General features: G+C 40.3%; 5 protein-coding genes across 13 annotated transcripts; 2 read left to right on the top strand and 3 right to left on the bottom strand.

Annotated features, from left to right (window-relative positions):
- Positions 1-20,398: 20,398 nt before the first annotated feature.
- il1rapl1a (interleukin 1 receptor accessory protein-like 1a) lies at positions 20,399-190,964 on the top strand. 5 transcript variants are annotated; one of them, XM_085249501.1, is made up of 12 exons: positions 20,399-21,239; positions 44,540-44,641; positions 92,488-92,773; positions 102,662-102,848; positions 104,187-104,340; positions 138,119-138,193; positions 169,345-169,477; positions 174,840-174,985; positions 182,975-183,121; positions 185,458-185,628; positions 188,222-188,266; positions 188,688-190,964. In XM_085249501.1, the coding sequence occupies exons 2-12, from the start codon at positions 44,560-44,562 to the stop codon at positions 189,407-189,409; spliced, it is 2,148 nt and encodes a 715-aa protein (XP_085105627.1). In that variant the 5' UTR covers positions 20,399-21,239; positions 44,540-44,559; the 3' UTR covers positions 189,410-190,964. The 5 variants fall into 5 exon arrangements, with proteins under 5 accessions (XP_085105627.1, XP_085105629.1, XP_085105630.1 ...); XM_085249503.1 differs by having other exon boundaries at positions 182,978-183,121; XM_085249502.1 differs by lacking the exon at positions 20,399-21,239 and adding an exon at positions 37,625-37,737.
- Positions 190,965-195,258: 4,294 nt separating this feature from the next.
- On the bottom strand, positions 195,259-196,862 carry nr0b1 (nuclear receptor subfamily 0, group B, member 1). Its single transcript, XM_085249915.1, has 2 exons — positions 196,072-196,862; positions 195,259-195,863 (listed from the first exon to the last, which is right to left on the bottom strand). The coding sequence occupies exons 1-2, from the start codon at positions 196,709-196,711 to the stop codon at positions 195,622-195,624; spliced, it is 882 nt and encodes a 293-aa protein (XP_085106041.1). The 5' UTR covers positions 196,712-196,862; the 3' UTR covers positions 195,259-195,621.
- A 24,706-nt stretch (positions 196,863-221,568) lies between these two features.
- LOC146556542 (TLR adapter interacting with SLC15A4 on the lysosome) lies at positions 221,569-224,123 on the bottom strand. 3 transcript variants are annotated; one of them, XM_085249489.1, is made up of 2 exons: positions 223,967-224,123; positions 221,569-223,243 (listed from the first exon to the last, which is right to left on the bottom strand). In XM_085249489.1, exon 2 carries the CDS (start codon positions 223,239-223,241, stop codon positions 222,288-222,290), a length of 954 nt encoding a protein of 317 aa, XP_085105615.1. In that variant the 5' UTR covers positions 223,242-223,243; positions 223,967-224,123; the 3' UTR covers positions 221,569-222,287. The 3 variants fall into 3 exon arrangements, with proteins under 3 accessions (XP_085105615.1, XP_085105616.1, XP_085105614.1); XM_085249490.1 differs by lacking the exon at positions 223,967-224,123 and adding an exon at positions 223,812-223,826; XM_085249488.1 differs by lacking the exon at positions 223,967-224,123 and adding an exon at positions 223,667-223,737.
- Positions 224,124-224,662: 539 nt separating this feature from the next.
- c9h13orf42 (chromosome 9 C13orf42 homolog) lies at positions 224,663-228,089 on the top strand. Of its 2 annotated transcripts, XM_085249688.1 has the most exons (3): positions 224,663-225,730; positions 225,815-225,959; positions 227,665-228,089. In XM_085249688.1, the coding sequence occupies exons 1-3, from the start codon at positions 225,311-225,313 to the stop codon at positions 227,907-227,909; spliced, it is 810 nt and encodes a 269-aa protein (XP_085105814.1). In that variant the 5' UTR covers positions 224,663-225,310; the 3' UTR covers positions 227,910-228,089. The 2 variants fall into 2 exon arrangements, with proteins under 2 accessions (XP_085105814.1, XP_085105813.1); XM_085249687.1 differs by having other exon boundaries at positions 224,663-225,959.
- A 1,557-nt stretch (positions 228,090-229,646) lies between these two features.
- rnaseh2b (ribonuclease H2, subunit B) lies at positions 229,647-236,180 on the bottom strand. 2 transcript variants are annotated; one of them, XM_085249685.1, is made up of 11 exons: positions 235,875-236,175; positions 235,553-235,621; positions 232,276-232,383; positions 231,706-231,782; positions 231,353-231,467; positions 231,207-231,271; positions 230,996-231,101; positions 230,616-230,697; positions 230,485-230,530; positions 230,137-230,214; positions 229,647-229,806 (listed from the first exon to the last, which is right to left on the bottom strand). In XM_085249685.1, exons 1-11 carry the CDS (start codon positions 235,936-235,938, stop codon positions 229,696-229,698), a joined length of 921 nt encoding a protein of 306 aa, XP_085105811.1. In that variant the 5' UTR covers positions 235,939-236,175; the 3' UTR covers positions 229,647-229,695. The 2 variants fall into 2 exon arrangements, with proteins under 2 accessions (XP_085105811.1, XP_085105812.1); XM_085249686.1 differs by lacking the exon at positions 230,137-230,214 and having other exon boundaries at positions 235,875-236,180.
- Between the last annotated feature and the right edge of the window lie 11,848 nt (positions 236,181-248,028).

Consider the following 248,028-nt stretch of genomic DNA (forward strand, 5'->3'; position numbering starts at 1 on the left):
CTTCTAAGTTCAGCAGCCTGACGAACCTCCTCAGCGAGTCCACCGTGTCGGCGCTCAAGACTATTTATGAACCCACTTCCATTGCAAGTCACATTAATGTCCCAGCACACTCTGTTGTTTAAATATTATGGTCCCTCTGGAACATTTCGGGGTAATGGATGCCCTGCTGTTTTGTCTTCTGCCAGCATTGTTTAGTTTCTGCTTGTCTGTGTTTGTCATTGTCTGACTTTGGTTTAACCTCTTTTTTTTTTTAAATCATCACTTATTCAAATGATAATTTCCCAGGGTGAACTGAGCCCAAACTGACATTTTCAAAATTATAGCAGTTTTTTGGAACAGCTAAAATGCCAAATGTATTTAAATCACAATGATAATTCTCATTTTAGGGAGACTATAAATGTTCTCTTTGGCTAATTGTTTCTGAAATACAATTATAATAGCATTTTATCCACTGTGCCAAAGTGGAAAAAGCTATTAAAAAAAAGAAATTAAATGACCTTCAGCCACTAAGGCCACAGTGGTTACGTTTAAAAACAATGTAGCACAAGTAGAGAAGAGCCGCTGCTTTATGAAAGATGGAAGTAATCCAACTTAGTAATGCCATGTAATAGAATCTATAGAGTTTACATAGTGACTACAATCTTTGCTAACAAAATACCAAAATCCAAAGCATTCTAAAATGTATTTCCTGTCCTCCATAATTTCCATGTCTTGTCTTCCTGGGGAACATCTACATAATGCTACATTCACACCTTAAATATGGACACTAGGGAAAACAGATGTTGGAAACGGTGGCACACTAATATTAGTGCGACTGTATACAGTGACTGTGTGATCTCAATGCTTTTGAAATGGTTGCTTTGAAGATGGAGACCCGGTCTGTGACCATTCACAGCAATAAGGGATAAGACGGCATTAAGACAGAGTCAGTTTGTCTTATAAAGACAAAAGTAAAGTTGAGAATTAGATACAATCTGTTTTTGATAATACAGCAATTATCTGTGATAAATCTGCAAAAATAGCACATTTCTTGAAGCCTGCTTCATATCTGTGGCCATGCACATACACAGAAATTCACATTAAGTACTTACAGTGAGAATCCAGCCAGAACCTGCTCATAGATTCTTCTCATAGATTTGAAGCAGAAATTTAGAAAGCCCTCAACAAAAATCAAAAGTTTGGACACACCTCATTTAATTCTTTATTTTCATGACTATCTACATGGTAGATTATCAGATTTCTGAGGAAGGTGACTCGGATGAATCTATCCTCAGCAGCAGAGATGACTCTTGGTCTTCCTTTCCTGGGGCGGTCCTCATGTGAGACAGTTTTGTTTTAGCGCTTGATGGTTTTTGTGACTGCACTTGGGGACACATTCAAAATTTTAGTAATTTTCTGGACTGACTTACTGTCAGTTCTTAAAGTAATGATGGACTGTCGTTTCTCTTTACTTAGCTGATTGGTTCTTGCCATAATATTAAGTCTAACAGTTGTCAAAGAGGACTGTCAGCTGTTCTGCACAACACAACTGATGGGCCCAACTCTATTAAGAAGGAAAGAAATTACATAAATGAACCCTGACAAAGTACACCTGTGAAGTGAAAACCATTTCAGGTGACTACATCATGAAGCTTATTGAGAAAAGGCTAAGGGTTTGCAGCACTGTCAACAAAGTAAAGGGTGGCTACTTTGAGGAATCTAAAATATCAAACATATTTAGAGTTATTTATCAATATGTTCTTCATATACTTGATGCCTTCAGTATGTATCTACAATATAGAAAGTAGTAAAAATTAAGAAAAACCATTAAATGAGGAGGTGCGTCCAAACTTTTGACTGGTAGCGTAGCTGCTGGACAAAAATTTAACTGCAAAATATAACTGTTGTTTGGCAACCTTTGAAATATAGGTAGCATTAAACCAGTTGGCAACCAACTGGAACCAGGTCTCTTGTGCTCTTTGGGGCAGACTTACTTACACTGATTGCAATGTCTTGGAAACCTGTCTAAGACAGGCAGAGTCGGACCGCAATTATTTGGAGACAGGTTGCCTCCCACTGCTTGCAATTGCCCACCAACAGTAACAGTGCACTCCCCGATCTGTTCTGTTGTTACTCTAGAGTGATTGAGCCATAAGCCACAATTTGTCAGACTTTAGTTGAGCTCATTGAACACAATAACCTCTGGAGAACTTCATATGTGATTTGCTCTTGTAATTTCAGACTAACTCAGTAGCCCCTGTACTTCATTTACTTATAAGATTTAAACCAAACAGTTGTCGTTTTTATGGTAGTATTGTAGGATTTCTCTAGCCAGTAGCCTTTTTTAGAAGATCTGATAATGCTCAGTTTAAACATTTCTTAAAGCCTTAAAAAGTGAAATGCCTCACATTTCACAGGGACAATACAGACCCTTTATGTGACACGGAGGAACTGACAGTTTCTCTTTGTTGTCAGTAATGAATTCTCTGCACTTAGTTGATAAAATTACAGGCCACTGTCGCAGGAGGGGTTATCTGTCTGTCACCAGTGGCAAATTAGGTTGGTGCATTTTTAATGTTTTTGCAAGTATTTAGTATTTAGTATTTATTTATTTATTGTCATTGTCAAGAACAATGAAATTGCGTTTGGGGCTTCCGTACAACCCCAAAAAAAGAAGAAAATAATAAATACCCCTTAAAACCCAAGTGTACATATTTAACCCAGTGTGACTCCAATGCAATAAGACAATCCTTAGCAATAATGTTCGTAGAAATTCAGACAAAGACCTGAGAAACATGACAAAATACAACAATGCAACCCATTCAATATTATTGTACTGTGAGATATGATATCAGATATGATAGTTATCTATTTAAGAAAGAGGGGGGGGGGGGGGCAGGAGGGGGAGGAGAATAAAGATATGATGCACCAATGCAGACCAGTTCATTGCTATGCAACAATGTCAGATCTCTCTTTATAGATGTCATAATGCACCAGGAAATTTGGTTTTCTCAGTTCAGGTTTTCACACGTTCAGCTCACTGTGACATTTTCAATGGCTCTTTTTTTCTCTAAAGCAAAAGACAATCTTTGCCTTAGATTACCTAATCCTAGATCACAGACTCAAGCATGAACATGAACACAGTAAGCAGCTATACTGATATATCGTTTTCTGATGAACTCTGATTAACCATTTGTTTGTACAAAGCCATTAATGTCAACAAACATGAGTGTCAGTATAAACTGTGGGTGAAGATTAAGTCTGTAGTATTTGCCTTTTTGTGCCTTTTTGTGCATGAGTTCTGGCTCATGGCAAGTTAAAGTCTAACATTATAACTTCACTAACACTTACACAGTCAAATTCAATGAAAACCTGAGCAGCTCATAAGAGGTGTCAAAAGGTTTGCACACGGGATAGGTAATAGGCTTTAAATGACATCCCGATACTTAAAAAACTGCAATAAAAGTTCTGATGATGCTTGTAGTTTGCAGGCAGCAGCATTTAAAAAGTGTCAGTAAATGAAGAGCATTTTCCATCCCTCTTTCCTAATGAGCTACTGTCCTTGATGACAGGCTACCTCATTTAAAGTGTTTGAAACAAATTACCAGCAGCTGAGCATTATAGTGCTATAGTAGAGACACAGTATTTTTTTTTTCCAGTGATACAGTGTAAGTCAGATGTAAGCACAGACGTAGCCTAGGTACTGCTTTACCTGGAAATTTTACATAAAACTATAAAATGCTTAACATGTTAGTTTCATAATAACAAACGCTGCACAATGCTGCCGCATAACAAAACTGAAAAATATTTTCGAACAGGGATTTTGTGCTTTAGATCGCACTTTTAAAACAACTGCTCAAATGAATCCGATAGTGTATTTTTTAATCAATAAAACTGGTTTTTGTTTTATATCTTGCTGTTTTTGTATAAGTTCATACTCAAGTTAAAAAACAAACACTAAAGCTATTCTGTTATACCTGTATGCAAAAAATACACAGCACCCAAATATTTCATAGTTCAGTAATACTGATCAATCTAATACACTTAAACCTACTCTATCCTCCCTATTCTGGTATTTTAAAGAGTAAGCAACCTAATTAATAGGGTTCTAAAACTCCCAGCAAAAAAAAAAAAAAAAAAAAAAAAATAGATAGGGAACCACCCACCCTCCACCTCATGATACTTAATCAACATAAGTGTGAAAAAAAAAATGCACAGAAATCAATTATTTTTTCAAGAATAATTAAATAGATCCAACATCTTTCTTCAACAGAAGTGCAGACTGCACAGATGGTATCTTCCCAAACGAAAAAGTACTATAGCTTACTAGGGTATATTAGACTTAATAGTTACTATATACAGTAATGGACTTCTATACATTTTACATCTGATTAAAACTTTGGGTGAAAGATTCAGATAATTATTTATTAAAAGCTAGACATTTTAAATGAGAATAAGAAAGAAAAGTGTGTCTTTGTGCCACCCTTTTCCCCGTTCATGCCCTATCGGCCCCCCTGGCTAAACTTTGCTAGATCCGCCCCTGCAGTTACCAGCCGTCAGCTGCATAGAAAAGGATCCTGGTGTACAAAGTTATATTAAATAAATTCTAACAACAGCATATCAAGCTGTAATAAACAAACAAGAGAGACGTCATGACAGAAAAGCCGATCAGCTGATCATTGATTAGTTTCATGATTGAAATAGCAGCAGGAGAGGGAGGGGGAGAGAGAGGCAGTCACTCCATATATCGGTTGTTAAACTTAACGCAGGAATTCTTTACAAACATTCAGAGATGAACTTACACATTTGCTTTTTGGTAGCGAGGCTACAAATACACACAGCCGCATCACGTGAGGCATACTGCTGCTACGTGCTACGGTTATGAGCCGAGTTATGCCATGTCGCAAGTTTTGTGAGGTGCTGGATCAGATTACATTTTTTATTTCTTACCGATATCCGATCCAGTAATTTACATCAGTATCGGACTGATACCTACACATTGTTACGATTCGGTGTTGTCAGTGTTTTGTTTTAGGCGTGACTGTTATGTGTTTCCTGCTTTACTTTGAAAGTCTGTCTTATCTCAGTGTGTTCAGTTTACGCTTCCTTGTCTCGTCAGTTCTGATTTGCCCCAGCTGTGTTTCCCTCCTGTGGTCCATTCCCTGATTGCTCCCTCTATGTATTTAAGCCCTGTGCTTCAGTTTGTCATGGTCGTGATCTTCCCCCCTGGTTGTAAATAGTTTGGTGTTTTGATGTAAATAAATGTCTTATTTTGCTTTGATGTAAATAGTTGTCGATACTTTCGTTTTGGGTTTTTTTTGTGGAGACCCGTAGTAGTTTTTTTTTGTTTGTTTTTTTTTGTTTTTTTCCCCTTATTTTTATTTTTCCTGTGGTGCACGCCGGTTGCCTAGGCCGGGGTGTAACATAATGGGGGCTCGTCCGGGATCTTCGTCTACCTTCGCTGGAGGGTCCGAGGGACCGCTCCAGCCTTCGTCTGCCGTCGCTGGAGGGTCCGAGGGACCGCTCCAGCCTTCGTTTGTCTTCGCTGGAGGGTCCGAGGGACCGCTCCAGCCTTCGTCTGCCGTCGCTGGAGGGTCCGAGGGACCGCTCCAGCCTTCCGTTTCCGCTGGAGGATCCAAGGGGCCCGTCCAGCCATCAGCGTCGCCGCAGAACAGCAGCCGGTGCCGTATGCGCTGGTCATGAATCAAACATTTTCTTTGGGGTTACATGTTTTAAATGTTTGATTTTTGGGTGGGGGGAACTGTTATGATTCGGTGTTGTCAGTGTTTTGTTGTAGGCGTGACTGTTATGTGTTTCCTGCTTTACTTTGAAAGTCTGTCTTATCTCAGTGTGTTCAGTTTACGCTTCCTTGTCTCGTCAGTTCTGATTTGCCCCAGCTGTGTTTCCCTCCTGTGGTCCATTCCCTGATTGCTCCCTCTATGTATTTAAGCCCTGTGTTTCAGTTTGTCATGGTCGCGATTTCTCCCCCCCCCCCCCCGGTTGTAAATAGTTTGGTGTTTTGATGTAAATAAATGTCTTATTTTGCTTTGATGTAAATAGTTGTCGATACATTCGTTTTGGGATTTTTTTGTGGAGACCCGTAGTAGTTTTTTTGTTTTGTTTTTTTTTTCCCTTATTTTTATTTTCCTGTGGTGCACGCCGGTTGCCTAGGCCGGGGTGTAACATAAGCTCGTCCGTAATATCAGATCGGTCCATCTCTAATATGAAGTGCAGCTAGCAAGTGAAACTAGTGAGTGCTCCATCAATGCTCAGAAAAATTATATGGTTTATATGCTATTATCTCATCTTTCATATACTGGTTGTATTCAAAAGCATGTTTTGTTTTTTTTGTTTTTTTTTTACTCAAGTGGCTTCCACCTTTTGCAGGAAAGGACTTCTTGCATATTTTGCAAAGTACTTATTCGAAGGCTGACAAGGCCCTTGTGGTTCTCTCAGGCATGTCTTAGCTTGTCTCGCTGGGGGATGTAAGTGCATGATATTGAAATAGCAATAATCGGGATATTCATTTTTTTTTTTTTTTTTTTTTACCCACAAAGAATATACCGGTATTATATGGCACAGCAATAATTTGTACAATATTTAGATGCCCATTGAATGTTTAAGGAACAAAGCAAGGCAATAAATGCAACTAAACACAAACACTTTTTGTGAATCTTGTTGAGAACTTATATGTTACCATAAAATGGTTAAAAAAATTCATTTTGATTAATAGTGCAGAATAGAATACATGATTTAACTGTGTACTTCAGATGTTAATGGTCTTTATATGTCAGTGTGACACACAAATGTTGAAACACTTCAGTCTTTTGAATGTGTTTGATAAAATCCCTGATGGATCTATCATCTGTTTTGCACAGGAGTTGCTGTTATTGTGCTGGCCTTAATGCTTTAGTCCAGGTTAAGAGTTTAGATTAAAAACAGACTCTCCCCAGTGCACAGTTAACGTCGGAAGCTGCCTTTTTAAAAAAGAAAAAACCACATCCTAACATGTTTACATCAAGATAGATGGCATGCACAGTGCAGTCATAAAGTAATCAGGAAAGTCATTTACATTGTTCACTTTATATATGGTTGATGAAGACGTTTTAAAACATCCCTCTGAAACCAATCAATTCTGGCCTGACTGAGTTGTTTATATGGAACATTTCTATTTTGTGTGGGCTTTTAAACTAATTATACTCAGAACATTAGGCTTCATGTAAGCAGAGCCATGAAAAAAACCCCAAAATGTTCAGCAATCATTTTAAAAAGACAATTACATTTATCTAAAAGCTGCTAAAATTAGCAATCATAAGCTGCTATGCATTAGTTATATCTGAAGTAAAGCTGTACATAAAAATGGCTGAACTTATTGCAATAAGAGCTTTGTATTTACATTTAAAAAGTTGTATTGTCTCCCTTTGAAGCCTTGTGTGATGTGAATGTATCCATGTGCTTTGAAAAACACATCACTTCAGCTGTAGCAGAGTTCAAGCAGACATGAATAACTGTTGGCTGAATAAGGGAGGCAGGTTCTGGTTTTAATTTCCGCCAGTGTTGATCTTAGAGATGCTGTCCATGCTGCATAAAGACTGAGTGTCACTTCATAACCTGGACAGACAGGATTAGTATCAGCACTTAACAAATGAAGAACATCCTTCATACTAATCTTCCAGCTGTCAGACATGAGCGAGCCAGGGGATACTCCTGCTCCCTCACTCCAGATCAGCTTACTACTAATGACACACCCACTCCTGCTTTCTAACCCACCATACAAACACAGCAAACGCAGCACGACTGACCAGATGTGAGGCGGTTATGGCCGAATTGTTGTATGGTGACCAATGAATGGCATGTGTGTCATTGCCATAAATGCAGCCATGCTGATAATGTAGGATAATCCAAAATAACTTGAAAAGGAAGAGTGAAGCAAGCTTGAACTTTAAAAGAAAGTCATTCACATGGCTGCTTTTTATAGATATTTTTCCCACAAGATTTTTATGGGTTGTTTTTTTTTTCACTTTTAATACTAATTACAAACATTTTGCTGCAGAGCAAATCAATCACGGCATATCATGAATCATCACATAAATTCATGCAAAATCATTCAGAGCAGAATGATGAAGTGGCAAACATTTAACACTCCTCTTTTTGTCACTCCAGGCTAACAGTGCTCTTCTTCCGTCCTTTTCTCACTCAGTCTTTTTTGTGACCTTCAGTAACTTGCTGTTTTGTTTGCAATTGTCCTCTGTGTGTGTTTTTTATGGTTGGCTGATGGTTTTCTTTTCGCCATGCCACAATGCAGATGCTCTCATTTCCCTTCAGTGACACAGCCTCAGTGCCCTTCAATGTTTTTGCCTGTTTATATTAAAGAGAGATGAAAGATAAGCCTATTTCCACACTAATTAGACACAGGGCTGCCTTTTATTGATGGCAGGGAAAGGGCTATTTTAGATAAATTCCATGATTTGATGTTCTTAAAAAACAATAATGTTGAAATCTAATAATGGTGTGATGAAGAAATTTCTCACGATAAGAGTTGGAGCCTGATTGCCGTTTGTCTGGTTCAAATCTTGATTGGAGTGGTCATATACACGCTGAATAACCAAATATGGCTGTTTGGATGTCTCAGCCACATTCGTAACTTTTTTAATTTCAGTGAAACGAGGCAAGAACAACTCATGAAAAGAGATTACAAAGTTGCAGAGCAGTGACAAAAAGAGATTTCAGCAATCCCGTTCTGTTCTGTTATAGAAATTGTAGAAATCACATGTTTTCAGTGCATGGATAATGCAGTTTGGTTTATCTTTTTGACCCATGAACCCAAGATAAACTAAAGCTCTACATGTATGAATAAATTGCTTGTAAATGTTTTCCACATGATCATTTGTTTCACATGAATGAACACAGTCAAGATTATGATTTTTTTTTCCCAGTATTGGGGTTTAAGAGTGAGAAATAAAGATTTTAATGAGTATGGCTAAACGTCTCAGTGTAACCACCGCATTCGTTGCTTTATGCACCGCCAGTAATGTCATCACACAGCCACTTCTATTTATGCTGCCCGGCCCGGGAGCCGTCGCCAGTCCCCTTCGAGGCCTTCCCCAAACTGCAGCGCCAGTTCACACTTCCTCATCCCTCATCGCCCATCGTTACCGAGAATGTGGTCCCAGCTAGTGAAACTGTAAAAAAAAAAAGCTGACACACGCTCAACACGACATCCAGCTGATTTTAACAGATGTGAGCAGAGTGTACTGTAAATGAGTAATCTATAACTTGCTATGACAATAAGACAAGATTATCTCTAAACTGCATTCTTGCATTATCTTAGGAAGGCTCTAAATAAGTATCAGTATTGGTGTTGATATTATTGGTTGAGTGCTACTTCCTAGATACTATGTAACACCAACTGCCTAACTCAAAGTATACCATAGAAGTTGCACCAAGTAGGACCCAGAAAGTATGACAATAGAAATGTAGTAGCCAGTATCAATACCAGTAGAAATGCATGATTTTCAATAGTCAATTTAATACAAATAATATTCATAATCCCATATTCTTAAACATACTCCTTGATTAAAAAGTCATTTGAACTCAGTGACCTGTGGTGGCAGAGTGGTGGTAGTGAAGCCTAGTAACATTACAACAAAGTATAATGTTAGTTACATTACATCAGTATAAAACATGGTTGCTCTTACAATGCGAATACCAGCTCTTAAAAAAAACCCTGTAATGTGTATTTCACAATAAAAATGCCTGACTATTCCTTATTGTGTGAGTTGTGAGTTGCGCTGCAGCTTTGCTTGTCATCATCTTCAGTGTGTTGTTTTTGCGGTGCCATGTGTAGTTTTGTGCCTGTGGGTGTCCGTCTTCTTGTTCAGCATGTAAGGATAGACTGCCTCAGTCATCCAATAGAAGCCTTGGTACCAAGGGTTAAAAGGATTTTAATAAAAAGAAAAAAATCTGTCATGTTTTCTGAATTTTGGCATTGAAAGATATCTTAAGAATTGGTTCTGGTAACATTAACATCTGGGAAATTTTTTTTTTAAATGAAAATAAAATAAAAATAAATGATTTTATTAGAATAAGAAGAACATCATTATGAAGCCTGAGAGTCAAAGATGGATTTTAATTTAGGATTACTGGGATAAAATACCTCAAATTAAATCCCAAATTCAAAAAAAATAAGTGGTAAAGGTTTAAACTTCCCCTCGTAAGAATGTGTGTAATTATAAACTGGTGTCATACACACAACTTGGTAACCTATTGGAGTAGGTGGATTTAGTACTCATGAACTGCTTCACTTGCCTTTTTTGTTTTGTTTGTAGAAGTACAACATAAATAGAAATGATACAAGTCTAAAATTATCAGGGAGGAAAAATGTGTTTGCTCTCTGCACGATTACCATATTACAGCTAAATAATTCACTGTCTTCATGTTCCTTCTTTCTGTGCGCAGGGGTCAGAGTGGATTAAACTGGTAATAATAGCAGTCTTATTTCAACAGGAGAGCAAGCCAAGTTAGAGCCCCTGGCCCTGAAATCTAAATTAAGAAGAAGTATGGTAGGAAATTCTACGGCTGCGTGCTTAAGTACGGAAAGATACACAGAAAGACAAGGAGTGACTCTAGTTCTCCTGCCTACATCTCTGCCAGACAAATCAAGTGTGGCTCTAGTCAGCCTCTATCTAATGCAGTAGGGCTTCTGATATGATGGAACTAAAAACAATGAATAAATCATCTCTACTGCACTTAATAGCACCCCTTTTATCTTTCAGACCATTCTAACACTTGCTTTTATTGCTGTTTAATGTGAGAAAGCAGTAGGAAGTGAGACCTAGCAGATCCAAAGTTACCAGAAGAATGTATCTTTTGTCTCTCTTTATCTTATTTGGCCTAAATTGGGCTTGAAATGATAGGTAATTGAGCAAATGTGGAGTGAGACTTTGTTCTGACTGGGTCTCAGGGTTGTAGATTTCCTCGAGGAAATTTCAGCACCATTTACCAGACCCTTACTCTTATGATTGCTTTCTCTGGATGAAAACTTTTGAAAGACAGATTTAGACATTATATAATTTATAAAAGCACGCTTGGAGAAGTTGTGTCTCTCAAAAGACCGGTAAAAGGCAGTTAGAGGCAAGGAGACCATGTTCAACCCAGTATGCCCTACGTAATAGTCTGTAATTGTTTTGCATGCTGAGTGCTGACGTCCTGCGGGCGTCTCTTGGAATGAGATGGGTTATATTTCCATTTTCAGTTCTATATGGATGAGTCCAGGCCTGCACTACTAATAAGCAGATCCACCACACTTTAAGAACTTGCTTAATTACTGATTCTTGGCTGACCTTGCTGTCTGCACTTCACTTTAGAGCCTCAGTTGTGGCTTGTCAATTTCTATGTTAATGAATACTAGAGGCGCAGGGAGGGACAGGGAGAGGACAATTGTTTTCAGAAAAACTTGATGTTCAGCAGAGGAGTTATGTGATTAAAATATTGTTAAGTAACCTTGTATTAAGAGAGTGAAAAATAAAAGACATTAGATTACAAATGCACTTAGCTGCTGTACTTAGTGTCACATAAGAAGTGCTACTTGTCAAACACCAGCTTTGAGAACATCACAAGTAAGTGGGGGCTTAAATCTTACATCTAAATAAGTCCTAAGATTTGGTTCTCATTTATATGTGGTGGCATCCTGTCACTACCCTCTTCAAAACCCCATTTGTAGAAGGAAGTGGTGCTTGTGTACCTTTGAGTTGACTTTTTCTAGTTTTGTGATATCAGTCCACCAACCAGCTGGCAAAAAATAACTTAGGCAGTCATTTAAACTTTGACCCACAGATGAGTTCATGTGACAGAAATAGTTATTGCCCCCCCTGAGTTTGAATTCTGTAGATCACATATAAGGGTAGCATTGTGTTTGTAGTCCACCATGTGAGCTTCATAACTGAGCTAGCTTGTGTCTTATGTTTGGAAATTCTCACCACCAGGTTCCTTGACAAAGTTCTGTTCAGGCCATGTGAGAATAAAGCAGGTAATTGTGCTGTGAATTCAAGTGGGCGAGTGGGTGTCATGTGCTATGCCTCCTGCTCTGTGGTAAAAGTGAGGAGAACGACTTTGCCCAGACTTGATTTTTCTAACACTGGAGTTCAGGAAAACTGCTAATGCAAACTGTCGACTGCAGTGACAGCTACACAGAGGCGTAACAGCAGAGGTGTAAGTGAAGCAGATGCTGATGCTGTATAAAATTACATGTCAAAAATGACAAAAATTACTAATAGCTGGATAAGATGAAACAAGGACAAAACACCGCTGTGCTCCAAATCACCGATGGGTGTGGGCAGGAGTGTTGCTTCATACCTGGTACAGCGTCACGGTATAATGGCAGTGAAACATAGCACTGAAATTGTTTAGGCTTTTAGGTTTTGAAAGTTTGATATGAATTCATCTACATTTTTGTGAAAAAAAGGCATACTTACATATATTTATACACAGTGTAAGCATGTTTTTTTCCCTTTGGAAGCATCTTTGCACAAATTCACAGCGCGTGGTTATTAAATGTAAATCTCTCCACTCCTGCACATCTGAGACTTCCCACTCTCCCGCCCTCTATTCTTTTCTTTCCATCTCTTACTATCTTTCTATTTTGCTGAACCTTACCATGTATTCCTTTTTAGATGGAAAACAGTGATCCTGCTCCAGTCTTCTGATTAAAAGGAAAAACCTCGACTGGGAATCATCAGGAACGCTCCCATGACGGCTCCAGATGCAAGCTCTTGATTGGCTGCTTGATGTATAATTCAGATTAGATGGGAGATCTTAATGAGACTGACTAATGACGTTGACACGTGTCTCAGCGTGGAAGAGGGGAAAAAGTAATGCCTGCACACTCACAAATTTATTTAAACAGATAACATCAAATGTTCGTCAAAGTCAGAGTATAACGTCGCGTTTATGACATTCATGTACTGTCAAATTCTTCATGCTCTAGATACAAACGGGTCTGCACCAAGTCTGCAAAACATCTTGTATTTTAAGCTTCTTAGATATTAACTTCTAATAATTATGGACTTGTGTGTTTTTTTTTTCAAGTTTTCCCATCACACATGTTTTGATGTTTGTCTACACTGCAGCTGTTTTTCTATTGCTATGATTTTTTCCTTTTTTGTTTTGCTTTTTTAATTTCATACTTTATTTGTAGTATTTGCTTTCAGATGCTTATCATCTTAGGCATGGTCAATGGTTTACTCACACCTGTTACCGCACAGACTGCTTTTTGCGTCTGGGTTTAGATTATTTTCTTTTGACAACTGCAGCCTTATTTCTCTAAATGAATTTGTGGATGTACAGCGATTTTCAAATAGCTATACACCCACGGTACCAGTGACATACATAGGACCACCCCAAACATTCCCAAATGCATATTACTAGTAGAAGTTCAGAGTACCACTCACTAAGTTCTCCTTCTCCTCCTTTTCTCAGTGTTTTCAAGGGATTCAGCTTTAAACGTTTTTAAGTTTTTGTGATAATTTAGTCAATGGTTTGTTGGCAAGTTCCAAAAGGAGAAAATGTAGTTCCAAGTTGAAATATTCAGCACTACTCAAAATGCAAAAAAACCCCAAAACAACCTAAACTATGAATAATAAACTAGCCTTTTGCAAAAAGTTATTTAACACAGCAGTGGAAAAAACTCAGAGTGATGCAATGACAAGGTCATGTCACAAAACAAGGAGTTTTCTCTGTTTTAGAGGAGAAATTGTCAGTGTGTGACTGACGTCAAAAGGAATGGCTTGAATTTTGGATCAGAAGGTGAAATGTCCTTCTTTTTTTGTATATATATTTTAAAAAACAAATGAAAGCATCAAATATGTAGGTTGATGTCCAAGACTTTCTGTGACTGAAATAAAACTCTCCACAATGCAACAATAGCTGTTAGATGATGAGTGGTTTTAGATCATGATGATCCAGCAGTGGGTGGTACATTCTTATAAAAGCCCAGACAGAGAAGTTATTCTGAATCCACCACTTGTACTCTTCAACTTTGTTTTAACCCCCTCCTCTCCTGCTCTGCATTTTAAAATGAAACCCAGAATTTTACTTCTCTGGAAGTGCATCACTTGGTGAGGTTAATTAGATGTTGATGCCTTTTCACACGCTATGATCAAACACGTATGCCGGACCATCAAATTCAAAGGCAATGGCACTGTGATTCGGAAAGATGCCACTTTAATCAAAAAGGCTGTTCACAGCATTCAGCACATGAACTGGCCAAAACGATGACATAATCAAGGACAAGAAAAGGTGTCCAAAAGTTTTAGAACTATTAGATTTCTTGTACGTGTGAGCAATTGCTTTTCCCAAGGTTGCACATGAATCTGCTGGCAGCGTCAGTATCAGTTATAAAGAGGTTAAATCACTTCTAACTGAAGGATTTGAAAAAGGAAATGGCATTTTGAAAAGTAAACCTCTGAAGGACTGGTAACAATAAACCAACTCTCATTCTGATGTGTTGGTTTTAATTCAGTTGTGTGCTCTGGCTGTCAGTGGTTTTGTGCTGGCACAGATGTGCATACCAGATGAGCAGGGGAAATGGCATCATCTCTACAATTACAGGAAGGTCACGACCTGCTGTCACAGCAACCGTTTGGCATCCGTTTAGAAACTGCTTGGCACCCGCAACCTGCAGATTTCATAAACCTGCAATTAGGCAATGGGCATGTATCAGTCAGCACACTCTGTGAAACATCTGCTTGTCTGTGGGTGTGTGTTATTGCGTTTGTCAGAGTATGTGTGTTCGTCTGTCCATTTTCAGCATGTGTGCATATCACAGAAAGAATTAGAAATGATGGACGATGGACACAAGCTAACTAGCAAATTGTAAAAATCTCTCATTGAAGCCTTAGAAGTGGAAGGTGAAGGGACATCCAGTATAGTCTCTTGGAGATAAAGAAGCGTTATTTGTCTTTTATGACAGCAAATTCCCAAACAGTTGGAAAAAGAAATGGCTTCTTCCTGATGTCTTAGTCTTTTTGCATATTTGTCACACTGACATTTCAAATCATCCAGCAGACTGTAATATTAGATAAAGATAGTATGCATAAATACAAAATGCAGTTTTTAAATGAGTGATTGCATTTATTAAAGGAAAAAGTTATGTAAAGCTACTTGGCTGTGTGTGGGAAAGCAATTGCTCCCTAGACCTAATAACTGGTTGTGCCACCTTTGGCAGCAAGAACTGCAATCAAGTGCTTTTCACATCACTGTTGAGGAATTTTGGCCCGCTGTTCTTTAAAGAATTGTTTTAATTCAGACACACTGGAGTATGTTCAAGCATGAACAGCCTGTTTGAGTTCATGCCAAAGCACCTAGATCTGATTTAAGTCCAGATTTTGACTAGTCCACTAGTTTATTTTCTTTCTGGAGTCATGCAGAGGCAGATTTTCTGGTATGTTTTTTGACATAACATAAGTGTGGTTGAGCTTCAGAATTCACGATTTTATCAATAATGACAAGTCTTCCTGAAGTATCAAAGCAGCTCCAAACCATCATTCTACCTCCACCATGTTTGGCTGTTGGTATACCATTTTATGAAATGCTGTGTTTGTGTGACCTTAAATGATGCATGTGAGGCCTGCAGTTCTTTAGATGTTCTGGGTTCTTTTGGGAATAACCTGGATGAAACATCAAGGTGGAATAATTTTGTAGGCTGGCCCCTCCTGGGAAGGTTCACCACTGTTTCAGGTTTTGTGGATTATGGCTCTCACTGTAGTTCACGTGCCTCAGTTAAGGTCAGCGTTCATGATCCAATAAACCCTTGAAAATTGCTTTTCAGACTGATAGATGTCAATGACTTTGTTTCTCAGCTGTTCTTGAGTTTCTTTAGATCGAAGCATGATCTGCTGCTTTCTTAATAAAAAAAATATGTTAAAATTGTTTCATGATCTAAAACATGTAAGTGACAAATATGCAAAAAAGCTCAAAATCAGGAAGGAAGCAAATACTGTTCCACAGCACTGTAGGTGGTGAAATTAAAGTATCTTTACTCTAAACCTATGCTTTACACAAAATCCTTCTAAGAGTTGGCAGAAAATATCCAACAGCAACAAGAGCAAGCCTAACTCAGAGAGGGAAACAAGAAATGGCGGAAGGCACAGAAACAGGAGGGAGATGAGATGACGACAACTGATGGACAACACACAGACCAGACAGTGACAGATATATAAACTAATGAGACAAATATTGCTCCCAGGAGATGATGAAAAGCAAAACGGAGCTAAAGGAAGTGTGAATATTAGACTGATACTGTGACATCACTCATTTGTTGGAGGCCAAGGTTACACCATGTTTGTGTGCTATCAAATCTATGACAGCGCTATGTGTAAGTGGACAGAAAAGAATTCAATATGGGGTTCATACACGCACTGCTACAAGCAAGATTCACTGGTGGATTTAAGCACTTTGAATCAAACCCACAGCAGGGGGGAAAAGGCTTCATCTTATTACGTTAAAACTTTGAGAAATGTTCAAGTAGAAACCAATGGAGAGAAGACAATTTGTCTGTGTGTGAACTCACATTGCAGGAGTACTGCTGTGTTTTAAAAGTCCACGGCTACATCTGTTCTTGTGTTTCCTGTGGCCCACTAGGACACACATTATTTTCTTCTTATTTTCAATTTGAACCAAAGAATTAATTGTTTCTTTATCTGGCTGCATTCATATGCATCGTCTATTTCTGTCCGCTCAGGAAAGTGGGACACGATGTTAATTCAAAATATCGCCTATTTAAAAGCAAAGTTGGTGATTATTTATTTTTTTTAAATTAGTGAAAGAGTCCATATGGAGCCGTTCCCATCCAGTCAAAGTAGCCTCCGTGCAGTGCCACTGAGCAGAGGGAGACTGGACAATGCAGCAGCAAGAAAAAAAAAGAAGTGTGGGAGTAAGCTGTGATGGAGTCCTGTGATCTCTAAGCAGTTTCTATGGCATCACTTATGCACCGTTTATCTACCGAATATGGAGGAACTAGCCATGAGTGAGTGAGTGCGTGAGTGAGTGAATGAGTGAGCATATTTTTTTTTTTTTTATGGAGAATGAAGAGGAGGGTTTATGTCATATCAGTCAGCCTCTATATTTTCTGCAGGCGGAATAATGGTCAGGTACCTACTCATACTCTGAAAGGAAAACTGCGGAGGCAGATACGTCTGTGACGAGTTTCCTGAGCCCTGGGCCAGTGCAGTTATACAAGACAGCCCTCTTCCTTCCCCTCGTTTACGGACACCACAGTTCCTTTTGGGATTTCACAATGAAAGGTGGACAAGACACAAACACATGCAGTGTAATTGTTGTGTGCATAAAAATGCCCACGTGCTGCTTTAGCATTCCTTTTATTCTGTAACCTCAGCTTCAGTGTTGCTCCTATTTTCTTGAGGGCAGTATACTATGAAGATTGCTGTGTAGTCCCTACAACTGAGATGACCACTTTTTAAACAGGGTTGCTATGTTAAGTGGTTGAGAAATATAAAAGACACACAAATGAAACACAAGTTTTTGTTTAGCAAACTGGACAGTATATCTTAGCTGGCATTTTAAATCTACAGAGCACTTGTACTCTTATAAGCTGCAATCGTGGATTACATCACATGATGCAACCATAATCAATACAGCAGTGAAAAAATGCTAAATGAAATGCATAACCAAATTTCACCAAAGAGTTAAGAGAATCCTTACAGGTGGGTGGATGGAGATGCAGTTTTATGACTTCCAACAGCTGTTACGGATCTGCACAAATGAATGTTTAAAGTGAGAAACTATGGTGATGGGTCTGACATGATGGATGATCGTGCTTTTTCTAAAACGATTACATCTGCCCATAGTAGATCCCATATCCCTGCTTCCCTAGCTGACACAAGTTGGTGAATGGTATATGGGATTTTGTTTGTGGGGCTTACAGAACTGTCGAAACTTGACCAAGAAGAGATGCTGTAGAGAGTTTTTCAAGAAAAGGAGTTTTTTTTGTGAGCTGCTTAGAGGTTTATTTATTTCACATTTTCCTGTGATGGATAAATTATTAAGTTGTAGTAAGGCATGCACTGGAGCTCCACCATACACCATATATAAGACAGCTGTTTGGGCAATGTTATTACATTTAAATGTTGAATCTCTTATTAAGAAAAACAATTTAAGGTTTCAAATGTTTCAATAAAAATCAGTAAATATGCCTCCAGTAACACGGCCTTTGAGTCAGATGCCTAATATTGATATTGAAGTGGTGCATTTAAGGCACTGATTTAAAAATACAGGTCTGAATTTAGCTTATTACTCCGCCCCTTCCTTACTCCCCATGCTGCTGCAATCCTTCTCCATAGTTGTATTACTTCCCGCATTGATTACTGCAATTCCCTCTTATTTGGGCTCCCTAAAAGGTCCCTTCATGAACTCCAACTTCTTCAAAATTCCACAGCTCGGGTCATAACTCGTACTCCGTCAAGAGCTCATATTACGCCAATTCTTCAGCAGCTTCACTGGTTGACCATAGAAGTCAGGATAAACTTTAAAATCTTACTTCTTACGTACAAGTGTATGCATAAATCTGCTCCTTCCTATTTGTGTGACCTGCTCGATATCACCACAGTTTCCCGCCCTCGCCGATCCTCATCTGCTATTCATCTTACTGTTCCGTTCGCACGTCTTACCACTATGGGGAACAGAGCCTTCAGTCACTCTGCTCCTCGGCTCTGGAGCTCTCTTCCTCCAGCCATAAGAAATATAGACTCTCTTCCCACATTTAAGTCACAGCTCAAAACACATCTGTTCAAACTGGCTTATTTGCTTTAGTGCTGATTTTACCTGTTGTCAAGTTCTGCTTTGCAATTTTAACTTATTTTATGTATTTTATGACTATTGCTTTGTTTATTAATGTTGTCCTTTTGTAAGCTGACCTTGGGTTTTTGAAAGGCGCCCTCAAATAAAATGTATTATTATTACTATTACTCATGGTGATAATTGGGCTACTCAATTTAGTATGTGTTGGTTTCATCCTGGCTTTGATCTGATCTGAACTCTCTGATTAATCATTTACCATAAAAACAAATACATAGAAAAAATATACCACGAGCATTTTTATCCAGCAAAAATGTCAAACCAGCTTAAAATAGAAGGCATTCGCACAGAATGGTGCGAGGGAGACAGCGGGTAAAGTGTTAAATATTGCACACAGAGCAAACAATTCAACAACAATTCACCACTGAGTGTGCATTTGGCTGTGAGATTTCAGCTGAGCTGAGACTTTTTTTTCTTTTTCAGACCGCTATTACATGAATTAGTAGGATGTGTCTCATCACCACTGATGGCTCATGCTAACCCAAAATTGGAGATGAGTACAAGAACTGAATCATTCTCTATTGGATTTGTACACCCACACAGGTGTTTTCATGTATTCTGCTGGATTACATGCTGGTGTTAAATGTGGGCAGACGTAGTGTGTGGCATAACTACAGTCCAGGTACCGATAAGATGCTGAAAAGGTGTAATTTGTCCTGACAAAATGGATGTAACAAACTAACAGATGAGTCAGAGAGTTGCCAATCAAGCAAAGTCTATATATCCAGACCTGAGAACAAGTTTAGTCCAACAAACTTAGAGAAATCTTATTATTTGCTGGCAGTTTCTTGGTAGCATGGTTGCCAAAGAATGAACTAACTTCTAAGTGACTTTCACAGTGAAGCTTACACGATTCTGATTAATGTGTGGTGTTTGCTTAGTGGACTAATCTTCAAGCTAAAGTTCATTACTCAATTAGAAACATTCCCTCTGTTGTTGTGTATATTGTTGTCTAGCTGTTCACCAGTGTGTCTTTGCTTAGAACTGCATGACGCAATGACAACATTATTGCCTCATGTAGATTTCACAGGTTTCTGAAAACAAGTCCATCAGAAAAAACATGAATGTAAAAGCTGAAGATGGTACTTTACTGCAAAACCAACAAACTGTATTTCTTCAGCCTCCACCTACCTTTTGGTTTTTAACAGAAACCGGGGAGATAATAAAGATATAGAAAATAGAGCTGCTCACTAACATAAAGAGGTCAATATTTTCTAATTTCAGTCAGACTTCAAACTGTTGTAAATAAGGATGTTATAAAAGAAGGCAGCGTGTAGCCTAGAAGCTCCCTGATGTCTCTGAGATTGTGATGTCGGTGTTTCAAATTCGACAGGTGTCCGGATAACTCCTTTTAATCGCAGCCGCAAAACAAAGTAATAACAAGATTAAACAGTAGGCTGTTTATAATTCATATTTCCATTTGAACGGACAACATAATACTTTGAACTCGCACTTTATTTCAAGCTCCTCTCCAGCGTGAGGCTGAAGCATGCAGTTTTAAGTCCCTTCTCTCTTCCCTGTTGATCTCTCCTTTTCCGCACCTCCCACCCCCGTATTTCCCTTTCTTAACCCTGTCCACCTTTTCCTCTCTTCCAACAAGTGAAGAGCGGATTTTTTTGCACTTCTTCTTTGGCGCTTTGAATTGAGTTATCGATGTCTGCTGGAATTTCTCTCCCGCGCCATCCCCTCGTCTATTTTGCCGTTCAGTTGCGATGATGGTGCCAGAGTGCAGGTGCAGCATGTGTTGGAGACAGCAGGGACGGTGTGTGGTGCACTAGGACCAGGGAGCGATTCCTCTCGTCGTGTGCATTGCAACTACAGAGGAGCTGTGGAGGAAACCCCCCCATCGGATCTGGCCATTATATCCATACATTTCTTTTCCACATCTCCACCGCGCCGCGGCTGAGTGGGGATCGCACCAATCAGCGAGCCTAGGATGGTCAAGCACCCAGGAGAGGATTAGCAGGCTAACCGAACACTATTTGCGTAAAAGTCAGCTGTCAGATATTTTTTTCGGAGGGGTTAGTCGTTTGACAGCTTAGCCCCAACTCGTTTTGATGTTATGTTTTATTTGCTGTAGTAAAATCGTATTTTTTTCTTCTTCTTCTACCCATCATCCGTTTTATTTCAAGCGCGCAAAGTCACATCTGCGTAGGAGAGCACTTGGCGCACTTCTCCCCCAAAGGACAGAGACAAAAATCTCCATTCTTCTGTTTGGATTTAAACCGGACGATCGGCTGAATGGGTGACCTCGCCGAAACACAGACTATCACGAGCTTGCACACACTATATGGAAACCTGTTTTCTCCATTGACCTGGAGTTGTGATGTCCAAAGCCTTCCTCACTGACTGACAAACGGCATCGTACCATTTTTGGAATCGAGTTGAAGGTAGGCCAATTTTCTTTTTTCTTTTTTTTTGGCTTTTCGACATAACACGGTTTTTCTGACCATCTGATAAAGTTCGCAGACCTCATTTTAACCGACTCTTCTAATATTACAACCACAGATTGATCGCCCCTGGTCTGTGGTTCTGTCGGACAGTTGCAGTAGTTAATCTAGAAAAAATACCCGGTGGAGAAAGGCTAATATAAATCAGTTTTATAAAGCTCTGAGTCAGTCAAAAGCTTTTAAGGGGAGAAGTTCAACACATGCTGTGGAAACGATGTAATTGACTTCGAATATAGATTACAAAGGGCTTCAAACATTCAGGAAGCCAAAAGATAAATAATTAAACTAAAGATATGCGTCGCAATGTGAGAGGCAACCTCAGTGCCTGCCTTTTTTGTTTAGTTTTTTCTTTTTTTGGGAATGAGTGTTCCTGTTTTGTGTATTTGGCTCACGATATGTTTGCTCATGAGCTCAATCATGGAGATTCCGGAGAAACCCTCTGCAGTGCAGTCTCATACATCGGGCCGCCGGGCTCACTGGAGCTCACAAAGGAGAGGATTTAGATAAAGGTGTAAACGAAGCAGCAGCTTTTCCTGAAGGCAGTCTACCAGTAAGCCTTATTATATGCACAATCCTGTCTTTATATGGAGGGATATGGGCTGCTGGTTGTACCGAGGCAATGATTTAGCCACAAAAGAGAGCCTCAAAAAAACACAAAACTTATTATGCTCTCTCTCTCTCTCTCTCTCTCTCTCTCTCTCTCTCTCTCTCGTGTGTCACGTGCACACCCACACACTCTCAGTGATAGTTTGAAATGACTGTGTATGTGTGAGAGAGAGTGCGTCACTGTACTTAGGCTGTAAAGCTTAAATTGGAGACATATTTGAATGCCAAAGCTCGCGCACATGCTGTCATTATTTTACTGCCCGAGCAAAGCTTATCCGCGTCATTACGCAAATGTAACCGTATTGAAATGACAGCTTAATCGGATTGGGTTCCTTGCCATTTTGACCTACTGTACGAGTTACCCATGAGGGACGAACAGCGCGGCCCATTGGGTGGAAACGTACAAATACCGACGCATGACGCAGGGACATGAGTGATAGATGATGATCCTATTTCTGGAAGTGCGCCTGGATTATAAATGTCTGAACAATTTAAGCGCTAGTGGAAACATCAAGAATCGCTAGTCTTATTTATTGTTTGCCATGCTCTGTGCGTGTGTGTGTGTGTGTGTGTGTGTTTTAAACCTCACTACAGGCAGATATGAGGAGAGACTGTGGGTGGTCAGTGGCTCTTGGACTCATTGCAACCGTGTTCTTCAATTGAATACGCACACGCTGGTATTAAGCCCCAAAGTCTTTGTCTAGCTGTCAAACAACCAGTGCTGCCTGGTTCGTCGCCAGGCTGCAGTTTGAGGTGACACCAAGCCGGAGTCATATATCGTTAATCAGAGCAGAATTTTTTGACTTTTGAAGTTTTTCAGATAACCTTTATCTATTGATGTTGGCCGGGACGATATCATCCGTGGGACTGAGGTGAGCCTCATCTCCAATTCACGCTGTTAACGAAAAAAGTCGTGAAACTGAACCGTCTCCGCGTCACGCTGAATTTTCAGTGTAGTTTGTGTGAGCACGGGGCCTTGCTAATAAATTCGTAAAGTCACTTCTGTCTGATGTTTCACGGTGCAGCAGATAAAAATGGCAGGCCGTCGCTCTTGCCAGCAGCACCTCGTCATAGGAGAGATGACAGGAACTGTCCGTGGTGCTGAAACAGACAGCTCCTTTGTTCAACTCTGGGCAGAAATGTTCGGTTGCTGCTGTAGGCTAACTCTCCTCGGCTTGTGTCACATTTTGTGTGCTAAATACTTGGACAGCTAGTGAGTCACACACACACATGTTGCATCTATCTATCTATCTATCTATCTATCTATCTATCTATCTATCTATCTATCTATCTATCTATCTATCTATCTATCTATCTATCTATCTATCTATCTATCTATCTATCTATCTATCTATCTATCTATCTATCTATCTATCTATCTATCTATCTATCATAGATTGGGACAGGATCACAGCCTTTGCTTTAAATGGCATCATCGTGTCTGTTGAGTGGTGTTAAAATCCATTAGCTGATCACCATAAAGTGGGGCTTCTCTTGGCCATGTGAACAATTGTTTTTCTTTCTTTTTTTTTAAATGAAAATAACAGCTATTGACACCAGAAATAAGCCCAACACTAAAAGCAGGCACAAAGAGCAATTATGCCTCACTATGGTGCTGTAACTGTAAAATGTCAGTTTCAAAGAAATAATCTCTTCTCAGTCTTTTCATGTTTGCAACACATACACACACAAAATATGCTTTCAAATAAAACTTTTATTTTTAAACCAGTTTTATCAGTTTTTCCAAAAATGAAGTACTTTCTTTATAAGACAGATGATTGTGTTCTTGGGGGAAAAACAGCATTTCTCCTGCTTTATTTTCTTTTTGGATTCCACAGAGCTAAGCACACAAAGTCTCTTACGACACCTTTGGTGCTAAAATGTGTTATAAACACAGTTGTGGCGCTGATATACAGCCCAAGTGGAAATCCGATTATCTCTGGTGGGGATGGGGGTGTTGTGACATCTAGTGTGCACTGAATGATTGACTGTACTGTTTATCTGTGATTACTAATAATATTCACATCAGTGTATCAAAATGTCATTATGTGATAACAATCTTGATAACCCCTACCAAGTTCAAGAAAGACATACTGATCAGTGCCCAGTGGGACCACAGCAAGCTAATTTGTTTGCGTGTTAATGGTCATCTGGTATGGAGGGAATCGCTAGTACAGACTTCCTGAAGTGGTCTTTCGTTGGTGATGAATGGCGTGTGTGCTTTCCCCTAACGCTGATTGAATTAGGCCACCCTGCAGTTCCATTGCTTTCCCTAGGAGCAAAGGCGATCCTGCAGTGAAGTTTATCAATAAGCGGGTGGATGGAGTGTAAGTGGTAGTGTTGCCGGGGGCAGACAGCCGGTCATGAGGAGGGGGAACACGCTTAGGGAGAGTCCCACTGATCACACGGCAGATTGGGAGCCCTTGGTGCTAGCGTCTGTCGGTCCCTGCCGTAGGGGAAGAATGAGCAGTGGAGCCACACAGAGCTGACCTAGAACCACACACTGGGCCAACTTCAGGTCAGCATCCTGGGTGAAGGCAGCTCAGTTTAGCTCTTTTTCTTTTTCTTTGTGGTTTTCTTTTTTTGGAAGGTTTCTTTATCACAAAATATTCGGTCAATTTACCACAGTTGTGATCAGGTGATGAACATGGTTGATTCAGAACAAAGCGTCTAGCGAGCGCAGCATTTTGATGGCTTTGTTTTGAAGGCTGGTTGCTTTGATGTGGACCCCCATGAGGCCACTGGCAGCTGAGCTCCCACTGTGGCAGATTGATATTTGTAATTTAAGGGAAGCTGTCACACAGCATCCTCCAGATGGAGAGAGCCGCAGAGGCACGCAGTCGATTAAACACGGTTTGTTTAGGAATAATCATTTTGTTGTGGAAGCTGAGGATTCATTTGAGGCATATTGGCTCTAAGGTTCAAAATGCTCAATTATATCCTTACACACACAAAATCACAGCATAATAACATAACAATAGATGTAGCGTACAGAGTGGTGTCAGGGAAGCTTTTAGCTTTTAGCCTGTCTGTTATCTGATGAAATCGTTCAGATCGCCACATCACAGCAGAAAGGACAGGTCAGTGATTTGTGTCCCTGCTGCAGAAAAGGTTGAGTAAAGGTTGCGAGCCAATTCATTAATTCACTCACTGGAGTGTGCGCACATGCACATGCACGCATGTACTTGCATGCTGTTTTAGTCACTGGACTATTGGAATTGATATCTGGGGGAAGGGTCATGTTTTAAAGAGCCATCTTCTTCCTGTCACATTGATTGACAATAAAGGAACAATAAACATCTCAGAGAGAATACTGCTTGATTAACTAGCCTTCAAAGGAACCATACATGGACAATAAATCACGTTTTCATCTCACAAATTAGGACAATGGCATTTAGATGCCGGTTTGAAGACCTTCCAGCTTGAACTCATGACATTCCTGCTCATAGGTCTAACTGGTAATGTCAAATCCCATGAGGAGTTTAAGAGCAGTAATTTATATATTTATGTGATATTATTATAAATGATCCACTGTTATTGTGTATGAAGTGTTTGAAAAAGGAGGGAGAAAATGAGGCTGGGGTTTGAAAATGCTATAAAACATAATGTGATACAATATCACAGATATTGACAGTATTTATGACACATTAGAATATACATTTTTGCCTCTGATATATTTTCATTGTAAAATGCACTCCCAGATCAAATATCAGTAAGATGACAATAGTCAAGATGGCATTAATTCATTTATCATTCATATCGACTTGGGCGTGGTGAAGGATGACGAGGCCAAACTGATGCATCTAGACAATACAGCATGGTATTCAAGTATCTTTAGTTCTATGGCCGAACTGGGCAACTGCAGTGTTGTACTCAGTTTTTAAGAATGCCAAATGTTTTTCTATCAGTCAGTCATTTACGCCCTTTCTTGTAATTATACCATTTTTTTCCAGTTGCTTCAGTTTCTCCCACCATAACAAATGCTGAGCTGGTGCTGCCTCTTTACCCAGGACAATCTTATAAAAGCAAAAAAGGGTAAAGGTTATTTAAAAATGAATAGATTTGATCCATGTTGCATTTTCAGTGCCAGTTCATGAAGATTTTCAGTAGGCATGTATCAAATTTGAGGTTAAAATTGTTAAAAATGCTTTTTATTTACTCCATTTACTTGTTTTGTTTAAGAGGACCATAGCACATTTACCCTTCCTTATTATCATTGCAGTTTAAATATATGTGGTGCTTTTAGTTGGTACTAATCCTTAATGGTAGATAAACAAGAATGACGGTGCAGCAATTGAGGTATTTTACGAGAACAAAAGAAAAAAAATAATAATTTTGTTGATTTTGTTTTTTATAAATAGGAAATGAAGAAAAGTCCTTATCACATTTTTATACAGGTGAATAGTAAAAGTCCTTAGTCGACAGCAAAACAATGATTATACAATCAGATTAGGAAGTTTAGCCACTCCAGCAGTCCTGAAAGTACGGTTGTGTAGGCTGGGAAATATTGTTTGCTTTTATGCAAAAACTCATTTGAACTGTTACCTCCTAATTCTACTACCAGTATGTATTTGCAAGTGAAGATAATCAAATAAAAAACTGAAATTTCATTTAATTGTAGGGGAATTACACCCTTAATCATGGACCTCATTATAAAGTTATTGTGTGTTTTTGAAATTAGTATTCTTTTTTCTTTACTTTCTCTGAAAAAGCAAAATTTAACATTCACATCAGAGAACAGAAAGACAGTAATACAGCTCACTGCAGGATCCTTGACAGTGGATGCTTAAACATCTGTACTGATACCACCTCTCTGATAACCTCTAACATTATCGCTCTCACAGCACTTGGCACAGATCCCACTTCACTGATTCCCTCATCTTTCCTTCATACTGTAACTTTGGTCTGTCTGCCTCAAGTTTCTTTCAGGAACACATTTTTAGAAAACTTAACTTCTTACTTTCACTGTACTTTGAAAGCTGTCAATGTAAACAAAGTTAGGCCTGTCAAGGTTGCTTTCAAGAGCTTGGCTCTTAAATTCAGTCACTCGGAAGCATAAGCTGCCAGCTCTTACAGTATTTAGATTAAAGTGGTGTCGATTTTGTACCTTCAAGTCACTTTGCTCACCAGATAAAAATGCCTTTATGTTTAGACATTTATTGAGAAGACTAATGGAAAATGGCCTGTACTTCTAAATCGACCAGAGAAGGAGATGAACACGGGGTAGAAAAAATGAGGAAGGCAGGTAGTTATTTAAGGAAACGGGGAAAAAATCTGCATTATCTGGAGGCTTGATGTGCAGAGAGCAGTCACTGAGGGGTGGCGATGTGGGGGTTTGGATATATAAAAGTTAAAGAGAGGTACACAGACTTGCTTTCAATTGCTAAAGAACCATACTCTTTAAGCTCGAAGGCTGGAATGCAAGTTTGAAAGCCGATTAAATATCTACATAAATCAGCCACAAAATTAAAACCACTGGCAGGTGAAGTGATCAGTGATCGTCGTCTCATTACAATGTAGTGCTCTGGTGTTGCCCTTAGCACATGAGTAACACAAAAAAGAGACCAAGTAGTTCATTTAGCTTACAAACTAAAATCCCGTAGAGCACCTACAAGATACACCTGAAAAAGCCTGATCCATGCAGGCCGCTCCCCGTAATCCACAGGGTCCAAAGGGTTGATCCAGTCCTGCCAATGTTCCAGTGCCAGACCCTACAGGACACCCAGAAAGGTCCAGTCTTCATGCCCTGATGGGTCAGCTGCGTTTTTGTGGCTTGAGACAGCCCTAACTTAGCACAGGTAGATGGTTTTAATTGTGCCTGAAGGTTGGATCTTTCAGGAGGGTTTAACACCAAAAATGAATTATTTAAGACTATTTTCATAAGAAGATTTACAGGGGAGTTTATTTTAGCTCTTAACCCCCAAACATATTATGACTACATCAGTGCACATTTGTTGCCAGATAGAAGTTTAAAGAGTTTTATTATTTCATTTAAAAAGTCTTTATTGTGTTTTGGATTAGGCTTTTTTCTCTCTTTTGATGGGAGCTGGACCATAATGGAGCCAATCAGGATTTCTAACATTTTAATTAAAATGCAATAATTGGAGTGAGATTGTGTTCCAGGACGCTGTCAATCAAATCTGATCAGCTGAATGAAGGCAGATTATCAGAATGTTTAAACTATTATTTAAATGTTAGCTTTAGCTTCAGTTTTTACTTTTATAATCATATATTTGATGGAAATGTTAGGATTTAAGGAAGAAGTCTAAGGGATTTAAGAAAACTGTAAAACTAGTTGTTTCTGTAAAAAGAAGAGGAAGAATTGGGGCTATGCAAATGTTTGAAGGATTTAGACTTTGTTATAGTGGTGCAAAACCTTTTAGGGAAGATGTTATATTGCAATCATTCACCCTTTATTTTTTCTTAACACTCTCTTTGAGCAAAACCAAGGTTTGATTTTAAACCATGAGCACAATCTGGTTTCAGACTTAACCAGCTGTTTGAGTTTCCCTAAACCTAAAAACACTTCATCTCAGAAGCCAAAATAAGACTCGATAGAAGAGATTAGACAACATTCATATGGATCATTTTGCAAAACGACAAATGATCTTTTTCATCATATGATCTAAAAGGACGTGTTGCCCTCTCAGTCTCCATCAATAAAAAAAGAAACTCGGTCTGGACATTGTTAATTATTTCCCTTATGATTATGTCTGTCACGAGAACATGCTTGAATAAATCCTATTCCTGACTTTAAACGTATTAGGTTTCTCTTTTACTGTTTGCACGCTGCCTTTGGCCCTGCCATAAAATACAGAGGGTTGACCACACCGCCTGTAATGGAATCAATCTCTCAGCTGTCACTTTGCATTGGTCCTGGGCAAATCTCACCAGTGTCCCATGGGTGAACATGTAAGATATGCAATGTGAATGCTTCCAACACGTGTGCTCATACAGGGCACATAAATGAAAGGAGTGCAGGGATGTAAAACAGAGAAATGCTCACACAGAGTGGCGCGCACAAGATTAAGCCTGGCAAATTGACTTGTCTTGATGTCTGATGAAATTGTATTTAAAGGTGTAATTTAATCATTTTGCTTTTGTAGAATTTGTGTGGAAAGTGAATCACAGTTGTAGCGCTCCTTAGAGACACGGATGTTGGAAGTCTCAGAGCTGGCAGGTACTTGTAAGAAAGTGGTTCGAATGTTCAAGATCAGATTTGCTCACAACAGTGTAATTGTAAGCTTAAGCTGCGATCTCTCGGTGGACTGGCCCACAAAAAATAGACAGGGGGGGGGAGAAGGAGTGACTTTATGTCAATTTTCTGCTGCTTGGCTTGTCATCTTGCCTCTCAAATCCACTCTGATGGCCCTAGCTCTGAGCTATAAAGATGGGAAGACAAAAACAGACAAGGTCATGCAAGAATTGGCATGGGGGAGACAGAGAAAGACGCCGAGACAGGAAAAGAGAACTCGAGGTGTTTCTACTGTTTCCTAAAGCTGAAACGCTCTGCCCCGTTGTTTTGTCAGCTGCAATGGTCTGTGTTATGGTGCAATGAGACCCCAGGGAGTGGGGACTGCCATAAATATTGCACTGTTCTGAGCAGCCGTCTCTGATGTGGGCTCACATTGTGCACCGGATGCTGGCCATTAGTGCTGTTGGTCAGTAATGAGTGGGCACCAGGGTCTTTAAAACAGTCTTCCAGTTGAGTTTACACAGACGCACACACGGGGCAGCAACTTAGCGCAACAAACAGCTTCCTTGTCAGATGATGAGCAAAGATTAAAACTTTGGGATGTAGAGAACTCATAATAAACAAACACAAACAAAGGAAGCTGGGTTGTTTTAGTGAAGAGCCACTAGTGTTTGTTGGAGCTGACATTGCAGTGTGTTTTGTCGAAGGTCAATGACATCTATGTGTCTGTTCATCCTGGATATGCTTGTGTGTGTGTGTCTGCACACACATAGAGACACACACACACACAGGCCGAGTCAGTCCTGTTCTTGGCTCCAGCAGTGATCTGGCACTTCTCCTAGTTCTGCAGCCCCTGCCATGCATCCCTCTCTCCCTCCCTTTCTCCTGCTGCCTCTCCTCCTCCCATCCCTCTTTTCTCCCTCCATCCACACACCAGTGCAGATCAGCCTGCCCGGGCCTTGCAGGGTGTCAAAAAAAAAAAGGAAATAAAAGAAAGAGAGCTGACTGGACTTTCACCCCAGCTCCCCCGGTATGCTTTCTCATTTCTGGCTCAGTTTTTAATGCTTTGCTATCATGTGATGGTAATATGGCAGCATTATGTACCCAAAATACAATATGCCACTCAAAAGATGTTGAACACATGGACTGTGAAGAGCTGTGACTAGTTACAGGCTGGAGCTGCAATCAACAAAGTCCATTCATTATTCCTTGGACAAAACCTAGATAACCCCACAGCAGGGATAGACACATGTACCAACACACATATAAGAATACCCTGTCTTAAATTTCTGTTTCAGTTCACATAAATCATGTAATAAGATTCCATCTGAGATAAGCGGAGTGCTCCCCACAGGGCCCTTTCCCCTCTTGGAGAGAGGCACAGCACTATAGAATGGATACAGCTGTGGTCAGAGAACAATCAATGCTACTAACTCTGTGTGTGTGTGTGTGTGTGTGTGTGTGTGTGTGTGTTTGTGTGTGTGGTTGTAACATGGATTTTAAATACTCTTCAGGAATCACTAGAGAGAGCACATACTAGATATTAAATTTTAACGGCAACCTTGAATTTCCAGTAGCCTGAACAGATTTTTTTTTTTAAAAGCCAGATCTAAACATTTCCATGCTTTATTAGATATGTGGATCACTATATCTGAAAACACTGCACCATTTGCATAAAATAATGGTAATTAATCTCTTATTTTCTTGAAAAAAGAAAAGGATGCCGGATGTGTGCATTCAGACAAAGAACAAAAAGTATACAGGAGTGCAATGTCCACTTTGGTTTAGCTGAATATTGTCTAGCATCCAAAACATTGATTTTAGAGTCCCATTGCATCATATAGTGCACTGTGGCCAGGTGGAGACAGTCAGGTGAGTATGTTGGGATTCTATAGACGAGAGAGTGAAGGTCACTGAGATGTGCTTATGGGGCATTGCTCACATAAAACAGCTGGGGTAATACAAGGTAGAGTGATGGTGTGTACAGCAAGAGATAACAATGGGAGCGCATGTTCAATTAAACATATACCATCCATTGATCCATCCCTAGTCAGTGTGATACCTCCTTTGTGTGTGTATTTAGGTCTGGTTGGCTGCAGGTATTTTACTGCAACACCCAGACGGCTGTCATTGGTTCACTTAATGCTGCTGCACATATATCTTTCTCTGTCAAAACTGACAGTACCTCAGGCTCTTTGTAGGCTGTAAAGTCAAGGAAACAAGACAAGTTCAACTGTGACATACTGCCAGTAGTTTTGGTAACTCACACCTTGGTAAGTTCCTTTTTTTGTTTTTGTGGTGTGCAATCTGGTTCCATTTAGACTGAGGAAAGTCAGTTATTTTCATTTTGATAGCTGATATTGTAATAATTGAAAGCGTGAATTCATTCACATCAGTGGAAACATTTCTTTAAAGGTTGTGTTGAGATGAGGAAGCAGCTTATCACTTGAAACCTTCTGAATGGGTGTTCTCCAGTAGACTTTCTTTATGTACAGGCAAGGATGAGCTGACCTGCTGCTCTTTGTGGATTTACACAATACAGATAGACAGTACATTGTTTATGCTGTCTTTATATTAGGCACTATAAAGTTAGTATGAAGGTGGAATTCAGTGAATGAAGCTAAGCAACATCAGCTTAACTTCAAATTCATCCCTGCTATACTTGATGTAATCTAACTCTGACCATGAAACCACAGCCACTGTCCACCGGTCACACACAGTCCTTTACTGTGAATAACCACAGTACTAACCTGCAGACTTTTTCATGCAATCTTTAAATAGCACAGTTAGTCTACAACAGGTTGTTTTGCAGCAAGTTTCACAACATGAAAAAAATGTCACATGTACAGACCCAATATCTGATTTTAAAGCAAGAGGAATTACATGTAAGCTTTTCCAGTTTATCAAATACCACTGAGCAGTCCTCACCTTTAAATATGACCTCCCTTCTTGGTCTTTGTTTCTCCATTGCGGAGTGAAGTTAAGTCTCGTTTTTTTCTCGTCCTGTGAAATATAGCAGCTGGACCTTTAAGCTAGCAACACACTGCCGTCTGATGTTTTTTGAGCTGATAGAAATGTTGCAAATGACTTACTTAAAAAATGTTACTCACTTTATGTTTGCTCCTCTTCAGTAGGGCTAGCTAAATGCTGAAGTACCGTAACCGTAACTTATGGACAGCTGCAGTCGGTCCGACGTTGTGAATAAAAATAATAATAAATAAGTTGAAACATCGGCCCACTTTAAACCCTGCCTTTTAGACAGAGTTTTGTCTCTTTCATCTGTTGTTATGTGTCATCCCCTGGTGATTAAGACATGAACAGGACTGCCTTTCATGTGTTACTGTTTAGGCTCAAATTGGTTTGACGTTTGAAGGCTCGCAGTGAAGTGAAATAATAACCCTTCAAATGCCCTAAACCAAAAGTAATGAGCCTGTTTTGAAAATATAAGGAATAGAAAGTACAGATATTTTTTTAAAGTGCAGTAAAAGCAAGTAAAAGTTGTCAGAAAAAAATACTCAAGTAAAGTACAGATATCAGTAATGAAGCATCTGTACTTTGTTACTTCCCACGTCAATAAATTGCTGGAACCATTCCTCTGAGATTTTGTGTGGAAAAAACCTCAGTTGATCAACAGTTTCTATTATAATTTTGCTTTGAGTTCCTGCAATGTGACTGATTTTGCATTAACGAGCAGTGTATCTAAAAAAGTGGCCAGTAAGCATATAAATCAAGGCAAGATGCCATTCAGAGAACTATGGAAGCCACAAAAAAAAGGATCGTAACTCGAAATTTTGAGTTATTTTCTCGAAATTTAAACTTTTTTTCTCAAAATTTCGACTTATTAACTCCAAATTTCGACTTATTAACTCCAAATTTTGAGAAAAGTAACTCGAAATTTTGAGTTAGCGCTGCCATTTCAGTAATCTACGTGAATGATGTCATTTCCTTGTTACCTGGAAGCTGAAGCCCTCAGGTACAAATGCTACAGCCAAGCTACCGGTATTACATCCAGTCATGAATGCACAGATTGCTGAGTATTTTCAAAAATGATGAAATCCATGTGTTATTAGCTGAATCACATGGCGTTACTATCAGCAAACGTACTCGCGAAAGTGCCAATTTGTTGCGATCAGGTTTTGACTGCGCGTTACTCTGCGCCATATGCTTCCGGGTAACAAGAAAGTGACCTAATTCAGGTAGATTACTGATTGGCAGAGCTAACTCAAAATTTTGAGTTATTAACTTGAAATTTTGAGAAAAGTAACTCGAAATTTCAGGTTTTGTTTCTCGAAATTTCAAGAAAATAACTCAAAATTTTGAGTTATGGATACTTGTTTTCGATACTTTTTTGTGGCGGAAAAGGGCTTCCATAGAGAACGAACTGGAAACGTTTCAAAATACTTTGACAGATTTAAAACAAAATAAGGTTTCTAGACTAGATATGCACATTTTACTTCAGTTATACTTCAGTTAAAATACTGAACCGTGCACTGGACTATACGGAGATGATGAGATGAAGTGTATGTTTATGCAGCTGTGAAGACCTTGCATACGTACACATAAAAGATGTTCTTCTAATAAAAAGTGTTTGATATTACTTTTAAATAGCAGGATAAACACACGAGCATGCTGGAAAACAACCACGGCTAGATGTTTCTTGAAATGTTTTTCGCAACAGCATGCTTGTTATAATTTATGATGCTCTGATCCAAATACAATTGATTATGCAACTTACAGTTGGATTTTTCATTGGAGGTATCTTTCTTGTCTGTTGTAATTCTTCTCAACCCCCGCTTCCTTATTTCTTCCACTTTCCTCTCCATTTCTTTTAGTTCTCTCTATTCCCAGCCTGTCCTTAGTCAAGCAGAGAATCGATTTTTAAACAGGCAGGACTCTGGGGACCGAGCAGAGAACCATTATTGGCCTCGTTTAGGCTCCATTGCTACTACGATGGCTTCTCCAGACAATAGGACAGACTGTCATGGATACCAAATCGTAAATGCACATTCCAGGTGAAAACCGCTCAGGCCAGCATTTCCTTTCCTCAAGGAGCTTTGTTTTAAAGGGAAAAAAATAGACATATACAGTCTTTTTAAACGACTGCAATGCCTCTCTACACCCCATGTCACAATCAAAAGCAAGATAGGATGGGAATATAGCAAATGTATAGTCTTTTTTCCCGCGCTGCAAGCTACCTTTTTACCTTTCCAGCGCTGCCTTAGTTTTTGTGGAATTGCAACATATGGTGATGTGTTTCTACTGCAGTGGCTGCTGATTCCTCATCGGGCACGCTGCGCTCCTGTACAGCAGCTGCATGTCTGTCAGGCAGCTGAAGCGTGCAGATCCAATCAAAGTCCTCATTTTCTATCTCGGTTTGAAAGTTTCCCTGAAAGCTTCTGTGGCAAACCTTTTTCATGACAGACGTTTTATCTTGTCACAGCCAAGAGAGCACAGGTGGAATTAACAATCCCTCACTTCCATTAATTGTCCCCATAGTTCATGACAGTGAACCAGCATGCACAAAAGCAGCACCTCGCTTATTTGGAACTGAACCATCATTACTATACATGCCTGGATTGTGTAATAGAGTCCCAACTTGCATGTTTTCCTTCACACTTTTGTTTTTCACACTGAGAAACAGAGAAAAAAACCTGAATTTGAGAAAATTTTCTATGACTGTCTCTCTCTCATAATTCTCAAAGTCTTTTACCTAGAGGAGAAAGTGTTTTGTTTGAGTTGTCGCACTTTTAGGCAAGTGTGTTGACACTTTAAGATATACTTGGATGTCCTCTAACTTCAGATGTCAATATCAGACTGCAGTTTGGCAGATGAAGGATATTATGCTCCATGCCTAAAAAAATCAGAATCAATTTAAGCAAATCAATAACCATTTGGGGATATTTTTATTCACTTAAGTTGATGAGAGGATACAATTTAGCAGGTACTTGACTAGAATCTATTGCTGTTGCCTGGCTACATGACTCAGGTATCATGAGAAATTGATGTGTAAATTACAATGTGTATATAATAACTGTATATTTTTGTGTTGATTATATAATAATAATAATAATATGAAGAACTTTATTAATTCCTTACATGCGGACTAGAGGGATCTTATTCCAGTTAAAAGTCCCTTTTAAGCCGGCCAGTTACCAGGTTAGTGTCCTATTGTGTTTTAGATCTTTTGCAACCTGGGAACATATCAGCTAATCTGCTGACTATGCCTCTGGGGTAGCCGGGCCAAGACCTTCTCCTCTGTGCCCCAGTCACTTTTTTTTTTATCAACGGAAAAAAATTCTTAAAAGCTAATTAAAATGAAAAAAAAGAAGAAAGAAAAACCTTAATTCTTTTTTGAGTACAGTTAATAGTTGCACTTTGGCAAATTCATTCTGCCCTTGGCTCTTCGCTAACCACATGCAGCTAACCATGCAGCAACTGGTTTGTAAAACTTGGACTATAAGAAGACTGTAAATAGAAACCAAACATGATATATCAAATATCTTGTCCCCTGGCTACAAATTCTCCATTGTTGTATACAGATATGCATTTATATAGATTAAACATGACATGCCTCATTGGCATTAAGTCACCATTTGTTGCTTTTTTTTAATTTGTAAAATAGATTTAACAGTGTACTGTTTTGAAAGAGTTACTGATAATTGCTTTACATTTCAGCATGCATATTTACTATTATAAACTAAAAAAAACCCATGTTTGCAATGAGGAAAGAATATGTTAAATATAACATAACGCCTACAGAGTTCACTGAACTGCGCTGAATCTTCACTGATGCCAGAACAAACTGTGCACATTTGAGCTTGTTCTTGCAATGTAGCAATTAGAGCAATAGCAAATCAGAATAATATAATAGCCACCCATCCATCCACAACCTGGACAGATTGCCAGTCTATGGTGCAGAGTAAAAAGTGCTTTAGATGAAACTTGTCAAATATCACATCAAAATATAAGGCACAACATTCATCCATATTTAAAATGTTCTATGTTTGTGTGCACACCCCAGTTTGTTTACCATTCTGTGGAAGTGGTGTGCTTGCATTTGCCAGTGTTTTTATTCTACCTGCGTGTCAGTTGTGGTCCAGCAGCCCCAGTGGGGTGTGTACACTAAATGGGTGAGGAGAGCGTTGGCCCCTGCTCTCCATCAAAGGCAGCATTGACTAGAAGCATAAGGGCGTCTCTGTGGCCAGTCATCCTTGGACAGCTGACAATGGCCTGGGCATGGGAGACCTGGCTGAAAGCAATCAACAACTGCAGGAAAATGCTTCTCTGCTGGTGGAATGTGTGTGAAGTCAGACCTCAACAACCCACGGCCTTTACTCTTGACCGATCATGAGCAAACGGCTTTAGTTTGCCTTGAAGCTCTTCTAATTAATTATATACACAGCACTGCATTTTATGTGCTTGAATGTGCTTTTTACGTGCATGTGCAGTCTCCGTGTGTTTATGTTCGAAGTTCAGAGAACAGCAGCGGTGTGGATTGGCTCAGGATCGTGTGGTAATTAATCTCACTCAGTGAAGAGGTGCGTGTTGGGACTGAGGCAGGGCATAGCTCACAGCACCTTGCTCGTTAGCTCTAACCACCTATGGCCAGCCTCTGGAGATTAACGAGGGCTGGTCATGGTCAAAAGCGGTCAAATGTGTTTCAACGAAAGCTCACCCAGTGTACCACCGAGCTTATTTTTTATTCCGTGGCAGTGATTCACATTACAACTGCACAATGCCGCTCATGGGGCCTGACTCACACTGTGACACATCTGGCAAACAGCAGAGCAAACACACATGTGCGCGCAGATGCCACATTGAGCAACATGAGGAACAGGTAAACATACAGTAAGCATAGTTACAGTATGCTGTGCCATTTACTAGCTATCCCAGCATGAATCTCTTTGACACAGTGACACATAGAAACACCTATGACTCATTCAGTTGTGCTTGTCTTGTTCATCTTCATCTGGCTGCTCTGCTTGCTGGTGTCGCATTTGATGTTAGCGTAGCTAAATCTACAGATGAAGAGAAATAACGATGAAAGTTGGAGAGCTGCATTTGCACACAAATTCACGTTCATTTTTTAAATAATTTAGACTTTCTCTTTAATTTAATTGAATTCAGTGTTGAACCTGCTTCCTGTTATCAGTAATGTCAGTCAGTTTATTTATCTCTAAGAGGGTAGCTTCAAAGGTAATTTTACAGTCACTGGCTGCTGATGCTCATAAATAATGCAGTTTTATAGAATAGATGGTGGTATACAAATACCACATATATATTAGGGGTGCAACGATATTCGTATCGATATTGAACCGTTCGATACAGTGCTTTCGGTTCGGTATGCATATGTATCGAACAATACAACATTTGTAATTTATTTTATCAACTTTCCTTCTGACGATGCTGTCTGTGTTGAGCGCTCAGTGAATCTGCGTTCGACTACTCCGCCTAGGCTGCACTGTCGAGCGCAGATCCACTGAGCGCTCAACACAGACAGCATAGTCAGAAGGAAGAGCACAGGGCAAGCTAGCAAGACAGAAGTTAAGCTCTTCTTGCAAGCTGGACCTCCCCCACTCTCATTCAGATCTGGCGTTTGGAATTATTTTGGTTTTCATGTGACGTATGACCCTGAAGGTAAGCGAGTCATGGACTAAAGTAAAACAGTATGTTGGATGTGCCATGCAATGCTCAATTACATGGGTGGGAACTAGTGTGTTAGCGCAGTTAGCTCGTTAACGTGTTGGCCGTCTAGCCCCATGCACGGGGCGATTGGCGGTAGCTCGTTAACGGAGATTTGCCGTGTTGTGGCGTTAAGGTCATTTCAACGAGATTAACCTGAAAGCACTAGTGGGAACACAACGAATATGACTGCACATTTACGCCGACATCATCCTAGTGCAAAGACAAAAACAACAAGCATGCTACTAACTTTAGCCGAGTCATTTAGACAGCTGTTAGCACATGATTCTCCTTATGCTGCTGAGAATATAGCCCAGAAGAAGCGGATAGTATAGCTTTTATTTTGGAAAGAGCCATTTCTCTGTAATAAACTCTCTTTTCCAAAGATGAGTAATTCCTCAATCAGATACAGGGCTTGCAATATCGCTAGCCCGATGTCCTGGAGCTAGCGATTTTTTTCAGTCGGGCTACCAAAATCTATCTCTGCCCTGCCCGTCGGGCTATTGTAGGAAAAACATATGTCAATGCTTTTGCATTCTTTCAGAAATGTAGCTGGGTAATTATGTCATTGGCATCAGTGAGCCACTGTCAATATGTGACATATTGAAATCGCGTTTGAATTTGCGCTTGTTTTTTTGCTTTCACTTTGCAATCTTGCGAACTGTGTATAGAGAGCGACAGCACTGATCTGTGAGTGATGATAATTTGCGCACCAATTCCTCTGACATCGTCTTATTAATTGTTAGCTTACTATGCAAACATGACAAGTGAAATCTCCCGCAGCAAGCTTAAACATGTGAGAGGTTGATCGCGCAGAGAATCGCTGAGCTTATGTGAGTGCGTGTGTAAAAGCAGCAGGATATATATTTTAGTTCTGCTGAGCCAAATAAGACAGGTCAGGGTGAAGAAGTGACAGCCAAAGAAAAGCTTACCACAAAACGGAGAAGTTATGACAAATCAGACTATAAGGCAAAAAGAAAGTGCAGCTTTATGGTTTCATGGACAAAAGAATTTCTGTGGCTGCGATATGACGAGCTAAATAACCAGGGCTGCACATAAGTGGTCCGCAGGTGCGCATTCGCTGTCAAAATAAAAAACGCGCACAAGGGTTAGGGTTAAATTTAAAAACTGTACTTTTGAGTTAAAATATATATTTATAATTTTAATAAATGACAAATTAAAAAGGCATGAACATTTTTTTTGTATCGAAAAAATATCGAACCGTGACACCAAAGTATCGAACCGAACCGAACCGTGAATTTTGTGTATCGTTGCACCCCTAATATATATATATATATATGTATGCACACATTTCCATACACAACATCAGGGTTATGATCTGTATACAGATAAGAAATCTCATTTAATATTACGCAGTTATTACTCATGTAATATTGATCAAAAAGCACTTGGCCTGTTTGTGTGTGTGTGTGTGTGTGTGTGTGTGTGTGTGTGTGTGTGTGTGTGTGTGTGTGAAGGATTAAACCCTTGTATTTGCAGCAGTGGGATACACTCATCATCTATTCCTGAGAATAAATTGTCCTACCTGCACTTAGCAGAGACCGCTAATGAGAGACCCCTGTGCTCTTTCTTGAAGAACTCGTCGTAATCAACGTCATACCTTGTTGGATAAATAGTCTAGGTTAAATTTGCCTCTTTAAATGTTCACTTTTACATATGTTATCTGTTTCACATTTTCACTTGGACCGTCTATTTTGTTATATTAGAAACAGTAGACGACATAATGTAGAAGTTAGAGCTAAAGGGAAGCAGCGGGGATAACTCCATAACTCCACGGACGCAACAAGATTTGGTCAGAGTCACGTCTTATGATGTACTTTACCTAAGACCACAGCGTGCTCTGCCTTCAAATTAGATTAAATCTCTAAATCACATGATCAATCACCCATGGCTTTCTATGCCAAGATGGCGGCGTTTTCCTTCTCTCTCTTAAGATGGCATAACTTCATCCTATATCAGCAAGGTGTTTTTGGCCTGTAAATTACGTGAATTTGTGTGCACTGCCTTGAGAGATAAGAAAAAATTGGAAATGAGAATAACATACTCAGGTCTGATGGAAGCACACACGCACACACACATAGACAACATGAACAGAACAATGGGGGTGTGTTAGCAACCAATAGCCTGAGGTGATAATTGAATTTGGGAGGAGATATTGCTATCCCGTAAGATACAGTCCCGTAACAATGGCAACAGACACTAAATTCCTCTGCTACTTTGTCAGGGGTGAGTCAGAAGGTGGTGGGCCATGCACCTCATTTTCTGGTAAAAAACAGCAGGCAAACGGCATGTGTGCTACTGTGGGTGATGATGTGTGCATGCTTCATGCATCGCTGAAGCGTGGATCTCACGCCATGCCTCTGTGTGTGCCTCCTCAAACACACCTGCTCCTGACGCCTCAGAGAAAAAGCTTGGCTCTTAACTATACAAGCAACAGAGCAGTGTCATATTAGAATAAACGGATAGTACATATTGTGATTCACTTACATGCTGTACTTTTATATATTTTTAATTTTTAAAACCATGAAACGTTTTTTATTGGGCACTTTGAAATTACCTTTCGAGCTTTTTTCTTGTCCTGGATGTTATATAGCTTAATACATTCAGAAGAAGTCGGTCAGGCTAAGAAATGTTTACATTGTATGTTTAAGTCAAACTCAAACTTTCTTTGTTTTGGGACACTAACCATAAAAGTGTTATGGTGTACGTTTCCACTGAGCATCATAAAATGATGAATGAAGCGTCGAGGATTGCAAAAACATTTAATAGAGTCTACACTAAGGTAGTCAAAGAGCTGCTTTACTGAGTTTACATGAGGATGTCTAATGTGTGTAGTTTCACTCAGTCCTCAGTCTGTCCTAAAAAGCACGCTGAGAATCTGTCCTGTGGACCGTTCTTGTTTTTAAGTTCCTTTTTTAGCTCTTTTGTGTTGGGTTAAACAGAGGTGACAGGAAATGAGGTGGGTTTTGGGTGTTTGTATGGTTTGTTAGGGGCTGCATGTGAAATGCACAATCCTTCTCTGTGTGTGAGGATAGCAGGCTGGTGATGTCATGGCTGGCAAGGCCCAAACTGAGATTGTGAAGGCGTAACGCGACCGGGATTCAGAGCAGGGTCACTAACATTGTTCTGTTGAATTAGGCTGTAACGGAGGGGCACCTCCCCATACTGCACAAACCCGCCTGCCAATCGTTTTGTTTAGTGAATCAACTTTTTACAACTAATTACGGTTTTGTTTTCTTTTTTGTGCCCGATGCCAACGATTGAGAGCTTAAAGCAAAAATATTAACAGGAATTATGGGTGGTTCTTTGTGTCTGGGGGTGGGCGTCCGGGTACACACCGGCTCACTCCTTGGCGGCCGCTTATCAGGGCCTGGAGCCTGGGGCTCGCTCGGGCCACTTCGGAGGTGGGGTGCCCCCGGCCTCTCGGCCTGGGGCTCGGTCACTCAGGCACAGCTGGCTGCCGGCGGAGCTCACGGGCGCGTCACTGCAACTCCCCCTGGCTTCTGCCCCGCGGCTGCTGAGTGAGCCCTCATCTGGGACTCTCCTCAGCTCTTACTGAGACAGTGGCGCAGCTGCCCCTCTGTTGGTCTTCCTTGGTCTCTTGTGTTCTGGGGGCCTCTGGATGTCTGGAGTTTTGATCTCCTCCATACCTGCTTCATACCCTGGAGGACGGGGCTGTGGCCCCCCCACACCCTCTAGCAGATCGTTACATGGAGAAACCTTTGGAATGCAAGCATGCTGATCCACACAGGTATACACACAGGTGTACACACGGGTATTCACAGACGCGGACTACAGCTTTCTTGGCTGCTGCCTCAAAGCACATTGTGCACTGTCTATCTTGCGTGCTGCACAATATCGTTTATTACTTAGTATCTACTGATATTTACTGCTAGCTAGTTTATTGTGATGGTGCCGTTTTTTTTATTATGTTGCTCTTTGTTGTTTGCTTTCTCTTCTGTTTTTTTTCTCCATACAGGTGACCCAGGTGTTTTTTTTTTTGTTGTTTTTTTTTTTTTTTTCTTCCCCCCCTTCTCACCGTCTCTTCTCCCCTTTGGTTTTCTTTCTCTCCCTCTCTTTCTTTCATTCTTTCTCCCTGTCCTATCCCCCAGTCATGTCTGTCCCGTTTGTAGGAACTGAAAATAAAATAAATTCATAATTATAATAAAGGTCAATCAAATGGACCAATATGGCAAGGCCATGATGATCCACTTGGTAAAATAAATCCGCTTGGCATCTTTCTTGGCCTTAAGACAACAATTCTGATGGCTAAAGATCCAAACGGGACACAAAAAAAAAGAAAAAAAAAAGGAATTATGGGACGATAGAGACCAGAGTTAAACTGATCATTTTATGGTTACATGGTGCTCATTTTAGCCTCCATGACAGTTGATATAGCAGAATGCTTTAACACTGAATACCAAGCTGATCACATGACTGCAGACCGCAGAAATACAGTGAGGACACAAAACGAAAGAGAGACAGCAAGCTAACTATAGAGTAGAAAAAAGAAAGGTACAGTATGTAAATAAACTACCACGCCGTGACAGTATTGAAATCTTTCTCTGTGCATGTGGTCCCTTGACTTTTCAGTTTTTTACCTTTTTTGTTTATTTTTTAGCTTCGTCTCCCTTGCTGTTTTAAACTTAAACAGTACCGCTGCATTAGTTGTGGAATAAGTTTATCTTTAAAGAGGTATAAAGTCATTAAGACTACTATAGTCTGGGGATATATTTCGGATAGGTGATTACATAACCATAAACCATCATGGAGTTAGAGCTGAGGCTAAAAACACACATTCACAACTCTCCAGCTTATTGCTATTAAAGAAACAAAAAAAGGAGGAGCAAATCAGCTGTGGTGTTTCACAGGAATTTTATTGGCATAATGGTGTTTATTGACTGAGAGTTGTTTCCTAGCAGAATGTGATTGAGGAGCAGAGAAAGAGCTCTTTTTTAAAGTAGGAGCTGTGAGTGTTGTGTAAACACACGCTGAGAGAGGCCCCTTTCATTAGCTATGCTAATCTGCAGGGCACGTGACTAGCTGTGGATTCCAAGGTCCCTCCTGGCTCTGTCTCTCTTATTTTTTGTCTTCAAAGAGCCTATCTTTTCATTTCAGGTTCATTGGGTCAGTTCTGTGTGTGTTGTTTTCTTCATTTCTATGCAGTTTGATTGAAAGAAACATTATCGAGCTATTGCTCAATCTTCCCATCCTGTCCTAAAGAATTTTGGTTATCTGGTACTAAAGACATACTCCTACACAAGTAGATATAAGAGTTTCTTTGCACCACGGAGTTAACTCTCGCCCCTCCTTTGTTATCCGTGCTTCAAAAGAAACAACACGAGGGATTTCTGTCTACCTTTGGATAAAACATAGGAAAAAGGAACTAGCAAGGAATAAAAAAAATAAAAAATCTTAGACATGAAAGAAATTGAGCATTTTGGGAATTAGATTTCACATTCTTGCCATGAGTCAGACATAGTAATAGGGAAGCAGAAGCCAGCAGCTGGCTAACTTAGCACTAGACTTAAAATAAGGCATAAGCTCCTTTATATTTCAGTAACATTTCATTAACGGTTCATCAATATGTTTTATCTTATGTCATTCCATTAAAAAGCCTAAAACGAATGGAAATAGGAGACACTTTAGAAGCTTTTGTTTCTGGTCTAAAACAATGTTGATCTTAAGGAAATTATAATTTCATTATAATTTAAACAAGGCTTTCTTGTCCAAAATGTCATCCTCCTAATAGCTATCAGGTCAGCAGCAGCTTGCTGGGGGTTTGAGTCAAATTATGTTTTAGCCAGAAGCTAAACAAACACATTTCGAGACCATGCAAATGCACTCTATTTCGCACCTTGCATGTTTACCACAGTTCTGTAAGCATTCATATTTAGGCATGCAAAAAGGGGGTCTTAAGATTATCCTAATCCTAAACATGTCAGTGGCAAATTGGGTGATGCTAACAGGTCAAATGGTAACTAATTTACTTCCCAATTGTGATTCTTGTTTGATGTCTCGAAAAATTTATTACATAGATGAATATTGGCATGAGTATAACCTTTAAGCTAATAAACAGTTTCTTTTTAAATTTATACAACAGCTGTAGCACTATTTCAGGACCTGGCTATTAAGGGGTAATTACTACATGTTAGATTATGTCATTTACTCAGAGAAGATGAGAGGTAGAGAGCGAGTCACCTCCATTAATTAATATAATAAGCGTCGATATAAGGGGTATAGGTGGGATATTTCCTACATCACTTTGAGTCAGAAGGTAATCATTTTAAATTGCCTTAAGCTCCCACCTCCTCCCAACCCTCTCGGTTTTTAATGAAAATGGCGATTAAACTGGTCGTTCTTACATATGTAATTATTTCTTTATTGATTTGTCAGCATCTTATGGAATGGTGTTTCATAAAATATATCCCTTTAATGATAACTCGTCTGAATTTCAACCACGAAAGAAAATCAAGAATGACCCCCCCCCCCAGGGGAATGTGGAAATTGGTACGTTGATTTAAGTGTGTGAGTATGTTTAAGTTGGTGTGCAAATATTTGCACAAAAGTGTGTGTGTGTGCACGCTCTCTTTAGTTTTTGCAGAACATCCCTCTGCACTGACACTTACTCTTGTCTAGTAGTACAAAGAGGTACTTGATCTCATGTAATGGCAGTGACTGATGGCTCTTTCTCTCTCTCCTGCCATCCCTATTCTCCCTCCTTCGCTCTTTTTAGGCTGTGAGGACGGGGGGAAGATGAGACCTCCCAGCCCTCTGATGATCCTGCTGTACATCACCCTGTCCAAGAGTGTAAAGGTGGTCTCTAAGAGAGGCTCAGGTATTTTACTCCTATTTCTTATGTGCATGCACAGCCTCTGTGTCGCTGTTTTCATGCATGTGTGTGAGTAGACTCCAATGTTTACAACTGCTAATATTAATGGTTGGCGCCACTGGCTGATTTAATTTGAAGACTTATAGTCAATTTTTATGATTAAATTGTTTTGTGTAGTTGTTTGTTAAGTTCTGTCGGTGCTAAATATCAATATTCGAGAATTTATGTTGCAGTTATTATGACTATTAGACTGTGTTCAGCCTGTGAAAATGTATTGTTTCTTGATAATAATTGAAAATAATCCACCACTTAATTCTGCAGTTGTCAAAAACTGGTAATAGATAGGTAATTGCTAAGAATCTAACAATGGAAAGCAGTTCCTGCTTTTATTTTTTTGTATTTGTCTCTAAGGTGAGGAGTAGGGCTGCCACAAACGATTATTTTGATAGTCGACTAGTCACCGATTATTTTTGCGATTAGTCGACTAATCAGATCATGCATCCATTGGACGTAAAACTACAGCTTATTGCACCAGCAGCATCTGCTCTTATATAACTATCATTAGCTTACAGCTTTAAGTGTTTAAGGTATGTGCTAACTAAAAATAAAGACAAGATGATAGTTTATTACATTTTAATGAAATTTGCAGATTGTGTTGGTGAAGTTTAATAAACTCCTTGCTACACCGGAGTATATTCTCAAACATCTCACACTTCTGATAATCAGCTGTCTGCTTGATGTTTATTCAGCTGTGCAAAAACTATAACTTTAATCTCAGCCAAACCGATTTACTCAGGAACAAATAAAATACTAAAAAAGGCCAAACAATAACATTTTTAAGTTATCTAAGTGACTTATATATGTTTAACCTGAGTAGCGAAAGACGGCAGTGGGTTTGAAAACGATTTGCTGGGAGTCCGGTGTTCTCACCGGGTCTAGTAAGCCTTGCCCCCGGCTCGCTATCGAGCTAGTGGGTAACAGACGTCTCCGAAAACGTCGGAGCGCTTTTGAAAATATGTGGTGTCCTGATAAACTGAGCAGATATTTGAGGTTTCCACAGCTACATTCTCGCCTGAAAATATGTTAAACGTTTATTTTGTGACCCAGAAAGAATAATAAGAGCAATATTAAAACTAAGTAGCTGCCGCCATTGTTGGAAACTGAGCTGGGCTGCGCTATGGATTCTGGGCAGTGTTGCCAACTCCTCAGTAAGGAAAATCGCTATTGGTTGTCCTAAAAGTCGCTAGAAGTCGCTAAATGACGTCATCGCCTAATTTGCATAATTGGTCATGCTAATCTAATTGTAACCTATGTTGTTGGAGAGAGAAATAACATCGTGGAAGAGACATAAAGTGAGTAAAAAACATCCTAAATGCATTTAGAGTTTATTTAGAACTACAAATTAAATTTTTTTTAGCAATTATTGTTTTTTTTTAATGTCACAATTCCAACCCTGCTCCTTTATCCGGGCTTGGACCGGCAAAAGTGACCCGAAATAGGCACTCTGGTGGAGTTACTTTGTGTGTGTGTTTATAAGTAGTTTTAAACCTTGTGATCCACAAAACAACATAAGAGTAAAAGAGTAAAAGAAGAACTGACTGCGTTACAGCACCCGCTGCTTGTTAAGAGTAAAAGTGACACGCGCTTTCACGTCTTTTTTGAAAACTCGCTAAATATAGCGACAAAGTCGCTAAGTTGGCAACACTGATTCTGGGACAGAGCTACTTCTTCTTCGTGGTTTAACGGCAGCTGGCATCCTTGTACATGCAGTGCTGCCATCTTCTGTTTCAGTCCGTTATTACACTCTTAAATCCTACTACTTATCCCTGCGTCTTTTGTGATCTTACAAAGCTTCAAACGATTTTGATAGGAGTATGTGACTTGACGGGGCAGCATGGGCTACAGTAACAATCTAATAACTTGCATATATTTTATGCATAATTAGGCCGTTCTCAGAATTGAATCATTTCACTCAATAAAAATGTGTTAATTGAAAAACCACTCCACATAAGTACACTTGTTATAGTGTCAGCACAGGTATGCACAGTCTATTCAAAATAATGATTTTACCATTTTGATAGTGAGAATATTTTAACTTGACTGCTGTTGTGTCCTGGTGGATTGTTCACATTTTTTAAATTCTACAAGAAAAGTTAATCAAAATACATTTATGAAGGTCATGTAAGAAAATTGTGTCTGCTCGTTGGTTAAACGTGCCATTGTGTTAACTTGTATGAATTATGCATCTCATTGATTAATTGTCTATGGATCTCTGTTCCTTCAGACTGAGCATCTGGGTTCTCCCAAACTGGATTTGAATGTCATCAACCCTTTAAATGGCTCAATACCACATTAATATGGATAGCATAGGTGCTGTCCTTTACCTGCTCATTGACCAGAAGCTCTGTATTACACATTGTGATAATTTAGGTGTAAAACTGGTGTCGTAAAGCCAGTGTATCAACTATACCTACTTAACTAATCAACTATAGGGCACTGTGTCTCGTATATCATCTCATTTATGTGCTGCCACCATCAACATTATGCAAGATTTCCACTATTAAATACCCCTGTCGCAACCTACCAGTAGAAAAGTACCTATTAGCAATATCTATGGGAGTGATAACAACTGATCATGACCGTTTAAATAGATGACACTAAACTACTACACTCCCACAATTAACAGGAGAGCATTACTTCAATGCAGACCCACACAATGGCTGTTGAACATCTCTGATGGAAATAGGCAGGGAAAATAAGATCAGCTTTCTAAACACCCCTTGAAAATATACGATGCATATTTTATGAGTATGCAGAATAAAAATGATAAAAATGGTACATTCTTTTACGGCAGTGTTGCATTAAAGGCATTGGTAAATGCGGCCATTAAACTACACTAAACTTTAGATCAATAACATGTAAAAGTGGTGCTTGGCCTCGTACAAGTGGTGACCTTCCTTACATGCAAATGAGTATGAAAATGATAATAAAATAGTCTATTCAAAATACAGCCAGTGTCTCAGACATTCAAAGTATACCTTGTAGGTCAAGGTGAGAGCACTTATGCATTGCTAGTGATATGTTCCACCGTTCATCTTTGACTGGATAAACCACGCCCACAAAGCCATTGTTTAAATGTTGTTTAAAAAATGAATGTTAGACAGTAGGGTAAATTAATTTCAGTCGTTAATTTGATCCTTAAATCAGTTTTGTAAGTGCACAACAAATATTTTTTCTGTGTTATTATTATCAATCATTTTTCTGTCTTGTACATAATTACAAATAGGATTTGTAATTATGTTCTCTGTTCTGCTTAGAGTACAGTCAGTCAGTGAGTGACTAAGTTGAAATTGGTTGACTCCATGTTTTTGCTTGTGTGTCCGTTTTGTATGACCCTATCCACATACACTAGTACCTGTGTGTTTGTATGATTTGGTCTGTGGAGGATTTTGGCATAGATCAGAGTCAGGATAACACATCCGGTCAATCACGTATTCCTCTGGGTCCTTCGGTCAATTATTGATGGCGGTAAACTCAATATTACCTCTCAAGTGTGGGCTCAAAGACATCTGACTGACACAATGAAGGTAAGCTAGCCTTTTCGAAAGACTGCGCTCGCCTCTCTGCCAGCAGCTCAAAGGGAAGCCTGAAAGATTATAAAAAGATTATCAATTAGGTCATGGGGAAAATCAAGCTCACAAAACAGACACTGTCATTTTAGCTCCATTTTTTCTCTGTCTCACACAAACTAATGGAACATCCAGCAGTACTGAATTTGGACGGTAAATCCATCAATAAATAATGCCTTCTTTATTTGTGTTCAAAAAGAATAATGAAAAAGAGTAAATAACTCATTGCTGCAAGTTTGTAAGGATAATATTAGTGTAGTTGCTTGCATGAAATTAACATTCCATTCATTATTTACCCTGAGCAAAATTTTCTTGTTTATGCATCTGTTTCTCTAAATGGAAAATGGTGCTGAAAAATTAATCTTTTTACTTACCTATTTATTTATTGTTTTATTTTGAATAATTGATTTTGCCCGAAGACAATTAACTCAAAAATGGTTTAATTGAAAAATATATTTTCCTGCACCTTCAGCTTTGATCACTGGCTGCTGACAAGCTGAAGGGAATTGAGGTTAAAGATGAAATGTAGCGGTACAGAAGATTAATTTGCAGATAAAGCCACACGATAGGTGATTGTTTTCTGACTCAGAGGTTTGGGATATTTATCTTCTTGGCTGGAGATGAAGAGATTGAGCACACACTTCCATGGCTGCTCTCAAATTAACAAATCACCATCCCTGAACTGGGTTTTCCAAACCAGTCCAAAACAGAAATTTTGGAAGATAAAGTTTGAGACAAAGAAAGAAAAGCTTGGGCTACTCTTCTAATGAATTGTTTGTGGGGCATTCTCTTTCCGATGGGAAAACTCTATTGTTTTCATTGGGTTACAGAAAGAAGAATTTGACTCCACAACCTTGAATAGTTTCGGGTAAGAATCGGTTCTGAGGGCTTGATTAGCCCTCAAGAGATACTGTATGAAGCAACAATACAATAGATTTTTCCCTCCCAATGTCTGGGTGTCATTCCCAGCGTTCCCCAAAATCCTATAATTATTCAATGTGAAGCCTGCATTTCCCAGAATAATGAGTTTCCCAAAGGTCTGAAAGCTGTATTTGTCTCTTTTTCCCTCGCTCTTTATGGCACACTTGGTACTACTCATGCTTTTAATGACCCTTCAAGCTCAGAAGAATTATATATCAATTGGGGTAGACTATTGTTTTTGGTTTGTGTGGTGTGCACACCACACAAACCAAACTCCCCAACCAAAAACAATAGTCTACCCCAAAACAATAGTTAACATGTGGAAGCAAGTATGAGCTGTTTATACATAGATCTTATTTTTTTTTTGACCCACACATGCTGTGCTCCTGCAAATGAGGGTTTGTTACTCCAGGCATTGTGCTCACCTAGGTGTTATTTTGCACTGGAATGACCAAAGTAATGCTGACTCTGCCTGAGAGTCAATACTGGTGACAGAAACAAGCTGTCCATCAAGCTCCAGTTGTCTCTGTCTTGGTCTGACCTAAACAGGCCCGCCTCAGTTTCCTGGCCACAGATCGGCCCATAAAGATCCAGACTTTAATCAGAGAAGACAGGGACTGTTTAACTGGGGTCTTAGTCTTCTTACAAACCCAATTATCAGTTTGCAGCTCGGTGAAAAAGACAATGAACGCTGCAGAATATGGATAACAAATTTATAGACAAAACAACAAACCTCTTAGTCTGCACACTGCAACACAATACATTGTTAAACTGTGTAAAAGTAAAGTAAGAGAATGGGGATAGTCAACATTACCCATGGTCTCTGAGTATTGCTGAAAGGATAGACGGATTAAGTCATTGGAAAAATAGAATTGTTACCTTGGTGATCAGTTTTCTATTAAAGCTGTCAACTGTATTCAACTATATATTTTTTCCTTTAATCAGACTTCTCAAGCATGTAAAGTGGCTCTTTTTTAAAAGTTGTTGTCATGCAAAATAGTTCTTAATTTAACATTTTGGACCATGGAAGCGTCCCATAGGAATATGTAATTTATTCCTTGATTTATTACAAACACTGTACAGGCAAAATGGATCCAAAAATGTATCCATACGGTTGACATCAAGTAGACATCTTATATACATCTATTTTATAGGAAAATACCAAGTTACTGGTTTATTGGCCATATTGTAGGTATTTTTAGAGAAAGAAAATACTCTCTGTATTTGGTGAAAATGATCTAACCCACTGTTTTCTACTAGGAAACAATAAAGTGGGATGTTTAATTCCTTTTGATCTACAGTGTCACTTCAGATATTTCTAGTGGACTTCATGTTGTTATGTTGTTGGGCGGTTTTTACCATTTACACATCCTCGCTGGTGAAACAATATACTTTGTGTAGTGAGATGATCACTATCTAGCATTATCTATCCAGGGAGCATCCAAAGTAGTGTGCACTGTGTGAATTTTGGGCACGTCTGGACTGAAAACAAAATGCTAATTTAGACATTTCTCTGTTAATTCTCTCAAAGACCTTGTGGCACTGCACTGTCCACTGGACTGAATCAGAGTTGCAGCAGCGAAAAGTCAAGAAAATGACAACTGAGGAAACTGAGAGGCTGAGGATGAATGGGCAGCAGTTGAAGTTGGCCAAATAAACCAAATGAACCTCTTCAGCTTTGGGCCCTGGACACATAATGTTTCCTAAGTGTTTTCAAACATGCTTGCTCTCTTCCAAAGTAATATCCTTCCAAATATTCACTTTTCAGGATGACAATATAGTTATGAGGTATAGGTATGACATTATCAAGGATGACGTGACATTTCAAACAATGGGGACTCAGGAATTGGTTCAGTTGGTTCTGAAGAGTGGCTGCCTGAAAGTGTACATGCGCTTTGTGGGATAAAGAAGGACAGACAGGTCTTCCTGATTTGCAAATTATGTATATTAGCAATGCTAAATGCAAGAAAGGTTGCGCTTTGAATACGACCAACATCCAGTTCAAAATTAATGTTGAATTCATAATATTTTCACAAGCATTGCAGTCCATGTGGCTTTTCAGTGACTTTGTCCAATAATTTTAATACTACACATGAAAGCCAACATTCGAGGTCTTTGGTTATTGTCTATCAATATTTCTTAGTCAAAAACAGGCTGCTGTTGCTTTTTGGGATGGTTATATAAAATAACTTTGCAGTCATGACATATATATTTTAATACGCTTTGGTATGTTTGCTCTGGGTTGATTCAAAACAGGTAAATGAGAGGAAATTAATTGAGTCATAATTATAATTTTGACTTTAATCATAGATTTACTAAGAGAACTAGATGCCTTGTTAGATGTGAAATTCCAATTAACATGGTCTTCATTCCTGTATTTAATGCTAATTTTGCATTGGTCTGTATTGGCTCCAGGTCAGCATGGCCATCTACTTCACTGTGCCGGGCACAGTTTGTGTTATCTTTTGCCCCTGAGTCAGCCATAAACAGACAAAAGCTCTGATTAGGAATTGCTCACAGCTGCATCTCTGCATCATCACACCCTATGCTGCCTCTGCTGTCCCATACAGAGACACAAAATAATATGCTGTTTGAACACACTGTCCATTTATACACTCCAAATGTCATGAGAGAGACAGACAATACACATCTCTAAACACATCCAAGGCCTGCTGACCGGTCTGTTAGCCGGAATAATGGCTTTTAAATACAGCGGGCAGGGATGAATGAACATGCTGCAGTGAAAAACAACACTCTGCACTCGACTAAATACAGGAATGGTATCATCTCAGTTTCTTCCACTTAACTCGGCAAAAGCACCATCTTCCATTATATATGTGTGTGTGTGTTAGTGTGACTTAGTGCAGTATGTTAATGGGTACTTACTTCAAAGTATGCATGTGAATGGAAAGTCCTTTAATCAAAGTGTATGACTTGACATGTCACAATCATACAGATAGCATGCAAATTGTCTAAATATTATAAGATGCATATACACAAGTATGTAAATAGAAAGAGTTCTTTCAATATTTCCTTTCGATTTAAATACATTGATTACAGTGTGTTCACATTAAAAGCTGTTCAAACGCATTCAAAACGTTTTGCTACCAAACATTGGTGTCACAGGCTGGGTCTCTGACCCAGCGCTCTGAGTTCATGTTTGTATTTGTCTCATTTTGTTATGTGATTTAGTTTGTGTTATTTCCTATCTGCCTTTAGTTTAGGCAGTTATTGTTCCTGGGTTTTCTATGTTTTGGGGTTTTGTATTTATTCATCACATATTAGGTCTGTTAAGTTGTGTTGTCATGTTTTAGTATTTCCTGTTTTATTCTGACAATGTCATGTGTTCTTTGTTTATTGTATTTAGCTTTCCTCTCCTGGTCCTGTCATTAGGTTTATGTCTGTCAGCTGTTTTCCCCCATGTGTCGCCACTTCCCCTGATCACCTCATGTATGTATTTAAGCCTTTTGTTTTCTTCATGCCATTGTCAGGTCGTCTGCTCATCCATGTCTCATCTCCAGGTACCCATGTCAGTTCACTATGGTTAAGGTTTTTCATGTTTTGTTATTAGTTCACCCAGTTTAGGTTATTGTTTAGTTTTCACCGATGCCCTATTATTTTGTACCCTCGTTGCTAACCTCAATAAACGGCTTGTTTTGTTAATCCACACCACGTTTTGGTCTGCGTTTGAGTCCTCCTCTGCAACACATACGGTCTGCCCCAGCCAGACCGTGACAGTACGACCTGACCACTATGGACTCAGCAGACCGCGAGCTTTACGAGCGTCGGGAGGCAGCCTTCGCCCAGCTGGAGGAGGAGCTCCGCTGGAAGCCGTGGCGTACCCCCGACTACGAGCGCATTTTCCACGGGACTCGGCTAGCTCTCGGAGGTCCCAAGAGCTGCCGAAAGTCCCCGCCTGTTGCGCTGCCTGCATCTAAGCCTCGCTCACTTCAGGTGGGAGTCCTCCGTGTGGCTTCAGGCGCTCACGCTCCAGCCTCGGTGTCACCATTCTGTACACCAGGGGCTCAGTCGCTCGCTCCGCCAGCTTCCTCTGTTCGCAGGAAGCGGCGCGCACGCCGCCATAAACCGGACATCGCTGAGCAGCTCACGGTGGTGAGTGAAAATGACTTTTATTCTCACGTCCCGTCTGACATTAACAACAATCGGCTCACTTCCGATCCATGGGGAATTTCCCTTATGGATGACGACGTGGACTGGGAGGATCCGTTTTGTTTTACTCCCTCTACGCAGGGAGGGATGAAAGACAATTCCCGCTCGCTTAAGTCTGCACATGCGGTTAAAGGAAAAACTGTTAACACTTCTACCAGGTCTACAACACTCAGTTCAGGTTTTGTTAAGTCTGGTTCAATCATCCCCAAGTCAGCTCACTCTAAGACCGTTAACCCAAGGACTGCTAATACTAAGACTGCTAAACATGAAGTGGACGGCGGATTCATTTTTGCTAGGTCTGTTTTTGTCGACCCAATACATATTAACCCTAAGCCTGCCGTTTCTAAGACTGTTTTTTCTGAGCCTGCTCCTTTGCCTGTTCGTGTTTCTGCTGCCAGGGCAGCTCGGGCCCAGCGTACCCCTGCACCCGTACCAGTTCCTCGGGTGAGGGAGTCTGAGGCCCAGCTGGTCCCTGCTCTGATTTCCAGGCCGGCTGAGGCTCTGTCCCTTTCTGCACCCGTACCAGCTCCTCGGGTGGGAAGGGCAGTTGCCCAGCCGTTGCCGGTGCCTGTTCCGGTCCCCAGGGTGAGGTCAGCCAGGATACAGCCCGTCTCCGCACCCGTACCTACTCCTCGGGTGGGAGTGGCTAGTGTCCGGCATGTGCCTGCACCCGTCCCTGTCTCTACTGAGGGCTCAGGAGAATTCGGTCTGCAATCCACACTGCCATCGCTACTGCATGCCTTTCAGTCATTAGCTCAGTCGTTAGCTCTGTTAGCAGCCCAGTCCGTAGCTTACATTCCTGTGCTTCCGTTAGCCCAGCCCTTAACCCACTGTGCAGCTCAGTCATTTGCTCCATCACCTGCTCAGCCTTCTGTTCAGCCGGTCGTCTCTGCACCTACTGGTCATGCCACGTCAGCTGGAGAGCCCGAGGAGCCCGTCCAGCCTCATGCCACGTCAGCTGGAGGGCCCGAGGAGCCCGTCCAGCCTCATGCCTCGTCAGCTGGAGGGCCCGAGGAGCCCGTCCAGCCTCATGCCACGTCAGCTGGAGGGCCCGAGGAGCCCGTCCAGCAGCCTTCCTCATCAGCTGGTGGTTCCGGAGAACCACACCAGCCTCATGCCTCGTCAGCTGGAGGGCCCGAGGGGCCCGTTCAGCCACCCGTCTCCGCTGGAGGGTCCGAGGGGCCCGTTCAGCCTCCTGTCTCCGCTGGAGGGTCCGAGGAGCCCGTCCAGCCTCCTGTCTCCGCTGGAGAGTCCAAGGGGCCCGTTCAGCCTCACGCTGCGTCATCTGGAGGGCCCGAGGAGCCTGTCCAGCCACCACCTGCGGCCGCCTCGTCGTCGCCTGGTCCAGCTTCATCCGAGTCTTCATCCTCGCCTGGTCCAGCTTCATCAGAGTCTTCATCCTCGCCTGGTCCAGCTTCAGCCTGTGCTTCGCCTGGTCCAGCTTCATCAGAGTCTTCATCCTCGTCTGGTTCAGCTTCAGCCTGTGCTTCGCCTGGTCCAGCTTCATGCTTCGTCTGCTGGGGGTTCAGGAGAATCCAGCCAGCTTCATGCTTCGTTTGCTGGAGGTTCAGGAGAACCCAGCCAGCTTCATGCTTCATTTGCTGGAGGTTCAGGAGAACCCAGCCAGCTTCATGTTTTGTCTGCTGGAGGTTCAGGAGAACCCAGCCAGCTTCAAGTTTCGTCTGCTGGAGGTTCAGGAGAACCCAGCCAGCTTCAAGTTTCGTCTGCTGGGGGTTCGGGTGAACCCAGCCGGCTTCAAGTTTCGTCTGCTGGAGGGCCCGAGGAGCCCGTCCAGCCTCATGCCTCGTCTGCTGGAGGGCCCGAGGAGCCCGTCCAGCCTCATGCCACGTCAGCTGGGGGTTCAGGAGAACCGCACCAGCCTCATGCCACGTCAGCTGGGGGTTCAGCTGACGTGGCATGAGGCTGTTATGCCGCCGCCCAAGCCTCGCTCTGCACCTGGGAATCTTCGGCCACCTGCTGGACGTCACCGCCGTCGAGGTCGGCCACCTGAACTGTTTCTACGCCGTTGCCGTCCACACGGTCGGCCACCTGAACTGTTTCTACGCCGTTGCCGTCCGCACGGTCGGCCCCCTGAACGGTTTCCATGTCGCCACCATTGCCGTCCGCACGGACGGCCCCCGGAACTGTTCGACCATGGACTTCTGTGCCGTCGGCCTCCGGGCCAGCCCCCTGATCACATGAACTATGATTTTCTGGACCGTCACCCTCCGGGTCGGCCCCCTGAGGAGTCATGAACTGTTCCCTGTGCTCCTGTGATTTTGATGGACATTTTGGTTTTTTTGGCCTTGTTTCTGGCCCTCCGTCCTGGACCCCCACCGCCCGCCCTTGGTGGGTTGTTTTTGGTTTTGTTTTTCGAGGTTTTGGGCGTCTGGAATCCGCCCTTGAGGGGGGGGGGCTCTGTCACAGGCTGGGTCTCTGACCCAGCGCTCTGAGTTCATGTTTGTATTTGTCTCATTTTGTTATGTGATTTAGTTTGTGTTATTTCCTATCTGCCTTTAGTTTAGGCAGTTATTGTTCCTGGGTTTTCTATGTTTTGGGGTTTTGTATTTATTCATCACATATTAGGTCTGTTAAGTTGTGTTGTCATGTTTTAGTATTTCCTGTTTTATTCTGACAATGTCATGTGTTCTTTGTTTATTGTATTTAGCTTTCCTCTCCTGGTCCTGTCATTAGGTTTATGTCTGTCAGCTGTTTTCCCCCATGTGTCGCCACTTCCCCTGATCACCTCATGTCTGTATTTAAGCCTTTTGTTTTCTTCATGCCATTGTCAGGTCGTCTGCTCATCCATGTCTCATCTCCAGGTACCCATGTCAGTTCACTATGGTTAAGGTTTTTCATGTTTTGTTATTAGTTCACCCAGTTTAGGTTATTGTTTAGTTTTCACCGATGCCCTATTATTTTGTACCCTCGTTGCTAACCTCAACAAACGGCTTGTTTTGTTAATCCACACCATGTTTTGGTCTGCGTTTGAGTCCTCCTCTGCAACACATACGGTCTGCCCTAGCCAGACCGTGACAATTGGAAATATTGTTTGCTATCAGCACATTAAGAAAAGCTCTTATCATCCTGATTGTGTAGTATTGGTACTTCTTGTTTCAATCATGAAAGCATGTAATCCAAGTAAACAAAATACTTTTCAGTTTTAAGCGAGACAGAGAGGAGCTGCGAATGAAGCAAAACAAAGCCAAAAATAGATACTAAAAGACAGTATGAGCTTTTTAAAGGTTGATTATAGAGTGAAAATGGTATTTAATCTCTCTTGCTTGCTCTCTTGCTATTGAAAAGCACATAATGATTGTTTTTATCATTAAATCAAACACTAAAGAAATGTAAAGAAATCTAAAATTGCTCTAAACAGTAAGGGAGAAAATGGTGGATTGTGACTTCACAGAATGAATATTATTGCATACCTGATGTCTTTGTCAGTACAAATAAGACTTTCATGGACCAGCCGAGAGTGCTGCGACTTGTGACTACAGCAGAAACCACTGCAATCGGCTCGCTGTCAACATACTCTGATATGTCGGGGTATTGCTATGGAGCAATCCCAGCAGGAGACATCAGGGATGTGCGTATGTGCATGTAGCACTGTGTGACTCTATCCACGTGACTTGTGATATCCCAACCTTGGCTTCTCGCTGTGTCTCGAAGCAGGGATGAAAAAAAAAAAAAAAAAAAACAACACAAAAATGATACAGCCAATATTCTAGATGAGTCTGTAAAGTCCTGCTCCAAATCCCTGATAAGAGAACGTCATGGATAACTGTAAATCTGACATGGCCCCAAGGCAGTGTGAGGGATGAAGTCCGTGGAGTTGATGCCTGAATAAACCACTCGATAAGTGTGAGGGCAGGAATACACAATCCAGCCAGTCTGTCAGTCAGTTAATTTATTTGTCAAGGTGCTCTCCTTTCATTTCACAAATCATACTGCCGCAATTTCTCTGACACTTGAAAACTGAAATGTGCCTGTCTATACATTTCCTCTGTCAAGAAGATGAGCTAAATGATGTACACAAATAAGATGTAGTGAAACCTTGTCTCTACTTGTCATGCCTGTCTCATACCCCAGAGGCTTCCTGGATGCTTGTATTGAACATTCATTCCTCTCATTTCTAGGGCTGGAAGATCAGCTGTCCACTTTGACATCTGTACACAGTAATATATGTCTGCAGCCGAGTTTAGCAACTGAGCAGTCTAAACCTTTAATTTAAAGTGATGTTACCAACTCAAAACTAGTTTCAGGCTCCCTTTCTTTGCATCAGCGTGCTCAGCCAGTTGCACTTGATGCTCATTAACAATGCTGTGCTCGTTCTCGGTGCATTTCCCTGGTGTGAGCCACTAAGCAGGAATGTCGAACTAAGGATGTATTGATGATAAACAGAAAATACAGCCGACTGCATTAACCTACAAGACATTAATATAAAAGCAAGCCGACAAACTGGAAGATGTGTGAGCATTTGTAAATATATGGTTTTGTTAACCAGCTGTTTTTGCTTCTTTGTCATACTCAAACATTCTCATTTCGTGAATATACATAATGCACATAATGTAGAAGAGAAAAACACATAATGTATACCGTGGAAATTTTTTTTTATTGTTTCCTGTTGGCTCACAACATGCAGATGCACTACGGAGGCTGTCTTGGCCTGGTCAATACCTCTCTCTCTAAATGATGAGGAATGGCCTGCGCTGCAGTAACACTGTGCTAGGAGATTGATCACATGCAGACTACTGAAGATTAAATGGCTTTCTTGTGGAAAGCCAGACTGCCCCTGGATGGTGCATTGTGCAGATAGGAAGCCTGTTTTCTTTGCTTAGTTTAGAAAAGCTGCATAGCCTTAGGATAGGACAACATGCTGGCACCCGAGCCATAATGCCATATTTTTATGGGGAGGAAAAAGATTGAATTTGACTACACAATTATTTTTACTTACTACACTAAAACAGAAAGAGCGGTTGATTGTATCATCAGTGAAATTGGAAATGCGTTTTAGGTTTTGCCTTTGATGTAAGCCATCAGTGCTCGGCTGTGTGGAGACAAGAGGCTTTCAGAAAACTAAGGACGAATTCTGAATGATTTTAGTCACACACAGTCGTGCACGGAAAAAGTGATTTCCTTGTCACCCATCACTTTCCGGTCTGACATTTGGTCCCAAGTGGACATCCATAGACAGCTGACTTGTTTATTTCCCATTGGTTCACATGTCAGTCAGTAGTATTCTTTGCTCCTGTTAGTGTGTGTCATGTGGCCCGTCGTAACCACAAGTTGACAAATTTCATTGTCACTCCATGAATTTTGGTTGCCCTTTTCTCTTCTTGTGTCTAAGTGTTTTGTCAAGAGCTAGGTATTTGGTTTCACTTCACTTAAGTACCTTTCATTCAGTAGGTCTTCAACCTGTAAGTAAGAAGAAAGTAGATTTATTTAGAAAGAGTGTTTCAAGATTCAAATCACAAGTCGCTTCACATCAGATAATACCAGCACAAAATAAACTTTAAAAAGTAACACTGAAGTTAAAAAAGGATTAAAGCCTGATTATGATGATGTAATTGTAAAAAGTACAATGGTGTCACCAGTTAATTCACTCAAACCTCACTATGTATTATCGTAGTTCTTTTTTTCTTGTATAATTGAAACAAATAAAGTTTGTTTTTGTAGGAAGTAGGAACAGAAACAGATTTTCTAAATAAATGTCATTTTTTTAGTATGATTTTTGTTTTATCTCCTTTTGTGTAAAAATCTTTTAAAAAACACAATTACTACATGAGAATATGTGTCAGAAATCTCTTGTAGAAAAGGGAAAACATATATGCTAAACACAAATGGTGCCAATAAATAAGAATGGCTGTATTAAACATAATGGGGTCATAAATAACTCCACTCAGTCGTTTTATTTGCTAAAACAGCTTTTGCTTTAGGGGTAAATTTCCTCTATATTCTATTCATTAAAAATGGGAAATTATTCCCTTTATTTGATGTCTGCTCAAGCACATTTCATGTATGTGTATGTGGGCGTGTTTGTGTGATGCCACATGTGATTTGTGTGTCTATTTTGGTGGCACTGCAATGCGTTTTGAAGGCAGTTTACTCCAATGTGAACACGTGATTAGAGATGCACAGAGTAATACGTGCACGCTGGCCTCCACTGACACTGAAGCAATTATGCTGGAGACTCTTTCATGTTAGTGACACAAGTAAATAATATAATATTCAACATATGCAGTGCTGTTACTGTGTGCGTATGTGTAAATGAGTGTGTTTAGATCTACTACAGTAATAATCTGCCAGGTAATCAAGGGCTGGCAAAGGATAAGTACCACTACACACTTTGATTGGCATCAGAGCAGTTAAGTTCGAATTAGATAGCTGTGATATAGCAGCACTTTGCTCTCTTTAAGTTGTGATATGTAATTTCTCAGTACCTTGAGTGGCTGTTGTACATGAGCAAATTAAAGGTTTTCATGGTGGGTTTGAAATTCCCTAAATTAGTTATGAGTGTATTAGTGCTTCTACAACATTGGACACAGCTATTAAGTTAGTAATTCACATTGTTTATTGAAGTACAAATGCCACAATTTAGAAAATCATAAATGTATATTTGCAAAAATTTGCCTAGTGAAGCATAATCTGTAGGAATTTATCCTATTGAAACTTCTCATTGCACAAATTACTAAGATAAAAACAGGGAATTGTGTTTTTAAACACCATATACTGTTGTATACCTGGTAGTTGCAAATGAATTCAAGAAAAAGTGTGCACCCCTATTTGCTACAGCTAACATTTTCGGTAACTGTCGCTCATTCATTAATATCGCCTGGGGTCATTCATCTGTTCAGGACAGCTTCAATTCTCGTGTGCTTCCAAAACATTTTTAATGAAGCTGAGGATGTTCACTGGGCCATTCCACAGCATTAGCTGTCTAATCACTTATGTGTTGGTTCTTGTCTTGCTGCATGACCCACTTTTTTCTTTAGATTTAGTTCTCAAACAAATACCCCAACGTTTTGATTTATAAATCCCTGGTATAATGCAAAATTCATTACTCCATCAATAATGACAAACCACCCTGGCCCAGATGGAGCAAAACAGGGCCAAACTGTAACACTTCCACCATCGTGTTTCACAACTGGGATACGTTTATTCTGGTGGATTGCAATATTTTACTTCCTCCAAATGTAATGCTTCTACTTTAACTAAAAGAAAGAAAAAGATTTTGGTCTCTGCCCACAAAACATCTTTTCAACAGCCTGCTGATTTGTACATATAACCTCAGTAAACTGCAGAAAGGCAGCTACGTTCTTTTTGGATAGCAACCTGCCATGTCCAAAATTGCAGTTGACCTAATAGTCAAGTTATGAGCATTAACATTAGCCAGTGTGAGGGAGACCCTGTTATTATCCACTTTCCTGTTGGAGTGAGCTTTGCTGGTTGTGCACTCAAGGTGGATAAAAAGGGCAACTGAGTTTCCTCCATTTGTTCACAATTTTTTTGCTTGCACAAAAACTTTATTTTTTTCAGAAGATCCTCATAATAGCACGGTTCACAATTGTGAAAATCACACTTTTTCTTGCAGCTGTTTCATTAAACTCTTGTTGTTACTGTCAGCAGGCGAGGATATAAGCTTTCTTAAGGTGCTTTGTGCTATACTGCTTTCACCTGCTCACTTATTTCCCAAGTGGTCACCACAGCGGATGGATCTGCATGTCTGATGCCCCTCCTGATGCAACCCTCCCATTTATCCAGGCTTGGGATCAACACTAGCAGTGCACTGGCTTGTGACTCCCTGCGGCTGGGTTTGTGTCTCTCCCATGTTAAAAACGATTACATTTCTTTCAAAATATGAAGTACCAACTACTAAATGCAGTTAACTGCGTTCACCAGTGGGCAAAACAGTTGTTGACATAATTGAAAATATTATTTGGCACATGCCACTGAGGTGTGTTTGATTATTATTTGACAGTGATTACATCAGATGCTTTGGAAAGCCCAGAGCTTACATTGCAGGCGGTAAAAGCTACAAAGACCACCGTTCTAGAAAACCCTTGAGGCCATTTAAATTACAATTACCCGCACTTCTATGTCCTTCCGCAAAGAAATTATACACACTCAGACTCTGTTATTAGACCTTTAGAAGAACAGAACTACAGCTGTCACACATAGAACTAAACATTTACATTCCCAGTGTTGGTATGCATCTTTCTACCATCCCTCATTAAGCAAAAACCTACAAAAAATTGATCTCCATGCTGGGAATGTGGGGGAGGAATCTGAGTATGTCTCCATATGCTAATGAAAGGAGCCTGCTTCAACAAACTGCTTTGTGCATATTCATCTGAGAATCTGAGAGTTTGTGTGTGCAAGTATGTTTTTTTTTTTTTTCAAAAGTAGGGTGATTTCTAAGCACAGTTATTTTTACATATCATTAGTAGCCCAGTGCAGCCCCATCACCCTGACAACTACATCCCTTCCTTTCCCTATCACCATAACAACTAATCTACCGTAAATAGTGCTGTCTCAATGTCGGCCTGTCTCTTTCTTTCTCTTTTTCTTTCCATCATTCTTTATTTCTTTCAGTGTTTTCCGCATTTCTCTCTTTTACTCAACTCCTCTTGTTGCCACGTCACCTCCCTCGATCTTTGCCGCTTTTTTTTTCTTCTCTTACTGTCTAGTTGTTGTGTTGGGAGTTCATTTTTCTGTGCCACTGCAGATGTGGGTGGTTCTGGTGACTGCACAATAACCTTTCTACTGCTTCACATTGTCAAGTGCCTGAGTTCACTTGGCGATCAATAAAAAAAGGCAGGCAGAACAAGTTATCCAACAAAACCCCCAATCCTTTATTGATTTTATACTTTTAACAGCATCCTTTTTTTGCACATATGTATACATATAAGCTATACTTGGACTGTTTGACATTTAACTGATTTGATGGAGGTATGTCTTTAGAAGCTCAGGCCTGCTCCACACCTTTTTTGTTTGACCTAAATGTGTTATTGACGGTGAGCCTGGCCTGACAACTTGATTGGCCTTCTACACTCCGGGATTAACTTGCCAGCCTGGCAGGCTTTTACAATCAAAGATCAAGCCAATGGTCTGTTTGGCTGAGTAGCTCTGGGATTGACTTAACAGCCTGATGTGCTAATGCAGAGTTATCCCAAGGTTGAGCGGGATAACAAGGACGCACATGCTGTTTTGTGGTCTAAGTAGATCTACAATCTATAAAGAGGTGCAGGACATTTAGAAAGGTGACAGCCAAAAGGTACTTATGAAACAAAAGCAAAAGCCCTCTTTCAGTTGAGTCATCTCATATTTTGCATTCTTTTCTATGCCTCTATTGTTAAAAATGTTCCTCACTCTCTCATGTAATCACTCTTTGAAATAGCTAATTATTCTGGTTTATTCAGTCCCCCCTCTTTGTTTCCCTAACTTAATCTTTTCATCAGCAGCACGTGAGGTCAACTTTGTGCACCTCTGCCCAGCTTCTGGTGTTTTTCCTCTGTTCATATACAGCGCTCCTCTGCTTTGCTCTTTCTTTTCTCTCAATATATCTAAAGCTCAAGGGAAGCCCTCTTGTGTCCCTTCTTACATAACTGCCTCCCCCTCACTTGCGCATGTGTAAAAAGCAATGTGAGCGCTAAGGCAGAGGGAATATTGATATCATCAATTCTCACAAACTATTAGGTTTATCCCTCTTATAGATAGCTGTATCAGAGGGAGACAACACGAAAGCTTGATTAACGTCTCCTCAGATTACAGGCTGGGATTTTTCTCTAGAGGTCGACGGGCAACCGAAGGGAAAGCCTAAAGAAGCAGACATGAGAAAAAGGTTGAATGGTGTGTGGCGTATACCAGTAGAAAGGTTGAAAGGATACACTTTGAAAGGCTTTGTGTGGTGGCAACTCTTACCACGTATCTTGAATTCCTATAGTGTCCCTTTTCTAGCTGGTTCCCATACACACGCCTCAGTGATTTGCTGCATGTGATGTTGTAGCCAGTGACGACAGGACTCTTTTGAAGCTAAAACTGTCTGCACTTTCTCTCTCAACGTCTCTTTCTTTTCTTCCTTCTTACTCTTGTGCTTTCTCTCTCTCTCTCTCTGCCTTCATTAAGAGGTTGTCTTAAGCTACCCAGCTTAACGCTATTTACATTTTCATTATTCTACCGTTACCAGGAAGAAATGGCATGAAATCCAGCAGTGTTCAGGACATTAGACAAGCTTCATTCTCACAGCAAATGGATTTACATGAATAAGGAGGCTGATACATGGAGGCAGAGAGTAAGATGAGACAACAGTAGATGAGGAAAAAAAGTGCAAAAGGAAGGAGGACCTCTAAAATGTATCGAGAGGACAAGATGGATGCAGAGGCAGGGAGGGGTGGGAAAGACAGATGTACATTGTAAATGAGATGAGATTGTGGTGGTTTGTCGGCTGCATAAAGTGGGCTCTGAGGGACTGGCAGAGGTCCTCTGATCCACTGCATGTGATCAATACACCTCTGGCTTACCTCATTACTGCAACAGATCTCATTGTATTTACCATACAATGGACTGGTGGCATAAAATTCAAACGTTAAAATGTGTTTCTTCATTTTTCTTCCCATTTTTTCCTTTCTCCTACAGCACTTTCTTTTCCCGTTTAAATCTCCGGTGATGCTCGTTTATAGCTTGGTGTCGTGTGGGTGAGCAGTTTTTTCAACTTCTGCACCCTTTGAACACATTTGTCTAGGTTTAGTGTATAAATGATCAACAAATTGTTTCAAATGACAAAGCTCAAGATGGCATCTTGAAGCAGTTACCATAAAAATTTTACCACATTTGAAAAGGTTAAAACACAGTTGAAATAATGTGATTTTAATAAGGAAAATTAGCAAGGCTTTTCCAGTCTTCATTTTAATAAATCGGCTAATGATAGATTTGAAAACTGTGGGGCATGAAATTTATTCTGCTTCTGAGGAGGGCCACAAAAAGTTTAAGAGCCCCGAGTTAGATAATGATGAAGGATTATGTGTGTTGTTTTGTTTTTCTTTTTTCTAAATATATACTTGTGTCAGTCAAGCAAATGTTGTTGTGTTTTGTGCGTTTGTCTCCAAGCCCCAGTAGTTCCTTTAGAATGCTAATGATAGATTAGCCTCGGGGGCTTCCTCAATCCTCACCTATTATCCTTTGCCAATCTCAGCCAATCACCCTTTTCTCTCTTTTAAACCACTGAGCGCACATTTTCAACCACTGCGACCTTGAGACCCTCTCTTCAAGCTAGAAATAAAGACTCAACAATAACAGGAAAGAACTCTATTTCCCCCCTTTTCTTCCTCAGTTCCTTTTTATTGAAATTTTCTCAGGAATAAATTTTCTATTTAAAATCTTTCGTTCTCACTTGTTAATGTTGTGTGTTGGGTGATCTGATCACCGGTGTGCTTAGGGCCCTCTCAGCGGTTCAGAGTGATCCTTGGATGAAAATGTTAACAAGGAAGAAAGTCTCAGTAAACACAACAGAAATAGCTTATTTCCTTAAAGGTACAATCACATTTTTTTTTATTTAATAGAAAAAAAGCATGTTGTACTCATAAATATACATTTATTACTGTGTTAGTACATCTTTCAACAAACTGATGTATTCTCATAAACTTAAACTTGAAAAATATATAGGAACAGGTGCCAGTTTATGGAATCCACCATGTTGCCCTGCCATCTTAAATACAGTGGCCAAGATGTACATCTCTATTGAACCTAGTTTAGTTTTGTATATGTGATTAGAAACCAGCCACATATGTAGTACACCAGAAATGAAGGAGAAGTTTTAATTTGTATCTTCACCTTTAGGCTCAAGATATAAAGCATCATACCAATGTTTCATCATCTGTTTTATCATCTCATCCTTATCACCAAAGAAGCAAAATTGGAAAAGACAACGTGTCCGTCATCCACTTCTCTCTCACCTCAAGCCTCATCTCCTAAGCTGAAGCCAGGGCTCTAACACACATAAGCATAACTACCTGTTATGCTTATGTGCGTTATGTAACAACAACCTGTTGTCAGCAGATTAGTCATGGGACTCCAAAAAGCACACAACAAGTTGGCTAAACAGCAATACCAGCTGGTTATAAGCTAACATTATACCAGCTAATCTTAGGCTTCAGTATCATGAAAATCACACTTTTCCTCTGATAAACAGTGGGATTACATTCTCGTATCATATTGGTGTCAAGCAATGTCTGATTCTCTTCAAAGAAAGTTTCACTAACGTCAGCTAACAGCCGCTAACATTAGCAAGAACAGCAGCTCTTATAGATACTGCGGCAGTATCGCTGTCATTGGACAGAGCTGAGCTTCACTGAGTTGTTAATTCGTATCGGACTCCTTTCACAAAATTTTACAGCCTCCTCCAGAATAAACAGTTGTGGACATATGACATTTGGGATAAACAGTAGACTGATAGCCTACACCAGGGGTGGGGGAACTCCAGGCTTTGAGGGCCGGTGTCCTGCAGGTTTTAGATATAAACCTGGGTCAATACACCTGAATCAAATGATTAGTTCATTACCAGGCCTCTGGAGAACTTTAAGACATGCTGAGGAGGTTAATTTAGCCATTTAAATCAGCTGTGTTGGATCGAGGATACATCTAAAACCTGCAGTTCCCCACCCCTGGCCTACACTAACAACAGATGAATGGTGGCCAGAGTTGTTTGTCCTACAGCAGCCTCTATAGCTAGTGGTATGCACTTGAATTTGCTGGGGGTAAGAAAACTTATTCAATTTACTGCAGTCTGCAAACATCTGACATCTAGCTGTGATATTTCGCACACTCTAACTTTACAGAATGTTCATCTTTGTGCTACATACTGCTGTCTCCTTGTAATGTACACATATATACTGCTGTATAGTGTTGTAAATAAGAACTGTTATATTATGATGATAAATGTAAATGATTCAGTTGCTGCTTTTCTGTTCCTCTTTTAAAATGGGGACATTGTAGAGTCATATGGAAGCTTCACAGCACATATAGACTGTAGCCCTGAACTCTGGGCTACAGTCAAGTGAAGGGATGTGGTGGGTTTTCGCTAGAAAAAAGTGTTACTGCAAATCCATACAAAGTTGTTCTGAGTGGTAACCTTTATCGTATGAAAAAATATTTCTATGCCGACTGGAGAGGTCTCCCTCCAGGATGACAGTGCCCCAATCTAAAGGGCACGATGGGTCATTGAACGGCTTGATGAGTATGAAAAGAATTTGATGACATGCTATGGCCTTTGCTGTCACCACATCTCAAGCCATTTGAACACCTATGGGTGACTTTGGATCAGCATGTTGGGCTCATCTCTCCAACATCATCATCAAAGTCAAATGAGGGAGTAACTTTTGGTAGAATTACTTTTAACTCCTCTGATTGATTTCTAGGAATTTGTAGAATCAAAGCCAAAGCGCACCGAAGACGTGATGGCCCACTGCTTTACTGTTTCTTCAGCTGTATATTTTTCATTAATGTAAAAATAAATAAATAAATAAATAAACAAGAAACTATTATTCATTAGTTTGTGTAAGTTGGGACAACTGGTACCAGATATATGTCCGCCATAACTCAAAGGCATTCACTATAATACACACATATCCTAATCAAATTAAATGTAAACAGCATGAACACACAGAAAGCAGGGGATCATTGTATACAGAAGAGCTTAGTACACATGTTCTGAATCCTCTCTCCACTCTTTGCAGTGTTTGAGGGTCAAAGGTCTCCCTCTTTAAACACTGGAAGAGATGAGATGAAGCTGAGAAGAGCTGCTATCCATTCTCGCAGGCCCATCTTGAAATTAGAGATTGCAAGGCCCTGTATCCTGTTTTATTGCTAATCATTTCTAACAATTCTGTTTCAGTTTTACAATTTAATTTGTCCGTCCCTGTTTTAGATTTGCCTTTGCCCAAAAACACACCAATCAAATTAACAGAGCAGTTCAGCCTATATTGTAGCTCAATGTGATTCAGAGTTGATTTTGATGCAATATACTCATCTATTAACAGGACATTTGCCCTGCTGTTGCCATCCATCATACAGCTAAAGTAATCCTAATGCACACATACACTTGTTGGAATCAGAGAAAGCACTTATCGCCCCCATAAAGCTTGTCTGTGGATGAGAGGGAATAGGTGGGAAAGTGATTTGTGAAATATTGGAAACGAGAGGGTGAAGGACAATACCTCTGCACAGGTACACGTCACCCTTTTCAAAAGAGCTCTCATGTCCCCGATCATTCCACTTGGTGTCCCACTCCAACCCCTGCTCCTGTGGGCTTCATTCATCAATAATTGAACCCAGAGGTTTCAGCCAAATTAGCAGAATTATTTTGAAGTAGCTGCATGCCTGCTTTTGACTAATGGGATGGTGCTTTTGGGCAGATGTTTTATTGAAAAGGAGGAGGTTTTAATTCACTTTAAATTTTTAAAGTAGTGTTATACTTAGATTATAGGCAAACCGATTTCCCCCCTCTAATGGATGGGAGAGCTGTTGGAACAACTTCACAACAAACAGCAAACGCTCTGGAGCTTAAGTACATTCCCTACTTCCCATAGAATGGCAAATTTCTTTTTTCTGAAAGACTGTAAGCGACAGTAATGACCATAATTGCCTGCCAAGGCTTATTCACATCCACAGCTCAATACATTTGTTGTATCAGCATCTCACTGGTGAATCCCGACTTTCAGTCACATTCACACTCTTCTTTGTTAAAATAACCGAATGTTGGTAGAGGGCATGACCACAGTTTTTCCAATATTGTATCCTAAGAGGACTTTCCAAAAGGCAGTGCTGTTTGTAGCCTGGGAGCTTGGACTCTGTTACTACTGGAAAGATACACATCCGCCTCTTGTCCAGCACACATCTTTGATTGTAGTCTCGAGGTCTCCTTTCCTTTCTTTTGAGGGTCATTTTAACATGCAGTCACCGCACTACCAGCCGGACCGCTGTGTCTGAGATCCCCAGCATATCACTGGCATGACTGAGCAAGGCACAGCTGTTGCAGAGCAGGGCAGAGCACAGTCGGGCACCGGTCCAGACTCGCCAGCAGCTGGATTAGCAGTGCAGCTATTAGCATCTGAACTCCTGTAATGTGACAATATGACATGGATTATTCCATCTGAGGGCGAGTGGCAGGAGCGGACAGCAAGAGAGGAGAAAGCTGTGAGGTGGGGTAAAATGCAAAACTAGGAGTCAGGAAGGTGGGGAGGTGTGAGTAAAGGATTATTGGATGCTGAATAGAGAGAAAAAGAGCTAAAAGAGTGAACAGCCTGAAGGTGCAGAATGGACAGAAAATGGGAGATTGGGTAGGAGACGAAACATGATTATGCAAAGAGCAGAATCCTGAATTAATGAAAGTAAACAATTGCATTTGTGCAGACGTAAGAAGAAAAGGTATTGTTGGGTTATAAACTTGTGCAGATTTTAATTTTAAATTCCTCCTAGACCATTGATCTATTGTGTACATTTTTCTTTCAAAGGCAAACACAAGAACGAAGGGGACTGACTATATTTTTTATTGGTCCCATCATCAATTCTAAGGACGTACAGTATAAATATTAATAAATGTGCACCGGTGGACACATTGATTCATCTGCTAAATCTTTTGTTAACTGTTTGATGAATAAAACATTCAATCACTGAAAATACCAGTTATAAAATGGTTTGTTGAGAATATATAGCCAAACACAATTAGTTTAGTATAAGAGAAGTGGAACATCTTTATTGAAGTTACTCGTTTTAATATGAGTACATTTCTTTCAACCAACCAACAATCAATCACCTTCATGCTCATTTAGTAAAATTGTGATACAGAAATCATCATTTTATTTCATTCATGTGATCCTCTGCCTTATGTTTACACATTTCTGCAAATGTTTGGTTGCACATTTCTGTGAAGCCTGTAGTGTATTTGAAATATCCTTTATTAATGAACAGGCCTAAAAGGTATCTGTTTGTGTATGTCTTCAGTCATTTGCCACAGGAGGTGGCTAAAAGTGTCTGTTTCTCTGTAATGAAGGTCTTTTTCCTCTCTGAAGAATTCTTCTGCTGGTATTTTCATTTACAGCTACACCGAGGCTCAACTCATCTCAGTGACCGCAACATATCAAAAGGATGCCACACTCAAGACGTTTATTTAAACAGAAAATATGAAAAAACAAAGAAACCCATAGAAAGTATAAATCATGGATGTTGCTTCAAGGTCAGGAACATAAAGCTAATACTCAATTGCCACCAGGAGACAGCAGCTGTGGTTGCAAAAGGGCTTCTGATCCGAGTCTGTGAAAAAGCAACTCTCTGACTTGACCTCTGTAAAAACTTTCCTGCTGAGTTCATGGTCTTAGTCAGTCCTTTTGGGTCATACTGAATAAAAAAAAAAGTCTATTTACCAAATCTTGGTCATACTATGTTGCAAACTGAAAGATTGAAAGTGAAACCACTTGTTTCGAAGCTTTAGCCCAGGACTACATCCATCTTTTATATTGTTTTTTTTTTTTTAAAAAGACACAGGACTACTTGGAGGTCAGTCCTAAAAGGAAAGGAGATAAATCCCTACAAAGAATCAGGGACCTTAGAACCTTATGCTGGAGAGCTGGGTAGTCTGGGAGAGAAAGAGAAACTCTTTTCCCAGCCTCCTTTAAATCAGGGCAGGGCAGGGCGATCATCAGTTACTCCACCTGGTGCACCTGAGAGAGAGAGAGAGGGTGAGGAGATGAGTGAGGGAGGAGAGAGAGGGAAAAAAGAAGCAAACACAAGGGGAGGGAGCAGAACACTAACTCCCTATAGTCTGAATAAAGAACACCTACTAAGTATTTAGGCCTTGACATCTTTCCAAGTGAATATTGTGTGCTGCGGTGGTTTATGATCCTATTACGTATGCGACTGTTGCAGTGTAAGGAGAATCATTGGGTTGCTAGGCAATAAGCACAACCTCTGTTTTTTTTTTCCACCATAAGTTGATAAAAGTATTTGCCTTTCACATTATGATTTCTGTTTGTTTTTTGTATTGTGGTGCAGTCAGTTTTTATTCTTTTGGTCTTTGATCTTCCCTTGCTTTTCTTTTTTTTTAATGATTTTATTTTTCATGCACATGCATCAAGTTCACCAAGCAATGCCATACCTGCCATAACTCGGTGGCTATATGTGATCCTGGGAACAAGAATAGTTCAGCTGTTGGTTGGTTGTTTCGTGAGTTGGTTTGTAGTTAAAGTTCAAGAATCTTGCAAAACTGTCAAAAGAAAATCTATAGTGTAATTCATACTGCAACTTGTGATCTCTGAGACAGCTATATTGTATACTATATACTGTGTGTTTTTCATTTGAAGACGTTTCTTAAGTTAGTGAGCGTCTAAAGAAGGGATTTTACTGTAGTAGACATTACTAAGCTCAACACTTCTTTTACTGCTGTCGAGCTGTTGAAGGTTTTTAACGATCCAACAAGTGATCATTAGAATACTAACTGCTTCTTCACATTTCATTTCTCTGTTTTTTAGTATATATAATGTTGCTACAGTGTTATTTTGATTTAGGTATGTGCCACTGTATATAATTTTAATATCTTATATCTTTTTAGTACTATTTTTGGTCACTGTTTTAAAAACTGAACAGAAGCAGCAGATGAAAATGAGCATATCTTACTAATTCATGTATGATTAAATAAAATCTACTAGTTTGTATCATGCAATGTCATAGAAAACGAAATACAAGTTTTAAGTTTCAGTATGATGTTTAAAAGAAATTATTTAATCTGCTGCTAATCATCAGCTAAATGCTGAAAAGCAAAACATCACCATGTCAGCTATTTGAGATTCGGAACAAAACAGTGTGCTGTCTGTTAAATTTAAACTGTTGCCACTTAATTTTATGAGTCATGTAATTATACATATTCTAAGCTTATAAAGGCTGACTGTTTCCTGTGACAGGCATAGATATATAAAGCAGATTGTATCATTGTATAAGAAACAAGTCGCGTTCAACAGAGGGAGAAACTGGTTAAGAGAGGCAGCTATGCTGTGGTTCATCCTGAGCCTCTGCTGCTTCTTCAACATTATCATTCTTAAAGGGAACTGATCACCACTGACCCCTCCACGAGAACCCAATTGTAGTTGCTGTGGTAACGAAATCTAATGCTGGTCTCTTTGTTTTTAGTTAAGTGGTTCATATGGACACTGGACTTCAAGTGGGCCACAAAGAGGATGTACTTTAACTAGTGTGCATCCAAAAACAGGGACAGGATTCAAGTCTGAGTTTCTAATAAATCTGAATTAGAGACAAAAGACAATTCTAGAGTGATACTGTTAATGTGGTGTCTGTTGGATGATAAAAGAAGCACATAAATTGCCATTGAGATGGAACATAGAGTTTTCATGCTCATATTTTCAGCTTTCAATTATGTCAACTGCATGGCTGCAACTACAATTCTTGGCATATTTCGCAAAGAGGACTGTTATCACTTCATGCTTGATCACTGTCTGGTGCAGCTAGTGGCATTATCCATGGACTGCCACAGATATCTATGTCAGTCCAAGTCCAAGGCCAAGATAACTACCTGCCCAATCATTCATCTGTCTTCTCTCTGACTTGCCCCTAAAGCAAACCCAGTAGGAGCACACCGCCGTTGGCCTGCTTCCCTGATTCCCTCCAGGCTGAAGAGCTTGTCACAAGCAGGGCTGCATTTAGATACAATGCTCCATTACATCAATAATAGATAGGAGGATGAAGGAGGCAAGCCAAATAGGATGGGACAGCTCACTCAACAGGAGATGACGAGTTGCAATGATGGGGAAAAAGTGTGTGTTTGCATTTGCACATGTACAGTATGTTGGTGTGTGCATAGGACTGGACATGCTACACAAACAAGAGGTGCATGTGAGAGATGAGATGACAAGAGAGAGAGAAGGTCTGTGGGATACTGGGCGGTATCGACTTAGTGGATTTCTGCAACGATGGCACCATTTAGGATCAGACTGACCCAGTTTCCACAGAGCCCATACATTTTAGATAATCCCTAAGGAAACTGGGTTTGCACAGTCTGCCTCCCCTGCATGATTTCACATTGTAGCATACAGCAGGTAGAGTCAGGGACACAAAATGAAGCACTTAAACGTACATGCTGAATCATGCACGGTTGTGTTAAAGAGAGGATATTCATTTCCCTACCTCAGTTAAACCACCTTCCTTTGCTCAGTCCTCCTCCTCCATGTGCTCTTTCCCCTCTCCCTCCTTTTCCCCTTCTGCACCAGTTGAAGTGGTTATGTGGCTTTATGCGGCAGCCATTTAAATCATTACCTTCCCCACATTGATCCAGCCAGAAGGTAATTGGCTCAATCAAGAGAATTAAAAGCCCGGGTAAGATTGAATAATTCAGCACACAGATCAAAAGAGGAGGGGAAGAAGAGAAAAAAGAGGATGGGGGGAGGGAAATAAGAAGAATGCCGATATTAACGCAGTGAATGAGAAAGTGAGCACTGCAAGTAAAGGGGAGGGCAAAAAGAATTAAAATAAGAATATTAGCATGTGAATGAGGTAGAAGTATATGCAGAGTGAAAGACAAAATAGTGCAGCATTATGATACAGAAACTGACAGACAGAGAGCACTACGACTGCACGATGAGAAAAAACAAATAAGGTAAATACTTAAGTGAAGCTGAACAGGAAGACCGGGTTCCCACAGATAACGCTCATAAAAAAAACATCCAGTGTTTAAAACTATCCGTCCCTGTGTGTGGTGCTAATGCCATTTTTAGTCTTCCTCTCAGCATCCTTACAACCCATTGTTAGTAATGATTAATCCATTATTAGAGAATCAACAATAGTGATAGGAGTATAACAGTTATATACAGGAATTGGATGTTTAAAAAAACATTACATTTTATTATGTATAGTTACGGAAATTCCCTATGAATTAGTTCCATTATTTGTGCTTCTTTAAAAAACATACTGTTAAGTAACCAGAGTAATCAGTGATGTCAATGTTACGGATGTGGTTTGTCGATGCATTTTGGAGGCAAGGTATTAGGTTAGGAGAAATTTATGAGACAAAGGTTCACGTGTATTAGTGTTTGTAAGTGTAGTGGGGTGCTGATGTTGGAAAATCAAGTGATGCTGAAAACAATCCTTCCCTCAAAGCTGAAATATTCGCTGTTTGTCATTTTTAATAACGTGGGCAGTAAGGAAGGTCAAAACCAGCTGTTCAAATGCTCATGAATGTCAGAGCTGTTTTTTTAAAATTAGAGATAGAAGGTTAGGAGGACAATTACAGCCATCTCCTGCCTTGAAGCATTAACCGTCCCGTAGCTTTTTTAGGTCAGTAGCTTATCTATCTAAGCTTAGCTGAGCTGTTCAATAACTCTTTGTCTTTGATTTCAGGTCATTTCAGTCCACCCAGTACAGGACTGCTTTTGCTGTGATCCGAGAAACAGATGCAGAAATTGGAATCAATTTTAACTGGGCAGATGCTCTCATTTAATGCAGTTCCTCCAACCATATCTGCAATGGCCTCGCAGGAGTCTTCCAGTCGACTTAACTGCAGTCCCAGTCGTGTATGCCAGCCTGTTAGTTTTCAGCCTCCTTCTCACCAGTAGTAGAGTCACATGAGCCCTGTTCCCCCCTGCTGCGTTCCCCTGGCTGCTGTGCACAGTGCTACAGAAAAACTAGAGGAAATGTCTGCGCTTTAAAAAAGCAACATCCAGCCGGGCTGAGAGAAGGAACATAACAGATAGATGAATATATGCCACACATAAACAGCAGCTAATCCACACATGGCTGTGCGAGTCTTGACGAGTGCCTAAGTGTGTGGGTATAAGCAGCTGATTTTAGTGTTAAATGTGGCATACAGAGGCCCTTTTTTCTTTATAGATGGGTTTTGGTGCTTGTAACCTCGTGAGCTAATGCATCATCTTAATCAGAATGCTTTTAATCGAATGTGTTTGTCTAGTGTTTAGAGATGAGAGCGCTCCCTGTGCTGGTAAGCAAACGCACAAACACACACGTACCGCAGTCTTGCGTCATTTCTATATAAAAAAAAAAACATTGTAATATCAAGGGACTATAAAAGGGGAAAGGTTTGGATATTTAAGAAGACAACCAACCAAGTTCAGAGAATTTTATCGCTACTTGTGCTAAATATTTCACACAGCATTCAGCATGCTCCTGCTCTTCTGTTTCTGAATGCACCAGGGGAATGTAGGAATAAGAAATATACGCACAGACTGACACAGATGCTCTGTATTCAAATGACAGCTTATTTTTAAAACCGTTTTTATTCTTCAACCCAGCGCTAACCTAATATCGGTATGAAGTTGTGTGCGGACGTAAGCGTGACTTGTCGCCGGTAATGAACCATGAATTATAGACATGGTTCATATATCACCCTCACGTTCACACTGTAACATGCACAAATTTGCATGTGAGATTAGTGAAAGCTGCTTGACCTCTAACCAAGGGCGTGATGGGTGGTAGACGGATATGATATGGGAGATGTAGCTCTAAAATACGAGTCAATTTCCTGCGGGGCTTATCAGAGCTGCTTGACTGGCGTGTGAGCAGCGAGTGGCCGTCAGTTGTCAGGATTTAAACTTGGGGAGGAAATGAGATGCTGGGGTGTACTTTGAATATCCTTTAATGGTAGAAAAGAAATGAGAGAGAGAAGGGAAAGAAAACCCACACACTAAACACTTTATATCACTATGGAAAGGAATGCATGCTTCAGCGGTACGGTTAGTATTCACAAATTATCTAAATAGAAGCGGCATGCTAATCTGTCGTTCTTCTCAGCTGGAGCAGTATTAGAGCTATGTCTAGTGTGTTTTGAATAGATCCAGTACTTTACTTGCTGTGGTGGCTGCATCAGACTGTCTGGATGACAGACACATCTTCCTCCCTTCATTAATCTCCATTTAGTTCTGCACTGGAGGGAGTGAGGGAAGGAGCGGGGGGGGAGAGGAAGAGGGAGGGAGCGAAGCCAGCAAGGGAGCATCGGACAAGGGGGAAAGAGGAGCAAGATTAAAGATATGACCGGCCATGAAATCGAAAAGGAGATGGCGGATGGGGGAGATGGAGAAAAGATGAAGAAAAAGAAGATGACGGGAATCTGAAATTTATATAGCGAGTTAAGGTGTAGTTGCTGAGAAGACGGGTGAGAAAAGTGAGCAAAGTGGAAGCATAGATGACCCAAGGAATATAGGTATAAATTGGAGAAAAATCAAGGCAAGAGAGAATGGCAGGAGGAGGGGAAAGGGAGCCTGCTGTTTGATCTTTAACAGGATTATTTTTTTCCCTGCTGTCCTTTTATTTATTTGATTTTCCCTCATATTTATTCATAAGTAAATTCTGGCTGTGTGCCAGCAGAAAACCACATCAGGCTTTCTGAGCTTCACCCTGTGAATGTGCATCACCAATACACACAGCCGCACTGGTTAATCCTAAAGAGATTCCTGTGAACCTCTGCAGCCCTGCAGTAGGCAGGGATGCAGGAGACTGCATTTTTTAAGTATTTTGAGTTCTTTTGTTTTAACAGCCAAGTTTTAGAACTACATGACCATCTGCTTGTTTGCTCTCTCTGTATAGAGAGGGATGCTGGTCCCGCATCCTCGTTGTATACTATCCATCAGCACAGACTAAAAGGATAGGAAACAAAGCAAAGGCTGGCCTGGACCCTCATGATTATGTTGATTCCCTTATTGGGATTTGTCTGGTAGTTGACCTAGTGGGCTTCTGTTTGAGTGCTAAACCCTCATCTGAGTGGTAGGTGCTGGATCCTGCACTGATATTGATTTGGTCTTCCTGTCAGATTATCGATGCTGATCTTCAATAAAGCCATCATTTGAGTACAACACTTAACTCTGTGGCCTGTAGCCCAATCGGTATTTAGATATATCTATATATTTTTTTTAATATTTTTGTGGCTTCTCAAGCTAAATGGTAGAGATTTCTGGGCTATAGAGATCTCTTACTAATGCACAAATACTGTAACCTCATTTTGTATGATGTTCAGAGCATATTGACGTTCATTATTGAATTTTTGTGCATGTTTGTGTGTTTTTATGTTCATACGCCTTACTCTTAAAAGCCCTTCATGTGGGATTTATTGGTCAGTGGGCAGAAACAGAAAGGGTACACACAGTCCTCCGTGACATGACGGCATGCATCACAGATTTTGCCATAGATTTATGATATTCCCTCATCCTTTAATATTTTATAGAGTCCCACGTAGTTAGAATACATATTGTATCTTCTGTAGTTTCTAGTGTACATACGTTAAACACAGATGTGTGAGAGCTTCACAAAGTCCATAAACTAGATCATAAAAAGTGTGCATGTGTGTCAGTGGTCCCCCAGCAGACAGTACGGAAGATAGCCATTAGACCAGCGCTGCAGATTGTCTTGTAGGGTGCTCAAGGCCACAAAATGCAATTAGATTCCAGTGTAAAATATTTATTTCCACAACACCTACTGTGCACTAGAGGAGCCTTTACTCACAGCATGCTTAAATATGAAAATAGTCTATAAAGTACATGCCTGAGAGAACAGCAGATACTATTTCTCAGTGTGGGCTCCTGTGCTGTGGGCACAGATGAGTGCATGCAAATAATACTGAGGGCAGGGCAACATATGACTGCTTGGTTTGTTATGACACAGGTCTACATATTGCTGTATGCATTTCTTTATTATGCAGTTGATTTCACTTTAGTGAAAGCAATGTTTGAGGTATTGTCTAACAGACTGACAGGTATAATGTGAGGTTAGGAAACTATGTGTTTACCTGTCTAACAGACCTCACGCAGTTGTTGTGTTTACTGCATTATATCAATGACTGAACTTTAACAGATTTTAAATGCACTTCTGAGAAAGTTCCATATGTGATAGCATTTTCATATTTACTGTAGCATAACAAACTTTAATAGTATAAGAACGGCTGCACAATTATATCCGCAATGCTAACATGCTATTTTGTTCAATAGTGAGATTGAGATTATTTGTAACATTATTCACTGATTTTACTAAAACATTTTTTATTGCATTGTTTAAATAAGAGTGAAATATTTGCTGCTTTCAATTTGTCACATCTGTGCAAATCTTTGCATTGAAAAATTATTCACTTAAAGCACATCTCTTAATGACAGTCCTGTTGACTTAATAAAATGAAGTCAAAGGGAAACTGCTCCCGCATTTCATTATTTTTGTTGGCCTTCATGCTTTAATTGCACTGCAGTTTATGGTGTGTTTTCATGTGGTTTAATGAGTTGTGTTGCTTTGCAGTTCAGAGGCACAGCACTTTTTACATATGAGTTGTCCTTGGCTAACATAACATGCGCTAAATCCAAAGTATTTCCAAGCAACTACCTGCTTTTAAGGACATTTTCTTTGCTTTTTGCTGTTCCAGACATTTGGATGTTATTGTAATTGTATCTTTTAACATAGTGTTACCCAATAAACCCTTCAAACTTCAAGCTACATGATGCAGGGAACAGCTGTGATTGGCACATGCAGGCACATGTTTAAATATCAATTTAACCTCACATTTTGGGTTATTTAGACCAAAATACAAAATTTTGCTCCACAAGGGCCTGATATCCACTTACGAGGACATTAAACTGCTGCTGTATATCCTCATATGTGGATCTCATTTTTCTTAGAAACAAAAATCAGGTAAAAAAAAAATCTGGTAATTCTTTGTCTTTACATTCATCATGTCCCAATCAGCCCAAATAGCGAAGAGAAATTAAAATTGCATGCCATGACAGATTTCGGGTCTTGGGAGGTTAAGGGAGCGCCTGATTTGCTTTTAATTTGTGTTCCAATTGGTGGAGCTTGCATTTTAAACATTTCACGATCATGCTCATTTAATTGTGGGAAGCCAGAATCATGATTGAGATTAAAACTCTAATAATCCTACAGCCCTAAGTGCAATCGGAAATGTCTGGAAACATCATGAAATGTGTAAGACCAAGACCAGAAGTCTCTGCAGCGAGTGATTGAAACTGACAGAACATATTCAGTGAGGTGTCTGATCAAAGCCCAAAGGATACCAAAAGTCAACCCTACTCATAGCCTGTACACCCCGCTGCCATTTGGCAAGTGGTACTGGAATCCCCACTGCTTTACCACAATCTGAAAGAGTTCTTTCAATTTATCATAGATGCACATTGTTGCACAATAACTGTTTGCCTCTACCTGCTGCAACATCAAAATTGTAGTAATAACAATTTATTACTATATCAATATAATAGTTATAGTTATTTATAGCTGAGCATATATAAATGGTTTTATTAATGCTTCTTCCACTACTGATTGCATTATTTTTTATCTTATGGTGTCTATGTACATTCCTGTTTTCTATTTTGTAGAGCAATGGATTTCCTGTTAGAGTTGGCAACCCAAACCCGAATTTAAAATGACAAAATTCACTAGTGTCACGAGTCACTTCAGCATCACAAGGTTCCAACGTGATTTAAGGTGGTATACCTGAGGAATTTAGTAGTTAAACTTGGAATAATCATTGCATGTCCAAACCTCTAAGAATTAATTAAAAGGGTTTTTGTACCTCTTAAAGCGACATCTTCTTTGAACAAGGACCACACTCAGCTGCCTCTTCTAGCCTCTCCAGCTTAGTCTGAAATGCTTAATAGTCTTGACTAAGGTTATTTTGTGCGCGACCAAGTGAAGTTTGCAAAATGGTGCAAGATTTGAAAATATGTAAAGTGCAAGGACCCCTGACTGTGGGTAGGTTTCAAGAGCAAGAGTCAGCAAGCTGTGAGCTAGTTTTTGCACTCTCGCTGTGTCTTCCCAACCATGTGTCCGTGGGTCTGTGTGGGTGATTGAGTGGGCGGAGGACAAATGTTAGAGGAGTAAGCAGCTTGGGCAGTAGTTCGTATAAGGAACCAGTGTCTCGGCAACAAAGTTTTTTAAATCGTTCTCGGAAAATCTTGAGGGGGGATATGATTGTTTTCATTGACATTCCATCCTTAAAAGTACTGGGTTTGAGTGCCAGCAGATACTTTTTATGCATATATTGTTCTGCCAGTGAAAAATAAGCATGCATGTGCACACACGTTTATATGCATGTGTATATGTATAATATTTGTGTGTGTGTTTGTTTTTCTCCTCCACTGAGAGGATTACTGTAGATTTACAAGGCCTGGTAACAATGAGTAGACCCACCCCAGGGACCCATACTCAATCACTATCACAATGAAATGCTGCTAATTCCTATTTAAAGCTTGCGCAGAGCCACTGCCCTCCCTACTCTCCAGGCCGAGGGAGAGCAGGCAGCTCAGAGACAGAGCGAGGACGAATCCACGTTTTGTTAGTCAGTATCATTTCTGTTAATTTGTGTCAGTGATTTCATCTGTGAAGTCCTCATAAATCACTCTACAATTTTTTCTGGATATTAAGTTCATGAGACTAATATGTGAGTGTCACTAGGGAGCGATGCATGTTAGCATCTGTGTCATTTGTCGTGGAAGTGAACACCCAAAGGCCCAATCCTCACAAGCACCACTCCTTATTGGCAAGCCACTGAATAATTCAGAAGTTTGAAACGTGAATGGGATTGCTTTCACTTCTGGCTAGCAGGTTAATGTTGGGAGTCTGCTGTTGCATTAAATGGATGCAGTAATTCGTAATGCCAGGGCAGTCAAGGCAAGAAGCAAAGAAAGGGGCATGATTTTGTTGTATTGGATTGCATTCCATTCATGAGCATTTATTCTTATTGTATATGCATTTACCGCATGGTGTTTCTCATAGACTTTCCTATCTAATTCCCATCCATTTGGAGGAAAAAACCCACTTAATTGGACACAGAATCAGGGACACAAATCTCCAGCTGCATAAATATTTTAGAGGAACGCATCAAGCAGTCGCTCCTATCTCTGTCGCTAGTCTCTGTCTTTGTCATTCCCTTTGTGCTGTGCATGCATACAGGTGCACCTGAAAGCACTCTCTGGATGTATATGCTTGCACGGGTTTTGTAAAAGTTATAGTTCTTTTCTTTTTTTCTTGTGGTCATTAAAAGGAACACATCTTTGGCTTTAGCTCACTTAAGAAATCCATTTTACTTACACACTAGACAAACTCTTGCGTGCAAAAAAAACGGGCAAGCAAACACACACGCACGTATACGGTGTCTTTAAACTGGGACGCTAAGATAATTGGGGTAATGATTTTTGCATTATTAATGAACCAAGCTTCATACTCATCTTAATTGAAAATGTTCTTTTATCTTCAGCACATGATGACTTTTTGCTGGCTTTGTATTGTGACTTGGAATTTTTGTTGTGTGTTTTCAGCAAACATATTAATTGAAATGACTAACTACAACTCAGGAAAGGTGGGGGTTAACCAGGGAACTAGTAGTAATTGTGAAAAACTGAGAGAATATCATATGCCGGTATATTTCCAATGTTAAGCAGAGCCAAAACATTGATCAAAGGGGCTTGGTGATGGGTAAATCCAAGAGGTGTAATTTCAATATAGTTGGGGGAGAAAAACATGGTAGGAGGACAGGCTGCAGTGAGGCATCATATCTTAGCACGAGGAGTAGATCGAAAGTTGGGGGCAGAGAGGACAGAAGATTAAACAGGGGTAAATATTTAAGGGCATGTGCAGACAGAGCGCTGATCACACTTCAGCAGGAGTGATGATATCAATAACAGGTTTCTATTGACTTGTTCTACTTTGTGCCATCAGTCAACAACCAGCATCAGATGCTATTGGCTGATGGTGTATAGACCTTGCTCTTGTAGCATAACAGCACTAAATGGCAAGCTTCTTTCTTTTGGTGGTGAAATACACACGTTTACGTTAAAATAATTTCAGCTCTTGTGTTTGTATAAGTTTGTCAGAGGAACAGTGCCTGGATCTAGGCTTAAGGCAGTGTGTCATTAACTCCCGTGGCCCCGAGTGCCAGCTCTCACTGGAGATGTCTCTTTACGACTGGACAGACTTACAGATGGATGGATGGATGGATCATTGCTTCCTTTCCTCTCCCACCTGCTCTGTCATTGTCAGTTCTTCTGCTGTCACCTTGATTTAACATCACATTTATTACTCCTCCATAATTATCATACTATTTAATGTTTTGATTTGTTATTTATGCCATGTTGTAGCCACAAGTGGCCCAAAATTTAATAAGCACACCTGAGTAACGCAACTTGACAACCGAGTAAGACTGGTACAGTGGCCACAAAGGCTGTACTCTGTGATCTGCTTTAGATTACCTCGTGCACATGACTGGAGTACAAATCTACACTGAAGAGCTTATCTTCAAGTATAGGCACAGTTAACATCTCTCAGTTAGTAGTGGGGATGTCTGTGGATTTTGTTGGCCTCCACCCCAGCTCCCTCCTTCCGGTAATAGAGGTCTCAGAAAATGCTGCTTCACAAAGCCTGAGGATACAAAGTCCAATGGTCCACAAAATGTCTAGAGACATGTCTAACCCAGATTCACAAAGTTTTTGGAAAGGGGAGGAAGGGGCTCTACAGTTCTGTTTGCAGATTTATTATCTAACCTAGACATCACTATACAATTGATGGGAGTTTAAGATCTAGAGCTGCAGTATATGTGCAGTCATTTCCCTAAAGGTAGCAGTAAGCTCAGAACATTTGTATCTTTGAAAGCCTGTCCTGTTGATAGAGACGTCAGATGATGCATTGCTCATATGGGGTGTTGGAATAACAACGTATTTTCTTGTTTTATTTCTAGGACTTGCTGTATGAGGCTTATCACCTTGTTTTCTTTAATACTGAATTCCCATTGTGCAGCCCTTGTCAAAGCTAGCTTTGCTGTGGGCCTGAGGGTGTGGAAAGCCATGTGCTTTTCCCAGCGCACATATCCACCAGCTGCTTCTTTTTTACGAGACAGCCAAGAAACTTCTCCGTCAGGGCTTTCTGTCTAGTTTTTGCATTGTATAAATATAAACAGGCCTTAGGGAATGATGTGAAGTTTACACAGATCTGAAGCTGAGTAGCTGATGTAAATGACTGAAAATAACAATAATGCTCACCATTTTAGCTAAGGTTTTTGTATTAACTGATTACCAAGAGCACAGTTGTTTGTCTGTGAGTGGAATTTATTGCCTTGTTTTTCCTCCCTCCGTTCTTCCACCTCCTCTTTATTTTTGTGTCTCGGGCCGCAAGAGGGAAGAGGGAGAGGAGCATGGGTGATAATGACTTGTCAAATTAGAAGTGATGGAACCTGCAGCGAGTGTAAACACAATTCGGAATGTTCAGATGACATTTTCCAAGCTGTATTTCTACTGGGGAAGATTAGCAGAGTGACAGCTCAGCCTGAATCACATGGATCACAGCTGCACAATGGAGAGCGCCGGCACACACATACACACACACACAGACAGAGAGCGAAGAAATAACTGGCATTTTAATACAACACTGCAGACTGACACCTGCATAGACAAACACAAAGACTGCCCCACAGAAGGAAAAAAGGCAAGTCTGCACACAAGCTTTGCATTTGAGGATTGTGTTATTTGAAGTGCTTTTCTTCCTTGGCCTTTTTTCCTAGTTATGGTCCAAGGGACCTGGCTCAGTCAGTCAGGCTGTGTATGGATTCATGTCCATGTGGGCTGCCCACACCCTGTCAGCATGATGGATGGTGTTCACACACAGCCTTGACTTTATATCTTATAGGGACTTTATTTGCATGTGCTCTCATTGCCAGTAAAACTGCACATGATGTAGGAGAGCCACTGACTTTTTAGTTGTTAAGACATTAGGGCCTCCTGTTTCTTAGTGTTCTATTTTACGCATGGCCGTCCTCCCCCAGCAGAAACCGTGAACGGTGCTGCTCATTTCCCAAGTTCGCCTATGAAATAAAGAGCCATTTACGAGGAACAATGTCCCGGCCACCACATCTCCCTCTATCCTGCCCCCACTATTGGAGAGATACTATTGAGAGTCCCGGCCACATCAATTTGGGCCTCAAATGACTTTCTCCAGCTGGCCAAATCCTGACAAGCTTTCTGTTCTCCTTAAAAAGAGCCCCTTTATCATCAAGAGAAAGGAAGAAAGGATGAGAGAGGAAAGGCGAGAGCGGGAGAGAGCGAGAGAGAGAGAGGGAAGTCAAAAAGCTAATGTCTCAGTGACACCCTTTTGCACACAACAGGGGAAATTTCTGTTCTATAAAGGGTTCTGGTTAATTTGAAGTCAATTGGAGAGTTATTAAAAGGATCTGAGTGAGCTGTGCTGAACTTGGTCAAGGGCAACAAACCCACCCTGGTTTCTGTATGAACAATAGAAACAGGACTCACCTTCAGGCAAACTTGAAAGTTTCTGTGATTCACCCATAAAACACTTTTGATACATTAATGAATACTGTGGGTGTGTTTACTTTCAGATTCTAGCCTACTGTCATTATTTAATCAACAGATGTATTTGCGTGCCGTTTCTTTCGGAGCAGATCCTGTGGGGTAAATCTCATTTTTGAGGATCTTATTTTTTGTTTATCTCTCAAAAAATCCATCTTGCCTTTGAAACATCTCTGGCAATATAAATGCAAATGCAAACATCTACTGTTATAAATTAGATTTACTTAATTTCACTATCTTCCCTGTATTCTTCCTGTGGTCCTCAGGTGAAGCTTCAGTAGTTTAATGCTGCACTGCTGTGTATTACATCATATTTTACAGAGCAAGCACTGCAAATATTATCACATGGAGAAAAAAACTACTGAAATAAGCTGCAGAAAAATGGTACAGCCAGTGTATTTCACATACAGTATTATATTTTGCTTAGGCTTATGTGAAGACACATGTGAAGTATAGGTGTGGTCACTTTTTAGCAGTCCATTAATGTGTGTAATTGTCTCAGTTTACTGGGGATGATCTGTTATGCTTGTGATAACGTGAATTCAATTTTCCACAGAACAGTAACCGTATAAAATAACACAGAAAAAATGTAATTCAATAACAAATAATGGATAATAGCTTTCAGATATTACAGCAGAGATTAAGGAAGGTCATTATCTCAGAGTCACATATAAGGTTACATAAGGTTGGTTTGCAATAATGGTGGCCATTTACAGTCTGAAGGTGGTTTTGAAAAGAGACTCCAATGTTCAGACTCCAATGTTTGTTAGAATAAAAGGCCCATTTTCTAAATCTAATGAGCTAAATAAGTTATAACATATAAATTTAAACTTTAAACACTGAAAACCATGAAATAAGAAAAAAATGTAAATGTGAACCATCCAAGGCAGTATTTGTAACATAATCAGCAATTGTAGTGAAATTTATTTGAAGAAACTGGACAGTTGTGATAGTGGTGATCGTTTTTTGTTTTTTTTTCTTAACTTTTTCAGTATCATTATCAGTTAAGTGCTGCACAGTTCAGTGGCCGCAAACATGTGAATCATGCAGTTCTCTTTGCGATTGGTTACAGAGTCGTCCACGAAAAGTGGAACCTAACGGTGCAGCCAGTTAGGAAGATGATAGCACGTTTTCTCTGGTACCCAGTAGCAACTTTATACAAGTTAAATGATGGAGTGTGGAAAAATCATAGAGTTGATGAAACATAAAGGAGATTAATGATAGAAGAAAACCTGGATGTGACATACGCTGAGAGTGATTAAAGGGGTTTAAAAACAACAACCAGTTGGTATAGATTGACTAACAGTGAAAACATTTTCTTCATCGTTTTATGGAATTTTAGTTCTAATTATTTATGGTCTATAATTCTGTGAAAAGCAAACAAGGTAAATTGTGTCTGAAACGGAATAGCTTACTTCCTGTTGTTTTTAGAAAACTGGCATGCATCTGTCGCTTTTACCCAACTCAGAGTATTTTCTGATGTCCTCCTCCTACCAGCTTCAGCAAAAACATTGAGACTTTAAAAGATCCTAATCTGAAGTAAATTACTTATTTAATACTTCATTCTAACTTTCTGCTCAAACATACAAATTTGGGCTAATATAACAGAGGCAATGGGGACCGTGAGTTTGGATCAGCTGGAAGTTTTGTGCAAACACAACCCATCACTTGTTGTTTATCCCTCTTCTTGTATCTTCTTCTACATAATCAGTCTTTCGATATAATAATATACTGCATATGTGCACAGTTTCACACAGTTAGAAGAATCTAAACAAAAGGAGGCATGAAAGCAATCAATGTTGCATATTTCTACAGCAGGTCAGCAGTTTGGGTATTCCTTTCCTTCGTGTGTAGTCGCATGATGATTTTCTTCACTCCCAATAGTTAAATGTAGTGATGTATTTATTTTGACATACAACTAGTGTATGTGTACATTACCCATAAAACTCCTGCTAATGATTAGCTACAGTCAGGGAGTAGATTACTCACATTTTGAAAGATATTTGGAAGTCTGTAAATGAGTGTATAACAGGTTGACAATGCCTTATATGCAATTTAGAAGATTATTTATTTAAAATTAAATCTTTGTTGTTGCAACTGTTTTTTTGTTTTTTTGTTTTTTTTTATTCAGTTGCGACAGAAAGAGCACAGAGGCAGATTTATTCAAAGAAGAGTGATGTTCATCTAACTTTTTTCAGAGCAAATGCAGTTCGCCATCTTAGGAGAGAAATTATCAGTATTTCTTCACATTTGCATATAAATTAACAATGGTAAACTGTTAGTGAAAGAGAACGATTTAGAGACAGAGAAGTACAGCACAAGGGGGAGAGATAAGCAAAAAAAAAAAAAAGCAGACATCACGTTATTTGTCCATGCTGGAGGTTTTTCTGGAGTTCTAGCAGGAGAGGGATAAGGAATTGGATGGATTTTCCTACAAATAATAGGAACCGTGTGTGTTTAGTGGTTGCACAACTGGATGTTTAAAAATGTTGACACTGGGGGTCTATAGGTACTGGCCTCAATTGCATAATTGCAAAGGTTTCAGTATAAATTATCTTTTTGTAATTGCAGGTTGCAAAATTAGCTCACGTTGGAATAGTTTCCGACAGACAAATTTATAAAACTTAGAATTTTGTATTATTCACAGAAATAGGAGAGGTGTGCACTGCAATATGTACTGCAAATGCCAACTGAGGCTGTGTGAGGTGCTGTTAGAAAGTAGCTTGTTTCACTGCAACAGTGAAGGATCAAAACAAAACTAAGCTGCATTATTTTCAGATGTTCTTGTTCTGTAAATACCAAATAATTAAGACAGATGGCAGAAGCTAATTTTGCTCATTGCTGAGTTTCTGAGTTGAATCAGCTGGCAGTTAACATATGCAGACCTGATTGATGTGGGTCCCCTACCTATAAGAGTTCTTAGAGTACATTTTTATTTCAAAGAATCAGAGCAAACATCACACATAACAACATTAAAAAAGACTGTGTTATTTTAAGCAGAGCACTGACTGCATTAGTGTACTGGCACCAGCTCCTGCATTCATACTTTACAAACACACTTACTCACAGCTCTCAGCTATTATCTGACTTATTACTTCCAATCATATTCATGCAGGTGTACATGAGGACATTAATAACTGCAAATATCTTGCTATTACTTGCTTTTACTTAGGTTATACATTTATGTCACAGTATGTCCCTCATTATGGGCTTTTTATTTATGTGGAGATCCAATGTTAACCTACCTCTGATTCAAGGCTGGCAAGCCTGGAAGAAGCATTCAGATTCAGGGCACATTCAGGGACACGCAGAGGAACAGTTGGCTAAAAAGACAAAGTCAGTGATTTACAGAGACAGCTGGGATTCTATCACTACAGGTTAAGACTCGGGTAGTGGTTGACTATATTGTTCCTTGATTAAATAATCTGGAGCCTAGATGGGGAGATAGAGAATTAAGGCCCAGTAATGAGCCTAAAGGACACATTGTGATTGGTACCTAAGCCCATTTTAAAGACTAATGTGTGAATGGTTTCTCTATATTTACTGCTCTGTATATTTATTCATTCCATTAGCTGAATATAAAGGACTTATAGTACTAATGTGTGCAACACAGTAGATTTAAGTCATTTGAAGAAAGCTTATGGATGGTTTATAGAATAGTGGATGTTTTATTATAGATTATGCACCATTACACCCCCCACCCCCCTCCACACACACAAACAGACAGACACACACAAACTTTTGTAGGGCCTGAAAGCCATCGAGAGATGAAAATAGCTAAAGTTGTGCCGCTGTATAAAACCGGGGATAGACGCCACTTCACAAATTACAGGCCTGTTTCTTTACTACCACAATTCTCCAAAATCCTCGAAAACCTGTTTAATAAACGATTAGACAAATTCTTAGATAAATATAAATTACTCTCTGACAGTCAATATGGATTCAGATCAAAAAGATCAACATCTCTGGCATTAATCGAATCAATTGAGGAGATTACGAATGCTATAGATCAGAAACAGTATGCAGCTGGAGTATTTCTGGATCTCAAGAAAGCATTCGACACAATCAATCATGACATATTAATTAATAAACTGGAACGGTATGGGATTAGGGGGGTTGTACTGCAATGGGTGAAAAATTATTTAAGTGACCGGAAACAATTTGTGAAGCTGGGTGTCCATTCCTCATCATGCTTGGACATTGCTTGTGGTGTTCCACAAGGCTCTGTACTGGGTCCAAAATTATTTATTATTTATATAAATGATATTTGTAAGGCATCTGATATATTAAAATTAGTAATATTTGCAGATGACACAAATATTTTTTGTTCTGGGGGGAATCTAAACTGGTTACAGAGATCATACAAATCCACTATTCTTAAAATCAAAAATTCTAAAATTCACAGATCTGGTTCATTTTCTCACAGCACAAATTATATATAAAGCAATAAATAACCTGCTTCCTGACAATATTCTAAAAATGTTTTCTAAAAGGGAACGGGGATACAATTTGAGGGGGGAATTAAATTTAAAACATCCTCGTATCCGTACAACATTAAAAAGTTTTTGCATCTCTGTGTGTGGAGTGAAGCTGTGGAAGAGACTAAGTAAAGATATGAAGCAATGTCCAAGCATGGCGCAGTTTAAAAAGCGGTTTAAGGATATGGTTTTTACAGGGTACAGGGAAAAGGTAGAGATTTGATAGGGTGTTCTTGTCTAATATTATCATGTGTGTGCGCATGCACGGGTTTGTTGGTATGGGTATATATGTATGTGTATATGTATGTATGTATGTATGTATATATATATATATATATATGTGTATGTGTGTATATATATGTATATATATATATATATATATATATATATATATATACACACATACATACACACACATACACACATATATATATATATATATATACATATATATATATATATATGTATATATATATATGTGTATGTGTGTGTATGTATGTGTGTATATATATATATATATATATATATATATATATATATATATATATATATATATATATATATATATAAAATTGTAGGTTGTGTATCCTTCAGGTGTTAATGGGGTTATTGAAAATGTGTATATATGCGTATGTGTGTATATACGTAGGTATGGATAGATAGAAACATATATGTGTATATATTAAAAAAAAAAAAAATTACACATAACATATAATGTAATTACAAGGAGGTATTTCTGTAGTCTATTGATACTAGATAGTGGAAAAGGGGTGGGATTAAATAAGCTTATGCTTCTTCCTGCTCCTTTTTGAACATGGACGTTATTTGGAGTTGTGGTTGCTCGTTTTCCTTTTGTTTGCTTTGTTCATTTGTCTCTTTTAATTCTATTTTTTTTTTAATACTTTTTCAACATGTTCAAAATAAAGATTCAATCAATCAATCAATACTGTAGTTCATAATTATCCTTAGATATAGGCGAATTTAGGAGACTTTGTTGGTCATCTGTTTCCCTTTTCAGTCACCGGTTAAACAACAAAGCAATTATTTATTGTTATAAAGAAAAAAAAGTCCTAAATCACCAGTGGAGGAGGAAACACGAGCGGGCCAAGCTACAAGTCATAGGGGCATAGGGAGATAGGAAATAGAGTCATCTATGTGGCGTGGGTGTAAACTGAGAAAATGAGAAAGAGAAGAAAGAGACAGAAAGTTATTAAGTATCCTTATCCACATATGATCACTGAATGTCTTCCTGGCCTGCAAGAACCCTGCCGCCCACCTAACGTTTGATAATTACACTTCATTAAGAGAGCAGGTAGTGATGAGAGAAGCGAGTCTGATAACTGAGAGCAATGTGAGAGCGAGTGAGAGACATGGAAGCCCACTGGAGGCATATGATGTTGTGAAAGGATCACAGGAATTTGATTATGGGAGAAACAAAGCAGGAGTTGACTCGGGTTGGACGTAGCTCAATCTGTGATTTTATGTTAGGAGGTTGGGTTTGGTTTCCAAGTGTGCGTTTGCTTGTTTGTGTGGCTCCACGAGTGTGTATGCATGAGTGCCAGTAAATTTATTCTAGCTCAGGGGTCTGTATTTATTGCCTTGCTTTAGTGTCACATGAAGACGGACAGGTCTGGACCTCAACACAGAATGTAATAAGGTTTCTTTGAGACGCGCACACATACACGACACACATCCCACAGCTTGACATCCCTCCCCCTTGCTATTTTCTTGCACCAGCCATACCTATACCCTCTATATCATGTGCTGTAGTAGTGCTAGGGCAACAGCAGCACACTAGCACTAGCCAGTAAGGGAGTACTGCAGCTCATGGTACTGCAGTAAAGGAGGTGCAGAAGCCACCTTTCTTCAGACTGACAGTCATGTGGGAATGTGTCCATATGGAAAGACCCTTTACAGTATGGGCTTGTTTAAGAGTGGCCGAACAGAATCAGTACAAATGCGCGACGTCCCAGAGGAGCAGTGAAGAAAAGAGAGAGCTTCTGTATGTGCGTGTAGATATGTGTAGTGCTGTCAGTGTGAGAGAGTGAGAGGTGGGGACTGCAGTATTCCTCCAGCGGGAAGCATTGATTTTCCGGCCCAGCGTGGGGATGTGGGAAATGTCAGCCTCTAATTGAGTTGATAAAACCATTTTGAGTCTCAGACGTAAATATGGTTTCCCCCACAAAAGGCCACCGCATTAGACAACTCCCATTGGGATGTCTGTAAGGAATGAAAGGTCTCCTTGTGTGTGTGTGTGTTTGTGTGTGTGCGTGCGTGCGTGCGTGTGTGTGTGTGTGTGTTTACATATACATACTTTTATGCATGTGGAGTTTGTTTCTCAGACAGCTCAGGTCTGCACGGTGAAAGTAAAAGACAGGCATGGAGCTTCTGAAAAAAGTGTTTTCTTTCATTGCTTCATTCAGGCAAGCTTGTTAGAGTAAACAGTTTTTGTTGTGGCACAGGGGGCAGAAATGGATATTGTGAGCACAATGAAGAGGTCATATCCATTAGAGGTGTAGAAGGTGCATAAAAAAAGGATAAATGAAGCCTCTGTTGTCCCTGTTGATTAGTAGATTGATATTCAGAGAAGGGAGAAGATTTACTTTCTACTTCTGTGGAATGATATTTATGTCATAACAAATGTAGAGGAAATTCACCCTATTGTTTAGTTTTTCTCTGAGGTTTGTATTGCTTTTTTTTTTTTATTATAATGTCTTGTGGCTTTTTAGAATGATTAAAGTATCTAATAGTGTATCGAAATCTTCAACAAAAACATTTTGTGTAACCTTAACTGTGCTCATCATTAAGATGTTTGACAGTTAAAGTAATCAAGTCTGAAGTTCTGAGGTGTGTAGGTAAACACATGTGAAAGTACAGTTATGCCTGTTTGCATGCATTAGGGCATGTGGGCAGAGTGATAATTAGACAGGGCTTCACATTTTATTCCATGCACACACCTTCTAATTCTCTCACATTCAAATGTACGTAAGTGCACACACATTTGTAGCTAAGCACGCTGCTAATTACTGACATAATTAGGCAGACAACCATTCGTATAGGGAATGCACACTCATAAAAACACACACACACCTACACACACACACGAGCGCGCCCACAGAAAGACACACATTACTTCCCTGGTAATTAAGAGTATTAATTACAAGCATAGCTGTCCCTGTGAGGCTCCGTATCACTCACAGACTGGCACGCAGCAGGGTTCTTATTACTTTATCTCACCACACCATCACTACTTCTCTCTGTCTCTTTCTCTCAGTCTCTGGTTACACATGCACACACATGCTTTCAAATATACACCTGCTGGATAAACAAATGTTACCTAATTAGTCAGAGACAGATAGCTGGCCATAGGTTAAAATCCAGTAGCTTGGGAACTAGGAGAGATGTGCTTGCCAGAAGTAGAACAGACCAGCGTGCCTGGTAGGCCCTGCCAGTTTCTTTGATTTTGTTGTGAGTTGAGTTGCCCTATATGTTTCATAGATAAGGCTTTAAGGTCCAGTTCTCATCTGTGCTGCACATGTTAGGTTTAATTTTAAAACTGTTTTCTTCTGAACTGCACTATATACAAAACCTTAGTCAGATAGCAGAGCTGTAGAACTGTAGGACAAGGCACAAAACTTGTTGAAGGGCTTATTCCCAACAACAAGCTAGCCTTGCACTGTGTTGCACTGGGGCTGTGGTGCACCCACAGCACTTGAAGGTGCATGACATCATTTATGAAGATATTTTATGGTTAATTCCAAATGTCACAGTGGTTATATAAGACAGTCAAAGCTTCCTTTGCAGAGGGCATCGTAGCACATATGCCCTGGATGAGAAATGTCAACATATCAGGTAACGAGGGAAGAGTTGTCTAGCACTGACGTAAGCACTGACGTAACAAATTTAATTGCAATCTTCAAAAAATACACACACTATGGAGCTAAAAGTCCTCTGCTATATGACTATCTATTCAGCATACACAATGAAATAACGGTATACTTGCATACTGTATACATAGCTTATTGTCTTATTACTAATAGAGCTATTTGAGGGAGTGTTTCAAAATACACACAGGACATTGTTGTTTATGACCCAGCAATCTTCCCTCCTGTCCTAAAGCAATGTGAGAATGCAAAATACCGATGTGTTGCTTTGTTGTTACATAATATATCTTTGAATATACTGCATACTGGAATTGCAGTACTAATGCTTATGCATGATTTATGATTTTATGACTCATTTTATAAATTCACTTTGGTAACGATGCATGTCTTGTTCCTTCTCTTTCTGCTTCTTTGTAGTGGATGGCTGTACAGACTGGTCAGTGGACTATCTGAAGTACCGGGTCCTTCAGGGTGAGCCAGTACGGATAAAATGTGCACTGTTCTATGGTTACATCCGAGCCAACTACAGCCAGGCACAGAGTGTGGGCCTTAGCCTCATGTGGTACCGCAGCTCTGGCCTTGGCCACAGTGACTTTGAGGAGCCCATCTCTTTTGATGGCGTGCGCATGAGCAAGGAGGAGGACGCAATTTGGTTCAGACCTGCTGACCTTCAAGATGTGGGCCTTTACTCTTGTGTCTTACGGTAAGTTTGAGTGATGTCTGTTCATATGGAACATGGAAATATGGAAGAACCTGTTCCTACAGTAAGGCAGATGAACTAAGCCTCTTACTTATAGCGAACTACCTTTGAAAGACATTATCTAGAAGCTACCAAGGTCACATACAGTAAGAGTGAGAAGCTGACAAGCTTCCTTTAATTATGTTTTTAAAAGTAGGGTAGGTCATTCTGTCAGTTAAAACTACAACTTCTAAATGTGATTAAGAAAAAGAAATGGGGTTCTTATTCTTTTTAGCAGGAAGTATCTACCAGAATGGACTTCTATCTCTATGACAGTGTCAAACAGGAAACATCTATCAAAATGAACTACTGTCTCTTTAAACGGGTTAAAAGTGCAGATTATCATTCATGTGGTTAGATTAATTGGCAACTTAACATTTCCATGAATCTCTACCATGGAGGTGAGATTGCATTATGCTTAGAATCATACGAACTATACTGATAGAAGTTGTTGTACTGTGATACCTATATGTGTTGTCAAGCGAAATAATAAGCATGTTATAGCCATTTCACGTCCCAGACATACTGTGCATGATGGTGCTCCTGGAGAGCGCACAGGACAAGCAGCACCGGGAAAATGCAGTGCTCTATAAATCTTAGTATCCAACAATAATAATATTACACTTAATAATCTAAATACAATATAGCTACTGCAGAAGAGGAGAGGACTTCAAGGGTTACATACCTAGATGCAAATCTGATATGCACATGCAGTGATAAAAGTAGTCAAAGCTAGAGAGTCTGTTTCTGTACTGTACCTGCCACGACCGTATGACTCGACAAGTCAGAAATGATGTACAGTACTGTGCAAAATTTAGCAACTCCTCGTTTTTTAAAAAAATATTTTGTTTCCGAAGAGCCAGACTTGTTTGTTTTTCAAGCGGTTTTGAGCAGGCCTTTTGAAAGTCTTTAAAAGTTTTTCTTTGGACATTTGCTGGAGTTTGACCCATTTTCAGTCCTTGTACCTCACCAATTTCAGAAGAATTTTTGTTTGTCTGTTTGCTTGGTGAATTGCTCAACAAGGAGTGTGTCAACCTCTAAATCACCGGAGCATAAAAAAGCACCTACAAAACATATTTCTAGAGACATACTTAGAAGTTGATTATTATTGACAGGGTTTATTTAGAATTTAAAAAACTCAAAACTCTGTGACTGCTAAATTCAAATGTACCTGAAATGATTTAGTTTATATACTAAGCTACGGTAATATTATCCAAATAGAACAGAAACGGTTTGTTCAGAAATATTAATATTTCAAATTAAATCAGCACATATTCAATTTCCCACTTGAGAATAAGTGGCAGGGCATATACTCAAAGGCGACATAATCTCACATTTTTCATATAAAGTGAAATTAAACTCTCTTTTCATGAGCAAATGTGTCTTAAATCCTAAAACATCTCAAAGATTACATGACATGACTCTTATAGAGCTGTCTTTGTATGAGTGTTGAGAGACAAGAAGTGCAGTGAACTATAAATCAGTGTGAAAACGCTCATCTTGAAAGGTTACATTTAGATAAGGTAGAGTGAATCTCTTTTAAAATCAAGTTCTGTAACCGTTAAATGTAAGTAAAAGTAAGTTTGTCATTGACCACATTATCAACTTTATCAACTTGAGACAGAAGCACAATGGAGTTGCATTTGTGTGTTTAGTAGAGGAGTTATACATACTTTGTTTTCAGTTAAGATTAAAATACCAAATTCTCCATTTGGTTTTGCATAGAAACATTTACAGACACAGAGATGCAGCCAAATATAGGCAAAAAATAAATTATTAAATAAATCCCACAGTCAGACTTCAGTGGGTTGTTACATAGAGACTTTTCATAATACAAGATGCATAATCATGTGGCAGTAACTTATTAACCTTTACAGTAGAGAACATCCCTCAATAAACGCCTCATTGCAGTTCTTCATTTCAGAGAGATTTTAATAAACCCCGTTAAAGGCCTCATAAAGACCCAAAGAGGCAGGATACATGGAGTGTGACCAGGGGGAGTGTTTTTGTGTGCAATGATACCCTGAGCTATACCTGCATTTCATTATTGCATGCTGTAGTTACAGTTTTGCACAGACACTTTCAAGTGCTGTTTTACTCTTAGTTAATATCGTCTTTTATTATTAACAATTTAGTACATGCTCTTGTTTATAGTTGCAATCAGAACTTTACATCTTATATATCTTTAATTATTTTAAAAAACAAGAATTTGATGCACAAGTTTGAATTTATTTTGTGTTTTCTCCAATCTACACGGGTTCAAAAGCATATATACAAGCTTAAGTAAATTTTTACAACCCCACTAATATTTGGTTACATGCACCTTAGAAAGTTGCACCTCAACTAGATGCTTGGTAGCCATTAACAAAATTCTAGCATGACTCCTGCTGGATATTTCCCCACTCTTCTTGGCCAACGTGATTTAAATTTGTTGGTTTCCTGGCTTTGACCCAGCATAGACCATGTTTTCAATAGGGTTGAGTGGTTTGGGGAGACCATTCCTAAAGTTTAATGTTTGTCTGCTTTGACCAAAACCAATGTGTGTTTGAGCTGTTGAAGCATTCAGTTGTGCTGAAAGCCTGACTGTTTAGCTCTTGATGTGAGATGAAGTTGAAGAATTTGGAGGTAGTCCTCCTTCTTAATTATTCTGCTTTGTGCAATATTCCAGCACCACTGACAACGAAATAGCCCCAGGGCACGATGCTACCACCGCCATGCTAAACAGCTGGCAAAGTGTTATTATGTTTGAAAGCTCCATCTTTACTCCTCCAAATATACCTTTTGTTATTGTGGTCAAATAGCTCAGTCTTTATCTTGTCTAACCAAGAAAATTTCCCCAGAATGTAATTTTTTGTCCATGTAGGCAACTGCAAATTTCAATTAAGTTTGAAGGTCTTGATTTTGGCAGCAAAGGCTACTTTCTTGCTTGGAACCTTCTTAGTTAACGGCAATTTAAAACTTCACTGTGGACAGTCACGGTGGTGTTCCACTGGTTACCAGTTCCTGGCAAACTTGAGCACAGATGCTTACTGAGCATTCAAAATTATTTTCTTTGCCAATTTTTCCAGACTTTGTCAAAGTGGTGATTTATCTTGTAGAACTCGTACTTATGTACAGTTGTTTGAACTGATCATTTTGGAATCGTTAGTCATTCAGAAATGCCTCCAAGAGACTTTCCCAACTTGTGCTAATCTACATTTCTCTTTCTTAGATCTTCACCGATTCTTTCCCAACTTTCCCATTGTTCGGAGTATTATTCAATTCAGTGAGTGCTGTCAAACAACAAAGAGAAACTACCAGTTGTAGTCAATCGTGCTCACTAGTGAGAAGTTAATGGGCCTTGGCCATGTGAAGACATTGTAAAACCTTCAGCACCACTTATTAAAAGATTAAAGTGGGTGTATCTATATATCTGAGCCGTGCTTTTTAAAGTGATTTAAGATTGATGCTGTATAATCATTGCACCTTGGATAAAGAACAGGTCAGAACAATCATGTCCATGATGACTGTTGATAAACTTCTGGCCACAACTGTATACACTGTGTTGGAAATTCTGTGAATGCTATAATTCTGCAGAATAGTGCAATCGTAACAAAGTGCCCCCAGCTGTGTTTTCCTCTCTGCTTGTGTTGAGCTGACAGGATTTCGAACTTCTCAGATATCCTAATCAGAACACTGCAAGAGATTTGCCTCAGAGCTGAAATCAATTGTCTTTTTGTTAGAGTGTAAGCTTTTGAGTCACACACTGTAGCACATATGACCCAAACATTCTCCCCTAAAACTCCCTGCAGGCAAAGAGGAGTCTTTTCTTCACCCCCTTTAGATTACAAATAGGAGTTTCAGTATACCTTGGAGACATCTCAAACAACCCTATAATAATAATAATAATAATAATAATAATAATAATAATAATAATAATTGGGATGAATAAAAAAATGACATAACCATGCTACTATATAATTAAAAACAACATCTCTAACATTTTCAAAAATTGAATATATAAGGTTAGATTTATAGTTTGGCTTTCTATATATAATATGTAAAGTTAATAATCTGGCTAATAAACCATAATGATTTACTTGGTTTGTTGACTCTTATAATTAATGTATTCAATTAAAATCACAATATGTGCCACTGGTACAGTATAGCATTTATAATTTATTGTAGACAGAGCTTCACTTCTGTGTGTTTTATTTTCTCTTAGATTATTTGCTTTTCTCAAAATCTGTATTTAGCTATTAATTAATAGCAAATAATTAATTTTTAGTGTTTGCACAAAGTGCTTGCTCAAAGAGAATTTTTCTTTTTTTCTACAACATGGAAAGTTTTCAACTTACACTGTGTCAGTGCTATATCAGTAACGTCCTTGATAGAAAATAGTTCTTAATGGAGACGTTAGTATCTACTGAACAGTTTGCACTTGTTATGTTATACAGGTACTTATATTCATGTACACTTGGGTTAACTATGATTTTTTTTAAATGTTATCAAAAATAGACAATTAGAGGGTGTTAAGGTGCCTGGGTCGTCGACCCAGTGTTTTGTGTTTTTTGGTTCCTTGATTCTGTTTATTTCATTATATTCTAGCTTTGCCTTATGGGTTATAGGATTATTCTTAGTTTAGGTTCTCTGTGTGGGTTTTGTTAGTTTTAGTGTTCTGGTTTTCTGTCTGTGATCCATAGTTGCTGTCTCCCCTGTCTGCTGTATCCCCGTGTCAAGTATGCGTCTCTGTGTAATGTTTCCTGTTTTACTTTGAAGGTCCACGTCTTATGTTAATGTATCTGGTTTTGCTTCCCCTGTCTCGTTAGGCCTGATTTGCCCCAGCTGTGTTTCCCTCCTGTTTCCCATTCCCTGATTGCTCCCTCTGTGTATTTAAGCCCTGTGTTTCTCTGTGTGTCATGATCTACTATCATATATGCTGTGTGTTCTGTCTGCCTGTGTGTTCTGTCTGCCTGTGTAAGTTATTTGGAGTCTTAGTTTTGTTCTGTTTGAGTTCACGTTTGTCTCCGGAGTTTGCACTTTGGGTCCTCCATTTTACCACTCCTGCCTGCACTCAGCCTACAAATGACAGAGCGTATATATTGTAATATACATATTTTGATCCATCATCCACTACTAACTGGAAAACTTCTGACTGAAAACTTCAATCACTGGCTTCATTTTTCAGCATGACAGTGTTCCCATCCTGTACACTGCCACACAATGACAAAGACATATCTTAACATAGCATCATGTTAAAAGAGAATGGAGCAAAGGCAACCAACATCCCAAGAACAGTTTTAAACGTCCTTCAAGAATCCTGGAAAACTATCCTGAAGAGTACTTAAAGAAATGTACAGAAAATCATAAGAATTTACAAAAAGTCATCCCTAAGAGAGTTCAGGCCGTGTTGAAGTATAAGATGGCCATATCAAATACTGACTTTGTAGTTTTGTAGTAGTTTACTTTAAGAAGTTTGTAGTGCAGTAAAAACATTTGCAAAGTAGAGACAAGTGTAATATGAGTTTAATTATTTTTAAGAACTTTTTATTTATGTGGTTTTAGTAGATGTGTAGAATTACACATCTGCTATAGAACTAAATATTTAGTAATACACATTTAGTATATGTTGCTTTCCAAAAAAAAACCCCCACATGTATACAAATTGTAACGTGTTTAACCAGTTATAACCTTTTACTGTAATGTAGATAATAAAATAAATTACAGTAGAATCTCCATCTGTATATCATTCCCTTTATGTTAAGGGTTTTGTCATTTTTCAACCAATAAATCATTACACGGGCCTTGAACTTGTTGGATATAAGCCAACATGAATGCACTGTACATTCCTACACAATTTTATTAGAATTCATTCAAATCTTTTCGAGCTATTGTGTTTGCAGACAGAATGATGACATGCATGCGAATGCTACCAAAAACATAACCTCCTTGGCAGACGTAATGAGGGGTCTCTTAAGACTATTTGCATGGTATAACACATGCCCATGCTACAGGATTGATTAGTCTGAGAGTTAGTCCATTGTTAGGTATTTGCAGCATTTATACAAATTTATGTTATTTAGTATTAATTAATATGATACATGCTTTTATAAGGTGCATAAACGGTATAACTGGGTCATTTTAACCCATTTTGTTAGGTGGTTGCCAGGCAACATAATGACACTATACCTCCTGTTGTGAGATATAGATGAGAACCTTTAGGGACCTTAGCTGTACCTGTATGCCAAATTTAAATATTAAGGATACATATATACCTATTTATACCAAAATGACTGTGGTCAGATTGGGTTGTTATAAGCAGTGGGGACAAGTTTTATAACATGAAAGAGTTAACTGGAATCAGCAATTTAGAAGCACCGATGATTATATATCCTATAATGACCACTCTCTTGTCAAAGCTGTTAGTCAGTACTTTTAAGTCCTTGTCATTGTAAAGTTCAAAGTCAGTGTTGTAATTTAACGGGCTAAAGCTGACACAACAAAAATGTGTCACTGTCCTAACATCCCCTGCCTGTACAGTATACATAATACATTATCCTATAGCTATGTGTATGTTGTGTAATGTCTATAATTGAAGGTAAATCGGTTCTAAGTCCAGCTTTTCGCTAAAGCCCTCCAGGTGTTTTTCTCAGAAAGAGATACTGAGGCACACCACACTATTTCTCTGTGGATAGATTGTGCGTACATTTATTGTGTGCATGTGTGTGTGTGTGTGTGTGTGTGTGTCTGCGTGTGTGAATGATTATTTGTCCTTCTCTGTCTGCAAATTTAAGTCCAATTGCCAGTTTTCATGTCAAGGTGACTTAATTTACATACCAATCTCCATGCTCTCCCTTTGACTCTCTCTCTTTTATTCCTTTGCTCTTTCCCCGCCTCTCTTTCCTCTGCATATCATCTCTCAGGTCTGTAACACTGAGTCAGAGTCACTGAGCCAACAGACTTTTTTTTCCACTCTTTCACTGCCACAGTCTATACTTTTGGTGGATAAATTATTTTATAATACTTCCAGTAATAATACCTGTATTCTAGAGTATGCGAAAAATGGTGCATTTACTTCCCATGATTACGCTGTCCAACATGTTAGATAATAATATGTGGAGAATTACAGCTACCACGAGCTGCAGACAAATATCTAAAGCTGCTATACTTAAATAGAATGTGACAGACGTGAACGACACCATAGGAGTGTGCATCGACCTCCGGCTGTCCATCAATCAAGCGTAAGCACCAACACCTTCCCACAATGCCACGGGGTGCCTGCTGTGAATATTTAACATGCAGAGTTGTCTTCTGCAGACTTCTTGGGCACTTCAGTGGTTGATACAGGTTCTGGCTTGACTTTATATATGTATAAATTTCCTTACATGCAAATGTGATGTACATGCCCGTGTTTGTGCCATTGAGTGTATGTTTGCATAGTTGTATTTGTACAGTAGACAAATACAGCGTATTGTTCACGTGTACCCTGTAAGCCTCGAGCAACACATCTTCCCACTCTGTTCCCTCCAGATAGGAGGTATTGAGTCAATAATGTTAGTTTTCTGCACCAAGAGGGCATAGCTCTGTGGGGCTATCTTGCATCTTGCTTTAGCTTCCTACAGCGTCTTCTAGATGCCCTTTTGGTCATTTTTATGTAGGAGAAATATTCTTTTTTTTTTTCTCTGATTCCAAGTAGCTACAGTGTATTCTCATTTTGTCCCTCTTAGTACTATCTGTTGCTAGCCTTCCATAGTAGCACATAGCCACACGTCTTTTAAGCATACATAGATGCGTGGGTGCACACGTGCATGTCTGTGTCTGTGTTTTATGGCCCCAGGAGGTCAGAGGTGTTTATATGAGAGAGGGGACTCCCTTATTGCTTCCATAACCTGAATAGATCATATGAAACTCCGTCATTTACAGTGAATGGGAGCATCTGGCCAGCCATAAATGTAATGTAATGAAATGAAAGCCCATATGGCCTGTACAACCAGCCTTCCAACAAGGTGACTGACCAAGTGAGAGCTATCCCAGACAGACACACATTAAAAAGAATGTGGTCTTTTGGGGTGAGGCCATTTGTAATGGTTTGGATCAGGCTAGTCTCACAGACACGTGGATCCATGCCTTCGTTACCCCTAGACTCAATTACCGCAATGGCATTCTTTATGTCATCGGAAGTTCCTAACAAACTCTGGATGTGTTTACCGGTTTACTCACTCACTCGAACACTTTTTCTTGACCACAAGCACCTCTCCTGGCTTGCTGTTCCACATTAACTGAAGCTGCAGCCCTTTTGGTACATGCACGTAGCCTTTAACTTTCCATTAGCTAGAGAACCTAAATGTCTAAATCAGTCGGATTGGACATTTAGGAGTCTTTTACCAGCTTCCTAGTACAAAGTACTTGCGCCCTTATGAGAGTAGCTCAGGTAATTGTGTGGTGAATTCACACAGAGCAAGTGGACATCATGTGCCTCCTTCACACTCTGTCCAGATAAGAAGGTCACCTAAATCAAGTGGAGTAATGATAGTTTGTCTGACCCAGGCTACTTCCTGTTGTGTTCTACAGGTGAGAAAAGCACCTGCAGAAATATCCCAGTTTGATTTTCCCAACATTGTTTGCAACTTATGTGGAAAAGTGTCTTTCATTTTTTCAGGCACAGACCCATCCACAGCCGTCACCATACTCCCTCCTCCTTCCCCAGATACATTGAGGAGTGCATCACTGTCTTAAACTGTATTTAATTGATAGACAGTGTTTTGGAAATTGCATTTTATCAAATGATTTCCCCCCTTTTCTCTTTCTCTTTATTCCTCTGTTTATAAAGTACTCTCAATGTAGTACTCAGACTACAAGCAAACTGCACCAAGCTACAAAGCTTCAGGGACAGGATTAAGGGATACGATTATCAGTCTTATCCCTTTCAAAGACTCTGCATATTCACAAACAGATATCTTTTTAGAGATGATTTCATGTAAGTATCTCTACAAAGTGCTTTCAAACTAGAAACATATTTTTTTTTACAACTTTTTACAACCTCACAGCCCTGCTAAAGTCTGAAAGAAACTGGAGCACTGAAGCTAAATGCCAGAAAATTCCTGCGATTGAGGTCCAAAATCTTGTGGAGAGACCTCCAAAAATAGTAGAAACTATTACAGCGGCAAGGGTGTCCACAGATTTTCGGCCATGTATCATAGGCTTACCAGGGAACACTTTGTTACAGTCAGTTCTTAGCTATGTGTCAGTGGTGATAGGGACTGTAATGAATGTGGCTTTGATGATCGTTTTTATAACATTAATTTAAAGACAGAGTCATCTTTCTTTCTCGAATATCAAAGCTCGGGTCGTAGCTCAGGTGGTTGCTGAGAAAAAGGGGGAGGGTTGAGTCCTCGAGAGGCCATGAATCTTTCACTGTCCTGTTGTGAGACCATTTTTGCATTTCTCGTTTTTTCAGATTAACAATTTCAGCTTTCCCCCCCCATCCATCCATCCATTTTCATCCGCTTTGTCCGGGGCCGGGTCGCGGGGGCAGCAGCCTTCCCCCCCCAAAAAAAAAAAATTTCAGAATGTAGTCATGAATGTTTTCCACTGATTCTCCATTATAGCTAGCACTACAAACACAAAAAGAGGGCGAGCGAGGCAGAGGGGGGTAAAAAGGAAAAGAATAATAACTGAAAAGCTATCAAAGGAAAAAAAAACATGGTTCGTTTTTGGTTTGTGAAAAAGAAAAATCATATAAAAAGTTTCCTTTTTCTTTCTTATTCTTTGCAGATGTTTTTATTGAGCTGACAATAAAAGAAGACTAAATAAGAGCGTTATTCTAATCAAACTCATTCGTTAACTCCTTGCACTGTTCTTCTGTGCCGACAGGAACTCTACATACTGCATGAAGGTTTCCATGTCTCTGACTGTGGCGGAAAATGACACAAACCTGTGCTACAACTCTAAAATGAGACGAATGGAGAAGGCTGAGCTCAGCAAGAGTAAAGACATCCTCTGTCCTGACATAGATGACTATGTTGAACCTGGCAAAGAACCAGACATCACCTGGTCCAAGGTGAGCTTGCTGTTCGACTGAGCGTGCTCGTTAATATGTGATTATGTTTCTTCTGCCATATGATCTTTGCATCATTATTTTATCCTTGCCTGGAGGCTCAGTGATATTTTTGTTTCCTGAATCCTCTTATTTGTCAGAAAGAAGGGGGCGTCTGTCTTTCTGATTATACAACCGAGAAATATTCTTCAGTGCTTCATTGGTTTGTTTTCATCTAATTTCTTGCCTGTTTGTGTTTAAAGCCTTATTGGAATTGTGTTTCCAGATTACTTCGGCAGATTATATATAAAGGCAATGATGACAATGAAATCCTTAAGCCACATTCGCAGTGTGCCACACCATTTTGAGAGTCATCGAAAGAGAGTGAGGAGGGAGCAGAGGGCAGCCACAGAGATGGCTTTTATAATGAACACAAAACCTCTATGAGAAGAAAATTGTGCAATGTCATTCTGTGCCCTGTGGAAAGAGTGGATACCCTCCAAATGCTCCTGGTCCCTGATCTTTATTCAGCATGCACCTCCGCCCCCATCACCTGGGTTCTTGCCTTTCCTAGGTCAGGCATGGCCTGCGGACAACAGAGTGCATCCCGGAGAAAGGCTCATGCCAGACTAATCACAGGCAGATCAGCGGTAGATTAGCTGGCCGGGCTTGACCTCTAGGTTTTTCCAGAATTCAATTACGATCTTGGTAATGACTGGGAGTGCTGGAACCCGGAGTTATTTGGACCACTGCGGAGCCTCCGTGATTGAATTCGAAGGTTGCCGAGAGCAATGGTAGAATAGAATCCACCGAGCCACCGCTGTCCCTGGCTGAGCACCAAGGAGCTGAAGAAAGTATCATGTCACGAAGTCACTCACTTTGCCTGCTCACGTATACTCGCATTCACACGGATGTAGCACAAACACACTTATTTTGTCTGCAGAGAGTAGTGTAAATAAAATTCTCTGTCTCTCTGTGGCCTTTGTAGAATATTGAATGGAGAATATTCCGTTCAGTGCAATAAATCTTGATCAGATAAGTAGGACAATAGCTTAGTTTTATCATTTTAGCTTATAAAATTATTATATCAGAGTGACGAGCTATGTGTTTTTACCACTTTATTCACTTTTTTTTACACTCAGCATTGTTAAAGTGTTTGAAATCTCATGGATGTATATTTGTAAAAAAGATTCTGCAGGTCTTAAATTTCTCAAGGCCTTGCTTTCCCAGAATATTCCATCTCTGGCCGCACAAAGTCCACAGCGTCTTTACACTTGTCACTTATATGACATCTGACACCTCCCGTGATATATCAGTAAATAGATATTTACAGTTCTGATCTGCCTGTTCTTTGGTACACAGGAGTGCCGTCCAAAGCAGTGGCGTGCAAGCATCATCCAGAAGAGAGACATTCTGTCTATCCAAGAGGTAACAGAAGATGACATTGGGAATTACACCTGCGAAGTCCAGTTTGGTGGTTTTGTGGTCAGAAGGACGACTGAACTCACAGTAACTGGTAAGTTCTCAGGAAAACTGAAGATGTGTTTTCTGCGTGTAGAGGCGCCATTTATACAAATTCTCCACATAGTAGCACATGTTTTAAGAATGAGCAGAGTAGTAATTATAGTAGACAGTTGAATAAAAGGAGAGGATTGTAACAAAGATACACACGTAGCCACGCACACACACTCATACAAACACAGACACAAATACCACAGGGTATGGCAATGATGTCCTGCTGTTGTGTTAATTGTTGGAGGGAGGTGAATGCTGTGGCCTGGCATCTATCCCTCCTTCTAACTCAGCACTTTCCAGTCAGCTAAGCAGTGTTGAAATATTTAAGGCTATAGGCTAAACTCGTTCACACAGAGAGCTAAAGAGCCAGGACCAAGGTCAGTAGATTTACAGTGCACTTACTCTTTGTTTCTATACATCTCTCACTCCTTTTTTTTTTTCTCTTTACCTTGCACAGCTGCAAGGTGAGCGTGTGACAAATAAACGCATTCATCTGTTGAAACCTGGGAATTGGATGCTCTGGCTTGTGTGTTCTGCCAGGTTAACTGCTCTGATGAGGATTGAGGGTGAATCTAGTTTTTCCTTTGCCCTTTTATACTCAATGTTGCCGCCTAAAGAATACTGATCTGTCTGATACTGACTGCTACAGTATATTGTGTACTAACACTGCTATATTGAGTGGATTCTTTGTTTTCAGTTGTGATGTAGCAATTACAAGAAATTATTCAGCGCATCTTTTTGATGATGTTTAGGATAGTGGTATGATAAATGCAAATATTTAATATGATTTCATTATTAAATGTGTCCGCATAGATTGTTCATGGGCATGTTTGGTGTTTTCCCCACACTGAATATTTGTGAACACTTGATTGATATCCTTAGTGGCACTTTTTTGAGTAATTGGCCATTGTTGTTATGTAATATGAAGGCGTTTATGCATTTGAAGTGCACAGACTGCTGTCTGGCAGAGAGAGAGAAAGCTACATGTCTTAACCTGAGCAGAGTGTGCTGTTGGATAAGATTAAAAGTGATCCTGGAGGTGTGGTTTTGAGATCGGCTGTGGTTGTGACTGATGGGCTATCAGTTTATCCACGGCAGGGTTCAACAGGCAGACACATTAGAATTTGGCATTATTGCCATTACTATCGCTGGGAGAGCCTTCCCAGCTTGGTTGACTCATTACTCTAGTACGTGAGTACCCCTCAGTTGTGGGTCATGCAGTTTGTTAACCAGTTTGGGTTTTTGTTCCATAGCTCCAAAGTCACATCACCAGTGTTGAAAGTAACCTTTTTCCCTCCCTAGATATTGTGGTATCTACAGTTGATATGAGCAGAATTTGCAGGTTTGCTAAGCATTTAGATAATAAATTGAATACATTTAAATAATTTTGGAGCAATCCAAAAGAAAGTTCAAGGTATTCTGGCATGCTGAGAACTATTTATTTATTTAATCAACTTTTTGGAGAAAATGTAATAGCAAACTCTGAGGACTTTACCTTGCCAGTGTGCCCTAAAAGAAACTTTGTTGTTTCTGCATTTTTTAGTGAAAGGTGAATTAAATCCCTTCATCTTTTGGTACCACAACAATTCACCTTGGCTAAATTTACTTTTTAAATTGTTTTTGATAGATTTTGTTTTAAGTTGTTTTGAATTCATAGTGCACACCATAGCATACCTGTTCAACTGCTCGTTTAAAAGAAATCTCTAATTATCCAATCACATGGCAGCAACTCAGTGCACTAAAAATGACTGGACACCACAACCTACTTGAGTGTTGTTGCTGATCACATCCATCCCTTTATAACCACAGCCACCCATCATCTGAAAGGTGCTTCTAGTCGGGTACTGCACCATGTCCAAGAGTTCAGATTCACGCCACAGATGTGGTCAAATCTGCAGCAACTGTTTGAAGCTGCTATGTTAATATGGACCTAAATATCTGAGAAAAGTTTCCAACACCTTGTTTAGTCTATGCCACAAAGGACTAATGCATTTCCAAATACAAAAGGGGGTCAACACCAGTACTAGAAAGGTGTACCTAATAAACTGTCCTGTGAGTATATGGTCTAATAATACTGTTGGTGTGTTTAATTGAATGCTATAAAATGTGTAGGCTTCATGAGTGAATCCCATGCTGGCTGCAGAACATAAAGTGCCATCATTTGTCATGAAAACAGAGTTAGAAAGTTTACACTTGGGACACGATGCTTTTCAGCATTAATGCAGCAGAAAACTATCAACCATGACAACAGTTTAGCGAGATTCTTTTGACAGGGAAATGCAGTAATGTAAATGCCTGCGTTCTCTTCTGTATTTTCTACTCTGCTTTTTCTGTTGTAAAAGAAAAAAATATGGGGATACTCTAAATACTATAGTACCACTTGATTTAGCCTTAGTGGGATACCTCCTCTTTTAAAGCTGTAGTCTCCTGTTAGAATCAGATTAGCTCCCTCTCACCATGGGCTCATTTCCTTTAATAAACCTACACCATCATCCCCTCAAGTGGGTGTGCGATTATCCACATTTTATCACATCCTGTTAAAACCGACATTGCCTGGACAGCAAACATAAAAGGCCAAACTACATCCAAGGGCTAATGTTGTAGTTTATTTGATAGGCCAAGAGGACGAAGGAGGTCATTAAGTTTAACTGATCTTAAATATAGCGCAATAGATACTGGCCTTTGCTGTGACCCTGCCTCACTGCAGACTGTGTGTGTGTGTGTGTGTGTGTGTGTGCGTGTGTGTGTGTGTGTGTGTGTGTGTGTGTGTGCGCGTGTGTTCTGACCCTACTCCACTATGTAATGACTTCCATTAGAAGCAGTAGAGGAGCTGCTATGTGGAATAAAGTAAGTCTTGTAATAGAGGTTAACTATGAGCATAAACACAGGCCCTCACAGATCAGGCTGATCCAGGAGCCCCTTAATCAAGCTCTGATGCTCTTCGGGTTAATCGGAATGTAAAACAAACAACAGCTCCTCGCCTCATTTTATGTTTATGTCACGGTGCATTGAAATTTTCTTATCTGATTCTGAGCGTGCAGACGCAGGGAGGTACAGCCCGTGCAGCAACCGAGTGCACTGAGAACAAATGCACCATTATCAACAGATGGAAAGATTTTCCTTTTCCCCGCCCCCCATGGGCCTTCACCTCCACCTCCCATCTTTAAAAGAGAGTGCCTTTTTGTGTACTGTTATAATTGATTCATAGCAGCAGCAGGTTGGCCATTCCGCGGTTCCTCTGGGGAATGCTGAGTGTGGTCAGATTTGTCTACAACTGTGTTTACCCCTTCCTACTTTCACAGACACACGGAGCAGTCTCCGAGCCGAAACTGCAACCCACCTATGATATGAACCGATACGAGCGCGGGCCGCTTTATCTGTGCGTGCCTGCGAGTTTGTCTTTTTAACGTTAAACATACATACTTGTGGGAATTTTGTGTGATGTTTCATTCTACGTCTGAATCGTTTCTGTTAAATTTTTATGGCTCTCTTAGGCCTCATTCCAGTACTGTGATGGTAATGCTACAACAGTAAAACACCAGATAAAGCTCGGTTCAGCTGATGTATGCAGCCTGCTCTGTGTTCTGCAGGAAGGAAAATATTATACAGGGAGAGCGGAAAAGGATAAAGAGAACAAGGGAGCGAAAGTGACTGATAACAGCAAAAAGAGGGAGAGGGAGAAGCGATAGAACAGAGTGAAAAAGATAGAGGTTGGTGCTCGTGTATCTTATCTGTATTCCTAGCCAGTGTTTCCCAGCAGAAACAGTGTGTCCAGGACTATAAACAGACTATTATCCTAGTGTTTATCACAGTGCACATTACCGTTTGCCTCTGTCGGACTTACTGTAATGGAGTCGTTTGGCTTGATGGATGCCTCGGGCGTGGGTTTCTATCTATTGCTCCCATTATACCACTGTCTGCATCCCTTCACTGTAGAAATGTGTGCCTGCACATTCAGCATAGCCTGCAAGCATGGTGACTGAGGTTATGGCCAATGTAAATGTACCATTTGGCACAGTGAATTGGAGGTGCACAGGGCAAGAGGAAATCGAGGGGAGGAGAGGAATCGTCTACCTTACATTACCGCTTGTAGAATGTCCACAGCGCAAAAGGGGCGATGCTTGGAAAACTCAATTTATGTACAGTGAATGAATATGTTTATTTGTGAGGATAAAATATGTGACTGTTTGTGTCCTCGCTGTATAGGCATGCATTGTGTCTGATTTTTATACACTCAGCAGGCAGTGTTACACCTAAGATTCCTCCATCAGAGTTTACAGAAACCGAGTGTATTTGTGTGTGTAATGAGGAGCTGATGTGGGGAGAGGTGAGCTGGGACATTGTCTCATTGCAGTAAAAGGTTTCTTACCGTTCTTCCTCCACAGGGTCACCTTCAGAAGTGCGTGCACTTCACAGCCTTATAAAATGTAACCGGCGACATGCACATGTGTGAGCATGACTGTGTGATGTAGTTATATATTTATTTATCAAGGCGATGACTTGACTTTTACTTTGTCGGCTGGATGTAGCCTCCGTGGATGCAGCAAGGGGAAAAAAAGCGGAGGCAGAAGCAGTCAGCAGAGACGTGAAAGAGGAGTGTGGTATCCACACCCCCTCCGTCTGTTTTCTGTCCTCATCTATCAGGCCGAAGGAGGATAGATGGATGGAGAGGCAGCGATTAGCTATGATATTATCCCATAGAGTGGGAATATGAGGAATGAGAGGTGAGAGATAAGAAGTGTGGGGTGAGAAAAAGAGATGGGTTTAGCCTCAGCTGAAACCTTCTCCATCTCCGAGACTATGTGCTTGCGTGAATACGTTGTAACTCGGATGCCTGTCGTGTGCTGGCCTGCCATGATCGACTCTCAGCCTCGGTTACTGTACATGTCCTTGGAGACGAGATGATAAAATCACACCTGAGATAAGTGTTACGCCAGCAGTTGACTTTTCCCAACTTCACTTACACACCAGTGCACTTGTGTACACACACACTTACATCAATCACACCCATGAGAGGATGGCACACCCAATATAAAATTGCTTTATATTATCTGTCACAACCTGCTGATACTGATAAATCCGCATGCTTTTCAGAGCCTATAAATTTACAAAGCAGCTCAGTTACTGGTGAAACAATAGCACTGTATAGGATGGAAGAAAATGGCTCATTAGTTTAGGGTCAGCTATCACTCTCATCATTAACTAATCTGTGCCCCTTGCCATATCTACCTCACCCCTCACCTCCCCGCCCTCTCCTCCTCCTGTCTCTCCAACTCACTTCATCACTATTCACCAGCTGTCCTCTTAGAGTCTGAGCAGGCCAGAGTTCACATTGTTTTAATTCAATTAAAATCGACATCAGTCTGCATGTGACGAATGAAATTTACATACTACACAATTAATCTTGCCTGACCTACCACACACTACCCACATACACACCCTCTGTCTGTGGTTATTATCATTATCTAGGCCTATAGCGTAAGTACAAGAGCATGAGTGAAATTAAAATTATTATTCTGTCTTTTGAAGCCTTTTGAAGTCTGGGTCAATAATTAAACAGTGTTATGTAGTGGCTGACGAAGTACGTCTAAAAAGACCTGTTACTGTTATATTTTTGAGTCCAGTGAAATGGTCTCCTTTCACTGAACGTGTCCTCTATGATAGGGATAAGTCATAACGTTCATAACACTGATATCACTTATCATAGCAATATGAATGACACTGAACTTATATAGCGTGGCCTTCCAATAACATGAGTACTTCAGACTATGATAGATAGATAGATAGATAGATAGTAGGGGTGCAACGATACACAAAATTCACGGTTCGGTTCGATATTTTGGTGTCAGGTTCAAAAAACTGTTCATGCCTTTTTAATTTGTCATTTATTAAAATTATAAATATATATTTTAACTCAAAAGTACAGTTTTTAAATTTAATGTTGCTGAAACAACAAAGTAATGAAAAAAATAAATATATCTGATCGAGAAATCACTCATCTTTGGAAAAGAGAGTTTATTACAGAGAAATGTCTCTTTCCAAACTAAAAGCTATACTATACGCTTCTTCTGGGCTATATTCTCAGCAGCATATTAAACATATCAGGTCCCCATAAGGAGAATCATGTGCTAACAGCTGTCTAAATGACTCGGGTAAAGGTTGTAGCATGCGTGCTTGTTGTTTTTGTCTGCTTCCACTTGTCTTTGCACTAGGATGATGTCAGAGTAAATATGCAGGCATATTCATTTTGTTCCCACTAGTGCTGTCAGCGGTAATCTCGTTGAAATGACGTTAAAGCCACAACACGGCAAATCTCCGTTAACGAGCTACCGCAGATCGCCCCGTGCGTGGGGCTGGACGGCCAACACGTTAACGATCTAACTGCGCTAACACACTAGTTCCCACCAATGTAATTGAGCATTGTGTGGCACATCCAACATACTGTTTTACTTTTGTCCATGACGCGCTTACCTTCAGGGTCATACGTCACATGAAAACCAAAATACTTCCAAACGCCAGATCTGAATGAGGGTGGGGGAGGTTTAATTTGCCATGTTGCAAGGAGAACTTAACTTCTGTCTCGCTAGCTTGCCCTGCGCTCAGTGAATCTGCGTTCGACTACTCCGCCTAGGCTGCACTGTCGAGCGCAGATCGACTGAGCGCTCAACACAGACAGCATCGTCAGAAGGAAAGTTGATAAAATAAATTAAACATTTTGTATTGTTCGATACATATGCGTACCGAACCGAAAGCACTGTATCGAACGGTTCAATATCGATACGAGTATTGTTGCACCCCTAATAGATAGATAGATAGATAGATAGATAGATAGATAGATCAAATACAACCCCAACTAGAGCAAATTCCCATCATATCAGATAAAGTCCAAACTATGATCATTTCTATCTGAGTTGTTGACTACAACAACAAAATTCTTCAATGGTCAGCTGACTTTGAGGTTGAGCTTCTTGTCTATAAGGCTTGAACTGATCACAAACTATGTGTTTGTACAACTTGTCTGCAGTTTATCAATTTGTCAGATGTCTGAGGTGAAGGACTTGCTGTCACCTTTAAGAAGTCATCAAACAACACAGAACATTAAATGTCTTTTGTGTAGCAGTTTGCCCTACAAATTAATGACAAGTCTAATGATAATGATCATCATTATTGAGTATAATGGCTTCTACTCTTACAGGGTCAAGCGATGGCCTGGCTATCCCACAGATAGTTACAGGTAGTCACATATATAAGTGGCAACAATCTTGTCATCAAACTCTTGTTAGGAGTTGGATGAGAAGTACTTATAAAGTGTATTTGGCCTTTTTGTGCTTTTTATCAGAACATTTCACGATTTATTTTTGCAATTTGTACACTTGGGTTTTAAGGGGTATTTATTATTTTCTTCTTTTTTTTGGGTTGTATGGAAGCCCCAAACGCAATTTCATTGTTCTTGACAATGACAATAAATAAATAAATACTAATACTAAAATACTAAATTTGGGTAGCCTGTTGGGTAGTTCACTTAAACCACAAAATCTTTTTGGTGAAAGGCAGAGCGCAAACATTTCAATCGCATCCAGAACCACCTATTGTTCATCAAGGATGAGAAAGAAGGACTTTTGGTTCTTAAAATGCATGAAACTCTTCAGGAATCTCCAGAAATGTTACCGCAGCTGGCTCTATTTTGAAGTTTACTTCTCAAGAATGAAATTGCCGTCCTTACAAGGCTGCTGCTAAGCCCGGCATTGTACGTGAACTGCTGGGGAATAGAAAAACAAAGCTCTGCTGTCACGTACTCTCCTCCGGATGCAAATCACATGTTTGTTTGTTTAATCCTCGCTTTCTCGAGAAGACAGATCTAGGCTTTCTCTCGCTCTCTGACACTTTCTCTCTCTCTTTTTGTACCTTACAATGTGCATGTTCGTGCAGTCACTCCAAAGCTATGATTTTTCTTCCATTTGTGTCCTACCCTGCTATGAAAGACAATGTCCTTTTGAACTGAACACTGAGATAGCGTGCTCCTTTCTCAATTTTGAAGTCTACATGTGAGTTATTGTACAATTTCATACCTTGCAGCAAGGTTGGAGCTCCTGTAGTTTCATTTTTAAACCCAGCAGTAGCTGTAGCAGTGCAAATGGCCTCAGTGTGAGGTTTAATTTGAACAACTAGCAGGGAAGTTTTGTCAGTTAGCATCTTGCTTATAGTATAATGTTGTACTTAGATTAGTATCGTTTTTTGTTTTTTGGTTGTTGTTTTTTTTAATTCTAATGACATTTCATTGCTATGTAGGCTACAGTATTTTGATTTGATGATGTTGTGACTTTTGACGTTGCAAACCTTTTAGTTTGCAGACATGTTCCTTTCCTTGTGAGAAAAAAGGAAAGTGCTCACAGTTCTTTTATATTCAAGAAGAGCCGCAGCACAGTTCTTATGACAGAGTATGTAATGGCTGAAGGTCAGTTAGAGGACTCTGAATAACCCTCTCATTATACGCTGTCCTCAAGAAAAGAAACTCAAGAAAGGCTTTGGTCCAATTAAATGATAGGGAGTATGACCATTAACAACCACAGGGAACGTTGACAATACAAAACAGAGAAATCACCAGACACTTGATCTAAACTTTGCAGTGACTGTGGACACCTTCGTGGAGACGCCCTGATGTGAGTAATAAAGGTGTTTTTGAGCATCTGTTGGCATATTTTAAAACACTTAATGTGATTAATATGCACATCTACTCAACTGCATTCAGATGCAGGACAAAGAGCAGTTAAAAAGTGAATGGAGAGACTGTCTGTGATTTTACAAGCCTGCAGGTAAATCTAATAATGCAACATTTCAGGGTGCCAAAAGACCTTGTAGGTTGCTCCAAGAAAAATCTGGAAGGTTAAAATTTTCTGTTATTCAGAGAGTTTGGCAGTATAACAATGTCATTTTGAGTGAAATGATAGAAACTGTTTTTCTTGTCAATACGGTACAAACCAAACTAAAAAATAGCAACAATACAAGGGTAAATAATAGCTTTTGTAACTACCATCACATTTTTCCCCCTCCCTGGAGTTAATGATCTTCATAAGATTTTTGTCACCCTTGACCTATACACCTTTGACACATACATAGTGCCCAATCAAAGCATCTCTGTCTCCATAGACACACACACAAAGAGCTATGTATCAGATGTGGAATTGCTAATCATTGTGTCTCTGCGGGTGTCTTTGGGTGTCTGGCGCTGGGATGTTGGCATCGAGTCCTTTGGGCCTCTGTGTATCAGGCTCGTTCCAGAGCATCTTTCAGATGATCGATCAGATTGGGATCAGTGGGGTTTGGACTCCACATCAAAGCCTTGCAAGGGTGGTAGGATGCATTTTCCCACTTGGTGTGAGCACTGCTGTTAAAGATTGTCTTTCCCATCGAGGGTGTTTGGTCTACACTAATGTTTAGGTGGGCAGTAGCTGTCAAAGTACCATCCATATGAATGCCATGACCCAAGGTTTCCCAGCTGAACATTGCATTGTAATGAAGAGATCAATTTTATTCACTCCATCTTGACAGGTGAAGGTATACGGATGCCCACTAATGAGGTCATAAGATTTTTAAGGATTGACGCTTCAAAGAATGTTATGTATGTCAAAATATGGGTGTGTGGGTTTTTCAGCACCTTCCAGTAAGTCCGTGACTAAACGCCTTAACTGTCATTACCGTTTTATGGTGCCACCACTTTCCCTGATACACAATGAAAATAATGTCTTTACAGCAGCATTGATGTTTTTCCTGCTCTCTCGCTCTCTCTCTCTCTCCTCCTCTTCTGGCATCGCTACACAGTTTGAGAGGCTGTCCAAGATGCCAGTGTCAGCATCTACAGTGTGTGTATGTGTGCATACTTTGCACACCAGTACAGCGTGTTTGTGCACATCACTGCATCCATGTAACTGCTGCACATCCCTATGTGTGAACTGCATATTCCCACTCATGAATACATGCCCGGCTGCAGTAACTGCAAATGAATGCGTTTCTGTTCCACCTGTTCCTTGCATAAACCAATTGCCACTTGGACACACAGTCCAAATCTCCTTGCTTCTATCAGCTAAAGAAGAGCTGATTTCTCTGAATCAGGTACCAATGAGACTGATTAGATGATGGTAGCGGGTGCCAGCAGCACCCAAATGGCAGTTTTCTTTGAAGGATGTTGCCAGGCTCCAGGTAGCCAGCAGATATGTGGGCTGTAGGTGCAGGTGAGATTATGCTGATTAACGCTTTTGATTGACCTTAGTGAGATTATAATCTGGCACTTCTGTCTAGCTCGTCAGATGCTCAACATCAATAGGAAGTGCCCTCCCTGACTCATCTGTTGTCTTTATGACCATCTCTGTTCCCCACTGTGTCAGGAACAGATATTTTTTTTGTACTTTAATCAAATGCGTGGAACAATGAAGTAAAATGTGCACTGCAGAAGGAGACTGAGTCAGCTTTTATTACTGACTTGCCAGTTTGCTGCAGAATGATGTGGGTGTGAGGAGTATCATAGCATTTTTTCTTGTCCTGTATATGGTCCTGCTCTCTGGTCTCCTTTATTCCTCTCTCCCTGAGTTGTGCATTTTCTCTCTCCTGCCGTTGTTGTTGCTCAGAAAGGTAGGATGCGAGTGGTTTTGTGGGCTTTTCCCCCACATTCTAAATTTTTTATATTCTCTCCCACAAATCCTTTAGCGTTCTCTCCCTCAGCTAGTAATTTTAAATTCTGACTAGAAAAACTGCTTAACAGATAATAAAGAAAGTAAGTAAGTGCAGTTTCTCTAAAAACTCGACAGTGCACAATACTGTTTATGAATTATCTCTATACTTCCCTGTCCCGGTGTGGTGCATTATGAAGGCTGGGTCCATTCCTACAGTCGTTGTTTAGCAGTGCATTGAAGCAGGCTTTATGCTGATTAACTGCATCACATCTGATGGATTCCAAGCGACCTCTCCACCCCTCAATATAGCTCTGGGAGCCTTTCAGGGGGAAAAGGCTTCCCTTATTAATTAGACAAGAATAGGAAATCTATTAGTGAATGCAGACAAGGCTGAGTGCTGAATGAGGGGTTGCTGAGTTCTGTTAGTGCTAAACTAACTACAGTCATCTCCCCTGCCATTATTGCATTAAAAAGGAAATGGGTGATGTGCTCTTTTTCTTTCTCAAAGATATCTGTTCCATATTTGGTGAAAATAAATCCACATTATCAGTTGGTTGTATTGTTGCAGATAAATAACTCGCAGCAAATTAACTAAGCTAATTGCAGCCATACCTTTTTTGGCAAGTTACCTTTTCTGACTTGTCATTTTAAAAGACTTGCACTTACTGGCCACTTCATTAGGTCCTCCCATTTAACTAGTGGTTTATGCAAACATCAGCCAGTCACATTGCTGCATCAAAATGCATTTAGATATGCAGACATCATCAAGGTAACCTGTTGAAGTGATTGTTGGAGCCAGATGGGCTTGTTTGAGCATTCCAGAAACTGCTTGTGCACTGGGATATCCCTATATGCCATGTCAAGGGTTTAAGAGGAATGCTTCAGAAGACAACATCGGGTGTCACTCCTGTCAGCTAAAAACAGGGAACTGAGGCTAAAATTCACACTGGCTCACCAAAATTGGACAATAGAAGATTGGCAAAAATGTTGCCTGGTTTGAGCCATGATTTTTGCTGCAACATTTAGATGTTAGGATCAGGATGTGGTGTAAACGGCACAAACACATGGATCCATCCTGCCTTGCATTAATACTTTAGGCTGGTTGTGGTGGTGTTATTCTCTTTGGGTCCTCTAGTACCAACTGAGGATCACTAAAACATGAAGAGCCAATATTGTTGCTAATCTTGTCCATCTCTTTATGACCTTAGCCATCAGGAGATGGGTACACTGCCTCCAGCAGGATAATGTGTCACAGAGCTCAAAGCATCTTAAGTTGGTTTCTTGAACATAATAATGAATTCACTGTACCCAAATGGCCACAAAAGCCTGCAGATCAGTATAGCCAACAAATCTGCAAAAACTGCTTGATGCTATGATGTCAGTATGTCCCAAAATCTCTGAGCAATATTTCCAGCACTGTCATGTAGACCCAAGCCATTTCTGGGGGCAACAGTGATCCACCCCAGTACTATTAAGGTGTAACTTGTCAAGGTGTAACTAAACTAATGGAAAACCCTGAAAACCATGGTGAAACGTGCAGAGTCGAACCAAGTATGTACTTATGGAAAAGGGGCTTTATGGGCAGTGAGTATACTCATGTTACTAATAGCAAAGTTGCGGTAAGCCATAACACTGAGTTAAGATGCATAGCATCATTAGTGGAGTTTAGTAATAGTGTATCTGGGCGAGTTCCATATGTGACTGCATCAATAGACTGTACAAAAAAACCGAAAAAGCCCACTAGAGGATAAATCCTTGTTCTTACTGCAAGAAAATCATTAATAAGAAACTGGGAATAGTTATAAAAAGTACAGTACATCTCTAGTTGACCTCAATTGATTTACCACAACATAGCTTAGTTTGAGTCAATTACACTAACAGTCCTCAAAATAGATTAAAAATTCAATACCATATTAAACATGTATTTTTCTTTTCCTAAATTAGTTTCCTGTAAATATAACAGTTAATGTTATTCAAAGAATGTTTACAATAAACTAAATTGACTAGATCTAAAATTACCTCTCTTTAAGATTTAGTTCTGTAGAGATTTAGACAGAGTGTAAGGCAGACTATTTTATAAGCACTGAGAAATGTATAGATGTTTTTGGTCTTTCCCCAGAGCTGGTTAAAATATGAGAGCATTATCCTTTGACTGTGAGCAGGCTCACAGTCAAGTGCATACCTTCACATTCACATTCACCTTCACATTCACATACCTTCACATTCTCATGTAATAAGCAAGCACTACACACATATTCCTAAATCATAACAGCCTCCATCGGCGCCCCTGCAGAATATTCAGTGGTATATGTTGCATGAAGCTCTCCAACTTTGATGAATAAAAGACCAGAGAGATCTTCTTCCTAATCATGTTATATTTACTGTATGCTGAAGAGCAAACAGAACAGAGGGAGAAAAGCGCAACCCCGGGCCCGACCACTCAAAAAAATAGCCCAGAATCAGTGTTTATTACTTTCATAGTGAAAGAAAAGAAAAAGTGTTTAAAGGTCCACATTTTCACAGGGAAATGTTTGTTGAATGATTTATTCAAACACTCGCTTGTAGAGAGAAGAATATTTGTTTAACAAGCAGCTGCAGTTCGTGTGAGGATGGCCTTTTTGAAGAGCACACTTTTCACTACTGGATTGATTGAATGCTTCCTTATGTGGGATGTATGAGTGTGTGTATTTGTTTTCTTTTTTCCAGCATTGTGATTTACTGAGTTCACGAAGCAGATGCAGAACCGGCATCATATCGCATCTCCCTAAATGCTTTGCTTTGCAGTTCTACACACTCTTCCACACGCCTTCGTCTCGTGGCATCTGGGGCGTCTCACTGGGATAACATGTTACATAATTAGCACCAAATTAACACTCAATTAGAGAACCCGTGTTGAGAGGGTGGGGACAGACTATCTTCAGAGAGTTTCAAAATCACATCAGAGCCACCACCACCTGGCCTACTGAGAACGCACTATATGCCACATGAATATAAAACTACAATATCCTAAATATATCTTAACTATTTAAACAGCTATGCTGCAATATTCAGCGACATCAGGTGGTTAGAACGGCGGGGGTGGTGTAGTTTGCACACTTGAGCAAGTCTCTAGCTTGGGGACACTGGGATTAATATTCTGTTGTTGAATCTTTGTGTTTTACTTTGTTTTCACTCATTAATTTCTTGTGTGCACTAACTTTTTACTGCATAAAGAGAAGAAGATCATGGTTTGGGTTAGAATACATGAACCCTGCATGCTGAAATATATAATGCTTATCTCGTGCATTTAAGTGTGGCGCAAAGTGGTCCTTTACAAGCTGTGTGTGACAAAATGAGAATGACAGACCCGCTCTCAGTACTACTAAGCAAACCCTGTGCATATCAGAGTGGCTAACAGCTTTGACAAAACCGTAGTGTTTGATGGCCTGGAATGAAAATGGGCCGGTTTGAATAGGATATATTTTATGCTGTTTCAGCAAAAATCTTTGATTCATAAACTGAGCCACTTCAAACCAGGTACGTTATGATACTTTTGCTCCCCGGTGACAATCCTCCCACTGTCTGGAAGGCCGTTCTAGCATATATTGTAGGGAAATTCACTGACATGTTAGCGCCCTAAGCTAAAGCAGCTCACCTCTGGCTCTTCCAGGCTATAAAAACTGCCATATGTGATCAGCCAGTGTCTTCCTTTCATCCACCTGTCATCACTTGTTTGTGTTTGCAACTTCAGCGCCTTCACATTGTTGCACACATCCACATTCAGTGCTTGCATCATGATATAAGATAAGATAAGATAAGATAACCTTTATTAGTCCCACACGTGGGAAATTTGTTTTGTCACAGCAGGAAGTGGACAGTGCAAAAGTTATGACGCAAAAATTAGAATACAATAAGAATAAATACAGTACACAGCTGTACAGAATAGAATAAAATAATATACTATATACAGTAGAATAAAATAGAATAAAAATATACAATAAGATAAAAATAGAATACGAATGCTATATACAACTGAGTAAAAATACAACGATGCCAGAAAAGATTATTGCACTTAGTGTTATTGCACATGTGTGGATGTGTGTGTTTGTTCAGTTAAAGTCTTTGTTGTGGAGTCTGACAGCAGTGGGGAGGAAAGACCTGCGAAATCTCTCCGTCCCACACCGTGGGTGCCGCAGTCTCCCACTGAAGGAGCTGCTCAGTGCTGTCACAGTCTGCTGCATGGGGTGGGAGACGTTGTCCAACAGGGATGACAGCTTAGCCGCCATTCTCCTGTCACTCACCACCTCCACTGGGTCCAGAGGGCATCCTAGAATATTGCTTCAGCACTATATTGTTTTATAATAGGTAGCCTCAAGAACATTCACAAACTTCACAAAGAGGGCCTGCCTGGGTTTTGAACCCAGGACCAGCTTGTTGTGAGGCAACACACCGCAGGCCCTGAGCCACAGTACTTGTACGTGAATGTTGATGCAGATTTTTTTCTTTACACAGCCCACACGAGTCCAACAACCTGCCCCTCTATGTTCTGTATAGTAGTAAACTTTGCTCATTCACTCTTCTACCTCCCTCTTCATCTTCTCCTCTGTAGTAAACTCACACAGCTCTCACCAGCCCTCACTTTTTACAAACATGAATAGAGTCTCAGGCACCCACACACACACATTCACGCCTCTGTTGGGGTGGGGTTCTTTATTTCATTAACAGCCGCTTGCACGCCAAAATTCATTATGCCAACCTGCTGTTCTCGTGCACCCAAGCATGCCAGCTAACGTGCGGAACAAATTTTTCTCTCCCCACCTCACCCTTCCTCCCTCACTCTTGCTAATAAGTATGTTTAGGATGTGATTCACCTGCATCAAAGGCTCCCTGTGAAGAGGCCCACTTTGTATCACTGGTCCATGATTAGTCATTACTGTCAAATCCTCAGTGTTCCCCTCTGTTGCTATGCTTTGAAGGTGGGCATATTCAAAATGCAAATAATGCAGCTATCGATATCTCATGTCGCCTCATTTTTAGGGAATGTGATGTCGACTGTGCTTCTCTAGGAGATGTCACTGTATGGAGTGGCTGCCAGATTATTCCCTTTTATCAAAGCTGAATAATTTGTTGTCTTTGACACAAGAGTTTTGTGAATTATATATACAAAAAAGGAGGGTAATTTGGCTTTTAATATTTTTCGATGAGGTAAGATGAAAAACCCTAAAAATGTGGTCTTGGTTCCAGCTATGTTGTAACAAGTTATTCTGAGTGGACAAAAAAGGTCCTTTAATCTCGAAGTAAGGCCGTACGAGGCCATAGAATTAAACAGCTAAATGCAATTGCCACTCGTGTTTTAAGTCTTCAGAGCTTTTTCTTGCTAATAAATGCATTTGTTGAAGGACTGTAGAGATGAGTAGCTCTTCAAACATGCTTGCAGTCTCCTTTGCTCACATGTCAAGCCCACGACTCCCATTTGCACACATATTTGTCTTTCTCTTGTTCTACTTTCTGCTTAACAGTATGCCTTGTTAAGCTTCTGTTAACGTTACCCTCTGGCTTTGCACAAATATATTGTCCCAGATTTTTAGCACTGTGGTGTTGGTAATGGTGTGTGCATGAGTTTTTGTTGGATTGTAATTGATGGTTGATTTGTGGTCAGAGAGCATCAGACATCCTGCAGGGAACATGTCAGGTCTTTAAAAGCAGAGAAAAAGACTCCAGTTTGCAACCGTTTAACCTCCACCAACTCCAGGGAGGTCAAAGCACTCAATCAGCACTTCTACCTTTATTAGCTTTGAATTCAGTGTAAAAATGCTGACAGGAGGGTGACTCTTGATGTAGTGCATGTATGCACTTGGTTGTTTGTATGCGTTTGGGAATGCATGTAGTGTTTGACATTTGCATTAGCAATTACTTACCTTTAGACTTACCTTTTATGAACAGCAACAACAGCAGCCTTAGCATGATAATCGCACACTGTGGAATTCAGTTGGGTTCCATGAAACAGTGTGGAAAGGAACATCAGTCATGCATGCAACAAAATAAAAAAATGCCTTATGCAAACCAGCATTATGATGTAGCCTAAGAGGCGAGCTGTAACACAACCTACTGTACTAACTTCCTTCAGTGGGGCAAAACCTTAAATGGGTATTTTAATGCTTTTTTTCTGACTCCATATATTTATTTGTGTACCCTGTACTAGCTTTGCATAATTCGAAGTCTAAAATAATCCCTATATATTTATACTGGGCCTTAGTGCAGGCCCATCATTTGTCTGAAACCAAGTGTTTTAGCTCCTCTAACTTTAAGTCTATTTTTTGGGATGACCAGATTATGACAAAATAAAGAAAAACATTTAGATCCATCATTTGGCTCATAACGACTTGTTGGAGATGTTTAATATGACAGTCCACCTTTGTGATATTTTATATATGACAGAAAATAAGGAAAGCCATAAAAGGTCAGGAAACTAACAGCATTATTTACAGTGTGTTTGCTGGTGTCTGTTATGGAGTTGTGTTCTCACTGGTTGTAAAATATAACTGAAGTCTTCTGATGACACACATCATGCTTTCTTTCAGCTGCTACATGCTGTTTTATCCAGCCAATTTTAGAAAACATACCAATAAACCTCACGATGAATGATGCATCCTTTTTATTTCTTGGAATAAAAATGTTGTTTTTGTGGAAAAAAATCACAACAGAATGTTACATAGTTTGGCTTTAATTGCAAAAGATCAAGAGCACAGCTTGCGAGATTTCATTAGAGATACAAAGGCTGGGAGTAGGGCTCAATATCACAAATTTTGATCCTAGCCTTCTAATTGGAATTTTCAGTGATGTTCACAGAACAGCCTCAGTCATTTTAGCTTCGTTTGTGTTCGGTTACTGAAGACTGCAAAGAGGACTAAATTAAAGACACCTTTTCCGAGTCTCATTAGGGTTACCACACCACTTTTTTAAACAGCTCTGCAGTAAAGTTCTGTAATTTTTCAGCTGTAGCTTAAATGTTTTGTTTTGGAATAACATATAGACTTGTTGCCTGACAAGTGACCTAATTCAACCCGGATTCAGATGGTGAAACATTATGTAGAGCACTGAGTGCAGAAGACTGCTCAGACATTTTTATGAATGGAAGTTCAAGAACAGTGACCCTGTGCCATAATTCATCCAAATAGCACGGCAACATGACAGCGTGCAACAGATGTTCCTTCCCTGTCATTGTACCAATAATATTCTAAGGGCGAAACTATAAAGACAGTCATCAACTGCCGCAAAGCCACATGGCTTATTAAAACACATTAAATGATATTATTAAAAATATTGATACAATATTTCTTTAAAGTAACGTAACAGTGTACTTCATAAATACTGTACTTTTATGAGAAATAGTTTCCCTTATAAAAGATACTACATATCAACAAACATTAGATTAGGTTTTATAACTTTGTTTATTGCAAAGTATACTCTTTTCACATGGAAAAGAATGATATGCAATAACAAAATTAAGTATTTTATGTATAGGAGACAAAACCCTTTGGTACAATTGCCTCTCCGATTCGTGGTCTCACAACCGCGGTGCCATAATGACAAATTAGGAGTCAGGGCCACAAAGGAAGTACAGAACGAAGTGATGGATTCTGTCCAGATGGTCACCAGTGCTGGCAGGACAGCAGGAGCTCTGTTAACACATTTCAACACTACTACAAACAGGCGCACAGCTAAAACTGTAACACTACCAACAATAAAGCTATAGATCCATTCTGGTGTTTACGCAGCCATATGCATCACCTAATAATGCCATTAATGACAGAACTCCATTAACAAATTTTAGAGTCTGCATGCCTTTTGGCAGATTTTCTGATGGTAAATTAAAACTGTGGGCAGATGTTGATGCAGTCACAGCTGTTAAGTTTATCATTAACATTTGCTCCTTTAACAACTGCTCAAAACACTAAAAACACGTAAAGCGATGCCTGTAAAGAAATGCTGCATTCGATTATTGTCTAAACAGCCACTGCTGGCCATGCTTCCAATGTCAAGGAGCAGATGAATGCCGTGATGTAGGCCTTTCTGTTCACTCTAGGATCAGCAGAGTCTAATGGCTTCCCATCAATTCCTCCTGTCTAGGGAAGTGTGTGTCATGACTCCTGTAACTACTTCTGACAAGAGTGATGAAGCACTTGTTAAAGTTGTAAGATTGTGCTGGAGTTGAAAACCTATAGATATAAATCTATGTAGAGGGAGATGGTTAGAGACATTGAGTGAGTGGCAGACAGACGAGCGAATGAGTGAAAAGGAAAGGTATAAAAATCACCTGTGGATGTAGACATGACAAACAATAGAGTGGGTGGTGGGGGGCTAATGATCCCATATGTCTTAGAAGGCTAGGCGAGGAGACCTTTATTGGGCTTTTGGAATAAGAGGAAGCAAGCAAATACATGATTTGCACTGTATTATATGGGTGTTTTTATTTGTGTCAGCTGGTGAAACATAGCTCAGAAACAGTTTAGACCATCAGATGTGTCATGGTAATGATTGGCGCTCTCCAGTCGGAGTGTTTGTGTAACAGTATGTGTGTTTACTGTATAAATGCCAAGCCACTGTGAGTTTTCAGCTTTTGTCTGTGTGTCCATGTTAATATATGTTCAGCCGTATTGAAAGTGCATCTATGTGCACATCTTGTGCTTGTGAACACAGATGAAACTAATGAAGCTCTAATTAGAATCTGGCACAGCCACTCCACAGTGACTCAAACATCATGGAGAGGGAGTTTGTTCGGCATTAGACGAGCCCACACTCACACACTCACAGTGCCTTGTCTTTTGTAACCGAGGAGGGGTTTACGGTGGGAGGTGCTTGTGTTGTATTGTGTGAACTGTAACTGTCATGGGAATAAATAGCTACAAGGGGAGCTGCTCTTTGAAGGACTTGGACTAGAGACAGGTGAGGAGTATTAAGCTCCACCACCTGGTTCTGACCAAGCCTTTCCTCGTTAGCGAGTAAAAGACCGGTTGAAGATGTTCTGTCTTGTTTTCGTTCTTCATGAGGAATGAGTCTCTAGGGGCCTGTGGAAACACAGACTCAACACTTTCAATTGTGTGTCCTGCTAGTAAACACGTAGGTAAGTGTAGAAGACCTCTTTGCAGAAGCAAACAAAACTATATAGCCTCCACATTACTTACATTAAGCACAGATGTCAGATGACATTAACATCAATGCTAAATTGGAAATACAAAGACTAAAAATGACCAGAAGTGCATGCATTTTTGCACATGCACAGAACATACTGTAGGTATGAAGTGCAGATCAGGCAGTGACATATGAGCACATTGGCAGTCTTGAATGTCCTATAAACAAACTTGCAGCACATGCATCATAGAAGTCAGTCAGTCACTCTAGCATATACCAAAGGTGCTATGTTGCAGTGGCACCTGGAGACTGTGGAGGTCATTTACGAACTCATTGTCATATTCAAGACGGCAGTTCGAATTAATTTGAGCTTTGTGAAATGGTGCATTATTGTGCTGGAAATAGCAAACAGAAGATGGGTACACTGTGGTCAATAAACGGATGGTCTAGATCAAAAACAATACTCAGGTAGGCTGTGGAGTCTAAATGATTCTTAATTGGTATAAATGAGCCCAAACTTTGCCAGGAAAACAACACCACTAGTCTATCAGCCCGCGCTGTTGATACCAGGCAGGATGGGTGTTTTCATGTTGTTTATGTCAAATTAAGACCCTACCATCCGAATGTCACCGCAGAAAATGGAACTCGTCAGACCGGGCAGCATTTTTTCCAGTCAGCAGGTCATCTTGACCATATCTACATGCCTAAATGCATTGAGCAGTGTTGGGAAGGTTACTTTTAAAATGTATTCCACTACAGATTACAGAATACATGCCCCAAAATGTATTTTGTAAAGTATTCCGTTATGTTACTCAATGAGAGTAACGTATTCTGAATACTTTGGATTACTTAATATATTATCATGCTTTTTACAACTACATGAATGTGATTTATTACTATTACTGAAGGTCCACGGCTCCGAACCGTAGTAAAGGGACCTCTGGTCAATACGTCGGGTTCCGTGTTAGGCTCTTAGCCAAAAAATAGCTTTACTTTGTTGTCTGGGTCAAGTTTGCTAGCGAGAGACAGAGAGAGGCGTTGAAAGACTGCTCCAACGGAACTTATTGTTTCGGAGGAAAACACGAACACAGTGTACAGTCGAGTCTTAATAGCTCACTTACAACTGGGCTCTCAGGCACTCTTCTTGGCTGCAGTGGTTATTATTATATTTACATGCTTCCAGCTCCCGTTTCAGCTCGATGACAACTCGTAGTTTTCCACTCTACTTTTCTCCCTCCTCGTGCTCACAGACACATAACGGGTATGGCAGTCCATTCTCCCTGCAGCACGGACTACACTGCCCATTCTTTAGGGCTATGCCTGTAGCATTCTGCCTATTAGCTTAGCACAACAACAACAACAACAAAAAGGTGCTCTCTCACCCAGGAAACACAGGGTCACCCTGCAACCACGCTGCCGCCTGTAACAACAGAACATAGCTGTCAAACAAAACCCAAACAGTCCTGACCCGTGACAATATGAAACAGGAAAATACCGCCGTGTAATCCATTTATTTCAACAAAGTAACTGTATTCTGAATACCACCTTTTTAAACGGTAACTGTAACGGAATACAGTTACTCATATTTTGTATTTTAAATACGTAACGGCGGTACATGTATTCCGTTACACCCCCAACACTGGCATTGAGTTACTGCCATGTGATTAGCTGACAAACACTAGATAGTTGAGGAAGTACTGTATATGTAGTTGCTTTTGGAGGGGACTTATTGCAACAACCCATGCTATCATTCCTCTTAGGAGGACTGTTCCTTTAAATCAGTTTTACTTCAGCAAACATCTCTTGGCATGTAGGTGTTACATTTTGAAACCTCTCTGCAGTATAATAGAAAAAAGGAAGAAGACAGATGTGTGGTAAGAATCATCAGTTCTATCAACAAAGTATTCAGTATTCCATGGGAATAGTACCTTGGCATATTTTGGGATGTTGCTCTGCTGCTGTTCTGTGTGTCAAGCAATTTTTCAGAGACATAGTCCTTTTAAGTTGTGTGGTGTGCAGAGTCAAAAGAATCTGAGAGCCTGGCAAGTTGTCTCTCTCTCCCCTTCCAGCTGCTCAGCTTCTCTCCCCTTTGTCCGCATGTACTCATCAGCTAGTCTAACATCATCACCTGTTTCCACCTAAGCAGAATCCATTTTGCATGCCTGCCCTATCAAGAAAGAACAGGATGCTGATAAATAGTTGAGCACTCGGAGAGAGATGTAAAAATCACTTAGTCCTCTGAGACAATTGGTTCTGCTGACAAACACTTCTGTCAGGATGAATAACAATGTGGACTTTCATCAAAGGGACACTATCAAATAAACATATGGACAGGTTGGAATTAAATATTCATGTTTTTGATTTGAGTTTTTGCCTTCTACTCATCTCCACTTGTCTTTTCTTATCACTTGAACAGTGTGTGAACAACAAACATGCGACTTTAATATGCCAAGTCTATAGCGAACTACATCATCGGGTTGCTGCGTACACACTATTTTAAATTATATCTTGACAGTAACCCATGAATTTACGGCAGCTGTGACAATAGGAAATCAACTGGCATTAGTTAAGAAAAACGTTGCTTTTGGTTGGAAAGTAAATTGAAACTTGGTTCTAAAAAAATACGACCAGCTCACAAAAACCCGTGGAGACAAACCAGTCATGGCAATAGACAAGAGATTTGGAGTCAGATTTACAATGTGCAAATTTATAATCAAAGTCAGTTTGACTGAGACCAGTGCAAATCAGCAGGTGAAAAACAGGCAGAGTACTCTTGCTAACTAAAATAATACAATGTAAGCACAGGTTTCACACGTCTGTGAAACCTTTCTGTCTGGAAACAGTGTGGCAGTGTGAGGCAGCTGGAGAAGAATCAATATTTTTTGATATAAAGGCAAACTCTTCTGTTAGAAATTGGACTGTGTGTGGTCTTGTAGGTGGAGACAGCCATGCTCTGGACAGTGAAGGTGGATCACAGCATCATTACAAACTGTTCCAACAGAGAAACCTGATTCTGTGTGTCAAATGACCAGAACAATGTGGACGTTTTGTCAAAATACCAGTGTTTCTGAGGAGCAGCAATATGTCAAGGTAAACTCTAAACAGAAGAGTTATGGAACACACCCTTTTTGCCGTTCACCCACACTAATTAGGCATTCGTTCCAATAAACTCCAAATAAATTAACATTCATTCTTTCAAATATGCTTCTCTGAAACTTTTGCACTCTGAAGGGAAATTACAATAAGGCCAGCTGCTGAAATGTCCTGGCCTTTCATTTTTAAAACGGACACTGTGAAGAGAATAGTTTTTTGTTGATATAATAGGCTTTTGTCTTGGCACAGACTGCTAGTAAATTTGGCCTGGCTGTAGACATGTTCTTCTTTTGAATATAATGAAACCAGATGGCCAGATGACCAGCCTGCTGGTGTCCCAGTCAGAAATAGCAGCTATCTAGCGTTACAGCTAAGCTGATGAAGAGGCCCTTAATGTTTATATCTCATCATGTTGTCACCTGCATGGGCCGTTCATCACTAGCAGACAAAAGTTCCATTCCTGTGAGTAAGAGTGATAGATTTGATGAGTGTAGTTTCAAATAAAATAGTACCTACAAGAAACTGCCAACTAAAAGGCTTTTTTGTTAGTTTTGTTTCTTTTTTCGTTATGGGTATCATTTATTTGTATTACTTTAGTGCATTGAGCACTACAAGTTTCCATTATACTCAAAAGATGGCAACATCTCAGCAAATGTCTTTAAAACTGGGCAACTAGCACTAAAAAATTTAGATGGCTGAGTCCTCTTTTTCTTTCATCTGCTCTTTTTAGAGGTTTTCACCACAGTGGACTGTCTGCCTCCATCTGACCCTATTCCTAACATCCTTCTCTGTCACACCAACCCTTTGCATGTCCTTTACTACACCTCTCTAATCTTGTCTGTGGCCTTCTGCTTTTCCTCCTGCCTGGCAGCTCTGTGTTCAGCACCCTTTGTCCAGTACATCCACTTTAACTCTTCAGCACATGTCCAAACCATCTCAGCCTTGCTTCTCTAACTGGCTCCAAAGTTCTCGACCTGAGCGTCAGTCTGACATTCCTGTTTCTAATTGTTTCTATTCTGGCCACTCCCAATGAAAATTTTAACATCTTCAGCTCTGCCTCCTGTCTTTTTATTTTTGCCACAAATTTAGATGACTAAATAATACTGCAAGAAGCTTCTTTCAGCACAGCTGATAGCTCTACATATTTGATTTGGCAGATTTTTACACCAGATGTCCTTCCTGACGCAACCCCAAAGGTGTTTGACTTTCCTCCTGGTCTCAAACAGGGCACCTTTCATATGTTAGGGAAATGTGTAAAGCACTATACTATGGAGCCAGCATAACTGATGTAACAGGCAAGAATAAAGTTCAACAAATAAAAACATGAGGGTCGTGTCCATTTAAGCAAAGTTTATTGAAAATACAGGACTGCTGAATGGTTCCAAGTAACCTCTTCACCTTAAATTAACTGACCACAAAACCACATGAATATTGTTATTACACAACATTTTCAGTGACTTATTTCACCCGTACCAACTGTAAAAATGTGTACTTTCTCAATTGAACAGTTTTTAGTTAAATATAAGATTTAAATGATTTGCAAAAATGAATTAAATTATGTCTATATTTATATGTAATGCGACCTCGCAATTTTTTTTGAAGCAGGGTGCTATGCAGTAACTGTGCACATTTGTGGCTGTGTTAAAATACACAGATTAGGGGCAACAGTAGATTGTGGGAGCTGCCGAGTATGCCGTGGAGATGGGTCAAAGGGAGTTGATGAAGCAGATGGCAGCGAGGTGACCCTGCAGGCTGCCTGTCTGTTCCTCTGTTACTTCATGTAAATCTCAGGTCTGTATGTGTCATCGCAGGTAGCCTGATGGCACTACCAATGTGTTTACACACCTGGACAGACCTGAGGTTGGTGTACTGCGTGGCAAAAACGCATCCTTCCATTGGGATTTTGCTCTGTGCATGCTGCTTGTAATGTGCCAGGACTGTGTTAATCCTGTCCCTCAGGTGTATATCCACCTGCACTGGCCCTCCCCTGCAGTTGACTGGGTTAGCCTTGTCCTTCTGCTCTAACAGAATAACAGAATGGATACCAGACCACTAGGGTTTCCCTCTGAATCACCCACAGAGATCGCCACTGATTAGAAGCTAATCCTCTGTCACTGCCTACCAGGAGAAGCTGCCGGATATTTTGATGGTCAGTATCTGTCTTGGCTGACAATGTTTCATCTCTCTCTCTTTGTGTTGTCACATGTCTCCCTTGTTGAATCCCTCCTCTGCCTATCTGCATAAGCTCCACACAGGTGTATTTTGTACATTTTGCTCTGTCATTTAATAAAAATGGCTCCTTTATCACAGGTCACCCACTGGGTTTTGTTATCTGAGGCTAGCAGGAAGGTGTATGTAGCATTTGAGGTACATAGGCAGTTGTGTGTGCATGTGCGTGTGTTTCTGTGTGTTAATTAGTGCGTGCTTAGGTTGCATACTGGCAGACGTACGCGCTGACTTGCAATATTGAATACATAAACACTGTCTGTGAGCCGCGCCCTAATAGAAGAACAGTACAGTGTACTCTTACCCATTGGGAAACGTTAAAGTTCACACTGATATCATCCAAGATACACTGCACAGGCACACAGGTCCTATACATGCTGCCGGGGAAAGGCAGAGGTACAGGCACAAGCTGAGTTGAGTGCAGAGGAGCTAAGAAAAGAACTGACAAGGCTTTCTGAAAGGGTAAAAAGAGTGGGGGTGGGGGCCAATTGTGGGACAGTGACAAATGGATGAAAAGATGACAGTGGGGGAAGAAAGGGCCACGCTCCTTAGTGAGGTGGAATAAAGGAAAATAACGGCGTGCTACAGCGACAGAGGTTAAGAGCGCAGAAGATCAGACAGAGATGAAAAGAGCAGGAATGTGAGCTGAGAGGGGGGCACAAAGCAGACTATGCTAAGCGACACCCACATAGATTTCTGGTGTGTTGATACTTCATCAGCAGTACTGCATGACTGAAACCAGCATCTTGGCAGTCTCTTCATCAAGTGTGTCTTCTTTCTACCCTCTTTATTTTCGCCATCTCCTACTTTTACCTCTTCCGCTCAATTCTCCTCGATCTTGGTGTTTTCATTATTTGTTTTTCTTTATCTTTGTCCCTTTCTACTTCATACCCGATCAAGGTTTCAACAACAGTTCAGCAGAAGTATTAAGTAAGCACAGGCATGCACACGCACTTTTTATGTGCCCTCCATTTTACTCATACTCATTTAAACTTTTCACATCACAGAAGCACTTGCATAACTCTATACTAACTTTTTCTTGCCAGTAGTAGCTGCCTGTCCTCTTTACGAGTAAGTTCAAATAAACATGAGTGCGTTGAAGGGCACACTTGCATGGGTTTTACAGAAGGATGGATAAAGTTTGCACACAAACAAAATTCCCTCCTCCTGTATTCGATATAGTCATTTTATTAGGCTTTACCTAGTTGCCTTTGTTGTATAACTCAATGTTTCATTTAAAGATTATCAAAATGGATTGAGCTCTGCCTTGTTAGTCTTTGCTTCAAGTCCAAGTTAGTTTGACACAGAGCATCTGTGTAGCGCTGAAACAGTCATATCTCAAACTGTAACACAGCAGAGTTCGGCACACCATATGTGTCACACATCCCTAAGGAACGCGAGGAAAGTGGATTGGGCAGGCTGCACACGTGTGTGTGTGTGGTGGTATTTTATTTTTGTGCTCATGCAAGTGAGAGGTGGGAAAGAGTGACTACATTTGTTGCACTAGTTTTGCCCATACACTACCTGCTTTATCAGTGTAATTACTTCTGCTTAATTTAATTAGATCTACAAACGAAGTAAGTGTTGTCAGTTCAACAGTGAAGCAAGTCCCGTTTAAAATATTTATTTCTGTGTGGTTCAAGAATTTGCGGATGAATTATGTTTTTCTGTATCTGAGAACTTAATTTATAAACACAAGAATTTTATAGAGTGTTCTCATTTTTTTTCCTGCTCTGTCACACACAAGGGAGACGATTAAACATTGTGGTTACCTCTGACTCTCTTCTCCCCTCACCTTAGCATCTTCACTTTCTGTTCGTTCTGCAAACAATACACCAATAAAAATCCTCCTTGTTCATTTCAAGTACTCTTCATATTCCCTGAATGCTTAACTGTATCTCTTAGTGTGAAACACATTATTCAATCAGCCTCCATAAATCCTGTGCTGGGAGAATGAAAAGACAGTCTTAATTAGGGTGCTTTTTAAATAGTAAATAAAGTTTGAGGCAAAACAATATGATATTGTGTGGAGGTGGTGCTTTAGTTAAGGGATGTTAAGTAAAAAAAACCTGAAGTGTGTGAGTAGCTCCTCCTGCACGTGAGCATACATGTGTAACCCACTACGCATAAACACCTGCTGAGAGAGCAGACAGGAGGTGAAACTAGGAATCAGCAATGCATTTTTTTAAACAATGCTGTACCTAATAGGTAATAAATCGCTGAATGTAGTTTCTAATCTCTCGTATATTCTTCAAACAAGCAGGGAACTGACAGGCGGGCACTTTTAATTTCCTCTTTCTTCTTATTTAACAAAGATATGGGTTATTGAGGCCTCGCAGCTGGAGCCCTGCTTCGAACAGCTTGGTCACTGCCATGTTGCATCATCACATTGTCTCGCTTAGAGAGCTGCTTAGTCAGAAAAACTCGACTTCCTACTTGGCCACAAGAGGCCAATTGTTTTCACTTTTTGCGATGATAGCCATTTGACTGTGCCAGTGACAATGATGTAGGAACCTGTCTGGCCTTATTTGCTGGACAGAATGCGCACTCCTGTTGCTTTGATGTTGAAGTATTTCAGCTTTGCCAGAGGCAGGGCTTTTAGAGAGCATAACACTGGTGCACAGCGGGGGAGCATGAAGTGGTTTTGGATGCTTTTATTAGCTTCCTCTGGATGACACAGACAAGCTCCCCATACAGCTTCTCTCATGTGGGAAATGGTCAGATCGGGAAGTGAATTCTGTATACTCTGAGGTGACTTTATAAGAGAATCATACACACTGGTTATTGCACAATTAGGAATGAAATGAAACTGGCTCTAAGGTGACCACGCTGCAGAGGAAGGTCAATGGTAATATATAGTGATCTCCTGCAGTACCATATAGGAGTCTGCCAGCTGTAGCGGAGAACTGAGACTTCTCTAGTGAAGCTTAGCAGTGTTGGGAGACTCACAGGGACTTCGTATTTTTCAAGTCTCTTTCCTTCTTTTTTTTTTTTTTTTGCTTTTCTTTTTCAGCGTGACTGCCTTTGTTGGTTAAAACAAAAACCTTTGGGAGCTAATTTTGTTAAACCAAGGGTTCGCAACGTAACGTGCACGAGAGCGCGTCCATGCACGGACACGCTCTAACAAAGTCTTTTCGTGTTCGTGAATGTCCCTGTAAAGCATATGGCAGTCATTTGTACATTGATTTCTTCTCATTTTCACCTTTGCTACTATTGTGCCAACAGCACATTTTTTCTTACAAATGGGACAGAACAGAAAAAGCCCAGTGATCCAAGAATCTCAGCTCCATCTGTAATTCGTTAATTTGCTGTTTGCCTACAGTCAGTCACCCAGAATAATCCATCTGGAAAGTCCAGTGAGCTTTTCTACCACCATGACCAAATGGGATTGTGGATGACTGATCACAAAGCTTACATCCACAAAGTCCTGTGCTACATTAATATATTTCATGTAGGCCACCACACACTGACACACAAAGGTTGATTCAGTCCTCTTCAGTAGAGCTTAATACTTGTTTGCAGGTATGCAGTCTGACTATCTAGTGTTAAAGGAACTAAAACACAAATCCAGCAATGTTTTTAATTACTTTGCATATTAAACACTACATTATACATTTTCACACAGTTAGTCATTTTTGTAATTCGCACGTTACAAGTTGTAAAGTATACACAAACTAAATGGACCACAATGCTAGTGTCGTGTTGTTGAAAAGTTTTATTACAGATGCTTTGTGTCTCCTCCGAAAATTAATTCCGCCTGATTTGCTACTGAGAACAGACAACCTTTCTGCCCTGGGACATCAATGTTTTATAGTGACTCATCGATTTCAGAGAGTAAAACTTGCACAGGCATACCGGGCAAGCCATTCAGGTCCCCTAAAGACACAAATTCACCCTGGAGACACTTGCTCTGCTCATACACAAACAGGCCATTTAACGTTTTATGTAAACTTAAAAGAAGTTCCTCTCAGAGTGTGATTCTGTGGGGCAGCTGTGGCTCTAAAGGTGAAGAGAGATGAGCAGTAGCTTTAGGATTGATAGTGTGGTCTCAAATTTCTCCTTCTTACACGTTTAAGGGTCTTTTAGTGAAAAGAAAAACATTTGTTCTCATTCGTTGGACGTGGCCATCCTGCTTTTTTGTGAAAGTTGACCTGAAAATTTTTCTTCTTAACAAAATTACGTTTCATTAAGTGTTCCTCATTCAAATGCAGTATGTCTGTCCACTATACAAGGATAAAAAAACATTTTACATGACATATAACTTGTCACATTATATCACATGTATTACTGAAGGAATAGTATGGCTTATTAGATTTAAGTGTGTAGCATATAATTCATTTGCATGTGTGATACTTCATTGTTTTGTGAATGTGCCAAATCAAAAGAATCCTGCAAGCGCCACATGGTGATTTTGGGCTTCTACACTTAACAATCTGCAACCACCACAAAGCATTATAGTACAAATCTGACCAAAAGATTGCCCATTTGTTCTTGGACCAGGAGTTATTTTTCATTTGGATTATTTTTCAAGTGGATTTTGAAGTAGCAGATGTGCATACTTAGGTTGAAATCCAAGCTTATTGTAACCTTGAAATTAACCAAAAAAAATCATTTTTTTATATAACAAATACATAAATCATCTGAATCTTCCGTCATGATGCCCACACAATCTGTCATTGCATTAACAACCCATCACTTAATGTATTTGCATGTTTAATTACCTTTTATAGCTTTGATTGCTTGATTTCATACGTTTCCTTTTTATTGGCAAACAGAGACTCTTTCCTTTGTTTGCTCCCTCTCTTCCATATTTCCATAAATGGTGTCCCCCCTCCCAACCCATGAATTGATGTATTTCCCATGAAGGAATGGTAATTAAGATAATGAGATTTTCAGAACCAAGTGTAGCATGCCAAAATGAAGCAGGAGGGGGGGCACGTTTCATATCTTCTTTTTATTTTAGCTTTCTAAATTTTCCCTCTTTTGTCTTACCAGCATTACCTCTCTGTCTATAGTCCTTACCACATCTGCTTTCCCTTTTGTCTCCCATACACAGCTCGTCCTCATTTGTTTGCCCAGTGTATAATTAGCTATAGGATCACCCATTGTGTAATTATGTATAGCAGTTTGATATGTAATTAAAACTGTATCAGTATCCAGTGTAATTTGTGCTGTGTGATTACCTATTAACAGTGCAAACAGTCGTGCCTAAAAGCCCGTGACCGCCCCTCTCACAGATGTCAATGTGCTTTTCTGTCAGTATTTATGTATCAGCAGGTGTTATAGGCGAGCCAAAAATAAATACGAAATCAGAACAAAATAGAGCTGATGTTTACATTTTGGTCTGTGTATCGTCACATGAGTAGTTCTTTCAGTAACTGCCGAACATGTTAACACAAAGCTTTACTTCAGTACTTCAGTCTTGCCCAACAATTTAGTCAAAGCAGCAACATTATGTCGCTCCCAAAAACAGAAAAGGCTTTTCAAACAGCTTGCTGGAAACCTCATCATAAGACGAAAAAAAGAAGTCAAGTTTGCACACTCTAAGGAAACATCTTAATGAATACACATCACTGCAGCTTTACAAATTCACAGCAAAATAATTGGGAATTCCAGAAAAGCTGCTGGTACTTGGAGGTATTATGTTGATTTTTTTTTTCATCTGATTTAGAAAATGAGGAATTCTCTTTAGTTCATTTGATTGTACAAAATATGCTTGATTTGACTCTGCATCTGTGTGCAGAGTTGTTTAATATGTTCAAACATTGTGTTTTTATGTCCGACTTAACTGCAAAATGTAATACATGAATAAATACAATTAGATCACTACACATGGAGATTTACAATATAGACCAATCAGCCACAATATTAAAACAACATACCTATCAGTGAGGATGTCCTGTGGGACACAATCCATTTTAGCCCGGAGATGCTTAATCAAGTTGGCATCTCGAGGCTTTTGAGGTCAGGTCATCATCTTGGGCTCCTTGTCATGTTCCTTGCACAATTCCTAAGCAATTTCTTTTACTGTGGGCATGGTGTTTTGCCGTTTGAGTCCATTGCACTCAGAATATAACACTGTCCTTAAGTGTGCTTCGTCTGCGATGGCATATACTTAAGTGGTACATGTCAGAAAAATCTCCACATCAATATCAAGACCGAAGGTTTCCCAAAGAACATGGAGTTGCAATGAGGAGAACAATGTTATCAGTTTCACCTGTCAGTTTTAATGTTGTGGCCGATCATGTATATCAAACCTTTTTATTCCAGATAGCCACATTTTTATCATTAGCATCAGGAATAATATAAACCCAGTAGAGCTCTGCACTCATCTCACTACAGAAAAAGAAATGTTAGAGTCTGGGATGATATCAAACATGTCATGCTTGCTAGCAGAGAAACGTGGGTTATAAAGCGCTTGATATGCCACTGTTTTTTTCTCATGATGTAATGGCACAGCAACAACTAAATGTGTCAGAGTTGTGACTGATTACCAACCACACAGAACTTTCATTTGTCATAATTAGGATGGAAAGAATGTGTCCAAGACTTGAGAGTGTCCTTTTTCTACAAATATGGAAAAGAAATTGAAAAAACTTATAAAAGACTTGCATAAGATGTGGCCTTCTTCATATAGTAAATCATATAACGCTTATATGATTTACTCATGAAAGTGGCCACTTTCTCATTACTTTCATACCTTGTTTTAGTAAGTATCCAAAACATACAAGTTTCTTTTATATAATTTTTCAAGGGATCTTATATCTGTTTTCACTCTTGTATGCTTTTCATATAAGTTTCACACAAGACAGATACAAACTTTATAAGATTTATATATATCTTTCCATATGGGTATAAAGGGGAGCACAAACACACCTGCTAAAGAATTGTTATATGTAAGTTTAAAAGTGGCTGGTCACAGATTAGCATTTGCTGTGGCCTCAATGCAAGAATTTTCTGCACATTCCAAGTAAATTACATTTAACATAAGGTGTGACTCAATACATAATTTATGATTTGACTCACACTACATGCATTAAATAAAGCAGAATGGTGGCTTGGCATATTGTGTAAAATGGTAGAGTCCAAGTATCTCACCTCCAGGATACTTCCTAAACTCCAGGTTTAGGAATGTGACCATATTGAATTACAGTAAACTAGCAAGTCTTAAACACTGAAAAATATATTGTTATCTAATCCTAAATAGTAACACATACTGTGGAGATTTGTGAACTTCCTAACCTGTGTTCCTTCTCTCCCTGAGCCTGGTTCTGCTGGAGGTTTCTACCTGTTAAAAGGGAGTTTTTCCTTCCCGCTGTCACCAAAGTGCTGCTCATAGGGGTCATATGATTGTTGGGTTTTCTCTGTATGTATTATTGTAGGCTTTACCTTACCTTGAGGCACTGAGGTGATATATAAATAAAATTGAATTGACTTGAACTTTACAAAAAGGATAGTTGTAGCATAGAAGAATGCATAAGAAGGTAAATGTGTATTGTCTGGAGGAGTAAGCTTCAAAGTAACCATAACTATAATGAAAAATTCCCTTCATTGTGCAATTGCCAATGACTTTTAAAGTTGTGAATTTAAACATTTTTTTAACCCAGTACAAAACATCAAACTGTGTTTACTGGGCATCTCTCAGCATAATGACAATGGACATTTATATTTATAGGCATTTCTTTATGAAAAAGCCGCTATAACGTGGAGCCAAGCTGTGAAGAACTCCAGTGTTGAATACAGCCTTTTCTATTTAATGTTCTTAAGAAAAATTGGTCATTCCTGCATTTTCCTTACAGATCTAGTCTTTTGAAACTAACAAGCTACACTGCTATGCCTGTGTGAAGTTGCGTATCAGAGTTTGTGATGCAGCTATTGATGCTAACTGGACTTTTTGACATTTGTGTTTACTTACTTTGCAGTGGATCTTAGGCAGGTTAGCACATAGCTGCTTTGGTAGAGGTCAAAGAGTAGCCGTTTACCTGTCAAATTAAATATTCATTTTAAGTCACACCAATGAACACATAATTCTGTGGAGGTGCTTAAGGTACCTATATAGCCCTTCTTGAGTTCCAGGGTTGTATTGAGGCACAAACATATATAGCTGAAAGATTGTAGTTTCTTCTTTTTAATAATATCTGGGCAGTTGATCAACCAACTGTCAGTTTATCCTGAACAATTTAATCATTGGATTGTGGTTTTTCTGATATCTATCAATCATGCATACAGATTAAATTGCGAAATGCTCTAGGCTACGTAGTCATTCCATTATGATTAGTTAAACCATATAAATGAAGCCCAAGGTCGATAGGCACTTAAAAACAATGTGGCCACAAAAAAGCAAAGAGTGAAGAAGAATGTGTATATAATATATATATATTATATAATGTTCTTCCCCCCCCCCCCCCCCCCCCCTTTGTTTTTGCACAAGTCAAAATGGGATGGGCATGTATTTAATAGAAGTATATAATAAACAGATGATAAATCTCTGTAATGGCATGGCATACAACTAAATTTAAAAAAAGCTCATTCAGAAGTACCAAAAAGTGGATTCTGTTCATCTGGACGTAGCGTTTATAGTGTTTTTCCCACTGAAAACTACAGAAGTAGATCATTAAAAAGGTGTTTGTCTGTATTTCTGCTTTATCCAAAAATAAATAGTCCCTTTTTTTTCCTTTTCAGCTCCTTTGACGGACAAGCCGCCAAAGATCCTGTTCCCCTCGGAAAACAAGATTAGCAATATGGAGCTTCAGCTAGGTAAGACCTTTGTGGGATTTCTTTCCTCTGCACTCAGTGTTATCTGTGTCATTTTTAAATGAAAGCAAATGGATAACTGTACCAATCCTGCCCAGCACACCTACAGGCACTGATCGCAGATTGATGATGGTTCTTTTACTTGCTGAGAAAACAGCAAAACAGGAAAAAAAAAAAACTGTAAAAGTGTTTGCCATATATGCTAATAGTCGCCACTAATGTCCCTTAGGCTGTTTTGTCAACAATGGAGAGCCCATATGCTGCCAGAGATCCATACACAGGCTTGCCGCATGGAGACGCAGCCACTTTCTGTTGCAGTTGTTTGTCTTCTTTGACGTGGGGTCACGATGGACCAAGCGTGTGCGCGTATGTGCATGAGCGAGTATGGTTTGGTTTCTTGTTTGTTTGTTTTTTTCTGCAGCAGCATATTGCTTGATTTCTGGGCACAGTCCGTTGTCCACATGGTGCTTGCCGCTCTATGAATGGCCAATGTGTCTGTCATGCTGAAGCCGGTCAGACAAGAGATTGGAAGAGTATTTGACAGAAAGACAGGGTGAGGACAAAGACAAAGAGTTGCAATGATTCATTGAGTGCTTGCCTTTTGTCTTCCATCTGATGCTACTGGAATGCAGGTAGTTAATTTAAAATGCCTCCACGGTTGGCTGATCAAGAGTGAAAAATTGCTGCTGTTGATAAACTGACAGGCACAGCCTCACATGTCAGCCTACTCACACCCATGCATGAACAGGTTGCACAATGTTGGCCCTTCAGCTATTTGTCTCATTTGTCTCTATCTTGATTCCAGTGAGATTGTGAGGAAAGACTTCACCCTCAAAAGTGACTCACTCATATTTATAGCCTCACGTCAGTTCCTTCTCGCATTTGCTGTGTGAGTACTGTACAGTAAGTGTGTGTGTGTGTGTGTGTGTGTGTGGGTGTGTGAGAGAGAGAGACTTTGAAAGAAAATTCTTTAAAAGAAGAATAGTGTAAATTATTGGATAACAGATTGAAATATCATGATTTTAAGCTCTGCTATGCCTTAAGCTAGAAAAGATCTGGTCCTTACTCCTATTTAATGATTCATCTCTTTGTTAATTCTTCTATGGCTGGTAAATAAAATGCACCCATACCTCTTGTCTGAAATGCAGTGCAACTTTAATGTCAGAGTCACACTGGAGAAAACGGTGGTTGGAGGCAGTAGTGTGACCAAACTTAGTTCAATGAACTTGAGATTTTGTTCCTTTTGTACCGTATTTTCACGACCATAAGGCGCACTTAAAAGTCTTAGATTTTCTTCAAAAAGTGCGGCGCGCCCTATAGCGCGGTGCGCCCTGTGTGTTGTAAGGAGGATGTAGTAGAGAACACCATGAGAACGTTAAAGGGTGAAGTGTGGGCGTTGATCGTATATACCGGGACAATCGCACATACCTGTATAAAAGAACAGGTATGTGCATTATGCAGGACATCGTTGTTTTAACAACCCTGAAAATGGCAAAGAGACACGCTTACGAAGCACAGTTTAAACTGAAGGCCATCAGCTACGTGGAGGAACATGGAAATCGAGCAGCGGCGAGAGAATTTAAGATTAACGAATCGATGGTTCGCAAATGGAGGAAGCTGGAAAACAAGCTCCGGCAGGTCAAGAAAACGCAGCTGAGTTTCCGCGGACATAAGGCGAGGTGGCTCGAGTTGGAGGAAAGACTCGAGCGGTGGATCATCGAGCAAAGAGCGAGCGGGAGAAGCGTTTCGACGGTCACCATTCGGCTAAAAGCAGTTTCACTAGCTGAAGAGATGAACATTGAACATTTCCAAGGAGGTCCGTCTTGGTGCTTTCGTTTTATGAAACGGTGCCATTTTTCCATCCGGACCAGCACTACGGTAGCGCAGCAACTTCCAGCGGATTATAAGGAAAAGCTGGCCATCTTCCGCTCCTACTGCAGCAAACACATCGGCGACAAAAACATCCAGCCCAGCCACATCACAAACATGGACGAGGTCCCGCTCACTTTTGACATCCCGGTGAGTCACACTGTGGAGAAGAAGGGCACCAGCACGCTAGCGATACGCACAACGGGGTATGAAAAGTCTTCTTTTACTGTTGTGCTTGGCTGCCATGCTAATGGACAGAAACTGCCGCCTATGGTGATTTTTAAGCGAAAGACTTTGCCTAAAGAGAAGTTTCCAGCAGAAATCATCATTAAGGCAAATGAAAAGGGCTGGATGGATGAGGAAATGATGAAAGAGTGGCTGAGGGAGGTGTATGTAAGGAGACCAGGTGGTTTTTTCCACGCATCACCATCGCTGTTGATCTGTGACTCTATGCGTGCCCATCTCACAGCCGATGTGAAAAAACTTGTGAAGCAAATGAACTGTGAGCTTGCTGTCATTCCGGGAGGCCTGACAAAGGAACTCCAACCGCTGGACATCGGTGTGAACCGCCCATTCAAAGTAAGGCTGCGAGCGGCCTGGGAGCGATGGATGACCGGTGGAGACCACAGTTTCACTAAGAGTGGAAGGCAGCGCCGGGCGAGTTACGCCACAATTTGCCAATGGATTGTAGATGCTTGGGCTAACATGTCTGCTGGCACTGTTGTTCGAGCTTTCGCAAAAGCCGGCATCGTTTCCGAGGAGCCGCACGGCACGGAAAGTGACTCTGACGGTGAAGATTGTGAACCTGGCATGTTTGATGGAGATTTAGCGCAGCTGTTCAATTCAGACACAGAGGATGAGGACTTCGATGGGTTTGATTGATGATAAAAATGTGAGTACCAAACTCAGTTTTGCTCCTGCTTTATTTTTAAATACGCACACTTGTATGCTTGTGTGTTGTTGATGATGACGATTACCGGCAATAGAAATGTGAGTAAGGTACCGAATTCAGGTTTGCTCCCGCTTTATTTTTAAATACGCATACGGTACTTGTATGCGCCCTATGGTCCAGTGCGCCTTATGTGTGTGTTAAATACAGTAAGGGCACACATAACTGAGACTGCGCCTTTTAGCACAGTGCGCCTTATGGTCGTGAAAATACGGTAATTGTTGCTTTGAAGACCAGGGTCACTGTAGTCTGCAACCACTTCGAGGCAACCTGTGTTGTGATTCTGTGCTATGTAAATAAAATTGAATTGAATTGAAATACTAAAAAGCCAATACGATGAAGACGGTCTGCTTTCAGTTTGCGAATGAATGGGCTCAAGTTAGTAATTGACCCCATTCAATTGTTAGTAATTACATACAATCTGTTTGCAATGATATTGCAATTAACTGTGATAAATTGTCAAATATTGCAAATCTGTTGCTATCCCTGATATTCAGGACTGTTGCCCCACAGCAAGAAGGTCCTGAGTTCTCTAATGTCTGCACGGGTTCTCTCCAGGTTCTCCTGGTCCAAACACATGCAAGTATTTGGGTTAGCTTCATTGGTCATTCGAATTTGGCTCTAGGTGTAAGTGTAAACGTAAAACATCTCTGTGTAAACCCTGCAACAGTTTGGCCACCTGTCCAGAGTGTACCCTATGGCCCCCGGGTGACCCCTGAATTGGATAATTGGAAGAAATGGATGGACTTTTATAGCATAGCCAGAATCTCATGAACTTGAAATAACAATTCAGAATTTCCTCCGCAAAGAGTGCAGTAATATAATTTAACTGCAAAGTAACAAAGGCACTCTGAAAGCTTGCTTTTATCTAGTTATTATAACTAGGCAAAAGCAAGGTTGTTCAACTAGTTATAAACTAACTTTAATTTATCTAGATGCACAAAATAAGGGGAAATTACTTTAATAATATGGTAACCAAAGGTTTGGTACATCTACAAATAAATGAAAGAGTAAATAGGGAACACTGTGAGATATCTAAGCAAGACAGAGAAAAAAAACAATTAAGTCTAGTGTCTTGCGGTAAGACCTCACAGACTCCCAGAGGAGAATCTAAAACAGAGAGACATTGATGTAAATATTTTACAGTGGCTCCATTTTGTGTGCAGAATAGTTGTCTCTCCCTCTAGACGAGAGTTTCTCTTTTATTTAGTTTTATTTATTTATTCTCTTCTTCCTTAATATTTGTTGAGCCATGCCCTAAGCAGCTTTATGGGGCATTGTGGCAGATTTATGATAGCTAGAACGTGCACAGAAAGAGGCCGGTCTCTTATGGCAAGCGCGAAATAGAGAGGGAGAGGAAAAAAGACACAGGAGCCAGTAGAGGCCGGTGGATGGGCAGTAAAACCGGAGCTGTAAGCAGAGAGATAAATCTGCAACACTGCCGGGAAACACAGGCCAACTTTATCTCCTCTGCTGTTGCAACCAGTGCAGATCTTAGACATCCTACATCCCAGCTAGCTTTACGCAGCGCACACGCACACACTGGCAGGCATAAATAAAAGACATATGTTACATAAACTGTCACGGAAGACCTGCAGCAGAGATGTTCTGGAAAGTCTAAGAAGATGAATGTGAGAAACTCAGGCCTCAGAATCGTGATAGGCAAGCGGGGACTCAGAGACAAGACAGGATGGTTGAGAGGGAATACACACACGGGATTAGAAACTGTTTTCGTTCAAAGGGGGGTTTTGTCAGATCTTCTCTCTTCAGGTTCCCTCTTCCTGGATGTTTCTGCCACTACATCCCTTTCTGCTGATGGACCGAAATCCCACAGCTACAGATTCTGTCACTCAGGACTACATACATTAAGCCCCAATTCTACCACCAAATAGCTGTGTGTGTATGTGTGTGTGTGTGTGTGTGTGTGTGTGTACGTGTGTGTGTGTGCGTGCATGCGTGTGTGTGTGTGTGTGTGTGTTGCTCTCTTCACAAATCTCTTCTTTAGGGCATCAGGAATCCTCAGGGATATGTGACTGTGCGTCTGCTGAAAGCCGGCCTGCACTGCATCAGAAACATTACTTTTGGACATCTTGACATTTTCAGTCTGTGTATAATGTTGGATTTTTACCATTAGCCACTCAGCTATTCTTTTGCCAGATTTACTACTGTCCCCCAGTGGTGAGTTGGTGAAGTCCACTCCTATTTCTTCCAGAATTAGGAGGATGATTCATTATATTAATGGGTTTAAATCTGTGTGTAGGTGCTGGGGTTGGTGAGAGGGAAATGCACAAAATACATATACTCACAGTACAGTAATATGACACATTACACATAGCCTAGCAGAAACACAGACTCACATGCAGGATTGGTGTTGACTCCCTTGGAATGATTTGTCATGGAGTTCAGAGGGTGTGGGTTAAAGATTCAGCTCATGCTTACACAGCACTTCAGTGAGAGCATTTTTCTGTCTCCCCAGCTCTCCCTCTTCATCGCAACACATACAAACATGCACTTGCAAATATTCAAACAACCCGGCACTACTTGAGGTGGATAGGTCACACACACGCTTGCAGCGCAGACCTCTGCAACCGTGGGATAATTGTAACTGATAGAGGATTTTACTATCCCCCAAAGCCAGCAGATGGGTGCACTCGTGTGGAAAGGAATTAGAATCCATTATTTCGGAGAGCAGGAACCAACAGCAGAGGATGGGCAGCAATAGGGAGAAGGCTCTTATACCTACTTCATTTAAACAGAGACGAGTCTACACACACGCACGCACATCCATGCACCTGTACGTGTGCACACATCTTCTCACACTGTACACCCTCAGGGGTGTTTAGAGCTGTAATAGACTGACACTCAAAACGCTGACGTTCCCAATTTAGCAAGTAATTCAGCAATGCAATTTTGAAAAGCTCAAAGGAAAAAGCCAGCGTGGATGTTCAGCTTCTTTCATGACCTTTTGGAAACAGCTGGTTATGTTTAGCTTGAATGCACTGACTGAAAGAGATACATCATGTTTTGTTATTGTGAGCCGAGAAAGAACTGAGGGTAAATATTAATCTTGAAAACCCACGTTAGCTCGTGTACTGCTGTTGACGTGGCCATAAAACACATGATCAGGCATTCAGCTAGCCTGCATTTGTAATACTGAACTGTGATTATACAGGTTACCCTTCCAGATTCCACTAGTTCAACAAACAGCACCACTATTCATACATTTCATAGCTGCTTACCCAATTTAGGGTCATGGAGGGCTGGAGCGCATCCAAGCTGTCATGTGGCAAAGAGGTGGGTATGGTTTGCAGGTCCTGCATTTTAATTTATGTACCAAAAACCAAAGCACACCTGTCCACTTTAGCCCAGAGGGTGCAGTGTCTGCAAGTTTTTCCAATAATGTAAAATTTTGGTCAGGCCACAAGACAATTATCTTCAGTTCAGTCCATCTTTTAATGAGGTGAGCCCTAGTAGAAATAAAGTTGTGTTTTCTGGATCTCTCAAGCTTAAATGATTTGCTCATCATTCCATGTACACATTTTACACAGTATCCTTAATCTTTGGGAAGCAGGGTTGTAAAGCAAACAATGAAGTCATCAGAAATGTGACCAATTTCCAAAGGCAGTATATACTGCCAAAACCCCCCAAAGAAAATCACATATTGGGTCTTGATAGATTAAATATTCATGTTGAGATACACATTAGAGCAAAGGTATATAACAATGGATAGAGGGAAACAAAATTTATCAAACCTTTTAGGGCTAGATTGAACGCTAAAATGATGTTCCGAAAAAATGTTAGTTTTTTTCTTTAATGTCTTTATATATAAAACATGACATATAGCATCGTTTTCCTCCGAGTTCATGCCTTATTTCATCCATGTTCTTGCTCACCTCTCCCTTCCATCTATGTCTATTTCTACATCTTTTCATCCATTACATCTCTTCTGTTCTCACGGCGTCACCTGTTGACCGCTGCTTGCTTGGAGATTTGAGGATTGTACAGAACTCCAGATTAGTGAGGACATTCTTAAGCTTCGACACCTAGCCTTGACAACAAACATGCCGCTTTTCCTCGGAGAGGGTGAAATTGAAGTTGACATTGCTCTGGAGAGTTACTGGAGGTCAAAGGAGATTCACTTCATTAAATTACTTTCTGTCTCTGTCTGCTTCTTTTTTTGTCCGTGTCTTACAAACACACACATACACACACTTTAATTTCCGGACTTAAATGATACATCTTTGACAGTTTCCTCGCTCCCTTTTGCCTCTGTTCGTGCCACCTTTCTGATTTTCAGCTCCAGCATTCACGATCACCCAACATGTTGTTATGTGTTTCAATTGCATCGCTATAATAATGCAAAGAAGTATTGAAATCGTTTAACTAATTAAAAGTAAAAAACTGAATTAAATTCTTTAATTCTATTTTTTAAGTGTAAAATATTGTTATTAAAATACATTTACATTAAGAGTAGTCTTTATAATGAACCATTTCAGAATGATGTATGTTTTATTATAATTCCTGTACCATTTGTGGGTAGATTACTTTAACTTTTTCACCTGATGAAGTAATAATTTTTTGTATTTCCCTAGAGATCAATAAAGTTGTGTCCTAATCTCATCTTATTTCGAGAAAATAACATTACATTTGGTAAAAACTGCATTTATTGTACCTAGAGTAACTTTAGTTATCAAATAAATGTAGTGAAGAAAAAAAGGGGGTTGCAATCCTCCTGAAATGATGTGTGAGTAGACATACAGTAGCAGCAGAAAATCAAATGCTCGTGTAAATAGCATATCAAAACTCTTAAGTGCAGCTTTTGAGTAAAGAAAAGGACTATGCAGCACTTTCTAAAGATGTCCATTTGGTTATGTTAATGTTTTGTGATAAATGACGTATTTATATTACAGCACAGAGATAAAAATCACACACTGAGAACCCTTAAAGGTCACCCCGCAGATATGTCATTATATTTGGTTGTAGCCCCACAGTGACCCAGTGTTAAGTAACCCATGGTGACCGGTATGGTAAGTAGTGTGTCAGCGAAACAAAGCTGAATGTTTAAGTGTGTGAACGGTCGTCATTAATCACCAAGTCTGGGGCACAGAGCAGGGGACTGCAGTATGATAAATGAACTAACCGCTTCTCTCATGCCTAACCGTAAAGGGAGAGGGAGGGAGGAAAGCAGACAAACGCGAAACTGTACAGAGACGTAGCACAACACAACACCCTACTGTGCATCATACACAGGGGTTTGTTTGCTGCTGACTTTAAATTGCTCACCACGGCTGAAGTGAGGCCAAGAGATGCGAGAAAGGTGTGGACACTCTCTTGATTCATACTCGGCTGCTGAGGTACCAATCTCAGCAGCTAATTCAGCATGCTGAATTGGTGTGAGAAGAGGCTATCTGACCGCCTGCCTATTTAATTCAGTGTCCTCTTAATTTTGTATTCTCTTTCTATGATGGTAGAAGAGCATGAAACAGCTCTTTTAATCAATAGTTTTCTCAGGTCAGGTCCTACCTAGGCTGGCTGCACTGGAGTGTTTCATTATGTAACACCATATATACCCATCCAAAATGTGCAGACTTATCTATATTCTATGAACTCCATGTATTTTCTGAAAGCGTGACTGTATATAGGGGATAGGCATATGAAAGGTGCATGGATGTGTCTCGGCAAGTGTGATTGTCTGTGTGAAAGGGATCCTTCTGCTGTACTGATCTGTGACCTCAGCAGAGCATGGTAACCTTGTGATTCATAAATCACTTTTGTGTGAGCGAACACTGCCCCTCGGGTTCTCAGTCAGATCTCTACCTTGCTTGTCACAATCGGTTTCAAAACACCAGCATGATGATGGTTAAAACACTCACCTCAAGGCTTCAAGTCCAACTGTTATATATAGCTTACGAGACAAAATAAAAGCAAATACAAATATGACCTAGAGTCCATCTGTTATGCATTACTCAAAATATACGATATAGTAATGGTTGTGTGAACCTTATTAATAAGGCAAAATATGGCTGTGAAAAGAGTTTTGGCTCGATCGCTTAGGTGTGTTTGTCTGTGTTACCTTCTGGAGCAGAATACACAAACTAGCGTGTTATTTTCTGTTACTTTCACCATGTGCTTTCACGTCAGCTGACAGGTGACCCTCTGTTGTGGTCTTGTAAAGCGCTACTTAGAAGACGTGAGGCATTGTGACTTGACGCTTCAGTCAGCTTTACTTTCAACTCGGGGTGCCACGTCCACCGGGCCTAGCCCTGACAAGAGCCACAGATTGCCTTCACTGCCTGCTGTGAGCTCAACTTTCTGCTTACTGTCAGTGTGCGTATTCACTCAGGCAATCAGTCATGTGTTTGTGTTTGTGCATGTGTGCCTGCTAGGACTAAAGCACAGTCAGGCAATCCCAAGCACTCGTGCTAAGTTAGTCACGGGTAAGAGTTTCTCCACATTTAAGCCCAAAGATGTCTTTAAAGAGAGACTATTTAGATAATGGTAGCTTTTACCTCATCGGGCTGCTGATGCTCAAGTTCAGTGACAGGTAATCAAAGGAAAGAAGCACCCCACTCATCCCAGCATCACTCTGTATTTGACACAACAAGGGTAGACAGGGTGAGGAGGCAGACATAATGAGACCTGTCTCCTTATTAGAGGGTCTCTTCTTTCAGAAATTGCCCTTTCATCCTCTTCCAGTCACTGCCTCCTCTATTTGGTCAAAGCACCAATGGCAAGGTCAGGGGGCACGATGTAAGAGAGGAACTTGAAATACAGACTACATCAACAAAATGTGACTAAAGAAGCATTAGCCAGAAAGAAACTGATGTAGGCTAACAGGAAAGGATGGAGCAAGGATGAAGTAGTGGAGAAAAAAAAATAATGACAAGGATGGGGAGAGATAGGCGGGGGGCAATGGGGAGGGAGCTGGCACTGGAATGACATGCATGAACAGCAAAGCGAGCAGGGGAAAAGGCGGCTTTGCCATTCACTTTGAAGCTTGCTCCACTTCTGTCTCTGTTATGTAACAGAAAAATGAAGAAAAACAAGTGCCAAAAAACTAGGCAGGGTGTTGAGAGAGGGAGGGAAAAAAAGACGAAGAAGGCAAGACAGAACTTCTAAACTTCAGCGCTCTGATGTTTCCGGCAGGCGAGTGGCTGTATTCGGACAATGGGGTTAGTCACCGTGCTGCACCAAGCCTTGGTGTTGAGTGAGGGGTAAAAGAGTTAGCAGAAAAAGAGGGAGATCAGTCGGTGGTGTGAAGAGAGACAAGAAAGGAGGCTTGAGAAGAGGCAGTCGGACAGAAAACGATAAGGAGGGAGAGGAGAGAAGGAGGAGGAGGTATAAACAGAAAGCAGAGGAGAAGGACCACACTGAGCGTTTCAACCTGAGAGATCTAGCTACAGTAACTCTCTTTCTTCTTCTTCTTCTTTGTTTCTGTGTTACATAAGCAGATCTCTTTGGAGACCATATGAGGCACTTCACGTATGTCTGTTCTCTGTTAACTAAAGAAGACCTCTGGCTGGAGGCCACAACTTCACCTGGCAATCAGGAGCAGTTTTGCACTTTAGCTAACACCTTTTTACCAGCTCCAGTTTTGCTTTTTTATGACAATCAATCTTCATGATGTCACCATCGCCCACGGCAGTGAATGTTGCTATGGAGATCAGTAGATCTGCACTGAACTACTGCCTTAGGGAGAGCGTATGCAGGCTTACATTAGTGCATGCGTTTGTGTGTGCGCGCGTCGTGTGTTTGTGCGTGTGTGCATCTTTCTGTCTGTGCACACACGGTTCATCTTTAATTGCCATCTGCAATCTGTATCCTGAACACAGTCAGTAATTCAAGAGGCCCAGCATGTGGTAAATAGCTGAGACTCATTTACAAGTGTGTTAATGGACTTTCTCTGTCTCTGTCTTTCGGGTGTCCCTTTCTCTTTTTCTCTCCACAGTCACACATGCAGCTCAAAATATATTACAGAGCGTCAGAACGAATGCGTTATAAAAGTGGTTTGCATAATTTTATGAATAAACACATAGTCAGATAATTATCTTCGATTTTTTTCCATTACCATAAACACTGTCAGACTGATTGTAATTGGCTTGTTTTATTCTGTAAAATTGGCATTAACGGGTGCTAGCCGGTGCTAGTCTGAGGTGGGGGAAAATTAGGGCAGAGTACAGTCAGCTAAAATTTACTGAGGCTATTCTTGCTGCTGTTCAGGGAAGTGTCTAATATGAAATTGAAGTTTGTAAATTTTAAATAAAAAAACTGACAAATCTATTTTTAACTGTAATTTATCCATTCATGGGATGAGACCGAGCCTCATTTCCTTTAACTATTTTAGCCTGCTCTTGCCTTCTTTTCTGCACTTTCCTCCTCCCTGATTCTCTTCTTCCTGCCTTAACTGCTCCCTTCAACCTCTGAAAAGTGTTATTAGTATTAAACAATGGAAGAATAGGCATGCTAAGTAGTAGCTTTACTTTCCCTAATAACCACCCTCTATGGTAATAATTGCCCCCTTTGAAACAAAAGGAAAAATTCTTCTTGCGTTACTAGGCAGTTAGCATGCAGCTGCAACTGTTTTATGTATTTGTGGGGGTGCCTGTTTACTGTTGCATACTGTATATAGCACATCATTAAAGATATCACACTTTTTTACTCACTCTCTTTTTTGTTGTTAGCATTGTTATCCTCTTCAGTGACAGCTAGCTTGATTTATTAGGCCAAAGAACCGAATGGAACAAAACGAAACAATCATTAGCATGTGTCTTTTGCAGTGTAACGCACTTCTGCACATGAGAAAAGTTGTCGAATTTTGTTATTGTGTTAAGCATATGAAAAAGAAAATTACAACATCGCAGGATGAATGGGACTTAATTTTTTAAACCCCCCTTTTAACAGCTGTAAAGCAGCTAGTGCTAACTTATTGAACAGAACAAGGCCAGTAACTAGCAATTGACTGAAAGCAACTCCTACAAAGATAAAGACAGGTGTCCAGGAGGAAAAACTAGGGACATTGTGTGCTCATTTCCAGGGGCAGTTTTAGGGTTTGTTGGAAACCTTGGCAAAAATTCTTCCAATTAGCATTTAGTATGTTATAAATCTGACAAAACACCAAGAACAACAGTGTACTAGTCTTAGTTGCGTAATAACCAGGCCTGACAATGAACATAATATAAGTTTCCTGACCTGCAATTTTTCATTATTTATTATAGCGTCAAGTTGTTTTATTTTGTTTTGTTTTACTTTAAACTTTTTTAATAGTCAAGACATGTGTTCTTTAATTTCTTATAGAGTTATTCTATCCCATGCTGCCAGCATTAGATCCTATTGTTTATTGTAGAAACAGCTTGTTTTAACACTATAACAGCTTGTTATAGTCCTACTAGATTTTTGTTGTCTGTCTGAACTGTGGATTCTGTTATTTATCCACCTATTTACTGTGTCATTACATAGCTTCAGCTTTTTTTTCTATATAATGTGTGGCTGGCAGTTATTGTAAAGCTAACAACTTTGCACTGCTGGTTTGCTACCTGCTAATAACCTTTTTGACCTCTTCTTACTTAATTTCTTCTCCACTCAGTGGCTTTTCTAATCGCTTGCGCTGCCCTATTAGAGATAACATGACCTTTTATGTGTTGGCAGTTTCCTGTGTGACCTTTAAGAATAAGGCAGATTGAGAACAGATGTGGATCGAGTGGAACGTAATGTGTAGCTAAAGTGGATTCCATCACTGATTCAGCCAAAATAGGCCATTACAACATTTTGTCCTCAACTGTAAAATGAGAAAATTAGTCACCTTTACGTACGTGCAAGTGTAGCCAAGCGTACAAGGACTTCTCTGGCCTCATCTCTTGTTCCCTTTAGTAGAACAGGCCCACCTGATCAGGCCATGTTTCCCAAGTAATCTGTCACTTTCACTGTTTTGCGGTGTTCCTCCTCATCACTTTCTTTACCCCTCATTGGTTTTGAACTCCTGTATCTGTTTTCTATCTCTGGTGCCATCACTCTTTAGTTTATCTTTTTCTTTTGTGAGTCCTGTTCTTAAAGGAAATTTGTGAATTGATTTTTCCCCCACACTGAAATCAATAGAATCGACTGTAATCTGAAACAAATGTTTGGAAATGCTCATTATTTGTAACTCATAGTTAGTCCTTTGTTTTTCACCCCTCTTTTTATATAATTTTCTCAAGGAGTGAGTAAATAATATTAAAAGTACTTTGGTAAGAAGCATAGGTTTTTGACTTTTGGCACACATCTTTTTGCGATTATAGTTAATATTCAGCAGCTGGTTAGAAATAGCAGCGAAAAAGCTGAATTTCAATATATATGAGCACTGCATCCACACAGTGCTATCAAATGGTGTCTTTACCTCAGGCTCCCTGTTTCTTTGTGAATGTGGTTGCTCAAGCATGCACTAATGTTATTTCCAGCAGAACAACAGTATTCCCTTTTGGCTTTAACTCTGTTTGGGAAACATATAACTTTTCCATTACTTAAATTCCCCATGCTCTGCAGGTAGCTTGGCTTTTCACCTGTGTGAATGAGCAGCATGCACACGCACTGGTGAACAAACAAAACTGCCGTGCATGATTGCAGAATTGTATTGTAGATTTACATTCACCCTTTTCTATGTGTGGGAGGTCTTTTCTGAAGTTCATCCCACATATATTTTTTACCTGATAGTGAACAATTCAGGCTCTAAATGTATAGGTAAAACCATAATATATTTCCAATCCTACCAGGTAGATTTTTGGACAGTGACAGAATTTACAAAATTTGTGATTTTACCCCTGTACACCACCACCACAGTGGATCTTAAATCAAACAGTAAATGTGTGATTGAGGTACAGACTTTGAGCTTTAATTCAAGGGATTTAACAGAAGTACCGGATTAACTGTTGAAGAATTAAAGCCATTTTTCATACCCAGTCCCCCATTTTCAGAGACTGAGAAGTAATTGGAAGTTGACTGAAAAGTAGTTCCTGTTCCCTCATTAGTCCATGACAAATTAAGCTTATTGAAAGATGTGGAGCTGATTCCAACTACTAAACTTCCATTTGGAGCTCTCAATATGAGGTCCAAAGAGATGTCAGTGCAAATGATGAGTGCCATCATTAGGCAAAAAATACATCAATAAAATAGAAATAAACCAATCAAAGAGACTGCAGAAACTGTAGCAGTGACCAAATCTACAATCCAGTACATTTTTTAATGCACTCACCAGCTCAGTAACACCAAAGATACCTGAACAAGCAAAGAAGAAAGCTATATTACAGAATTCCTTCCTTGGTTAAGAAAAATCCATTCAAGTTAGGAACACTGTTGAGGAGGCTGCTGCATCACTGTCAAAGTCTAAAAGTCAAGACACAGCTTCATGAATTAAAACACAGTGTTTACAACATGGTGCAAACCACTGGTTACGCTCAAGAAGAGGAAGGCAAGATTAGACATTTCATGACAAGATGTTGTCTGTGATCTCAAATTACTTTTTACTTTTGTGTTTCTATGTCATTTGCCTTCTGGCCTGTGTGTGTCTTTCATATTCAGTGTTATTCTACAGCACTTTGGTCAGCCCTGTTGTTGTTTTTAAAAGTGCGTTATAAATAAACTAGAATGGTAGGGTCTCAGGTCCCCCTTACATCATCCTGATGCAGGTGAGGGCCAGTTCTTCTCAAATTGCATCTTGGCTTCTACTTTCTGGGCGTTTTTGCAGAAGAAGGAATCCAACTGGGACTGGCTGGACTAGCTGGCTTTGTTTTCCTCTTTAAAAAATATTCACATAAATAAGTGGTCGTGTCCCAGACTAATCAGATACAGTATTAAAAGAAAGCTTAAAATGATTCTTAAACTGGGACACAAAAGTTGTTTTACATACACTATGATAATGAATACACACAGATTTAAAAAGTAATCTTGCTGGGTGCAGCTCTACAACGTATAATTTTCCTTTTAATTGTTCCAGTTTTGCCAAAGTGATGTGTTTGTCTTTCTGGGAATGATAATGACATGACTGAAAAGTACCAAGTTGGTAATGATAGAGAAGTTCCAGTCGTGCAGTGATAATCACTTCTACAGGATTAAGTCCTGACCCACATCAGCTGAGCATATTAGCATTCTGAGAGAGCACTGCGGCAAGATTCCATACCAAGTAAATCCCTGCAGTTCATAGGATGGGAAAGAGGAAGGAAACATAGGACTGGTGGAGAGGAAAGCAGCAAAACAGACTGAATATGTGTGAAAGGCTGCTTCTTTCTTGTGTCAGGATTTCCACGTTTGCTGCATGCATGTTTTGTGGCGTGCGTTATAAGATCCTTCTCTCTGCAAGCCTGTGTTTGAAACCGCATGCTAGGAACTGATTTGCATCTTCTGCATTGAAAGAAATGTAAGTGACATTCCCTGCACCACAGCTACACTGGGCGGCTGATATTAAAGTTCCACTGAACTTTATGTAATTTTATTGATTTTCTTTCTTTTTAAAGCCACTGGCATTTCAATGCAGATGGCCCTGCACTGCCCGGAGCGCGAATCACAAAAACACAAACATAAGCAGAGGTTTTATGCTCTCCTTATTGCACACAAGAAGTGCCTCTAACCATTTCTCTTTTTTTTTTTAAATCGAGTGAAGATCCTGCTTCATGGTACTTTTCACCTGTTTCTATTTTCAATGATGGTAGACTCTTTGATCTATGATATTGTCTGAAGTTTCAAACGCTAAAACGCCTCCAGTTGTCATTTGCGTGATGGAGGATTTGAAAGTGCAGCGTCTTCTAATAATTACGAAGTTTAGCGAGCAGCTTTTTAGTGGGCCTCCGTCTTGAATCTTTCACTCAGATTTACATTTGCTGTGGGTGTGAGCAAGCAGCAGATGGTTTGTTGGAAATAATGACAACATTGAACGACTGGCCCACTCAAAACTATTAAGGGCAAATTGTTTTTTGTTTTTTTTGTTGTTGTTGTTGTTGTTTTTTCCATCGAGAGTTTAATCATTTTGACCATCGGTGCAGTCAGTTCTGATAATAAAACAAAAAACTTAATGAATTGTGAAAGCGACAGATATGGCATCAAACCTACACAACCTTACAATTGTTTAGCCTCAGTTCTAACCTTTCCTAAAAATAGGAAACATGCTGCAGCATTTCATTGTCTTTTCTTCTTCTTTTGTTTTTTTTCCTTGTGCATGTTCTAGGCCTTCATGAATGTGCAGCACCCACAGATTTCTAACATTTTCCTAACAGGGGTAATGACATTGTTTGATAGAGTGATAAGAGCTCATGCATTGGACACAAGCCAGAAGTGGTTACAAACATTTGATCTAACTATGGTGCAAGCCATCTTTTAGGACTCACCTCCTGATTTGGACTGAATATAAAGGTTCATACATCCACATTAAGGATTACAATTAATTAAAGATGTATAGATCTTTAATCAGTGGACTTCAGCAGTCTTTATATTAACAGGAGAAGAAAAGACACATTAACCATATTTTCTGTAAAACACTGTTTCACTGAAACGACACTGCAGACTAGAGTGTCTGCTAAGAGTAGCATCCAGAAATTAACCTGTTCCCAGTGTCTTATTTATTATTCATATTATTTCATGTGAATAGCTGGGTCGACCATGCATTTTGCAGACCAGCATCATACACAAACTTTACGTCCTGTGCTTTCTTTTTAAACATCCTTTTGACTTTCGATGTCCCATTCCCAGCTCCGCCTTAATTCCTCTTACATTTTCTTTTACTTTTTTTCCCCACAGTACTACAAACAAAACTGTGTGCATTCATGAATAACGAAGGTACAACAGGTCATCCATCACGCAGATCTGCATTGCAGTGGTTGTTGCTAAACTTCTGGGGTGACTCATTTGGAATCAAAGAAACTTTGCCTTATAAATCAGCGAGTACTTACTTTATAAATGTAGGTAATTAAAGTTAAATAACTTAAAATTAAAAAAAACTTCCTTTAGCAATTTGAAGCAAATCACACAGTGCAAATTCTCCAAAACTATCATTCAGATTTCTATATTATAAATAGTGTTACACAAAAAAGTTAATTAATAATGTGCTTAATTATTCTTGCTCGGCTCTATATTATTATTTCTTAAAAATATGAAATACAAATTTCCATCTCAATAAAAAGGTTGAAGTATATGTCTACCTCTTAACAATATTTCCCTAACTGATAAAAATATATATATTATTCAGTTCTATTCTAGCTTACTTTACCACTATTAATTACTTCATATTATATAAATTATATTACATACACTTGTATTGTAAGTGTATTTACCTTATTACTAAATACTTTTCCAAGTTGTGACATTATTTGGTTTAGCAGCATTCAGAGACGACAGGTTATGACATTTGGGTTAATGTTGAAAAAAAACAACAACATGATATTGTTTGAATACTGGTAAACAGATTGTGTTTCCAATCACTCTGGACCTTTTCTGAATAAACCAAGCCATGAGTTTTTATTAACAGTAAAGCTCACGGCCTCATTTAAAATGCTCTATTCACAATTTAAAAAAACAAATATATTTGGGGAAAAGCTTAAAAAATATCCAGTAATTGAACAATGTATTGGATGTTTTAATCATATATGCTGTTTAAAATAGTTGCGTGTAAAGTTAATTTGTCAAATAAATGGTTAGCATTAGCCACCGATATCAGGACAAAGGTATCAAAAGCACCTGAGCTGCAAATTACACACACGCAGTAAGTAACAGTTGATTTGTTGCCACATGATCCCAGAACAAAAACAACTCTATTTGCTCGATTTGCTGTTTGGCAACAAAAATCGCCATTTTTTTTGATCTGCTGTTCATGTGTTTGTTTATGACTGGCTGCCTGTTTGGAGAAAAATGGATGCTGGTAGCAAAAACTTTGTGATATACAAACTATGTGTTGAATTTTTCTTTGGAAAAGCATTTATTTGGGTGTTGAATACAAAACAAATGACTTTTTTGTTTGACAGCATACAGTAAAAATGATGACAGCTTCCCAGCTTTAACGACTCCAATCCTTTAACTAGAGTCATTGCACATAAAAACAATTAAAAAGCTTAACTATATTATATTTAGTGTATTTCATTGGGCTGTGGCACTTCATTCTCATTATTGTTAGGTCGGCTGCTTGACCTTTGTGCTGAGCATCTTCATGACAACTAAAATCCATATGTAGTTAGCAAATATTTAGATCATATAACATGTCTGTTTTAGAGTTAAAACATCATATTCACATAGTCAGGAAACAGATGAGTATCACTATTAGATTAATAGAAAGAAAGGTACTTTTTAAATAAAGATTTTGTTGATGTGAGCATGAATTGCACTTGCTAACTGTGGTGTAATGTATTTAATGAAAATATAACCAGAACGTAGGTAATTTCTGATTAACAGCCCTACTTTAAGCCAGATTTTAGAAATATAGGACACGATGTTAATCTAATCTGTCTATTTTATGCATTGTAAATTTGTATCTTTATGAAATAAACAGTTGCTCCAAGCAAATGCAGAGCATGAACACATGCAATATGCTGTTTAGTTTGCTTAACCAGTTGACCTAATTTACTCACATTTATTTGCATGCGGATGAGCACTCATGCAAGCAAACAATGTTCATTTTTTGGTGATAATTGAAAGACTTTTTTCCCCCAGATTGTGGATAAGCAAAGTGCACTTTGCAGTTACTATAGAAACCAGATCCCAGTTGCATTCTTCAAAAGTATTGATCCCAAGGACCTAAAAAGTGAAAATAGGATATCATGCAATGTGTTTAGTTGCCTTCCAAACAAAGTCCTGGCAAGGACTTGTAGTTTGGATCGTCGAGAGAATAATCTGTTAGATTTCTGACAGTTAAGAAGTGACATTGTTACAGTTAAAGGTTATGGTCAAATTGACAGAAACTGAATAAGAATGACTGATGAGCCATCGAGATAAGGATTTATGCAGTGCAAGTCATTTAATCTCTTTTAGAGAAAAGGAGGCACTGATTGATGCTGTGCTCACCCCATCGTGTGATGGAGCATGTGTATTCTTGTAGGTAGACACACACACACACATGCAAATACACACACAAATCAAACCCATCCTGCCTCTCACAGGAAATCATTGCAGTAATTAACGTCCTAGCGCGCTCCCTCATTGCGATTCTGATTGGCTGAAAGTCACAGATCCCTCAGGTATTTTGCAAGAGTGAAATTATCCCAGTGCTTGCCAAGTACCATGGGACACCATCAGCCTGTGTTAGTGTGTAAACATTTCTGTTTTCCCCAGTGCCCCTGTCCCAGTGTCTCCAGCCCACATGGCACAAGTCATTTGTCAGCCTTGATTTAGATTTCTCAACACATAGGCCTCCTGCGGCCGAAGCTCAATCTGCGCTCCTACTCAAAAGCCCAAAATTTACCGGACATGGTCTTGGCGAGGCAGGGGAGGGTTGGTGTGAAGAACTGGATGATGAGTCATAAATTGAAAAACAGAGAAAGAGTGGACAATCGAAAGAAGCGTGAGGTGGGGAAAAAACAAAGAAAGTGAGGAGGGGTAGTGAAGTCTGTGAGGTGGTTTTGACTCAAGTGGTATGTTGAGATTTCAGGGTTAGGCTACAAAATGAGAGGGTGAGAAAGAGTATGGAGTGCTAGAGGTGTGATAAGAGGCAGAGCTGTGGAAGTGACGAGAGGAGGGCACCGCTTTGTTATAGGAAGGAGTGTGTGTGTGCGTGAATGTATATTTCTGGATGTGTGTGGATGTGCTTTGACGGGTGCATAAAAAGAGGGAAGGTAGAGGAAAAATGGGATTTTGGTGATGCTGAGAAGATGAGTGAAAGCTTTAGAAGAAAACTCAGAGAAAGACTACAAAAGAATGACATACAGAAGGTTTATCTCTTCATGAAGTGGACATGTGGGATCTCTAGAAATGAAATAAAAGAAATAGTATTAACCTCTTTTTGTGTCAAGGCAACAAACCCTTTTTTTTCTATAGCAACATTACAAAGCTTTGATTTCCTAACTAGCTTCAGCTTATCTGATATAGCAGCAGATGTTCTTGGGGATCATTACATTATTCTGTTTTACTGTGTTCAGCTATAATTAAAACAAAAATTTAAAATGGAAATTTGGAGAATGCATAAATACCTCCGGGTCTTTCATCTGTTATTCTTGCTATGAATGTTGATTTCATGACATTTGTGTGAATAAAAAGTGACCAAAAATAAAGTGGGTATTTTCAGAGTGGATCAGTGAAAGTACTTTTATGTTTATGGCCTGTTTCAGGTTTTGGAAATGTGTTATATTTCTTTTTGCAGGTGTATAATCTGCATGCTTTTGTTTGAGTTCACAACGCTATACTGAAAATCATTTGCACCTGGTCATATGATTGCATCTGCAGAAAAGAGTGAACTCTCCTTACCATGGGGTCAGCACAAAGTTGCATATCTGCAACTGCTAAAAATAATTTGTCTTGGACTCTGAACAATGTTTCAGCCATTACAGTCACTTTCTTCTCTACCCTGCTTTTGTTTTAGGATGTGTGCGTCTTGAAAATATGCTATAACGGTGTACTTTCTTGGTTTGCTGAATAGCCTGAGAGTCCTAATAGAGTTATTTCTAACTCAGTGACCTTTTCTGTATATGTCCTGCTACCCACTGAAAAATCCACTGCTGCATTACTGTGGACTTTGGTGAAGAGGCACTTAACATTGCATCTATTCCCCGACTTTGGTGTTCCTCTTGTCTCTTCAAAATCCCTAAAAGCAATCAGGACTCAGCACAGCAAACCTTAAATTTAAATTTAGGCCTCAATTTGTTTGATCATTTCTGTTAAAATAAAACTTTACACTGTTGCAGAATCGTTCTTTTTTCTGCAGTTTATCCATATTTAGTTTTTTCTTGTTTTAACTCATTAACACGTGCCTTTCCTGTCTCATTAATACCTCAGCAGGTTTACTACCCTTCCCACGCACACAGAGTTTTATCCCCCCGCCCCCTCCACACACACACACACTTGTCTTAACTTTAAACTACTGTATGACACCTACTGTGTTACAGATTATTTCTTACAGCTCTCATTAATTCCAAACAGAGCTATTATAGCTGGTTTGTATAAGAGTAGAATAATCATATTTTGCAATCATTTCACACGCCTTCAATGATTCTTATTGAGCTTTCTCAAAGCCCAGACAGCCTTTAACTTAAAACATATTTTAAAAAATGTGATCATATAAAAATTAAGCTTTCTTTAGTCTGTTTAAAATACATTTTTATACATTCTAAACTTTCTTGAGGCAGTGCTTTGTATTTTAGGCTGGATATATGGATGTCAGTAAGGGAATAGAGGGCTTTTCTGTTGACATAAGTTGGATGACACAAATGTTTGAATAGGATTTGATAAAGTCACTTGGGATACGGTTGGTTAACAGTGATGGTCTGTGCTGGTGTGACCTAACCTTAGATACTGAGCTCCGGTTTTAATTGAGTTAGTCAGACTCCGGTTGGTATTCCGGTCAGTGGGTCAGTGCCTGCAGCCAGGCCCCTGTTGGGCCATTCGTTAAAGTGATGTTCTTCGTCAAGTGTTCAAATCTCACCATTTAATTGGCATCCAGTTCCCTGGATAGGAGCCAATTACAGATCCCTCTATATTTGACTTTGTATCTCTGTGCTTATCCATTAGCTGCAAAGTTCTTCTATCATTTTCCTCCCTGCTCCTTTCTTCCTTTTGTTTCTTTGCATTATTGTCGTCCCAACACCTTCAATTTTTTTTTTTTCAAAATAAACGGCAAAGTGGGAAAAAAAGCTTTCTCGAGGTTCCTAGAAGGCAGTTTATGACACCCACTGACACTGAATGAAAATTGCATTTATTTTTTGTCTCTTTTTGACTATAAAAGGAGATTTTACATGAACTCAGATTAGTAGGAAAAGTGATTCCAAAAACCCTCTGGTGTAAAATGGAAAGGGGAGATGTGGGGCCGTAAGAAATAATAAGACATGGGTAATAAAGGCACTTTGTGAGAAAGCAATTCAAAATCGAGTGTGCAGAAAGGTTAGAAGACCAAAGGTTTGAAACGTGGGTGAGTCGCCGTGTTTTGTGAAATTTTATTTCTGTTCCCACGGTGGACAGTTTCATACTGGATGATCAGAACGTTGAAAAAGCTGATTTTTGAGAAAAAGTTGGGGCATGAGCACTTGTTGCCACACTGATAAAAGAACATTTATTAAGTTCGCTATCACATAATCATATAATCCCCCACAGTGCCTCTTGTGGTATAATGAGCCTCTGTGTTTCCCTTCCTCGGACAAAGCACCTATTATGTCATCAAAAAGGGACGCTTAGCAGATGAAAGGGGAGATGAAAGCGAGGGCACCAACTACCTGTTCACAAAGGCCGTAATTTTTACCGGTAATTAAAGGCTTACATTTCCCTGATGGATCGTCGGGGGCCACAGAACAAACGAGGAGAAGGAGCAACAGAGAGGGAAAGACGCAGGATTCTCCTCTGTTAAAAGCTCTCAGGCTTGTAATGGTAATTAAGGGCTTGTCTCTGGAGAGGGCACGATATTAGAGCTGCAGAGAAGCTGAGGTGGCGGAGGGGGTGGGCCCTAACTCTTTTATGTTCTCATTGCCCTTACTCATTCCTCCACTTATTCTGCCCCAAATCTTCCAATCCATCTTTTTACTGTACTTCTCACCCCTCGATATCCCCCGCCTCACACCGACTTCCGCAATGCAGAGCAAAAGTAATCAGTTCAGCCAACGTCATCGTTCCACATCAGCTCACCAGAGTGCTACGAACAAATAGCCACATCTTTACATACAGTGGAGCTTTTTTCACAGATTCCAAGATGTTCGAAACGCTGCACAAACAAGCGGAGGACTTTTCAGTTTGTCAGGAGTCAGAATTTTGTTTTGACCCTCCTCCAAGCAGAGCCAGCTTTGATTGCTGCTCACTGTCAATATATCCACCAGGATCCTGATGTCATTACAGTACGTATCTTTACTGTATTCTCTGTCCTGACGGAGCCTGCTGAGCTGCTGCTACCTCGCACGGTAGGTGTAGTCATGGTAACCTGCAGGCAGCTAAAGAATAGAAATGTTGACAGACAGATTTGGACTTTCCTGTGCTCCAACTCCCCACTCCTGAAACAGTAAACACACTTGCCTGCTTACGGTTCTCTAGAGATTTCACCTCCTGCATCGAGAGATGAGCACGGACAAGAAGCGGGATCAGGTATTTTTAGCAAAGGGGACTGGAATGAGAATTTCAAGGAGTCACCCGGGAATGCTGAATAGCTGTCATTCACCTTCTTTTCTCAATGCCGCCGTTGTCGTTACTTTCCGGCTCCCCTTACTCTTCCTCTGTCTCCCATCCTAGCCTTGAAAAAGGCACGTGTTTGAGGCATTCTACAATGTGAGTGTGGGGTGAATATGAGGCTGGATATAGTTTACAGAGTAGGCGCGCTCAGAAAATGTATGGCCTATCCATTTTTAACTACTCAAAGGGACGTTATTACATGTGCAACACGTGCACACACACACAATACACATCACAATGCACCAGCCAAAGAAGGTTTGACATGTATCATAGTTTTGTTGTTTTCCAACTTGTTCACTCTCTTATCCTCTCTCTGTGCAAAAAAGGATTACACAGTACTGTGTGCACTTTTTCATGCTTGTTTCACACCTTGTGGGGGAAGAATCATGACTGACAGGACTTGTATCAGATTCTCCTGCAGAGATATCCACAGGAAATCTTCACAAACCCTTATTTCTCTCTCTCTCTCTCTCTTTCTCCCGCTCCCTCTCTCGCTCTCTCTCCCCTTCCCTCCCTCCCCCTCATATATGCATATGCACACACTAACACTTTCTTCTTGGCCATTTTATTGAAAGCTTAAAATACCCAGACTCCGAAATTTAAGCCTGTGTCTAAAACTAGGCTGTGGGATATTGCTGTTTGCCATAAAAACCTTGTACAATAACTCAGCTTTTGGTGGTTTGTCCATTCGGATGGATTACAAGGACCTATATAACAGTGGGGAGCAGAACGATTCTATTAATATCTCAGGAGAAAAATATATTGCAACAATGATATTGTACAGCAAAAAGAAAAGAAGGGAAACACTGCATGGCTCAGAGGGCTTATCTGAAAGGTGCTTTTCAGTGCAGCAGGTGAAATCTTTTAAAAAAAAAAAAACGAGTTGTAGAAGCCCTCTTATTTCAGGTAAAATTATATAGTTCAAGTTTATTCTTTGAGGGAAAACAGACGAGTGTGTATGCGCTCTAAGTCTTCTTTGGGGGTCTGACAAGAATTAAATATCAGCCTGTGGTGGCAATCAATCAACACATGTGCTATGATATGTAACCCCTGGAAGGTGCGCAGCTTATTAAGGCTGTATTTAGGTCGGGTGGGTTTGAATATTGCAGCAAATATTGCCAAAGTGTTGATGCGGCTTCTGCTTTTGGATGCTTGACTTTCACTGTACAAATTGATCGACATGTTGAGTTTGTAGAAAGCTGTTTTCACGTTCATCTGCTCCACATGCACATATGGGCCAGTGCTTGTGACATCACAACCGACGTGAAAGCCAGTGATGGCTACCCAAAAAAACAAATTACACAAGCACAAGTGTAAAATTGAAATCTTTCGTGCACAATACTGTGCGTAGGGCCCTTTATTTTTTTATGTGAGAGAATAAGCAGGTGTGTTTGAGAGTGCTCTTCTGTTTTTAAGTGAATAATATTTGTTGGGAACCTGTTATGGACAGCGTGCCCCTTTGGGGTTGCTTCAGGAAGGGCATCTGGTGTAAAAAGCTGCCAAATCAAATATGTGGAGCTAACCGCTGTGGACCCCTTGTGAATAACGGAGCAGCTGAGCTTTATAGCAGTTCTTGTATAACATTGTAATTAAAAGTCCTCCTTCCAGTGAACAAGATGTATGAAAGAAGATTATACATGTAGCTGATTCCCTTTTCTGAATGAGGACGCTAAGATGGCCGGAAACAAGAAGACTGACTGTCATATTAATACATTTTTATTCTGCTGTTTTTGTTTGATGTGTATGATTTTATCACAGTAACAGCAATTTTTCATTGTCAATTCCATGTTTTCTCTACACTTCAAATAGTCTATTTATTATTTTAGGGCCACCCCTTCCTAAAAATTGGCAAAGTGCATCTTCAGGGTGAGAAAAAACACTCACATGTGATGTGCAAGACTGTGCCTTACCTTGAAAACGAAGTACCGAGAAAACAATTGTGCTGAGGACTAGAGTGTGTTATGAAACATCAAACCCACTCTGAATATGACTTTTTCAAAAGGCTCTCCGGATTGTTTCTTATCCTACAAATAAAACATGATGGTGGCTGTCACACGCAGTAACAGCACACAACTCCGCTCTAAGCAGTGGCACGAGAACGACACGTGTATTCAAGGAGAATGAGTTGAGACGGAAAAGAAAGAACTGACACGATGTGTATGTGTGTGTCTGTTAGTTTCTAATCATGTTCATATATGCATAGTGTTATTGTTGGGGGGGGTTCTGTCTGTCTGTCTGTTCATTCATCTGCCCCTCTGTCGGCGTATCTGTCAATCTCGCTGTGTGCTCTGTGCATCTGTGCTGAGTTTGGACAGCATCTGCAGAGTGTTTTCTGTGCAAGGTTTGTTTTCCTCTCCTCTGGCTTGGAAAGTATTCCTCTGTGTGAATCTGAGTGCCAGCTCTGTGAGGCCTAATTATCCCAAATACTGTGAAATCAGCTAAACATGCACCAAGAGTTGATGCAAATCAAATTTATGACCCTGTGCAGCACACATTATTTTATAGTCTTTAAAAATTTGATCAGCATTTCTGGTTTCACTCAATCATTTATTGCATTTCACAGTAAAGGCCTGCCCAGCATGAGGGTTGGCTTGTTTTTTGGCTGCTAGGTTTCATTCCACTATATTGTCTAATAAAGAGCTTCTTTTGTGATCCCTTTGAAAAGTAAAATGTGTACCTATCCTTATTTGACATGAATATATTTAGTGTGCTCTAAAAGCATTCAAAAAGCTCATTCATTAAAGTTGCTGTAGACATAAGTGTTTCCCAAATAAATGTAATGTAGTATAATGGGCATTATAAATTCTAGTGGCTGGTAAAAACTGAACAGCTTGTTACTTTACAGAGGTTTTGTCACAATGTGCCGATAAAGTAGATATTTAATCCACAGAAGACAGAAAACGAAAAATTTAAGCTGCTATTAATTCCCTCACCCCGAACCAGTCACAGTAGATGGCGGCCCCTCAATGACCCCGAAGTTTTCTTCCTGTTAAATAGGAGTTTTTCTTTCTCCCTGTTGCCAAGTGCTTGCTCGTAGGGGGTCACGTGATTGTTGGGGTTTTGATATTGTACGGTCTTTACTTTGTGATGTAAAGCACTGATGTTGTCACAAATTGGCACTATGCATCCATCCATCCACTTTCGCTTATACAGTTCAGGGTCGCAGAGGAACTGGAGCCTATGCCAGCTACCATATGAAATTAAACATTGAAATAAATTGAAAATTTATTTAATTTCCCCAGAAGAACAGTTTGTAATCTGAACCCAAACTGTTTAGTTGCAGTATATATGTATAGCATATATACTGGCCATTATTAGCTATTTGCCAATATATCAGTATCAGCATTGACAACACCCAATAAATCAACATTTATAAAGTAAAGATGAGTTGGTAGAAACACTCTTCAGCCGTGTCATGTGTTTTCATGTTGCATAGTTTGTCCACCAGAGAGCGCTCTGCAATTTCCCTGTCTGCAACACATGTTTGAAACACAACAAATACAACAACCAGCTAAACAGACCAGAGTCAGAGTGTGAAAGAGTCAAGCCACAACTAAAGATTATTTTTCCTAAATAACTAAACATACCAAATGTTAGGCAAATTTGTTTATGTTTTGTGTATTTGAAAGAAAAAAATATGAGTCGATATATCAGTATGAGTTTGACTCTGTTTGATAAATGCAGCCATTGTCTTGATAAAAGATTTGAATGAAACCCAAAGTTAAAAGAAACAACTGGTTTGTTATTTTAGTGGTAACTTCTTGCCAGTACCAATTTTACTGATGACATGACTACAAGAATTACCAACACCCAAACTAATGAAAAGTAGACATTGTGTATGCAAACTTAAAAGGTTTTGTACAACTGTTTCTCTATTTAAGCCGTTTGCTGGTGTGGCTACATTCTAGGACCTCTTAAAACATCATATTTTAAGTTTTTCAGACAGACAAATAAAAGATGCCATCTCTGAGAAAGGCATGTTCTGAAAGCTAGATTAATAAGGGCACTGGGTCCACTTTGTATAACTACATCCCATCGCCTCATGTATATACCCAGCTATAGTAATAATAGGGTCAAAATGTATTTTTATATTATACTGTTCCCTACCAAATATTTATTTGTTGCTATAGGAGGACCAAAGATGTAGTCTGTGTGGAAGACTCATAGAGACATTGGGCAGAAGTGGGAAAAAAGGGGTGGTTCTTAAGTCTAATTTCCATCAAGCGCCGTGACCAACTCTCAGCCGAGGGGAGGATGTCAATCACTCAGATTACCGGTACATGGATTTGTTCCACACCCACGCATGTGTGAAGGCAGTAACAACACACAAAGACATGCACATAGAAACGCACACTCAGGCAAACACTTAATCACGCTCTTGTGCTGTACAAGACGCGCATCCACTCAGCGGGGGATATTTTTCACGCCTAATCTTGCCAAGTCTTGTAATGGCACACTTATTTATGAACTTCAATAAATTAAAAAGAGATTTGAATTTTTGAGTTTTCACCAAAAGCTAGAATGCTTATTATTCAGGAGACATGGATGGTGGTGGTTGGTGACAGGTATTAAACCAGTGATGCCGTTACATATTATATACGACCTGTTCCCTTGAAAGCTTTTCTGAAGCCAAATTTAACTTTGGAGGGTTTTCCTGAACTTATCTTTTGCCTAAAAATTCAGTAAAAATTCACTCTCAGAGTCAAAGTCAACACAGAGATCATTAATGGAAGTTTCCAAATGTTACAAACCTCTCTGAGACTAATAACAGATTATAATAATAATGATACTGCTATTGGGTTTGACAGCATGGGAGAGATTTTGAAAAGCTGTTCCTCCTTTGCAGCTAGTACAAATGATCAACCTCATTGTTCCAGTTCTGGTTAATAGTCCTCCTACCATCTGCTCCAAGTCTGGCTGGCTTAGCATCATAATAGTTATGGCAATCTTGCCTAGCTTAAACAGGACATACATACATATATATATATGCCTGGGTAATACTTATATGCATTTCTCTGCTGCCTTGCAAAGAGTCGTCCACCTTTCTCTTCACCTTGCCAATTAAAGCGCAGCTGGAGGTATGCATTGCACATGTAGCACCAGGGGAGCGCAAGTGTCATTTCAAATAACTTGGGTGTTATTTCAGCTGCACACTGAAGTGCTGAAAGAAAATAAGCCTCTAAAGGTATAAAAAAAAAAAAGCTGTTCAGTGTTCAATGCAGGCAGAGAACGTGGTGCATGTGACCCTGCAGACAGTACTGAACGCCATGTAATAATCAGTCGGGATGAAATTACATTCAAATATCCAACTTCAAACACACGTACAAATCAGATGTTTTAAATGGCGCAGACGATCTTTCGTTTATGATTTATTAACCAATCTTCTTTATTTTTAATAATAATATGAATAAAGATTTGTAAATCTTTATTCATATTAAAGGATAAACTTTCAGTCTTGACTTTTAAGCCAAAATAAACCAGAAGAACTGAATCAGCTAAAAAAAATCATATATCATCAAAAGCTCCAAAAAGCTGTGTAGTGCACCGCTGGTATTATTTGTTCAATCAGAGCCTCAGCAATGTTTTTATGTATTACTTGAATGTACAGGATGAGCTGATAATGCAAGAGAGCACACATGTGCCCTATGAGCACTTTATCAGACTAATTGGCCACCATCCTGTAACAAAATGTCCAGCTTTACACTGTATCGACTGTGACGATGATGTTGCAGGTGCAACACCACCCACCGGCATTCTGGAAGTAACAAAGGTGGCTGTGAGAGCGTTTCAGGGAGTGCTGCATTTGGACTAGAATAAGACAGCAGGAGGCCTTCAAGTGTTTCCTGTGATTCCCAGGCAGCTCAGTGGAGACTTCCTCTCCAGGCAGCGGCTGCTGGCAGCTTGACATTCCTAGTTTACAATTGATCTGAGGGATATACGAACAGCAGGGGGCAGATTTATAAACAGAGGAAAAGGTAGATACTGCATCTGGGTCACACACAGAGACACGGAGTTGCCTGTAATGTGTAATTTTGTGCCGTATGTGCATGTTAAAAAATTGGATCTGATTATATAGTAAAGTATTTTTGTACCAAGTTCTCTGTACATGTGCATGTGAGTGGTTGTGTTTGTATGTGTGTGTGTTGCACGCAGGAGGTTCCTATTTTGTAGGTAGAGCGTGTAGCCTTTGTAGAGCCCGGCTGTGCACAAATACCAAGCTGAGAGAGGCTGTTGAACTTTGGAAATGTCAGACACGGCTCCTCACAGACAGCGCTATCAGTTCATTCCTGGGTGTCCTCCCATCCTCCTTCCCTGCACGCCACAAAACTTTCCTTATGCTGAGAGAGAGAGACCCGCTGAAATCTTTTGTAGCTGTGTCTCGGTTGTTGACAGGAGGAGCACAGAGAAAACGAGCTCTTAGTTCAAACACAAACAATCTTCTAAAGAATAACCCTTGTCGGCACAGCTCTGAAGATGTGTGACCGGTGGCACAGCCGGGGCATCCCAGAAAAAGGTGGTGGGCTACACTGTGGTGTGCAGTGGGTTCAAAGATCACAGTGAGGGAACAAAGAAAAAATCCTTGTATAATATGTAATGCAAGAGAAGAGACTTGCAGTAAATCCTTAAATATTTAGTTTTGACTCTTACAAAAAAGATCTGACTTAGACGTAGTTGCTTTTGAAGTTGGTGTTAAGTAGCAGAGTTTCCCTTGGATTCCCAACACAAGTGCTGTAACATACTAATCGGGATTAACAAATGCAAACCTTGCACTGCGGCTTGTAAATCCTGCTGCGAAACAGGCAAAAAGCATCTGCGTCATCCCCCCAGCCTCTTCACGTCTTTCTCCCGGCGCTTCCCAAATCACAGATCCGACTCTCCTGAGAGGAGTCTCCACCCACTTTACAGTATGTGCTACGGGATCAAATCATATGTATATTGTTTACACGTCGCTTGTGGTTTGCCGAGATTACTGCGCTCTGGGCGTTTAGTGAATGCCACCTCGCTGGAACGAAAAATAAATGCATTCACAGTGTATGCCAGCCACGCTTTAGCTTTAGTTTAATACATGCAAAGTTCATGGACACTGAAGTTCTTGCATGATTGATGACGTGTTGCCAGCTTTAATCAGCTCACAGTTGTGCTGCTTGTAATATTTGATTCATTATGTATATATGTATATTTCTTTAATTTATTTATTTATTTATTGCTTTTTATCTCAGATTCATTTATGATTTATCTCTAGGCTTTCTCGAATTATAAAAACGCTGCCAGCAGCTTTAGTGCGGTAGATTTCAACTGAAACTTTTTTAATTGGTAGTGAAGTATCACCTTTTCTTCCATGCAAATACTTGCCCTCTGTGTTGAACCACAGAGATAATCCTTTCATTCACAGAACCAAGAATCCATCGGCTCCCCAGTGACAATTACTTCTTCCCTCCACATATCAACTCGCAGCAAACTGTAGTTGTTGACTCCTGACCTCCCTTCATACCCATCAGCAGCTCTAAATAAAATGATGTGTCTGTCTCCGCTCACTTCCTTTTGCCTTATTTTTTCCAATGCACTGTCTCCAGGGGGATTCTGGAAAGCTCTTGAGTGCCCTCATGTGTTCATTACTTGCTTTATGATCAGTGTGCTTTGTGTGTGGCCAAATGGGCATTTAAAGCCGACGTTGAAAGGAAAGCCTGTCTCCTTAAATAGCAGACGCACATCCCCCAAACTAGTTGAGGATGGGCATATTTTCACTTTCCCTCATCAGACGGCATTTGTGTGCAGATTTGCAAAGTGTGTATTTGTGAGTCTATGAATGTGTGAAGTGTGTGTCACACCCTATGTGTGTATGACGCATAAAATAAAAAGAGTTGGTAGAATTGGAGTATCTGTGCGATATCACTGACTTTAAAGCCCTGCATAGCATTTGACACAATATTTTTTCAGGTTGTGCATGTGAGCTGTATGCCTTTAACACAACAGCAAGACCATCGAGCATGACAGCATGTCATCTCCTGTTTTGTTTTGTGGTTTTTTGCAGGAAGTGCCCTGAACCTTACCTGCCGGGCATTTTTTGGCTACAGCGGCGATGTCAGCCCCCTCATCTACTGGATGAAGGGGGAGAAGTTCATAGAGGACCTGGATGAAGAGAGAGTCCAGGAGAGCGACATCAAGTAAGGAACACAGGGCTACAAATCACCTCCCTGGACTTGGCAGTAATGAGGAATTAATAGCAGATGTAGATAAATTTACCCCATAATATTAAAGGACGATGCAAACGGTTTCGCATCTCTTAGCCCATTAACTCCAAATTGCATACACTAAACCAACCATTTTCCAGAGATGTATTCCCTGCCTTCTAAGCAGCTGCTCTTTTCAATTAATTACACTACAGCATGAACACGATGCAGAGGCTTGAAATTTGTTAGAAACTGTAATTTATTTGTTTTATTACCTCTGATATATTTTTTGTCAGTTAAAATACATTATTGTCCTGTGGACACAAACACTGCTGTACAAAAAAATGTAGATGAATGTAAAAAAAACAATGTGAGGACACCTTCAAAAGTTGGCCTATAAGTCAAGTAATTTCAGTCAAAGTGCTACAAAAAGAAAAAAGCAACCCTGATCTAATCGATATTTGGTATCTCATGCCTCTCATGCCTGGATGCAGCTTCATCTTCATCTCTCTTATTGTAATTAGGCTGTTATTTATGATCATTATGAAAACTAATAAAAATGTATGACTGAAACATTCAACATTTAAGCGTTCCTCATAATAGAAATGTGCACTCATAAACTCTTTCTGTTAGTTTAGAAAAAAAAGAAGAAGAAAAAAAAGTTTTGACTTGAAATCTGGAAAGAAATCGTGGGGTATTAAAGTGGTTGCCTGTGTCTTACTGGGAGCTGCTGTCTCTCCATGACCAGCGCTTTTCCCTCTCCTTATCTCTGACAGAGCAGGATGCAGCACAAGCCCTGAGAATAGATTGAGATGATGCTGAACACATTTGTAAAAAGCAGTTTATATAACTTCACCTCGCTTAAGGTCTTTGTGCAACATTGCAAAGACTCCACTGACAAGCCTCGCTCCGGAGGCTGTGAGACATTTAAAACAAGCCCATCTTCGTGTCGCTCCCCTCCTAGTGGTGTAGCACATTTAAACAAGGCCATTCTCTGGTCCATGTGCATGTTTCCCATTAGAGCTGTTTGGAGAGGCTGCAGCTCCTGGGAGACAGCCCTGTCAGATGGTTAACAACTGCCATTTTTCACACCGCCACCACTATGCTATCTCCCCCGCTGCACCCACCTAGAGCAGCATGCAGATGGGCCATGGGGAGCTGAGGAGAAGTGCTAGAAGGGAAAGAGAGAAAGAGCGGGAGAAAACAGAGAGGAAGAAAACAGGAAAGACGAGTGAAACGAGTTGAGAAATATTCACAAATCAATGAAGAGTAAAGTGAAGAGGGATGTTATCATGAGTTGTTTAGCACACTGGTATGAGTATGCAGAAGAAACAGATTGCTGTTTAACCAACCCCTCTCTGCCCCTGCCTTTGTCACCAGGATTCCTCCACTCGCTGGCTGAGGGGTGATCATTTTAATAATTTAAATCATATTTCATGCAGGAGATCAATAATATATCCGATTATCCACTTTCTCCTACTGATGCTGCTCTTGAAGGATTCAGCAAACGACTTGATTTTACTTAAACGCACACAGCCAGACATGTATGAGGGTCAAAAAATGACAGGAAATTTAAAAAAAAAACAAGTATACAAGAAGCTAAACACAAACTAATCAGTGCTTCCCCTGCAGTCAAGCTCTTTCTCCCCTTTAAATGATACGCTGGGCATGTTTTCTCAGGGTTACCTCGCTTTGTCAGCCTGCCACCCACATACTTTTATTACTAATGCATCAGCAGCCAAACTTAAGTTTAGAGAAGAGCACTCATACCTTGAGAACAGACTTACTGCAGGCTTTTATTTACCCAACTCTCAGCCTATTGATTTGGTGGAGTTCATTTCTGTGGCAACCCGAGCCCATAAATTCTCATTTGCGCCATTGGGACTGGGCTGTTGCTGTTATCATGGCATGGATGACTAGACATCAGCATTGTATGCAGAGATTAATAAATTAACAAAACAAATGCGTCTCAGCATAAAAAAAAAAAGGTGATCAATACGTTATCGAGTGGCTTCAGTTGATGTTTTGCAGGTGTACGTGCACTTGAATATATGAAAGAATTGAATACGCTGGAAATTGATCACTAAATGAGCAAACACAGAGGTTTTATCAATGAGGAGGGGAGTGGATGTACAAAGGATAAAGAAGAAGCCATAGCTTGAGAAGAAGTTTGCAGTTTACTCCTTCTGCTGAGGCTATATCAATAAACTCGGTCACTCGTGAAAAAGCAGAGGGCATCCTGCAAATCCGACCCTGATGTACCAAAGTAGGAACAACTTCCTGTGTATCGGTATCCCAGCCGTTATGTGTCCTTCAGCTCACATTTGTGACTATGACCCTGTTTACACTTGGTTTTAAAATGTATGCTGGGTGACTGGGTCACAAGTAGAGAGCCAAGATGTGTCATCATTTCATTAGCCTCTAAGGTTTCCAGCTAACCACAAGTTCAGCCTTTGTTACTGTGCAAATTCCACTAGAAGGTGAAAGGACAGCATTATTTTGTCTGTCTGTTGCCATTCAAGCGTAAGATCAGCAAGAGCTAGCAAAGAGAACAAAATGTTTGTCCTTCAGTGTTGGCATATTTACTACTACATCCTGATACGTTGCTCATGTTAGGACACATTAGCATTTACAGTACAGTGATATGAGGCCAAGTGCATTTAAAATCACCTCAGCAAAGTGGCCTGAATGACCGGATCAAAGCAGCACCTTTCACGATGTTGTTTATTTATCATTGTCCACATTTTAAAACCAAGTGTGAACTCCATTCAAGGTTCACATAGTCATTATTCATCAGGTTCAATGGCTGTGTTGTGTCACATGGTGTAAAATGTGAAACAGAAGACACCACGCCACTCACACGCTACACTTAAAAATGAATAATACTATGCTGTGAAGCTGCTCTGTAAAACTGTAGTCCAAGAGTTAAAGCTAGAAGTACTGATTGGAGAAATATGCCCACAATTACTGTTTTCCCATGAACTCCAGACAGTGTTGGGGGTAAGCTGGGTTGAGATGCTGTCTGGAGTCTGAGTTTGCACTTTCCCACAAGGGGAACGCAGCAGGAGACGGTCGACTTCAGTCACATTCTCACTTCAGGAAATATTGGTGCTGCCCAGACGGAGCATGCAGGAGACAGGCTTGCTGTGAATTCACCTGACTATTATCTGAGCTATTCTCATGCACATGCTACCAAACATTAAGACTTTAATGGATACTTTATTGATCCCCATGGGGAAATTACTTGTTTTTCTCTGCATTTGACCCATTCACTCTGTGAAGCAGTGGGCAGCCCACTAAGCAGGCGCCCGGGGAGCAGTGTGTAGGGACGGTACCTTGCTCAGGGGTACCTCAGGGTAGCCGTTAAGTGGATTCGAACCGCCGACCTTCCGATCATGGGGCGACCACTTTACCTACTGAGCTATCCCTGCCCCTGACCAGGGAGTTGGCGTGTTAAGGAACATTTAATGTCCGATCCCATTTATTTCTTCACATGCACCCCTGGCAGTGACTTTAGTTATAGAGAAATGGACATGGCCAGTAAAAATACTCAGGTAGGCTGTGATGTCTAAGCAATGCTCAGCTGATATTAAGTGGCCTTAAGTGTGCAAGAAAATATGAACAAAACAGGATGGAGTTATGCTTTTATGTTGTTTACACCAAATTCTGACCTGAACATCTAAATGTCACAGCAGAAATCAAGACTATTTTCCAATTTTGGTGATCCCATGTAAAATATAGCCTCAATTTCCTTTTCTTAGCTAACAAGAGTGGAATCAGGTGTTCTCTTCTCCTGTTGTAGCCCATCTGCATCAAGGTTGGGCATGTTGTATATTCAGAGATGCTCTTCTTTGGTTGTAATGAGTCGTTACTTGAGTTACTGTTGCCTTCCTTTTCAGCTGGAACACAACACTGGTGATTTTATCTGACATCTGGCATGAAAAAGATGTTTTTGCCCAGAGAACTGCCCCCTAATGGATATTTTCTCTTTTTCAGACCAGTCTTTGTAAACCATGATTGTGTGGGAAAATCCCAGTACACCAACCACGCCAGATTCAGAGTCACTTTTCTTCACAATTATGAATTTCCTACTGAACTGATCAGATTATTTTTTCCATTAGTTGACTGGTTAATAAATATTTTTTAGAATAGTGAGTAATGTTTCCACAAGTTCTCTGAACAATTATCAAAGTAGTTACCAATGTTTTTCTTAGATTTTTTATGCAAAAGTTTTGACTTGCAAAGTAAATCGTAAAATGCATTCAGGAAACATGATTTTGGGACTTCAGCATCTTAACCAAGGACGGTTTGGCATGCAAAGTGGATGATCCACCTTAAGTGTTGAGCCACAGTCCCATAGTACACTGCTTGAGTAAGCAATACACAGTTATGGTTAGGGTCACCACTGCTTTCTGGATAGACCTGATTTATTCTCATGCCTCCTTCTCACTGCGCCTATCCTACAATAAAACAAACTCTGAATCATCAGTGCTGCCGCCGCCTCTTCACACACGGCCCATGATGCACTTTCAATTACAGATGCCAATTCTCCCAACAAGCTTTCCTATGTGCAGTTTATCAGTTTGAAGGTGAGGGAGAAGCGAGATGCTTGAGAGTCATTATCCCCCTCCCCCCCTACACATTTAAACACAAACTCACACATGCAAACACTCTCTCTCCTTTGTCCTCGTCCCACTCCTTCTCAGCACAGTAATGATAAACACACTCACATACAAACAGAAAGGATCTTTTTCTCATTTGCACTTTGTTTCCTCCAAAGAGTCATTTGTGTTGAGGGTGCTGTAAAAGTAGGCTAAGTAGTGTGTCCAAGGTATGAGGGAGCATTATCTCCCTATTCGCTCCTCCATCAGGCTCAACCAGCCCAGCGGGGGACACTCATTTACTTTATGGAATATTACTTTCTCTCCTTCTCGCCGTTACCATGGCAGCTGCTATAAAAAGATTTTCTCCTCATCGCTATTATTTGATTTCCTCCCGCACAAGCTGAGGAAGATCCCTTATTGATTTTCATTTCTCATATGTTTGAGTGCAAAGAAAGAAATTAACATACCATGAAGTACTTAATGTAACGCAAAAGGGCCTCGATCAAGATACATTTGTACCACAGGAAAACTATTTTGTATAGCTTAACCCTTGGGATTTGCAATAACACCGTATCTGGTTAACGCTGACTGATGTGCTTCGGGTCATGACTCCTGAAGACCCCATCACATGCTGAACATGAGAGTTTTTGATCTTTTTTTAATTCCATCAACTCCAAGTCACTCCCCATCCACCTATTGTGTTTGATGCTGAGAAGAATTGTTCAATACCGTTTAAATTGTTTGTCTTGCAGGGTCATCAAGGAGCATCTTGGAGAACAGGAAGTGGCCATTTCACTAACTATTGACTCTTTAGAGGAGGAAGACCTGGGAAATTATTCCTGTTACGTGGAAAATGGCAACGGCCGTCGCCAAGCTACCATCCAGCTTTTCAGGCGGGGTAAGTGCTTATTTACATTTCCTATTCCAAACTTAAAGGGACAGTTCAACCCCACCCCCCAAAATAAAAAAATAAAAATACTGATTTTTCCTCTGGCATGTAGTGTTGTTCATCCATGTACATCATTATGGTATGAGTTTCCTCATTTTCCACATATTGGCTGTAAAGATGTCTGCCTTCTCTTTAGTGTAATTGAAGTAAATAGGACTCGCCTTGTGGTCCAAAGAAAGAACACATTTCAAAGCAATATAGCTTTTCAAAAATGATGACTACAAATGTTGCTATGATCAGGTTATTGTTAAACTAGGTTTTTATTTACTTCAGAATGAAAAGAAGCATGTGTAGCTCAAAGTATCTGCTTTTATGTCTCCGGACAGGGTTCTTTGCCAATTTAGGGGGTTGCTGCAAGGAAAGGAACACACTTCAAATCCTTTATGAACAGCTATAGCTACAAGCAGACAGCAGGAGCAAGAATGCATTAAATAAAGATAATACCAGAATCAGAATTGATGAACAAATGGGTAATGATCAATGGGAGAATGTGGATTTAATTCTCCAGCTCTTGGAAAATTATGAGCCAGATGAAAGTTAATAGAATATCTGAATGATTAAACTAATTTTAATTCACACTAATTCAGATTAATTGAGACTACCAACAATATTAACTCTGAGGCAGTTGAACTTAGGCTTGATTTCCTATTGATTGTAGTTATAGGCTGGGTTCGTTCAGTTCACAAGCGGGACTTTTCAGGTCATCCAACAGCCTAATGATGGAGTAGATTCAGTAGGGTGCAGCCGTGAAATCTTGAGCATGTGATGCAAACAGACCTCAGCAGCTGATGTTGGCCCTCAGTCTTTTAGAGCTGATGTCAACTGGATTCTGAAATAGTACGTTTTATGGCTTTAACATTCATTTTAGAATAAGGAACAGCTTTCCATATGCAATTAGCAAAATAAAAATTACACCTGACTGCAAAAAAACTACTAAATGAAACCGAATATTATAAAAGAGTTGAATATGGTGTGAGTCAGTCTTTTTATCATGCTGGTCTCATTGGGATGTCCTCTAAGGTGTGGCCAAGATTATTTGCGCCACTACGAATTCTGGGGCCACAATTGTTATTTAAATAATGAATTTTGTTCAACTTTTATTTGGACAGATCCAACCACGAAGAACAATCTTCCTTCCAACCACATAAATAAAGGCAATAGAGTTTGTTCAGAAATATGGACGTGTTCAGATGTATATGAAGAGAAAATGGGATTAAAACAGGAAGTGTATTTCAAAGGTTTATAGACTGCATCATCAGAGTATTATATGGATGACTAATCGTCATAACATCACTTCCAACATTTACAACAAGAAGTGAAAAACTGGTTTAATTATTAAATTTCATATTCCTCAATTAAATCAATTTTAAGTCAGGAGTTTCAGGCATTGTGATAATTAAAGTTTAACAAGCCTGAATGGATTATATAATATTAACGTCTAACAAGTTTCACAATGAACAAGTAATCACTTTCAGTGAATAAGTCTATTAACACTTCATTTGAAAAGTTGTCTACTCCAGGTGTGCACTCATATTTGTGATTGAAACATGAGTGATATCTCCTGTGTGTGTGTGTGTGTGTGTGTGTGTGTGTGTGTGTGTGTGTGTGTGTGTGTGTGTGTGTGTGTGTGTGTGTGTGTGTGCTTTTAAGAGAGAAAGAAATGAGGTCCAGCAACAGAATATTAAGATATTGGTATTCGCTGTCTCTTCCTACTTAAAACGATGAGTCCTATAGAAGTTTTATTAATTCTTTTCAGATCTTGCAGTTATAGAAATGTTTCCTGATGCTGAGCTGGGGTGTTTGCACAGTCTTCTCTAACATTACCCAAATACTAACATACCAGCCATTTAACTAACAGATTGAAATTCAATTTGTAGGTTAAATAGCTGTGTGATGGGAGAGAAGTAAGTGCATTTTATTTCTATAGCACATTTAAAACTAAAGTGCTTTACATGAAAATAAAATAGAATAGAAACAGGTTCCTATCGGCAACCAATCCAACAAAGTTCTAGAAATGAGCAGTTTTCAAGTTTAGATTGAAAAACAGTTACAGTTGATGCTTGTCGAGGGTCACTTTGGAACTAAGGTTCAACTGTGGGATAATCGGGAGTGAGAATCAGGCCATTATGATCTTGAGTACATGGACGCAATATATCTACCACATATGCAGGTGCAAGACCATTTAAAGCTTCAAACACGAACAGTGCAGCTTTGTACTAGATTATGCAATGCACAGGGAGCTTAGTGCAACACTGCTAACACTGGACTAATTGTAAGTGGGCAAGAGATGAGTAACTCCACTATGCATTCCAGTAGTCTACTTTAGACATAACAAAGCCCTTTCTGGATCTTGTTTGGGGGTTTTGTTATGTTTTTAGTCTGGAGATTGTTCTGAGCTGGAAGAAACTGCTCTCGACCACTGCATTTATTTGTCTGTCAAATTTCAAATTTGTGTCAAACATTGTCCCAAAGTTCTTAACCTGTGTTCGTCCAGCTTGTCATTTGTATGGTAGGGAGATGGGACGACAGTAAAAGGCATATGGTGGCATGCTGGTCTGTTAGATGGGTTTATTTCTTCCATCCATCCATTCGCTTCCGCTTATCCTTTTCAGGTTGTAGTTTTATTATAGTCAAGAATATGCAGATATTTGTACACTTAACCCAAAACTGGATATTAAAATAATCTTGATTGATTAAAATCCCTGTGGGCTGAAGGAAAATGTGTGTTAGATTTGGGGGGAAATCATCCTTTTTCTTTTTTCTTTATATTTAGTTGCTTTACATTAGAAAGCATGATATTATTTTTTCTGTTTGCCTGACAGTAAAGCCTCGTGACATATGAAATAATTGAAGCCTGGCTACATCATTTCATCAAACAGAAATATTCTAATTGATTTGCATGTTTGGTTTTTTTCATGTTTCCCATCGGCTGTGTAGCTATTTTGGTGCTCTAGTATGACTTGTCAGAAGCTCTTTTCACGCACTGGTTGTCATCCTAAAAGAGAGGTAATTTGATGGTTGTTTAAACAGCAAATTGGTCCTCAGCTTCTCCCAACAGGCCAATAAGTCCAGCATACAATTACATTTTATGCTGTTATATGTCTGTTTCCCCACTTTAATCTCTGTCTCTGCAATCATCTTTTGTAGACAGCCATTTTAGCAGTTTTCACAGACTGCAGACAACTTCATTTAGCTCTCTTTGTAAAAGCAGTTGCAAAAAAAAAGGATGCTACAAAAAGACTTCAAGGCAACACCCCCCCTCCTTCTCTCTCTCTCTCTCTCTCTCTCTCTCTCTTGCTTCTCATCCACATCTGATGTTTATTTCATGTTCTATGCTCCAAGAATGCATCACTCACAAGCCCTGCAGCAGGTCTAATATCTCTGCAGGCTCCCTTTCCTTCCATCTCGAAAGAAAGAGAGACATGAAAACAGAGAAGGCAGAAAGGAAGTGGGGGTCAGTGAAACATAAACAATTTCAAGAGTGAAGATTATTGCTGATAATGAGTTAAAAGCATTACATTTGGTTACAGTTGGAAAAGGCTGGTAAATAGCCAATTAGAAGCCCGAGAAAACATAGCTGTTTTCCGCAACACACTGTCGACTGCTGCTGAAATGAAAAAAACATCAAATATAATGCACAAGCCAACATCAAAGATCTGTCTTTACAAGTTAAAGAGCTGTTTTGAGATTTGCCATATACACTTAATTCCCATGCCTCTAAGGTAAATACAAAGCTTAGCACAAAGACTGGAAACAGTGAGTTGAAAATTGTTGAAAATTAGCCAAATCATATCCACCCACATAGCTTCTTTTATAACTCTTACATTTTGTTTCTTGTATTTATTAGAAAACAAGACATGACTGGTAAATGAATGTTTAGATGTGCTTGAGGGCAGATTTTGTTACTCTCAGAAAGCAGCTTTTCCTGTTTTTAGCAGTTTAGCTAAGCTAAGCTAACTGGCTGCTGATCATGAGTGTTGGTCTTTTTCTTTTACTCTCACCAACACAGATTTAATTAGTTATCATTTTGTAATTTCTCATAACCTACTATGTCTTCGGTTAAACCTATTTTAGAATAATAATCATTAGATCCAGAAAGTGTAGCTATAGTTAAGCGACTTTTAATAAAAATAAGATTTTATAAATTCACAGTATTTCTGTTATTACTTTAATATGTACCTTTGCTGTGTCTGGGGTTATATATAGAGTAAATTGGCATGCAGCCTAGAGAACGTAGGGCCACTGTGCAGCATTACAGCCCATAGTGTGACAGAGAAATAAAGTGAACCTGCTCTAGCTGAGCCTACCAGGTAAATGCGGCTTTAATACACACCATAATTCATCCTTCCCCAAGCTAGGTCTCTGGGGAGATGAGAAGGAGATAATGGAGAGGAGAAATGAATGGAGAGACAGCAAGAAAAGTGGGCAAGGAGAAGTAAGAGAACTCTGAAGAGAGTGGGTTATGATGGCGAGGTGAGTGTCAGCGTGATGAGTAAACTAAAGCCTCTTGTTTTGAAAAAGCCTCCATCCATGTCCAGAATTGTCCCAGTCCCGCTATGGATGACAGCCAAAGTGCAAAGCTGTGTCATTGCTGCACTGCTCCAAAGAAATGAACCCAGTTTCTCATTATCTCCTTTTTTTCCCTGTGTCTCTCTGCTATGTGCCCTCTCATTTTTCCCAAACTCATTATGAGACTCGTGTCTCTGAAGATTGATTCTGCTCCGCTCTGAGCCGAGCGCTGAAAATGCTGATGATCGTCCAGATTTCAGGCAAATGTAAACGTGTAAAAGTGCCTCATTCTGTGAGTTTACCTGAAATAATGAAACAAAGAGGCCAGTGTTTGAGGCCGGCCTGATGAATACTGTCATAAGAGTGTGGGTAAAAAGAAAGCAAACACTTTTTTTTCTAAAAGGACATAATAATCAGGACATAATAAAAATTATCTAGTCCTTAAAAATCTGGCCTTTAACGCAACACATACTCAGATTAGCAACAACACATGACATAGTACACTGTGTCATTATTTATTTAAGAAATAAATTAGCCAAGTTGCAGAATCGGTGTGTGAAAAACTGAGTACACCCTACTGCTTCCATAACAATTAAGAGGGTAAGAGGTGCTGCTAATCAAATGCAGCTAATTAACTGATAATCAGCAGGTCTGAGCACCTCTATAAAAGCATATGTTTTTGACTATTTGCAGGTATGGAGCATTTAGGTGTGTTTTAACACACTGACAAGGAGAAAATTTTCAGCAATGATCTTAGAGAAGCAATTGGGAAGAATTAGTAAGTTATTTACAAATACTTTGATTTTCATCATCCTACAGAAAGACTATTGGAAAACTGGGACGACAATTCCCATTCCTTCTTAGGAGTGAATATACCAGCAAATTTAAGTTCAGAATGTGTAATGTGCAAATAAACACCCAAAAGTGACAGTTTGGGCTCTACAGGCCAAGTTCAATACAATACAATTAGTGATAGACTGAATATCTATGGCTAGGTTAAAAAAAATACCAGGATAATAATAATCTGGTAGCATGGTTGAGATTTGCAAATTTGCATTGGAATGAACCACTAGACTTCTAGAGCAATGTCCTTGGGAGTAGTGATGTTTGGCCATAATGCAATGTAGCTTAATTAAAAACAGAGCATATTAGCAAATACTTCATACCAACTTTCAGCCACGGTGGTGGAGGAGTGATGATTTGAGTTTCTTTTGCAGGCACAGGACCTGGACACCGTGCAGTCTTTGACTTGCCTATGAACTCCTCTGTATACAGTGGCTTGCAAAAGTATTCGGCCCCCTTGAACTTTCCCACATTTTGTCACATTACAGCAACAAACATGAATCAATTTCATTGGAATTCCACGTGAAAGACCAACACAAAGTGGTGTACACGTGAGAAGTGGAACGAAAATCATACATGATTCCAAACATTTTTACAAATAAATAACTGCAAAGTGGGGTGTGCGTAATTACTCAGCCCCCTTTGGTCTGAGTGCAGTCAGTTGCCCATAGACATTGCCTGATGAGTGCTAATGACTAAATAGAGTGCACCTGTGTGTAATCTAATGTCAGTACAAATACAGCTGCTCTGTGATGGCCTCAGAGGTTGTCTAAGCGAATGTTGGAAGCAACAACACCATGAAGTCCAAAGAACACACCAGACAGGTCAGGGATAAAGTTATTGAGAAATTTAAAGCAGGCTTAGGCTACAAAAAGATTTCCCAAGCCTTGAACATCCCACGGAGCACTGTTCAAGCGATCATTCAGAAATGGAAGGAGTATGGCACAACTGTAAACCAACCAAGACAAGGCCGTCCACCTAAACTCACAGGCCGAACAAGGAGAGCGCTGATCAGAAATGCAGCCAAGAGGCCCATGGTGACTCTGGACGAGCTGCAGAGATCTACAGCTCAAGTGGGGGAATCTGTCCATAGGACAACTATTAGTCGTGCACTGCACAAAGTTGGTCTTTATGGAAGAGTGGCAAGAAGAAAGCCATTGCTAACAGAAAACCATAAGAAGTCCCGTTTGCAGTTTGCCATGAGCCATTTGGGGGACACAGCAAACATGTGGAAGAAGGTGCTCTGGTCAGATGAGACCAGAATGGAACTTTTAGGAACACATGCAAAACACTATATGTGGCAGAAAACTAACACTGCACATCACTCTGAACACACCATCCCCACTGTCAAATATGGTGGTGGCAGCATCATGCTCTGGGGGTGCTTCTCTTCAGCAGGGACAGGGAAGCTGGTCAGAGTTGATGGGAAGATGGATGGAGCCAAATACAGGGCAATCTTGGAAGAAAACCTCTTGGAGTCTGCAAAAGACTTGAGACTGGGGCGGAGGTTCATCTTCCAATCTAATCCAATCGAGAATCTGTGGCAAGATCTGAAAACTGCTGTTCACAAACGCTGTCGATCTAATCTGACTGAGCTGGAGCTGTTTTGCAAAGAAGATTGGGCAAGGATTTCAGTCTCTAGATGTGCAAAGCTGGTAGAGACATACCCTAAAAGACTGGCAGCTGTAATTGCAGCAAAAGGTGGTTCTACAAAGTATTGACTCAGGGGGCTGAATAATTTCGCACACCCCACTTTGCAGTTATTTATTTGTAAAAAATGTTTGGAATCATGTATGATTTTTATTCCACTTCTCACGTGTACACCACTTTGTGTTCGTCTTTCACATGGAATTCCAATAAAATTGATTCATGTTTGTGGCTGTAATGTGACAAAATGTGGAAAAGTTCAAGGGGGCCGAATACTTTTGCAAGCCACTGTACCAAAGTATTCTAGAGTCGAATGTAAAGCAATGTGTCCGATAGCTAATGCTTGACCCAAACTGGGTTTTACATCAGAACAATGGCCCCAAGCACAGAAGCAAATCTACAACAGGATGGCTGAAAAAGAAAATAATCAAAGTGTTGGAATGGCTCAGTCAATGTCCAAACCTCAAACTGGCTGAATATGTTGTTGAGAAACCGTTGGAGATCTGAACATCAACAAATGCCTGCAGACCTCAATAAACTAGAGCAATGTTGGAAAGAAGAAAGGGCCCAAATTCCTCTACAGTGATGTTAGAAATTGATGAAGTCATACAGAAAATGAGTACTTCAAGTTATTGCAGCTAAAGGTATTTCAACAAACTATTGAATTATGTGGTGTACTTACACACTCTTTCTGGGGTTTGTCTTAGTTTCTATTGAATAAAAAAATGACTCAGTGTAATATTTCATGTGGTTTTTTTTAGACCTTGTAGGGACTAGATAATTTTTTTATTTTGTCCCAATAAGTAAAACCTTAGAGGTGCGGGGATGTTTATCTATTTGCAGTGACTGTAAGTGGCCACACAAAACTGTAACTGGCGTTTTAACCATGACTGTCTCAGCAGTTTTGCTTATTTTCTTGTCTGTATGTGTTGTCTTCAGCAGAGCTCATGTACACTGTGGAGCTGGCAGGAGGGCTGGGAGCAATCCTGCTGCTACTCATCTTTCTCATCTCACTCTACAAATGCTACAAGATTGAGCTGATGCTTTTCTACAGGAGGCACTTTGGCAGTGAAGATGTAGACGGAGGTAAAGACAGAAGAATGCGTCTAAAAAAATGTCTTTTGGCCTTTTAACCATTATCTTATTCACACTTTTTTCACCAGGACTTTTTTTATCCAAAAACTCAATATCAAGCAAGCCGTGATGACTCCATATGTGCCTTTGCGGGCTTGTATTCATAGATCCAATGAATGTACTATTTTGTTTAAAAGTAACTACTCACTAGTAGTTACAGATGTTTACCCCAGTGCTATCTCAGTGACGGCATTTCCGCTGCTGTTGGTAAAGAGGTGCATGGTGCAGTGACTTTACCGGGAAAGGAGGAGACAGTTTTTCAATTTGTTGCCCATTTAAAAAGAGATCAATCTCAGTATGTCATGGAATGAAGCCCACCCTCTGCTGCCAGATAGTGATTCACAGCAACAAGGCAGGCTCGAAGCACCGTCTCTGAGCAACAAATAGGAGCGTAACAATCCTCAAATTGAAAAGCAACTTTCTGCTTTCTCTACAGAACATAGTTAACTTGTACTTCACTTAAGGATTTGTCTGTTTGTGTCCCAGTATGATTCCTCTGTGTTTTGCATTTTTGCTCTCTTTTCAAGAATTCTGGAAAGACAGAAGTCACCGGATTGTTTCTACAGTAGCATAAATTATCCATTACGCCCAAGACTGTAGACTCAAACTTCCACATGATTAAGTCATGCCGTCAGGGACCGCTGATACAAGCTGTTTTTGATTTTTCCAACTTTGCTAGGTGGTTAATTTGCGAGGTTGGTTGCTAATTTGAAAGCTTTGTTTGATGTTTGGATCCTATCGAGCACAGCCATGGCCCTTCCAGTAAGTTTCAAAGCTGCGCATGCTCCTCAAAAGAGTTTCTGAAGCAGTCCTTCCTCACTTTCTGACTGAACCACATTCCAGTTTCCACAGAGCATAATGACTAGGACTTAGCGAATATGGCACCAGCACTGTTCTTTTCCCTGTTATCTATTTTCTACCTTCTCAGTTCTTCCCACTGTCTTCTGGGAAATCATTTTGAGGTGGGAAGAGAGTATTGCTTCTGCATTGTTTTGGGTATTTTTGTATCTACCACAATTTATTTCTTGTATACACTACATGGCCAAATCAATTTGACACCACTAGAAAAGTGGTCTTCTCTTTTCCAAACAAGAATGATAAGCAAAAAATACATACAATAGACAATAAAAGAAATGGTTTTCTGAGTTTGGTGTGGAAGAATTTGACTGCGTACCGGAGACACTTATTGGGAACAGCATTTGCAAGAAAGGCCTTCTCCTTGATCATAAGTAGCTCACTTCATGAGCGATCTTGTGACTCACTGGAAGGAAATCCATGTCGGCAAATTATTAAATTTAACAGTTTTTTATAGAAAACAAAGTACCGAATAGAAAATGTAAACTGACACAGCAAAGCACAATCGTGTGTCCTGTAGAAAGTTACACTATAGTTTCATATTAGACTATAGACTGTATTACCCATGTTTACAGTTCTTTAACATACTTCAGTGCTTAACAAATTTATTAAAATACCATTAAGTGCAAGTTTTTTTCACACAGCTGCCCTAAGTTACCAGTATTGGTAATCATCAAAAAAGTTATGTTTCTATAATGTTAAATCCTCCAGCATGAACAAGCATTTTAATTAAAATTCTATTTTTCAGTTTTATAATTAATGTTACCTATGAATCTTCACATTCGCTGTTTTACAAAAAAAAAATGTAAAAAATAATAAATCACATTATTATTATTTGATTAGTTAATGGCTCAGTTTCTGGAACAGAAAAGTTTCTAGCTTTCGCAAAGTTTTTGACAAATTTCTAAAATATTTGTGTTTTCCTGTTTTTATGGCAGGTGGTCTAATAATTGTGTTAAACACTGTATAAGAATTACACAAAAGATATAACTTCCGACTTTCGGCATTTTACTTTTGTGCCTTTTGTCTATAAATTTGCAGAAATTTCTGATGCATATTCTGTTTGGATGAAAATAACTGGTAACTATTTGAGGTGCCGTGCATAAGGGTTAAATGGCACTGTCATAACCATGGCATCACATGACACTGAATGTGAATGTTTATGGATAGAGCCAATAAGTGTAAGAAAAACCAACGTTATTTTATTATTTTGAAACTATAATAAGGAGTGTGTAATTCTGGTTTTAGAAGTAGCTTTAAAAGTTGTAAGTATTGTAGAAGTTAGCCAACGCAATTGCAAGAAATGTGTAAAGTCAGTTGTTTGGAATAAAATGCTCATCAGAGAATGAGCGTGCAGTGTTCAGTGAAAATGCCATGGCGTTTAGTCTGCATATTTCATGACTGACTCTCCACTCTTTCTTCCTGTTCCTCAGAAAATAAAGACTATGATGCATATTTGTCTTACACCAAAGTGGACCCTGACCAGTGGAGTCAGGAGACCCGGGAAGAGGAGCGCTTTGCCTTGGAGATCCTCCCTGATGTTCTGGAGAAACATTATGGCTACAAACTCTTCATCCCAGATCGAGACCTCATCCCATCAGGAAGTAAGACTGTGTGTGTTTGTATGTATGCATGCTTGCACACGTTTGAAATGTTTGTGCCATACTGTAAACAGTTGTATAGGTGTTTGTTTGTTTCTACTATAAATTCTATATTGGGGGAAATAATTATTTGATCCTCTACTGAATTTGTAAATTTGCTCACTTACAAAGAAATGTCCAGTCTCTAATTTTATGATAGTTTCATTTTAATGGAGAAAGACGTTAAAATATTGAGTGACAATGAGCGAAATAAGTATTTGATTCCAGACCAACACGCTAGAATTCTGGCTCCCACAGACTGGCTGTGTGCCCACATGGCACACAGATTACAATCAATCAATTACAGATACTTGTGATATCAAACGATTATGTGCATAAAGCACAGAATCAATTTCTTGGGAAGACCAAGAAATTAGGTAAGACCAAACAGCTGTTAAAGGATGCCAGGGAGCAGCCTACAGACCTGCACAAGGCCACAATGGACGACAAGACCATCAGCAAGAATCTTGGTGACAAGGTGACAGCTGCTGGCGTGATTCAGAAATGGAAGAAATACAAAACCTTGTGTCAACCTCAGTCTGTACAAGATCTTCCCTCATTGGGTGAGGATGATCATGAGAAAGGTGATAGATCAGGTCAAAAGTACACGGGAGGTGCAGTTGGGACCAAAGTCACCAAGAACATCATTGATGGCACACAACAAGAGTTCCCACTGTTTAACAAGGCACATCTACAGGCCCATCTTAAGTTTGCTAGTGAGCAACGAAATAATTCAGAGAAGGCATGCATGAAAGTGCTGTGGTCAAATGAAACCTAAATCAAGCTCTTTGGTATCAACTCAACCCGCCGTGTTTGGAGGAAGAGAAATACTGAGTATAACCAAAGGATCACCATCCTCCACTGAAGTGGAAATATTATACTTTTGGGCTGTTTCCCTGCTCAGTCAGAACACTGAAGGTGGGTCATGGATGGGTCTTCCAGCATGAGAATGACCCAAAACATGCCACCAAGGCAACAACGGATATAAAGAAGAAGCACATTAAGGTCACGGAGAGGCGTAGCCAATCTCCAGACCTATAAACAAACTGTGGAGGGAGCTGAAGTTTAGAGTTGCCAAGCAGCAGCCAAGAAATGTAAAGGATTTAAAGTCAAAGGAGCTTGCAAAGAAAAGCGTCTAGACTTCTTTGAGTTGCTTGAAGACGTTTCACCTCTCATCCGAGAAGCTTCTTCAGTTCTAAGGTCAAATGGTGGGGAGTCCCAGATTTAAACCCAGTGGGAGTATCCCCCCACAGAGGGACAAAAGGACCCCCTGATGATCCTCTAATCGCCTGAGCCAAGGTGTGAAACTGGGTGTGGGTCCCAATCAGCCAGAGTTTGAACTGAAGAAGCTTCTCGGATGAGAGGTGAAACGTCTTCAAGCAACTTAAAGAAGTCCAGATCCTTTTCTTTGCAAGCTCCTTTGGCTACGATGACCTGGATGACTGAGAACCTTCACAGACATAAAGGATTTAAAGTTTCTATAAAGAGGAGTGGGCCAATATCCATCCCACATCTCTCTGGTGCTTACCAATGAGGCTTTCTCTACAGAGTACCAAGTCATGTTTTGCTTGGGCATCAAATACTTCTTTCAATCTGTGACTTTTATATAATGTCTTTTTTCTGGAATTTGGTTGATGTTCTGTCTTTTCATTAAAACTAAATTACCATTATTGGAGATTGTTAATTTCTTTGGAAGCAGGGTACATGTATACATATACATATACATAGACTGTCACAGTCTGTTTTGTCTGTGTTGTTTGTTTTCACCATTGTTTTTCCACCGTCACTGTCTTGTGTTTCAATGTCCGGTGCTGTCAGGGCAGAATCAAGCAGAGGATGCTCACAAGTGATGAATAGATGAATATTTCAAAGTTAAAATAAGGGAAGAGGAGGGAAATGCAATATTCAATGCAATACTGTCAACAAGAACCCTTTTTTTCTTGTATCGTCTCAAACCTCTCTGGATTAAAGCACTAGATCATAGCATTTCTCACTAGCTCTTCCCTTACTGTGTACTACAGATATGGGAATACAGTATGCGGTGTGTACCGGGAGCCGATATATTGAACAAATTTATCATCCTCACTGATTTTTATCCATGTATTAATAAATCCATGAAAATTCTGTCTGAACATATTCTCATGTGTGCTAACTCTGTTTAGCAGTCTGTCTTTGCCAGTGGTACACAGTGTGCTCTAGTTAGTAGCAATGCTGTGTGTTTCTACTGTAGGCTTCATGTGAGAAAGATAAAACGCAAACACGTGCTAGCTGGTCCAGACAGAATTAAACATCAGTGGGTAATGTGTGAAGGCTCTGAGCCCTGCTGACTGAGCCGCTTCTATCCTTTAATCAAAAGAAAATTGCCGCCAGCACCACTGCCAAGTAAAATCATTGCAGATGAATGTCCAATCAGAGAAACATGGTATGTGATTAATCGTATGTGAAATAAAAAGATGACTGAGAGGGGACGCAGCCACGCTTCTGACGGTGTTGAGCATGTTTCTGTGTCTGTAATGTGTTCTGCCTGTGACCTGAATGTTAAAATGTTTATGTTTAGGTCTCACCAATGAGCATTACCAGGATGACACGCGGCTCTTTAGAGGTACTCGCCTTCGGTCTTTTCCTCTTGCATCAGCTGCTTTCATGCTTAGAGTGGCACCATTGTGTGATCTGAAACATCAGGCCCGATTCAATAGCGAGCTCAGCCCTAATCCTATAGAGTGTGCAGCTTTATCAATCACTGGTTTGCAGTTAGAGCCATATGGATCTGCTCTATGTGCATAAAATGTTAATTTATATGCTGCACCTTTGTGCACACTTAAAGCTCCATATTAAACGGGTGTTAGTAGACCAGATACGGTCACTGTCTTGCGTTTTGTGTCTGATGCTGTCTGTGTGTTCATCCATCACTGTGTTGTGGCCCTGTTCTCATTAGGTGAAAACAATGCTCACTGCAATGTTTTGCCACACTTGTGTCACATAAATTTTTGCTCTTCTCTTTCCTTCCCGCTTCTTTCCCGCAGCCTACATAGAGGACGTGGCCCGCTGTGTAGACCAGAGCAAACGCCTCATCATAGTTATGACACCCAACTACGTAGTGCGGCGAGGCTGGAGCATCTTTGAGCTGGAGACGCGACTGCGCAACATGCTGGTGACGGGTGAGATCAAAGTCATCCTGATCGAATGTGCCGAGTTGCGCGGAATCATGAACTACCAGGAAGTGGAGGCGCTTAAACACACCATTAAGACCCTTACTGTCATCAAATGGCGTGGAACCAAGAGCAACAAGCTCAGCTCCAAGTTCTGGAAGCAGCTGCAGTATGAGATGCCCTTCAGACGCACGGAGCCCATGCTCACGCATGAGGCGGCACTAGACGTCAGCGAGCAGGGCCCATTCGGAGAGCTGCAGACTGTTTCTGCCATGTCCATGGCGGCGGCCACTTCCACGGCCATGGCCACCGCCCACCCAGAGCTGCGCTCCTCGTTCCACAGCACCTACCACACCACCATGAGGCAGAAACACTACTACCGCAGTTACGAGTACGACATGCCCCCAGGAGGGACCTTGCCACCTCTCTCATCCCTGGGAAACCAGCACACCTACTGCAACATCCCACTGACACTGCTGAACGGACAGAGGCCACCCGGGAAGAGCCGAGAGCACAGTCTGGAGGAGGGGCACGCCAACAACGCCATGCTCCCTCTGCTGCCCAGGGAAACCAGCATCTCCAGCGTCATCTGGTAATGGCAAGCAGACTCGGCGCCAGCTTTAGGAAGATCGCTCAACGTCAGACATGACGAGGTTACAGTCTGGCAGTTCTTAGGAACACAGTTCGAGGTTGTGATTACGGCAAAAAGCATTTGGATCCGTATGGCTCCGGCAGCTAGTCATGGAGGTAAAGCAGGTTCCTGGACGTGGTTTGTCTTGTTGTTCAGTCGGACTGCACCTCGTTTCCAGAGGATGTTTTCTATGTGGAACTACAGGGGATAATGCGAACACACTGTTTCATTAACTAGCGAGAAATGGACTCACAAGGACTCCATGGTGAAGAACCAACACACTATGGCAATTATTCACAGGAACGAATACACACACACACATACACACATACAAGAAATTGCATCCATACAAGCAAAAGGAAAACAGGGTCTGTACATATATTTCAATTTATTTGTAGCATCAGTGTTTTCCTGTTTTGTTCTTTTGTTTATTTTATTCAATCATGTTTGTTGCCTTCTCTAATGTAGGACTTTTGCTTTAACTTGTCATAAAGAGTTGTATATTTTTAATCTTTTTCTCTTTTTTTGTCTCTTTTTCTTTTTTTCTTTCTCATTTTGTAACACGCTCGATAGGAAAGCCAATATGACATGTGCGTGCGCTGTTGTTTGTTTGTTTAAAAATCTTTGTGTTGTTTAAAGAGAACTTTTTTTTTTCGAACTTTGGGAAACGCCTGGACATTTCAGGAGCTTCAAGGAGCTAAAACTTGTTTTCGTTTACCTGTAAAAGGTGTATCTAGTTTAAAAGGAAACTCTCTCTTTTTAAAAAAAAAAATATAGAATATGCAAAAAGAAGGAGAAGCTGGCAAAAAATATATCGTCTCGTGGGACTGAAAAGGAGGAGTGGTTGGGGAGCAGCGCTCGTCCTCTCCAAGCAGATAGACTGGCAGATCTCTCTCTAAAGCTTCATATTTTCTATTGAGACAAACAGCCTTGCTGTTTTAGAGTGATAGTGAAATGCCTCACCTTAAAAAGAAATCTGTAGATTATTTTAAAAAGAATTCTATTTTTATAACTGAAAAGAGTTTGCTTGAGATGTCATACTTATTTGCATTTCATCTTCCATAGAAAGAGGATTTGTGTATAAGTGTTATGCTGGTTTTGTGCCCTTCGGTGTGGCTCCTGGTTTGTTAAAGAGATTAAGGTGGCTTTTAAATCCCACATGACAAAAAAATGTCCTCTGCTCTTCTAGATTCAAAGGTAAAGCATTTTCAATGTTTTGGTTTAAAAAAAATAACAGTATTATTCCCATCCTGATAATTCATTTGGTTCATATGGATAGTTCATGTTTAAGGAAAGAAAAGAATTCCTTTTGTGTTTTGAAAGACTTTTTACATATATTTGAAGGTGTGATTTTTGAGTATGCATAGCAAATAGATATGTATTCTATATATAATATAGATATTTATATAAATATATAAACACAATTTTCACTTGGAAAGAAATGTCTATCTTTATAGAAACACAATCATGATCAGTTGCCCTTACTTTCTCACTGCACATTAAAAACATTGATTTCCTTTCGATGTTTTCCTTTTGTGTCCAAGTTGAACCAGCAGCAATTCATAACACACCTGGTTATGCTCTTAACCTTTTTTCTTTTTTTCTTTTTTTCATTACCACATGATTTTGTAATGGCTAGAGTCAGCTACATCCACCAGATGTGAAACAGGACATTTGAATCAGTGATCAGCCCTGGGAAATCTGGCACAGGGTAAATGAACAAGTGTTTTAGTACTGTTGAAATAAGTCTTTAAACAAACTGTGCCTTGAACGTCCAGTTATAAAGATCTTTCTATAAAGTCTATGATCCAGCTGCTCTTTCTGGTGGATAACACCGAAATGCTGTAATACTAGACTCATTGGAAGGTGATGTCCATGTGTGTACAATCATTGCAACTACATTTGCCCTTTAAGAGAATAGACGGGCATGTTTCTTGACCCTATGGTATAGTTGTGTCCAGAAATATGCCAGATCTAATCATATTCCTCTGTCCTCTATTTCCTCATCCTGTCAAGAAACACGTTACGTAATTATACTGATAATTATTCTTTCTTGCAGCAAAATGTCAGTGCAGTGAAGAAAGGAGAAAGGCAGATAAGCAGACTGTTTAAAGGAGATGTTCTGGTATTAGATAGCATGAATGCAAATCATGGAATTTAACTAGAACTAAACAAAACTAAAAAATAGGTGTGCAAAAACATGTCAGCTCCTCAGTTCATGCAAAACAAAAACTTTTGCATATACTTATACACAAATACTTATCCGTACTAAAAAACAAAACAAAGAACCACTGAGACAATGAAAACACTGAAACTAATAAAAACTAAATTATTTTTTAAAAGAATAAAAATGAAACTGAAATGAGCAGCTCTTTTTCTTCTTCTTCTTTCAGCTGTGCCTCATAGGGTCGCCACATCGGATCATCTGCCTCCATGTTGCCCTCCCTAGCATTCGCCTCTGTCACACCAACCCTCCCGCATGTGCTCCTACACTACATCCATGAATCTCTCTCTGTGACCTTCTTCTTTTCACTCATTCCTGGCAGCTCCATCTTCAACATCCTTTGTCCAGTATAACCATTATCCCTCCTCTGTACATGTTCAGACCATCTCAGTTTTGCACCTTTGTCTCCAAAACACTCGACCTGAGCTTTCCCTCTGATGTACTCATTTCTAATCCTTTCCACTACTAAAGAAGCATCTGAGCATCTTCAACTCTTCAACCTCCAGCTCAGTCTCCTGTCTGTCAGCACCACCATCACCAAGCTATACGTCATAGCAGGCCTTGCTGCCATGTTGCAAACCTTCCCTTTTTAACCTTACTGCTATCGTTCTGTCACAAATCCCCCCTGGTGGCAAAGTAAAACAAAAACAAACAACTTCAATGACTTAGTTGGCCATTTGAGAGAAGTGTGACATACAAACATACAGGTAACGATGGAAATCAAACGGTGTCTAAAACAAGCACCATGAAATTCTCTGGTTTAAAGCTACCTGAATAAGTTTGCTGCATGCTCTCCCCCTTGCTCTCTCCTTATGTTCACTGCCTTTCAGATAGAGCCAGAAATGCCAAGTGAAGATAAACCTTTAACAAAAAAAAGGTGCTGATATAAGAAACTGCTTGGCTTAAGGTCAAGCAGTTTCAGTTGACGCCTGACATTTGCCTGCACATTGGTGGGTGAGTGCTGACAAACAGTGCCATCTCCTGGGGATACACACTACCTACAACGGGTGTCTGAACACTGGTAAACACAGAGACAGAAAGCAGATTTACTGATGTCTGCCAACCCCAGGAGAAAACACAGAAACTGGGGCAGAGGAAGAAAAAAAAAGCAGGAAAAGACTGAGTAGAAGGCAGAATGATGAAGAAATGAAGCTAAAGACAGTGTTTATAAAATTCAGCCTGTGGACATTTTTGCTGGAGACAAGGGCGGTGGTGGTGGTGCTGGGGAGTGCTGCTTTCAGACTATGCAAACACCAAGAGAAACTGTAACACCGTACCAATTTAAAAAGAAAGAAAGACAGAAAGAAAAGGGTCTCAAATGGTGGAATCTGCTTTGGTTGTGTTCTTTTTGTAATAAGTGATGCTAACTCAGGCAAACACCCACAACATATTGTCAGCCACAAGAAAAGCAGCCTCCTGCCAAACCAGTGTGGTTTTATTAGCAGACACAGGATTAATAGAGTCTTTATTACCCAGAGCAATTACAGGCTTAATTGGAGAGAAAATAGGCCCCGATGAGAAAGAAAAAGGCAGAGGAGATAGACGGGATGGCTTCAAAGTCCACATGAGCACATGTGCAAGGCCGTGTGTGTGTGTGTGTGTGTGTGTAAATACACCTTCATGTGCATGGTTTTGTTTTGTTTTTTCTTGTTATTTTACTCTTTGCAATGCCTTATCTGTCCACCAGGAGGTATGTGAGCTATTTCATCAGTATCTCAAGTTTTCTGTGCCAGCCTTTATTATTGGCGTCACCTCCTCCCTTTAGTGCTTTGCTGTTCTGCTTGCATGAAATTAATAGCAACAAATTAAGCACAGAGACACTGCTTTTTCTGCTTTAGGGCACCATTGAAAGGTCTACTGATCTCGAAAACATCTTTTCAGAGAGTTTTTGATGTGAAACCAGAGATGGAAAACAATTTGACTGAAAAGTCAATTTGATCAACTTTGATCAACAAACAGTGATTCGCTGTTTGCTTCCTTGTTCGAAAGAACAGTAAATATGTTGATTTAAACGCATGCGGTTATTATAAGACGGCGAGGATGGTGACTGGAGAGCTCCCGATACAGCATTATAGTCTAGAAGTTTCAGAAATGTGACTCATAACTTTTTGTTCTTTCCAAGAGCCGTAATTTAACAATGTTGCCTCTCGCCGAAAGCCCCCTGCTTTGTGGCTTTTTAATAAGGTAGCTCGTCCTGCACTTTCTCCTCTCTCTGCTCTCACCTCGGAGACAGCCACACACACACAGTCACCTCCCATGTTGTTGCGCCCCATTTTTTAAGGTGTACCCAGAAACAGGAGGTCCTTTCATACTTCGGTGACCGAGATGAGAAATCTTCTCCAATTTTACACCCAACAAAGAAGCTTTACGTCTGCTTTCATCTTTCTTTCCTTTCTCGTTTGGGAATCACGGTGGAAAGCAGCTAAGCACTTTTACACACGTACCTAAGTGCTTTATTTGAGTAGTTCAATTTTCTGCCAATTAATATCGTTGTGTTTTACTAATGAGTGTTCTAACCAATTCAAATTAAATAAATCTGACCACATTGTGATATATTATTGTAGGCTAATATCCCCGCAGTATGAAACGTAAAATCTGCTCCATGTCGATGCAACATTGTGACACAAATGTAATCGTTTTTAATCCAATAATTATCCGATCATATGCCATTTTACTTCTGATGTGTGTATAGTGCAGGACCATTACTTGAAGTATTACTTTAATGTGTGCTACTTGTTCCTTAATTAAAGTGTGTGAGAACTTCTACCACAATTGTTTGGGTATAATATAAAATGCTAACAATCTGGCCGGGTTATTTTATTGGTGCTGCCACAAAGCGAGACCAAGTGCAGGCTCAGGCCATCTGACCTCTGAACAGTGATGAAGTATTATAGCTGCTAGATGAGATGTTCAGGGACTGAGCTTCGTAACATCGTGTGGCTATGGTGTAACAGCAGCAAGTCCTTGTGCCATTGTCTGAGATGAACATTCACTCAGTAGTGTCTCATTACAGAGGTCTGGTTTAAACCATAGGTGTATTTTATGCGGCGTCTCTAGGAGCTTTTGTTCTGTTGGTTACAGGGAGATTTTTTTTTTTTTCTCCAGCGAGCAAGTTGATACCTTACCGCACTGTGCCCACACTGTGATGGCCAGACTACGAGGAACAGGAACATTACCTAAGGTCCTTTTCCTCAACCACTTTTGCCCCTTTCTGTGTGCATGACAGGGGAAGTTGATCCATGTGACTTGCACAATCGCTACACGTTGTATACTGTTGCACTCTGGTGGCCTAACAGGGCATTTCACCTGAATTCAGAAGTCCTGCATCTGTGTTTATACTCCACAACTTACCTCCTTCACTGGACAGTGAATAGCTGCTACACCAAGCCCTGACCTTTTGAAGATAATCTGTAGTTGATGTGACTGAACTGTAGTTGACATCAATCAGTGTGACTCATATTTTTCGAGGCGACGTGATTTCTTAAGTACTTTCTGCGTGTGTACTGAGACACATTATCTTCCTTCGTAAGAGTTTGTCCAGGGCTGATTTCACAGAGGAAAATGTGTCAGCAATGACGGAGCAATTATCACTCACATACATAGTTTGTTTTTAGGGGTTTTTTTTATTATCATTATTATTATAGAAAAATATTTTATATAAAAACAAATAAGTTATGAATTACATGAGCTGCTTTATATTTTCCTCTATTATGACATATTCCCTCAGCACATTCTCTCTTTCTTTCTCTGTGCCGCTCATTCTCACATGCACACTCACACTTGCTTGTGTTGGTCATTTCACAGTCACTGAAGATTTCCCAAATACATTTGTCTTTAATTAATTGAGTCCCACACGTCGTCCTCACCTGCCAACCAATTAAATCTTTGAGCAGTTCAGTCCATCTGACAGCTGAACCTGCTGAATTCATCTCAGTCCACTATGGACCCGTGACCTACTTCCCGTAGAACATCTCCATGAGGACCTCTTCGATGTTGACAGTCCCTATGACGGGTCTGAAGAAGAGCTGAGCGACCACTGGCGGGCTGATGGCCCTCAGCATGGACAGAGCTATGAGCAGCTTGGCGAACCGCGTCGTATCCTCGCGATGGATCAGCCTGACGTGCTCGTTTAGAGCCTGGTGCGCCTCTCGACGCAGCGACTGGATGTAGTGCAGACAGCGCAAACCCTCCAGATCTAGAGGTGGGGAAGGATGGGGGGAAGTGAAAAGTTGATAAAAATGTTACAACGCAGACAAGTAGTCAGGTAAAGTGTAAATATCAGAGCAGTCATGCTGAAATAAAACAAACTTTTACCCATCAATTAATAAATCAAACGGTTCCACTCGTGAGCGTGGCACCTGTGCTTAAAAACTGATGCTCTGCTATCAAAAGCCCTGACCCACCTGGGTTGAAGAGCACGGCTCCCTTCAGGTACGCATATTCCTTCGTGCTTATATCTACACTCCAGCACTTCTTTAGGAAGGCTTTGATCGCTTCGATGTCCACAACAGAGACGCCGGGTGCCCCCCTGTTCTGGCCGCCCACAGCCTCGCTCTGCCTGTCCGGACAGCCCGTGAGGATGCGCTGCAGCATGCTCGGCTCCACGGTCTCCGTGGTCTCAAAGTCCACCCGGTCTTGTGCGAGTCCCAGCACGAGCAGAGGCGCCCAGCCGCTCCGGATCAGCACGAGCTGGTCGTCCTCGGGCAGCTCGCGAAAACAGGGGACGTTTTTCACGAAGCGCAGCGTCTTCACCAGGACCGCGGACGCCGCTTTGCAGGTCACCTGCGGGGAGCGGAGGACGCCCCGGCGCCGAGACGAGCCGCAAGAGCAAGCCTGCTGTCGGACCTCCTGCAAAGAGGCAGAAGCGGAAGAGGGGGGCTTCTGGAACAAGTGCTGCAGCGTGTGCTGTTGGGGATGCTGCTGTTGCTCCTCGGCGGTCACCAGGCGGTCATCACTCTTTAGAATGCTGTAGAGAATGCTGCTGCTGCTGCTGTTTTTTCGGCCGCTGGCACCCCGACAGCGGCAGCCCTCCAGCGTGGCCATGACCGCCGGCAGGAGCTCAGCGCGTCCCGCTGCTTCTTTGAAGCGCTTGAGGTCAGTGACAGAGGTAGCCCTGTTTTCTTAGCCCCTGATAGCCCCGAGTGAAGGGCAGAGCGTTTATATTAGCTCCCGTCTGTCCCCGCGCTTTGAGAGATTGTTCAGACCCCCTGAACACACACACACCCCTCCCTTCTCAAACACCGCCCCTCTCTCCACCCCTCTCCTATTTCCCACACTTACCTTTTCACAGCCCTCACATATTCAAGACACACCGGTGTAAATGATTTTTTATTATTATTTCTTATTTATTTTTATTGATTTATTTGCAAGTAAACACGTCGGACAGTAGCAGCTTTCATCTCTGTTGCTCACCTGTGAAAGGTTAACCATGGCTCAGATAAAACAGGAAATGTAACATTTCCGTCTGCTCGCTCGGTTTATCAAACTGTTCAGAAATCATGTTTGTTCGTTTTAAAAACCCGACAGCCGTGCTTAATCAAAGAGACTTCTTTATAAATTGTGTGAAAGAAACAAAAAAGCAGAGGAAGAGAGCAAGAGAGAAAGAAAAGTGGAGAAGGCGCCAGAGACCAGCTTTATTCTCAGCATTACCTTGACTCTCTGAGCAGTCATCGGACAGAAGCCAGTAAAAGAAAAAATAGTCCAGGGAGGGATCTGAAGGCTTAATTATTTTAGGGACAATTTATATGATTTTCTATGAGAAAGAAGTAGGAAGAGCTGAGGCGCGAAGGCCGGCCTCCAACCTTGACTCGGACACGCTGATATTGATTTAACCGTGAAAACTGGAGCTGGTGAATTATGATGTCATGACTCAGTGCTCTCCTTGCTTCTGTCACTGAAGGAGGTATTTGGGAGGTGGTGGGGAGAGGGGGCGGTGGAAGTCAGTGAATGAGAAACTAAGAAGGACAAGTTGGGATAAAGCAGATGAATTAGAGGTTTATCTTAATTGCTCCTGAGAGGGATCACAAGTTAGGGTTGGCTGCTACCTGAAAGAGGGAGAGGAAAATCCCTCTGGGGAAATCAGAGCTGATTACAGAGGAGTTTAACCAGACAGAAAGCAAGCAATAGAAGATGTCAGGATGAGCAGAACTGTGGGTGACTAATGCAAAAGTTTGGAGCAAAGGTTCTAATCTCAGTTTGTTTTGTAGACGGTCTGAGCATCTCTGCCCTGGCCACGTCCCAAATACCCTCGCATGCTTAAAAAATGAGGGTCTTAACAAAAGGTTGTCTTTGGTTTGGTGAAAGGATGACATTGAGTACATGGTTACATTCGTGAAATTGCAGTAAGCAGGACCTCAGTGTCCCTTGCTCTGTTGCATTGAAGGACACAGTTATGAAAAGAGAGACAGGATGAAAACTTTTTTTTTCTGTAGTGCTACAACATTGTTCAGAGGCCGAATGTCTTTGTATTGATTTAGCAGAAAGAAGAACCACAGAAAATTTTTCACATGTTTATATCAAGGACACAGCGGGATAAACAGCCTTCACTCAGCCTGTCTCTTCTCCTGCTCAAGGCCCAGCCAGCGCAGGTTATAAAAATCCTCCCGTCTCAAGGAGAGATTACATTATGTCTTGTTGCAAAAGCACAGAGTTGAAAAGACAGCTGCAGCGCTCGGTCGCTCTTTTTCAGGCCTCCTTTTCGTCTATTGTTTGTTTATCAGATTTGGACAAGGTGTCTCTCCACTTAACCATCCTTCCCAGGGTAAATTTAGTCAATCTGAAATATTTCTTAAACATCTTTCACCTAACTGGCCTCCCACCACCACAACAAGTTGATGCTTTATTTAAAAATTGGATGAAGATCTGAAAACTGATGCCAAACATGCCACCCTATCCCCTAAATAATGACTGATGCATGTCATCTCATAGACACGTATGTACCACCTTTGCATCTAAACACCAGATGAATTAATGCAAGATGTCAGTTTAGATGACAACAGTTGGGGTTTAATATGCAACAGTTGAAAACATTTATCTGCATTACAAGTCTGTTTCCTGTGAGCTAGGAAATCTGAAACAAATGGATCGGGCTGCACAACTAATCCGCAGAGACTGGCAAGTGTAAAACTTTAAATGGCTGTTGCTGAAAGGGTAGGGGGGGAAAAGGCAGTAGTTCAGTTTAATGAAAACTTTCAGGTTTTTAACTTTAGGAGGAAACTCAAGGGTAACGCGTTGATAATGCATTAATGAAATGTGCAGAGACTTTTGGTTTCCCAGGCTGAAAGTTGTTAGTTTTTCTTTTTGATATGAGGCAGACTTGTTCTCTGGCACGGTGCCTGCTGGTTCCCAGCCCAGTCTGACTTAGCTCAGCATGGGGAGGCCCTCTCACGGTCGCATCACACTACTTAAAGGATGGGACTTCTTACAAAACTTGCATTCTGTTTTGTGAGAGGGGGTTGCGTTGTTTGTGTCTTTAAGTCAAGACTCCTCTGAGTTCAAGTAACATTTATCAAAAACTGCAAGAGTGTCTTTTCGCACCTCGGCAAAGAAAACACCACCGTTCTCTTCTCTGAGTCGCTTCTGCCAGCGAATGGGCCGCTCTCAAATAAAAGCAGATCAGTAGTTTGTGTGTGCATGTGCATACAAAACGCGCAGTTGATCTGCACTTTTGGAAACTCGCCGCTGTGACACGCGGACAGCTCGAGTCAGGCAGCTTCAGCCACGGCACAGTTTTGTTTCTGGTGGTGAAATTTAGAGCGAGGTCAGAACCACAGAAGATATTTACTCAAACAGGGGCCATGGGAAAGTGAAATCCACTTGCAGGAATTACAGAGGGAGGGAGGACAAAAGGAAGTGCCATTAAACTAAGTGGCTAACTTTCATAAATCTCCCGATGGGATCATACCAGCTCGACTCCACTGAGCTCATGCACCACATCCATCTTCAATAATATTGCACGTTCGTACATCAGATAAAGATACTTAATATGGGAAGTAATATATTAAAAACTAAGAAGAATGCAGTGCAGAGGCATAAAGCAAAGAGGCCTGGAACCCTTTAGGCGTACTCGCAGCACTGATGATTTGTACTTGTAGGTCGAACCACACCCACTTTAAATTTTGTTCTCGACTGCATGTCATGAACTGGCTGTGTGGAGGCAGATGAGGACCCAAACGCAAAACTCACGGAGACAGGAACTGAACTCAAAATCACTGCTTTATTGCAGGCCTTTAAAACGAAACAGAACTAAACTGGGAATACTAACAGAAGACCGAGGGAACACAGAAAGACACACAGGTTCGGGGAGAAGACATTGACGACGCAACACTGACCTGAGGGAGACACGCACATAAATACACAGAGGGTTAACGAGGGAAGTGGGAGCACACGGGGAACACAGCTGACACAGATAATCATAACGAGACAGGGCAGGAGTGAACACAACATGACGCATACTGACGAGAGACTGTCAAAGTAAAACAGGAAGTACACAGAGGTTCAGACAGGAGGAGAGAGAGCACGGGGAGAACACAGTCATAACGGGCTGGGGAAAACATGGAATAAAACACAAGGAGAGACGAGGGCTCACAGATACACAGGGGCACACAGGAGGTAACCAAATAAGGAACATCTTAACTAAATAACCTAGGAATCAAGACATAAATAGGGAACAAAATACAAAAACACACAAAAACTAAGAATACTGGGCCAACATGGCCCAGGACCATGATACTGCACAGCTATGACATTTCATCATTTCATGCACAGAGATGCTATCACACTGACAAAATCATATAACACCTGCCATAGAGCTCAAAACAGTGAATTATTTCACTGAAAACAATACCACCCACACTGCTGAGTCCGGTAGACAATTTCCCTAAAAAGACAATTGCAGTTTGTCTTAAACGTCAGCCTTGGATGCATCGCACTCACAAACAAAGAAGTTCTGCGTCCATCACAAAATACTAAATTTGAGCTTTGTTAGCGGGTCCAGATTACTTCAAAACACAAAATGCTTTTAATAAGTAAGTATTGTTTTGTTCTTTAGTGGCAGTAAGCACTTCCTGAAGGCTGATCACACAGATGAAATCCTGAGGTTGCCATGACCCAAGAAGACAGTTCTTTGGCACATTCAGCCAAGTTGGCCTTGAAGCACAAGTGCGGAGAAAAACACAAGGTTTTTACCAAGTACTTGGGGCTTAGATACCCACAGACACTCCAAGACAGGTTTCAGAAACTTAAGAGGACAACTTTGTATGATTCAAGGCTTCGCATTAAATGGCTCCCCTGGAAAAGTCTTGTACCGCATTGTTTGTTGATTTGTTGGGCACTCTTCTGGCGGTTGCTATAGTGACTGCTTCCATTTTCTCTCTGTGGCTGCTCACATAAAGGACTTCGTCCTTGTCTCCATAATAGTTACAAATTGAATACTGCACTTTCCAAGGACTCGTGTCACCAACTTACAGCAAAGTGAGTGTATGAGTGTGCATGTGCATCTGTGTGTGCATGTGTGTGTCTCAGAGCATGAAAGAAGACAAGCTGACTTTAGATTTGTTGCACAAATGGAAAATAAAATGTACTTTTTTTTTCTAACTTGGTCTTTTTTATGAATCAGAAAAGAAAGGACTAACAATACAAGCACTAAGATGAATGTGGAAAGATGCAACGAAGTGCAAGGCAGATTAAAAGGACTAATCAGGGATAAAAATTAAAAATTAAAAAGAAAAGGGTCTAGATCTGAGAGCACGAGGTCAAGACTGTGTACACCAAAATCAGAACAATTGAGTTAAGAGGACAGTTCAAACCAAAACTGTTAGACACGACTCACGCTCCTGTCGCTGAAGTATGGCCCGCCTTGTCTGGTGATGTGAAATGCTCAATCACTGCTCACACTGAGGAACGAAAGGATCTATAATGGAACGGTGATTATTTTAGAGGTCTGTGGAAATGTTCTAAGCACGACTTTGTTGTTTTTTTTAAATGTTTTTAATGTACAAGCACACTGCTTCTTCCTAAGTCATTATTTTAAAAAGAGCAAAGAAAGTGGGTCCTGAGACATTTCACCATATTTTTAAGTTGGTTTTAATGCATGCACTGAAGCCCTGAACATTTCTAGACTTCGCCCAACAGAGGTGTGAAAATGCAAATGTCAGTTTCTTTTAGATGAGATTAGAACCTCTTTAACCTGCCGGCTCTCTAATAAAAAGTCAGCGTGGTTTCAACTGTGCCTTAACACCACCGTGTTCTGTGAATTCTGTACAGACAGCACTTTCACCCAAGCCAAACATAAGTCTGAAATGGACTATCTGTGTGTGACACAACAGTCCAGGCCTGTAAACAACTTAACTTAAAACTGAAGCTCCATCAGATCCATGTTCTCACGGTTCACTGAATCTCAAATCTGCCAATCTTTAGAACATTTTCTGCTCTCCAAAACTCTAATTTACATAAATAATTTAACATATGTAATGAGTTTTGTTTCCTTTTGCTCATTGAAATCTGAGGCAGTGTTTGAACATGAATATTTCAAGAAATATTAAAGATAAAAGCCTGACATTTTCACTGGTCTTTTTTTTTTTTTTAGCATCAAAACAGAAAAAAAATCAGGCTGATCTGTAAAGTCTCATATTTGAGCGCAAACTACTCAAAAACTCCACAATGCAAAAGACAAACAGTGACTTCTGTATTTCACAATATTGCAAAAATAAAGAATGTAGAAAACTTTTTAACACAGAATTCTCTGAAGAAAATGTTATTTTCATGAATCTTTATGCTGGACTGGGCACATATCACAAGTTGTAGCACAAAAACAAAAGTATTAATAGATGGTATAATCTGAATGGATTGTACTCTAATTATAACTGTGAAGATAATAATTCATGTTTTTAAATATGTGCAGATTTTCCATTTTAGCCGTGTTCTACAAACCCAAAAGATATATGGTGAAGTGTTTGATGTATGAAGCTAAAAGCTTCACAGTAATACGTCTAAATTTTTTAACTTTGAACCTTTTTTTGTTTGCTTTGTTTGATTTTGAGCAAAAGGTGTTAATTTGAGATTTTAATTATCCAAAGTAAAAATAGATTTAAAAAAAAAAAGAATTGAGCTTTGAGAAAAATTAAAACTAACTGAAAATTATTTTGTGAACTTTTAAGACACCTTAGTTTGGCAAAATTTGCTATCACACCTTGCTCGAAGACGCTTTGTGTTTATTGATGCTTTGGATGTTTACAAGCCTGTGAGGCAAATTCTTTCCAAAATGTCTGTGTTTGTACTGTAATACACGGACTGGTTTTCCTAAATCTTGGATATTTCCTGCATACAATATTAATTAAAACAACTGAACTAATAAAAACTCAATTAAAACAAAACGTTTTAAAACAAGGAAAACTAAACTGAAACTGAAGTGAAATAAAAACAAAAAATGAAATAAAAAATATGAATTAATAAGAAAATTCAAAACTATAATGATTCTGCATCAGCCTGATTGTATCATGTATTATTCCCTGAGACAAATATGTGATTGTAGGCTAATAGCCTACACGCACACACCTACGGTCCTCCACAAGAAATAAATTTGCTTGGCATTCACAGAGCAGCCCCGTCTCCTACCAGCTGCTCGTACAGTTCCTTAGATCTACAGTTTTACAGTAAGTTGTGCGTCGTAACCCCGGCAGTTTTTAAAAACAGCTCAGTGATACACAAAGCCTCTCTCTGAACAAACACAGCTTTGCTCATTGTTTACCTCAGCTGCGAACCTCTCACTGAATGTGGGTAAACTGCAAACACGAGCAGCGTAACACGCTTGCAATAGGATGGTTCATAGTCTGTTTGTCTCTCCTTTAGTAACAGTGTTCAAGGTCGGTGTATAAACACAAGGCCATCCTGATTACAACAAACAAAGCAGCAGATATTCGAGCTTGTAGTCTCTTCTCTGCGCCCCCCTCGCTTGGGGTAAACGTGTCAGATGTTGACATTTAAATTTTACATTTTTCAGATTCTTTCATTTAAAGAAACTTTTAGAATGTTCTTGCTGTTAATCGAGGATTCTGGCATTCTGCGTCTCTGTCTGTACTTCACCTTAACCCCACTTTTCTTAAAACTTGGCAGGTTGGGGACACAAGTAATTTCTCGCTGTTGTTAGGCAACATCGCAACGGCCTCACTCAGGTCGTGACATTGTCTGCAACCTTATAATGACATCACAAGTCCAGATAACACAGTTTATAAATAAACCTTCACTGTCTGCAACATCAGATTACATTTTCTGATGCTTTAAAAAAAAAGCTGGAAAAGAATATTTAAAAAGAGAAACATGAACTTTCAACTACAAAATGCTTGTTTAAAATTTATGCATCATTAGCAATATCCTACTGATGATTTTCAGTTGTTGTTGTTTTTTTTTGGGGGGGGGGGGGGTTGCTTTCTTATCAACTGTGTTCAGTATGGTGGTGGGAGAGGGCTTGAGAAGAGAAGGTGAACTTTTGAAAGTTTATTGAAAGTAAAGTAGTCTTGTAAATGACTGAAATCATGTTACCATCAGCCTTTGTTTATTTCCCATCTGAGGGCACAATGCCCTGCAAATTGCAGCCTCGGGCCACTGCAGCCAAGCAGGGGAGCCTTGAGTTTACCCAGACCACTTGACAAACAGATGCCAGGAAAAGTGACCCATGTGTTCTCACTGTACTTCAAAGCCTTGACAATATCAATTGCTGGCTGTCTCAAAACCTTTCAAAGCTTAATGATGATAACTTTGATGTTTTAGTTATTAAATCCACTACCCTGACCCACAGTACGCTAAGCCTTTTGTCCAAAAATGTCAAGCAATCTACTCATAACCAGTGATTTTCAACACTGAGCTGTGTTTCAATGCTCAAGTTGAAAAAAAATGCCCACTACACTGACTCCAGATAATTCAGAATGTGGCTGGATTTTAACTGGCACCAGGATATGTCAGTATATTACTCCAGTATTAGGAAGTTTACACTGGTTGGCTGTTAAATTTCATGTCTATTCTAAAAGCTTACTAATGACTTGCATTAAATTACAATTCTCCAAATCATATGAAAGAATTGTTTGGCCTCTATATGCCTGGATGGCTATTTTTATTGTTGAATGGGGCTGGTTTGTCCAAGGTCTCACCTAGTAAACAAAGGTCAGCAGGCCTTTGTTGTTAGGGCTCCCAAACTGTGGAACAGCCTTCCCACCAATATCAGGATGCCACTTATTGTCTTATAAGTGGCAGAGATGAGCGTTCTCCAAAGGGTGGCTGGCCCCTCAAAGAGATAGGCGGAGGAGTTCGGCCATCTAGGAGGGGTTTAGACCAGAGCTGCTACTCCATCAAAAGGAGCCAGTTGAGGTGGTTCGGGATCTGACAAGGATGATTCCTGGGTGAGGAGTTCTGGGCATGTCCCACATGGATTGATTGTGGCATTCATTTAAACGCTGACACAGTAAGGCTGGCTGCTTATGATTGAAACACTCAAAGAAAAAATACGTTTGAAGGACTTTTATATTTGTCAGCGTTGCTGAGTGCTTCAAGTTTCCAAGCAGTCTCTGCAAACTTTACAGACTGAATGCACAAACACACCTCCACACAGACACAAAACAATAATTCACTTCGTGTTGAAAGTCCCCTAAGCCACTCCTGACATTTCACAGGTCTTTCAATTAAAATGTTTTATACAAATTTATTCAGCACCCATTCCTTCCACTAAGCTCGTCTGTGTTCATCATCAGAGACACATTATAATTAAGGTCATAAGGACATTGGGTTGTACTCAGAAGTTTATATATGTGGATGTTGGGCATAAATGGCATAGTAATTTTGGGCTTTTAATGAGTTCTTTGAACTCTTCTTTTTCCAGGGTGGACCGATTGTACAGTCTACATCTTTAATGACTTAACGAAACAAGAATTGTGGTGCATAAGTTTGATTTAATTTGGATTTTCTCTAATGCACACAGGGTCAAAAGTCTACAAACACTTGTAAATATATAGACTTATTTACATTCTTTAGTAAGTTGTACTGAAGTTGTGTGTCTTTTATCATGACAAAGCCAAGGCCCATTAACTTCTCATTAGTGATCATCACTGACTGCATCTGCTTGTTTCTCTTTGCCAGCATAAAAATAATTTGTTTAACAGCGCTCAGCTCTGGGGCCATTTTACTGCCAGTGGTTGTGGTACAATGCACAAAGTAGAATAACTATTTTTTCAGTTTCACCTCACATCAACAGTTAGACAGTTGAAACTGGGACACAACTGGATGTTCCAACAGGACAATGATCCCAAACATGCATCAAAACTGGTTTTGGAATGGATAAAATAGCATTAAGATTCTGGAATATTCTTCTCAAAGCCCCAACCTCAACCTTATGGAAAATTTGTGGACTATAGTTAAAAGTCAGGTCCATGCCAGAAAAGTAGCCAATTTAAATAAACACTACCAATTCTTCCTCGAAGAGTGATCAAATATCCAGCCAGAAGGTTGTTGACGACTATCAAAAACATCTGGTCATGGTGAAACTTGGGAGCAAATAAAACCAAATTTCAAACTTGTTCAACTAATTGTTGTTTTTTTAAGTCATTAAAGTTTTATGCTGTTCAATCACTTCATTCTGAAAAAAGAACAGTTCACAGAAATCACTAAAAGCCCAAAATTAACATGAAATTCAAAATGAGTGTAATGTAAGCTTCTGACCGAAGCCGAACGTTCTTGTGACCATGTAAGTCACTTTGTCGTTGCTATTGGCTTTTTGTGAGGAGAGACATGACCTCTAAAATCTAAAGCCCTTTTCCCAACCGCTTGTGCATTAATTATGAGCATGCATGGTCATACATGCTCATGGAGCAGTAATTAAATAATTAAATGGAGAAAAGCCCGTAAGTTGGTTCAAGCATGCAAATAAAGTTTCTCCTCTGAGGACTGCCTACTAGCGTGTTTGTGTTATTTGACACTGTGTAGTCAAATGTCATTCTAAATTGGTGCTGATGTGAGTGTGTGCGCTTATCTGTCTCAGCCCTGTGATTGACGAGCAAACTGACCGAGGGGTACCCTGCCTTTTTAAGCTTTCAACTTCCCTTCAATTGAAGTTGAATAAGTGGTGGAGAAAATTGGTGGATGGACTTGTAATTGAAAGGCAGCAGCAGTACAGTTAAAATGAGCTTCATATTTGTGCAAGGTCTTCTTTTCTGTATTGACTAAGATCAAATTAAAGGAGAGAAAAAGCCTGAAAAACTGTGTTTAATCACTGCAGTCTTCTCCCGCCCCTAAGAATGACAAAGGTTATTTTTCTTCCATTAAACTTATTAGAAAAACCCTAATTTATGCAAGTCTTTCCACTGCGTGATGGAAAAATTGCTTGCTATGGATTAAGCATCTTTAACATTTCTTTAAAAAATTCAAAAACAGCTGATAGCATAATGCTCTGCACTATTAGCGTAATCTTGTTCGACACCAGCACCTATCTCCTAAAATTGGCTCTTTACTGATATAATAGTGCTATGCAGTCCACTTATCAACTTTGTTACGGAAAACAAATGTATAAAATGCTGACTATACGAAACTAACATTCAATGTTCATGTTAAATAAATATCTACACATACGACTCTATGTGGAAAAGTAACTAACTCTGATTAAATCACTCTTTCACTATATATGGCCAGGCCTGGATATCGAAAATGTTAAAAAGCCATTTCTAAGGCTTTGGTATAGAGCAGGGGTGTCAAACTCAAATACACAGTGGGCCAAAATTCAAAACTGGAACAAAGTCGCGGGCTAACATTAATATTTACTGAAATAAAAATCTTCCTCCAGATATATGAAGGATTCTTTTCTTATGGACTCAAACAAGTTTTGCTGAAAAACTGAATATGGAACAAGCAAAGCTTAATACTAAACAATATATATATTAGCTGTATAATACCAGTAGGCCAGCTCTAATAATAATTTGGTATGGCTTCGCGGGCCAAATGTAATTAGGCTGTGGGCCAAATTTGGCCCACGGGCCAGAGTTTGACACCTATGGTATAGAGTGACCCACAGTGAGAGCCATTACCCACAATTACAGAAATCTTGAAACAGTAGTGAACCTGCTGAGGAGTGGAGTACTCTAATAGTTCATCAATGACTCATCCAGGATGTCACAGAAGAACCCAGAACAACATCAAAGAAATGCAGACCTCACTTGCCTCGTTTAAGGCCAGAGTTCAGGAGAGCTGACCAAACCACTACTGACCAAAAAAGCCCCAAAGGTTTGTTTCACATCTTCCAAAAAAAAGACTAAAAGTAAAATATTCTGTGGACTGACGAAACAAAAGCTGAACTTTTTGGGAGGTTTGAGTCTAATACAGCATTTCATATAAAGATAACCTTAACAACAGGTGGAGGTAGTGTGATGGTCTGGGTCTGCTTCAGGATGACTTGCTGTAATTATTAGAACCACTAACTCTCCTCTCCGCCAGGAAATCGTAAAGGAGAATGTCTGACCATCATTTTGTGCTCTAAAAGTCAAGCTCACTGGAGTCATGCAGCAGGAAGATGATCCAAAACACACCAGCAAGTCCAACTTTTAATGGCTAAAAAAATAAATAAATAAACATCCATCCATCGGTGCACACAAGACACCCAAACACTATGGCACCTCCTGTAGGTGGTGGGCCTGTAGGAGGATGGGCTCATGTCCCTTTTCATGCTGCGCCCATCCGGGCCCCATGGAATAAGGCCTCAGGCACCCTACCTATGCCTGGCTCCAGGGCAGGGCCCCAGTCTTCTGAATCATTCTTTGTCTGGTCCCTCACCCAGGACCAGTTTGCCCCTGGGATATACAAACCCTTCTACCACAATAAGGCAGCAATTCGCAGAGGGGAAATAAATAGATAAATAACTACTACGGTTTTCCACAAAGATATACCAAAACGAAAGTATCGACAGCTATTTACATCAAAACACCAAACTATTTACAACCAGGGGGGACGATCGCGACCATGACAAACTGAAACACAGGGCTTAAATACATAGAGGGAGCAATCAGGGAATGGACCACAGGAGGGAAACACAGCTGGGGCAAATCAGAACTGACGAGACAAGGAAGCGTAAACTGAACACACTGAGATACAGACCTTCAAAGTAAAACAGGCAACATAACAGTCACGCCTAAAACAAAACACTGACAACACCAAATCGTAACAGTTCCCCCCACCCAAAAATCAAACATTTAAAACATGTAACCCCAAAGAAAATGTTTGATTCATGCCCAGCGCATACGGCACCGGCTGCTGTTCTGCAGGCGACGCTGATGGCTGGACAGGCCCCTTGGATCCTCCAGTGGAAACGGAAGGCTGGAGCGGTCCCTCGGACCCCCCAGCGAAGACGACGAAGGCTGGAGCGGTCCCTCGGACCCCCCAGCGAAGGCGGATGAAAGCTGGAGCGGTCCCTCGGACCCTCCAGCGAAGACGACGAAGGCTGGAGCGGTCCCTCGGACCCCTCAGCGAAGACGACGAAGGCTGGAGCGGTCCCTCGGACCCCCCAGCGAAGGCGGATGAAAGCTGAAGCAGTCCCTCGGACCCTCCAGCGAAGACAGACGGAAGGCTGAAGCGGTCCCTCCCTCTGACCCTCCAGCAAAGACAGACGGAAGGCTGAAGCGGTCCCTCGGACCCACCAGTGAAGGCTGAAGCGGTCCCTCGGACCCACCAGTGAAGACAGTCGGAAGGCTGGAGCGGCCCCTCCCTCGGACCCTCCAGCGAAGGCAAACGATGACAGAGAGCAAAATAAGACATTTATTTACATCAAAACACCAAACTATTTACAACCAGGGGGGAAGATCGCGACCATGACAAACTGAAACACAGGGCTTAAATACATAGAGGGAGCAATCGGGGAATGGACAACAGGAGGGAAACACAGCTGGGGCAAATCAGAACTGACGAGACAAGGAAGCGTGCTTAAAAATGTGTCTGAAATTTAAAAAAAAAAATCTGCAGAGTAGGACAAAATTCCTCCACAGCCATGTGAAAGACTCACTGTACACTCAGTTATAAGGTTTGGGTTACTTTTTCACACAGTAACCCACATGTGGCCCTTTTCACACAGGGCCACATAGGTTTAAATAAATTAAATATCCTTTAAAAACTGCCGTTCGCATTTACTCAGGTTATCTCTGTCTAATAACAACATTTTTTTGATGACCTGAAACGAGTGACAAATATGCAAAAAAAAAAAAAAACTGGGGAGAAAGCTGTACTGTTTTTTTTACAGCACTGTGTTATAATACTTAAATAAAAACAGATAAGCAAGCTACAGTGTAGCGCCGGTAACATGAGAGAATAAACGAGAAACAGCACAGAGGCGGGACGCTGCAGTTGTTATGTCCTTGCTGTGGATAAATTGCGTGTTGAACATGTGCCACTGGGATGTGAGCTAATTAGCCAAGGTTGAGTGGGACCCTGGGGGTGGGTTAACGTGTAGGGAGGAGGGAGGAGAAGAGGGAGAGGCAGCCAAGGTCAAACCCATGAGTGCTACCAAATCCATACAGCACAATGGTCCCTCTGTGCCACTCTGAGGGGTTCATTTGATTCAGTCTCTTCATTACTTAAGACCATCTTCACTTCAGCAATACACGCCTTCATTCTAGTTATCTCTGCCTGCACTCCTGTAGTTGGTCTAAAAGGTAGCATCTTAAATTACCAGCGATACAAATGCATAAATGCCTCACATGACTCCTGTGTATCCCATTTACTCGCCTTCATGCCTGCACCGCACACCTGTCCTTGCTTTTCATCTCTGTCTGTCCTTTGATCTATTTATTTCATAACAATGTCACACTCCTTTGTCTCACATGTAGAGCCTATAAAGAAAACGCAGGTAAGGCATGCATGCATAAATGCATGTGCATATTGCAATACTAGGAAATGCAGCTGAGTGAAATATGAAATACCGTAGCAAAGAAGAAATAATTTATGTCCCTCCTATCTCATTCTTTATTGGTCTCACGGTGACTACAGTATGAATATTTTGCCGGCATATCGGGGACAGGGTCATGTTTGCATAAAGAGGTAAATTATGACACCAATAACAATGCCGGCGTGCCACAAAGAGACGTAGGAGTGGGTGAGGGTAGAGGGGCTGAGATGTTGGACGGATCAAGGCAAGTAAAATGTAGCTGATAGGTGAAATACATTTAGAAAGAAATTGGTTTCCTGTTTGAGAGATAAAACACATTATTTTTTATTCACATCCCTAAAAATTCTCATTAAATTTGGCAGCGAGGCATTCTTTTCTTCAACTTACTCACCTTGAACAACAAAGACGTTTTCAAATTTCTGTAAGTGAGTCGCCGGCAGGCAGTGAGTCATGCTGTCTGACTTTGCTTTGCTTCCTTGATAATTGTGCAGTTAAAGATCTGCAAGGCCTTGAAAATGCAACATTTTCAATCTTTCAATATTCCAAACTCAAAGCATTAAACTTTCTTTTTTGAAGTGCATCAAAATTAATCACCCTCCTTCTCTTTCTTTTATCAACGGCTGTAGTTACATTTGGCAGATAAAGACTTAGTGTTGCTGTTAATTAAACAAGGAAAAGGTGCAGGGATAGCTCAGTAGGTAGGGTGGTGGCCCCGTGATCGGAAGGTTGGGCGTTCAAATCCACTAAACGGCTACCATGAGGTACACCTGAGCAAAGTACCGTCCCTACACACGGCTCCCCGGGCGCCCAATGGCTGCCCGCTTCACTGAGTAAATGGGTTAAATTTCAATAAAATATATAAGAAAAAAAGTGTATCTGTACTTGGAAAGTGACCTGACTTCAAGCAGCTGACACCTTAGCTGTAGAATTTTCTTGTTTTTTAAATACTTTTCTCTACCCTGCATGAGATCCTAAGCTCTATTGCTTATTGTGATTTCTTAACTTTTAGGGACTGTCTTTGATTAAGTTATATGGGGGTGGGTGCCGAGTTTGGCAGGTGATTGCTACCTGCCAAACTTGGCGCCCCGTTCTCTTTACAGGTAAGAGCAGGTTCAGACTTAAGAGTCTGATGAATGATGTGATGCCTGCAACATTATCTATGAAGTGAACAGGGTACCAGTGGGCAACCTGCCAGTTCTGGTGTTCTCTAGTTAATTTCAGTCGAGCTAAAGAGCGTGGGGCTGGGAGAACTGGCTCCACCGGAGGACCTCCCACCTTCATCTGATTATTTCAGTTTGGTCACAAACATACACATGAGCAGCCCGGTCATTTTGTAGGGTTCTGGCAATGCTCCTCATATTGTGCTGCCAGGTTAATGGTCTTCTGTGGCCCTCTCCACGTCTTCTCATGTAACACCTCATCTCCTGGCATCTCTTCTACGCACTTGAAAGTCATGGGAGACACAGCAGACCTTCTTATGATGTCACTTATGGGTGAGTTGGACTATTGGTGGAACACGAATGGGCTGGAAGTACTGCCCCGTGCTACCAACAATCACAAGGACTCAAGTAAAAAGTAAAACTAGCAAGAAATCAGTCAGGAAGGATAAGCAGAGAGCAATGATCCGTGGCCACCACCTGCAAAACCATTCCCCTTGCAGGGGTTGTCTTGTAGCCACTTTAGGGCCCCTGATTCACAAAGGTTTATTCAAGGCTATATCCGTTTGTATTAACCCCATCTGATAGCATGACAACATGCATGTAAACAAACATTCTTGGTTCTTCAATTACGACAGCTGGCTATAGTTTTAAAGCAAGCCACATTCCGCCTGTATTAATATAATTTTATATCTAGAAGTTCTTTCCAATTACCCTTTATTCTTTTCTGCCTTTTCAAGTTCATCTATTGGCCTTGCTTGGCACATCATTCTGCCTCCTCTCCACACTTTATTTGTATCAGTAATTTTTTTCCTCGCTCTTCAGGGTGTTGCTTTCTATACATGTTTTCTTTTGCCAAGGCCAAGGCCTCCTCTAAATGCCTGCTGAACTTGATGAACTTCCTGTTTATATGAGGCAATCTTTGCCAGGCTACCTTGGCATCTCTTACATTGGTCGCTACATGTTATATGTAGTAAACACCATATCTTATTTTAGCTTTTGACTCTGTATGTTATGGGTTAGAAAAGACAGCTCATTCTCACTCCCAGCTTGGTGCATACTATGTCAAGATGTTATATATAAATGCAAGAGACAACAGCATTGTTTTCTGACACACGGGGATACCTTTTAAGCATACCCCTTTAGCATGTTTTTCATACTGCCAACTGTAAAATAAAGTTTTCTTCATCTTACAGTTCATCTATACTATTCCTGCAATGTGAAGCTGAATAATCGCTGCAACTTGTGTCTTTCCTTGTTCAAGTAAAGAATTTGTTTATTTGTATTATAACATATCTGAATATCTGCAATCACAGCATTTTAAGATGGTGAAAGGTGTACCCTTAGGCACCCTCCCTGATTCAGACCTTTCTTTCTCCACGTAAATGGCCTTCTTGACTCCCCGCTCAAACCAGCGTTCCTGTGTACATCCTCATCATTGAAAGAGTGTCCACTGGCCTCTAGGTGTAAATGTAGAGACCTAGCCTGACAAGGTGGCTCTTCTATGTTATGGCATCCACTTAAACAGAGGTTGTTTGGTTTCCCCGATGTATAAATCACAGCAATCCTGCTGACACTTACCAGCATACGCTACATTACTCTGTTTGTGTCGGGGAATCTGATCTTTTTTTTTGGCGCAGCGTGTTTTGGGGTTTGAAAGCCAAAGAGATGTAGTGTTTAGACAAAATGCATCTTAGCTGTTCCAATACTTCCAACACATAAGGCGTCACTCAGGATTTTCTTATTTAGGCAGCAGTTGTCCTTCTTCTCTGCTGGATCATCTGGCGCTTTTTTCAGGTGCCTTCCCAGCTTTGACAAATGTCTAGCTAGGATAATGATATTTACTCAGGGCCTTCTTGATATGATGTTCTTGTTTGTTTGATCAGTGGTTGTTGATCAATGGTCATGACAATTTGCATATTAATGACCAAGAGACCTCACAAACCATTGTTCATCAGTGGTGCTAGTTTCAGTCATCATGTAAATCTACTGTTTATAAGTTTGGGGAAACCTGCAGTCAGCTGAGACTGGGATTTTTGGGATTTCTTGTATGGATGTATGTGTGTGTGTGTGATTGGGTGACGAAGCTTGTAGTAGAAAAGCGCTATATAAGTACCAGGCCACTTACCATTTATACTCAACTATGGGCTTGTCTACCTGTCGCAGATTTCAGTAGCTTGATTACTGCCAACCTTGTCTTTCACACACTCACAACAGAGCGTCACTGACTTCACGCAACAAAGTAGCAACCTTCAGCATTAAAAAATGAAGCTTGGCAGCGCTGAAACCAGCTGTTCCTGTACTTGAGGCTGGATCCAAGAACAAACAGACTCCCATCGTAACAGGAGAAAGAAGCCTGTTTATTCCATCATGGATGGTTTGGGAAGCAACTCTCTGTTTTCTCTCTTGGATCAAGTAAGGCCTGTCATTACTGCTTCTTAGTTGAGAAGCCTTTGTTATGACTTGGGACCCACAGGAGAGGATCGGAATAGTGTTTTGAATATACCTTTGACCTTTGAGAGACACGATCTGTTTTCCATATCACGGTGATTAAAAAGCTTTTAGCAAGTCATCCTCAGCTCCTTAAAGGCCCAGCAGACACAATGAAACATCCCCTAGCAGTAGTGTCACTACTCGGCACTCAGAGTGTCTGGATGATCTGTCCAGGAGAAAAAAAAACAATGTTGTGTTGAAAATATATTGATAATATCCCATTTCACATGATTTGTACGAATCTATAAAACATTAAAATCAGACAAGATAGAAGACATCAAGATATTTGATGACTATACCCTAAGTTTTGAGTTAGAAAATCAGCTGTTCATCCAGCTGGAACATTGTAGGCTCAAGAAGAACACCATATCACCCAGAGGGAGATTGGTCAAAGGCTCCCCTGCTGATGGTGAACATTCTCCCAGAGATTGTGGAAACCTGTGTGTTGCTTAATAAGCCAGCCTGTGAAATGCAACTTCAGAAAATGTGAGCCAGTGAGTTTTTACTGCCTATTCCGGAGGGACCTACAACCTCTGATTCTGAATAACAAGAAAGTAGAACCCCATACTATTGAAATACATGAAAAAAGGGGGGGAAACTGAAAGCAAAAAGCCAATCTAGTGCTAGAGACGTCTGCAGAGAGAGAGGAAAAAAGAGTTATGACAACAAAGTAAGGCATTCTGGGAAAAGAGGAAAGGCAACCACATCCTAATTAGAAACATCACGCCCTGGTGCACTACAGGCACGCTTGGTTGTCACTAGAAAAACTGAAAAGTTGTCTATCTGGTAAAGAGAAAGCTTCCAATTTATGAATTTGTGCATGCGCAGAATATTGCATCATTGCCTCCAGCTTTCATGTAACCATGAAAATACTTGTGCCTGATCAAAGGAAAAGTACAAAAGAAAAGATTTTTATGAAACACAAGTGCATCGGCGCAACCTGAAAGCAGCAGTGAATGAAGACGACTGTGGTGATACCTGCCAGTATACCGCTGGTAGCAAAGCAGATTCAAGCAGATGAAAGCACAATGTCAGCTGACACAAAGGATGCTTACAACTTCAAAAAATAAAATGTAAAAAATAATAAGAAATATGGCTGAGCAGAGACAAGAAGATTTGGAGGACACTGTGTCATCAGCCAGTCAAAGCAAGCATGGAAACATCTGTGTTTTTTAAACTCTCATCACACAACTTAGTACCAACACTTGCCATGCAGAATTAAACTTGAAGCACTATGTCTTTATCGTCAACCAGATACTGACCACAGAGCGCTCATTCCATCGTTTATGAGACAGTTTCCAGAACAGCAGTCACTGAATAACATTTCCCAGAACAGCTTTCACACATTTCATGGACTGTTTTGAAAATCAGATTGTATTCACATGAACTTGGACTGCATAGTATGATTTACCACAGGAGCTGCTGAGCCAGCTCTAAACTGCAATCAGGATCTTGTGCACATCCATCATACTCTGATGTGGCGCAGCCAGAAAGCAGTGCAGAAACTGACTACAGCAAACAGTGGAGAGCAAACAGAGCAGCAAGGACGAGGGGGGCTACATTCGATCACCTGTGATTAAGGTATTATGTAAGAACAAAAAAACTGCATCGTTACAGATATCCAACATCTTGTATGGGATTTTTTCACCTTCCCTCCAGCCAAGGTTGAAGAGCTGTTTACACCAAAACTACCAGATACAGCAGCTTCTATCCTTAAACTATCACGCTCATACATAACTGACCAGTATCAAGATTTATACATTGAAGGCTCACTTTCATTCATGACGTACACTATATGGTCACTGTATATAGTATAATTGCTGACCATGTGCATTCCTTTATGGTCACGGTGGTACCCATCTTCTGATGGCTGCATGTCTCAAAGCTCCAACCATGTCAAACTGGTTTCTTCCACATGTGAATGAGTTCACTGTACTTAAATGGCCTACACGGTCATCAGATCTTGAGATGAGGTGGAGAGATGTGACAGTTTCACATCATGGATGTTGTGAAACTGATAAATGAGCAGCTGTAACTGGAAGGTCGCCGGTTCGATCCCCGGGCTCTCTGTCCTGGTCGTTGTGTCCTTGGGTAAGACACTTTACCCTCCCGCCTACTGGTGTTGGCCAGAGGGGGCGATGGCACGATATGGCAGCCTCACTTCTGTCAGTTTACCCCAGGGCAGCTGTGGCTACAACTGTAGCTTGCCTCCACCAGTGTGTGAATGAATGGTGGCATTGTAAAGCGCTTTGGGTGCCTTGAAAAGTGCTATATAAATCCAATCCATTATTATTATAAAGAATTAAGGTTGTTCTGAAGTAGTAGCAACATGTGCCTAAAAAAAGTGTCTGACAAGTTGTGTAGTGTTTGCTATGTGAGCCGCCACACACAGCTGCACTCTGTATTCATTATCTTATTCATTATTATCTGTATATTGCTTGTATATTGTGTATTGTCTGCCAACATGTGCATTAGCATAGTAAGACACAGGTGTGTGTATAGCAGCCGTTACACACATGATAGGGCATGAGATTTGTATGGTTTGTTTATGTGCGAATTTCAGTATTTATTTGCACATGATGTAGCCTGATGGGGTTTGCCCTCAGAAAGTAAATATTCAGCACAATGGCCAAACTTTTGGTTGTGTTTTGCTTCCGTTACTTTTTACATTAATCAATCAAAGAATACCGTCCATGAAAAATGTACAAGTTTCAAATAAAAAATGCACTTTGTATTTCTTTCCGTGTGTCTTATGCATTATTTTACATGCCAGTTTGAGAACCTATTGTTTGTAGCCTCTTTACAAACCAAAAAGTGAAATTATGTATACTTTTTTCCCCATTTCATTAAAGTCAAATGTTACTGGACTTGTGTGGAAGGATAGATAATAAAAAGACACTGTTGATTTTTTGCTCTGTAAGCTAAACCATCTGACAAACAAATACACAAAGGATGCACAAACTGATAACAACAGAGATGATATAAGAAGGGGTGAAAGAAAATGTTCATCAAAATCTCCAGATGGACAGGTCAGTGTGTGCGCGTGCTGTCACTGACAGTGATCAAAGTCGTAATCAAAGACAAACACATGAGAACACAGTAGTGCTTTGACGAGTGGAGAAGAAAAAAAGAACCTCCAAAAACACTTTGAAGCTACTCTATCTGTGAAATTGAGGAATCTAAAGATGAAAAACAAGGATCGGGTCCACAAATGAATGTTATGTCTCGGAAATCAGAAATACATAATAAGCTATCCAGTAAAGGACAGCGTGTGGGGGAAAATCTGTTTTCAGAGCCACATGCTGTCCACATTCTGAGTTCTGTGATATATACTCAAACATGAACGCATTATGTTTTCCAGCTCTTTGAGAGCCAGATCCTGCTGCACCGCTGTCTCTCAAGGTCGCTCTCTGTCTGCTCCAGCTTAACCAAGGTCACCCGCTTCACTGCGGGCTCTCTGCAGCCTTGAGCAGCTAACCGACCAGGAAATGTGTGTTCTCCCGTTCCACCACGTATATCTCCCAGTGTCAATCAGACAGTTACAGAGCAGGGCTGCCATTTAATGTTCCTGCATGCTGCCTCTTGTTCATTAGGTCAATCCACTGAATATAATCTAAGAAAAAAAAAAGGCAATCGCTCAAGCGAAGTTGAGCTTCTGAACAAATGTTAATCGAATTAAGTGCTTCAATACACCAGCTGTAGTCTGAAATGCTTCCACTTGTGTGTGCGTTTACGTGTTTTCCTGCATGCGTGTGAGTCTGTGTGTAAATCTTTGAAGAACCCAAAAGATCTTGACTTTTAGTAGGCGCTAACAAATTATGAAAAGTCACAAAAAGAAATGTAAACATACGTGGCTGTTCCAATTAACAAGGCCGCATAGTAAAAGCTTTTTAAATAAAGGGAAGCCACAGAGTGCGAAAGGCATTAAAGCCACAATAGTGAGAGTGTATCCGGGACCTTGGTTTTGATATAAAATCCCATGGCCTTGCCTCCACTGCCCTCCATGTTAAAAGCTCTTTGTGACAAGGAAATTACTTTATGAACCTCTGAAAGACACTCCAACACTTCAACCTCCCCGTTAGTTTCATTGCTAGGCCATGAGAGAAGTGCATGTGCGTGCATGTGTTTTCACCACTCTCCGTCTGTCTTCTTTATTCATGTTTTCTCCAAAAACCATTCCTTCCCTTAAAGAAAAAAAAAACTCCACATAGCAATTTTTTTGAACTCTTTGTCCTTCTACTTGTAAAGCATTTGAAACCAAACGAGTAAAATAAAATCTGTAAATTATAAATCTGCTGACAAGAAAATGTAAATAGCGTGCATAATTTGTGTGAATGGTGAATTTGAGGGTCTCTAGGTAAACAGACTGTGAGATACTGCTTTATGTGGTGTTACCTTCAGCCCTTCAAACAATTCTTATAACCTCTGCTGGAACAACAGGTCTGTTTTTCTTCTTTTTTTTCCTCCAAGGTCTGTGGAAATTAGTTTATTTGAATGTGCTCACGCTGCCGGGCTTGGCATTGGGTGAATCATATTTATATGTGAGCGTTTGTGTTTAGGTCTGTAAGAACTTTGTTCCTTTAACATGTACCTGGAATGTTCAGTCCAGATAGAAGCAGAAATACCAAACATGTGTCTCTCTGGCCTTGAGACTTCACAGGGCTCCGACTGCGGCACTCAGCTCGGTAAACACATTTTCCTCCTGTGGCTTTCTGTTTGGAAAGGAAACAAGGAAGTTGATCAAACACTGGATCAGAAGGCCATGGCTACACTGGAGCCGCTGGTCTTTGAAAGTGGAGAAAAAAAGGGTGAAAAGAATGTGCAAAAACATTGTCCAGCCCTGCTAAAAATTATACATGTGCAATATTTTCCAAAAATAAATCTTGTGGTGTAGATATGCTTATCCTTATCTGAACAGATTTACACCCCAGTCCTGATGACATCATAGAGTCAGAGTAAAAGGGTGCACAAGATAGAGGACATTAACTGGCTGGATAGACACTGACTGTAAGGAGGAGGTGAAAAGGGGGAATAAAAGGTATAGAGGGGCAAAGCCATGAGGATTAAGTTAGGTGGCAATGCTTCCCCCTTGTGACTGATTATCAAACTGCAAGACTTACAAGAAAATCAGTGAAGCTCTTTTTTTGTAAGAGAATAAATAAAGATTTGAATACCTGGAGCTATATCATGAAACCCAATTTGTTTAATTTCAGAATTTAAACAATTGTCCTGGGCTTTGAAATATACTGCTTAGATGCATGGGAAACACTCAATACTCCAAACATGCAGAAATTCACATTATATGAATAGTGCACAAGAAATTAATACTTGATAACATTTGGTTTTCAAACTAAATGTGATCATAAGCATTCCCATGTGTGGTTTCAAACATCATTTTAAGTTGAGCAAACAGATAAATGTCCAAAAAGCCTTCAAGTTCTTTCTGCAACATGACAACAACTCCAAAAAAAAATACAGTTACAGCCATATAAAAAAAAAAACAAAACCCTCAGCTAAACCCTCACAGGCTCGAGTACCCCTCCAAAGAAGGATGTGCCCCTGACAGAAGAATATGCCCCTCATAGTGTCGTGATCATCACTTAGTCTGGGATTACATGAGGGCAGATATCGACAAAAACTGTGTACAAGTACCCCAGGGTGAAGAGAACAACCTACCTGCCAATTATCCAGTTCTTTCAATGTCCACCTCAAAGAACTGTTGCTTTTTAAGGGCAACAATTTCTTACACCAGATATCAATTTTTGATCGCTTACTGACTTTCACCCAGCAAAGTGTGAAAGTTAAAGGAATAAAAATGAGCAAAAAAGCACATCTGAGTAAAATACATGGGCACAGATTTAAGTCAAGGGGAACTTTAACCTCACATCATGACTTTATTAAACCACCCTGAATTAAAGAAGCTTTAGAAATAAATATGTAAAGCTCCTACACAACCTTGCTCTACCATTGATTCAGCCTGACAGTTAGATAAGATTATCAGCGCTTTATGACTCCCGTTCTTCTCAGATTTTCTCTCAAGGAGAGTTTCAGAAGTAAGTTATCCATTAATAAGACAGCAAACTATTCAACTCAAAGACTGAGAAGTGAACAAAAGAGTAGCAGTAACTCAAAAACAGCACAAATGGAGCCAAACCCGTGAGTTAATTCAAGTCAGCTCGAGCTGAACTGCATACATACGGCAACATGTGTCACTCTCCTCACATCATATTCCAGACAAACTCTCCCATTTTCCAATCTCTCCCTCCAACAAATCAAACCTACTGTTAACACCCCAGCTCCCACCTGTAGGCTCTCAGCGGACGATTACTTATGATTCCACCGTGCACTGGCAAGGAGTGATGAGCACGCAACAAGATGAGAAACTATAACTACATTCAGCTACAATAACAGCTCATTTAAAATAAAACATAATAAGCGAAAGACACTGAGGCGTGGAAACATGATAAAAGAGGAATGACCTAAAGGACTGAGCTATAAAAAAAATCCAAGTATGATTTCTCAGAGATGTAAACAACTTTTTCCTGAAAGAAGCCAGTAACCGAGGATACTGGATAACATCTATTTGAGCAGGTGAAGAGAAGTCCGAGGTTAAACAACAGGTTATCAGTAAACGGCAGTGCGGCGGGGATGGAGGATGAAGCGCTGGGTCTGGCTGTGAATGGGTTTGCAGAAGATCAGAAAGGTTTGTGGGAGTAGGTCAGAACAGCGGGCAGTTAGACGGTCAGAGCCTTTTTCTACAGCTCACAGAGGAACTCCGAATCGTGCTTCAGGTGACTGATTTTTAGAGGGATCCTCTCTCTAATTACTTAAGGAGGCAAGAATCCGACCCCCCTAAAGTCATCATTTAAATGGATTTCAGAGTAGCCTCCAAAACCATGATCTATAGTATTTCATGCTAACATCAGAGAGTCAGACGATCAAAAGGACAATTATATAAACTAATTAGAGTCCTTAGGGGTTATTAAATGTCTCTAATTGGCTACATAACACATAAAATGACACATAGAGATAGAGGGAGCATTCATAAGTCACATTATAATATAAGTAATTTCATCAAGGGTGGGATATTAATCTGTGGATGAGTCAGTAAGGGGAAAGGTGATCTGCAAGACAAGAGAATAAATGACATGAGATGTACAAAAGTGCCTTTGTTTTCTTTCAATGATTTTCAGCAGTCTTGATTCATCTTTGTCCTCATCATACAGCTGAGTTCAAGGAAGAGTGGAGGAGGCGGAAATAGTCAGCTCGTGGAGTTTTCTTTTCATTCTTAAGGAGCAATTACACTCCTGGATGATGACTTTTGAATTAATAGAAAATCTGTTTCGTTAAAGCATGTATTCTCTTTTCATGTGCTGCTCAGACATCATGAAATCAAATTCTTTACATCTGCAGTCCTGATGGGGAGACTGGGGTAACAAACGACTCATGCAGCACTTGGTTACAGCTACATTTTTAGGTAACAGAGCCGATGAAGTTGCTGTGTGAAGCCTAGAATGACAGCGTGTTGATCGAAGGGCATTTCAAGGCTGCACTTTTGGATATTTGTTGCAAATTCAGTGTCTTCCCTCCTAGTTTCATCATAAACAGCCTTGTTTCCTTCGTGAAAAAAAAAAGTCAAATCTAATTAATCAGTGATCATTAAGCATGCAAAATGATCTTAGATGTGGCTGCACATAATACATAATGAGGCAGCATGCTGTTTTTGATTTCATGTTGTTCTGCTAGACCATCGATGTTCTTTTGAAAAACGGGAAGCAGCGGTTTCAGTTTTCAGTTCCTGTTTTTATTTTCTTTAGAAAGTTAAAGCTGCACTAAAGACAGGTAAACACAGATCCCAGTGTCATCACTGCAAATTCAATTTAGGATGCATAAATACGGCACATTTTCCAGGTAATTACTGCATAATCCCACGTAGAACTCTCATTTAACATCTTCTCAAGAGCTAATAAAATAAAAATGTGGTTTTCAGTCCAATCCTGGGTTTTTTCAGTGTTGTACTGAAATGAAAGGCAGTATTGAATGAAGGAGTTCCTTGACAGTGGGGTCACTCATTACTCTCTGTGAGTTGCTCCCTGGATGCCTCATTAGAAATCTGCAGAAAGGGAGTACTGATCTCACTTGACTGCATATCACCAGCGACTCGCAGGAAGCAGCTCAGGACCATGTCCTTGGCCAAGCCGGCCTCCATGTTGCCCTCCCGGCTGAGCTGCAAAGTGATTTGGTCCAGGCTGGTGAGGACCAGCTCTGAGCCCAGTAAAGGGCAAATGGCACTTGCGTCAGAGTCTGAACCAGGGGCTCCTTCTCTTGCCATATTCTCCATCATGTATTGCTGATACAGATCCAGGAGTTTTTGCTCCAGGTAGTGATTCAGAAGGGAGTTGGAAAATGGACCTTCATGCTCCTGGAGCAAAAAGCTCCGATCACGGCCGCTCCCCAGTCTCCACCGATTCGAACCTCCCCTCAGTGGAAACAGCATCCCATCCCGAGCTTCGTGTCCTTGGAGGGAATCTTCCACAGCTGGGGGCACATCACAAGACTGGATAAAGGGACCGACATCCGGTACATTGGCACACACCCTCAGCTCGCAATTATTAGCTGAGAGAGGCAGCACTTGGTCACCTGCAATATGAAGGTCACTGTAGTTTTTGCAAAAGCTCTGACAGAACGAGGGAACCAAGAAAGGGGTATCGCCACCTGAGTGAGCTTGGGCCGGGATCTCTATCTCTCGAGAGATCTGCCTGCCTAGATGAGCTCTCTGAAGATTTAAGGACTGCAAAGGAGAAATGTACAACTCAGCTGAAGCCCTTCGGTTGTCTGTAGTTATCTGCTCCGGGGAATTGTGATGAACAAGCGGAGCATGTCTGGTGGAACCTGGTATGAGGGCAGCAGCTGCTTTCTGTGACCCATAAGAATTCTGGAAAGCTGGCTTAGAAGGAAGGGAGTCCAGCTCTTCAAATTCACAGTAGGTCATGATCAGCAATCTGCCTTCACAAAGCATGGCTGCAAGAAAGAGCACATATTCAGAAGATGTATGCAGTGAGAGTAAAGGGAATTTAACATGTGATACGGATATATATATATATATATATATATATATATATATATATATATATATATATATATATATATATATATATATATTTGCAGCACACATCCCTACAGGCTTTTATTTAAGTGCATACAAACAGTATGCATTTGAATAAAGGCACCAAAACGGGACATAAGCAACACTGAGAGAACATTTTGCATAAGCATTATAGGAAGCATCAAACTATTTCTGCTGCACAATTGATCCCTGTTGAAAAGTCTTTGCAAACTATTTCAAAATTTAATTGGAGTTTAAGAAGTTACATGTAACAGAAGAATATGTTGGTTTAACACTTCCAAAGACTGTTCATCTATTAAAAAGAATGATCTTCCTACCTCAGATCTAAGTCACAGAAAAGCTTAAAACCTGTATTTTGGCACTAAACGTCCTAAAGCGGTTCTCTCAAAAGTCTGTTTTGGAGTCTGAACCTGGCTGTTGTTTTATACAACCCAAAAAGGAAGTGGGACTATCCCTTTTCACCTTGATCCCAAGTCTGCAAACTTCTGCTCTCATCATTAATGCATTTCAGCTTGTAATCTTTACAACTAATATGTTGTTTTCACTGGATTTAGCTGGTATTTTCCCTGATTATTTAAACCCTTTATACCTGGCAAACCTAAATAAGACGTGCCTACCTCCACATCAGATTTCCTTCTTGCACTATGAGGTAAAATGGTAGATGCTGGATGACAGGAAGGCGAGATGTGCGCTGTAAAAAGAAACCATTGATGTTTCATTTCCTCACAAAGCAGGTGTGCAACTGAGCTTTGCATAAAAGCAGAAAAGAAAGTCGTGTTTAATATGATAAAAATACAAGGAAACAGAAAGTTCCAGATAACTGATTCCTGTTTTCGTTTTATGGCAGATCACACCACAAATGTTTGAAGTACCTCAAAAATTTCACAGCGTTTCTTTATTAATTGTTGATTGTTTTTAGCTTAAACAGTTTTTTCCCATCCTCTGAGTTCACAGCAAAGCAGAATTGGTAACTTCACACTCAGTTATGTGACCACAAATAATCATTTCCTCCTTGATGCTTTGCCTATTCTTCAGGCACTGAACTGTCAAAGTCACTTGAGCCCAGAGGCTTTGATGGTCGTGAAATAGTTTCTTTTTCCTCACTTGACTCAAGCTTTGCTGTAGTGCAGCTATACACTGAAGTCTAAATCAGATATGTGGTGAAAGTGTTGAGAGGTTTCAGGTGTTATTTATGGCCTGGATTTTTTCGAGATGAAAGCCCCTTGTCGGCTTGAAGGACTCCTTTCTGTCCAGACTTCCTCTGCTTGTGATAGGGAACTCCAACAATAGCAGTGCATGAAACATGAGAGAAAGTTATTTCTTATTAATGAGGAAAGGAAACCTAATATATAACAGCATAAACTCATGAGGCTGTTAGGTTGTTCATGCAGCTGAATTATAAGTCTCGAAAGCACAAAATACCACCAAAGTCTAAACGAGTAAACCCATGTGTAACTGCAGCTTTCTGCTTCTGATTATCTTTCGTTTTCTCTAGTATCAGGTGTGTAAACAGGTGGCTTCACAGCTATAGTCGCTAAAACTAAAAGGTCCAGAGTTTCATTGGTGGCTGTAGTTATTTTGTCCACTTAATCTCCTGTGGGTTAAGATATCTGACACAGGTCTGCTGCTCAGTAATGGGAGCGCAAAGTGTAGAGTTACCAACCCGTTGCTACAGCAATGTTGCTGAGCAACATCCGATAACATTAAGGACATGCTGAGATCAGGTTAGACACCTGTCTCACGTCTGCTCTTGTAGCACAACAAGGTAGCAGTTTGGCAATTTCAGCACCCTGGACAGCTTCTGGTCCCGTTGAACAGCTCCAGCAAAGATGTGATAAGGACTCCCATAAAGGACAACAACTGTTTTTTGTTGGTTTGTACTTTTTTTGTATATGGATAAATGGTGTGCAAAGGGGAACTGGAGAGCAGGTCTGTCAACATGACATACTGTCCTTAGAGGAATGTTCAGAAAGATCAATAATGTGTTCCGTCCCAACCATCATGGACAGAGAGGTCGGGATGGTGGTGGTGGTAGTGGGTGTCGGGAAGAGCAGGACTACCACAACGCTTGCACTGTCAGGCTGGTGCGCAGCACCTCCATGCTCGTTGTAGGAGAGAAAACTCAGGCAGCTGCGGGCTCGACTTTAAAACGGAGCAAAAGCACAGTGAGCATCGAGTCGACCTTGTACTATTATCAGAGACAAGAGGACAGGATATGGCTGTACTCACAGAATCAGAACTGCCTTGAATACCTGGAAGCGCTTGTGGCTCTGAGGAGGCAGTACATGAAGAGTGTGAGCGACTTGAAGGGTACAGACGCAAAGGCCACAGTTTCTTCCAAGAAGAAGCCTGCGCCCTCGCCGCCTAAAAAGGAGGGACCGGTAAGCTTAAACCAAGCAGCCAATATCACATGGAAGGAAATATCAAAAATGTTTTCTTTTTTCTTCTATCATTTTACACCACAGATATCAAGAGCCAAACCCTCAGCACCCCCAGTTCCAACTGAGGACGACACTTTGCAGTTCTTTGATGCGGTCATTGCCAGCTGTGACAGCGAACCTCTGCGCAAGCCATACAAGGATGATGGGCACGCAGACGTGGATTTTATTGGTGAGTTTGAAATTCCAGCATTTAATTTGAGTAATGCTGGAAGTGAGAGAGGATCATTGAACAACCTGGAAACCTACGAGCAGTGAAGTCACCTACGTGATAAAGCCACCAACAGCTTGTTTGGATATTCTGTTTTGGATGTGATGTGAGACTTAAACTGCAAAAGCAATGATTAAATTGGTTCGGTCAAAATCAGAATATTTACTGTGATTTGCTAAACGTGATATAGGCTTTCTGTTTCACAGCAAACTGCCCTGCTTACATTCATGCATTCATAAGCCACTGATGCAGCTGACTAAGTTAAACATGTAAAAAGGGCTTTTATGCCATTTTTGAATGCACGCACCACATGGTCAAAGGTGCTTGATCTTTAAGTAGGCTACCCTAACGTCTTCTTGTTGTGGCTTCACCACAGCAGATCATCTGCCTCCATCTTCCCTATTTCCCTAACATCCTCCTCTGTCACACCAACCCTCTGCATGTCTTCCTTCACTACATCCATGAATCTCTCTGGGTTTTTCCTGGTTTCTTCCTGCCTGGCAGCTCCATGTTCAACATCCACTATCCCTCCTCAACTACACAAGGTTAATTCAACAGTCGACGTCGTGTATTTTGCAGATTTAGATACAAAACATGATAAACTATTAGGTTCACTCCTCCACCAAGGCCTCACCAATCTCTTATTTTCAAATTAAATGATACGGATCCAATTTTAAATGCGGTCTGCCTTTACCCATGATCACTTTTTTTCTTTTTTTTCCGCATTATGTTGCTGAACGACTGATGGCACTAAAAAAAGGCCCATCTCTGCCCACTCCAGACATGTAAAAACAATGTAATCAGAAAAGGTGTGTATTGGTATCAGTATTAAGCTTATTGCTTGTAGCAGTAAAGAAAAATGCTTCTAAAGATTTATCTTTGTTTATCTTTATCTGATGAGTTTAAACACAAGAGCAGTGGTGCCACACTGAATTAAATGCAGCAATTGTTATTAAACTATGTTAATTAGACCGGTAGACATAATTTGGGAGATATAAATATACACTGACTGAGCTGTTTGAGGCCAGATCCATAATTTCAGTTCAGCTGCTGCTAAGGATTAGATTCATTCATCCTGGAGAGGTTTACAAAACAAATATATCAAATATCAGGCTTTCGTGAATCCTTTCACGGAGGCTGTTTAAACCCGGTAAACATGGGTGACCCAGTAGCTCCACAGTGTATTGGTTTACACATTTATTTAACAAGGGAAAAATCCCCAGCTCATTCCCAGGAGGACACACCCCTGTGTGGTTGTGTCATGAATGGCACCTGGAGTACAGATCTGCCAAATCAAATATGCAGAGCTACCTATTGTGGCAGGTCCTTGTGAAGGGAGCAGCTAAAAGCAGCTCTTTAAACACCTACAACCCAGTGAAAATATTCTCATTAATAAAAGCCATGAGTACAAGTCAAGAAAACAGTAAAACAAAGTAGTTGAAACACTGAGAATTCCAGCTTGAGCTCACCCCATTGCCAACTCAACCTCACAGGGAAAGTATGAAATAATGAAAATAATGATTATTTTACGTTAGGCTTTGAAAGCTCCTTTCAGACAGCGCATCGATGCTAACAGCAAAGCTTTTCTTTCAACTAGCTTTAATTATGGCTGCCACTTGCACATATACTAAATGCTTCCTCGGGTTCTTGTCATTTCCTCCCACAGTGGCCTCCAGCTCGGCCGAACATGACCTCCACTCTAACTGGGTCTTGCGAGTTCCTCGAGTCTCAGATGCTTCGGACCAGACAGCAGTTCCTGACTGTGCCAACGAAAGGATCCCCACGAAGAAGAAACAGAGCGGGTCTACGAGCAGCAGGCTGCGACTTCAGAGAAACCCGATCCACCTGCCCAAAGTGGTGGAGAGCGCATTCCAGACGCTGCGCTTCAAGCCCAAATTAAAGAAGCAATGAAGCTTAGTGGACATTGAAATCAGTAGCACTGCCACACTGATCATTTGACACCAGTAAAATAAATAAATAAAGCTGTGCAGACAATTACTTAGTTTTTAATAAAGAAAATAATTTTATTAAAGCAAAAGCAGCCAGCTGTTGAAATATATTTTAACCCTTGTGTTCTAAAATTTCGCTTTTCCTTGGCAGAGACTTGAACATGTCACAGTAAGAAATGCACAAGTGATAATATTTCATATTAATAAGGATTTCACTCTGTTAAAGTGTCCTTTTGGTGCACCTCTGCATTACAGTGTCAACCCCAAATAACTTCATATTGAAAAACACAGCAATCATGACACCAGGGCCATTACATATTTATATTTCAACATTGGATGTGCTAAAGCAGCAGAAGACCACAACAGGTGTCACTCCGGTCAGTTAAGAACAGGAAACTGAGGCAGCAGTTCACACAGGCTCATCAAAACATGTTTAGAAAGATGTTGCCTGGTCTTGATTTCCACTACCACATCTAAATTTTTGGGTCAGAATTTTGTGCAAACAATCTGAAAGCATGGATCTATCTTGCCTTGTATTAACAGCTGCTGGTAGTGTAATTGTGTGGGGGATATTTTTTCCTGCTGCTTTAAACACCACAATTTAACAGGACTATTGCTATTGACCATCACTTTGTGACCTCAGTTACCCATCCTCTGAAAGCAATTATGTTAAAAAGACTAAAAATGAAGGTACCAGACGACCTACAGTCACCACATCCCAGTCCTTTCGAGCACCTTTGGGATGTGGTGGAACGAGAAATTCAAATAACAGATATTCAGCAAGCAAATCTGCAGCAACTGTGTGACAAAATCACATCAACACGGACCAAAATCTCTGAGGAATCTTTTCAGCACCTTGTTGAATTGATGCCACTGAGAATTTAGGAACTTCGGAGGGCAAAATGGGCTTCGATCTAGTACCAGCAAAATGCATGTAATAGTGTCCAAGTGAGTACTGATTTCAGATACATATCAATTTGATGACACTTGATGACACTAAAGATCCAACTTGGATCATTTTTGTATACTCTAAAATAAAAGATCAGGAAATTCTTTTGATATTGTGAAGAATTTTTTTTTAAACCTATCTTTTAATGTCTATTTTAAACTGAACAAAGTGAGGGTTAAGTATTGTGTTTGATACAGAATTTTGTACAGTAGTGTACAGGTAAGACCCAAGGAAAGGTTGGAGTCCTCTGAGGTATCAAAACCAACTGAAAAATGTAACAATGGCTCCTTTCAAAGTCAGAGCGCTTCATGTGAGAGAGAAGTTCAGCAAGTCCAAGGACTGGGCTGTGTGAATAGCTCAAAACCAGCCAAAGTTATTGTATTTATCATTGCTAAAGTTAAAATAGTTGTAAACATGAAAAGTCAATAAAACACAATCTACCTGACCTAACTTTTATGGTATACAGCGAGTGTTGCATTATTGGTTTTATTTTCCCAGGGTTACAAATACCTGTCACTCAATTTCAGGATACAGAGGATCTGAATGAATGTTTAGGTACTAAAGTAGGATTAAAGAAAGTCTTTGTGTAGTTTGTGGTTGTTGCAAAAGAAGTATGCAGAAACTTAAATGAACCCATATCATCTGAAATGTTTTTTTAAATATTATATATTTATCTGTTTAAAAGGAATGCTAAATTACGTGCCACGATCCCTTTACCTTCAAAGTATTTAAAAAGAAAGTACTTTCAAATACTTTTTTTTCTTTATTAGAAATGTCACAAATCAAACACAAACAGCATTCATTTCTTTTCTGCTTTGACCTTGGGGCTGAAAAAGGACGACATGGGCTTCATGCCTGTCTTGTCCACCTTAGCCAGACTTTTCTGAGCTGCCGTCATCTTCTTGGGCGGCTGAAATGCAAAAAAGAAAAATCAATATAACACAACGCCCTTGTGTGGAGACAGCAGGAAATTAATTACATAACATCAACTTCAATTAAATCTACAAGGTAAGGGCCACAGCCTTGTGAATACACGATGTACACCAGGCTTGAAGAAAGCGATCGCCAAACAAAAACTGCACGAAAAATCAGCGTCTTAAAAAAAAAACACAAAGAAAGAAAAAGAAATAGAAAAAGCTAAAATAACAGCAAGCTTTGGTCATTATCATGTAATTACAACGAAGATAAAACCACCAGACGCTCCACATGCTTTAGTCTATTCCAGCAGACATACACTCACTTTGCGCGCAAAATCTGCACTGTTGAATTTGGTGTAGTCTTCTCCAGCCTCCACCGGCTTGTCTGAAAGTTTCCGCTTCTGCCAAACGAGGAAGTAAGACAGGCTTTTCATGACTAAAACCACCGAGCTATTTTTCCACAGAACCACCACTACAAGCTCTAATGTCCTCACACTATAAGCAAAGTTAACCCCACACAAGCGCAGGCAGAGGATTTCCCCTGTGAAACATGCAACACTTTACAGTAAGGTGGATGAGTGCATGAAGAGTGCACGGCATCTACGACAGCAAGCAGAACTGAAAACATGCAACACCACATATATTTGCACCTAAGAGGGAAGAGCTCATACCTTAGAAGGAGGCTCGGTCTCCTTTGGGCTTGTGAGCTCTGGTAACCTATGAAGCACAATAAGAGATGTGCTTGATCTGCAGTGGCGTTAATACCATTACTCATTAAGATGTTCATCATTCATCAACTTACCCCAAGTGTGTGAGGAGGGCTTTGCTCAGGTCTTCAGTGATATACTCTGATATCAGGCCGTGGGAATACCGTATGAAGTCCTCTGTATCGTTAAATAAGAGATACAAATAACCAAAATCGCCCTGTTTGATTATTTCTGTATTTCTTTATGACCGAGAGATTTAAAAACTTAAGGTCAGGGAATTGTTTAAGTGATCTGTGAGTCAACATAATCTATAAACAAAAACTTTGCAGCGCTACTGCCATCTGCTGGTCAACAGTCTTCCTAGGAAGAAACTATTTAAGCCCAAATATGTCTTCTCGGGTTAAGAATGAGGCAGAAAATTCAGATGGTTGAGAAATGGGAATCATCTTAAAAGCGTTAAGTGGTCTTAAGTTACCCTCTTGGTTGTCTGTCTCTGACTTTACTCTGACATATGTTGAGGACTTCACTCCTTCTCCCACAGAGACATTTTTTTTCTTTAAGGCAATAACTGTCCTCTCCACCTATTAAAAATACATACATAAAGAAAATGTGCAGCATGTGCAAAAAATAAGCATGCATTTTCAGTGTTGTATTGCATTGAGCAAAAATAGATTTTCAATAAATACCTTTTTCTTTAACCAGTTCATGGTTTTCTCTTGACTGTATCGATGATACATCTGGCTTTCCACCTCTGGAACACAACATTTGGACAAAGCATCCAGCTTGACCTTGTAGCTTCATGAATCATAGTATCTTTAAAAGTAAAATTCACCTTTTTCCTCAGCGATGTGGTGCAAGGAGGCCAGGGTACGAGCGCAGCTAAGCAGCCTCGAGCAAGCTGGGAATTCTTCATCTTTAACAACTTGATCCACACGCTGGAACTTTTCCTGAGCAACACATTAAGGGATGAAACAGTCAGGTCCACACGTTTTTTTGACAATGACATAATTTTTGTAATTTTGCCTCTGTACACAATAACTTATAATGTATTCAATATAGTTAAATCCAAGTTTTTCTGAACTTCCTCTACTGTTCTGTGCCTTATGAAACAATATCTAATGTCTCTGTAATGCTATGCTGAAATTGAAAAATGTTTCACTTAATTGTATGTAAGCCTCTTCTTACCTCTTTGCCAGATTTGATCAAATATGGCAAAATTAGAAAGAGAGGATCCAAAGGTGTTACAAAGATCAGTCTCCCATCTGATTAAAAAAAGAGAGAAAGACAACTGGTAAAGCAAAGACACGTAATTAGCATCTGATTAAATTTTGCTATAGGACAGCAAACTAAATAACTGCGAGACATCAGCTGAAAATTCATACATTTTTCTATGACTTAATCAATAAATTGTTGATTAAATAAAAAGAAAACTATTACAAATACAGTTAAACTGCATCGCAGTATGCAAACCTGTGAATCACAGACCTGAGCTGTCAGCTTGGTGTATGATGTCATGTTATAGGTAAGCTGTATGTTGAATCCATTTGTCAGTATTTATGTCCAATGTAAAAGGAGCTTCTGAATAGATCATTTGGCTTCTATGGACTTCAACCAAGCTGGAATAAGCCCTGATTGCAAAACTCTTCCCATCAGACAAATATAGCTGATGCAGATTCAAGATAAAATGAACCGACATCATAGCTGTGTGTGTAATTATGATCAGACTGATTCAGTTTACTCTGGAATGAGACCCACCTCTCTGCACAGCCTGGCCAACAAACCAAGAGTGGAAATCATCCTCAAATGCTTTGACCTCATACAGCATCACATCCCCACAACCCAACATGTACAGAGATGCTGCATCTGCAGGATTTTAAAAAAAAAATGAAAAAAGGAGGAAATGTGTTATTTCAGTTCTGTTTCTGCAGTTTACAAAACACAGAATTAGCCCAGTTTAACACCTGATGGGAAACGTGAAAAAAAAATCTATTTTTGAGGTTCTGTTTTAATCCAATCCAACTTTATTTATATAGCACTTTTAAAAACAACAAAGTTGACCAAAGTGCTTTCCAATAATAAAACAGAGATAACAGTTAAAAACCATATATTAAGCATACAATGAAATCAATAAACAAAATAAATATATAATTGAAAAAGAAGATAAAAATAAATCAATGTGAGTTTTAAATGTGAGTATGGATGCTTGTGTCCGCCATTTTAAAAAAAAGTATTCATAACTCGAAATTTCGACTTATTTTCTCATAATTTCGACAGTAGTAACTCGAAATTTCGAGTTAGCTCTGCCAATCAGTAATCTACGCACTCAAAACTGGATTGCAACAAATTGGCGCTTTCAAGAGTACGTTTGCTGATAGTAACGCATGTGATTCAGCTAATAACACCAGGATTTCATAATTTGTGAAGCCACACTGAAAATAATCAGCAATTTGTGCATTCATGACTGGCTGTAATACTGGTAGCTTAACTGTAGCATTTGGAGCTGAGGGCTTCAGCTTCCGGATAACAAGGAAATGACGTCATTCACGTAGATAACTGATTGGCAGCACTAACTCAAAAGATAACTCGAAATTTCAAGTTATGGATACTTTTTTTTTAGTGGTGGAAATGGGTTTCCATATGTGAGACAGTTTTACACCCCAATTTCCCACTCCACTGATTAGCCCTTAATAACACAAAGGAAAGTGGGAAACATCTCAAGGATTAGAAAAGTTTTAGATGACCAAAAATTGAAAAAAAAATGTTAATTGTACAGAAAGCAGTTTTTCTACACCACTGTTTTTAATTCTTAAAAAAGTTAATACAATCAATCCCTACATGTACACCACCTAACTTCCAACCCTTCTGCCTGTTGAAGGGACAGTAACTATTTTGTCCACTATTTGGACAATACTGTATTCCAAGAGGTACTGCTGGAATACATTATTGCTACCAGAATCCTGCTTGGTCTGGAGTTCAGTCTATAGCTAGCTAATGACCCAAAAGATTAGAAGACAGAATGATGAGTTTCAAAGCAGAAAAACTGGCCCAGATTCAAGATTTCAGCCTGACTGACCTGCTTTGGGTTCATCTGGACAAAAGCAACACAAATTAGCAAGTGCAACACACCTGCAGAAGCACTGAAACAAAAATTCAAACATTATTGTGTGTTTGCTTGGAGAATTAGTGAAAATTTTGTAATTTAATTTTCTATCATTCTTTTTATAAGATATATACTTGTTTTTAATTTCACAGTACATTGAGACATGACACTACATGCTAATCAAGATCAAGTGGCTTTATTGTCATTCGAACCATGTGTAGTGGTACAGTACACAGTGAAACAAGACATCATTCCTCCAAGACCATGGTGCTACATATGACATATAACAGACAATCAACACAGGACTGCATGAAGTGCAATGTACAAAGATTGCAACAAAAACAAAGACAGTGCAACACCAGAGAGAACAGAACGACACAGACACAACAGTGCAATAGAAATCTGCAAAAGACTCAGTATTGTGCAAAAATTCACTTGGTGTATGAAGGAGTGCGTGTGTGTGTGTGTGTGTGTGTGTGTGTGTGTGTGTGTGTGTGTGTGTGTGTGTGTGTCAGTCCAGCCTCAGCAATTTTGATTATCAATTGAAAATCAATGAACTGCAACTGAATTAAAAAAATAAATAAATCACACATTAGAAAACAAAAAGGCATAATCCATAAGTCCAAACCAACAAGTAACAAAACAAGTGTGTGAATATAGACATTACCCTGCTAAGTGTTCTGGGTTGGCACAGGTTATGATTTAGTGACATCTTGTTGAATTTTAAGTTAATATTTAATTAAAACAAAGCATCGCGAAGGCCCACGGTGGGTGTTGACGCGATGTGATTTCTGCCCAGTGCTCTGAATGTCAAAGTGAAGAAATTCAATGAAGCGCGGGTAAACGGCGGGAGTAACTATGACTCTCTTAAATCAAAAGAAGCAAACAGTGGTCAGATTTTCTTTTACAAAGCTGCTCAGAGCTGATGTTAAAGTTTTCTCCTTTGTTAGTTTAACTGCTCTCAAATCTCTTGCAGCAGCTACGTGTTGATCTCAGAAGTCGGGAAAGAGCATGCAGTGAGGCTGGACGTTATGGTTGCACACTATGTTCTGTGATGGTAACACACAGTAAGAACAGAAAGAGTTTAAACTAAACCAAACATAGCAGGATGTCAACCCAGAGCCACCCACACAAAACTTTAATCTACTGATATACGTTCAGTGATCAGCATTACTTTAGAAACACAGGCTTGTAAAGCCCGTAATCTGCTGTTATCGATAAGTTACAGCCTTCTTCTTCTTCTTAGCATTTGCACAGTATCTTGACAATTTAAAACATCCTGTCTCAGAGTGATGCTGAAAGATTTATTTATGCATTTACTGGTTCTAGCCTAGACTCCTGTAATTCATTATCAGGTTTATCTCATAGCTCCCTGAAAAGCCTTCATTTGATCCAAAGCAAGAGTATTGACAGGGACTAAAAAGAGAGACTTTTATCTCTCCCACATTGGCTTCTCTTTATTGGCTCCTTGTTTAATTAAGAATCAAACTTTAAATCCTTTTCCTCTCATACAGGGTCTTAAATAATCAGGTCCCATCTTATCCTAAAGGCCACGTAGTACTATATAAACCAAATTGAGCACATCACTTTCAGACTGATGATTTACTTGTGGTTCCTAGGGTATTTAAAAGTAGAATGGGAAGCAGAGCCTTCAGCATTCTGGTCCCTCTTCTGTGGAACTAGCTTCCAGTTTGGATTTAGGAGACAGACACCCTCTCTACTTCTAAGATCAGGCTCAAAACTTGATAAAGCATACAGTCCAGGGTGCCTAGACTAATGGCACATAGTTTCTCGGTGTGCCAGTTTCTCTTATTTCCATTGCATTTTATATGATAGAAGTTTAATTTCATCTAAAGGTTTACTCACTTAATGATAATGACATGAACACCAAGTTTCAGAGCTAGACCAAAGTATATAAAGACACAATCAGACCTGTTGATGGATTCCTTAGTCTCACAAAAACTGGATCACCGTCGTGCTTGTGTGTGTCGATGGCAGAGTCTGCAGACATCAAAACAGACACCACATGATAATTCACCACTATTTCTCCTTCTTATTCTTCTTATAACAAATATGCCAAGCTTTAATTTATTATTATAGCATGTAGTTTAAGACAAGAGCATGGCAGCCTCCATAAAAGCTCACAACACCACCAGCAGTTACATCAGTTATTACACCTATCAACGCTTAATAACTGCTTGCAAAGTGCGCAGCAAGCTAGCTCAGTTAGCTCATACTACACTCTCTAACCCACCTGGAGCGATGACAACCCAGCTGTCATTATCTACGTTTGACGTTCGCTTCTTTTTAGTAGCCATGTCGTATAGTTGTGTTAAGCGCGTAAGTTAACTTTTTTTTTTTACTTAAAAACAGTGCTGGCCTACTCAAGAGCGTGCTCAGAAAGCTCAGAAAAGGCGCCTCTCTGCGTTCACTTCCGGTTTGTGTCACACGGGACAAAACATTGCATTGTTTATCCGCAGTTGGCTTATTTTCTGTCCCTTTTGGAGGGAAAGTCTGGTCGTTAAAAAAAATAAATGGATGCCGGGGTGTCAAGAGCTCAAAACAGTGAAACGTAGACTTTTAACTTTAACCTTTTACACACTTGCTGTTGTAGTAGTGGTACGTTCCGCGGTGACGTCAACCAGCGTGTAAATTCGCGGTAGAGCCGCTAGAGGACGCCCAACAACTTTTATTAGAATTCCTGTAATAAGATGATATTTGTCTTCCACAGTTTACCTACCAGATCCTTACCTGATGGGCTGTTTCTGAAATTCTCCAGTTTTGAGCCTCTGCTCTCAGGTGCAAGATGTTTGGTGGCCGGTTTGTCCTTTGGCACACTGGCACGTAACAGATTGGGCGATCCATCTGTCCTTCAATAAGAGGAAGGCATCTCTCACGCTCTCCCAGGATATGACAGTGTGTGTCCCAGTTGGTTTTCAGTGAGTCACTTGTTTTGTTTTGATTCTCTGTTTTTTTACACTATTTGCGAGCATCCTCAGATGGGGATGTGTAGGATGCTAGTGTGTGTTTTCAACCCTCTTATTAGTTAACAATAGCTGCGTCATCGATTTGTTTAACTGTTCAGGGGTCCCTGTGATATGTTTATGTAGGGGTTTTTTTTAGCTGTTGATTTCCCTGTCTTCTAAAGACACCCACAGCACAGCCCATTAACAGGTTTTTAATTAGCTTGTTTTGGTAATGAGGAAGGGAGGGATTTGTGTGCTGGGTGACTGAGCTTTTAAAACATCACCGCTCAGTGTCCCTGTGGGAGCAGCATGATGTAGGGGAAAACTTGAGTCTCCACATGGTAACCTATGGGTTTATGTTTTTCCCTGCTTGTGCATTTTCGTGCCACCTCTTTGGGCATTCTCTGCTCTTTTGTGTCGTTTTCCTTTTTTGGTCCATTTAAAAATAATGTTGCCTCACAGGCCCATTTGCCCAGATTTGAGCAACACATGCTCTAAAACCCAGTCTCAGCTCCTCCTTGAAATCAGTGAGATTTATGTTGCTGTAGTCTGTGGCAAAGAGAGCGTGGGTGAGATATTGTCTGTGAATTACTTGTTTTATGGGCCTCGGGAGTATCATACACAACAGTCTGTGCAGCTAAACAGAATATTCCATGAAAGCTTTCTTTCATTTTGGGCTGCTTGAGGGAATGTCTGTGTTTCTGACAGCCAGGCAGAACAACAGCGGCCTTTCTGATACTCTGGACCATAGACAACCCCAGAGAGCCGAGTCCTCTGTCACCAGCATGCAGACGAGAACAAAGCGGGGTCTAAATTTAGGCCTCTATATGGCTTTAGACCCAAAGTACGAGACCCCACTATCCTCTCCCAAACCCAGCTCCACAATCCTTATCAATCATGCATCCAACAAAGAGAATTTCAACACACCAAAAGCCGTGTCTGTTCTTTATGTCTCCCCACCTCAAGCTCTACTTCCTCCTCCTCTGTGTAATTCACTTTCAAGCTTGCTATGTCTTTAAAAATAATATGATTCCAATAAACTTTGCAGTAGAGGTAGGAGTTTATTGGAGCTAGCAGGCTGTAGATAGTTGGTCACACTCTGCTGAGCACATTGAACAGCCCATGGTCCTAGCTATCGCCGTGGCCTCATTTGGTGGTCCAATGCATGGCGGCTGGTTACAGCTTACATCGACTCACCCTCCAGCTTTCATCTCAGCGCCATGTCGCCATGTGCTGCACATCACAGAGAGCTTTTTTTTCTTTCCTTTTTTTTACTCTTTTCATCATCTGTCTGAAGCAGTTATAGAGAGAAAAGAGCCCATTTTAAGAATGTACATATTCACTACAGTGCATTTTTGTCTGTCATGGCTGCCAAGTGAGGTAAGTTATAAATAGCAAAGGAGCGTCACTTAGGGTGTCACTTTTTCTGTACGTAGGCTGTGCCGTTATTTCATGCAGCTGTAACCACTTTGAATCCCCCACCCCTCGATCCTGCTGATCAACACTCAATTTTCAGCTCAGAGATCTAATGTGCACATTGACACATTTTTAACAGACATGCCATGCACACACATGGAAACAGATGTGGGGAGAATTCCCTCTGCAGCACAAGCCTTTGAGTCATCATCTGGGATTCCCTTCCTCTCACTTCCAAATATGGGTGGGATTGTGAGAGAGCGCGAGGAAGAATGTGGAAGGCAGTGGAACCCCCTCGTGATGTCAGAGCTGTGGAACAGTGAGCCTCACGCTGCCTGGAAATTCACCGGAAGGAATGTCGGGAATGTAAGAATCACCGAAATGCTATTCTCTGCTACATCTTGGTAAAACCTGACTTGTAGTGGACATGTCTCGTTTTTACTCCCACACAAACACACACACACTCCCATAATGTTGTTGGCCAGTCCACTCTCCGGAGAGACGTTCTTTCCCGTAAAGTCTTATTCCTCTTCCCCCTACTTGTTTCACAAGATGTGACTCCTTATTCCCAGCATCATTTGCTCTGTGTGAGGCCTCTGGATGAAAGTGGGTTTTTCCTTCTCCCTGTGTGAGAACAAAGTGCTTGAACATTGACTGCTGAGTGCTGTGTGATCTGGAAAGACACTCAAATAATAATCACATCCTATGTCATTCATTTGGCATGCAGCTTTTGAACATTTGGTTGTCTCTGAAACTGAGAAAAACTGGGGGGAAAGGCACTAAATTAGAATGAATCAAAGATTGTTTTCATGATTTAAATAAAGAAATTAGGCACCTGGATAAATCACACTCCTACATATACTGCACCTTCAAATCTGTGAAATTCAGATTTTCAGAAATTCTGATTAAGTGCAGGAACATCCATTGAGAGTGACATGTGGACCAGCTCTTATCAAAACGTCTGACATTCTGACAAGAACAAATGAGCAGGGTTTTTTTTTTTAAGTGATAACAGCACAATCAGCCAAGGAGTAGTTTTTTTGATGCTCAAAAGATGTCTTCAAGAAGCCCAACATTTCACCAAGGGATCTGCAACTGAGTAAAGTCAAAGTAAACGAGTCTACAGTCGGCAAGAGCCTGTATCAATTTGACCTGCATGGAAGGAGTGCCGAAACAGGAACAGACCAGGCACTTTGGAAAAGCATGGTCTGTATGGACAAATCAAAGATAGAGCTATGTGGCCAGAGTAACAGTAGACATGTGTGGGACAGCTATTCGTGCATGGTGGTAATGTTATGGTTTGGGGTTGCTTTACTGCCTCCGGGACTGGGCATCTTGCCTCACGTTCCTTCTCTGGTTGCTGCAATATTTTACACCTACGCTGTAATTTCTTAAGTTGATGGAGAGCTAAATTAGGTAGTAAGACTTGATGTGACATGATTTTGCTCAGACTGGTTATAGGCAGACTCCAGTGAGACTGAAGTCTGACTTAGCGAGACAAGAATTTACCGTAGAAATTAAAACATATATAATAATAATAATAATAATAATAATAGCAGTTATTTTTGAAATGATATGGCAATGATTTAAAATGGGCTTAATGGGCGTAATAACTTGTTATAAAAAGCTTATTTTTCATTGTGGTGTTTATTGCATCGGTGAGGATCAAATATTTGAGCATGTGTTTGGCTAAATAAACTCACTGTCTACTTCATTAGGTATACCTGTTCAATTGCTTGTTAAATATCTAATAAGCAAATGACATTTAGGCATGTAGACATGTCCAAGACAACCTGTTGAAGTTAAAACTGAGCATCAAGATGAGGAAGAAAGGTGATTGAAGTGACGTTAGAATGGCTTTTGGTGCCAGATGGGTTCTTCTTAGTCTTTCCGAAATGGATGATCTACTGGGATTTTCCAACACAACTATCTCTAGGGTTTAGGGAGAATGGTTTGAAAAGGCAAAAAATAGCAGCAGTTCTCTCTGAGAAAATGTATTATTGATTCCAGAGGTCAGAATTGCTTCAAGCTCATAGGGAGGCAACAGTAAGTCAAATGATCAAACCTTGAAGTAGATGGGCTAGACCAGCAGAAGAACCATATTGAGTTTCACTCCTATCAGCTAAGATCAGGAAACTGAGGCTGTAATTTGCACGGGCTCTGCTTAATTTCTTAATTTGGCACAGACAGTATAACAGCATGGGTCCATCCAGCCTTGTATCAACAGTCCAAGCTGCTGGTGCTGTAATGGTGCATGAATATCTTCTTGGCACACTTTGTGAGCCTCAATACTAACTGAGCATCATTTGAACACAAAGGTCTACCTGAATATTATTGCTGACGTTGTCCATCCCTCTGTGACCACAGCATGCCTGTCATATTGATTGGTGTTTTCAGCAAGATGAGGCTCCATGTCACAAAGATCAAATATTCTCAAACTGGTTTCTTGAACATGACAATGAGTTTCCTGTACTCAAATGGCCTCCACATTCAGTTCAAAGAGCACCTTAGGGATGTACTGGAACAGGACATTCACATCATGGATGTGCCACTGATAAATCTGCACCAACTGTGGGATGCTATCATGTCTGTATGAACTAAAATCTCAGGAATGTTTCCAACATCTTATTCAATCCATGCCATAAAGAATTAAGGTAGTTCTGAGGCCAATCACAGTATCCAGAGTGAGTATTTCAACAAAATTCACACTTTGATTGTAATCTGATGAATCAGGCCTCATCACAAATAATTCAAACAATGTAAACCAGGGCTACTAAAGTCTCTGGCCCCTAGGCATTTGAGAAAAGTTAGCCAAACAGCTTTGAATCATTAGCCCACAAAGTTGAATTTTTTTGAATCACTAGCTCTCTTCAACCAAAAAGTTCCAGGAAACATTGAATCACGAAAGCTAGTTTCAAGAACTGAGGTGGGAGCAGTAAAGATTGTGCAATAAAATCAGGCCGTCATGAAAAATGAACTAGATAAGTGATTACTCTATTTACTTTTGCGTAGCGCTGATGTTTGAGAATCAAATGTGTGAATGAATGCAGCACTGTGAAGCCCCGGTTTGAGGAGTGTTTTCTGTTTGTGTCTCTTGCACTTCACCGAGGACAAGGAATCGCACGATACACGTTCCTGCCAATGGTTTCACACTAGTCTGCTGATTGCGGGTGATGACAATACGCCAAGAAAAGTAGGACTGAGCCAGTAACTTGCAGGGAAGAAGACGACTGCAAGCTGGCAAATGTGGACATAGGCATGATCATTTAAAGCACAGTAAATGTATACACTGGGTTTTTGGATAACTGGTTATCCAGATTAAGTGACTTTCATCAAGAAATATTTACTTGATAATTTGGATAGTGGATGATTTAATACTGAAAAGAAATACGTGAAATAGTGTTCTACTGGGTTTGATAATAATTTGAACTATCTGTCTTTTCCCATCTGTCCCAGAGACTGATCCTGTCTACTCGCTCCCATTTCTTTACCTCTTTACTCTGTCCCGCCTAGTAGACGTCCCACAATACACCATCCCCAACCCTAATTATTGTTTACCAAGATCAATCTCTTTCTCCCTATCCGTCCCTCATCTCCCTCTCGCTCTTTCTCTCTCTCAGCGTACAAGGGACCAGAGATGATGTGGTAATTACATCTGCCGACTGCTGGTCTGCCGCAGACGGCTCCGCAAGTCCCTGTGCTCAGAGAAAAAATTAGAGACTGCTCAGCACAAGTCCAGGGCTGTAATTAGAATAAGTACTCTACGAATGAAATGTGTTTATTTGTTTATTTATGAGACCCCAAAATTCCAGGGCCCTGCACTTCTGCTCTCGAAGGTTATGTCATGTCAGGCGCATGTGCACCAGAACCCCTGTTGAGGAGTTGCGAGAAGAAAACTGTAATCGTAGTTCATTTTCTGCAGCACCAGAGAATGGCACTCACCGTTTCAGCGTGTGTCTCGCTTTCATACTTTCATATTGTTCTTATGAGATCTGAAAAGTGCTTTTAATTTTCTCAATGAAATCAAAATAAACCAAAAGAAAAGAAAAACTGCTGTGCTGTTTAGTTTAACCCTTTTTTACTGCAAAGAGTAATGATTCTGAGCTTAAATCTTAGCTAGCCCTTGAACCCAGAGGCTGTACTCTGTGCAGTCCTGTGAAATGCTAAGTACACCCCAGGACTGAGTAGTTTGTAGAGTCAGCTTTAGCAGAAATAACTTGAAGTAATGGTTTTCTGTATGACTTTATTAATCTCTCACATTGTTGTGGTGGAATTGGGGCCCACTCTTCTTACAACATTGTTACAGCACCAACCATGGGATCATTGTCCTGTTGGATGATCCAGTTTCAACAGGTTTTATGGATTGTTGAAACTATTAAAACAGCAACAGGGGTTGGGTGGGGGAGGGGGGGGGGCACTTAGTCTTTGAAAACTTTCTTTTTTTTATATGGCTGATGAACTGCGCAGGGGTAGAATGGCATGTGAACATTTTTGGGACTCTCTTCAGAAACTTAACATATGCTATTTCCCCTGATGACCAGTCCACCAGCAGTGTAATTCTTCCATCTTAGCAGTTCTTATTCCATTATACTTTGAAGGGATCCAGTTTCAGACACAGTCTGGGCAAGGGGACCCGGAGCTGCCGAGGGGCGCTTTCTCCACTCCCAGATTTATGAACTGCCCAATGAGGCAGTTGAAAACTCAGGCCATTAAAAGATTATCTGGATTTTTCACAGGCATACTGGGATAATTTGAGAGCAAAGTCATTGTATTCATTCCATATAAATCTCCAAAGTGAAAGATGTCAGACCCGTGTAGTACACTATGTGTCTGTGTGCATACTCAACGAACACATTACAGAATGCAGCCATGGGGTTTTTTAATGTGTCTTTAACTATGTGAAATCAGTATATGTGTATGAGGCGTGAACATATTTAGGGTGACTTTACTTTACTTTACTTTACTTTACTTTACTCAAACAGGGCATGTGAAGGTCTTGTAGCAGGCAGAGAGACTTTGCAGCAGTGACAGGTACTTGATGGCTGAAAGCCCGACCCTTTAACTTACCTCAGAAGACAGATTGACCCTGCTGCTTCATAAAATAACCAGCCAGTCTTTTAGTGAAATTGTTCTCATGATGGATCTATGCTTTTATGTCAGAACTGCCATTTTCCACAAAACTAAAACAAGTTGTCATGATTTCATATTCTCTAAAGGACTTTACATTGAAGCGAAGCAAGATTTTTGAAACCCACACCATCAATAAACACATTGGCATCAGTTTTAAGTAATGCATGAAATTGTCTGCTTCAGCAAATATTTATATTGGGACACGCATGGACAGACAGTTTGTGTGTGTCATCGTTTATGACCAGAAAGACCAAAACATTACTCATGTGACGCACAAATTCTGGCAAATTTCCACACTATAGGTAATGACTGCTTTATTAGCCAACATCGTTATCTTAGAGCGTGAACAAGAAAATTTAATCCCACCATTAAGCTTCTGTCACAGGACAACAATGGCTTAACCAGATGCTTTCACCTCAATAGTAAAAATGGTCATTATTCTCCAGACTGGACTCAGTCGCATAGTCTGCATTTTGTCCTTGGCTTTTCAGGAGTAGGGGTCTGGGCATGAACTAGCCAAATGTAATGTAATCGAAAAAGGCAAGACCGTGAATGTGGTGGCGTGATGTCATCACTCTGAGACACTTGTGTGATATCATAATTATGAGGTAATGGCGGGAGGGTGTAGGTGTAGGTTTATGACTTTGGCACACGCTCAGTTTACCGTCAGCCGACTGCAACAGGGCACTAATGAGAATGGATGGTCTGCCTCGAGCTATCCGTGTGTGTATGTGTGTGTGTGCGTCTGTGTGTTTCTGTGTGTTTCTGTGTGTGTGAGGAGTTCATGCTATGATAAATTGACGTGTTGAAGAAAAGGGGGATGCAAATGACCTAGAAGAACAATACATACAAGAGAAAGACACACCGGGAAGCCCTGTGTGTGAGTTTCTATGTCTTCGAGGTTTAGACGACTCTGATTCATCTTCCGTTGACACATTTTGTTTAAGAGAACACAAAACTATTCACCAGATGAGTATCGCTGTGAACTAAGTCAGTTTGAATGAGCAACGGCTGAGTCCGTTTCCAAATTTAAGCTTTATGGCCTGAACAATCACCGCAGCCTCTTACACACTGCCACAATAGTCTCGTAAAGTTAATGGTTAAGCGTTAGTGTATTTGCTGTTCTGACTTCTGGTAGTTAGTTGGTAAAATCAAAGGATCTCCTAGTTTTGAAATCTTTGCATTCTCAATTTGAGAATGAGGTATAAGAATTAAATGTAGATGTGAAGGGTTTGGCTATAAGCACGGTCAGCATTTTGTTCACCATATATGGTTGCACTCGATCTGTGGGGAAACTTCCTGTTTCATGCGTGAAATGTGTCTCTCTCTATATTCAGTACATGCAACATCTAATGCATGTACGTCTATCCTGCTAGAGGGTTCATTCCTATATCTTTCTCCTCTTAAAGACGTTGCTGATCTAAGAGCAGAAGGCGATATGCCAAAAATTGCCTTCTGCAAAGTCACCAAGCGTTGGATTGTTCACCCACTAATAGGGAACTTGAGCTGGGTTAGACCGTCGTGAGACAGGTTAGTTTTACTCACCCCGATCACAAGAATCGGGGTGATGTGAATAAAACTGATCTAACTCTTTTTTTACGAACAACTTTACAGTGGAAAACGTGTCAATCAAAAAAAAGTATACATGTTTGTTTTGTTTTTTTAGTCTGTAGAAATGCACAAGTTAAAGAAGTTAAAATGAACATTGGACCAAAAAATTAGACCATCGCATACAGACAAAGGCCTAACTGGCTATCAGCACATTTTCCCCTTTTAGTTTTGCTTCTTCTTCTTTTACTGCACATACAGTATGTAAATTACAAATTCTTTCAGCTCAAAGATTGTTACCATTCTAATAAACCCATAGTAATAATTGGCTGGTGTCAGAAAGCACGTGGAGAAACCGCCCACTGTCATACAGTAACTGCGCACAAGCAGCAGGCTGCACAAAGCACAAAAACACACATCATAAATTCTCATATTAACACAACATTTATGTCGAAATCAAAACTGAGTAAATATTAAATCCAGATCTCGATCCAGAATTTTTCCATGTGCTGGTCAATTAAAGGAAAATGACAGAAATGTCTGTAACGGCAAATTAAACAAAAAGCTTGATAGCACCTTTTAAAACTTTAACTTCTGACTACCTAATTGACATGGCTCAATCTGCAGAAGTGACCCGCTGTTTCATTGTCAATTACAGAGAGTTAGACGAGAAAGTGTGACCTCACCCAGGCAATCACATGTGCCAAAGTCACCCTGCAGAAATGACATCATGGATAATGATGTCATCCCAGGATTCCAGACCCTCTCCCATTCCTGCTTAAATGCTTTTAGGCTTGGCTACACACACAAATCACACACACACACTCACGTATACACACGCACACAATGAGGCGTGTGCTTGTGCACATGCTTTTGCTCACACACACACACACACACACACACAAACTGGCATGTGCACACATAAAACCATTTGAGGAGCCTCACCCAAGACTGAGTCGTGATACAAACAAGACAAACACACAACAGATGCGATAAGGATGTCATTTGGCCGCAGAACTAATAAAACAAGTCTCCAGGACTAAAAATGCCTAATAATAAGCTTGCAAGCCTTCAGGTTTCTGACAAAAGCCATGCCGCAGAATCTCATATTCATTTGTGCCACACACACACAAAAAAACCCCCAAATAACAAAAAACTTTAAAACCCACTTTAAAATAACTCTAAATACAATTTCAAGCCATTGTGTTAATCTTTTGTGGCTTATGTATATTTCTTTTTCTTGGTAAGTACAAAAAAATACTTGTTGTAATTAACCGGAAAAGCAAGATGTTTCCTTTCAGCGTCAAGAGCACGAGCCATGTGCATTCAGGAAGATGCTTTCATCAGAGCCTGGTGTCTTCACTTAGCAGGATGTGTGGATGTGGCTGTGGGATCTGAATAATAAAATGATTTCATTTTCTGGACCTGTGTTGAACCTCTGCACTCACAAGAGAACAATTTGTTGATACAGTTATGCTTCTGTGCATTTGTTTGTGTAAACTGAGCTAAATAAGTAAATAAGACCACGGTGGGGCATGTCAGTCAAACTAACTTGGTTCTGGCTCCCACTTTCTCTCTTTTTCCCTCTCAAACCTCCACACATGCTCCCCAATGGGCTCTGCGCCCAGTGCCTGACCTTAGTAAATACGTGGCTAATTTGAAGCATGTGGCGGCAAATTGGAAACACTGAGCTTTTAAAACTGTGGACTTTTCTTTTGCACATGCTAATTTCTCCCAGGAGATCCCATCAGATGAAATGACCCAAAACATGTCAATGATAGGGTGACATTAAGGCCCAGAGGGTGAAGGCTGGTGGGTGGGGGTTTTGAAGGGTGGACAAAGAGTGGCTGAGGACTGTGTTAAAGAGGGTGTGTTTAAAAGGGGAAAATTGACTCAAGTTATCCCGTCATCCAACCTCTTTTATTGTCTCCCTCTTTATCTGTCACTTATTTTAATGCACACACACACATAGTCAGAAGCAATCGTACTCAACCTCCCACGCACAGGTGGAAATTCTCAGTGCTCCACCTCCTGTTCAAGGGAGAGCTGCATGAGCCATATAGGACAACAGGTGCATTCAAGGCAGGAGTGCGCATGAGCATGTGCATGTGTGTCTGCATGGACGTGTGCGTGCCTGTGCACGTGTTCACACTACAACTCTTTATTTTGAGAAGTGCAGCGAAACAGAGAGAGTGTGAGCTTTTGGCTCGGACACACATCTCACTCTGGGTGGACTCCGTGCCCAGCCTCCTCAACACTGAAAAAAATGTCCACCCTGTTTAGTCTTCTTCTCACAATCCTTTCTCACCAATAAATGAATTCCCTTCGTAAAATGTGCAAAAAAAAAATGGGTGTGGGGGGCAGAAGTGTCAGTATTTACCAAAACAGGTCAGCACATTGTTTGCTTGTTTTTCAAGACAGGAAGTAAAGGTTTCAAGGATGCTGCCATAGTACGCTCTTTTTCACATTAATGAGCTTTCATATAATATAAATGACAGAAACACAAAACAGCATTGCTTGTTGGCACTGCATTTATAGGGCATTATGCGCTACCAATTTTTGCAGACTTCACATGCTTCATTGTTTGTTGCATGAGAGACTGTAGAAGCGTGCAAAATGAGTAATAAAAAGTAGATAAACAATAAATAAATAAAAATTTAAAACACACAAGATTTTATTATTAAATATTTTAAAGTTGCTCTGATAATTAGACCACAGTAATGCTAGCATCTCTGATTATTTAATTATGAGTTATTATTTATCACTGACTCTCTTTCAAAATGCCTTTTGTGCCCAGTTGTCTCCTTGTCCCCAACCAGGCCGGCCCTCCCTGAGCCTGGTTCGGCTGGAGGTTTCTTCCTGTTAAAAGGGAGTTTTTCCATCCCACTGTCGCCAAAGTGAATGCTCATAGGGGTTCGTCTGAATTTTGGAGTTTTCTCTGTACATTATTGTAAGGTCCTTACTGACTTACTGCTGAATTTGGCTGTCCATGTATAGAGAAGTTATTTACCATGGCAATGCTAAATAATAAGATATCTAATCCGAGTTTTTATAATCTGTATTAAGGGTCACAGAAGTGACAACCAAGTTAGGCTTTAGTCACGCTTTCTATTAAAAAAAGAAAAAGTGAAGCCAGTGCAGACATGCTTTAAGACCTACCATAGAACCAAGTCCACCAGAGCTTATATTATATTTTTACATGCTGTAGTACCATTTTTTGGAGCATTTCAAGTTGCTATACATCAATACAACCATTATAGCCCAAATTTTAATAATATGCATTAAGTGCATAGCATAGTAATTACATAAATTGCAAAAACGTGCAATAAACTACAAAAAAATTTAAAA

Source organism: Mchenga conophoros, linkage group LG16, assembly GCF_057382185.1.
Source record: "Mchenga conophoros isolate Kocher_MC1m ecotype Shallow Benthic linkage group LG16, M_conophoros_male_GT1.1, whole genome shotgun sequence".
NCBI lineage: Eukaryota > Metazoa > Chordata > Actinopteri > Cichliformes > Cichlidae > Mchenga > Mchenga conophoros.

What these genes read in the sequence shown, in the direction of transcription:
- nr0b1 (XM_085249915.1), bottom strand. Translation starts at nt 196,711, where the DNA reads ATGGCCACGCTGGAGGGCTGCCGCTGTCGGGGTGCCAGCGGCCGAAAA. An exon ending in AGCCGTGCTCTTCAACCCAG is followed by an intron (nt 195,864 to 196,071) that starts GTGGGTCAGGGC and finishes CCCCACCTCTAG; the next exon opens with ATCTGGAGGGTTTGCGCTGT.
- LOC146556542 (XM_085249489.1), bottom strand. Translation starts at nt 223,241, where the DNA reads ATGCTTTGTGAAGGCAGATTGCTGATCATGACCTACTGTGAATTTGAA.
- il1rapl1a (XM_085249501.1), top strand. Translation starts at nt 44,560, where the DNA reads ATGAGACCTCCCAGCCCTCTGATGATCCTGCTGTACATCACCCTGTCC. An exon ending in CTTTACTCTTGTGTCTTACG is followed by an intron (nt 92,774 to 102,661) that starts GTAAGTTTGAGT and finishes CTGTGCCGACAG; the next exon opens with GAACTCTACATACTGCATGA. An exon ending in GTCCAGGAGAGCGACATCAA is followed by an intron (nt 169,478 to 174,839) that starts GTAAGGAACACA and finishes TTTGTCTTGCAG; the next exon opens with GGTCATCAAGGAGCATCTTG.
- c9h13orf42 (XM_085249687.1), top strand. Translation starts at nt 225,311, where the DNA reads ATGTTCAGAAAGATCAATAATGTGTTCCGTCCCAACCATCATGGACAG. An exon ending in CGCAGACGTGGATTTTATTG is followed by an intron (nt 225,960 to 227,664) that starts GTGAGTTTGAAA and finishes TTCCTCCCACAG; the next exon opens with TGGCCTCCAGCTCGGCCGAA.
- rnaseh2b (XM_085249685.1), bottom strand. Translation starts at nt 235,938, where the DNA reads ATGGCTACTAAAAAGAAGCGAACGTCAAACGTAGATAATGACAGCTGG. An exon ending in TGGCCAGGCTGTGCAGAGAG is followed by an intron (nt 231,783 to 232,275) that starts GTGGGTCTCATT and finishes TTTTTTAATCAG; the next exon opens with ATGGGAGACTGATCTTTGTA. An exon ending in AGACCGAGCCTCCTTCTAAG is followed by an intron (nt 230,215 to 230,484) that starts GTATGAGCTCTT and finishes CTCGTTTGGCAG; the next exon opens with AAGCGGAAACTTTCAGACAA.